Genomic DNA, 284,842 nt, shown 5'->3' with positions numbered 1-284,842 from the left:
ACGAAAACGTGTCCGTACGTGTTGGTCGGTCGCTGTCCATCCGTTCGATCTGGCGATAAATTACGCATTATCTCATTCACCGGTCCCGTTCGCCTGAAACCCCATCCCAACCTCGAGAGAGAGAGAGAGTGAGTGGGGGGTTGATAATTGTGCACAGTGTTAAGTAAAACAAACACGAAGCAAGCTTAAGGGAAAACAACAAACAAGAAGTACCTACCAAAAATAAAATCATGTGTACACGCAATTACGCACACGCTCAATTACGGGCGAGCAAATTGAATGCGAAATGGAAAACGATGTAATTGGCTCAAGAATACTTTCCGTTTTGTTTCCTCTCGATTTGAGGGCTTCACGCGGTTGAAACAAATCAAGAACCCACAGTCGCGGAAGAATGTTTTCGAAGACTGATCGTGATCGTGGACTTTCTCTTGCGTAATTTGCGAGCGGTTTGGTTTACATCACAAAAAAGCGCACCGAAAAAAAACGGCAACAGATCGATGGTTTCGAGGGCTTTTAAGGCATCCAAACATGTCGATAGGAGATATCAAAGGGGTATGTTTCGTACTCTACTTTACCAAAGAAAAAATTATTTATATTCCAAAAAGCACGAAGAGGTCAAACCCATCATGCAATGTTGTACATTTGCAATTCCCAAACCCTTAATCGTTTTAAATCCAAGCACAAACGATCGCCGAATTAAAACCAGCAAAAACGCAGTCAATAAAACGAATGAAGTGTACCAAAAAGTTTCCCATCGCCTTACTCAAACGGGCTGTTGTTTAGCATCTGAAATATGCAGCACGAAAACCTTTTTCTAATACAATTTACTTACCACCACACGAACAACAGCAACAAGAAAAAAACACACTCTCTCCATCCTTCGCCAAGCGCACGAAGCCAGAAGTAAATTCCTTCTTCCGTGCATTTATTGCATCCCGATACGGGAGGAATTATGATGAAGCAACAATCAATCTCGACTCGACACAACGCCAGACACAGACGAGTTTCGTTCCCGTTTGGCCCTTCTTCAGCTTCTTCCACCAGACGGTTGGGTCCACCAACACCAACATCAAGTTGCCTTCACCTGCCTGCCAGTTCTCGTCCCTGCCAGGCATCCTTCGAGAGGTAGAAAGGTACCCACACAACCGTGCCTCACGCGACAGAGCATCGATGCAACGGTTTCGGTATGTACACGCTCAGCACCTGGCCTCAACCACGGGTTTGCCGTCGGCCTCAGATGGACTGGGATGCTGCAAAAACCTCCGAGTCGCTTCCCCGAGACATGCAGGGGGAAATGGAGTATCCTTTCCTTTAATCCTCGTACCCGGCCCCAAAACGCGGGACGCAAGAAACCAACCAGCCAGCCTGCCAGACCAGGCTGTTAGCATAAAGCGTTGTTATTATGTACACAGGTATTTGCATAAACACACAGAAGATTGCTCGCTTCGAGGTGACCCATCCACGGGCGTGGATCGTGATGCGCATTAAGAGCGAACGTAAGCAAACCGTTTCAGCTCGCCCCACAAACACACACACACACACACACAGGCAGGACGAACCGGGTGCAGGACGATTGCTGGCTGTAACAGAGAAGCTGGTGTGTGCGTTCAACAAAGCTCGAGGCTACGGTACAAGGAAGATGCTTCTGCTGCTGCTGCTGCTGCTGCTGCTGATGATGATGACGATATTGATGATGTGGCAAAGTGATCCTTTTCTTCTTTTCACTCGGTTTGGGACAGGAATGCGTGGCTAATGGAGACCAGAGGCCGGTGAGCCATCTGGGAAACGGGAAAACGCAGAGATGGAACTTCCTGCGAGCGGGATAATTGTTGCGCGGTGCCACCGGAAAGCCGCGATAGCGATAATGAAGATGTCCCGGGATGTTCTGTTGGATGCATTTTTAATGAAATTATTCCCTAACCTGCGGTGCTCAGGACAATCCGCTTGCGGGTCGTTTTGTGCGATGGCGCATCGATTGGTATCGATTTGGGGAGCATCATTGGCCCGAATGGTCGAAGGACGACGTGGTTGGGGTGAACGGTGTCATAAAATTGTCTGCCGAATGCCGAATCACGTAAAACTAACGATGTTCGTATTAGCAGATTGTTTTGCTGTTGATGCGATTGATGTGTTGATAGTTGATCGTTTTCGCGGTTACTTTTATGTGAACTTGTAAATCAGTTCATGCTTAAGAAGGAATTTGTATAATATGGAATCAAATAAATCAATTTAAGAGTAAAGAAGCATTTCATCATCTTTCAGGCTGGTTATTTCGTTGCTAATTGCATTAATTGATGTGCTTTTACATGAGCTTACACACTATTACTTTGCACATCGCGCTTAACTCCCAATATTGGTTTTTACATTTCTCAATACCATGCTCGCTTTTATTGTTTACCAACCAATTAAGCTCTTTAAATAGTTGATATTAAAAATAACCAGAACATCAAAACAGAATAAACTAAGCCTAAACAGATAATCAACCCATTTTTGGAACTGATAAAAGCTTTCCATCGTTTAATTTTATGTTATGTTTATAATAAAACGATATTTTGATGAACTTGCATGTTGCGTAAAAAAGGTTGTGATGTTTCATTCATTCAAAATTGTATTCATATAGTTGATTGACTGGTTTTGACTTCCCACTCATCTCCTTCACACTGCTGTACATATCGACGTTAATGCCTCTTCAGTGTTCAGAACAGAGTATTTTGAAGAGATCAAAGTTCATTCTACGGTAAACGAGTGGCCCATTGAAGTAAGTCTGAAATGTGTCGTCGGTAATAATAAAACCAAATTTTAATAAGCTAATATGTTCAAAGAAAATGAAGATCGATGTTATAATACATCGATTAACCATTACTGTTTGCCCTTCGTGTAATGATGATTTTATACAGCTATACGCAAACAGTAGAATGTTGATGCTACTTTCTCCTTCAACAACACGAAACGAGCCGTTCGTTACGCACACGGTAAATAACGCCTCATCGGACTCATCGACAACAATCCACCATTGTCATACGCCTCTTCGGTGTATAATTGCAGGGCTGCATATATGTAGACGAGACCGGGCTGCATTCTCAGCCATCGTACGGCCCCTCATGCGTGATATTGAGCAGCGATGAAGAGGTTCTCGATTGCGCCACCGAAATGCTAATGGTAATTCATTTCCCGTCCGCTAAGTAATGAAGTGAAAAATCTCTCCGCTACTTCGATGGGATAAACCACCATGATATAGGTGTGTGAGAGAGAGAGAGTGAGAGATTGTTTTTCCTTTGCTTCACTTCAACCACCCCCGTCAATGAATGCATCAGCAGTTGTTTGACTTTTTTTCGTCTTCGAGTTGGCGAGTTGGACCAAGCGCACGGGTGTCTGGTTTTGAGTGGTTTCAAATTACTCCCGGAATCGTCGTTCGCCCAGCCCCGGGGGTAGCTGACGAAATGCTCACAAAAAATATACAATCCGGGACATTCTTTGCCAACGAAAAGCAGCGCTTTGGGCTCGGTAGGGTTCAGAAGCCTGACCGGGAAGAGTTGCTCAAGGACAAGCGGCGAGGTGGAGCGAGTGCAAACAAGGCATGTGATCGAGAGAGAGAGAGAAGCGAAGAAACCACGACTAAAAAGGGCTCACCTTCGTGCGGGAAGCGTAAGAAAAATGATCTGTTTAACGTCTTGAAGTCTGAGGGACGTCAACAGGAATTTTCTTTTGCCTGTGCACCGTGCCATTGCCACGATGCAGTCGCGGAAAAACCCCGCGTAGAATGGAGGAATATGCCAACACATTTACAATGGAGAAAAGGAGAGAGAAAGAGCTAGGGAAAGGGAAAAAAAAGATGACACAAAATGAAAAATTAAAATTTTCAACCCTCCTGCATTATCGTGCGCGAAGATGATACCTTTTCAGCCCCAAACCAGCAAAAGGTAATGCAAGGCCCCATTATTCCCGCCATTATGGCACTGCAAATATTGCATTTTCCTTCTCAATTGTTGACTCTGTACTCGAGATAACCGCATCCAGCGAACTGCGCACTGGGAACGGATCCAGGTGTGGCGTTCCATCCCAGGGGAGTAAAGTGACGAAACGACGCGCGTCCTCGGGGAACGAGAAAAACTGTTGATTTTCCGCTGACATCAGCGTGCCCCAAAAGGACGGCGAGCCTCCGTGTCCTTTTTGGGGCGAGAAAAACCTGTTAGCTACAGAAGATTAATTTGTAAGCATGTGACGATCGGTTTCGGAGGCAAGCGCGAGTCGGGAATGACACGCTCAATCCTGTAACGGACCAGGATGGGGCTCATTTTTCCACCCAATTCCGCCTCGGCAAAAGGGGTCGTTTTTCCTACCCCGTAAAGCTGCGCGGCCGTGTATGTGTGAGTGCGGAACAGACGCCGATAGGCCAGCAGCGACGGGGCGAAACTACATACGACCGTGAAGTGTAGCCACTTGATTGATGGGGTCATTTTGGGCTATTTCGAAGGTATGTATGGCCCCCTGCGAATGGGTCGACGCTGGCAACGGTCCATTTCACGATCCGCTCGATGTGTGCCGATAAATCGCCGAATGTGTTTCATAAATTTGTCTCTTAAGCTCGCTCATTTGGCCCATCTCGGTTTGTGGTTGAGCTGGGTTGAGTCGGGAAAGCGGACGTTTTTCGTGGGCTGTTTTGTCGACCAGTAGCTTGGCGGCAAGTTGGTGTCACTGGAACGATGGTTGAGCATGGGCTGGGGCGAGATGGTCGCCCGAAAACATGTCTATCAAGTTTATGTGATGAAAAATATGTTATTAGATGTGAACCGGCGTATGAATGGGGCTCGTGCGGGACCACAATATGGATTCAATATCGAGCGTTTAATTATGCAACTTAGTAGGTACCATTACCATCTTGGGGGTAATTTATCTCACGCGTAGTGGGGGAATGTAAATATATTGGGCTACTTTTACACCCCAACAGTTCTTTAACAACTTGAACGACAGGGTGTATCCATGTTCATGTAAAAAAACGGCTTCCCAACGTAGAGGAAACACAGACAGTCTTTGATTGCAATTTATGGTGCAGTGATGCAGAATGCTTTTTCTTATTTGGAAGAGAAGAATTGATAACGTCATTTAATATGCCAGGACAGATTACACAGATTAGAGCTTGGATTTTAGTTTTAAATATTGATCGGATGTTTTGAATGCGATGTTTTTTTTAATGTTTTAAAATGATCAATTACACAACTACGACCTTCAGAATCCAATGTAGGCTAAAGTGGTGACACATCTTCATCAATCATGTGAAATTATCATCTACTGAAACAAGTATAACACACGATGATCGGGATATCAATACTACCCAAAAGTATAAATAAAATCCCCAGTACATCGTCAGCCGTCTAGCCGGAGAAAAAACTGAGCTAATTACCTAAACATAGCTACATGCGTGAGCATCATAATTTCAGCAATGACGTAGTTCACACATATGCCGTTTTTCCGCTGCGCAGCGATTAGTTGCAAACATCATTCGAGAACATTGTTGCAGCTGCGATTGGCCCAAGAAAGGGGGCTCGTCACCGAGTCATTTGTAAAACAAGATGAGCTCGGAGTCATTTGTAAAACAAGATGAGCTAAAGCATTGCTTAGTTCTATAAAAAAATCATTTATGCCAAAAGTTTGTTCCAGTGCGGGGTAACTGTACTTTGATCGAATAGGTAAACAGAAGCCTTGCGAAGGTTCTGAAAGGCAAGAAGGACAACGGATTACACACCTAAGAAATGTGATCGAAAGAAGCGAAAATATGTCTAAAAAATGCTCAGCATTAACCGAGCATGCACTTGGGCTGCTTTTACTAACAGTTTTGCGTGTATTTATGAAGCATTTTCCTAACCACTTGTTTCATTGCGAACACCTCGAGAAAAGCGCATTTTCAAGCAGGAAAACTGGCCACCAATTTCCCTGCTACTAAAACCAACCCATCCCGCGAAGGAAAAGAGAAAATGATATTTTTCCTACACAATTTATCCACCGCAACCGCACGCCCAGTTGCTTCTGAAAAAGACCAATTATTATTTACAGCCCCGCAAATAGAGTACCTGAAACCGGTGTGCCCAAAGAAGGTCGCCAGCCGAAGCACGGCTTTAGCCCGACCCGAGAAGGCCCGACTAAGCGAGAAGGTTGAGGTATCATGATCCAGATGTAACGCAAATAACCGACCATTAGCCTAAGGCCCACCGAAACCCAACCCCAACGCCAAAGTGGCCAACATTGTGCCGTAGCATCGAGCCCTCTTCTCGTTTCTCGGCTCGGAGTGGTCGTTCCAATTTTTACCTCCTCCCCATCCTTCCATTGTCCTCCTGCCATCCCACCCGGGAGGAGGCCACGTGTGAATGTGCCAGTTTATGCTATCTCATGCAAAAGAGCGCCCCCGGGTCCGGGAGCCCGAGCAAAGAAGAAGCAGCAGAGAAAAAAAAAACGCCAAGATAAACCCAGCATAATGAAGACGGTGGTCCGGTGGTTGTGGTGCACGTGGGCAGACGACGAGATGCGGCAATAGGCCCTGGGACCATAGATAATGCCTGTTCCGGGATCGTGCGTCGTAGCCAATCCATTTTGACCACGCGCTGGCCGGTTGAAGCGCGTGCGGTGCGTTCCCGTCGTTATGCTGGTGCCATTTTTTTCTTCTCCCGCGCTGTTGCGTTGTTGCGTTTTTTGTGTTGTTTGCTTTTGCAGCGCATGCAGCTTTAGCATCCGTCGAACACGTGTAATTTTGTGTCTCCTCAGCTACGCCGTCAGCTGATTCGTCGGGGAGACGATCGAGCGAACGAGGTTGAAATGAAAGTAACGATCTGCGTTTAGCAGCTTGAGGTTGAGTGGAGTGTTGAAGAAGCAACTTCTTGTACATGCGATAAGTCTTCGCTACTCTCTGTGCACTCGAAAGATAACCCACGATCGGTTGGTCATAAGAATCGCGGTATCGTACCGTCCATGTGCCGCTGTCGATGCAGAAGTATGGTAGACCGTTCGTTTCGCTCGTTCGTCAGCCAGACTTGCGAGAAATGGGATTGCGGCCGGGACCGTCAACCCCGTGCCTTGGCCTGGCTGGCTGAATGCAAATTATTAGTTTTGATAATCATTTTCTTTGAATTCGCTAATTGACACAGCATCATTATGGCCCGGTCGGCGCATGTAGAGCCTGGGAACGGTCGAGGCCTACTGATCTGTTGCAGCGTGACGCACCGTCTGATGTTGTGTTGGAGTTTCCCTAGCAACGGGCGCATGAGGTGGTTGGTAAGAGTGGAAAGAGGACATGAGGGACAACGTAGGGCAAACGCAGCACGCAGTGATTAACAGGAATGACCTCCTAAACGAACTGAGGATGCTGTGTGGATGTTGTTGATGCCGCATAATGCCACTTTGACAGTTGCTGTCAGATAGTAGTGATTTGTTAAACAGGTCGCATTTTTTGTATGTTTTCCAACAATTGGTTTTAAAAATGAATTTGAATGCTCCTCTTTTTTGAAGTTCAAGTATTTATTTATATGGAAAGATGTGATAAGCGGTTGTATGAGAGCTCGCGCAGAAAGGATTTTGGGATTTACGAATTGCTTAAATGCGTTTCAGCTGAAAGAGAGTCTACATTTTATCTACCCAAACGTTTCTTCGAACCGGTTTATGCATTTCGCGTGAAAACAAATATAGTGTTTTCAAAGCCAGATTTTATTGTTTTTATATTTACTGTTCATTTCAGTACTTTATATTTACTGTTCATTTCAGACTGGCTTGTTATGGAAATGTTAGTAATGGAAATAATAATTCTAACGTTTCTTTTTTAAACAATTATTTATTCAAATCGAAACACAATTATAGTAAAGTTAAGAACCTCTTGATGGCCAATCTCCCCATTACGCATCGATTTAACATTTATTATATTTTATTCTGTGAACGAACTGCTGCACTTTAAATTGCTTCAACAAATGCCATTGGATTGGAAGCAAAATATTGGCTTACAAACTCAAATAAAGCTCGCTGCAATAGCCATGTTGCAAGAGCAAAAAAAACGTTTAAAGGTTTCAAACATATCCCAACCCCAGCATCCAACAGCAGCCACCCATTTAGAAGTGCACATTCCAATTTCCCACCGCCACTGTCAGCATCCTTCCTTCTCTCCTCTTTTTTTTCTGTAACGCGGGTATTTTCCCAAATCGACAAGCGACAGTTCTGCTGATGGTCGAAAAATGGACCAGCTGATGACCACGGCGAAGAATGCGCGTCCAAAACCAGCTTCCCCAACCCCAAGCCCAGCCGAACCGGAGCGAATTGGCATTGGTCGGAAACGGGTCGTGTGTAAAAAAAAATGTACAAAAAGCGTTAAAAGGGCAGCGAACTGAAAACAGAAATTATTCATGCCCAACCCTCCGCCCACGGGCGAGCCCTTACGCTTAGGACGTAAAATCTGTGGCACCTCCAAAAACTGTGTACACACAGGCGCACGTGGAACGGCCTCGAGGTGCATGTGAGCCAGGCCTGATGGGTGGAATGGGCTCTTTCCTATTTTTTTTTTCGCTCTCCCCATTCAATGAAAAAAAAACCGAAACAATACAGAAGCTTAATTATTTATTTAGGCGTAATTAATTTTATTAGAACCGCCATTGGCCGCGTATTGACTGGGTGTTTGAGCAGATGGGACCTTCCGACCCAATCGGATCTGGTGGATCGGAATGCGTAACACCGCGAGCATGGTTTCGTCGCTGCGCCGTGTCGGGTTTTGCGGGTTTCGTGTGATTTTCCGTGTGTAATGTAAGCATCAAACATGTTTCTTTTCTTTACGCTTCTTCATCAATCTCTACCCCCGAGAAAGAAGGGGAGGGCCATCGTTCATTCCCATCTCACTGGAATCGAGGTGACCGACGAAAATCCAGCCTTCGACGGAGCACAGTCGGTCAACATTCGATACGCCTCGATATGCGCTCAAGAATGCCTTTGAAGGCATTCGTACGTCGGTTGCACCGGATCCAGGCGATTGGTGCTCCGGGCTATGCGATACGGTTGTGGTGGTGTTCCATTTACCATGATGCTGGTATTTGGGCGCACCAGGCGAGGCGTCGGTGGAATTGCACTAGACCACATCAAAGTTAGGTACGCTGAAATCTCAACCGTCAGTTACACGGAAAACGATGGGAGATTTGTGAAGGCGTATCACAATCGGTGGAAGTTTGCCGCCTGATGTGTTAGCTAGGATATGGAGGCACTGCTCAGGTACTTGTTGCTTATGCTCAAACTATAGCATAAGCTTCGCGTACGAAGAGGTGCTGAAATAATACTTCTTCGAAGCAAGCGATTAATTGCTTTCGCTTGAGCCTCTTTTTATCTATTAGTGTTTGATCGTAGTGAAATAATAGGCAAAAGGTTTACGAAAACGATATGATTTACATCTTGTTTCTCAGTTTTATAAACGAAAATAATTTTTTTATCGTAAACTACATGGTTATCCTAGCTTCAAATTCTTAAACAGCTTACGTTCTAAGGAAAAAGGAACTCGTTTTACTTCTTATCCTTTTTTTTTCTCTCTCTCTCTAACATATCGGTGTGACATAAGACACATGTTCTTGTCGTGAAGTTATACGCACTGATACGAAAGTGTGTGTCTATTTCATTTCACGAGCAATATGCACAATAGTTTATCGTCAATGTCAGCGATGTGGGAAAGCAAATCACTCCCTCCGGTCTTCCGGTCAAGTGGTCGTTTCCCACAGCTTTTCAATCACCTCTACAGCGAACCGAATCGAACCGGCACTTCATCGGCCCATGAAGCGGAAAATCGAATACAAACGGCTCAAGATCGCGAGCGCGTAGAAACCGTAGCATGAATCACGCCCATTGTTCCTGTCGCTTCCCTAAACAAGCGGCCGATGAACGCAACTTTCAAAACTTTTCACTGCATTTTCAGCCACGAACCACAAAACGCACCACCCTCGGGTGACGAAGCCATCGGCCATCGGATGCGTTTCCTGACCACGCGCATGAATAATAATTTTCAGCGGAAAGTAAGGTGAGCGAAAAAAAAGGGTTGCTTGTTAAACTGCATGGAAATTCGCCGCTGACTAACCCCAAACTAATCATTCAAATCGTGCGACCTGTCCATCTGGCGATCCGGCGCGCTATCACACCGCACCATCTGCGGGAAATTCCACCCGCAAAACATCCCACGTTCCCACGTGCATCGGGGTGAATTTTTTTCGCTTACAACCACCCCACCCACACACTCGGCAGTGCATTTCACCGTGAGCGGTCGGTTTGATAACGCGCGGTGTTCCGAGAAATTCATTAACCAGTTAAGACGTGTAATTTGCCACCACTGCACAGGATGCTGGGCCTGGGAGTGAGTGTGCTGTAAAAAAACAATTTAAATGCCCACTTGCGCGGGTTTTTCCTCGCTCGCGCGTCCCGGTAAGCGTGGTCCGCGCGTAAGATAACCATCGCAGAAATTCGCACCATTTCGCGACCACGCTTGGGGACGCGCGCGCGCGCGAGTCATCAATCATCGGACGAACTGTCGCGAGTTTGCGTTTGTCAGCCGTTTGGTCGTTGCTTTATTTCAATGCCGTCGAGTGGCTGCATCGACCGGTTGGCTGCACTTTATGGAAATGCACATGCTTATGTTCCGCTTGGGGTTGTTGTTTCCGCGACGACAACGACGATGATGGTGGCTCTGGACCTCACGTGAGAACGTGCGTTTCATGCTGCATGGTTTAATTCGTGTTATAGAACATTTTACAGTCACTATTGCGGCGAGGAAATAAAATTTTTACTATCCCTAATCTGGAGGGGCAATCGGTGGAAAATATTACTGCGCATCGGACGGGATGCAATTTATTTTTTACGATTAGCTTTAGGCTATAAACACAGTTCGCCTGTGTCTTTGGAAAACTTTCTTGTGCATTTTGTCTTTGCATGCTTTGTAAAGTTCATGTATTCCGATGTCCATAAAAACCATCATACAGTTGAGCTATAATTGCAGCGAACATGACAAAAACCGCATTATCGGATGCAAAGCGACGGTTCCATTGAATTTTGATTTGCAAAACGCACTATACGCTCATGCGAGATATCTTCACTTCACATCATCGAAATCGCTCTTTCTTTGACTCGCATCTCGCTGATCGATTGCCACGACCCAACTGGCCGTTTGTTCGACATTGCCCGCTCGAGACGGCCAATTTGTCCATGCAATTCACCCACCGGCCCAGCGGGCAAAAATTATCGCCCACAGGATCAATCAACCAGGGTGGCCATCGGTCAAGGTTTTGACACGGTTTCGCGAACCGTATCGGTGTGCCGATCGAGCTGCTGGAGCGGGGAAAGCTCATTAAATGACAATAAAAACGCGCGTGCGTTGATAACGAGCCAAAAGCACCGGTCACTTCCTCGTTTAGCCGTCCGATCGCCGTCATATTAGCCGCGTAAACACGACCATTGTAATGCCGCCAGCATCGGAAGCATTATCATACTGCACCCGGGCACTTTGGGCTCTCTCTCTCTCGCTCTTCAGCTCGCTCGTTGCAACTCAACACATTGATAACGCATTGATAACGTCGCCGATGGCTTCGACGCTCGCAGCAGCATTAAACGGTTGCTTGCACATCTCACCCGCGTTCGATGCAGTTCCATGAGTTGCATAATGCAAGTGCATTACATCGAAAACCGCACCAATGCTTCGTGCGTCTCGTTCTTGTGCGCGCATTCAACTGCATTCCCTTGGGCTGGTTCGTTTTGCGATCACAAAAAAAAGGGAAATGCGCACACCACAGAATGCACCAAAGATGCACCGATGCACTTGCCCTTTGGCCCGTTCGAAGATGCACCAGCCGCACGATCCACGCCACCTTACCGATATGGCTTTGGTTGACCCATTTTTGTTCCGCACACTGACTGATAACGCGAACGCGGTTGCGAATTCATGCGTACGCTGGACGAAAAAGGAGGCTCCATTCACACACACACTCACACACACATAGCGTTCCTCGAGCGGGCTTCCAACACGCGGAAATGCCGGCCAACCGAACGAACCGCGACGCATTCCATTCCGGTGAGCCATCGCGAGGTGGAAAAATGCATCACGGCCAATTACCCTCGGTTGGGCTGTGGAAAACCGCGTGTTGAAAATCGCCAGTCGTCTGTCGGGGAAGCTTCCGTTGAGGCTTTCGCACCACCGAGGGATGATTCATTTGCATCAGTGTGGCTTCTATAAGGGCGCGTTCCCCTTTCATCGTGGGCCCTTCCCTTGAGATGGAAATTCGCCAATCCGACGCAGGCAGCCGACGTGGAACACAATTTAACACCCATGCTCGGTGGAGTTCTCGAGAAGTGGGGGGTTTTTTTTTTCATGCGCTTTTCACTTCATCCACCCCACCTGCGTGGAGTTTCCTTTGGCTGGAATTGTTTTACGAGGGCGGGTTTTTTTTTTGCCACTAATCACAAACAGTGATACATGCTGCAAGCCGGGCAAGCGAAGCTGTTGCCCTATCGTGTAATCGCCCGCGAACAGATGTAATGCAACGATAACAACGTATTACATTACATTGGTTTTACGAAAACATCGTTCGCGGGCGGGCATTTGCAGAAGAAGAAGAAGAAGAAGAAGAAGAAAAAGAAGAAGCTGCAGAAAACTTGCCGCATTGATGTTTGTCGCTTATTTTCTAAATAGTTCCTCATCGAACAGCATAAATCTAGTTCATTTGCGCGGTTGTTTCAAAACAAAATGATATATTGATATATTAAAGAATAAAGCGGATTCATTGTTAGACTGGGGCATAGTTAATACAGCTATTTGAAAACCTATTTTAAAAATAAAAACAATGCCACATAATATAATCAACAAATAAACATGCTATTATAGTTTCATGGAATAATATGTTTTATAATGATTGATTAACTTGAAGTATTGATGAGTCTCGTGATAATTTAATAAAGTAAATAATTGATAATTTAATCTCTCAAAAACAATTTAGAACATAGTCTTCATCTATTGTCGTAAAGCCCTACCAATTTATAAAACATCCCATTTACTCTCTGCCTAGACACCATGACTCCGTCAGCATGCTGGAAACTCTCCCCACCGATGCATAATTATGCCACCATAATTCGCCATGATGAAACACAACCCAAACGCGCCATCATCCCCGCGCCTTTTCGCTAATCACGCGCTCGCCTTTTTCGTTTTCTATCACTGTTTTCAACCCCGATTTCCGGCCACGATCGTCCGGCACCGAGCGATCGCCTAAACGCCGTCGTCGCCTTTCCCGGTGCGGTGTCGCTACATTGTGCTCTTCATTCAAAACCCTCCAAGTGGTTAACCGTCTCGCGAAGCATGCCAAAATCGGCGTCAATCAAAGCTCGCGGCGGCGACGAAAAAAGCAGACGAGAAAATAAAAACAACACGAAACATTTCCGACTTTCCATCTCCACAACAAACAGCCCTGGGGTTTTACGTCTGGCTCATCCGCCCTATCTGGGCATTTGCTTGGCTGCCACCTTAATCATCGCTCGAGACGCTTTCGACGACACCTTTCATCGCAAAAGGGTTGCGCTCCTTTTGAAGGGCATCCGAGGGCAACAGTACCGTAGCACTTGTTAATCGACGAACGTAAAAACTTGAAATATATATTATTAGGGTCAGTTATTTTTGCGATGACGGTACCATTTCACCGGGCCATGTTCGCGGGCCGGTTTCGCTTTTTGAGTCATGCCGCAACATTGTTTGTGGGGCTGGGAGCGCAGGTGGTTTATGCAGACCCACCCACCGGTTAGTCACCACCCATCGCGGACCAACCGCCTGAACTCACGGACTGCAATATGAAACGCGGGCTTGCATTTGCCCTGCATTTACGCGGCACGAATTAGCTTCAACGAAACGCAATCGAAACCAAACACGATACGTCCGTCGAATGGGGCTGGAGTGCGATGAAAAACCAACCCCCCCACCGATGGGGGGGGTGATCTTCTTGAGCCCCCTCGAGGCCCCTGGAGGGATCGTGACGTCGCCAACGGTACCGTGAAAAATCGTCATAATTCTACACGCCCGAGGCTTCGAGTTTATGCTGATTCAAGCAGTGGCGCAGTACACCTTTAGCAGATGGGGTGCGTTGGTTTTTGTACCCCTTGTGTTCGAAACCAACCCCAACCCCATAGGTTTTTCAGCAATCTCACAAATCGCACCATGCAGCCACCGAGTAGCCGCTTATCTCGTACGGGAATGGGTAAACAGTGGCCGCTCGTTGGGTACTTCTGGTCCGGTGGTCTGGTGAGGTTTGAAGTGGCTGATGTGTTTTTTTTTTGCTCTGCCACCGGAAATGAACCCCATTCGATGTTTATGCGCTGCGGCAGTAGAGGAATCTTGCCCGGAGGACGTTTGTCGTGTGTTTGCTGCTATTATTCAATCGAAAACGCAAGCAACAACGATAATATTTGCGTGCCGTTTTTTGAACTGATCGAGCTCGCGTTCAATTGGCACGAGAACGAGCGTTACAATGTTAATTGACAGGAGCTGATTATTGCTGGCTTGTTTTTTTGGCGCTTTTTAGAAGCTAATTTTCAAACTAATATGGATAACGATTGTAAAGATGGATAGAATCGAAACGTGCTGAAATACAGAATTTTGTGATCTCTTCTCGCTTTTTTAAAGTGCTGATTAAATCGATACACGATGAGATCGAATTGAAAATTATCTCTTGATTGTTTTATAATCATTGAATTATCATTGAATCATTATCGTTTTGGCATTCTTGGTATTTTCTCTTCTCCAAGCTACATTGTCTTAGTTGTATTGGGTTACGATATGGCAATTTTAATTGAAGTTCTGTTTTGTGGTAAAGTGCTTGTGTTGAAGTTTTATACCACATTTATTGAAGTATTAACATTTATAATTGTGTTAAAATACGAATTTATCATGAGTAAATAAGACGATCAATCGTTACATCTTTTTTTTATTATTTGCTTTGTATCATTGAATGGTCCCCTTTTAAAATTTTCTTTTTATTGACAATACAACAGCTGTTATGGAATTAAGTAACAAATAAAATTTGTGAATGAAAAAATCATAATAACGTGCTATTACTTGATCATAATCTTGTCAAAAAAAATTATCCTTCCCATCCCGAATGCTTACGTTTGCTTATTATACAGCTTTCCAACGCAGAAACATCCCGAACAGCTCCCAGCACAGAAGGGACCGATCCAGCAAACACACGGCTCGTTGAAAATCACCCAAAATGTAACGAAAGGGATGCTGCACCGTCCATGCGCGCGAGTAAAATAACCATGCTAATAAGCATCCGCATCTGGCAATTAGTAGGCAAACCATCCATCTGGGGGTTTCCCGAAACAAAAAAAAAAGAAGGGGGGCAAAAAAGAAGTGTATATAAATATGCAGATACCTTCGGCAAACCTGAGCGCCCCACCGGTGGAGCGCCTCTTGCGTCGAGCTCGCGATCTTTCACACGAACGACGATCCCGCAACCAGAAGGTGCACCACCAAAAGCGTACAGCTGGTTGTGCGAAATTCCCGCGAAACGAAGAGGAAAGAAAAGTAATTTAATTATGGCGGCTTAGCCTCCCCGGGAAAAGGCATCGAGGTGGGGGTGTTTCGCAGATGCAGCCGCACACTCGTCTCGGTATGAAATAAAACACTAAACATTGGCGCTCCGGACGAGCCGGTAGATCCGGGAGCACACTCGAAGGGCCGCACCCTGGGTTTAATTCACTTTCATTAGCAAACATCAAAGCGTGCGTCCCGTACACAGGAGTCCCGTGTCCTGGGATTGATCTTTCCCATCCCATGGCCAGAAGGGCTACGGGTAGGATTGGATCCCTCGGGGAGTTCTCCCAACGCGCTCTCCGATTCTTACCGCTTCACGTTAGAAACGCCCCATGCGAAGGCTCCACTTGGTCTGCTAAGCTTCGGAATAAAATTGCAATTAAATAGTTCTGCGAAAAGGGAGCTCCAGCACTGTGTAACGGAAACCAAGGCCCCAAGGATACAGGGAACGGTTTGGCGTGCGCTATACCAAACCGCTCGGCTGTTGCGTCCTCTGATTACCATTTTCTGCTAACAATAAAAACAGTTTCATCCCTTGCGATCACATGCAATATTTTAACCCCCTTTCACGGATGCGAACTCGAACGTCAGATGAAACGCGGCAGAAAGATGAGTTGGTGTTCGCGTTTGTTCTCCGGAACTACCTGATGCAGGGACTGAAGCGACCCTCGGGCTAGCAATCAGTTGATGAAACCCTCTCCCGGTCAAGCAAATGTCGATCGATGGCATCTTACATATTTTACAACTCGACCGATTGCATGTGCTTGGTCAGTGGATTGGATCGAGTGGATTGGAACCCCGTTGCAAAGATATGAAAATTTGTTCACAAGTGATGATACATTTCTAATCCCAACATTCAATTAAACGATGAAGAACCCTGGATCAGTTACAGTCACTAGGAGTTTTTCCACGATGTCTCCTGAAGAGAATTAATTGCTAAAGCATTGAACAACTTCAAAAGATTCTTCTATAAAATACTCTCCTTTTTTCTGCATGCTAAAATATGGGATTTTGTAAAACTGAGACAGCATCTAGAGCCTCAACTATCTGAATTAATTGTCTACACTAAATGTGGTTTAGATTAAAATTATATTTTCAAAAAGTTTATTAGATTTCTCGTATTCATATTAACGATCAAAGTAGGCGCAGTGTCCTTCTCACTGACAGTTATGCAAACTGTCATTAAACTACCTCCCTGCTATGGACTGGTGGCTTTTAAATGTGTCCAAAATCTCATCAATGCCCCCAGTCAATCGGTGGAGGGGTTTCACATTTCACTCCGATTCGCGTTCATTTCAAAGCAAAACGACCCACCAAAAAAACCCCATATCAAACACGAACAAACGGACCTGCCGCCCGGTCTCAAATGTCTGCAATATCATTTCTTCCGTTGACCGTCGATGACCCACGATGGCTGGCCACGATGCGTTCGTCATTGTTTTTTTTTCTTTATATTTTATCATCATCATTAATTAGTGCAAGCGCGACTTATTACGCGGCTGCCACATGAACAGCTCCCGCCACCAATCCGAGCCGCACAAAACCGGTCAATCAGTCGGTCGGGGGTGAGCGATTCTTTTTTTTTTTTGCTTTGTTGCTCCCTCATCCTGCGGCGTCCCAAAACTCGCGAAACCGTTTCCCTTCACGCCGGCAGCAACTCGATCGACTGATCCACCGCCTCTATCGCCGTGGGTTTGGAGCACAAACGCGACGCAATTGCACCCGCGGCTCGTAATGTGAGCCGAGACCCTTACACACGAGACCGATAAGGGCTGGCGAACATCGGCCATTCGAAACGGAAGGCATCGCTCATTTTCCCCGCGAGGAAGGCGAAGAAACTGCCACCAGAAGGAATCTGCGATAAGATGAAAAGGAAGACGGGCTGCGGCTCTCTGATCTTTGCTGACAGCCGCCAAAGCGTGTCAGGCCGGTCTTTGGTCCAGCTGCTCGACCGTTGGATATTGCAAGCTCTTCGGAACATGGTTCCGTGGTGGGTGTTTTTTTTTTATGATAAAAATTAATTACGACCCTTCGGAAGAGCGGTCCTGATTTATGGAGCAGTAGAAAACCGTGTCCTAGCCCGGGGGTGGATAAACCAACGAAAACTCGCAACCTAGAAGGGCTTGAATGGGTTGTCACCAATATTAGCTTTATGCACTAAGGGTGGGAATAAAAAAAACACTTGCAAACGAAAGCCACTATCTGGGCGCGCTCGATGCAGCTGGAGTCACCCCCGTTAATCGATCGTCTAATAAGTTGTGGTTAAGATTACCGGAATGAAACAATTAGTTTACGATTAACGATGAGTTATGAGGGTCCATTGTGGGTGTTCGTCTCAATTCTGCTTTCGATTACGAGGTCGGCGGTCAATGTTGAGTGTGAGGCGTGTGCAGCGCAACATGCCCATAAAGGCGATAACGAATTATAGAATCGTTACCGCTTTGAAAACACTCCATAAATTTCCATTATTGCCTGTTTGTTTGCCTGCTGTTGAGTCTGAGGCTGAGCTTTGAGTGTGACGTCTTGGGTTGGGAGGTTGCTTAGTCTTTCTCAGCTTAGTTCTTATGCTGCTAGCACCTTCGAGCATTCTAATGGGAGAGTTTCACGAATAGAATGAATTTTGTACATTTCCTTTTCATGTTATGGGAATTTTAGCACATTAACATTTGATTCAGCGATATTATGAGTAAATCTTGTATCATAGCTGACATTCTGTAGCAAATTGTTAGTTAAATGATTTCACTTAATCAAAAGTCCATTTAAGGTTCAAGCTACTTAACTAATCATAGCACAAATTACATTAGTGCAAGCGATTAGAGCCAAACGCTAAGCACATTTAGGATACTGGCCAAAATATTTATCTCGAGCAGGTGTGTAAAAATGTTAATATATACCTCGCTACGTTAAAGGAATACAAAAACAGCTAAAATTGTGTAATTCCTTTTAATATCATTTACAAAACAACAGAAACAAATATATTGAACTGAATTGCTTACGAAAAATTCAACTTAACAAATAGTAACACTCATATGTAGGTGAAGTGGCACTGGACGAATTCAAATATTTGAATTTGATAATTTGTAAACGTCGATTCATTCTAGTGTTTTTCTCTCAAGCGATGATTTTCCAAATATGATCAAAATATTCAGCAGTAGAATTGAGACCTCCCAAGCAACGATTTCGCGATAACTAATGCAGGGAAATTAATCATCTTAAATATTCTCAGCCTTGCTTTGCCGCTGCCGCCGTAACATCAAACCGATTCCGGTTCTTCCCCTGTCGATTGTGCTCGTGTGCGAACAACAACAAAAAATAACACATCCAACGCAAGAGAGAATAATAGGTCAAAAACGATGCAACACACCGAACGGCTCGTTTGTAGCGAAAAAAAAAACCCTTCAACCATAAAACCATCATCCTCCTCGCGAAGGCAAGCAGTTCTGGCTGCGGAGTTCGCTCGAGACTCAAACCCCAGCAAGCCCCCGGTATGATAATCGTTGCAATGAACCGCGACCTCATGAATCACTGCATCACTGTGCGCGGCAGCCTCGTGCGTCCGGACGTCCGGGTTTTTCGCAGCCACACACAAGAAGCGGAAACGGTGCGAAAGAAAACCGAACCGCGCGAATGGCGGCATACAAAAAAAAAACCCCGGCACGATCAAAACGCAGCAAATAAAACACCACCACCGACACCAAGTTGGTCGAGCATTAGGCCGTGGTCGTTGGACGTCGGTTGAATGACCACGGGGACCTGCAATCGTGGCAAACGCATCGCAAAGTGCAACCGCGGGCATGGACCGTGTCCTTCGCGGCTTTGCCCTGAGCCACTCGGGTTTTGGGACGACGATTTGGGTCTTAATTTGATTTTACCTGAGCGTCTGAGAACGTCTCTTGTCGTCTGGAGGCCTCTATGGTTGGATGGAGTGGGAGAAAAGAACAGGAAAAAAAGCTAAATAACCGGGACACATTCACCCTCGAGCGCTGGTGTTTGCGGTTGGGAAGTCCGGTCCGGTAACCACGTGAAACTGGCCCACCGCACCGCACGATTACCCGTTAGACCGGGACAGGGAAACCTCGGAATGACACTTAATTTTGTAATGGCAACAAATTTGCGGCCTCGCCAAAACGCGCGCACCAGGGAAATTGCATACACCCCCGAGGACAAGGCGCAACATTGTGACGTAATGTGGTTGGCTCACAGGAGCAGGTAATGTCACTGGGTGGTAAATAAATTATTGCTGATTGATTTTCGGTGCACATTGGGCGGTCATCAATCGATGCCTCACGTCCGATAGACGTCCGATGAACCCGGCTCGAAGGGGCCTCGAGTGCAAAGGGAACCGAGGACGACGAGAAAATACGGTAGACTTCTCGGAGTGAGCATGAATAGGCGATGAGGCGCGATAACTGGCCGCTTTATATGGCGCGGTTAGCGAACTATTTACGAATTGGGTGGTTTTCTTGCATTTGTCGAATTCCATTTGGGGGGATTTTTTTTAAATAGTCAAATTTAGATTCTCTTTTCAAGACGACCAAAATATAACTATATTATAAATTTAAGCCCGTATTCCAGAGCTTAAAGGGTGATTAGAATTTTCTTCTCACCATCTTTTGATGAATTTGTTCAGGAATATATAAAGCAATTGCATTACTCTTCAAAGATTGTGTAATTTCACAGAATAAATGCGATCACTTTCCTTAAATATTCGCTCTCCAACAAACATTCAACTAAAATGTACCACTTATGTAATGCGATCACTGAAAAAACCCCATATTTCCATTCATCACCTGTAGCCCATATATTTTTTTGGTTACATTCCATGCAACTGTCGTTATGTCACAAAAATGCATGATGAACTCGGTGTGCGAAAACGAAAAAAAAAACGAAAGAAAGAACCACCTCCCAACAGGTAGCAACTGGCCGGCGATGGTCGAGCGGAGATAATCGAACGAAACGGAACCACCTGAACAAACAGCTGTCACCGTGGCTGGCTTGAACCTGGAGCTGGAGCCGCCGACTGGAGGCTAACGAACAAAGTCCCCTAGCGACAGACGTCCAATGGTGGGGTTTCGTTTCAGATTTGCCCTGACGAATGCCTGGAATGTTTCTCGCGTTGCACCCAAGACGCCTAAGTCGGCCAATGTTTGTTCGCAGAATTCAATCAACCGCACAGCTGGCAGACGACGGTTGCTTGCGGTCACAATCAGCTGACGAGTCTGACCCTACCGTAAAGGGCAATGGGTTGGAGTGTTGGGGGTGGGAGAAAAAATTCTAGCTGCAAATTCAGAATGCAAGCCGGAGCCGGTCTGGACGAGGCTTATCGGGAATCTTTCACCAAGGGAACGATGGGCAGCTGAAGCATAACGAGATGTGATAAGAGAAGTATCGGAAGGTGGGAAAAATATAAAATGAACCTAATATTTGCACAACGTGAGTGAAAACATATTCATATTGTTGTAAAACTATGTACCGTGTATTTATATTCCCCCATTGGTCTTTAAAAGACATCAAATAAAAGCGAGTGTTTAAATTTATGTTCCATAACAACATTAAGCGACCTGGACATTATGTTTTCAGAGCACGCATTATCAACTTCACAACCCCAAAAACGAACTCATTACTGAGCTCCATTTGTTTCGCTTAATGTAGCCGGCATGCACGCGTAATAGAAATTGAATAGACCCACCGAAACGTCAACGGCTATTGCACGAAAAGCGAGCGATTTGGTCCATCTAGGCTGAAAGTAGTTCTAACGGGCTTCAAATAGCCCGCGAAAAGCGGGCTCGAACTGGGAAAACCCTAACGAGAACATCCAAAGCCCAAAGGGCGCAAACATTACGCGTCCCCCATCGAAAAACTAGGATTTCCCTTTCCGAACAGCAGTAGTTCCCCACGGGGAGGAAGGAATTTTCCACTACCCGGTTTGCGTGGCCCATTTTTTTCCCGCTGACGCTTTCGACAACATTCAAATGATACGGTGTGGAAAATTCTCTCCCACGATCGGCTTCGAAACAGGGGATGCGAAGAAAAAAAAACCCACCCACCCGGGAAGGAGGAAAATTTTATTAATCATCAAATATTATGCCCTCGCGTTTTCGTCCCCAACCTTTCCCTCTCGGATCCCACGCCACGCCACGCCACCCACCCATCACTAGCGCTTCGCGAAGATTCCAATCCTTTCTCTGGCCAAAGACGAGACGAAAAATGGTGCTTCGCTGACAATGACAAAACTTTCCTAATCGCGTTGAGAGTGCCAACCCCCAACCACCCGGTGCATTGGGTTCGGTTGCACCCGAGTGCAAGTGCATCTGCATGCAGATGAAGCACACAAACACACACGCATGTACACCCTCCACACGCGTGCACCCACTCGTGCTGATAGTTTCCGCACCCTCACGAAAACGCCGGGCTGTGTATGGTGATGGGGGCGCGACGAGACGCCACCCACCACCCACCATTGCGGGTGGTGTTTGTTTTGAGTTTTTGCTTTTGTTTTGAATTAAAATATATATATATATATATATATATATATATATATATATATATATATATATATATCGCGCCTCCCGCTGTGTGTGACAGATGCGGAAGAGTCGCCACGCTTCAATGCGCCATTTACTTTCGCCGATCGTAAAAACATGGCCGATGTTTCCATTGCGTGGAGCAGGGCGTTTGCTTTCCATTAGCCAAAAGCGGGGGGGGGGGGGGGGTGGTTGCGGGTAAACAGTGACCGAGTGACCGCGGGTGGAAGATCCAAATGCGAGGGGGAAAACAAATTAATCATGTATCTTAACCGAGGACGGATTAGATTTCGATGTTATTGGAGAACCTTTTTGAGCTGGGTGGCTTTTTCGGTGGTTAGTTTATGCGTTTTCTGATAGTTTGAATAATGAAAACGTTTTTACTCCCTACAAAACGCCACTAAGTACTCAAATTTTAACGTAAAAACGATCCCTTTTAAGTAAGACACTCGACTTAAGACACCCTTTGGCTAGTGATACAATTCATATGCATATGATTCCGGACGTTTTGAAGAAGGTTTGCAAAGTGCAACCGTTTAGTGTTCAATTTACCCTTTTTACCCAGCAACGCACGCTACGCTCTCTTCGAGCGGTCTTGACGCTGTTGTCTTCTTCTACGAACGTTGTTTCAAACGGAAAGAAGACCACCACCGCGACAAAAACCACAAACGCTGCGAAATATTGCCGTAGGACGCGGGAAAGGACGCGTAATTTCCCACCCCCACCCCCTTTAACAGCAACCGCCCTCCGGCGCAGGTCGACGCGTGTGGTGATAGTGTGTCTCGTAAGACGAAACATCGTCACGAATTGGATTGGCGAATGGCGTAGTTTTGCAAACAAAACCCGAAAGAGAGGGGGGGACAAATACGGTTTGTGCGTAGTACCTGCACTCGCGCGTGTGTGTGTGTGCGGGGAAAATCGATGGAAAACGCTACTAAACACGAACGGTTGAGGGAAAAAAACGAAAAAAATGGTAAGCGAGTGCGGGAAAAACCGCATCTTTCACATCGCTGCTGATTGAACGCAGCAAGCCATGAGTTCGCTACGTCATTTCCTTCTCCTTTCGCAGGTTCGACCAGGTCGCGCACCGAACAATCACACCCTTGTCGAATGGGGGAGGGGTGAGCAAGGGTGGAAATGGGGAATTGGGAAAACCGAACGTAAATAGATAGCTGTTGAATGTTGTCTTCCAACCCCTTTTCCGGCGAACCGATGCTTGGAAGGAAAATCCGAGCCAAGCCTCTACTGCTCGATGTACATATGCGGTTATTTACATGGAGGGTGGTTGGCGTTGGGAGTGAGTATGAAAAATGAGTCGGAAAAACGCCGGTCCGGTGGGGGGTGGGGAGGAAATTATATTAGCAATCGTACGGGCCCATCTCTGGCTCAATGACGGGTGGCCAATGCACTGAATCAACGCAAGGAATCAATTCCGGAATAAAAAAAACCCAGCCCCCTTGGGAAACGTTCGCTTCTAGCAACTTATCAATCCACCACCGCCTGTAGGCCTGTAGCGTTGGAAAATGCGCTCCGCCAAGCCGCCGGTACGCTCGCTGGGCACGCGGGTTGGAAAACAAGTGGTGGAAAAGTGAAGTCGCGCGGGAAAAACCGGGGAGCAAAATGAAAACAACCCAGCAAGAGTGGCGTCGAATCTCAGCTGTTCGTTAGGGGCCACGTTCTTCAACCTTGCTCGGTGCGCTTTTCTCATTTTCCACCGTTCCCGCGTGCTCTCTCTCTCTCTCGCGCGCGCGCTGAGATTTCTCTCATTCTCATTCTACACGGCAATGCCTACACGGCCTACTAATACTACGCTGGGAATGGTATGGCGTGCGTTAGGCCGTATTCATGGTAGAGATTTTGACGACCGCTGGCCGTGATGTTTCGGGCAGTTGCACACTCGCTGTCGGGTGTTCAATTTGATTCGTTTTTGTTGCTTTTAGTCATGTTTGTTTGCCAAGCTTACGATGGTAAATTAACGTTTCTGGGTAATTTTTAATCATCGCAAAAATCATAAACTGTGTTGATACAAAGTAAGAGCTGCACATTTGAATTTAAAACGTAAAAAAATGTCCATTGCTGATGGTAATCTTAGAATCTTGGAATGACTCTTTTAGGTAAAGAAAAATGAGCAACTATAAGTTTAAATGTACACTTAAGGTAAAATTGTAGGATTGATGATATAAATAAAACACAGTTCACTGATACAACAGATTGCAATGTTTTTTTTTGCACTGTTTCAATAATAACGTCTGAGTGGTTTGCAATCGTTTTTTGGGCACAAATATAGGAAATTTCATGCATTTTAGTGCAGTTGCATTGCTGGCTTAAAAACCCTGCCACTTAGAATACAATATACCTGTGTAACGAAAAATTAACACAAAGATAATTATTAATAGACGAATCAATGTGTGCGATAACCTGATAATGTTACCTAATAAAGTCACAACGAATAGTAAAGATAGTTTAAAAAAATATAACTTAACCTCTGACGCACATAAAAACAACACTGTTCCAAGTGCTAAGCGGCTTCAGTATATTTACAAGATACACAAAATCCCACAAAATGTTCCGTGATCGCGCATGAACCACGTCAAACAAAAACAAAAAAAGTTTACCAACGCGGACGAGTTTAAAAAGTGAGACATTCGCCGTTAACCCCCAGCGATGAACTCACTCGCCCGGAGCCAGCCAGCGAGCCACACCACGGGAGGTCATGAATATTGGCAAAAACGGTCACATAGAAGTGCTAAATCATAGACTGTCATCGATTTCGGTGCCCGATAAAATTGATATTTGAGTTTTCGACGGTGAAGCGAACCGACGCTTCCGACACGTTTCGTAGTCGAAAAATACGATGCACGTACGCATCGCCACCGCCAGGTCACCGTCGACCGGGCCCGACTCGTAAATCCGTTCCGGGCGCAGTTTTGCCCATCCTGCGGCTGCCACCGGACGTACCGAGCGTACGGAGGGATAAAGCAATCCCCCTGGCTGTGATCATCGCATCCGCGCTCATGCAAAAGGCCAACCGACCGATGGTTCCGAAGACACGACACGACGTTGCGACGATAAAATCGAACCAGGGCGATGATGGGTTTCCCTGCCGCAAAACTGTGCACTAAGTCGGGCTGGGGAGCGAGCAAAAAAAAATACGTCCGGGAAAGCGGCGGTGCTGGGAAAACAGTGGAAGCGAAAATACTATCATATTTTGGACGTCCCAGTTGGTGGGCACCCCCGTTGGTCAGTTGCGGCGGAGGACGAAAGCAACACATAAAATTGGCACATTAACCTCCTGTCACAGGGATAATCCATAACTTTATTTTTCAAACTCGCTCTCTCTGTCTCGAGGTCCTTTCGGGGTGATATTGTAACCCGTATGAGTGTGTAGAATAGACTGCCCATTCGGTTTGGTTTCCTTTTTGGTGGGTTTATGCTCGCCCCTCTCGAAAAGGGATGAAATTTCGTGGCTTTTTTTGTTCTTTTGGGTGCAAATGTGTTACATTGTGTGTGCAGCCTTTGGTGTAGGTGATGAAAAGGGCTCGCTGAGGTGATCTAAGCGATCGGATATCACATGCGGTCGATTCTCACGTTAAGGATCGGATGTCTTAAAGCGAGATGTTGGTGGAAAATGCAAATATTACAAACACCGGAAGCTACAGAGCGATCTTAAAGCGCTTTTTAATCTGTTTCTATCAAAAGCAGTGATGTTAACGACCAAAGCAAGCTCCTTCCTAGACGAATTCCTGCATTTTTTTCCCCCGCCACCAAAAGGTTTGCTTTCATAAAATATCATACATACATTTTTGGGCCAGCTGTTGTTGCGCGGTGCAGTTGCGATGCTGCACCACGCAAAAGTGCTGCACGAAAGGAAGGACGATGGAAGCAACGAGCCAAAAACAAAAAAAAACCATCCCCACACGAAAGGGAGAAGAAAAAAGAAGTCCTCCCAAGGAAGCGAAAATTTTAAGATTTCGGCAACATCGGCTGCCGGATCGCTAAACCCACCCGAAAGGGCTAACGATGGCTGACAGCTTTAACGATTGCCCTGGTCAAAACTCGCGCGTTTCGTGGTGAAGAAGATGAAAAAGAAGAAGAAGAAGAAGAAACTATCTGGCCGCAAGAAAGAGCAGGGAAGCAAATGTCCTGGCTGGCGGTTCTGTGCCGGGTTTGGAATGCATCCCTTCGCATCAGCATTCGTACGGAAACCATAATATGGCGGGTTTTTGGCAGCGACCCTTCTGGGAGGGAGTTGAAGAAAGCAAACAGGAGCATCCTGCCGGTAGGGTCTTTGGGGCCAAGGGCGACGGATTGCATCGAGCATCGGTTATGAGCAAATCATCAAGGTATCCAGCTGGGACTAAGGGACGACGGCACATACGAGGAATTCGATCCGTTCGCTGGGAAAGAATTTCGCATAGGTCGAGCGATGGGAAAGCGAGAAAGCGCACGGGAAAATGCGCAGAAAGAAGAAGAAAAGTCCCACACACACACGCACACATATCCTTAGAAGCACACCCAAACCGAAGGGCGCATCTCTGGCCGGAACTCTGATCACAATAAAAGGGGGTTTTGAAGCGCTAGACCAGGCGCGTTTGGCCGGTTTGGGTGCTTGGGAAAAATCGCCCGGGCCGAGCATTTTCCGATGCATCTTCTACCGAACCAGCAAAGGACGAACTCCCGTGGAAAAGAGGGCAAGGACTCGCGGCGAAAGGTGCCGAGACTTGCAGAAAAGTACAATGATTTATAATGCAGCCAATTATTAGTTTTGGCAAACATCTCGTGTGGAAAACGAGCCATCGGCTGCCTGACTGACTCGCTGACCGCCCGTTTTCGCCGCTGGAAAAGGGGGAAGATCGCATAAAATTTATTTATGGGACGGATGCTTCGACGGTGGTTCTCGCTCTCCTCCCCCCCCCCCAAAAAAAGCCGGTTCCTGGCGCGCACGTGTCGAATCGATGGGGCGATTTATTGTCCTTTTAGCCGGGCTGACTACCCGGCTTTCGGTGCTGTCTTGCCGACAGGACGTGGCTATTTACGCTGCCCTTTCACGAACCGAAAACGCGAGTGGGATGGGGAGCTTTATTAGACACCGCGGCTGCCAGAGAGCCAAAATCAATTAGCTCCACACGCGCGAGCGACGCTTCGAATGGTGGCCAGCTCTTTTTTTTTTGCTGCGTGGAAAGCCACGTGGAAAACTATTTCCGCCCGCGACTCATGACTCATGTGGCCGCGAATCCGACTGGTGGGGATAACTTTCGCGCAATGAAACTTGAAGACGAGGGCGTGTGCCTGTGACTTTTTTCGCCCAAGTTTTTCCTCGAGTGCGCCATATTTTCCGCGCTTTTCCATATCGCATGAACGCACTACTGGTGCTTTCTTTCCGCCACGCGATGGCTTTATTGCTCGAAAAGACGTAAAACTGCAAAATTTACTGCCCCCCCCCCTTTGCGGGGCGTGCGGCTCAAATGTGGTGGAAAATCTAATCATCAGCCTGTTTGTTTCTCGCACCCGAGGATTATCGCGCGGGGTGTAACACGCCCCCGGGGGGGATGGAAAATATATATGTCTAATTATTTCACCGTGGCGCTCTCGCGTTTCCGCTCGATAAAGTACGCCAGCAGATTCTAGATGCGTCATATTTCCGTGTGGCTTCGCTTGTCCGAAACCGGTTGCGGGTTGGTTTTCTTTTTTGTTCCAATTGCAATCCAAACCCTTTTGGATGCTTGATGTCGAGGCGTGTAAGCTGTGGAGTGCCCGGTGGACAGATGGACACTCGCGCTTGGTGGAAAACTCACATCTTTATGGAAATTATGGTTCGGTTGCTAAATGGGGTAAAAGATTTGCTTGTGTTTTACGAGCCGGCACGAACTGTATCAAACTGCGATAAGTTTTCTGCGGTGAGTTGTGTGCCTTTTCGTAAGTGCAATCGACAGTTTATTGACTGAAGAAAAACGTGCTGTAAAACTTGGAACGATTTTTTATCCCGTTTATCACAAGCTTTTTGCTACAAAAATCTGTCTTTATTCTAGACTTTTTTGTTCCTTTTCTACTTCTGATTGGTTAGTTTAATTTTAGTAGCTAGTTTTTGCTACTCTGGTAGGTTTGGAAGGATATTGTTTCTTTACCTTTTGTTAGGTTGGTTTGAAACTTGAGCTTGCTTTTAGATTTAGTTTAAAAAAATGGGTGATTAAATTTATTAAATAATTCGTAAAAAAATTACTGATAGCATAAAGACATTAGTGACAGCATTTATTGGAAATTAGTTGTGGCAGGTTGGGAAATTATAGGATAAAATCTTTATCTCAATATTCTTTCGAAGATGTAATATTTCAACTTTAAAATCATTGCCAAAATACGCTGTACCTTTACGGGCAGAAACGTTAGAGAATTGTGCAATCAATAAGTCAATAAGATACAACCCAAACATAATAAAACCTACCAAACAGCTTACTCGAATAAATCTTCCACATAACTGAATCCCCGGCTGGCGCATTAAACGACCAAATGAATGTGTCACCTGGTCGCTTCGATTAAATTCTACGCCGTCTTTAAACTCCAACGCGTTCCTTCACCATGTGCTTGCTGTCCTGCTTTAAACCGGTGCACGACAACACGCACCCGGGGGGATGAATCACATGGCCATACACACCGCCGTCATGCGAATCTGCCATCGGTCGTCCATCGCCAGGGAAGCGCGTACGTGAGAAACTCGTCCAAACAACGCCCCAGACCTTTGCCCTCGCACAGAATGGAACAAACCCAACGTCGCAAAACTGAGCGCGAATCAAACGCAGCCACGAGACGATGCTACTAACTTCCTAACGATGCTAATAGTGCGTTTAAAAGAGCGTGCAGGATGTGTCGCAGATCCGTCCAGTGGTCGAACAGGAAAAAAGACGAACTGACCATCTCACTGCGCGTCTGGGCACGAGCAGTGCGCGTTTCGTTTTCCCAAGAAAAACGCACACCCATACCTTAACCGAGAGAGCTTCGCGCGAGTTTTTCGCGATAACGCCAGCCAAGAACACGCCGGTGTAATAATAACTCGCTCGATTGCGTCGACCGGTTGCGAACGGATTCCGGTCAGCAATCAGCGTGTGTCACGTTTTGCCGCAGCACACACGTTTTGGTAAACAATCGCGAGACGCACAGGTTTCATACTTGGGTGGAGGCGAACGTACGAGAAGAATGTGGAAGAAACCCCGTCTACCGGCTGTGCTCGCAGACAGAGGAAGAAAAATATCATTCCACCCCCGTGGGGCGTTCTACCCTTTCGGGATGAGCAACGGCGTGTGGATTGATACGCAGTGGAAAAGGCACTCTTGAGGGTGGATTGGCTTACGTCGTTTAGCAGGGATCGAAAATAGATTTGTAGATGTTGCAGGTGTGAATGTCACCCACCGAGAGAAGTAATTTAATTTTAAATTCGCCGCCAAATTGAATGTCTAACATATTAGCTTATTTGCTCGCTAGAAAGGATCCTTCATTTGGGTTCTTCATGTTGTCTAAGATCAAAGCTTCAATACCGGTTTCATAAAGGTTTTAAATGATACTATTTATTCTCAAAAATTCATATAAAATATATATAAAAATTCATATAAATAATATATAAAATTGGTATCATTTAACCGTTAAGTCCTTGCAAAACTACATTTATCAAACTGTTTCCTCAAAAGCGTGAAACAAATAAATCCCTGAAAAAAACTCGTATATTTATCTCGTCTACTTAACATCGTCATGCCAGTGCGTTTAGCTTACATGAAAGAAATGAATTCTAACCTGTCCAACGAACGGCTTCGCTCGGAACCGCCAATATTTACGCCTCATTGCAATGGACACTCTCTTTGTGTCTTCGACGGTTTCTAAGCCGACCGGATTCCGGTCTTCGAGCGGAGCGATTGGAGCAAAAAAAAAATAATGGAGAAGCACATATTCGCACACACGCACGCCTGGCTCACCGTAATCGACATCGACAAATGATCCAGACTGACCGGAATGGAGCCGTCGGAATCGTACCATCTCGGTCGAGTGACTCATCACGCATCGAGAACATTGGTTCTCGTGCACAGCTTGATGCTAAATGAGACTCATTTGGGGATGGGAAATCTCTTCCCAAAAAAGGACCAAAGAAAGGGCCACACACCCGGCCAGCCGATGGCATACTTAGCGCTGACCGTTGGAACTGCGAGTCGGTCGCTTCCTGATGCAATTTGTCATCACGACAGCAGTTTGGGGTAGTTTTCCTGGGAAGTAGAACTCTGATTGGGGTTGTTTTGTTTCGAAGCCTGAACGGAAAGACGCTTGTCGTTGGAAAGCACGTAAGTGAACGTATCAAATATTGTCAGATTCTCAATGATTGTTGCCGGCCACACATCAAATCGGCACCTTTACAGCATCACAGTGGCGCTTCATGTCTTGTGCGCAGTTCTAAACAAACAGCGCGTCATAAAAAACCCACATTAAAATGCATTTAATCGCCGGTTGGGGCGTTTTCTGGAGCATAAACGATGGCGCATCCCAACTAGAGCGCATTCGACCCCTTTTTATTGCTGATCACGCTCGCGATGCAGACAGCTAACAAGCTATGGGGCAAACGTGCATGATGCCAGAACGACCAGAAACGGCAAACCAAACCCCGCGTGATGTGTTTATTTGGAGACTTCGCAGTAAAGTAGCCCGCACTAAACATATCAAAACTTTTGCCACCCGTCGGCGAACCGAGAGTGCCGATGGAAATCGACACTTTGGTCGATTGCGTTTGGTGTTTCTTTTTTTTTGTTGCGTTTTGGTTTAATAAATAAAAAAAAAACAAACCGTTTATGTTCTCGCGATCGCGATACCGGGAGCAAAGCGTGAGGGTAATTCGATCTCGCGGGTTGAATAATTTGTTTATAAACTGTGAGGAAAGCGAATCTGCGTGCAGGCCCCGGGAGCTCTCGAACTTCCCAAAAACCAAAAAAAAAAACTCACCCGAAATCGATCGCATAAACAATCAAAACCCGCGAGATGTGCTTTAAAAAACGCGCCCTCTTCACATCGGCCTCGGAACAGGAGCGAACCCCCCATTAATGCTGCCATTTAGCTGTTGCATACTCATTAATCCACCATATGCCCGAGCCCCCCCCCCCCCCCCCCCCCCGGGAGGCTGGCTGACGACACGCTACGACAAGTGGATCTGAAGTGCCTGGTGGCCTTCTGGAAAGCGCGATCGCCGAATATGGCGGCTCAATTTCACCACAATCATCTGGCGCGATCTGGGGAAAAACCGGCTGACAATCGCCATCCGAGAGGCGGTGTTTGTGAAACGTTGATGGACTAATTTCGTCGGCTCTCGAGTTGACGCCACTTCGGTGGCATTAGAACATTGACCAAAAAAAAACATCGCTCTCGACAAGTGCATCGTGACGAGATTTCGCAAAGCTAATGTGCGGGTTTTTGTTGCGCTGTCGATCAACAAAGCGCCCTCTAGCGGAAGCCACCTCAATCGCTACCGCTGGGACAACCGATCTTGCACACTATCGGCCCTTTTGGACCCCGTCAGCATGGAACGTGATTCTTCTCCCGTTTTGACCGGCTTGGGCATCATCCGGTATCGGATTACTCCATCGTGAAACCGGGACGCGTGGTGGTACCTTCCCGTATACGTGACCATCGCTGCCACGAGCCCTACCAGTGGGTTCCGATTCCGTGCGATGATTTATGGACGACGTTCGCGAAACGATCACGCTCGCGGCACTTGAATGCGAGGTGTGTGACAATGAGGGTTGAAGACCACAAACAGGGGGAGGTGGATCAGCAAAAAAAAAGAAAAACACACACGTAAACAAAAAAGCGAATCTAGATCAAGGTGCCACCCTCGAACGATCGTGTGCCGTGGCGCGTGGTGATGGAGCATAAATTGTTTCAGGCAGGCGCGATCTGCACAGGATCTGCGATGAAAAATTAGCCACCCTGGCTGGGCATTGATTGATGGGGGGTTTATTTGCACGATCATCGTCCCCGGGTGGGGTTGGAATGGTCATAAATTTGCCACCGGACGGCGTTAAAGGACCGGCGCTGGTTGAAGGAAGTTTTGTGGAAAATGTTCCCACTTTGGGTACTGATTGTGCGGGAACGTATCAGTTTCCTAAAACCGCATCGAGATGAAACATAAATTGTTATAGCTACTTAAGGAATCGTTTATGTGTCTCGTTTCAAGGGTAAAATTGGCTCGAAAAAGGACCTCAAGAATCTCTTTGTCAATACATTGTTGCATTATGATACGTGTAAAATAATACCGAAGCAATGATAAATCAAAATTCAAGCCTGTTTAAGGATTCGGTGGATAGTGAAAGAACGTATTTGCGATTTTGAATGACAAGAATTTGATTTATACTATCAATAAAAAAGGATTTTAAAATCTCATTGAAATTTGATCTGCTAATTTCCTTCAACACCGTGCGTGCCAAACGTTATTTGTTAAAGGAAATTCCACAGAATGCCACGATTCAAGCGTTTCTTGCTCATAAGTCATAGCCACGGTCGCACCGGCTCTAATTCTTCTCGTTCTACGTTTGTGATGAATTATTGACTTTCTTTACGTTCATTGGTATTTCTGTTTGGTCATAAATTTGATATTTAAGAATAAAAGCTGTTCTAAATATTCGAAAATTGCATTTGAAAATCAACCGTTTTTGCCGTCACCCAAAAATTTGTGACATGGCTTTTTGGAAAAATTGCACGAAAATGGTACAAAAAATGACTGCCAGGAGCACAAGTTTTGTCCAAATATCGAATCTTCTTAACTTTCCCACTCTTCGGAGTCGATGTTGTCAGCATATTTGCAAGTATTTCTCACTCCAAAGCTTCCTCATCGACGAGCAACAAAATCTGATGAGCACTAATGAAGTATTCGACGTTTATTATGCTACCCAACAGCAGGAAATTATTGCTCACAAAATGGAACCCCCTTCTCGGCAACATTCGCCCGCTCAACAATAGTTTTCCACCGACAGTCCACAGTCGCCTCAACGACCCGGTTCCAGCTCACATTTATCGCCCATCTTTTCCTAACCCCAACCGCGGAAGCTGCAACAAAGTACGCGTCCATCGATCATTCGCATCGTTAGAACACCACTTCCATTCGATGGATGCCCCGATGCCGGCGCCTTTTGTCACCCCGAAACCGCGTGCTGTCGAGAATTCAATTTCCGGTTCCACCTTGGCGATTGAAAACGCTACCACGTTCCTTGCCCGGATGTGACCCCCATTAAGGCGCGAATCGGGCACCGTACTGCCGATTCCTCCGTCCTGATTAATGGTTCGCCACTCGGGCAGGATCGCGGTTGGTGATCTGATCGTACCCGCAAGGACCTTGATCGGTGGGACAAAGAACGTGACACCTTGACGGCGACACATTAGGGCAATGTGAGCCACCGTTCTCTGATGGATTGATTCCACCGGTTCGAACCCGTTTCGCTCATTAATCGGAAGCTGCCACCGTGGCGGAACGGCGCGAGTCTCCTTCGCGCGTGCTGCGGCTGGAAATTGAAACAATTAAAGGTAATATAAACGTTCAGCGCGGTTGGTGCGATAATGATCGGATCCCTTTTGCACTCGCGCTCGTCTTGCGGCTTCCGTGGAGTTTCTCTCCACACGGGGCGATTGCACCTTTCAGCTCATCTGCAAGCGTCTGGAGTTCGTCGTCGTTCGATGAAGAGGAATAATTCACACATCCATCCCGCCACGGGCACGGCAATTCGATTTGCAATGATGGCTGCACGCGGAAGGAGCGAATACCGAGAAGTGAAGTCGTTAATATAAACGCAACCCATTGCAGGGTGAACGATTCCCGGTGGAGTGAAATGTAAACACTTTTCTGCAGCAAGCAGAAATGAAAGAAGAACGCGCGCGCGAAAAAAAAAGCGCAGCTCATCATTATCCGTTTCACAATTTAACAGCTCGCGGGGCAGATTATCGCATTGGAAAACGCCTCGCTTCGGTGTTTTCTTTTTTTTGTGTGTATTACTTTTATGATTCGAAAAACATAATTTACGACCACCCTGTGGCGTGCGTTAATTTTTCACCCCCACGCACGTTCGCTCCTGCAAAGTGTGAACAACCCCACCGTGGGGGTGAGTTTTTCCGCCACCAGGCCCGTTGTGGGCCCCATCAAAATAATGGCATCCTAATCTTTACGGTCATCTCTTCTACCTGGATTCGGTTTGGTCAATCTGCAACAGGGTGTTGCATCTGCAAGGAGTCGATGGGGGAAACAAGCGAGCGAGAGAAAAAAAACACACACACACAAAATCAACCCCTGGTGCATTGCGGGGGTGCGAACATTCAAACCCCGTACGAGACTCCCCAAGCAGAAGTAATATAAACCGCGCGTAGCACAGGAGTGAGTGCCGTGGTGCAGTTTGTTGCCGCCGCCTGTACGGGATTTGTGTTTTGCTTTTATTCTACGGGTGCTTTGCACACCATTCGAAACGCGTTTCGAAGACGCAAGACGCCTTTTTAAACAATCAGCGATGCGATCGTAAAAAAAAAGGAAACCACAAACGCAGCACACCGAACGGACATGCTCGATGCACCGCGCTGCAGCTGTACCATTTCGTGATGGGATCGAAGCTGCAGAACTGAGCGAGAGAGAGAGAGAGAGAGAGCAAAAAAAAGGTACGAGGAACACCGGAAATCTGTAGAACAACCCCCTAAAAGGGGTGTAATCCGTTCGACGAAGCCCTCCCAGCACGAATGCGTTCGTCCACAGGGATCTTCTGTTTTTTTTTGTTCTTCTTCTGATTTAAACCTCCACCCGTTGCGCTTATAAATTTTGCTTCATTATTACTATTGCTGTAAATTGAAAACGAAACTGCAACAAATTACACCGGGCCGCCTTCCGGTTGCCCTCGCACGATCGGCGATCGGTCGCGCCATTTTACCACGGCTGGGCTGGGGGTCTCATGGTTTTGTCTCGAAACGGCCACAAAACCCGTCCAAAGGCCCACTCCCATGGGGCTTCGACAGCGGCAGCGACAAAGCGCAAAAACGCATATCACCTTTACACATTCGGCGTGGTGGCGTGGCATTATTCATCGTTTCGTGTCCATGCTTTACTTGGTTGCTTCTCTTGTTGCCCCCCCCCATTCCGGCAACCGAGTTTGGGGGAGAGATATGATTCATCATCACCGAGCGGCATAAGTGGGATCATTTTTCGACAGCTCGAGGGTTCGCCAACTGCACTGGTTACTTCCTTTTTTTTTTGTTTTCCACTGGCTTTTTTGGTGGAAAACTGTCACCGCAACCAACGGGTGCAGATTAAAAATTAAAACAACCCCCCACTAAAAAGCTAATTAATTAGGGCGTCATAGTGGAAATGGCACGGCCGGGCGCACGCGTGATTTGGGATTGGGGATATTAATTTCAGCTTGTCCTGGGCGGGGGAAAAAAACCCGCCCCGTCGATAATAGGCTGCTTAACGTGATATTTCGCATTATTGGTTTTTAATCAGTCGCCCTCTTGTGTGATTACGCGCTGATGCAACCATGGAACCATGGAACCAGGGTTTTTTTATCGTGGTGGATCGTTGGCGAAGAGGTGCTCAATCCCTATCGCTGCCACCATCGCCCTTTTCCACCCACCAATCGATTATTTCAATTAAATCCGAAAATATAATGAAATGATTGAGCGGATAACAAAAACCGAGCCGATTTTGTGTTGTACCCGGGAGTTGTTTTGCTTTTTTCGTGTGTTCTACAAGCGGTTACCGAGGGAGGCATTGAGTTGCAAACGAATTACATCGTAGTGCCGGCGCTGAATATGACGCTGAAAGGATAAAAATTGAATTTGAATCACCCGACGATGATGGATAGCTGAACGAGCGCCATGTTGGTTGGCCGGGCTCGATAAATTAGCGCACGGAGCATTTAATTAACGAGTTAGTCATACAACTTTTACGGGTGCATTTTCATTATCAGCGCGCGATTGGCGGGCGGGTTTGGGGGTGGGCGAGTGCAAAGGGGAGAGAGGGGCCGTTGGAAAATGGGTGCTTATTTTTGTGATCCCACTCCACGGTAAACCGATCAGTGGAAAGCTTTTGAAATGCAGCGGCAAACAAAAAGTGGTTGCAGCAAAAAAGCATTACGCCGTTATTGGCTGAGTGTGGGTGTTAATTTGGCTACTTCTCGCCAGCTTATTCGACGCTGTTCAGCTCAGAGTTGTTCGGTAATATATCACAATTAATAAGCGGTCAGTTTAATACCGTTTGCTGTACATCCACTGTCAAGATGTATTTAATGCGGCTATTATGTGACGGGAGCGTTGTAAAAAAATATACCTGTCGATTTTCAATAGTTGCAGCGAAACAAAGAATGTAATTCTGTTAACAAACACCACCACAGTGGTCGTAATTTTTGCGTTTGCTTTTATCACTCTTATCAATAGCACACATTGTTCACTATATGGCAATATTAACGTTTGTTTCACTCTACATTTTATACAAATGCTATAAACTCATCCGCTTGCATTCCGTAGTATTGTAAAACGAGAAGCCTTTGAAATCATTGACAGCGTTTGGTTTGTAATTGATAGCTGGTTTTGGAGAGATATCCTCCTCATTGTGAAGCTGTGCTATGGAAGTTTATAAAAGCACAGAATATTTCTAGTTCTGATTCTGAGCATCTCATTGAGTGGTTAAAATAATGGAATGGACCTGAAGCTTCAATTAAAATAACTGCTTTACCGAAAGGAATGCATTTTAAAAATGTATCATGAACTGCTCGTAAATTGCAGGGTATCGGTATTCAGTCCAGATACTATATTAAAGCGAATGTTTAAAAATATGTGATCTAAAATTATTTCGCTTAATTGAACACGAATATGAAAAAGATAAATATTATACCAATCAGAATACTATTATGTATTTGACATTGGTATTTTTAACTGTAACTGTCATTGTAACTTTAATGACAACAAATTTCAATCCAAGTAGGCAACGCAAAGACAATATCAGAACGCATTTCAAAACATAAGCAAAGACTTCAAAATGGTTGACACATTTTCAAATGTTGTGAGTCTAATGTGAGATTTAAGATACAGTTCTGCAGTCAATCAAAAATGAATGAATGTGATTATCGTTACACTAACGATAATATTCTTCTAAACTCAGCGTCGTTTGGCACTATTCTTCAAAGTGCCAGTAATTAATGCCGGTTTAGTGGGCTCTGCTTTACATCACTTCCCGGCTGCTGCTGCCACTGGCTGATTTCTGCAATTTAATCGTCACTTCGCGATCCACGACTCCAAATGGTGCACCTAATAGCAAACAAACGACTCCCAGGCTTTGGGTGCGCTAATAATAACTTTCTTTGACTTCACTAATGATGTTCGTTTGCCGTTTGATTTATGGCTGCGAAAGCTCACCCCATACCCGTTGGAATGCCGTGGCCGCAAGCTGCCACAAATGAAGCGTAACACCGGTGGAACCACCGCCTAGCGCGATTCTCCGAACGGTAGCGGCCAGTTGAATGTCCACGTCCAGTTTACACGGCAACCTGGCGCTCCGGTCCCGAAGGACATGGGCCAAGGATAATTAAAAGGCAACAACAACAGCAACAAAAAACCAACAGGGGCCTCCACAGCCGACGAGCAATTTCCGAGTGCAGTTTGCAATGCACTTCCGCGAGTGCACCTGCACCTAAAGCGCCCAGTTCCGGTCCGGCGTGACGTTCGCGGAATCAGCGGAGATGTGCTCGCGCTTGCGATCGATCGATCAGCGCTCGAACGCGAGCACCGTGTGTGTGTGTGTGTGTAATGTCTGTGTGCGGCCAAAGGGCCGAAATGGCCCTGAGCGGTGGCGGCTTTGTTCTGATCCACGCGACCACGGAATACGAACCGCTACCGTGGAGGCCACCGTTGTCCTCGCGCGGAAATAATGCGCGCATCGGATAAAGCGATGCGCTTTGCGAGTGGCCGATTCGGTGCACCGATTGGACAAAGGAAAATGGCCACCCTTCTTGCGTCGCGTCGTGTGTATGCAAAAAAAAAAGAGGGGCTTGCAATTCAACGGCGGTGGTGTGGATTTGCGTCGCATCGCGTTCGGATTGCATCTTACCAGCGCAGTTTTGCAGTTGTTTTTTTTATTAAAATTTTCTTCGCCACGACGTTACGTGTCCTTCTGCTCGGTGGTGTTGCCGTGGTAAATGGATTTTCCATGGCACGCGTGCACGGGGATTTCCGGGGAAAATGTGAAGCGTCATTACGCGTTACATCCGCCTCGGGGTGGATGCGTTCGTGTAATCGGTTGCAGATGTACGCATTTCGCTGGCCTTGACAAGGCGTTGAGTGTTACAGGACGTGTCGTGTGGAATCTCTTGAAAAACCAACAAGCCATCACGCGTGCTGCCAGTGTAATGGGCATTTTTGAGGTAATTTGTATGCATCATTGCACGGATTTGGAGGCATGCAAGCAGAACCATATAACGCTCCTATATTCATAGAGATATATTGCAAAGTTTTTTTTTCCGAAAGTCTCACTAGTTTGTACAGTACTACTGTGGCATTCAATAATTACTGCTTTACATGCATGGAGTAGAATATATTTGGTTAAAGTTTTATCCACACTATTCGAGTTAAAAATAGACACTCGATAGTCGATTCATTAAAAAACCTCACTCCTTTACCATCTTCATCGTGCAAATTTCATAACAATGCAAAAGTATATATTATTATTTGATTGCATCATCCATGAAGAACACCTCTCATTATGCACGTGGAGCTGTCGAGCTTATCAAGTGTCGATAGTGAAAAAAAAAACACATGCGTATACACATAGAGACACGTTTATCTACGGTGGCAGTTTAACTCACATTATCTAGAGCTGCTTCCACGGTGTCTGTATCATATGATGAGGGATGAATGCTTGAATAGTTTAAAAAAAGAAAGACCTGATTTTTGTATTTACAACAACTGATTATACTCTATTTTGGCCTTACCATCCTTCCTGGCACGAAAATGACTAAGCACTTATGAGACATGATAACCCGATAGGAAGTAATGAGACCATATTCTTATTACTATGAAATAAAGCGTGCAGTTGCGTTTGTTCGCCTCCAGCTAGATGGAAATAATATAATTAGAAATATTGTATACAAATTTACTTTTTTGCTTCTTATCATACAGCATTAGCTATGCGAGTAAATGAAAATTTTGAAGAACTTTGGATCATAATAATTTCTGTTTCAATACTTTTATTGAAGTGTCTTGTATCAATAAAAATTATCAATAGTACTACGATTTAGCTAACATTATCCATCGTGTAATGTATTACATCAATTATTTCTTTATGTCCATGACTTCTCTTTGACATACACAAAACACGGTCACCTTTTTTCCGTTGCGTCACGTGCCCGTTAATTGGATCGGTTGTCCCGCTAGAACTGCAAAATCACGCGCCGGATAGTTCAACCAGCACCACTGCCACTCGGAGCATAATCGCCCGTTTAAGCAGCGACCGAAAGTAAAACAAAAAAAAACACAAGCCAAAGCCTTCAAACGAACACATTTTTCATCCCCAATCACCGATCCCCAAACGAACTACGACGGGACGAGAAGCACTCAAAAAAAAAAAAACAAGCACCAAAAAAACCCAGTCCCACACTAAGTTCGAGAGAAAAACCAAATCATGTTTCCATAATTACGCCGGAAGTCGCTCCTTCGTGCCACGCCGCAACTATCAACTGATCAACTGATCCACCATCAAACGCTCGTTACCGCGCGGTGGTTGAAAAATCGATGTAACTACACAATCAAATTATTCGCTCCACCCTATTTGCGACCCGCTCCGGAATGCCATTAGCATTTTCCGCGAAACAAATCGGGAGCCCTCGGTCACCATCATCGGTCGCCCAAACCCCAAGTTCCGGTGATGCTGCCACCGGCGATCCGGGCAGTTGATAAGCGGAGACCGTGTGAGATTGGAAAGGTTGCCGGTTTGGGTTTTTGTGTGTTGATTTCGAGCCTCGGTTCCGTCGCTGGTGCGCTTGAATAATTTTGATAATTCCCCCCGCATGTCGACGGGGTGGTTTTTAGCTCAAACCACCCCAATTGGAAGCCTGTTAAAATTGTAATTAAAATGTTTACCGTGGTGCAATGGCGAAACGGCGCTCTGTCAACTCGACCAGCGGGCCTTCGCGTAGCAGCACCATCTAAAATTCCATTCCGTCGAGGTGCAGTTTTTCCACCACCCACAAACCGTGGTCCCTGTTTCCCCATGCCACGGGTCCTGTTTCCTGTTCGTGGGCCCTGTTCAGACCGTCCGCGAACAGACCGCGCATAACATACGGTTTATCTAATGCACACAGCACGCATATCGAATTATAATAATTATCGTCATAATCGAAAACTCCCAGCTCCCAGACTGTGTGGCCGGCGGTAGCTGTGAGCTCACGTGAAAAGCGAAAACGTCCCTGGCGATGGTTGGCGGAAATGCGTGCAAATGAATATTTTAACGTGCCTCGTGGAGGCGGCCACGCAAAAGGTCATATTTACAGGTGAGCGTCGGTGAGCCTTTTGATTTGTAAACAGTCGCGTCGGTGTCCCGGGTCGGTGGGTTGGGATGTTTGGCCACGAAATGGTACCCTTTTTTGGGGTGAGTTTTGCCCTTTGACCGGGTGTTTTGACCGAATCGGCGAATAGAAAGCACCCCCGGTTGCAGTATGCGGCACGGCACAACACCCAGGTGCATTCGTTTTCCGGAGCCTGTGGCACATGAAAGCTGAAAATTAGTTTCGTCGGCAGACGGGAAAAGTAATTCTGTTTGATTTTGTGCAAAACCCGTAAGGCTCCGTCCGTGCGTCCGTCATCAAGTGGCACGCTGCTATTTGCAGCTGTCTAATTTGTGACCGGTGGATTTTGTTCGATTGCAGTTGCATAACGGATGGGAGAAAGAAGCAGCATTAATTTATGATCGTAACGAGGCGATGTTGACGTAAAAGCGTATGGTTTGATGACTTATTTGTGTGTGAATCTCGTGTGAATCGGTTGGGTGGATTTTTGGGAGCATCATTTGCGGTGATTATTTCACTTTGATTTCGCATCAATCTCTGGGAATTTAAATCTGAATGACTTGAATGATTTGAATGAAAAAGATACATACTTCTGACGTAAAAGTTTTAGAACGCTTAAGCAAAGAGCTGTAATGTAACTCGTACCTGGAGAAATGAGAAATAACTAATTTTATCTACTTTTTGGTGAATTTGTACAGAATGTGAATATTAGATAATGTTACAATACTTTCAATGTTAATGTTTATAATTTTTAATCGTGTATTATCAACATCATACATATTACTTAATGATATGCTTATGGAGGATATACTCAACTGGAGGAATAGAAAATAACATAAATTACATTTTGATCATAAAAAGATAATACTTGCTATTTCATTCTGATTATCAATCCCAGGTTTTTATGACCCTCATTTTAAAACATCTAATTTTCTCCTAAAAGATACCTAAGAAAAGATCCATAGCATCTTGTTATGTTTGCTATTTACCTATAAATGTATCGGTGATTACTTGCCCTGTTATCATATCATTGTTATCAAACCATTGTTCGATTGATCGCCATGCATTGAAAAATGCTCCACATTTTTTAAGTACATATCAGCATCAATATTTCATCCCGTAAAATCATTACTGTGACACATCAAGGCCATATTTTAACCGAGAACCGACATCCATGCATCTAACCACCAGCAAACCGTACTGCTGCTCATAAATACATACCGATTGCTCGATGCCAGGGAGATGCTTCACGGCGCGCTATCGTTCCCCGATCAACGAAATTTGCCCCCGGCAAAACCAATAAATCAGACGGAAACGTCTCACCAGATTCTCGTCCGGAACGGATGATCTTTGCAAGGAGCAAAAAACGAAAAAATGCCCCAAAAAAAAAAAAAGCAACCATCATAAAAGAACATTCTTAGCATACCGACAACGGGCTAATTTCGGTCGATTTGACTCACGAAATATCGCTGGTCGGGACCGAGAGGAAACGAACCACCCCAAAGAAGAAATTCCAGCTCGTTCGACTTTACTTCGCATGGAGCAGGTTTCACGTTCAAGCAAACGTAAGAAAGCACGCCCAACACCGACGCCGATGCTACGCAAACATGACAAGTCGTTCCAGCGTTCTCAAACTCCACGCTCGGCAGCGAATCAAAACAGGCAAATTTGCTTAACGTCCAATTACACGGATCGAAACTATTTATCCACCTTTACCGGTTGGTGTATCGCTCGCGCCCTGGATCAATATTGACCGAGTGTCCATCAACTGCTGCTGCTGCAGGTGGGGTGCATTATTTTATGCTGCATCGTTGATTGCATCCCCGTTTGGTTTCACTTGCCAACCCCCTAACCATCCTGCATGTGCATCCTGCCAATTCCAACGAACCACCCGACCGGAACGTGATATCGCGCGACTGTCTCGACCCATCCGATCCGGGTGTTTTGCAGTTTGTGTGCCTCTTTTTTGCGCCTCCCAAAGGGATGATTCATTCGACTGTGCGTGCGAGCGTGAATCATCGACCTGCGTGAGTTTACGACCACGTTTTGGGGGGCTCGTTGAAGAAAGGCTCGTCTCAAGATTGAGATATTGTTGCGTTAGAAAGGGAGAGAGAGAGAGCGATCGACAAGCCCACCGAAATCGAAAGATTCCACCCGGGAGTTTCGATCGCAAGCTCGTGATGATACAGCAATCAGATAATTACTGGCCAAGGTGGTGTTATTAGTGTACGGAAAGGTGCTTTTTCTTCCCTTCCATCTCGAGACCTCGCAGCAGCAGCGAGTGGCCGATCGTTGGCGATCGAGCAGCAGCAAAAGAAAAGGGAGAAAGAAAAAGCGCAAACAGATCCAAGCAGATGAGTCACCACCGAGACATCGAACTCGCTGGGCGGCCGAGGCGCGAATATGAACCCGCCGTGAGTCATGTTCTTTTTTTTTTGCCTACTCCCGCGCCCGCGGCTTTGTTGGCGATAAAACGGCGATCGTAAGGCGCCGATCAGTAGTGAGCGAGAAGAGGCCAGCAAAAGTGCATCGCTATCGCACACCACCAAAGGGCGCATTGTCTGCCGCTAGGGGTGCCAATTATGGGGCCGCGATGTCGTGCCGGACATGCGGATTGTGACCCAACCCGGGTGTGTGGTGAACGAGATCGAGCTCTCTCTCTCTCTCTCTCTCTCGATCGAACGGCCAAACCCCTGTTGAGTAATCACCCCCAGCGGGTGCGTGTCCTGGGGCGTTTTCGCGATCGCGATTTTTCCCTAAACAAGCGTGCGCGAACAAAAGGCCAACACACAGCCGCAAAGGAAAATGGGCTCGCTAAAAAGGGCTGGCCCTCTTTTTTTTTTGCGAGCGAGCGTTCCGAGAGCAACCCCAAATTGATATCCCATTTTGCACCCTGGGCAGCTGGCACGATCGTTTTCATCCAGACATTGCGGCAGCAGCACGGGAAGTTATTGCGAAATGTGCGCAACTGAAGGCAAATGACAGTGACCACCACGTTGGGTGGTTTTGGTGCCGCAAAGAAACCGAGGGACAGCAGAAAAAAAACGGAACACCCCACCGCAAACCTGTTAATGTGTTTTTAATTTGAAAAATTTTTCATTTCCATCTCGCCCGAGGCCTGGGTTCTGTGGGCGACCATTCTTTTTTTCTCTCTCCATCTCACCTTCTCAGCTCCGTCGGTCGGTTTGCGAGCCCAACGACGACGATAAAGACGTCCTCTCGTGAGAGGGCTTTGGGTCAGAGTCGAGTGGCTACAATTCACCCCTTCCACAGGGGTCGCGTTTTTTCTCACCCCACACCCAACGAAACGAAAGTCACCCCCAAAAGTGGTGACAGTAATGATGACCCAACCGTTTACGCCCATTTTGCTAGGGATTGCACCCGTTTTTTTTTTTTTTGGTGCGATGCGAAAACTCGGACGTTGCTGCATTTTTGCAGAATGCACCACGCGCACGAACCCTTATCACCCTCAGCAAACGAGCCGGCATCTCACGCGCGGCTCACGAACCTGATTTGTATTGCGGTGGTTTCGTTTTTATTGCACTCCTCCCCAGGTTCACGAGCTGGCGGGCATTGTGGCGGGTGCCCGAGTGGGTTGGAAAATTCGCCACAAGCTTTCGAGAAAATCGTTTTCAAATTGCCAGATCCATTAGCAAGCGGACGGACGCGGATGCGTAGCGTGTCTTGTTTCTTTTTTGCACCGAGAGAATCAACCCTCCGACAGAAAAAAGGCTCACGGGGTGGATTTACTGCACCTAAAGAGTGCACCCAAAAGGATTGCATTAAAATGCAATATTTTCCCACTACACGGGGCCTCGTTACTCGTTGGGTTTTGACTCGTTACCGGGTGGGCGTTTATCGACGAGGCTCGAAGCTTTAATTGTTTCATTAACGCACCCGCGCAATCGAATGCAACAAGCCAAGCGCAGCCATGCCCTTGAGTTGGTACGAATGTCAACGACATTTGCACCGTGGCGTTTTGCGGCGTAATTCCGTGCCATTTTCCAAACCCCCCTACAGCTCCTCTACCGGGCTGCAGGAAAACGGGGAAGAAAAAGAACACAAGAAAAACTCACATCCCCGAGATTGCCACCTTTCGCGCGTACGCCCTAGCGGTTTAATTAAAGGACCTTGTTCTCTCCATTCACCGACAGTTGGTGCTTCTGAACCTGCTCGCCTGCTTTGATGGTGGTGGTGGTGTATTTTCGGGGACACTTTCGGGACACCTCGGAGTGGAATGGGGAAAATCCACATCCCAGTAGGCCACGCGCACATGGTAGGAAACTGAAAGGGTTAAAAATAATAATAAAACCCACCAACAACCGCCTCCGGCTTCGAGATCGAGCTCTACTCCCCGATGCGGATGTCGCCTCGAGACTGGATCGGATGGTGGTGCTGGAAGTTGTTTTTTTGTTTTATTCTTCTTTTTTTTTTTCTTTCACGCCAACCCCAAACTGCACTCTCCAGCCCGGCCCAGCTGCATTTGTTTATGCTTTCAGCATTCTGTTTTGGCTCGTTGTCTTTCCGTTGCCTCTTAGTTGCGGATGAGTTGTCGCAACAAATGTTAATTAGAGTCACTTGACGGGATCGTTCACCCTGCGATCGCGCGAAAACCTCCCCCCCCACCCTCCCCCGTTCGCGCAACGTCCGAACCCCACCTTTAAATGGGCCGGAGCTGTAACATTTTCTAAATATACGCGTATTTAATCGCAAACACCGCACGCAATCGTGCAGGCCGCGGGTCGCCTTTTGGGTGGCAAAACCCTTTTATTTTCCCGCGTTCGTTATTGCTCGTTTCTAGCGGCAAAAATGTGCGACCCATCGAGGCTGCCTGCGACTGGTTTTGCGACCCCGTGAAGGTCGCAACGCCGGTAGTGGCGACGAACTCGGCTCGAACCAACCGCTGCGTGCGCCGGCAAATAAATAAATATGTATTAAATGCACCTCGCTTCCCAAACGGCGGAAAAGGGGAGCCACGAGCCAGATCCGAAAACATGCCGCCTGCCGGGAAGCGCCATAAACCGCCGCCAAAAACCCATCAGCGGAGAATCTCATCTGGAGCTAACGCAACCGTAGCAGGCGATGGAATTGCAAACAGAACAGAGCAACAAATGCACGGTGCATGAGGCGGAGTGCGCTTTTTCAATTCTTTTTCTCGTAATTCTTTTTTGTTTTTGTTTCTGAACCATCGACGCGGATGAGGGAGAGTAACGAATCTCGGTTGCAAAAATAATACTGCAAAGTTACAAACGAGCTCCTCGACGCCTAGTGGAGTCGTTTGGAGAGGGAGTTCATTTTTCGTACGCGCATCTGCGGTGTTTAAAAGAAGCATATTATTCCCGTCTGCGGCAACGTTCATTAAGTTTAGGGCATTTTGTTTTAGCGCTGGCATGATTGAAGCATTACAGTTCATACGTGCATCCTCATTCATGTCGTCAGGCTCATCAATCACGCTTGTTTTATTTCTAATCTCACGTTCGCCTTCGCTTGCTTCGTGTACGGCCTTCAGGTAAGCTGCTGATGGCAAAAAAAATCATCAAGAGGCTTATCATGACCGACTTAGCGACACCTTTGCGGGTATTGATGACAAATTACTGAAGTAAAGGCTTTGTAGAGCGTCTAAATAGCGATAGATAGATATTAGAATAAGAATAATAATGCTGGTGAACAATATCCTGGTGATAAATCCAATAATAATGAATCAGAGATTGGCATTGAAATTTTCTCCAAGAAAGAGTTCAAATTTGTTTTTGTTAAATAATTTTTAACAAATAATAGCAGGTAACAATACTTACGAACAGTAGCTATGATAAGTTTTACAATATGATAAGTACGATATGATAAGTTGTACAATCACGACTCAAAAAATAACTTATGTTATGTTTAGGAACTAATATATTTTAAATTTTTAACTCAAATATTGATAAAAAAAAACCTTCCTAAAACTGGTTCAGTAACATGAGCTAAATTGGCTACTCTCCTTCGTTTTCGCTTCCAAACCTTCGTTGGAAAATAGTTCACCAACATCAGCGTAGCAACGAAAAGCGTGTCGTAAATTTGATTCGATCAATTCGAAGGACCATCCGACGGAACTCACCCACCGTCTACATGCAACGGAGCTCGAGCTCATCCACCCAAAACCCAAACCTGATCGGAAACGACCTGTTTTCTCCTTTCCGACAACAGCTGTTGCAGTTTATAACCGCCTTTGCTCCCTGCCGAATGACGGCGAATATCATTCGATTTATTGAACCACGAGCAGAACGGATCCTCCTCGGGGGAGGTCGCAAACCATGGGTCTGAATCGGGTTGCTCCGGCTTCTGCTCCTTTAATCGATGGCCAACCCGCGAGCTGGTGGCCGGTTCCACCATTCCGGAACAAGAGTCACGAGATTTTAAATTTTATTTGATTACACCTCAAACGGTTTGTTCGGCGTGGGCATGGGATGGATTGGGGCCACGTGGTTTGGGGCCAGCTGCATATAGGACGACTCTCGAGAATGGAGGAAAAACGCAACGCAAGACGCGGCCCTCGATCACGACGTCGAGGACGACGTCGACGACGAATGGGTTTCCTGAGAGCTTTTACAACCCGGGTGCCCATCCCGATGCCCTTGGGCGTTAAAGCCGTTATGCCAGACGGATTTATTGATTGGCTCGCGCTATCGTCTCAATCTGCACGGTTCGGGGAACTAGCCGAACTAGCTGGAAATAGTTTCGATTTGGTGGAATCCGGTGTTCAGCCAGGAGCCGAACAAAACGGCGAATGGAGGCAAAATACAACAGAAAAAAAAGGAAACGAAACCCGGCGAAACCATTTCACTTCGAAAACCGCGCGCGGAAGGAGGCGAAAAAATCGTTCCGATCGAAACCGTTTTAGGATTTGAGCGTTCCTTCCCACGATTTGGATCCGTGATGGTGCTCACTTCGTTTGCCACTGATTGCCGGTTCGCCCGTTTTTTTTTCTTCTTTCACCAACTAACGGGAGCCGTTCCTTTTTCACCATAACTAGCTTATATTGCCTTGGAGAGTTTGCATCGATGCATCGCCGGAGGAGGATTTCTTTCTGGGTGAGTTTTTATGACGCTAGTTTTAGCACCAAGCGTTGCGGCAACGAATAAGCGAAATGTGTTTTAGAGCGAACAAATGCCGGTTTTTCGATCACAAACAACTAGCGCAGTGTGTTAAAGGATCGAACATAAAATTCGCATCAAGTGTGAACAAACCGTTAAATCGTTATCTTTCGAGTAGCAATTACACTGTATGAGCATTGGCCAACATTACTACATAAAAAAGGGCTTCAGTTTATTATGCTTATACTTAATTCAATCTAAAAAAACACATGACAAAATTAGACAGAATAAAGCATTCATTACAGCTAAATATTTATTTGATTTTGCATTTGCACATGATCGAAATCAATACGTTTATTTATCTATCGTTATTCGTATCTATATTCCTCATTACGCGCTGTGTATTTGAAACTAAATAAAAATGTGTGATTGTTTACCAATTTTTAACGAATATTCAAACAATAAACACACGCTAAATTTATAGCTATAAAGGAGCGAATCAATGTAAATGATATATAACGCATACAACATAAAAAGGAAAGATTCTAAAACACACACAATATTCAATTTTAGTCCGGAAATATTAACCCTGGCTAGGGCTACCTCCTAAAGAAGGTTTTTGGATGTATCTTTTAAGTGCTTCTTGGGCGAGTGAACGATCAGCATTCACACGATGCTGGACATTGTCGAACTTTTCTATCTCGTATTTCCTCAATTGAAATTACCTATCCAAACACAGCTGACACTTAGCAGGGCATAGCCGTAGGTCTGCCTGGCTGCATTATTAATACCACACTCAAACACACACACACACACGCCCGGGCTCCTTGAAACGGGCGTCATCCTTTGAGAGTTCCTTGCCATCGTCGGTCCCGGCCTGCGGAAAGATAAATCAGGCGACCCGACTACAGACCCGAGGTGAACGATCCGCGACAGGAATCCACCGCTGATGGGCTGAATTTCTCATCTCGTGCCATTTTTATTTCATTTTTCCCTTCTCCACGCCCGCAGACCTCCACGAGACCGTTCCAGTGCCGTTTTGTCGCCACAACCGGCCACATTTAGCAGCAAATGAGCGCAATTCCGAAAGCCGAGTTGAGCCGCGAGGAGGCCGCCGTGTCCCATTACAGATGATCACCGCGACTAATAAATTTAATATTCCGATACAGGCCACACGATACGGCCACTCTGAAGCCGGCTGGCAGCAAAGCAGAAACACACAGCAGCAGTCAGTCAATGTTATTGCATTCCGGACGAAGGATTCAAAAACCCTGCCCACCTCAACCACAGAACGCGACGCGCCCGAACGGATGGATGGATGGATGGATGGAGTGGAAATAAACGGAGCAAGAGAGAGAGAGAGAGAGAGAGAGAGAGAGAGAGAGCTAAAAAACGGTGGGAAAAAAATAAAAGTTGTTCTTCCCAACCGAAGGCGGCAACGGCGAACGACATTACGGCAGGAATGGTTCCGCGGGCGCTTATAAGCGCATCCGAACGAAACGAGCAAAACGAACGGCGTTGAAGAGGGAGAGAAAAATGTAAAAAAAAACCCCCCTTATTCCTTCAGTGGCAAACCAAATCCTCTCCATGCAAAAGAGGAAACAAATCGAATCGACGGCTGTGGCGGCGAGAAGCTGTCGGAAGGCTCGGGAATGTGGAAGCGAAACAATTTAATTTTAGAATAAACTCCAAAACGGCAGCCCCACGGGAAACCCCCACGGGAAAGACGGATTACGGCGAGTGGGGGGGGCGAAAAAAAATGCGCACGAGTGAAATTAAATAAGGAAATATAGGAGGCAAGAGATGCATAAGCTACATGCGCCTCGGGTGCATCGGCAAGCGAGAAGGTACCAAAACGTAAGCTTATATTCGCGCGGCTGCAAACAAACGGAATGGGCTTGGGTGAAAATGAAACAATAATCAAATTGTGGCCACTCCTCCCCCTTTACTTTCCCAAGCATTCTGGATTAAATTCCTCCATTTCCAGCGAAAAACCACCGTGCGATCGAATGATCGGTGTGATGGTGCATGACCGGGCGATCGGCGCCATTTTCTTTTTTCACCATTGTTTTATTTCTCTCTCTCTCTCTCTCTCTCTCTCCCAACAATCGCTCAAGCAATATTGCTTGGGCCCTCCGGTCTGGACAATATTACCATGTCACGGGGCTTAAAATGTCCGCCCGAGCAACATGATAAATGCCGCATCTTATCTAACATTAATAACATGCAAGGTAAGAGAGAGCTTTCCCACCGGGTGCACCTTCGCCACACACACACACGTGTGATGGTGTCGGTGGCGCCATCTGCCGGCTCGATCCGAATTGCAAATCCCGCTCGTATGGCAGGCAGACCTTTTTTTTGGGGGGTTTTTTCGTTGCTCCTTCCACTATTCTTCTCTCTCTCTCTTTCTCTCTTTCTCTTTCGCCATCACCAACGCCGACAGGACATCCGGTTGGACTTTTGGCGACTTGCAGTAGCTCAATTTGCTTCGAATGGAGCAAGTGAATGCTGCAAAAGGTACCAAAAAAAATACAGGAAAAAAATGCTCAAAAAAAGGTGAACACACACACACACATAAAAACCTCGGATAAAATTTTAAATTGTCTCGTCCACTCGCCCGAAACAGTGCCCAACAGGAGCCCTTGACACAGCACTTACACCTTCGTCGTCTCGGAATCACCTGTCAAGTGACCAGTTCGTTACACCCATTTTCCCGGCTCCCAGCCAGCAAAAAGGGATTTTCTCACCTCACCGGTCCAGCCGGCTCGCGACGTTTCACCGAGATTATAAAGAATTTATACAAAAGCCCCATCTCACATGAGCTGAAATCAAGATCACCTTTTCGTTACAACGTGTTCATTTCCGGTGTGCGCGTGGCACACACACAGTCACACCCACACATGCTCACGGGATTTCCAGATCAGCCACCTCGCCACACCGGAGCTTTTTCCCTGGCTTGGAGGGCTTTTCCACCTCCAGCTTGGTTCTGTTTCTCTCTCTCTCTCTCTTATCGTTAAAACGTGCAATATTGAAGAAATAGGAATGGAGCCTTGGTGGGAGTTACCGTACCCGGCTAATGGTGCTTTAAGTCGGATTTTAGCGAGCTCCTCGCTCGCTTTGACGGGTGAGAAGAAGCGATGGACACCATATTTCCTTTTGACAATGCGATAGTGCCTTCACTTTACTCTGCTGCACCGACTGGGGGTGAGGGTGCCTATAAATTACCGGAGATGAAATGTAAAATGAAATAAGCACGTGCACGTGTCCATTAGGCGAATCCGGTCGGTGATCGATTCGAGATATTTGCGCTTAGCTCAGTAATATTCAATTGCAGGGTGGGCTTTACAAGCACAAAGACGATTAAATATTTAAGCCATACGCGTACTAATTGAGCTCTATGTATGATAATAAATGACTTAATGGGTCGTATCTTTATTTAATGATGTCAGCGAGCTGCAAGACATTCGTTTGTTGATCGTTAAATCACACAACAACAGTTTTAAATGACAAAAACACACAACGAAAGAAAATCTATAAAACATCTCAATAAGCCTTTTATTGGAATATTATCTGCCCCGTTTTGTACATCACTTTAAATTGCTGATCTTTGCAAGGGAAAACATCCGAAACGAGCAAACACACCCTAAACAGATCATGCTTCCCACGCATTAGAAGTGTTTCGAACATTCCTCAAAACGCTCACCAAACATCCCAAAACCAATCCACCCACAATGAGCCACAAACAGTGCCCTCTCTCTCTCTCTCTCTCTCGCACGACCATCCACCATCTCATGAAGGGTTTTGTGGAAAAAAAAGGATTCACCAAAAGCTCCTCGATGCAGTAGCGATGATGGCCATTGATGGCTGTGGAAAGCTCCAGCGAAACAATGCCACCAGCTCCCAACCGGCTAATGGTCGAAATTGAACTATTTTCAACCCACCCTGCACCGGTACCGTGCCGCCGTGCGGATTATCCTTCGCAAAAATGTCTTACAAGCCCCGGCTCGCATTTCGAAGGTGGGAGCACGGAGCACATTGAACCGCCCAGGACCTGTTGGGTCCGTGGGTTGGGTCGCTTTAACAAATGATTTTCCGTGCACAATAATGGCAAGAAAAACAAAGGACACGGAAGACGACGAACGGGAAAGAGAGCGAGATGGAGGCTTGGCTTTCCTGCGAACAAAAACCCCACAACCGAAGCCTGCAGAGCTGCAGTTGAGCCGGAGTTTGTTCAACCCTAAGTGGCAGAACCGTCGGAACGCTCGCACCCGGAACGAGATAAAGGCTAAAGCGCGCCTAAGACCGATGATGGAAGCCCGGCTGCCGACCATTTGTGTGTGTGTGTGTGTGTTGTGCGAGGGAAATAATAATTTAATAGCCTGCTGATGATAGCTGGCATGGTACCTGCTTAATAGGACATGCAGGCTAACCTTCGGTGCAGCTCGCAAACCGAGCTGAAGGATGCACTTCTGAGAAAGCACTTTACTTTCAATTGTTTAGATGATAAAAATGAATATACACCGGTAATTCCCTTGCCAGGGATTCCCCCTCGGAACCACCCGGAGAGTGTAGAGGACGGTTTGGGTCCTTTTGGGGTTGCTCCTGGCACTTCCTACCGAGGCACGGAGAATGAGTCGTAACTGTCTAACCGGTGCTGATGCGATGCCCTGCACAAAAGGGCCACTCCACGCTTAACATCTTTACATGCACACACACACACACACCCACACGCCATGGTCACCAGGACTCGTCAAGGAGTCTCGTCCGGGGCACCGAACCTCTGAGACACACACACGTACCTACACACAGACAATTCATCCTTCTCGAGCGAAGGATCTCCTCTCAAGAGGGCATCCCCGTTACGATGCACAGAAGCACTCAGCCTCTCGGTGGCGTTTTATTTTCCCATTTTTTTCTCTCTCTCTCTCTCTCATTCGACTCCCCTTCGTTCGGTGAAAGGATCCTCGTTTTTTTTTCGTTCCGCATTTTTTCAACCTCCCCCCACCCGTTTCTCGTTATCCTAGAGCCGCTTGTGAGGTCGGCACTCGACGCGCGTGTTTGAAAATTGCAAGTGCACAGTGAGGGTTTGAAGTTTGTGCTGCAGGTCGGTGTCGTTGGCGCAACAGGGCGCCAACTCCCCAAGAGTAGGTCGCATTCGGTGGGTTGGAAAGCAGCAGGCAAAAACGGGAAGCGTTGATGGATAGATTCGTACCTGTGGGAAGGATTCTCCCCCCCAGCACGGCACGGCATATGTGGATCGAGCACTTGCCGGTGCCGATTGTGACTGATGGGCGAAAGGTGTACCTCGAACGTTCGAAAGCTTCCTTCTCGAGGCGTACGCTTGCGTCTCGATGGAAAAGGGAACCGGGATCGATTTAGTTTAGAACGGTGCGCTAGCTCAAGATCTGGGGGTGGTGAGTCCGTCTGTCGGGTGGAAGGCGACATAATGGGGATGGTTCTTGTTTGCATCTTACATCTGGACGGCAAGGAAATGGAATGCATCGGTACAACAGTGCGCTTGTTTGCTTGATTAAATCTCAGCCGGAATGTAACTTTAATAAGCTGGCTGTCATAGTTTGTTTGATGTTGATCAATATCCGTCTCCAATTTCGTGGTGTGTACGTGATTATATCGATATTTAATTGTAATAAATTTGCACATCATACGTTTAAAGCTTGAAAAGCTACTAGCTATTTTAGGTGCTTATTTAAACTCTTGTTCATGTCATCCCCATAAAAAAGACAATGAAAGCAGCGTTAGTTTCTTCTGTAGTAGGCCATGATTACTAAGCAATTGTTGCCTTACCCCTTAATAAGTAGGTAAGTGACATTTTCATACTGCATGTTTTACACTCACATTTTGAAGGACTTTTTTTAGCAATCATGATAATTAAAGTCAACTTGAATATGTATGCAAGATTCATCCTAAAATGGGTTTTCCATCCTAGAAAAACCCTTTTTGATGTACAACAAATTGTATTTTTTAAAAAGATGCACTTAAGGACATTCTCAATATTTGCACTTTCTATTTCAAATCGCACATTATGTGCGCAAAAGCTCTTTTGCAATAACATCTTTTTGACGAGGGCCAGTGTGAATGATTTTTGATAACATTCCAGCTCAAGTGCCCAATTTAAGGTAAACATTATCGATGCCAAACAGCTCACATTCGTTCATTATCAAAGTGCTAAATGATTCGAATCAATTGTCGAATCATCAACAATTCCAGAGGTGCAAACGTCTTTGAATCGTTGTTTTGTTGCATTAAAATTCCCTTGGAAAACGTAGTAAAATCACCTCTACCCTTGCATTGAAGACAATTGTCGATATTTAAACGCCCAATTGATTTCGCACTCTGGTGTGAGAATTCGCACTTAAATCAACTGTAACTCAATTATCGTTAACAGTCAGGCTGCAAGATGAGCTGAATGAACTGCAAATCAATCAAACGCAATCTCCAAGTAGCGCCTCAATTGCACAATTGCCGACAGGCGAGAAGTTGGAGTGTCTCAACAGTAGCGGACACCGATCCGACGAATCGATCCTCAGCACCTTAGCCAACAAGCCCAGATGTGCCTTCGAAGCTTCGTGTTCATTATCCGCGCGACAGCGTTGCAACGAGCTCGTTAGCATTTTGGCATCTTGAACCGGGCTTTGGGCCCAAATTGTTGCCCCTTCCACAGCTGCCTCGGTGCCAGCTGCCTTGCAATGCACCCGAAATGTCGCTTAATTGTTTAATTTGTTTCCCGTTTTTCATTTGCAGCAGATTTACGTTTCGTTATCTATTTTAATTATTTGCCCGCGCCGGCAGGAACCAAACTCGTCGCAAGATGTTCGCGACCAAAACCGGCCAAATGGTGCAAAATAAGTGGTTGTACTTCAGCGCGTCGTTCGCGTCGTTATGCGAGTGAGACAGCACCGCGAATGCGGCGGCTCGAGTGTGCCGTTGTCGAGACGCGATCTCCCTTTCCATCGGGGCTTCCTGGCAGGATCAGAACACGCCCCGGGAGAAGGTCCTTCCCGAGACGGTCCTGGAAATAGAAAAAAAAACACTACGAAACTCCATCAAGCCAACCGAACCGAACCGTGGCCGGTCCGACGTCCGACCTGAACTCTGCGTCGTCTATCTTAATTTATTTATTTCCCGCTGCAGGTCCCAATGCCGCGACGTCCGGCCCGAGGCGCTTGGCGAGGGCGAAAAGTACAACTAATTTTGCGCGTTTGCAACAATTGCTCCGGCTCCAGCGTTGGGACAGGGCGCACTAATCTTCCCGCTACATCCTTCGGAGGGATATTTGTCAGCGGCAAACAAGACACGGTCGGTGTTTCCCTCGCTGGGAATCGAACGAAGCGTCCAGTGGGCGATTTTCCTCGGGGAAAACCCTCCTCCTTTTGGGACCACTCGAACCGTTCCGGGTCTCTGTACAAACCCCCGGGGAGAGCCCGGTCTCTGTAAAATGGCGCTGGAAAACGGTATTCGTTGTTGTTTCTGCATTCTCTGGAAGCGGTGGAAAAGATGCTTGGCCACGATAAGAAGTGTTGGATTAATTCACACAAAACGTTCGGTGCGGGTTGTATGTGTGCATATTTTGGGAAAATTGTAACCACTTCTCGGTGATGTCGAATGCGAGATATTGCGTGTGGGGAGTTTTTTGTTCTCTTATTTTGTGTTGCTTTCGAAATCCAAAACCGGATGCACTGACCAGTTGGTGGAGTGAGAGTGAATGTTTAATCGAATGTGCTAGATTTTGGCCTCAATTTGTGGAAGAAAGCAACCATTTCCACGTTATGCTTGAGCCATTATCCTTCGAAGCTTTCCTCCCAAAGTCCCCAGAAATGTTTCATATTTTATCCATTTGCCTCAACTCTGCTTCCGGGCCGGTGTTTCACAAACAGTGACTTCTGTAACAGTGACTGGCACGGCTAATTGAGTTGTGGTGAATCGTTCGTTCGTGAGTTTTAACCAGCCTGTACTTCAGTTGCTCCTGAACTCGCAAGCTCTGGTGCCGGATTAAATTATCAGCATAACGCGCTGCAAAGACAAACACTGACAGCTAAATTGCGCAGAAAAAAAAAACATTCACCAAATTTCGTTCAACCCAACAAAACGCAGAACTCCCGCTTGATGTCCATTCCAGACGGTACAACGAAACGCTTAAAACTTTACAGGCGCTTTTTACCAACCGACTCAGGCTTGCAAAGCTTTCGATTGCATGATGGCGGAATTTATTCGCTCCCCCCCCCCCCCCCCTTTTCAGAGTTAAGAGCATTACTTTATGGTGCGATTACTTTTAATTATTTTACCATCGACCAATTATGTTCCCTCGTTTGCCCGGCGAGGCACACCGATAGATGGCAACCGAATCGGTCCCGAGAATCGATCGCTAACGGACGCGAACGGACGACAAACGGTTGCCAAAATAGAATATAATCGCCCCACCCAAGTGGGAGGGACGGCGCACATTTGCAATTATTTCCATCGACCGCGATCGATCCGGTTCCGGTGGTCGTAAAGCAGCGATGGTGGCATAAAGAGCGAACGAGCTCCCCGTGCCCGGGTGTGACCGTCGTTCCCGGGACGATTTGAAGGGAGAAGCTAACGTCGCGGAGAAACGAACCCCCCCCCGACACAGATAAAAACCCTCAAAAACCTCAAGAATTCCACGGGCTGGCACAGAAAATGCAGAAGAGAGAAAAACGGTCAACCAAAACAAGCAAAAAAAAACACCGCAACATCTACAAACCCTAAACCGTTTGGCAGCGGTCCCGAAAATCTTTCCTAAGAGCGAACGGTTCCGTTCGATGGCGTTTGTGATACCCGGCCCGGTGGGTGTTGGTTGGGTGGAGAAAGGACGAAGGAAGGCCGCAAATATTGCACACAGACACGTGGGCACGGAAGCGGCCATTTTTATGTTTGCCCCATAAACAGCTTTTAATCCTGACTGCTCTTATCGTATTTATTTCCGAATACAAAACATACGCCACACCGATGGAAGGAAGGCTCCTGGACATTGTGAGGGGGAGGAGGGCTCATAAGTTACGCCGGAACCACACATGCAAACACCAATTGCCCCATAGGCGTAGAAGGAAACAATGAAAACGCACCACGATTGCACATTTTGCCCCGTCGCCCGAAACAAGCCTTATCCGGCGCGTATTTTATGGCACCTTCACTATGGCCCATAAAGCCCCGCCAGGACGAAAGCCGCCCGGTTCTCGATGAGTGATCAAAGACCATCCTTGGGAAGCAAAAGAAAAAAGGGAAAACAAGGATCATCATCTTGCGCCCCTGCTCTCGTGTTGGGGCGCTTTAATCTGCAGATAATTTTTAATGCTCACTACCCGGGACCCTGGACAGATCGGTCAGTTTCGGTGGAATATCCTTGGTGAAAAGAGGCACCCAGGTCCGCTGGGAGCGTTAAACATTTCGATCATAATGTTTCGGCTGCTCGTAAAGAAGTAAATCCCGGGCGCTCCTGAGTCGCTTGGAACAAGGAGGAGTTGAACAACAGCAGCAGCAGCAGCAGCAGCAGGACGAGGATAGCTCTGATAACATGCGAACCCTCAAGCGGAAGCCGGAGAAAAACGCATACACCTAACTAGCCAACGGAAAAAAAAGGAAAGCAAACGGGGGACTGGGAGCAAGAATAAAAAAAACACGATACTCCAAGGTCCTTTTGTGCAATGAAGACGCAATCTCTAGCATCCTTTTTTACTGTTATGCTCGCAAGATACATAAATAATAACACTCAGCAAGCACGAAAAGAAAGGCCGTGTGGGGAATGTTGAAACGCCGTCGGTTTTGCGCCGGAAATAAAAATCCTTTCGCTCAAAGCCAAAGGAAACACAGGGGGATCTTCTCATGATTCGATGGACTCGTCTCTCTCCACAGGTCGCCTGCTTCAGCGCGAACGATCAATGAATGGGAGCATATTTGGAAGGAGCTGGCCAGATCCTCGCCGGGCAGGTCCTTGAGATCGAGCTCCCACAAAACGCGTACGCAGAAACCGCACCGTAATGCATATATGCATAGGAACACATTGCTCGTGAATATGCAAAGCTGCTGGGTGTGGGGAGAGTGATGCTAAAACATGTTATAAATTATTTCCTCCATCCATTTCGAGCGCGCCCTCCGACAATGTGCTTGTGCTGGATCCTTTTTTTGTCTCCTTCTCTTTGCTTTTTAGCGTTTGCTTTCGCCGTACAGCAGCATCAGCAAGCGGTTCTGGGAAGCTGTTCGTCCTCCACTTTTAATTCGGGAACGATGAAATCAATTCCGGACAGACATTCATCTTGCTGCTCTGAAAGAATGTTTTGCATCACGACGGATAATTTTCCCACCAAATCCACCTAGCGCCCGTTTTTGAGGGCTGTATCTATTTTCATACATTCAATAGTATCAATTTGCGTTTTAAAAATAAACAAACGAAGAAAGATTTGACATAAGCTGTCAAATGTTAAATAAGGAAAACAGAGTGAGAGCTTTCCATGATCCCAATACTTTTCCATGCTACCAGTGCGAGTAATACTTCACTGGCAAGGACAGCAGCACTGTCGGTGGTGCCTTTTTTTCCCAGGCAGTCCTGACATATGGGCTGCCTGGCTAAACAGAAGTCGAGGTGTTTCTTGTCCTTTTAGTACACTCGACACCCACGTTTACACACTCCCGTGCATGGACAGCATCCGGTGCACTCTCTCACACCACGCCTGCAGTACCTTTTGACCTCCACCCTCCCGGTCGGCTCTTAAATCCCTCCGAGACAGAGGAGTTGCACATTTCACTTTGAATTTACAGACGAATGGAAAAGATTTCGCTCGCCCGCCAACCGTGCCAGCAGCATATGAGCTCGCATAAAACATATTCCACCCTGTTTTCTTTCTTCTCTTCTCGCTTCTTCCACAGGCATCCTAGCAGCAGTGCTGAATCCCAACGCCGTTGGTGGAAAACATACTTTTCTCGCGCTTTTCCAGCGCCAAAAGGTCCAACAACACTCCACGGCTGCTTGGATCCGAGACGCCTTCCATCGCCGGCTGCTTTGATCCGTGCGCTTTCACTCGCCTGCTGCTGCCTTTCTTGGGCACTTTTATTTATGGTATAAATGATTTTTATGGCACCTTCTTTTTTCGCACCAATCATTTTTATGCTCTCGCACTAGACCGACATCCTTTTTTTTTTCTTCTCCTGCGCTCTACCACCAACAGAAACATCCTTTCCGCCCGACGGTGGATGGGCGAATTTATTTCTTTTTTTCTTCTCTCTCTCTCTCCTTCTCCGAGCGAGCGAACCCACGCACAGATGCCGTTGATGTGATTCGTTCGCTAGAATCCGCACACGTTAGCTGATGGTGGTACTCACACGCCAGTTAACCCTTTGCACTCGAGGCCTTTTTCGCTTGCGCGAACCAGCAACTCGAGACGATTTCGGCCAAATTAGGTCAACATTTTACAGGTACTTTAAAGACATTTATAAACAAACAAGCGTATACAAGTAATAAAATTTCACTAGTTTATTCATTTAGATGCCGAAAACAACAAACTTTGATAAGTATTACACTCTGTAATTAGTTTTGGTGTGATATTTAGAAAAACAATAGCCAAGATGCATCCTAGGCTTGCCTGGACACGTATCACAGTAATATGAAATTTCCCGCCTTCCTCCAGGCGTGCTACGATCGGAACAAACTTTGCAGTCCCTTTTTGCCCCTTTTAGTACTATGTGAAGCTTCCCATTTAGTCGGATTTCGTCGGAATGCGACGTAGATGCTTGCTCCCGTTGCTGGCGATATGAGCCTCTCAATTGTTCGACGAGTGTCTTTCGGAATCGCAGATGGCTCACTGGCTTATCCCCTCTTTTGTCCTTTTCTTGTTTATATAAAAGGTATGAATTGACCAAGGAAATTTCCATGCCCCAAAAGAAAAGCTTACGCCACCATTTGAGGGATTTTCGCAGAAAATCGCCGTATCGGCGCTGCCCGAGTTCACACTTGAAATCGGTCGGGCGCCGTATCGGCGCCGCTCGAGTTGACACTTCAAATTGGCCGGGCGCCGTATCGGCGCCGCTCGAGTGCAAAGGGTTAACTACCGACCGGTCCTTATGTCCTCGCACTTTCACCTACAGTGCTTGCCAAGCAAAGCACCAGAGGCCAGTTGAGTTGATCGCACCTTACATCTCCTGTGCTGTTTTTAACCTTTTCTAATGGTTTTATGGTATAACGATGCGACACACACGGCCCTTTCCTCGGGGGAGACTCAATTACGCGCCCCCCACCAAGCAAAGGGACTCGATCGCTAGCCCTAAACCAGATCAAACAAACCTACCCAATGGCACTCGCTAGCCCTGCCCCTGAACGTCAATCAAGGGACCCGTCTTCGGCACACGGACGGCGTGTATTTGCGGCACAGTTGCCACAAGACGTAATGGTGTTTGCTGAAAGAATGGTGCTGCCAGCTCGCACAACCCAAAACAGGATGCTTTTACACCACCAGGTGGGTGGGATTCGAACTACATCAAAGCAGCCGTACCGAGGAACTTACGAACGAAACGGACCTCGGCTCGAGCCCCATCGGCCTCATCTCGTCTCGTCTGGGCGTCTGCCGGCAGCAGCGAGAAGCATTTTCATTGATAATTTACCGTAAAATGCATCCCACATACCTTTCGGCAAACAATTCCCAACCGAAGAACCACTGTCCGCTGCGCTCTGCGGACCGCAGAGGTAATCGATTCGTCCGCAGGGGCTTATCGGGAGCCAGCGAATTGGATTCGATCCATCGGTTCAGACTCCTGCCGATGGTCGGTCGATGAAGCCGGAACTCAGGTCTGGCCTCGGGAAGCAACACGGAACTTATCTTCTAATGGGTTCCGATTCTAAATTAGGACGACGGACGGTTGGGAAAATGGCGGTTGGGTGGGTGGCATGTGCCCCCTTTCGACACTCGTTGTCTCGTGGAAAACCCACCCTCCAATTTGCAATGAGCTCCATTTTCGGCATCGGCAATCGGGTTTCGAACGTTTCGAACATAAAATCAAAGCCACCGGTAGTTGCGCCCGGGGAGACGTGAAGGAAATTCGTGCTCTTTTCCGGCGGGATTCGAATCCATTGGGTGGGAGTGGATGCGTTACAGCGTCGATCGAATTTTCCAGCACCGGGGAAAAAAAAGTGGACGTGTAGAAAAAGAAACGCTCGGTAGTTGGCAAACACACGCAGGCACACACAACGGTGCAAAAACATGGGCGAGATTGCGAACGGACTGGACTGTATTTGCCTTTTGGCTACATTTACCTCGTGAAGAGTGCGTACTCGTGCACGTTGTTGCGCTTGGATGTAGATGACGAACGTGAACAAGGATATGCGTTGGGTAGCTGTTTTTTTGTTTTTGTTTTTTTTTTCTCAGAAATGTTGATGGAAACATTCCTATTTTAGACTCTGGTATACGCTTTTCTCCAGCCGCTCGAGTCGTTCAAGCGACGAGCAAACTAATATTGACGGAAAGATTGATGAAAGCATTTCTAATTAAGACTCTGGATACAGCTATTTTCCGAACACACCGATACCGTTCTGGGAAGGAGCAACTGACATTGAAGAAAAAGAAGGATGGACGTATTTTTTATGTATTTCAATGTTAAAAAGCTCTAACAGCGTTTTAATAAAATGTGGAATCGATAAGCAAAGTAGTGTCTAAAATTGAACATAATTGTGGGAATTTAGGAATATTGCTAAATAGAAAACCCTTTTACAGGATAAGTTGAGTTACATTTACGTTCCATTCAAGATTTAAACCATTTAAATTGATAATAAACCGTTTATTTATTCAAAACAGTATTTTTCATGTAAGAGTAGCTTCTGTTTCCTTGTAAAATATCCTTATTGTATTATAATTGTAATCAAAAAACAACTTTGGTATCACACAGTCTGAATTTTATTAGCAATTCATATTTTGTACATATTTTGTTGCAACCTTCCTTCAATTTTTCCATTATTGCTACCATTTCAAGTAACATAAAGTAAGAAAGCAACTTAATTAATTTCCACTCAATAGCGCACATTGTGCACCACTTTCAACTACTTCAAACAAAAACCCTTTAATGTTCTGATTTTAAAATATTCACACCTCTACGAGAAAAAAACACGTAAGTCCCGCCCCGTTAATCGGACAATATATTGTAACGTGTGCCACCACTTTCACACCCATTAGCCACCGGCAGCTAAACTGGCAACGACAGTCGACGGCAGCAAAATTCAAAGCCGCTCGAAACCACTTTAAGATGGAACCGATTGGTACGGACCTCGGAGTGCAGCTAAATACGCCTATCGCGTTCACCCATGTTCACCAGCAGCAGCAGCCCACAGGGAGCCCCGTTTTCATACATCAGGATAATCTTGCACCTCGTGTGTCACAGCGCACCACAAAACGCACCCGACCACGTGCATCGTTGCGCGTACGCCAAAGCATCTTGCTGGCGCAGCAAAAATAGGGAGGAATAAAAAACGATGAAACAAAAAAAAACAAGGAAGAAACCAACAGGCTCCATGTCGTCCCGTTCCGTTGGGCACCATTTTTACGGCACATTCTCCACCACGTATCGCCAGTTAATGTGCGCCTCGCGCAGATCGGCTACAAAACGACACCTGGACACGCCGACCTGGCCGATGGATCTGGTGGCCGTAAAATACAGCCGGTTGCAGTGTCGAAGGTTTCGTTCACAAGCTTCCGCGAGTGTTCACCGGTGGTACGGGCAGATAACGCTCCCGGGAGCTTTTCCTTTTTTGGGGAAACCCAAACCGACCGTGTAAGAGCACGGCGAAGTAATTAGAGCTGCCCACCGCGGGGGCAGGCGAGCTCTATCGAAACTATTTTTACGCACCCGCAAAACATCGGTGCAGGATCCTGGGCACCCAAGATGGAGATGAGCATTCGGTGCGCATTCCGGCAAGGGCCATCGATGGACGGACCTTTTGCTGTGACTCCAACCAGCTGTTGTCCTGCAGGCATGTACGGCTGGTGTGGCCGGCTTCGTAGGTGCCGAAATGGGCGCGTGATATTTATTGTTTACCACCTCAATAAATTTCTCGAATTGCAATCCATTCGGGTGCCGGTGAAGCGACGCCGGGAATGTCGCTCCGTTGGTATGCGGAGATGCCTTGGCGAATGATGCCTTGGGTTGGTTAATGTTTTTCCGTGAGTTTCCGAGGTGGTGGTGGTGGTTTTTTTTTCTTGCTGTATGTTTTCTTCTTCTTCGCAAGCGCCTGTTTCGCGAGGTATCGGTTTGCTGGAGCGATTTCGGGCTTAAGCGTCCTGGGGGCCGTTTTAGACCTGTTTCACTTTTACTTTTGTGCCGGAAAAGGTCACGCGGCTTCCGTTTCTGCCGGCTGCCGGCGGTGGTGGGAATTTATTTTGCAGCGTTTCGAATGTGAGAGAGTGGGTGCTTTTAAGGAGGCAATAGTGCAATTTATATGGCATACTGTTGACACAGTATCCACATTTTATATTACTTTAGGTCGAATTCAAACCGTGGATAATGATTGCTTGGTCGAATATAGGCTAATAAAGCTGGCAAACAGAAGCATTTCTCGTAAAACTTATGATACAAAAATGTTCACTCGATGTTATAACACCGCAAAACATTCATATCACGAGTGTGTATTAAATGTTTCTTACTTTTTACTAATTAACCTCTCGAATTAGGATAACTTAGATAAAACTTATTGATTAAAAATCCTAATTGAAATTAATTTTATTTAATTAACTGACCCAAAGCCTTTCATGTTGTTCATGGAAATTATTTTAATTGTGAAAATTTGTCTAATAAATTGTAATGTGGTCTTTTCAATATCACAAACATATCAAAACATACACAACATAGATTTTGATAAATTGATACTTAATCATACACAAAACAGGCCTTGATAGACTTTTGGAACAGTGCTATGTGTAGTCCTAAATGTTCCCTCCGGTTTTGCATAAATTAAACATTTTGCATCAACTCGTTACGTTATGTTAAAAGATCCGATTAAAACCATCGCTAAAACTTCAATACTTTACATGGTGAAAGAAATTAAAACAAAAGGAAACAAAATATTCGAAAGAGGATAAAGGACATTCAGGACAAGCAAACCAGAAAACTAAATTACAACAAAATAAACCATTATAGTTCAATTTTACGTCAGTGAATTTTGTGCACATAAAGTTGCCTTCAAATACATATACTTGCCAAATTTGATTGCTCAGATTAGTTTTAATATAATCATCATACGAGCTGCAATGGTGTCGAGCGAATAATTTTCCATATCCGACCAACAAAAAAAATCAAGAGACAGCTCCCGGACGCAGATTGATTATTCTGTGTCAGATCTCACTGGATTAGATGCATACGATTAGAGATTAGCTTAGTGGCACCGTTAGCATACGAGCGGCTCTAATTTCGCTCCTAAAACCCACGCTGACCGTGAGCCACAGAGCGGTCTAATCTCGCTCGAACGATGGCAAGGAGCCAAACCGGGACCGTTAAAATATCATCACACGATCTCACGGGGCTCGGCGAACCGGAGAACGGTGCACTTCAACCAACTCACCAACAGCAGGCCCATCCATTCGAGGAGACGAGGCTGAAGCTGGAGCACACAAAAAAAATCATTAAACATTTCAACGACCTGCAAACGGAATGCTGCGGCAGCACCTGTACCAGGTGCGATTTAAAGCCCATGTATCGGGGCTCACAAACGGCACACAACAACAACAGCAAAAAAAGTATAATATCGAAAGGACACAGGACCCTTCAGGCGAGGGCAAGGCCTACGTGGCCAGGGCGTTGTCGAGGCGGTGCGTGTGGGTTTTTAAGCTGCACCTTCGGACTGGGAGTTTCACGCCGGGACCCGGAATCCGATGTTTCGAAGATAACCCAACATTCAACACACACGCACACACCGGTCCAAGGGATCGGAATCACCTCGGAAAGCGCATGTTGCCCGGCCGCGTTCATCCGGTTGTTGCCTTTATTTCGTTTCGGATTATTTGCCCTTATTTTGCCTCACCGTCCTTTCTGTTTTTATCCCAACGATCCAACGACCTCTGAGGGCTGTGTTTTTTTTTTTGGTCTCGATTCCACTCCGCATGGGAGCCGATCGAGTGCCGGTGGCTTAGCGGAAGGTTGAAGGGCGCTCGAAGGATCCGTCCGGTGTGCCGTTCAATTAATATGTTCACAAATAGACGTGTCCGGCAGATGATAGAGGTTGAAAAATTGTTTACTAATCGGTTTTAATTCAATTTCACGCCGAAATAATATATTGGAAGGCGCACAAGGAGAAGATCGTCAAGCGTGAATTGGGCCTATTTTTTTTGTTTTGAGATGGTACAATAAATGGGCGTATCAATTTAAGCGATGGCTTAGAGAGAGGCTTCAAGAGGGGCTTTTTTAGAGAATAATGTTGAAGTCGATGCAAGCGACATATGTGGATCGTGGGCATTTACGCAATTAACAAACGAATAATATAACAAACGAACAAACGAATAATATAAAACGAACATATTTAAATGCAGGCGCAGATTATGAAGATAGTTTAAGGCAACTTTTTGATAAAACATTTTAGTTTGAAAATTTATTTTAGTTTCAAAATTACGGGAAATTTGGAGCCTTCTCGCGAGGAATTCATGCTTAAATTTGTGGAAAACTAATACTCGAAACTCCACAAATTCTCTAAAGATACGAAACCACGAACATCAGGATTAACCATTGGTCTGAATATCCTGCTCTGCGTTTGATCTTCCGTTATGAAAATTTCCTCATACGCAATAATCTGCTGCTGTCTAGACAGGAGCTTAGCAATTTGTGATGATATAAGTCCAAATTATATGTAAACCTTTTGAAATCGTTTACATTAAATTTTATTTAGTTTATTCAAAGGGTGTTTTCTATCCTGAGCTAACTTAGGTGAATGAAATGTCATGTTGATATCAGGTTGTACGTATTTTGTTGTTTGATTGAGTGAAAATATATGCAAATCGTTTCGGCGTTTTAGTCTATTAAAAATCGATTACAACGGTTGTATCAAACAGCGCAAGCAGCAGGTGGTTATAATAAGCCGTATTTTTGAACGAAATATGCAGATAACGCCAAGCTCTATTACTTTACAGTACCGTATTCAAAGCGGGAAGTACAATAGACCTCAACCCGATTAAACTAATAGCACTTTTCACTTAAGTCTCACGGCTTTAGAGCCGTAAACTCCATCTTGCCGTTAAACCGCAACTTTCACACTACATCAATGAAAGGAGAGAGAGAGAGAGAGAGAGAGAGAGAGAGAGAGAAAGAGACCCATCCGACCGGCGTTGACCCCGACTTGCGCCCGCACCCGCAGGACGATGCGCTCGGTGGGAAAAATTTACATAACACCAGGCGAAAAGCGAAAAAAAAATCATAACACGCTCTAATTTGCCGAACCGTTTCAGATCAACCGCCCCGAGATAGCGCGCCAATCATTTACCGCACGAGACGAGCGGACCGAGCAAATAAAATGCCCAACCTAACAGGCGCAACCTTCGCGAGGATCACCCACCGGGGGAGAGTCGATTTGGTGGAAAAATCGCCCAAAAATAAGCCGCCATTGCCGGCTAATCGTCGACCGTCCGCTTGGTTGCCTAATTTATGGTACATCGCGAAGGCTAGAGCGCCTTGGTTGGTTGGGCCATCTGATCACATCTGCAACATCTGCATACACCCGCGCGCGTGTGTGTGTGTGTACGCACGCGAGCCACACGCCGTCGATTGTTCTAATGCTGGAGCCTAGGCTGGTATTAGAAAAAAATGGTGGCACAAAGCCGGTCCCGCATGCTCGAACGAAAGAACAAAAAAAAGGGCCACTTCCGGCAGCAGCCAGTTGGTCGAAGCAAGCGGGCTCCCAGCGGGTGTTCTCGAGGACCTTGGGGAGAGGGCGCAAGTTTTATCAACACCCCAAGCAACAAGAAAAAAACACACACACACACACGATCGTTCCGAACAATCGAGCAGGAAGGAAAGGAAAAGATATAACCCGGACGATGGCGTCGGCGATAGGCGTCGGAAAACAGAGAGATACGAGACAGTGACAAGCTTCTCGGTGCACGGACCTGGCCTGGTGGCCAGTAATAACATAAATTTCGTTTAATAATATTATTATACAAACCCGGGGTGGGGCGAGACCATCTGAGCCCTGCGTTGCCAACCAACCAGCCGGTCAGTTAGTGGGATTTTATTTTTAGTTTTTAGTTGTCGTTTTTCTTTCTCAGCGCCAGTAAAATAGGACGCTTCTCTCGATTGGGCTCCTTGGTCGGGTTGGGTTTGTGTGAATTGAATTTAGAACCCGCGGATGGGTGGATGGTAATAGAACGGCCCTTCGCTTTTGGTCAACCGATCGGACAGCAAGCCCTTCAATGTTCGTACGGAAACCTACACACGCTTATCGCGCACACGAAGGGGCTTTTCTTTACGATCCTCCTATCTGCATTGTGTCGATCACGAGCCGCCTGGCGTCCGGCGTTTGCGTTTCATTACTTTTTCCGAAAAGCTTCCTTCTGTTGCTTGACCACCATCACCTCGCTTCACCCTCTCTCGGGTGGCACGCAAAATGGGAAAGCGAGAATTAAAGCTTCTTAACTCACGCAGGCTGGGAAATCGTCGCCATCGCCACGGGAAGTGGACGGCTCTTTACTGCGGGCGTTTACTGCCCTGCTGGAACCGCTAAGGGTTGCTTCAAAGGAGCGAAGCGTTTGCATTGTGTGTGTGTGTGTTTTATTTCCACTTTCCTCCCACCATTTCCACCCCATACGACGCTGCTATTCTATTAAGAGCTTATAAAGGTATAATTAAATAATTGAATAGAGCCTTATCTGGTGGCCGTGTTACCTTCTGCTTGCACGCCCTGCCAAAGGGACTTTAGCCCTTCGTTTGCGTCAGCTGCCGCATTGCGATCGCACACCCTGCGGAAAGAGAGAGAACGAGAGAGAACGAGAGAGAGCAAGAGAACGCCACCACGGGCGGGTGAGAACAGCGAGAGATACATTTTTAATTAATGGGTCATTTGGAATGCTGTTAAAAATAATAAAAATTAGTTCGTTTACTTTTACGCGGGTTAAACATTCACGCGATTTCCCGATCGTGGTCCTTTCTCATACCTCTCCTTTTCCGCCCTCTTAAAAGGGGTTCTTCTCTTCGTCCCTTCCGAGAGGCGTGTCCGGTGCGTAGGGTGATAGTTCTGAAATCACTTAGCCGCCGGAGCTTGATAAATGGAGTGCCCCAACGAGGGAAAGGGAAAAGGTGCTTTTCATTAATAATACAATAAGGCACCCGTTCAGGTGGAAGGATATTCGTTTGTTGACATTTGACGAACTTCATTCAGGATTCCCAATCGGCCGGAAACGTGCAGGCCGCGGTTGGGCAAGGATCAGGGGACGAGATTGCGAAACGGCGCGTTTGTTAAGCATTTAAGGCGTAAGCGTGGAAAAAGGAAAAACTGTGGCCGCACCAGTGAGGCGCCCTTCGAATCGATCGATCCTTAAAACCGCTCCCATGGGGATGGTTCGACCGGTGGTGGTTACTTGACGAAAAAGGAAGTCTCGAAACTCCGCTTCTCGCAGGACTCGGAAATGTGTCAGGATGATTGAGTAATGATGCGGAAGCGACCGAAGCGGGAGGCGAATATGTAACGAGCTCGTTGAATCGTCCTTTTTTGCATGAGCCCGTATGGTGGCACACGAAAAACCCGGCGGGGCCCGTGGCTAAAAGGAAGGATGCTTTAAATGGCATCTTTGGCCAGGGGGTTGGGAAAATTCAGCACGGCACAGTTTTGAAGGGACTTTTGTTAAAGTGATGAATGTTGGATTGTTTTTCACAACAAATAACCGATAGCTTCTGGTGGCATTTCCCACCGGCAATTTTACCTTTCTTTAGTTGATTAAATTTAGTGGGATAACATTAAGGACCTTACACATCCTTTTCACACCACTCACTGGGTGGATTATTGACTCTCAGCTCAGGAGAGCGATGCAACACGCTTTTCACGCACCCAAAACATAACCTCAAAACACGCCACGAGAAGAAAGCGATCATTCATTTTGCTGTGGAACGGAAATTAAAGCACATTTGTTCCAACTTTGAACGATCCTGTTCCAACAGGCCCATTTCGTCGACAGATTATTATTTATGATTTTATTTAAATTTCAACTTAATCCCAACCACCCCAAGCAAACGCCGAACGGTGCTCCCTTTTTTTCTTGCCCGAAATTGTTGAATGTTAAATCATTTATTTCGTTTAAATGGTGTTACGCTATACGCAACCTCGCTCCCGGTGCGGGATCCATCCCCATAAGCTGTCTATTCTGATGAATTCATGCAACTTAAATTTCAATCATTCCTGCCCGTGCGTATTCCCCCCGAAAACGGATGCCCAAATCAGTCGCACGGGCCTCAACTCCACAACGCAGCGCCTCGAGAACGCCACATCAACGACAGCAACAAGGGAAAAGAAAAACGGGGAAGAAGAAAAATGTGATATAAAAATAAAGAAATCCCCATCCCATCAGCGGCCCTGCCCTCGGTCTGTCAACATTCATGAGAGCCAATGAAGCGAAAGCGAACGACGGCAACTGGCCCGTGTGCGGATGCGGGAACTCAAACCCTGAGGTGAACTGAGGTTTTTGGGGAAGTTTTCCTTCAATTTTGCTTCCCTTCGTCGGTGGAATATTTATTTAGGACCCCATTCGTTCGGAAAAAGGGGTTCAACCCAGCAGCATCAGGTACGGGAACGGGAACCAGAGCGATAAGAGCCAGGAATCTGCCCGCATCAGCGTGACAGTCGCTTGCCGAAAAGGGGCCATATTTGAAGAACAAAACTGTCCCAAAAAACCCCGGGCAGGAAGCTGATCGGCCGGATTTTACAGTCACCCAGTGCTGGACCACATGATCGAACGTCGGGCTCAGATTTCATGGCCCCCACTTGGGCCAGGACGATCGGCCAGGACACGGTGCATCTCGGCTGTTGTCACACCGGTAGGCCGGTTTATTTGCGACCCGTCTCGCGTTTTTATCAACCATCGAGAAGCTCATAATTGATTTACGAGATGATTAATGAATGCGCTCGTGTTAATTGACGCCATGGTACGGCTGGTAAACCTGCGCCAGCCCAGGGACGCATTTCGGGGATCGGGTTTTGTTTGTAATGATTATTAATGGTTTTTCGTTTTGTCGGACGTTTCGTCCCCGGAGTTAACCGACAGAAGAGAGAAAAAAAAGAGCACGTCCGTCAGGGGGCTGCTCATTTTCTACTGCAGTCCATCCTGGGATGGTTCGAGAGTTCAATTCCCAAAAACAGCACCCCATCCCCATCGGTAACCGCGCGCGGACCGGTGCGTGATGGATTCACCGAAGCGCGAAGCTCAAATTAGTCCACAAGGCACGAGCGATGGAAAATGGTTGATAAATCGGCGTGCCTGCAGTTCGAGCCCTTTCGAGCGATTCGGTTCGAGCTCAAATTCGCCTGGCCAGCCGTTACAGGTTGGTGCATGAACCGGTTCGCGTTAATCGGGCACGCTCGTCGGTGGCACGCCAGTCGGTTTGAGCGTCGTGCTGCAAATCACGCCTGCCAAAGTTAATTTCGCTTATTTAGATTACGGAAAGGCTGGCGGTTTACTACTGCGGAACTGGTTTAATTGCCGGCATTGGAGAGCAAGCATCTTGATGGGAGCTTCGAGGAGCCTCGAAGTGCCTCGAGGAGTTCGCTGTCAGCTCCTAAAATGGGTACCGAGGGGTGCGAATTTTCCTGTGCGTGATAATGCCCAGCGGAATGAAAAGCGAACGAATCGGTGTCCAACAGGACCGGGAGGCTTACTTTGGGCGTGTGCCTCCAAACACGACCACCGGAGGCAATTACTGTGCAACAGGCATAGCAGAATGGCAGCAAATTTCCGTCCGTTTTGATAAGCATGGCTAGATTGGCACATCATGATGTGCTTTAGTGTACTGCTTGGGTGATAAGCCAATTCGGTGGAATGATTTGATTTGCATTTAGATTTGGCATTTAAAATTGCAACGGCACAACGATCCTGTCACTGGTGATCGTTAACTGGCATGCGTGGAATCCATTATTGGGCGCATTCGGGACCACTTTAAGGCACTGGAACAAACTTTCGGAAGAGACATTTCTAGAAAATTATGTGAGAAACTTATTGGCCATTTTACGATTTCTGAACAATATATCTTTTCTATTTTGTCATAAAATATTCCGCCTGAGATTGAATGCAATATACCATCTGAGAGTTAAAAAGAAAATGCCCAATCAACGTTTTAATGAAGTATGCCTGAAAGGATAACTCAAGTATTCAAATATTCGGGTCCTTTGAAATTACAAAATTGAAATAAACTGAATCCAAAGTACTGGAAGCAAGAACAGCACTACCACCAAGTGTATTCGAATTGATAAAAGATCTTAAATCTTGTTAGTCTTATGAATTTGAATGTTGTCAATGAAAAATGAAATAAAAAATCTGCACCCAACTCATCCGTGTACAAGCGTCATGTTATTGTTCAAATTTTCTACTAATTTGCACGTAAGCAAGTCTTACAAGACAGTTATTAAGAGTACGAATCGAACCTGTTGAAATCTATTTTAAATATCATGAACTCAAAAAAACAGCTAATTTCTCTAGCAAATTGATGTCTTTAGCGGTGAAGTAGTATTTTACAGTAAATGTATGCCACACTACAAACAGCTTTAGCACTTATAGCTTTTAAAGGGGTTTCTTTAAATAGAAAATGTCTCTTCTATGCAAGATTCCGTCATACAGAAAAACTTTAGCGTGTGAAAATGTACACATGGCGATAAATACGAAAACATATCCTTGCAATTCTTCATAAATCGATTGCAAAAAATCCATGCCGCAAAGCAATATCATAGCCTTCTTCGTCGTCGCTTTTCATTATTCAACAGAAAAAAAGTATTATTATCTTTAGTAATCTGCGTTTCACGCTCAATTTCCTTTACTAATCCCGGCTAAATTTCCTCAAGGGTCTAGCAATTGCCAGCTTCAAAGTGCAAAAATTTAGAGCGTTTTTATCTTCACACAATTCGAATGATCTCTTTTTGCTCCACAACAAATCAACAAAACCATCGATCGCCCGTCTAATTTCCATTCCATCCATTCCACAATACATGCTACGGAGTTCACGCGTTTAACCCTTCCCCACCGGAACCAATATCACCGTTAACAATGTAAAGGAAATATCTCCCAACCCACTGCATAATTATGCGTACGTGTTGTCCATCACCCGGTTCGTCGTGCGTACGGAACGATTCCGTTCACTCGCTTTGTCACCGCGCCACCGCTTATGCATCAAAATTCAATTTTAAACACAGTATCGGCCATTCCATTACGAGTTCCAAATTACGTTTCCCATCCTGCGAGTGCCGGGGGATTTGAAACCTCCGCAGGTTGGTGGGTTAAAGTTAAAAAAAACCGAGCCACCCTAGTCCGGTTAGAAATCAACGCCGTTTGACGGAGCGCTAGAAATTGCTATTAAAATAATTACCAAAAGCAACAAACAATACACAAACCACCGCTTCCCCATTCGCTCGTGTTGTGTATTGTGTGTTTGTGGCACACACAAGGAAAAAAAAGCGCGTGTCTGCCTAGAAAGCATCAATTTTCCCCACCGGCGGCACAGCAAAAAAAAAGGCAGCCCGAAAGTATCCCGTGCTGCTTCACCATCCATCTCGCGAGTCCGTCAGTTCGTCGGAAAAAGCGCACAATCGCGGACGCCCCGGTCGACGGAGCGTTGTCGAAAAATACGGAAACCACTCCAGAGTGCGTAACTGCGCGGTAGATCAATATCATCCGGTGGGAAGTCGACCGCTCCTCAGGCGACACCGGTGAGTGAGCGACAGCTTTTCCGCCGCTTTCCACCGAACCAACAAACGGCTCCCCAGTGGCACAGGAAGCGGCAAAATGCGGCGAATGGGGTGGAAACGCAAAACCACCCGCTCACACACGCACGCACAGAACTCGCGTGGTCGGCAGCTGAAGTCTATGCTAGAAATGCGGAAATTTCACGCTACAGATATGTATCGCAGATACGGGCAGCCAAAACCCTTCATTACTCAACCTAACACCAGCGGCGGATCACAACAGAAACGTTTCACCTTTCCGGAAACAAAACGAGTGCGAGAGAGAGAGAGAGAGAGAGAGAGATAAAAAAAAAAGCTTGCGCGAAAAAAAAAAAAGAAAAGCCCCCGTAATAGTTAAACGAATAACCTGCGACCAAAGGGGGTTGGAAACGCCCAGCTCCCAAAATTACAACCCCCGAAACCCGTCAACAGGGCCGCTCGTCGCAACCGATACGCAACGGTGCGCCTAAATTGGTTGTAAATTAAAATAAAGAGACGAGCACAATCACATTTAGATAAATCAACAAATGCCGCTCGTGCCGCCGTGGCGTTCGAGAGACCGACGCGAATTCCGGCGCGAGGTGGAACGATCGAAATGGGAAAAGAACAAAAAAAAAAGGCGCCAAGGAAAAGACGCCAAACCCCGCACCGGAACCGGTGGTTATGAAAATGTTCCGGGGGCCTGGCGGATTAAACGAAGAACCGCAAATTGGTTTATCATCTCACGCATCGAACTGGACGAGTCGGAAGTCCAAGTCTCTCTTTCGGTGAGCTGGTTGGAATAAATTGCCAAACCCGCGTCCAGCCGGTCCAGCGTGGAACTATTTTAAAGATATTCCAATAGCTGCGAGCACGCGAACGGTTCGCCATCGGTTGGGTGTATGTTTTGTGATTAATTCGATTAGAAGCGCTAACGGGTTGGTCGATAAGCTGCCAGTGCCGCCGTTTTGCCAACCCACGAAGAAGCACTCTTCCGGGCCGTGGTGCGTTAATTGGCGTTGATTTAATTTTATTCGTCCCCGGAACCGGACCGGATGTTGGCTCGAGGGTGTCTTCGCGAGGCAACTTATCAATCAAATCGAACGGTGAGATTAGGCTGAAAGCTCGCTAGTTCTCGGCTTAGCGGTTGGTTTGATGCAATGGTCGACGTTGTTGACGGTTCGATGATAGTTCCACCTTGTCCGGGGTTTGATGATGATGGATCACCGGCAAGCTGCCGTGCAGGAGGCGAATGAGAGTGCCCTCTCACCTTTCGTTTCGCTTGAAGCCTATGGACAGGTGCGGAAATTCGGTGAGCCCTGTTGGTGCGTGTCCCAAACGCACGAAGGATCGAAAAGTGAGAATAAAATACGTTTGGAATAGAATTCGTATTCAATTCTGAAAGAAAGATGCTAAATATATTGGAATAGAATGTGCATTGGTCTTCTAAATACCATGTTTCTCTATACGGAGCTCATTTAGCGGCTACGGAATAGTCTAATTCGACGCTAAATCGTATGTCATTTTATCATTTACTACTATACAATAAAAAATAATCAACAACACAGCAACATCATTAGCTATGACGATTTATTCCTCGTCATAAAGGCTTATGAAACCACACGAATCTTCTTCACCAATTATTGAGAGCACAATGAAACGTTCGCAGATGTAATCCATCTCGCTAAAGGTCAACCAACCATCATATTTAAATAATTCAAACTAAAACTCACTCATTTATTTCCTGCATATGGCAAATGCTTTTTAAAAATAAACACACTTCATTGACATTCCATGACTGCAAAGAACGATAAACTGTCAATGTGAAGTTCACTGCCGTCATGATAAACCAAGTAGGCCAAGCAAATGCACAAAAAATCATTCCCTATACCTTTACATATGGCTGCGTGTGAGTCAGTGTGCTGATAATTATAATCATTACCCCTCGGCGCTAAGAACGACACGACCTCTGCCGAGAAGGCTCTAGCCTTTGCATGCCTGAGGCTCATCTACGACAGCTGAAGGAGGATTTTCTTCGACTGTTATCGTCCCAGCTTCTAAGTTCCACATATCCGAGCAAGGGGACATCGCATCACGATGACGAGTAAATCATTTCCCGTGGCCGGAAAGAACCTTGCACGAGAACACCAAGCCCAGAACGCCATGCCCGCATCGCCAGCTCAACACCGACGTCCATATAAAACGATTCTACGTCCACAGCTGCTGTAGCAGTTCGAACGGCAGAACAATGGCATCGCTGGTATCACGCATCGGGATGTTGCTCCTCGGAGTCGTCCTCACCGGATGTGACATCCTTTTCGATCTCGAAGATGCGGCTCTCTCGACGGTAAGCGCCAAAAGGTCCTTTAGAAGGACTGGAATTGATCTCGAACCTCCTACTTCTTCACAGCCGGAAATCACACGGAAGTACGGTTACACCTCCGAGGTGCATCACGTGACCACCACCGATGGGTACGTGCTGGAGTTGCACCGAATCCGTGGTTCACCACGCTCAGGTCCTGCGAACCCAACCAAACCACCCGTACTACTGCTGCACGGACTTATGGGCTCATCGGCCGATTGGATCCTGGCAGGACCGGACGAAGCTTTGCCGTATCTTCTGTCCGATCGTGGCCACGACGTTTGGCTTGGGAATGCTCGTGGTAATCGGTACAGTCGGAACCACACGCACCGTTCACCCGAGGAGCGGGACTTTTGGGACTTTTCTTTCCACGAGATCGGTCTTTATGACCTCCCAGCGATGGTTGACTTTGTGTTGGCTCGAACAGATCACCAACAGCTTCACTACATCGGTCACTCGCAAGGTACCACAGTGTTTTTCGTACTCAACGCACTTCGACCCGAGTACAACCGGAAGTTCCTGCTCGCGCAAGCTCTCGCACCTGCTGTCTTCCTGAACCACCTCCAGAACCCACTGTTACGGTTTTTCGCTCAACACGAAACGGCCGCTTTGGTAAGAATTCGTTGGGATCTCAAATCGTTTCCTTTCCCTGAGGTGCTTCTGAGGTGTTCCTTTTTTGTTTCGTCACACAGCACTTCCTTGGCTCATTGGGGGTCTTTGAGTTAAAACCCTTTCCGGACGAGCTGGACCGCGTTACAGCGGCACTTTGTCCGGATTTCCTCGCTAGAGCACTCTGCCTGGACGCGATGCACACGATGACGGGTGGCAAATATCCACATCTCGCACCCGGTGGTTTACCGGTGCTGTTGCGCCATCTACCGGCCGGTTGCTCAACCCGCCAGGTGGCACATTTCGGACAGGAAGTCATCTCCAGTCGCTTCCAGCCGTACGATTTCGGCCCGGTGGAAAATCGGCGTCGATATGCTGGCCACGAGACGCCACCGGAGTACGATCTCGATCGCGTCACGGCACCAGTGGCCGTCTTTTACGGACTTGCGGATCAGCTAACGCATCCGGATGACGTACGGCGGCTTGCGGCCAGGCTGCCGAACTTGGTCACCCTGAACCTGCTACCAAATGTGACCTTCAACCATATGGACTTCCTGCTCGCGGGCGACGTCAAGGACGCACTGTATGATACCATTATCGGGCACGTGGAACGCACCGGCTGAAGTTCAGTGTCAGGGCAGGAGTTTGCCCGCATAGTTCGTTTCTTTGCGGACGTACTTCCGCCCCACTGTGGCGAGTGGGTAGAGAAAATGCGTTTTTCCGTTCGCCCTATCGGTGGGGGTGGTTTGAACGAAGCGGGTCTGAACGATGGAATTGTGGGCCGTTGTCGTGTGGAGCGCGCGTAATTAGATACGAGTTGATGGGGCGCTTTGTGAGGGTTTTTTCTTTTCTGTTAGACAGTTGTCGAGTTATTATATTGACGCATACACAAACGCCATAAAGAATATAGTTGTATATAGTTGTATATATAGTATATAGTATAGTTGTAAGAATATAGTTGTATAGTATACCTTGTTGAGTTTAGTGGCCTTTTTGATGGAACGTAATTAATTATGCCTTTCAGATTTTCCTTTAGCTTAAACTTAAACAATTCTCGAAGATAGAATCCACTTGATTGAAAATAAATTGCATCTGCCACTGTTTTCAATGAATGCCGATTTCCTGTTTTAAGAATTTGTTCTGTTTTTTTCTCTCCCTTTTTTTAGAAGAGCTTTTTGGAGCTTTTTGATTGCTTCACAGCTCTATCAGAAATTCTATCGTAGGTGTATACGAGTACATTAAAATGTATTCGGTTATTGCAATTGAATGTAACGATTTGATCATTTTTTAAATGTATCATTAATTTAAAACGTTCCTTAATATTTTTCCATTCCTCAACACGTCGACGTATTACAATCTCTTTCCATATTTAAGCTTAAAACTTGAGTCAAAAGAAGGGTAGTATACATAGAATAAGCACTACAATAAATTCTTGAACCAAATCCAGTGGCTTAAATGAGAAATTCACGGATATTCAAACAACATATAAATCCTTACTACAATTTCATCCAACTTTTTTTCCACATGTTGCGTAGAAAACGAGTCAAAAAATTAAAATCCATGTTTATTTATACTTTTATTACGATTTCGATTGCTCGAGCTGTTCAACTATTCTCTAGGAAAAAAAATATTGAGGAAGCTTTCACCACCCTGCGGTAATAACAAATCGTGTGTTGGTTCAAAAAATGAAGAAATTAAACCTAACCCTTCCGAATTTTCCACTTCAGCTCGATTTAAGTCGTTAAAAATATTTCATCAGCTTAAGTTTGCTCCTTCATGAAAGCGAATTAACATGTAACGTGATTAGAGACCCAATTAAGTGCACATTATAAACAAAAAAAAATAAGGAAAATAACCGAACAATTTTACAACCGTCGCCGGAGATATCAATCGAGAGCAATTGCTCATTTTCCAACGACCCAAAACATCGTATAAATTCGGTGCATAATTAAAAACCCACCGATTCCTATCTGCGCGTCCCGGGGGGGGGAACCGATGTGTACTCCCGGTACCGATTGTCCACACTTCATTATGAATAATAATTCCAAATTTCGGTCAAGTTTACGAGCTCACCCTACGAGGGGTCTGCGTAGGCTCACAACCCACGCTCAAAGATCCTTTCCGTTCCCGGGTTCGTGGTTTGGGTTTTTCAAAACTTTAAACCCAACTACCAAGCTCAAGCCCCTAAAACCACCACGATGGTCGACGTGAAAAGGCCTTTTTCCGTGGCCCACTGGGCAAAGGGCAGCACCGATTCGGTGCGGCAGATAATTTTTACGCTCATCTAATGTGAAGTTTATCACCGCACACCGTGTACGCATTCGGCCGCATTTGGGTCCGTGCTGCGTTGATTATTTAAATGATTTGAATAGGGGCCACCCTCAGCTCGCCCAGTTCGCCAGACGCTTTTCTCACACGGGCGTGGGGGAGAAATAAAATACGAAAATTAAAATCCCCCCACACAGGCCGGACACACCGAAGTGAGAGGAAAATCATTTACACCGAACCGGGCAGTCAGGCCCGTCCAAGTAGGCCTGAATGCGTTGCCAACGAAACCGCGCATCCACAGGTGACTTGACGCAAAGGATGATGACGATCGAGGTGGCGATGCACTTCGATACGCTGGTGCATTGTGCAGCCGGTTCGCCCTTGGAATTATGCATCCATGCAGCAGGCTGATGCACCAAGGAAGCCGTGCTATCTGATTTTTGCTGCCATAAACCCCTATCATGGCAGGTCGATAGGGTTGCCTAGGGTGCGCGTGTTCGCTGTGTTGGTTGGGGTTGTTTTTTTCTTTTGTTTCAACCCACCACCAGCGTTCTATTGGCAACGGTGCTTGGATTGAGTCTTTCACGCGAAAAATGCAAAGCACCAGCAGGTTCGTGCGCTTATCCACCGCGTGGAGGAAATATTTATATTCAAATGGGCAAAATAGACAAGGAGCGCATGGCGTGGAAAACTCCTGCCAGCTAGCCCCCATGCATGCGGATCTCATTACGGTTAAATCGAATGTGGGTGCTGGGCGTTATAGAGAGCCACCGGGAAGGCGTACACACACCCACACACACACAGGCAAGAGAGAAAAAAAAGAGCACAAACGTATTAAGATCGGAGGGCTCGCGCGATGGACAAACAATCGGCCGGTAGCCATCGCGAACGCGCTCGGACTTTGAAACAATGACAGCGGGACTCTCGGGAAAGCGCCCTCGAAATGCGAGATGAGTCGATGCGACAAGCACCGCCAAGTGGGCCACGATGGGGTGGAAGAAGACAACAACAACAACAAAAAAGGTGTTAATTATTTCACAGATGAAAGAACATCCGCCAGCAGAAAACATGGAAATTACCTTTAATTCCTTCACGGCTTTCGAACCACGGGCAGGGCCTGGGTTGTCGTATGTAAGGCAGGTTGAGCTAGACGGGGAAGACAACCCGAAACGACGACAGGAATAACAAAAAAAAAAGACAAAACAAAACCCAACAACGCCGCACATGCACGCACACTTATCGCGAATCGCCATCGCGCGAGGTTGTGCCTCCTTTCGAAGGCTGGCTCCGCGGTTTGCGTTTGAAAGCGTGTGAGAGCTTTTTTTTTCTTGCTTCGATGTTTGATTGTGTATTTTTTTTTTGCTATTATCGGACGTTCAAAACTATCCGGGTTGGGATAGCTATTGTTTCGCTGCATGGTAATGGTACAAATGCCGGGGATAGTGTTTGAGAAAGTCAACCGAAAATTTAAACCTTTTTTTCCACAGCCGCCTATGTTTAAATGTGGGAAAAGGCTGCGTTCAAAGGGACATCTTTGAAATTTTCATTGCCACAATATTTGTCCTAAAAAGGCATTTTCAGGGTTTGTCATTCAATTTCCGTAATTTAATTTAATTTAATAAATGCTGTTTTAACACTTTTTTTAAGTAGGTTTTTGATTATTTTTATTTGATAGTTTTCAACATTAATCTCGAACTGCTGTCAAGGTTTTCAACAGAATATTAATTAAACCAAATTCGATGTGTACAATGCTGGAATGAAAGCTAATCCATTTACGATTGGTTGTCATAACCAAACATAAAATATCATTTTAATAGCATTTCGGTGCATATTTCATCGCCAAAAAGCTCACATCAAACATGATCGCGCTTGACTAGAATAAACCCCATCGGAACTCAAATTAAACAGTTCAGCAAGTGCATTTTCATACCAATCGAGTGATTCGAAACATGATATTTTTGCTGCTAAATTGATCCTACATTTTTTGTTTCTTCCACCATTTGCAACAGGAAATACACGTTGTTACCATTCCGCCACTCAAAATAGAATCAAATCAACATCACCGCCACGTTGTTTGACGTCCAAACAAAATAAGCGGAGTGATTTAGTGCAGCACCGTTAGCCACCAAGCCCGCACGTTTGCCCACTCTCCTGAAGCGGGAATCAACCCAAGTTAATTTCCTTCTAACTCGCTGGCAAGAGGCTTTCAAAGGCTCCTTCATCACCACGGCACGAAACTTCACACGCGAAACTCATTTGAATAAAGGTTTCCAAACTGCCGACCGCATTCAGGGTCCACCTTGCAGTAATTATACGACCTCCATTTTCCATTCCGGCCGATAAAGACCGTTAAACGTATCTCAGGTTGGCGTCCATCCGCGGCCCAAGCTCGGTATTAACCGACCTAACTCGATAACCCACCCGCCTGGTCGTTTTCCCAGTTTCTGACGATCACTTTTTCTTTACGCTCCAGGCACAATCCTCCCCCGAGCTGAAGGTGAACTGAGCAGAGGAGAAGTAAACCCTCCGAAACAGAGAGCCCTCTTCAAGCCTTGCCGCACATGGCTCATTTAATATGTAAAAATTAGGCAAAGCACACGGCGGCTTCTTTCCTTCGAGCAGGAAGATAAAAAAAAATGGCTTCCATCTCGCACCACCGGCAAGCCCCAGCGTGTTGTCCATAATTATCGAAACAGATAACAACCCACCGACCCAGGTTGGACAGTGATCCTCACACACGATCATTATCGAGCGCCAGCGCGTAATAGCAAACAGATAACTGTTGATCGCACTCATGCGTTTCCGATCCCGCGCCCGGGCAAGATGCCCGGCTGGCGATAAGGACGAAACATAACCTTTGCGATCCGCTGGGCGAAGAGCTTGGGCGTCGGGGTTTGGTAATTGCACCACCGATGCCACATCGGCGCATCCAACGCGAACATGCACCGGTTGGGTCAGAGCGGTGGACGAGAAATAGCGAGAAACAAACAATAACAACGGAACGAATTCAATTTTCCGTGTCATTATTCCCTTTTCGACGGTGGGTTTCCTTTAACCAAATGTTTTAACAATTAAATTTGAATAACGCCACGTAAAGGGCCAGGTTCGCTTGGGCCAGTGGTTGATGCGTATCGTTGGCGTTTATTATCGACCGAATGATAGATCAAATTTGCATTTTATGTCCGTTTTGTATCGAGAAGTGCTCACGAAGCGGCCAGGGAAATGCACAATTTTTTTTTTTTTGGGCCCTCACGTTGGGAGGGAAGAAACATGCCACTGCAATAATATGATTAAATAGTGGCAATAATATGATTTCGTATAAAAAAGGGGATCTAAGATGCATGATACTGTGCATACATTATTAACGGAATATTTCGTCGGTTTCTTAAAGAAAATTTTAAACATTTATTCAATTAACGTGGCATTATTATGCATCCACAAAACCTTTTTGAACGATATTTGAAAATTTACACAATAATATTTTTTTAACAAATATAACGAAAAGGAATAAAGCAGAACATAAATCAAACGATAGAGTACGAGAAGTTGATGAGTAAATTATAAGAAACAAATTTTTATTCAAATCAATAACTTTATGGCTGATTTTAAGAGTAATATTCAAAGGACATCGGCTCACCTTCAAGCTTCTTACCTGTTCAATAGACCTGTTACAAAATTTACACACTCAAACATGCATTAGGTTATTCAAATAGACATTATCGTACAACCGATCCTTCTATAAATCGCCCTATCTCAACTCTCCGCCATCGGTGCGATTTTCCCCGAAAAATGACTGAGATTCTCCAGCTTCCATCGTCCTTCATCGAGATTCGATTGGCCCACGACCTTTCTACTACCGTTTGAATGATTAACCTCCAAAAGCAGCAAGCCTGCTGAATCGAGCCCGCTCGGAGACACCATTTCGGACTCCACTCCCAGCAAAGGAATGCACCCTTTCCGATCGGTTGCTTGCAATCTCGCACGGACGCATTTCATTGCAACGAGTCACATTCCGACGGTGCATTCCCGTGCCACGTCGCAGAATGAGCCCGCATCCAGAGCCCGGCTGGTGACGGAGATTGACAAATTTCTCGTCGAGCTGCTGGAAGGCAAGCGATTCGTTGCAGAAAATGGTTAATTAAATGAACACTCAAGCGAATTCCGCATCTGCTGCCATCGTTGCATGCGTGTCCATGACTCGATGGTAATCATCAATCATCCAGCGCATAGCAACCGTGCTTGCCGGTCTGATGAATACCGAATCCGTTGCCAAGGGTGGATGTGGCAGCGCACAATCAAAGTAGCTGAAATTTGAGCTTGGTTACGAGGATTAGAACCTTGCATTTGAAATGCACATTTGTGGGAACTTATTATGCTCCACGGGGAGGTCACCTCACAGTAACAAGAAGAGTATTTAAATAAGGTATCATACACAACAGAATATAATAAACGAGGCTAAATAATTTGCTAAACAATCTACAAAGTACAGAATCTCGAAAAGTGAGAGAGAGTGATCTGCAGATGCAAAAGAATCAAGATAGTTCACAACGATATTGTATTTCTAACAAATATCCTTCAAAATCGTAGCAAAATGGGATGTGTTCTTTATGTAATATACCACAGATAGGACAATATAAATGATCTTTCTATCCTTGCTGCATGTCAGCTTAGCTAAAACTATGATGATGCTTTTTCAGTCCCTCTAAAAATTCAATTTTTGTTTTTGAAAAATCCTATCCCGATTTTTGAGAGAACAAACGTAATGCATATTCATAATATTTGCTGCATAGTCTTCATGAAAAAAAGAACAACATGCATAGATTCCAGCAGCATTGCATCTTGTATCAACTGAATTTTTGCTTGCATTTGACTTTCAAATACGAAAGCACTCTTTCCATATATCTCCGCCTTCAAAAGAATCCCATGGTGTCGGTTTTCTGACGGTAACATTTCAAATGCTTTGCTGATTGCCATCAGCACCAGGTCGATTAAAAACGATAAGACCACACTGAACCATTTATCATGCGCTTGGGGACCCTAACCTCACCCAAAACAAAAAAAACGCACACAATTGCAGTGGGCATGCTGAGCTATGCGACCGGAACACCGAACGCGACCAAACCAACCTTAAAATCATTCGCCATCGTTTGCCACTAGATAAATCGGCTTCAAAAAAGACCATCACACAAAGGAACGGAACCATAAAACTGCATTACATCAGCAGCCTCACCGTGCACCATCGCACCATTAACGGACACGACACCGACACCGAACTCGCCCCCTTTTTCTAATGGCTTTCGGACGGTTGAAAGATCACACCTGCATCATCTGGCTCGCCTAGCGTGTCACACCTGGCACACCCACTCGCAACACCTAGTCAAAGCCAGCTGCCCACTAGGGCTTGCCCTACGTCCAAGCGTCGTCCTGGTCCGGCGCAGAACACGTGCACAAAGACGTGCAGGGTCGCCGTCGTCGGCTCGCTTGGGCGGAAAATGTAATCCATATCCAATTTACCCAAACGCGCAAATACTTATTACAACCGATTTATGACAGGAAACCACTTTTCTGCCCTGCGTAAAAACCTGCCAACCTGCCGCAGGGGCTTCGCGGCGGCTTTTATTCGCTGGGTTTTTATATTTCTACCGTCTCTCGGGTGGCTTTCACGCAAGACACAAGCCGCCCAACGCGGGGGAGTTGCGAAGAAAACAAAGCATTTTATGGTGGCTTTTCCTTCACGCTTTTTTTTTTATTGTCCTGCTGCACTTTCCCGGATCAAAACAGTGTGCGCATTCTCGCCCCGGGAGCCAAAAGGAAGCAACCTTTCGTACCGTAAACGTGCGATAAGAAGCCGATCGTACTGGGCCCCCGGTTTTTTTTTAGTTGGTTTGTCGTCAACACGCCCCTTTTATGGGTTCCCGATCGGCGTGCCTCCAGGGTTCTAGCCGCCCGGGATGGCTCGGAAGAAAAGGGCACGGACCGTAAAAGCGCACGGGAAATAGTGCTCGAATGGTTGCCGGAAGTGGCACGCCGCCATTACAGGCCCGTCGGCGGCGTGATGTGAGCAAAAAATTACCGTAACATTTATACAGCGCAACAGTTTTACGATTGCTTATCAACGGCCATCGATCAACGGGCGGGACGGTGACGGTGACGGTGAAAACAAAAGGGGTTTTGCAGGATTTTTCCCCCCCGGGCTAATGGACGCCCAGCCGCGGAGACACGAGTGCTTCGGTCGAGAAAAGACGCACCCTGTAAGCCGACGGAACGACACGGTTCGCTATTAGCTGTGCGGCTTCGGGCGTGCGGGTGCGATCCCATAAATCAAACAATAAAAGCTCGAATTGAAAACACAACACAACAAAAGTGGAATAAAAATTGGGAAAACAAAACCATCGTGTTTTGGGGGTGCGGGTGAGAGTAGAGCATTTTTTTTTTTACTTCTGTTTATTCCTTTCTTCCGCTGTGGAGCACTGAAACCGCCAATTGGCTGCGTTTTAGTGCGTAAGGATCGGCAGAGAACGATTTGTGCGGTACGCATTGATAAGTGACGTGGATGGTGGGTTTAGAGAACATCCAGAGCAAACGGGAACGGTTGGGAGGTTCCTTTGGATATACTATTTGGCGTAAATTCGAGCAAAAGTACAAACTGATGATATAAATTAGCTAAAGATAGAGCTCGAATGCTACATACTTTAACTTAGCTATTTTTTCAAGGAATTATTGAATGACTTTCCCAGATTCAATACAAGTTTTCATCGATTTTCCATTTGATCTTGTGATGAAAGAAGATAGTGACTCTACCAAGAAAGGAAGAAAAGCTTATTTTATCCATTTGTCTAAGTTAACAATTATGGAAATATGAGCCTTTTCTTCCTGTCTGTACCTTCATTTTAACTCATACAATTTTATGTAATAATTAACCTACGAAACATGCAAATTACGTCCATATGTTGCATACCGATTTGTGAGGTTAGGTTAGTGTCGTGTCCGCCATTTTGAATGCAACGGTCAAATAGATTCGCCTACTACAACAATGCAACGAACTCAGCTACCTCATCAGCAATGAATGGCCCACCAAAACATATCATCAAATCACTTTTCAATTCATTTCCACGCAACCGAAACCGACCCAATCGGTGGCCACTGGAAATGTGTCCAACCCCACCGCACCCAATCATACCCACATTTACCCACTCACAGCCCATGTTGCGTGGTGTGATTATTTCCAAATTAAATTTTATAGCCATTTAATTATGGCAACATTAACATACGCAATCCTAAGCGCTACCGCACCCGTTCATCACCGGCCTCCGTCAGTTCTTCCGCGACCCGATGACTCGGCCCGATTTTCCCAGCCAACCCTCTAGCGCCCTTAGGGCGCCATCACCGGCCGGCCGAGCATCACTTCATTTGAATACGCCTCTTTGGTGGGTGGAAATGGTAAACGCGGGTGCCCTTTTGCCTGAATGACTCCGATTTCGATGCCCCGATTCCGTGGTTTGGGGATTTTCGTGTATTTTCCTTTTTTTTTCCTTCTATTTCATTTGGTTTCGTTTTTATGCTGCAAGCCCAACCAAAATTGTCGGCCCGTTCGGTGATGGTTTTATTTCTATTTTCATTTTCATGTTTTTTCAATTACCATATTATGGCGACCATAAATGTGGCGGCTTGCTTTTGGGTGGGGGTGCGCTTTTCCTGCCCCATGGTCGAGTGGGAAATGCGAGAAAATAGATTATTTACGATAATACGCCGCGGGCGCGGGAGTACATTCGTTATAGCAAACTGGCCTGCGCTTAGGAAAAGCGGCTTCACAAAAGCGAGTGATTTTAGAGCGAGCATAGCGGCGAGGCGGTGCGCTAAAATCAGAAACAACGAACGGTTGTTTTTTTTTCTCTCCTTCCTTTTTGTTGTGATTAATTGGCTTCCGAAAAGCGATCCCTCGGGCGGTGGGGAAAAATTTACAATCCACGCCAGCCGACCCGGCCACCCGATGGTAGCATAATTTCTCTGTTTCTAGTGGACCTTTTCCACCGAAACCGTTCCGGCTGCCAGGGTGCTTACACTCGCGGCCGAAGAGAAGCAAAAACGGAGCCCACCGTTTGAACTATGATTAATAGCGCCATCGCTACCGGGCCACCAGGGTTGTGCTTCAGCAAACACCACGCGAACGCCCGTTACGTTCAAATCCAAATGAGCTCGAAAAGTGAGGGTGCTCTTGAGAAGCCACCGCTTTATCGCAGCCTTTAGCAATCACAAAAGGATAATTTTACATTCTTTTTTTTTTTCGTCAAAACCCCTCACAATCTAATCGCCCAACCGCACCAACCACACAAGGACTGCCGCTCGGCGAGATCGCAAGCTCGAGATCGCGCACCGGACAAAGGGCAAAGCCCATGTTTTACGAGCACGCAATGAGTGTGCACTCTGACGGGTTGTGAATTTAGTTGTTCTGTTACGAAGCGCTACCGGTGTGACCGGTGCTATCTAATCTTGTGCCAACATTTTTGTGCAGGGCAGCTTGGAGGAGTGATCAATTTTCCACTTTAGCACTGGTTGCGCGGAAAGCGCGTTTTCCACCCCCCGAAGAATGGCTTTGTTTTGCGAGCGAATGGTGAGATGGCAGGTTTTCGTTTTTTTTTTTGGTTTGTTTTGGTGCTGGCTCGTGGGCATGATTTATGTCCAAGCGGCCCTACGATGGGCACCTCATTAAATGGCTCACCTTGTTTGAGCTCGCGTTTCGCGCAACAAACAAAAAGGCGACCACCGGTTGGGGCGATTTCGTGGAACAAACGCGATGCGGTCTCGTCACAAATTAATGATGAAATCAATATGCGGGCTTTCGTTTGGACCGGTGTCGTTTCGTGGTGCCATTCGAACATATTTCGCAACACACGACATACCTGGTGGATGGAAAATAATACGCTTTATTGTATCGCGTATTTACTTATCCCTTGTTTCGATCCCATCCAACTCGCCCGTTACAATTAATCGTGCGATCGCTAACGGAAGTCTGTTTCAAAATTCATATCGACCATTTTTCCAAGAACAATTAGTATTTAAACATTGCTTTTGTACCGAAGCATCTGTGGCGCAGTACTCGTGTAACAAAAAGAGTAAATGAAACAGGCTTCCCAATAAATAAATCCCTTTGAAATGCGATAATACTGATACAATCATCTTATTTTCATCAACAACGCGCTTTAGCTATCATACTGATAACAGGATTATGCATCCTATTTACTAACAATAGCTCGTATGTATAATGACTTGTACTGCGTAAAGCTCAACAAAAGCAAATGAATAATTTGATTAAAAAACATCCGCGAACTGGAGCTTCTTTCCAGCGATTTATTTCACTCGTTTGCAGGATCCGTTCTGTTGCAAAATGTTTTAATCGTTCCTCCTCTTATGTTCATGTACGTTTTTGTTTGAATTATACAAAGTTGTCTGTACAGAACATCCTTTAAAAAAATGACATAAATTCTTGGCTACAACGCGACAACCGACTGGGGAGAAATTTATCATCTCACCATACTGTCATGAACATCCCACTGGCCCTTAGAACATCGTTCAAACTCAATCAACCCCACACGCTGTGCTTCGTTAATTTGTCACTCACTCACACGGAAACGCACACAACACACGCGAATCCTGCATCCGCCAGGACAAAATAAGAAAGTCCAGCAAAGAAGCCCACCCCGAGGCGCTCCGACATTCCGTGGTTTGCATATGAGTGGAATTAATTACAAAATTCCCGTCTGTCACAGGGCGCTGTCTGGCAGCTTAAATTCCACCGTGCGCCACCCGCCAGCGATCGATTAGTCCTTCCCACCCACCCACGGGGTGCCGACGCAACACTAAAACAACTGGCGTCTGCGAGCGCACCGATAGGAGCGCGAGTTTTCGCGAGCAAAGGAAAAACAAACCACCCCCAAAAAAAAAACGGTAAAACACAAACACCACGCCGGGCCGGGGCATCTCTGGGGGCACCCACGGTTGGGCGAATTTTCCACCCGGTCGGTTTTTCCCCGGGGGTGAGCAGGGAACGGTGCGCCAGACTGCCGCGCGGAGAGAAAGCTCACAAAAAAAGGAAAAGAAAAGGAAGCAACAGCCAAAACCAAACCAGCTACCTGCTTCTGGCGTGGGGTAGGTTATGGGCGAAGGATAAACACCACCAGCAGCGCACACACACACCCACTTGGTCCAGACGGCTGGGGGGGTGCGGATTATGACGCTTTTAATGCGAGTTCCGCTCGGAACCCGTCACGGAGTGCCGACCAGCCGCAACCAAGGTGCCAGTGTCTGGTCCCAGATCGGTGCTACGGATGGGCTCGGAAAAGCGGGCTTCCGGTGCGCGGTGCAGCCGTCTGGGACAGCGCGGGTGTGGTGGAAAGCCAGAAGAAAAACCCAGACAGGACACCCGCGGGACGGTCGGCGCTGGCGCTCCATTATTTATATAAATAATTATAATGCATTCATAGCGCTGCCATGGCAACGAAAGTTTGCTTAACCCTTGAAGGCCATTTTGGGGTAAGCGTCGCGATTGAAACCGAGTGTGCGTCCATTTTGTGGTTAAGAAAACGATCCAAGCAACCCAGTTTTGGTGTTTAACCCTTGCGGAAATGGAGCGCTTTCCGCAAAGCAGCTGCGGGAAAATGGTGAGTTTATAAATTAAATATTTTACACAACGCACACACACACACACCGGCACCCAATTTGACATATTACTCTATCAATAATTTATCCGCCGGTAACACGAGCGCGAGTGTGTGTGTGTGTGTGTGTGTGAATGGATGCATAACATTTGCAAAACCAATGAATAATTCAACCGGCTCGCCCTTCACGTGGCGCTGTTTTTTGCAGCCACGGGTTAAAACGGACACCGGGGGAATTTCCAGCGACGCGCACGAAACACACTATCATGTGTGCGTGGGAAACTGTGCGGGGATTGAATTGTCTGCGTGCCGGTCTGAGGCAAGTGGCCGGTGACTCCAGCTCCACCACCACCCGACACACATCCGGAACGTCGAGCCAAAGGACACAAAAAGAAGCAGCCGGCGGTGATGTTCTTTTATTGCGCTGTCTGACTACCATCCCCGTCCGGGAGCCGCTTTTCCGGCTCACCCCGCCCAGACCGAGACGCGTTTCCCGTTCCGTGTATCCTTCCGCCATCCGTCGTCCCATCGACGAGGCGTAGCATTCAAAGGAAGACGTGCAGGGACTCCCGCCGTCGACAAGCGTTCTTATTAATATTGTAATAAGTAAATCACACAAAGAGGACCTAATTAGATAAATCATCTTATGGTGGCTGCGTATGTGTGTGTTTGGGAGGGTGGGAGGGTGGTTTGTCTGCCACAAACTACTGCCCGACCGCTACGGGAAAACGGAATCGTCTCCTGATCACGTGATTTCCACATTAACTAGCCCGATTTGTTGGCAACACGCGCGCGGGGGGTTTGGGAAAACATTCATGAACCGTTTGAACAGGGATATGAAATTATAGCCCTGCAACCTGCCACCTGCTAATCCTGCTCTCGTGCATTGCACCACTTCCGCCCACCCCGGGGTCCGGTTCCGGTTGTGCCGACCCAAAGCGCAGACGTGCATTGACGAGCGGCAAGGTTAATTGAATGTCACAGCGCATTTATTGCAGCTTCTCTTGCAGCGCTCGGTTGGTGGCCGGGCATTTTATGATGCCGCTCGAGACTCGAGACACCGAGTGCTCGGGTTTTATAACGGGCTTTTGGTTCGGAACCCCCGGGACGGAACGGGGGGGGAATGAAAACTGCCACCATCGAAAGCGCCGCAGACGGGCAGCATATTGCAGGCTGTTAAGCTGGCAACGTGCAATTAAATGAAGCAGTTTTGTAAGCTGGGCTGGTCGGCGTGTGGCGCGGCGTAGGATCAATGGACTTTTTTCGGGGTTTTTGGTGGTGGGTTTTTTTTACGCCTTCCGTCTGGGCCGGGTTTTTGTCGGGTGGTTCGTGTCGCTTATTCGGATGGCAAATTTGCTAGCAAATGGATGCAAAATGTAAGCTCATTTTAATGCTAAAAATGCTAAAAACATACTGAACATCAATCAGTTTTTGATGTCGATTTGAAAATCCATCAAAGTTGTAAAGGTATAGTCATCAAACATACGTTTGATTATGTTGCACGGTTGAATTGATGGTAAAATAAATGAGAAATATTAGAGATTTGATCATATTATTCGCTGTTCTGTAAATTATGATGATAACAGCGTTCAATGATTTAGATGCCACTCACTCGAATTTAGCCAATTATTTTGCTCTCGACAGGATGAAAAATAAAAGCTCGTTTTATGTTTAGAATATACCGAATATCGACCCCTTCTTGTCGTCTTGATGGCGATTCAAAACCCCATCACGGCTCGAAATGTTTGTCATTTTATAGTTTATTGATTATATAAAGTATGTTTCTAGTAAATGGTTGAATTGTACATTGTTTTTACAAACTAATATTTACCTTTATTATCCCATGTAATAGAGTATAAAAACATGCAATACATATGCAAAGTATGGCAATGAGTATGGTTCCAAAAAAGGGTATCAAATATGATCATTACGGAATTTCAGCTCCACTTTAGTGTATTACACTCTAACCTAAATTTCAAAAAGTTTATAATTAACTTCACTTCATGTTCATGCTACCCTCATCGAGCGAATCTAATTTGATTTCACCGTCCGGCTGAATACGGCTGTTAATTTCCCATCGCTTCCAAACCCATCCAGCATCATAAGCAGCGAGCTAATTTCCGCTCCAGTGCCAGTTAAAAACTCCCCCATTGCCCCATAGAAATGAAATGGCTGCCAGCATTACGCCCCGCTGAAGCCGCACCGAAGCGATCTCGGGTTTTTTTTTCTAGATTTTATGTTGTACAGAAAACCCTCTTCTCGGTCACAGTGAAGGTGCGCTTCCGGCAGCTCAAAACCAAAGGCTGCCAAATCTTCGCCCGCGCTAGGTTGTGTAAATTCTGTTAATTTAAATATCACACTAAACCAACGCAACGTTTCTTCATCATTCACGTAGCCGAAGACCGTTTTGTTTCGGTCCGTTGTGCTCCTTTTTGGCACAACACCCTTCATTCGTAGCCAGATCCGAAGACCGCGGGGACACGGGCCAACCTCACGATGTGTTGCACGTTTGCCGCACCCTTCAGTGCAACTAATCAAAGGAAAAGTTTCGTTTCGGCAAACAAAAAAACCCACCCCCGGCCGTTCCGGAACTGGGACGAGGCGGGGCGCACAAACAAAGCCTCGTAAAATTTATGACCATCCATCTTTGCCCTTGCGCTTTTCGGCACGATGCAGCGGGTTTTCCGCGTGCTTTTCCGCTTTCCAACCAACCTGGGCGCTTTTCCCGCAAAGCCCGATCGGAAGGGTAATTTCCCGACGCTTTTCCCGCAACCATGCGACCCATGGCGCACGAGTTTCCCGAGCGCGACTGGAGCAATTTTTCGGCAACAGCTTCCCGTTCGAATCCCGACCGGTTGGGCGGGAAAGTTGCTGATGGGGTTTTCCGTTTTTTTTTTTTGCAAGTGCGAATGCCACGTACGCGCCACACTACGGTGATGCACACTTACAGCCGGATGCACACACACACACACACACACACACACACACACACGTACCGGTGTTGCAACGGAGCAGCTGCTGCTGTGGTTTACCCATTTTTCGTGTGTTTTAATGTTGCCTCCCAGCCGGGTTTTCGTCGGAAAAGCGGAAGTCTTCCCGGTGCCCGTTCGGAATTTGGCCCACCGCAACTCCGGCATCCAAAGTCAAGAATGAACGGGTTTCGTCCGCCCACCGTACGGCGCGGGTTTCGGCATTTGTTTGCGTAATAATATTCAACAAATAAAGTTACCCTTCACGAGCTTTGGCCCCCAAATGCATCCCGGGTTTTTGGATTGGGTTGTGGGTTTTGGTGCCAGAACCGCCGGGCGCATGTAAAGTGAATTAGAAATGTGCACCAAAGTGCAGCGGTGACTTTGGGGCGCGGGTTCGTGTGGGTGTGTGTGGGTGTACGAGTGGGTTTTTCCTATGCTCCGTCTAGCCACCCAGAAAAGCGCACGGCAGCTGTCAGGACACTCCCACCATCCGGAAGGTCGGAACGTGCGGGCTGGAAATATTTGAAATAACATGCATAGCGCGCATACTTCTTCCGCTTCCACACATCGATGGGCCATCGGACGAGAACCGGTTCAAATGGTGAAACGAGCGCTCGTTGTGACAATTTCATTCTCTCACACCAGGAACCAGCAGCAGCAGCAGCACCAGCACCAGAAGGCCCGCCGCGTGGCCAGCATTCCGAGCCGAAATGTGCGACGAAATAATTTCCAACCCACGTCATGGGGAAAAGTTTTCTCAGCCACCCCCACCGACCACCCGACCGGGGGCTCGAGTGAAGCGTTCATTTCGATCGTCCTGCCGGTGAGTTGGTTGACGGGAATGCAGCAAATGAGAATTGTTCTCGGGGGCTGGCCAAGTTGATACATTCGGTGCGTTGAAGTGGCGCTGTTTTTTTTGTTGAGTTCTCTGGTCGGTTGGGAGAAAACGTAAGGATATGGCTGCCTGAAGCTCACTTCAAAGTCCTTTGGGCAGAGTATTGTTTTAGGGGATTTGCTTGAAAAGGATATTGAAAATGACGGACAGAAGTCTTTGGATCGGTGCGAAAGGTAAATATCCAATCTTGTTCTCAAATTGTTGATATTCAAGATACGTTTTCAATGGCAATTGTATGAGGGTGTTTTAGTACATTTCCATTCGTTTAAATCCAGTATCATTAAAATCTAGTATCAATTAAAACATATTCCTCAGTTGTAAGTCATGATAGTTAAACATAATAAAGAGTATTAGTAAAAGTATGTAAAAGAATGCAAATTCGTTAGCATTCGTTTTTAAAGTTCTCATAAATATTCCACTAACATTATTAGGAACACATAAGAACTAATTCTGTTGAGAAAATCCTTCACGGAAAATTCCATTTAATTCCCTGTATACAGTTATTAATTGCTTTTATTACCATGACAAGAAGTGACCGTCTTGTTAGACGTTGATTGAGGATCATTGCACTAAAAGCACCAATAAAAACTTCTAAAAATAAGCAAATGAGCTTTAGTTTTTAGAAATGATTCATTTTCGTTTCGGTCTTATTAATGCAAAACAGCTTACACCAGAAGGTTGGCGAATTTATTCATTTCTGAGACTGAAGATGACGATGGTTTCGTTTTAAGTATGAAGGCGTCGGCTATGATGTAATGGAAAACCTTAATCCTGTTTTATGTGTCTTTTACTTATTATTTTGCACACATTTAATCCTGCATTTATCAATATCATGCACCTGTTAACAAAAGCGGCAGGCATATGAAAGTCAATTTTGTTTATTCCAAAATGTCCGCACATAATACATAAACTTAATCAAATACATAAACTTAATCCCGATGCCGATGCATTTTCCCAGCAACAAAAACCGCAACAAGCCCCCCCCTTAAGCAACTGTCCCGTTTAATTAGCACCGAGTAATTCTTCATTAATTATTTCCCCCATTAACAAGGCTCGCCTACCCACGAGCGCAACCAACCAGGCTCACGGCAACATGGTAGCGAGGAAGAAAACAAAACAAAAAACACCACCGCGAAAAGCCTTGCAAATCGCACAATAAACCCCCCCCCCCTACCCAACACCCACCCATCGTCCCCCGGTGACGCTTTGTGTGGCCGCGTCGGATGACTTTTAAAACTCTTTCAACGAGCGCTCGAACGACGCGACGGGCTCGTCCGGTCGATTAGAGCCGTTGATTCATCGGACAGCCATTAGGGTTGGCATAAAAATCTCTCTCCCACTTCCGTTTCCTCCCACGCTCGCTCGTCTCCCACTGGTTTCCGGTTGCCCTTGAACGCCCTTTTTCTCCGGTGGCGTGGGGCGGCGAGCGCAAAAGTATCAAACTGTCCTTCAGGCTCCATTAATTACCCACCATCACGATCCTGCCGTAGAGAAGGAAGCACCTTGAAGCTAGGGCGTTTGCCAACACACAAACACACAGGCACACAGACCCGCCGAGGACGCCAATGGTTGCAACGCACGACCGGTTGCACGGGGAAAAAGCGCCCGGAATTGGGGCGGTTTTTCTCGCCAGCATATAAATATTACCTTTTGCCCGGTTTTTCCCGGTGGCCTTCGGCGGCGATGGCAGCATGCAACATGAAAGCTAAGTACCGCTGGGCGTTGTAGTGGCTTTGTCTCTACCTCGGTGGGCTTCCATCTTAAGAGGTTCTCTCTCTCTCTCTCTCTCTCTCTTTCGCACACTCTGTGGCTGGACCGTTGACAAATACAATTAATGGCGCGTTACACATGTGCATGTGGGATTGTTTTTTTTTCTTTTCGCCTCGAATCAGCGAATAAGCATCGCACTGGAAAAGCCAAACATGGCTCACCCGCTCGAGCACGTATGCGTGCGCATGAAAGCAAACATTTCATAACCGTTACTGACGCATAGAGCTTCCGCAGCCCGTGCGTGGTGGCGTGAAAATTGTGTCCCCCGGGGGCACGCAGGGCGAAAGGTCCTGTTCTTTCGCGACACGTCACGCGACGTCGGCTTGCAGCGAACAATGAATGACGGGCGGGAAGAAAACCTTGGCCCAATTGGAATCCGATCGAAATATTTCAAATTCATGGACATGGTTAGCAGCCGCAGCGCGCTCAGCCACAACGCCGAGGAAGTGTTTTCCCAGGCGCGAGCGGACGTGGAAGTGTCTACGTTGGCGGGAAAAAAAAAAACCATGGAAAAGGGACGGAAGCAAAGGCTCGAAAGGGAAGGAAAACCCAAATCTAGGATACATAACTGGATTCCCCTGCCAGCGACAGTCCACCCGGTGCTCACGATACTGACGGAAGGCAAGAGCGCACACACACACACACACATACACACACATACAGACAAAGAAAAGAACCTGCATCAGGCATCCCCGCAAGCCTCCACCACGTCCGGAACCGATGAAGTCAGATTAAGGTCGAGTCGGACGACGATTATGTGAAAGCTTTCCCCACGAAACTTTACATTCACCGCCGGTCTGGTGGCGCAGACGGTCGCATGGAGGACAGGAAACCGGTAAATGTGAGCCGAAGAGTAGCCGGATCCTTTCGTCATGTTGTCGCAAGCGATAGAAGAGCAAGAGGGAATGAAAGAGAGAGAGAGAGAAAGAGAGAGAGAGAACGGATGAATGCAACAGACTGGTTCGCGCGCACCGGCTATGGATGTGTGCTTGGGTGTGTGCGTGCATAGCGGTACATAAAAAGCCAGGACCTTTTCCAACATGGTTGCGCTTGGCTGCACTGCACCAAGATGGTTTTTGGGTTTTCTTCCTTTATTTGACGCGATCCGGGCGTTTTTGCTAGACGTCTCGCGATGCAGTTTTGTGATGGGTGAATCGAAACGTTACTGGGAGCTTTGGAGCCTTGGGACTAATTTATATACCTTGGTTGGTTTCTTTCTGAACTCTCTTTTGTGATTCACAAATGTAACGGACGTGGTTTATCAATAAATTACACTTAAATTCACCTTTTTATGGTTAACCAGAAGCAATTGTATTCTTCTTTAGTGCTATTGAATGAGCCAAGCATAACAAAATCGATTTACAATTGTTTTTTGAGCTTATTTTATCCAATGGATTGCACAACAAAATACCAGATGTTTTGCTGACTTTTTCTGAGCAAAAAACACCCTCGAATTTCGCTACATCAGCACCTTTTCGATGCACTCTCCCAACCAGACCGGCAGACGAAAATGACGTGGACGTGGGGAAAAGTTTTCCCCCGAGTTGCACCGACATCTTGCAGAATCTATGATTTTCTCGCCGTGGCGCTGTGTGTACATACATTTTATATTTACTACCCACGTCGCAACGCCGTACCAAACCCCGCCAGCATTATTACTACGCGCTCCTACAGCTCGATGCTGAAAATCCAAGCGAAACTTCATTCATTCCACTCCTTAACAGCCATTTTCGTGTACATATTTATTCAATTCAGTTTCAGTTTCCATGTTCGCCCGCTGCACATATATATATATATAAGCCCGGATTCAGGAGGGTGGTGGGATGTTTCTCCCATCCACTCTCACCCCCACCAACCCTTGACCATCGCCCCGCGTTTCGTGCCATCCCACTCTGGCTCATTTCCTCTCATTTAGTGCACCGAAAGCTCTCCCACCAACTGTCAGCATTAAGTCGGGAACACTTGCATCCGAGCGTGGCGCTGCCGAACCGGCTATGAAGTGGACAGGAAGCTAGAAAAATATTAATAATAAAATGTATACATCCTCCATCCAGTGTGTTTGAGTGTGATTTTTTCTTCTTCTCCCTCGTTGCAATGGCGATCGTCTCGCTAATATCATTAACCAAGGTGGCTGCAGAAATAACCTTAGACCGAATGTGCCTTAGGTTATCTCTCCACTATTAAATTTTATTGTTTCTCTACCGCTTTTAGCCGTACCGGCACGTCCACGCCGCACGAACCACGGCGGGCCGTGCAGTGAAATATTTTCTCCCCGAAGCTCCTGGCCTGGCTGGTGGAGTGTAATATTTTTTCCATCGCTTCGCTTTTCCGTTCTCCAATGCTTTATGCTCGCTCTTTCTCTCTCTCTCTCTCTCTCTCCTTTTCGATTTCGCTTCACACAACGCGTCATGATGCTATATAAAGTTAAAGTGGGCGAAGGAAACCACCCCACCGCGAATAAAGAATGCGCGCAGCGTCTGGATGCGCCAGCGCCATCGTCGTCCTCGCCCGTCGGGGTTTGCAATTTACGAAACGCCGGTTCCTCCGGTGCAGCTGGCAAGCGAGTGGCGGCGAGTGCAGCGGGCTGCGATGTAAAATATAGGAAAAATTAGGGCAACATAAGCGACCCCGGTACCCGGCGTGCGGAAGGTCTAGCACGCAGCAAAACACCGCCAGACTCGCGGACGGATCGTGGCGCGTTCGTCTGCCGAAGAGCCGAGGCGGGATTCAACATAAATAGCAGCATATTTACTACCGCCAGCGTTACCTTGCGATGGTGCGGCCGCCGCGGCCCACGGGAAACTGGGTGGTGTTGCCGGTTACGCGAGATGAAGGTCGGCCCCGGGATGGTTGGCTGGCTGGCTGGCAAGGACGTCCTTGGGAAAATGTTCGCTTTGCCCTTGACGAAAATGTGTGCTAAATCCAAGGTGCACCAGCAACCGGGCGTCTCCATCGTGCGCTCCACCGTAACCGGACCGTGGGACTCACGTCACTCAGTGGCCACCCACGATGGGGTAAAAAGGACGATTGGGAAGGATGTGCGAGGACGAGCTGATTAAATTTTAAACAATAATATTCCACCGTTCAGTGGGCCGGCGCAAGGACCATCGAGCCAAGCTCAGCACAGGCAATCGAAAGAGACACTAGAAGGGAGCCTGTAACCGATCCATGCCGGCACCCTTTTTCCCCGTCCAAATACCTGCCCCAGCCGGTAACCTAAAATTTTACAAATGACGTCCTTGTGAAATCAGGTTGAAGAATACTGCGCAATTTTGGGTGGCTTTCGTGATGGCTTCCACCGTCGAGTTTTGGGAAATGGAGCGTGGTATGAGAACCGCTGACGGGAGCACTTTATTTGGTCTGCTCCCCCACGCCATTCGACGAGTGCCATTCGACCGAATCGACATTGAAATGTTGCCCTTGGGAGACACGGCACCGCGATCGGGAAGAAGCGTATCCCAAACCTAAACGCTCACTTACGCCGCCGCCGACGACGATAATGACGAGGAAAAAGTTGTTCCCGTTGAAGGATATGAATATGGATGGATTCGTGTCACGGAGGGTGGGCGATGGGGGGGGAGATGTCTGCGTCATCATTAAAACTGCATCGGAATGGAACTGCTTCATTTAAGTTGATGGTTTGCCTTCCTTTGTTCCGTTTATTTGGGGCATCGATTTTCGTGCACTCGCACGACGCCGTAACCGTGGCTGCGTGGGGTTTCGTAATTACATGTGGGACAGTGCGCGTGAATGGCGAACACGAATGTATACGGTTGTAACGGTTTTGTTTCCTTGACGAAACGGGGAGACGTAACGTTAGAGCCAGCTCGTTACACTATCCTTCCGTTTGCGGTACGGTTGAATATAATTATGTGAATCGTTTGTGCATGATTTCTTTTTCGGATGATAAAATATCTCACTGAGAGGGAAAACGGTTTAAATATTTATGATTCATCCAATACGGTTGGTTGACACGTAAAACATAAGCTACAATAAATGAAATAAATATAAATCATCGTCCCATTTCATCATACAAAGCAAAAGCATTTATATTGCATACATTCAGGCGTAAAATTGAGCCAAACATAATGAGCAATTCTGAGCTTTCGATAAATGGTTAATTTATTTGTCGATAATTAATTTTCAAGGGAAAGAGTGATTTCTGATATAGAACTGTTTTTCAAATTCGCTTTTAATTTTTTTAATTTCGGAAGAACTTGCTATATGTTTCTTGTAGTACACCTGTTGAAAATAGCCTATAGCGAGGATCACGATCACAGTTTGAACATTTTCAGTCTCATTGCTAACGAGCCCCTTATCTTACGTAGAAATGTCATCTTTGATAATATACAAAAGTAGAACCGAGCCGGTGCCGTCATTCGGTTGCTAGAAACAATATTATTTAACAACAATCGTAAGCTATCTCATCAGCCACGAGCGTATCCTTCCGGGAATTTCCATTTTCCTTTTTCCCGAACAAAAATTTCCCACCGCCCTCAACTGACCGCAACAGCAACAACAACAAAAAAAAGCAGAGTCCACCATCCCAAAAGACGAAAGGTAACGCGCGCGCGTCCCACGGCAACAAAAATCCCCGACACTTGAGCTCACTCCAATCCACTCAATTAGTGCCATAATCATTAGGCGCCCAGTCAGTGCGAAGGTATCTTCGGTTGGTTCGCCTTTGAAGTGCCCAATAAACAACGGTACCCCGTGAAGCCTGTCGCAAAAGATACCACCGGCGCCGGGCGCGAAGGACTCGCCAACAAAAAAAAAAGGCGCCCAACCCAAAGCAAGAAAAACCTCCCTCCCGAGAAACAAATCGAATTGAATACGCGCGCCCCCGGAGATAGGACACGCGCGGGTCGCTCCCGAAATTTGCGACCCACCGCGATGGCGGCAACTTAAACAAAGCCATTAACGGCCACCGGCAGGACCGTAAATATTCGTTACTTGGGGTGGGGGATCTGCCTGTTTTTTCTCTCTCTCTCTCACTCGCTCACTCTCACTCGGGTGGATGGAAAATTTAGAAATAAACACTGCCAAAACCCGCACCGTTGGGAGGAGATTTGGCATGCAGGGCTGCCAGCCGATCCTTCCACCACCCACCACCCACAGTAACGCACCCCCCGGGGGTGGGCTGGGTGTTGGCTTTTTGCGATCTTCCATTAAACAAATTGGAAAATGAAAATTCAATCGTAAGATGCGCCCGAAAACCCCGATGCTCCCCGATGAGGAGCAAATCTTTATAAATTGAAAGTTTTCTTTCGCACCGCACCGCACCTTGGGCTGGGGGGTGGGGGGTGGAGGGGTGGCATTTCCACCCTCTTCCCTCCCTCCCCCCCCTCCCCTCCATCTGCCTGTCTATCCACCGTGAACCGCATAAGACGTCTGTTCCAACGTTGACACAGCTTTTTCGTGTGCACTCGAGTGTCTGAGAGCGTCCCGTTTGTGTTCTCGATCCGTGCGCTAGTTTGCTGAGGGGGAGGTTTGGGCGTTCTTTCCCTTCTTCCTCTCGTGTGGAATAGTGCAAACTCCCCCCCTACTCGAGAAGGAATCCCCGGCAGGAGCTGCCAGTTACTGCACGGTGCAATTAAACTTTTTCACTAATTAATTCCTGCAGAAACTCCGATCAAACATCCTCCAAGCGCGTTCTCGTCTCGCATCTCGTGAGTCGCATCACCCTCCCACGGGAATGTGCGGGATGTTGGGAAAAGGGTCGTCTAGGGCGTCATATATTTTGTATGTATTTTTCCACCCCAAAAAACCCCAAGCGCAGCCCTCTAAGCCAGCCAGGGCGCTCCCACTTGGGCATGATCTTGGGGCGTCCTTTCGCAGTTGCCGAAACGCTGCCGGGAAAAAGGGGGCACACACAAAACCACCCAAAAGGGAGGAGGATGGCGAGCGAGTGAGAGAGAGAGTACCGTGCTAGTTAAGACTTATAAAATTTTCAAATCTTCACTTCCGACACAATTGCGCCCGGGTTTTCGGTCGCGTTCAGCATCCCCAGCCACACGGGAATCTGGGCTGCCGAAAGCAGCACCAGCAGCAGCACCGGTGTGATGAAATAGCAAGAAGCAAACTACAAAAAAAAGAAAGAAAGAAAGCAAACCCAAAACGAGCACACCTTCTGGCAGGTGTGCGGGAAGTGTGCTGCAGCTCAGAGGTATGCTGAGCTCGTTCGAGTCGGTTCGCTCTGAAGTCATAATAAGTGAAAATTCCATCCCGTGGCTGGGTCTTACGCTTTTCTCGTTCCGATACCTCGTTTCACGGGTGTGTGTGTGTATGTGTGTGTTTTATTTTTAGTTCATTCACGATGCAATTGCTGCACAAATTTGCACATCCCGCTATCGCTCTTTCTCTGTTCTCTCTCTCTCTCTCTCTTTCTGTTCGTGATTCGTTCACACGGTGAGTGGTGTTTCGAAAGAATCTGCAAGCTTTCGGGGAATATTTTCGGGGGCTGCCTCGACCTGCTTAAGAAAAGCGAAACGAATTGCATCCCTTCGTTCGCTGGGTGGGGTAGTTTTTTCGTTGATTTTTCACCCTCGAAACCAACCATCGCCACCGGGAGCTTTAAGCCAAGCGGGCGAACGAACGAACGAACGAACGTGCAAGCGCAAGCGTTTAAGCTGACCTACTTTCGGTGTGACATGTTCCCACGCACCAGCCGCGGCATTCTTCATCGCCTGCAACGAAAAACCGTCTCTCGCTCGATTCGGTTTCTCAATTTGCTCCCACCGCCGGCCCGAAATCACGAACACAAACACTCGAACCAGCAGCAGCAGCAGCAGCAGCTCCAAGCCCACGTCCAGCACAACGAAACATCCCACGCTCGTCCTTACAACTTTGTCCTTTCCGACGGCTGCCATCATCACCGTCGTCGAGAACAGCGAGCGAGACGGCAAACGAAGGTTCCGGCGCGCACCCACAATGGCGTCGAAGGGTGAGCACCACCATTTTGTGTGCCGGCTTGAGCTTCACCACCATGACCACCGTCACTAGTGAACGGGTGGTGCACGTTCTGTTGCGAAATAGGGCGCGTTCTTCGTCCTTTTTTTGCTTTGTTTTCTGCTTCCTTTTTTTTGTCCTTCCCGCCCCCAAAAAACTCATAACCGAGCGCTTACGATTGTTTGGGCCGGTGGAGCAGATTAACCGAAAACCTGAAAATATTCACGGAATGCACCAGCAACGGCAGCAGCAGCAGCAGTGGAGTTTTGGGTGGAATGATTCGCAGTTTAATCAACGCTGGTATTCGCATCGGTTATCAAAATGGGTTTCACCTGCCCGGTGTTCGGTTTTGCGGAACAGTTTTCGTTCTTGTTTTTTCCGTTTTTTTGGCAAACTTTTAAACCCAACCGCACATGGCGAGCAGAGAATGTGGGCCGATTTGCATGGTTCTCGTATTTTCGAGCCAAGTATAATTACCAATTCGAAGAACATACGTCGAAGCTCGGAAGCAGAATGATTTCCCATTTTTTACCACTTATTAAATGCTTGTTTCTGTTTCGGACAACTGTGTATTGAGTTTTTATTACTATTTTTTGTTGTTGATTTCAATAAGCGCATTCCTCAAACAGATTTCAGATCTCTCGTTTTTTTTTACAATTTCCACGAACCCAAACTGCAGCACAAAGGATATTATTTTTCATATGAAACAATGTAACTTTTGTTTTTGTCTCTTTAAATGGGCGGCTTTTTTTATCGGCTTGCCATCGTGTTTGGAATCGAAAAATACCCAGTAAATGGATAGTCTTTATTCATCGTTTTTATGTTTTGCAATATTTGTGCATGAGTTTATATTTCGCACAAATGAAACCATGAATTTGCTTTGAAAAATCCAAACATAAATAAATAGCTTTTGCCACCAATGAAATAATGATTTTAAAATAATCACCAAACATATGAATCTAAATCAAATTTGTTCAAACTGGTTTTTGATGCTTTAATCTTGATGAAATAAAAAATAATAGCAAATTTTCTACCAACATTACAACAGCAACTCGTTCAATAAGAACCGCAATGTTCCTGTTTTTCGTCCTGTTTTTTTTTGTACCAGCTAACACGGCTATAAATTAACTCATCCCAGCTCCATTCGATTCTCCCTTTGTGCCTTTTGCTACCGAACTATTGATTTTGCAGCAAAACTTTTACGACCAACTAAACGACGCCTTCGCAAATGAACGATCCGTAAGAACAAAGATCGCGCCTGTTTGACCAAAGCCAACCCCCGGGGCAAATTAATTGACTGTTGAAGCCCGCTCGAACCCACGACCCAAACATCCCCTCTTTTCGCGGGTGCATTCAAATTTCGAGACAATCTAATATTTATTGCCCAACCAACCAACACCACCATCGGGATAAGGAACTCGTTTGCGCGTTTGATTCCCGGGCACTGTTTAGCGGCACTCGTGCCGGGTGGAAATTCATCTCCGTTTGCATCTCCGGAATTGTTTTCCTTTCGAATGCACTTCCTCCCTGGCGCGCGGCGAAAGGCATAAAACGAAAGCAAGAGAAACGAAGAAAAAAAAACATGGAAAATAAAACGCACCCAGCGAAACCCCTGGCGAAATAAAATAACCTTCACCGGAACGAATAGAGGGAAAATGGTTTCCGGCACAAAGCGCGCTGGCGCACACACACACACACACAGGGAGCGTAGAGAACACGAGTTTCTCCAGACCGAGGGAGTTCCACTGGAATGGGGATGAAGAAAATTTATAGCAAAACAAAAAAGGTGCAAAGAAACGTCGCCCATCGCGCGGGTCCACAAGCGGGCGCCGAAATGCAACACAACTTATGTACGTCCCGGCGTAGCGCCATCCATTTCCTGCGCCATTGAGGCACACTTGGGAAATACGTACATAATCGAAACGCGGGTGGCATGGTCACGGCCACCGAGGATGCAAGTGCACGGGTGCGGCCGGGGACAAGGAAAAAGAAAAAAGAAAAGCAACACGATGGTGGCAGAAATGGGACAGCAAAAATATGATACGCTCCAGTCACACCTTGGTCCGGCGGGCGAAGTGGAACGAAAAGTTACCGGAAGACCTTTCGCAAGGACGATTTTGGGTGCGCTTTTCTCGGGAGTGCAGAGCATTCAGCCACATTCGTCGCATTCATATAAATTGGTTTTATTCTTTATGGTAAAATGATGAACGCCATGATAATTCAGCTCATTGAAGTCCTTCTAAGCATGCAAGCTTTTGTTTTTCCCCAAATTCTTTTTAAATTAATCTGTTTATAACATAATGCTTAAGAAGTCGAATTAATAATTCCAAAACGTGTCTTAAAAACGGCCTACTGAGGGGGCTATTGGGAGTTTATGCTTCCCTATGAGAGTTTATGCTCTCGAGTTCCAGAGTTCATATTTGTCTTCCCTTTCTACATTTTATTTGCACCTACAATTTAACTAAAAATACTCGCTCCCGTTCACAAAATCAACCAGAATATGATGCATTCCTGGTCACTTTCCGCTTTGCCACACAATTCACCCGGTAAGCGAACACCAGCCTCGGGAGGGCAGCCGACTTTTCTCTTACTTTGCTTTCCTGTCACGCCACGAGCGTTTTCCCACCCGTCCGTGATGGATGCCGTTTTTCACGGTTTCTACCCGTGTCTGCAGGAGCAAGTGAGTGAGAGAGAGAGAGTGCAAGTAAAGAAGAAAGCAAAGTCCTTAAGGAGCTTTCCACTGCAGGTGCGATGCGCGGTAGCGAGCAGGGCGCAAGCGAACGAAAGATGTATATCAAGGCAACGGGAAACTCGCGGAAAAACTCACCCAAGAAAACGGGTTGCTGGCAGGGGTGGGAAAAAAACCACCCCGATTCGAGATCGGAAACAGGACCAAAGAAAGCTAACCTTCCGTCCTTGCGCAAAAACCTTCACGGATGGGGTGAAATGAGCAAAAAAAAACACGGATTCGGAGTGGGTGCAACCTTCAGACACCCGTTACGCGACATTGGAGATCCTGCGCGCACCGGATGCAAGGACGGATGCATTCCCGCACGCCGATGCAACAGCGGTTCCCCGTGCACATTCCACTGCACACGGGGAATTTTTTCCGCCCGTTGTTTAGCGACATCAAACGTAGTTTCATGATTTAATTTGAAATTTTATAGGACACCCGGTTGGGCTGAGGTGGTGGTGTTTTATTATTATTTTTCCCACTTTCGTGCCCGGAGAGGGAGCTTTTTATTTTTCGCCAGTCGTTTTCGCAGTTTTAGCCCATTCGAATCGTGTCATCGCGAACGGACGGATCGTCCTTTTGCCGCGGATATCAAGGGTTTTCACCGGTCTAGAAGCCGTACTCCATTGCTGCCCACAACGAACAAACGCCTTGTTTTGTGGAAGCTCCCATTAACGAGCTGGGTAGCTTACCGAACGGCAGTTGCCGGCGGCGAAAGTTTGTCTAATTTAATTATATTTTTATGGTAATGGAAAACTGCACCGATGCCGCCACCCACCCGGTGGAAAATAAAACACGACCCACCGAAACTCCACTCGTAAACTGTGCAGTTTGATTGCGCGCCGCCTGGTTTTTTTTCCCCCGGGGCTCGAGTAAAAATCATCATAAAGGCGTCCTTCGCCCCTCCACCCAAAAAAAGGAGCCGTGGAAATCCGGCTACAACTTTCCGCCGGCGTGGAACGGGCCGCGGATCGGGAACGCTTCAAACAACTGCTAATTACACTTCTAAACAAACCTCCAGGGCCAGAGCTCGAGAGGATCGTGGATCTCGCGGATCGGTTGTGCGACAAGAGGTTGTAAACGGAAAACACAGAGAGAGAAAGAGAGAGAGAGAAGTAAAAAAGAGCACACAAAAGTAAAGACCCAAAGGCACACGAGCTTTTCCGTGGCGCTTTTCCGCCGGTGCAACTTGCTTCAAATATACAAGATACAAGGAAATGCGGAGTCGCAAGAAATCGCGCGTGGACTTTCGAAGGAAAATCGTGCTCGCGGGCCATTCGGTGAAAATTTCCCGCAATTGTTGCTCTCCGGATAACTTTTTGTCGACTCGTTGTCGTTTTTTATCGTGTCCCTTTTTTTTGTTGTTGCTATTGCTGCTGTTGTTGTAATGATTTCTTTCATCCAGCTCGCTTTCTTTCTCTCTCTCTCTCTCTCCCTCGCGCACATTCTGCTACACAACTTATTGATAAAGCTTAATGAGTGGGAGAAACTTTTGCGAAAGCATGTCGTTCAGAAACTCTACCTGAGGGAACGGGTTTGGTTCAGCTTTGGGATGGGTTTAGTGACAGAAACGTTAAATACTTGCAACAAGTTAGGAGCTAGCTTTTTTTTTTGCTTGTTCTGCGAGTGGTAGTTTTTGCTACATTTGTACGGATCCTTACTCAAGTTTGTAATTGTAATGTAATGTCTAGCTCGCAATTGTAATGTCTAAATTGCATTAAAACTAAGAAGAATTATCAAATCTTTCAAAAGCTTTTGTCGAGTGCTATATTTCTTTGCTGCTGCTTCCATTTACATGCAGTAGCTCTAAAATAATGCAAAAAGATGTGGGTCTTTGATCCAACACAATCTAAGCTTCAGAAAGCTCTCAAAGTAAAATTAAATTCGTTTTAGGAAACCTAGTTCACAGCACTATTTTTCATTTGAATGTTGAAGAAATATACCCTTTCAAGAAACTGAACGAAATAAACGTTTCATGAAAACCCAGCCGTGCTTTTCTGAGGAATTTTCCGAAGGGTTCCTATGTTTTTTCTTTTCAAATCTGTTTCATTCTTTATGCCAGAATAATATTTTGAAGCTCTTTTATATTTTATGCCTCCATATATCCTGATGGTCTTGTAAACAAAAAAATCCCGTTCCTCTTTACAACATTGTAATAATTCATAATCAAAACTTATTACATAATAATGACATTTTCTGTTTGTTAAAGCAGCTACATATTCTGCACTTAAACTGAATAAGTAATTGATACATTTTGATAACTTTTCACTCATAGGATATCAGCTTTGATGACTCATGCATGAAAGCTGGTAAGCTGGTGCCTTTGGAATTGTGCCGTTTAATCCCTAGAATGCCACTTCCTGCAGCTAACTTTGAGGATGCGTTTCATTGCAATTTTGTGGTTTCTGCACCAGAAGTGTAACGCTAGCAGTACCGCATTGAAAATCCATTATATCCCACCTGAAACTAATACCGCCGATGTATCTCGTATCCAAGAAGCTTTTACTCACCGTTCCCATGGCTCGTAGCTGCGTGGCAGGAGTGTTTCATGCATACCAGGATGCCCTTCGTTAGGAAACTGGAGCAGGTGTTTTCATCATCTTTGATGCAAGCAACAATCAACCAGATCACGTTACTGCAACAATGTGTTGTCGATTGCCAACGCTTTGCAGTTGGGGTGTGTTGACTGCCAACGGTAATGTTAAAGTGAATACATTTCATCCACAAACTGGACGATTATTTATATCACGTACTTTATCGCTTAATTGCACTCTAATCTCTTACCATTCTCCTTCAGCAGGATACACATTTCGCGTAGTAAAATATGCTTTTCTATGAGTGTTCTATTGTAATTGCATTCCTACATTAAACCTGCATATATTATGCTAATTTGATTATTTGAAATCGCCCGACACAAACCCGATCGATCGATACCAATGCATGCCTTCCCGTTCCCGATTGATTAGCGCATGATTATGGAGCATATCCCAGCCAGGATGTTCTCCCACCGTACATCCAAAAAGGAGGCCCCCAGGAGGGGTGTGCAGTTTGTGACTAAATTGTTGAGAGTATCATCCTCCGACAGTGATACGCCTGGGTGGTCGGAATTACGATCCACGCACGTAGGGCGCATTAATGGCGATTTCATAAACCAGTGCAACATGTTATAATTTATGTACCACCGGTAGGCCTGGTTGCATTCCGACCGTGCACATCAATGCCATGCCGGGGTTTGGGGAGAAAGTGGCACACTCATGCCCGGAACCCAGCCCGGATCACAGCCAGAACAGCCAGCAACAAATTATTCAAACTGTTCAACCAGCTCACTCCCAAACGAACCCACGTGACGTACGACGCAACCCGACGTGGGGCGTACATTGTGTGTTGGTGCACGAAACTTCCTGCACGGACTTTGGAACAGGACGCGAAAACCGACCCCCAGCAAGGACGCGCTCTGGGACACACTCGTCCTTTGCTCGAGGAAGCCCGGGGCGGAATGCAAAGTAAAACTTTGACAGCGTGTCACCGTGCATTCGACGAGTTGGCCGGCTTTGCTTGAGGGCACCAATTCTCGCTCCTTGCCAGCCCGTTTCAGGTGGACTCGCGTACGCCGACTGCCGAGCAGGTGATAAGACTGTTGCAATATTAATAAATTTATAATCTATGCTCATGAACGGGGGAAAACCCGACAGACGGTACTGATACGCTCGATCGAGTCTCACATGAGCGATCCGAGCATTCCAGCGCCAAGTCCTGTAGGCACGTCCGATCGAAACACCACACACGGTGGAACTATTATTGTCATTTGGGACACTCCATCACAGTTGCGTCTTTGAAGCATCGGTTTTCCACTCCACGGTGCTCGGTGCATAATTCAAGCCGAAGGGAAAACGCGAACCGCGTGTTTCCGGGTTTTCCCCCGAGTAGAACCGTGTCGGTGTCGGTGTTGAAGCAAATGTACCCACTTACATTTGTGCCGTGTGGGTTTAACTTCGGGTTCTGGGCGAGGAATGCACATTTTCCAGCTCAAGAAGAAGTGCACGGGAGTGCACTCTCTTATCAAACCCCCTTTTTGGCCTTGGGAGGAGGGAGTCGCATTTCGGATGATTTCGATCGGGGCACACGTCACACAAACCGTGTGGAATCGAAATTTTGGGGGCCGTTTGATCCGGGCGAGCGGTTTTTCCCATCCGCGTTACTATCGGGAGGGAAAATCGGGCCACTTGGCTGGGTGGGAAATGCAGCAAGAGGTTGATCGGTGATTGCCATCGGGGGTTTTGCAATTGGGGTTGGAATTTGTGGAACGGATGAATTCCGCATCGCTATCACGTGAGGTGGAAGTGAGTTCTCGAGTTATTAAACGTGCAACAAATGCTTTGAACATTCTCTTAGAAAATAATAGTTATACGAAAAGAAGCTGCTTAATAAAAAGTATATCTAGTAAGAAAACAGTATTTGAATAAGTTATAATTTAGATTTAATTTTTGTATAGAAAATGTAAAAAATTATGGCAAACAATCGAGAAAGGAAGGTATTGAAGACCTGTATTCTATTATATGGAAGTCTGTTTAGGACAAGTAAAATAGAGAGAACAAAGTTGAAGCTGAGATGTAATGTAAATGATTATAAATAGCTCGATTAGCTTGTTTAAGTAATATTAATTGCAATTTTATACAGCCATACAATACACTTGAACAAAAGTCTTTCAGCAACAATATACTAGAATTTTAGCAAACACTACTGCTTAGAGAAAACATGCTTACAAAACCACAACAATCGGGGCGCAATAGATTGTTTTTACCTAAATAAACTAGCAGGTTTCGTTGCTGCTCAAGTAGAGCTTTTCATGCAGCTTTTCTCGAGTGTACAAAATATTTTTCTCCCTCAAAAAGGCACACACGACCCGTCCAATATTTGCTGTGTACTCAAAACCCAACGTGCGTACTCGCGTGTAAAAATCGTTTCGCACCTAACACTGCCCTCGATCGATCTCTCTCTCTCTCTGTCTCTCTCTCTGTGAATCGAGTGCTTTTGGTGTGGCCAACTAGAGCCACAAGCATCCCGATATCAGCTGGCAACTTTCGAATCAGCAAATTTATATTCCACACTCCAGTAATTCCACATAATACCACACCCGGTCGGTCGGGGAAGCGAAAGAACACCGCATCAGAAGCCAAAGACCAAGGCCAACCCACCACCGGCGGCCAAGTGTGTCCCTCGAGGACGAAAGGCTTCGTTAAGCCCGCCACTGAAGGCTGAAGGTCCGAGAATAAAGCCTGCCCTATCAATTGAAAACGTGCAAAAGGCTGCCAGCGGAACCGAGCTGCCATCGACTCCTCGTTGTCGTCGTCGTTTCGGTGGCCATTCGATCCGATCCGAACGGACGCGTGTTCTGGCGTGTCAAAGCTTGCGCCTGCTGACAACCGGCCCCAGGGTCGCCATCTTGATTTAGCCAAAGCGCCATCATCCATTTCCCGAGCTTCGCGAGCCAGGGCCCCTTTTGGGCTTTTGGATCTTTTGCTTCAGACCCAGCAATGCTGATCCCCGTTCGCTTAAAACGCCCCGGTTGGTGGCGTTCGTTCGCACGAAATCGCCGAACGGAGATCAATTTATTTTTATCGTCTCGATGAGCTGGCTCGATGGTTGGTGCGATGCCGCATGAAATATGCATCGCCGAACGTTCGACCACAAACGCCTGCAAGACGCCCGGTGATGGGCGTCAAACGTGGCTGGAATTTGCTCGCCGGACGATGTTTACGCACGCGCAACAGCCGCACTGGGTGGTACTGGCCGATAAGGATGCGGAAGTGGCCATTCGGAGGGATGGCAAATCGAGTGAAGGAAGTAAGCGAAACCACGGGGGACGAATGTTGGGTGCTTCTGTTCGTGCGAGCTGGCACCAAAACAACACCGGTGCACGGTTTTTGGGAATGTTGGCAAGTTGAATGATCATCATCGTCGAATAATCACATCCTGGTATGTTGGCGTACTGTTCTCGCTGTAAGAGCTGTAGAATATTCCATGAGAGCCGCTTGTAGGTTTATTGAGCTTATTTACAGTCAAAGATTTTCTGCTCTTCTTATGGAACATCCTGCAGCAGATTTACAATTGCGTTAGCAATGTTTTCATTGAATATTGGAAGCCGTCTTGGCGTTAGTAACAGGTACTCTTCAATAAAAAAAAATCATTTCTTAATATTGCTTTATCTGCAGGACATACCACACCAAAACATATTTCACAATGTGTAAATACGGCAATGTTAATGCTGTTAAAGTTGAAAAGAAATTGATGAATCTAATAAATGGATTAAATCGTATGATAAATATAATTTTCCTTTTTAATTTCTTCCAAGCAATTTGTGTACATCCTTAGTTTAGAATGAACGCATTTTAATCACCTTGTTTGACACGGTTGTTCTAGCGTTCTGACGATTCTCGGAATGGACTTGAGCACAGAAAAGGTTATGGACGGAGTTTTCTCTCAACAAAATGATAGGAGTTCTAAGACATGACAATTTTTGAGAAATGATGACCACAAGCACAGCCCTAAGACGAGAACAAATCTGCTCAAATTAGGTTAGTGTTGGCTCAGTACCATGCTGATAAGATTATCACAACATATCGATGCTTCATATAACCAAAGTGCAATCACATATGCTTCGCTGTTAACTGTTATTATTATTATTTATTTAATCACGGCAAAGCCGTATTGAGATTTGAATAATTGTTTCTGGACTGAAAGACATTTAATCCCAACATTCGCCGTGAGCCTAATCCCGGGCATACTCGGTTAACTCTTATCTGTTGGACAGTCCGTTTGGAAAAAAAAATGAATATGAGTTTGGAAAGCTTTCTAACGGTATATCAGTTGTTCCTTAGTTGACGCTCACTATACATTAGAAGAAAAACAATCTAAAGCCTCTTTTGTATGATCAATCTCAAGACTAATCTTAGGAAACATAAGATATACATCGAGCAGCTTTTTTAAGCCAAGACATTTGTATTGAATATACGTTGATGGCATGAAAAAGCTAGTGAGTAATAGCGACGATGTGTCCGCATAAAAAGAGGTTTTTAAAAGCTGGCAGACGACTGGTCTGATTCTCAACCCAACTGGTGCGAGTCTGAAGCGTCTTGATAACTCGTAATCATAATAATGCGTTCAAAAAAATAAAACACGTTACCTGCTAAAGGATATTTTAACGTTTTACTATCAAGAAGCTTGGGTTTACTTAGCAAAGGGTGAACAGCCACTGAATTGAATAATTTTTTTTACTGGTTGTTGAACGACGAAATGCATACAATTGCAACTGCAGTTTAGGCTAACGATTTAACTAAATGCAACGAGTAACATACTGAAATGTTAAAAGATGATCCCTATTTGACGATAGGTTTGAGTGTCTAATATCTGTATAAAATATCTCCTAATGTATCTGCTTTTTTTTGTACATTGTTTCTAATATTCGAGTATTACTTTATCCATCTTTATACACCAAATATAAGTCCCTCGGGAACACCAGCTCGATGCATTTGCAACCCAGCATGGGTCTTCCCAACAAAAAAGCCACTCACCATTGCACGAACGCATTAACCTGCGCCCAAAAAACGCCCTGCTCGGAATGCGAAAAACCACCAACTCAACCCCATCAGCTGAACCGGTGGCCGATCTCCGGCCTCCACTAAACAACAAACCGGCGCAAAGCTCGCACCGATCGCAAAATGCACTTTGCCGAATGCATTCGGTCGGCCTCGCTTTGCCCATAAATAACGCCGATGCATATTGCAAACCGGGCTAGCTTGCCATTTTCCGTGGGAGCGCTTTTTTTTTTGTTTTGGTCTTTTCTTTTCCCACATCCCTTTTGCCACCGGAAGCGACCGCACGAAACCCACAAGCACGGTGCACATCCCCGGGTTCCGATCCAGGGAACCGACAAACACATGCTTCGACGTTCCGCCAACATGCTGCCGGAATGCCGGAATGTCCACCAACATCGAACCGTACCGTCTGTTTTCCCGCATTTGTAGCTCGCATTTTGTGTGTGGGGGGGTGTGTTTTTTTTTTGTTCATTTTTTCGCATCTTTTTCTCCCCGGCTTCAGGTCTGTTGGTTTAGTTCTCCACAGCGTCGTGCATGCATTTCGGTGCAGCTGCAGCACCAGCGCCTTGCCTAGAAAGGACACACAAAAACACACAAAAAAACCGAGCGTAAATAATCGTCACGTGTGCCCGAGTCGGGAATCCAGGAATTCAGCATCCTTGCTGAACAAGTGGACGCTCGAAAGTGCGCACCCTTTCCGGGTCGTTTTCAACGGCTCGGAGAAAAAGCTTCCCGTTTCGTTTTGCTAGTGGTTACAATTGATTGTAAGATATTCATTCTTCTCGAGTGCATCAGGACATCCCGCTCGTGCATCCCAGGCATCGGAATGCAACTGCAGTGGAACCAGGCCCCCCTACCTATTCATATATGGTACAGGAAGAACATACGAAGAAGAGAGAGAGAGAGAGAAAAAAAAGCTGCTCCAAATAATCGCGATCAAGCGGAAGCAGTAAACTCTAAGTTTATTATTTGTTTGCTACTATTTGTTTTCCCGGGATCGGGATCGTGCGCTCTCACTCGAAGATGCTCTCGTAAACAGTTTTCGGAAAACTATCGGAAAAGCGAAACGAGTCCAATTTCCGACAAGTGCTGCGAGGATTGTTGTTTTATCTGCAACAATATCGCTGCCGGTCGGTGTCGCTGACGTGTCGCCGAGCAGCAGTGGTCAGCAGCCGGGTCGTGTGAGCCGCCGGTCCGGATCCAGGTCCTGGTGCGGGTGCGGGTGGGCTGGCAGGACGAAAAATAACGAAACTTTGCCAGTGCAAACAATCCGGTTCGGGGTTTGGTGACAAACCGAACCGTTTGGGTGGACGGCTGCATGGCATGCACGTTGGGCAACTGCCGGGATAAAAGTCCAAAAAAAAATTTTAGATTTTTGAAAAATTGTAATTATTTTCTTAAAATAGAGGGTTAAACTTAGTGAACACCAAAATCTTATGGGTCTAAGTCCTTTATTCTTGGAGTAACAGCCTGTTAAAGTCAAAAATGTGAGAAAAAAATTAAAAATTTTCAAATTTTTTATGCTGTCTTTAATCATTTTTTTCTCTTAAACTAAGCTACCTAAGTTAAAAAATTTTACCATTTCGGAAAGCTTATTTTATTGTTATTGTTATAAAATTAAATGTTTTCAATGTTTTTGAGATTTAAATAATAAAAAAACTGTGAAAGTATGAAAAAACCCATGTAAAATCATGATTTTTTTTATAAAAGACGATTTTTTTTATAAAGCTTCAAAAGTCTTCAAGCTAAAACATTATACGGGTTGTAGTAGAACAGCTTATCTTTCATTTCAATACAAAATCTGCTGCCACTATGCGCCACACCACAAAATAATCAATTTTTTCTGAGCCCTGTATCGTGGTTCAACGACCAAAATCACCCGTTTTTGAGGTTATGGTGTGATATAAGGAATGAAACTTCTGACGGTAATTTAAGCAAAATTACTTTGAATATGGACCTTTTTTACTAAGTTTATTGAAAAACAACACTAGTAAGATGACATAAGAGTGTGTTTTGATAGATCAAGTAGGGATTTTATGCACCATTAAGATTTTCCATCGCCGATTTTCACCAATTTTTCCATCAAATCTTTTGTCAAAGCACCAAATTTTTTAATTTAACTGTAATCGTGTTTGAAATAGAGGTAAAAGAAAGAATTTTGCAAACAGATCAGTAAATTGAGGCATATTTTCTTACTTTTATTTAAATGAAAGTTTAATTGAATGAAACCAGCATATGTAAAATATGTAAATGTAAAATAGTTATTTTTACATTTTGACTTATATTATGAGTTGTGGGTTTGTATAACAAATACTCTTTCTATGATAAATTTTTGATTTTTTGTTGCAACGTCCAACGATCATGAGAAATGTTTTTATTATGTAGGCCCTTATTTGAGTTCGTTTTCACGTGATAAGCAATTGAAAGCAAAGAAACAAACTATAAATCTTTGTAATATCAGTGTCATTTTTGTATGTAATATAACATTAGCAATAGTTATAGCCCCGGACAATAAGCTGAATCGGAGATAAATATCTTGTCAAATAAGTTATATTTTCAAATGGATCGAATACAATAGTAAGTTGTAACGATTTTTAATCATTTCTAGGAAATTGCAGCATAAGTTTTGAAACATATTATAATATTATCAGACACTTATAGGGATGCAATGACATAATCGCACCTAGATTCTTATTCGTATCGCAAGCTGATGTTATTTTCAGTTTATGTGTTTGAATTTTTTTCAAATGACATGTAACGCTATATTTTGTGACTATGCATTCATCAAAAATGATAATATTTACCCGATCAGTTCGTTTAAAAATAACGAAACGTTCAGCAATTGCATACATACAGGCGTTATAATACATGAAAAAACTTTCTTAAGAATTTTTAATATGAAAAAGGGCATGAATTGCCAAAAACTGATCATATATCGTTTTCAGTAATACCAAATTGTACGTTTCAATCAAATTTTCTAGTCAATAAAGCCGCTAGACTTTTATCCCGGTATTTGTATGGGAGTGCCCACTGTGGCATGGGAGCACAATGTAACCGAGGCTGTTGGCGTACGGCGTCTATCTGCAACCCATATCAAACGCCACGAAATGCAATTGGCTCAGTTTAAGGGGGGGGGGGGGGGGGCGGGAGAGCGTTTTTGGGTTGACAAAAAACCGAAATCTTTGAGCACGAATCCACGGCTTTGTCGCCACATGCTGCCGTTGCTGGATTGCATACTGTTAGGCGCTTCAATGTACCGAAGAGTGGTTGAATTTACTTAGGCAAAGGGGGAAAAAAATCCCCCTCCCCCCCTGATAGTAAAAATTATCAAGTGGTCGGGTCAAATTTGAAAAGCTACTCGTTTGCACTTTCCACTCAAACTTACCACCCCCTTGCCTCTCCCATACCCTACAGCCTGGTCCTATCAACGATGCGAAACCGCTCCGGGACGGAAGTAGGAAACACTCCGCGTTTGCACCGTTGCGCTTCCGCTTCCGGTCGTAAAAGTTTCAATTTCAATTGCTGGGTTTTAGCTAAAATTCCCAGTAAGCCATCGACCGAGCTCGGAAGAGCGATGAAGTATTTGCTGCTTTTTTTCTCTTTCCTTTTGCATTCGAACTTTCCCTCAACCCCCGGCGCTTTCCCGGCGCTGGCCAAGGAAATTTGTAAAGAAAGCAATTTCCTACGAAACGGATTGTTTCAGACTGACGAATTGCTGCACAAACTTTGAAGTAGAGATGAGATTTTTTTCCCCTGTTCTCCATTACGTGCATTTATTTCGCGCGTGCTTGCCGCCGGCGCGACAAGCGACGAACTTGGGATGCCATTTGACGATTTGCTCTGCTGACCACTTTGAATTAAGGCGTTTTAATTACTTTACTAGCAAGGTCATGTTGCTAAAACAATCGTAAGTTTCAATGATGCTTCAAGATCCTATCGTTTTGTTCTATCTTCGAGATCTGGTACTTTAGTAGATTTGGGTTGAGATTAATTCGTACTGTACACAGTTTTTGATCAGCTTTCTAATTTTACATTGCTTTTACGATCTGTCGAATTAAATTTTCATTTATTCATAAGTAATTTGTTTACCTCGATGTTATTTAAACTTGAACACGTTATACAAATTCGACAATGTACAAAATAATATAAAACAAATATAAAACGGGGCAAAATAATTTAAACCAATATTAGCTATTGTAGCCCAGCAAAACTAGCATTCAATAATCCGTAATTAATGTAATTGGAACCATATTAAAATATAATTGGCTATAAAAATAATAATCAGTATACTACGCTGGAGCTAACAAACACAATTTGAAACATCCAACTATAATAACATAAAGAATTTTAATCTTACGTTTATTCGATTAAGGATCAATGTTTTGTATGTTCCTTCGATGATCGCCCACACCATATTTTGCTGACATTGTCTAATATTGTTCAAATTAGCAGTTCGTTTTAAGTGCAATACACCGATGATCTGATATTTTCACAAATTTTTAAAACGTAATTTATTTTCATTTCCGCGATCTTGACACGAAAAATTCAAACATTTTTTTTGGTTTTGATTTACACCAAGGTGTTTAGCTAGGAAACTAAATATTATTATCAGAAAAGTTATTTTGAAGAAAACTATAACATTTACACTGATATTAATTGAACAACTTAATTGATAATAATATGAGGAAATAATAGATCAGCCAATAAAACCGTTGCTTTCAAGCTTTTCGATGAATTTTTGAAAATATCCTGAGAACATCTACTCCAGAGGCATTCATTTCCTACCCCTCAAATGAATACCAGTATAGAGTCGATCATCAATTTTAACGCTAGTTTGACGAACAGCTTCTTTGTCTTGCAAATGAGAATGAACCAAGATAATCTAGCTATTATGACGTCATCGCCACAGAATAACTGCCTTTTTTAATAATAATTTTAAAGTCAAAGCTTCATGTTGCAATATTTCATGTACTGGCTTATTGAATTCAATAAGTATTTTGTAATTCGTATCAATGGACTCAGTAATTCTACTATTGAAACTAATGAATTCATTCGAGTTTATTCAGTGTAAATATGGCTGCATACCTCAGTGCTAAAAGAGGGGGAAAGCCATATGCAACAACAGCATGCAAAAGTGAGAGAGAAAGACAATCGGAGAGAGAGCGCTTCGAAAATTCAACTATCAAAATATGCTCATGACAGGCCGGTTCATGCTTCGTCAAATCGAACAGCTGGCGTACGGTTTGACGTTTTTAAAAGAAACACAAAATTGCCAAAAAATCTCATAAAGCTTCAGTGTTACGTTATGGTTCAAAGCAATACCTCGAATTTGTTTTTAATTACTTTGTTCAAAGAAAAAGAGCGGATTATTATCCTTATTTGATAGATTTCTTTCCCACTGTCGCTTCGGAGCTGTCAAACGCCTCTTCAATATGGCGACCAGAAGAGCGCTCATGAACCAACCCTACCCGTTCATGCATTGATTTTTCTTCGTCATTGAAAAAGAAGCGTTTTTTCCTCAAGCTGTTCGCGACGGAAGGTGCGTTATCACTGCGTATATTTGTGTCCGTCCTGGGTGCGTATTGAACGATCGATTGCAATTGCACTGCAGGGGGTACATTTGCATTCGTCGTTCCCGTGGTGTGTGGTGCCGCATTTTCTGCCCGTAAACGCGTTCGTCCCATGGAAAAGGCAGCAAACGTTTCGTGACGTTTTTTTTTTTCTCTCCTTTCAAACTCTTCTGCTTCTTCCCCCGCGACGTTAGCGCGCGCGCCCCATCGCGGTCGTCGTTGTGTTGCGACTCTCCTGCCGTGTGTTATGATGTGAGTGTAACGTTTCGTGATTGGCGCCGCGCAAAGACGGCCGTACCAACCGAGCGCAGGAATTTTTCCCGCGGCAACGCTATCCGCCCAGGAAGGCAGGAAGCAATTGTGCAAAGGGACCGCGCGTTGGGGGTTATTTTTCCGCCTTGTACCATCCCCCCGTGTACCCCCTATCGATCCTTCCAACACACCTCCCATCACCGCCCCCCCCCCCCCCCACCACCACCTGTGTCCGTTTCCGTTCCGGATGTTGCGGGATGTACCCCCGCCTCTCTCGCGCGCGCACATACACACAAACATTGTTCGATTCTCTCCGGGAGGTTTTGCTTTCGCCCGCTGCAAGGATTGTGCAGGATGGGAAAAGGAGCAAAACATGGCTTAACGCGGAGTGAATATTTGCTTTTTCGGAAACGCGACCAGCATTCCTGCATCCTGCCGCCGCACAGTGCGACGTTTCCCTCGTTGTAGTGGCATTTTTTTTACCCCGTGGTGTTGAATACAGTTTCCGCTAATCGGTAGCCACAACGGCAGTAGAGTGCATACGTTTCACCGCAGCGTGAACGTGAGAGCGAAAGAGAAAGCATGAGAGCGCAGTGTGTGATGCGTGAGCAAGAGAGCGAGCGAGTGAGAATGTAACGAGCAAAGCGAGAGAGAGAGAGTGAGTGAGAGAACCGAACTCGCTATCGCGCGAACGACGTGTGAGTGAGCGAAATGAAGCGTGCCTGCCGTTGCCGCGCCAGTTTGGTTGTGTGTATAATGTTGTTTGGTCGCGGGTGCCGCGCGATTATGTATGCTCGCTAGCACGGGAAGAACTGCCATAGCTTGCTTGGATGGTATCGGCAAAGTCGAATCATAAATAAATAGCGTTCAACATACAAAACCGAAAACGCGATCCTGATCGAGCGAAAAAGGGACGTGTTTTGGTGAATAGTCAGTGTGCGCACGAATATAATTCCAAACAACTACCGATACGCGAACCGGAAACGCGCAACGGAACTCATTTCCGGGAACGTTTCGTGAACGCTCGCGTTGTCCGGTGGTACGACAAACAAATAAAATCGCAGTCCCTCTGCGCTTCTGCCCTTGCGTTAGAATGCCGGTATCCTTATCGTTGTATGCGGTGCCCTTCGCATAATCTACCTCCCACGTCGGCTTTCTATAGGCAAATTATTCGTCGAAACGAACAAGCGAAAATCATTCCCATGCGCTTGCGGCCTCCGTCGGACGTCAAACGGTTTTTTTATTTTCTTTTGTTCTGTTTTGTTTTTTTCGGAAAAAGACCACAACCATACCATTCCATTCCACCCGTGTTCCACCACGAAATACGTGGCATTGCGTGAAAGTTTTCTAATCTGATTTGTGCGCTTTGTTGTTGTTGTCTCTTCCCCACGCTCTTATTTTCTTTTTGTTTGTTTGTTCGTGCGGCCTGTCACCTTTGATTTGGAACATCATCCGATCCTGATCCCACAGGACACGTCAAACACAAGTATTGGTCTTCCCGGACCGGTTCGGACACCCGGCCTTGCTCCAGAGTCGAAGGGCATGTTTACCACTTTTATCGGCTTAATTGGTAAGTTTTCGAGTGTTCCCCGTAGGTTCTCCTTTCACGCCTTAGGCCGCTCTCACCTCACAAACATCATCCCAGCCCTCCCTCCATGAGCTTTTGTGCACAATCCTTCCGTGTCACGGTGTGCGGTGGTTCGTCGAGGCGTCCCTTTTCGCTGCCCTTGGCAGTGAAACGCCAAAAGCAGGTTTTTGTGCAAGAGCAAAACAAACGCGCATAAAATATGCGATCCGCGCTTCGGTTGCCCATTTTGGCGCCATCCTCCGCATGTGTTGTGCGTGTGAGAGAAGGCGCGCACCAGCCCTTTCGATTTACTTTTCGATGTAGAAACCATCTCGCCTCCGGCACTGAGTTTGATGTTGTTGAAACCGGTTCAAAGGATTCTAAGGTTGTTGGTATTTTGTTCTTTACACAACCATTAGTGGCTTGATCGTTCGTAATGCCAGTAATGTACCTTTTATAATCTAGCTGTTTGTAGCTTAGTTTTGTGATTAGTTTTACATTCACTTTTTGTTCTTTCATCTTTTTACATCACTATTTTTTCGTTTTTTTTATTTTGTTACTTACGTGTCTGATCAAAAGATCAGCAACCTTTGAAACTCTGCCTGATTTGCTACCGATCCGTACTGCAATAGACACAAATCAATCTCCCCAATCGCCAAACTAACGGAAACCCTCAACGTGCGCACCGACGGCAACCTTCCTAAATTCTTACCATTCATGAATCTTACAGATATTCAGTCATGGTGGGAGGTGCCCTGCATTGCGCACTTTTGTTCGCTGTTTAGTACCACCTTCCATCTGCCTACGTTTGACATTGAGGTGAGTAACGCTAGAGTGGAGTAACTTTTGTGCACACCGCCTACTATAATTGAATGGTCCCGTTTTTCTTTCGTTCCTTTCCCAGGATCTCGAGGAGGCACTTCTTGCAAACACCGATGCCGAGGGTGAAGTAGATATAAAGGTCTATGCCGCGCAGCTGCTGCCGGAGCTGATCGCAGCACTTCTGAGGGGCTGTGACGCGCTTGCCCACATAAGTTCACACATTAGCCCGAGCAACTATCAGATGTTTCTGAGACGTCTGTTTCGCACAAAATGTGGAGTAAGGATGGCTTCTGCCTTGCCGCTATCGATCGATCCGATGCATGGATCTGTTGCAACAAATCCATATTAATTCCGTGTTGCGTTTGCAGGAATATAACGTCGAAAACCCGTTCAACACAGACACGGACTTCGAGAAGCTGCCACTGCGCACCAAAATCCTGATACTGAAGTATCTGTGCGATTTTCGACTCGATTCCGAGGACGTCTCCACGACATTCGCCAATTACGAAGCGGATAGTCTCCGTCTGGAACCAATAGGGTAGGTATTAATCGTGCGCGGGTGTGTCGCTTGGCAGAAGCTAATGATTTCGTTTCGTTTCGTCCAACACAGCTACGATCGCAACGGATCGTTGTATTGGCACTTTTTCGGTACTCGCTTGTACCGGGAAGATTACGCGAGCTCAGGGAAATCGAAATCAGCGAAGTCATCCGTCTGGCAGGTGGTTTGCTTCACCGAGGAGGACTGGCGCAATCTAGCCAACAAGCTCGATCACTCCACCAACGCCAAAGAGCGCAGCCTGCATAAGCTGTTGGTGGAGAACTTTCTGCCCCACATTCCAAAGCTATTCCACGATAAGGAACGAGAGCGTCGGAATAGGTGCGTAGCTCAGATCGAACGGGTGCGGATGTTGTTCTCTGTACCAACGGTGGTCCGTTTTGGATCAATTTGCTTATTGTAGATTTTTCGAGCGACCAAAATCTTCTCGAATAAAGTTCCTGCAGGAAGAAAAACTCGAACGTCAGCACAAGAAAGATCAGCAGGAACTAGAGCAGCAGAAACAGAAGCAGCAGAAACAGGAGCAACAGGAACAGGAGCAACGTTTGCGGAGACAAACGGAAAAGAAACAGAAAGAGCGACTATCGAAAGACCGTGCGAAACGAGCCGAACGACGGTTAGATGCGAAACTTTTCAACTCTTTAGCAAGTCTGCATCATTAAGACCGGGGGAACATTTAATGGCAGCCAAGACGTTGCCCACAAACTGAAGACCGAAACAGCCCGAACACACCACAACACATCAAACCACCCCAAAAAAAAAAAAAGACGAAGTACCAAAATTTCCCTCATGGTTTGCGTGTCCCACCTAATCGGCTCGTATCCTTTCTGTGAAAGTTTTGCGCGATCCTCGTGATCGACGGGGTCTCCGTTGTTGCATGTAACTGGCCGAAAAGGGGCTGAGCTAAGAGCAAAAGAGCGCGAGACAGCAAAAAAAAAAAACAAAAACAGCCAAATCTTCATGTAAAGCAAATTCCAAAATCGGCACTTTTCTCGGACCCGCTTAAACCACCGACCCTAGAAGCGATCCCCACACACCATTGCCTTACAGCCAGAAGGACGATCAAGTAGCGCGTGACCAAAGCACAATAGAACCGATTGGGCTCTGACCGCGGGAACACGAGAACAGGACAACTATGTTGGTGGTTGACTATAGCCCATGAGTTGATGCTTTAGTTTTGTTGTGCTTCCTCTTGCGCGCGCGGGCTTTGCTTGCTTGTAATGTATGTATGCATGTTTTCCTTCTTTTTCTTTTTGTGTGTGTGCTTTTCTCTTTCGTTTTCCTCACCCTTTACTAGACCCTTCAAAAGTTTCATTATTTTCAACGTATTAACACCGACGAGCTGCTGCATTTCATGTCGTTCGATGAGTCCACGTGTCCCGCGTACCGAAATTAACACACGTTAAAGTAACATATTTTCTTTTGCAACGCTGGCGAGCGGTCAAGAACTAACATACACACGCGCGCGCACACACACACCAGCACCTTTGCATCAATTGACCAAATCGCTTCATCGCAGAAATATCTAGTTTGTCCAATTACGATAACAATGAGACCTGTGCGTTTGTGTCTGCTGTGTGTGTATGTGCACTGTTGATGGGAAAGTTAATGAAACTTTTTAACGCGCCTTTCGAACCGGTTATCAATCGGTGTCTTCCCGTTTCGCGTACGCTGATACATGCTCTTCTACTCTTCTTTCTTCTCGACAGATCTCGATCGAATTCCGTCACAAGTATAGTGTCGCCATATGCTAGCTCCCCAGACGAGGCATCTCTTCTCACGCGTGATTTTATTTTTCAGCCCCAAGAAGGCGCATTTCGTAGCAAAGCAAATAGCCCATGCCTTAATCTCTGCCCGACTAATTTGCGCGGTTCCACTTGTCCGTCAGTAGGTTTACCGTTGGAGGAGGACGAACCGTACACGTACCACGACTCCGGCGACGAGTCAAGAAGTTTACCGGCGTCCGATCGGTCACGTTCGCCGGATTCGTACAATCCGAGTGGTCCCAGTCGATCGGGAGAAAGTGAGGATCGCTACGACGCCACCGATCCGCCGATAATCCGTGACGATTCGTTCTACATTGTCGGGCGACGCGAGGACAGTGAGGAAAGCCTCCACAGTTGCTGCTTCAGTGACGCGGAAGCGGAAAACAATATCAACAGCGGGAACACCGACACGAGCAGGCAGCACGTGGTGGAACCGCTTGAATCGGGCTCCGGAAAGCCAACACACCGGCGGCAGAAACTCAACGCCGCGGCACGGCCACAACGTCCCGTGGCCGGTGGTCGGTTAGTTAGCACCGAGGTTGAAAAGTTGCTCCGTTCGAATCACAATATGGCTCCTACCGCGACAAAGCTTCCTGGCCGGCAGACGAATAATTCGTTGTCTTCGGTCACAGGGCCGGTCATCCTGCCGTTTAGTGACACGCCGGCGAAAGGAGCGAGTTCCACGAACAGCAGTGCCACCAGTGGCAAGGCTGGCGAAAGTGCACCAAGCTCAAATCAGGGACGAAAAAAGAAAGGCAAAGCCGCGCATGTGTAAGTATTAGCCACCCTCCCAGTGGCACCATTACAACGCACTGTGGTGGTTATTCGAATTGGTGCTTTTGGGTTTTGCACGATTTTAATTTAAAGAAGAAGTTACTTTTAGTTTACCTATTTTGATTACCGGTGTTTGTGAGACGTAAAAACACACATTTTTATTTTTAGTATCATTGCCTAGAAAGTAACATATACTGCTAGAATACATCGTTTGGTTTTGTGCACTAGTTATTATTTATCTTAGCCAGTTTTAATTCATTATTGGAAACGGATAATGCTTATCGATTTAAACAGAAGAAAAAACCCCATAGTAACGCATTTAATCATGACATTGATTGTATTCCTTTTCTCTTTCCCCTCTTTAACCATGGCCCTACACATCACACGTACAACATCTCGTATCTCATCAACATATCCTTGCACCTGTATATATGTATAATCCTTCATCACAAAACAATTACGCGCGCACCCTTAACCCGTTTTTCGGTTATGCATTGTGTTTATGTGTGTGCTCATCCCCAAAACCCCTTATATCCTTTGCCATTTCCCTTTGGATTCCCAAATAATACGAAACATGTTCGAACTACTATCACCAACCATCCCCGCACGCACGGCTCTCGATTCATTGTGGATTATCATCCCTCGGTGCATGATGGTGATTGTTTTGGAACTCGTCGCACGAAACATGGCCCCAAACCGGCGCCCATCCTCCTGTAAATATCCCGAAAACGCGCGTTATGGCCCGCATCCGGAAAACTCTGACCCCATGTTGCTATACCTGCTGGGCGGGGGTGATAAAAAAAACTCTGTGTGTGTGTGTGTGTTGGGAAACAGTGCCACGAACGCCATCAACTACACCGATAGCAGTAGCTTGACCAAAATGAGCACTACCGCGTCCTCAATTTTCGTATCGTCATCTCTTAGCTTCACGGAAACGGACGAAGTGTTGCAGATCGGCATGCACAAGGTGCTGGAAAGCATCAAGAACCACGACGACGCCTGGCCATTTATGGACCCGGTCGATGAGGACATTGCGCCAAAGTACTACTCGATCATACGCAGGTAGGTCCTCGTCACGATCGTTGTGACCAAACTTCCCGGAATGTGTCTAACTCGATTCGCACGTTTCACCACAGGCCTATGGATCTGCAAAAGATGGAGGAAAAGCTCGACAACGGCGAGTACATGATGTTTAGCGACTTTCAGAACGATTTCAAGCTAATCGTCAACAACTGTCGTTTGTACAACGGTCAGGCGAATGGTAAGCAAATGCATTTGTGTTGTGTAACTGCTCTAAACGTTGTTACTAAATGCTTTTCCGCTTTCACTCTCACAGAGTACACGGAGATGGTGAACAACCTGCAGATAGCCTTTGAGCGGGCGAGGAAAAAGTACTTGCACGAAAACTCGTCCGACGAGGAGCTGATGAGCCACGAGTATCCGGACGTTGGGCGCACGAATGCCGCCTTCAAGGAGAAATCCTCGAAGGATAGCCACAGCAACAAAACCGACACGGTGGCGAGCGGTAAAAGTCACCAGCAAGCCAAGCATTTGAAGGATTCATCCACCAAAGGGGAGGGCGCGCGTGAAAAATCCACCAAAAAGAGCACCAACCATGGTAGTAGTGGTGGTGCTGGTGGTAGTGGTAACAACTCGCATGCCAAGTCAACCAGCAGTAGTGGTACCGGAAGTGGCAAAGAGGGTGGCGCAAACGCCCACCGTGCAGATGATAAGGCGTCGAACAAGAGCGCGAACAAAAGTGCATCGGGTGAAAGGAAAAATTCAGTGTCGGCAGGTGGCGGTGGCAGTGGAGGTTCGAAAAAACAAAAGACAACAAAACATCGTGAAACGGAATCCGAATCGGAGCCGGATTCGGAACCGGAACCCGAGCCGGATCCGCCGGAAAAGGATAAAAACACGGCGCGTGTGAACAAGGCGGTGAAGCGCAAGCGCAGGGAAAAGGAAAAAAGTGGTGGTGGTGGTGGTAAGGGGAAGAGTAAAAAATCGAAAACTGAACCAAGTGACGAAAACAGTGATTTTGCCGGGGAGCAAGAAAAAGAACGGGACGTAGATCGTGCGGCGCCGGGGGTAAAGGATAAAGACGGCGGGGAGTGGCACGAACCAGACCGGAAGCGACACAAAAAGGATCACATTGATCCGGCGCCTTTCGGTGGTGGGAGCAAGCACGAAGGGGGAACAGACAGGGACAACGACGGTAGGGAGTGCTTCAAAGAGCAGGACGCCGTGAAAAACGCCGAAGAACAAGAGTATCCTGTGTACGAGAGCAAGAAGAAAGCCGCCATCAAGGCGTTGCAACGGCAGGAGAAAGAGAAAAAGAAAAACAGCAGTGCAAAAGTGAAAAAGGACGACAAAAAGGTCAAGGCCTCAAGCAGCGGTGGTGGAGGAGCGAAGGGAGAAAAGCCCGGGGATGACTTCCGTGATTCGCTTTCACCGGTTCATCGTCGATCGCTTTCTCGATCGCCGAGTCCATCAGCGAACGAATCGTCACCGGGTGGTAAGCATTCCTACCGATCACCGAGTCCGAAGAAAAAGGATCACACACGTGACACGGCATCGGAAGGAAGCTCCCGGTTGTCCGCGGTTGTGGCCCAACAATCATCTCCACCGGCCAAATCGTCGTCGGGAGGCAACAAAAAGGGAAAGGAAAAGATCGTCACGGAAACGAGCGATCATCAGAAACGGGACAAAAAGACGGTGGTTCCGGCGAAGGGATCGAAAACCGGCGTCTCGGTAGCAAAGCTGGATAAAAAGACGAAAAAGGCGACCACGACGACGAGTTCGCTGGCAAAAGGCGGAGGCGGTGGTAGTAAAGCGCGCCAGAAGAAGACGTCCTCCGGCAGCAAGCAGAAGAGTGCCCGGCCGACTACGAGTCACGAGTCGGAGTTTGAAGACGATGAGCGACCTGGGAAGCTGGATGCTAATGGTGATGAACCGGAAGTGTCCGATTCGGGAGACTTTGATGATGTGAGCATGGAAGAGATGGAGGAAGGTGGTAAGCGCGAGCCCGAATCGCCAGAAAAACTGGCCCCGGAAGGTGTGAGCAAAAGTAAAAAGACCAAAAGCAGCAAGAAAAGCACCACAGGTGAGGACCAAAAACTGGCCGGTGATGATCGTCACCGTGACAAAAAGGCGGGTGGAAGCAAGAGTAAGGTGAAGGGCAAAGACAAGAAGCAGGAGAAACGGTCCCACAAACGCGACAAAGCTGGCAAGGGAAAAAAGAAATCCAAATCCACCACCAGCAGCGGGCAGGATCGCAGTTCAGAGCAAGGAGCAGACGACGGTGATCAGGGAGCGATGTCGAGTGAATCGGCCGCCGAGGACGGGGACGGTGGTGGAAAGTATGAACCGGAAGTGGAGGAAGAACTGCCGCCGGAGGATGTAGTAAAAAGTGCCTCTAAATCTGTCAAGCAATCGAAGCAAATCATTTCCCGCTACACCTCCCAGACGGCCGGAAGTCGATCGCGTTCGCCAAGTCCGGATGATTACTACATGGACGCACATTCGACGCTGGATAGCAGCGACGGAGAAGAGCAAGGGGATAGTCAACCACGAACGGACGATAATGCACTTCCCGAGAACCGTTCGGTCACGCCCGACATTAAGGACAAGTTTGATCTCATCAAAGAACGGCGCAATCGAGTAGCAGCAGCCGCCGCAGCGGCCGCAGCGAGTAAAGCAAAGGCCAAACAAACGAAAGCGAAGGGTGGCAAGCAACCGGCGGCGGCGGCGGGCGGTGGCGCGAAGAAAAGCAGCAAAGCCGGAAGTCGCACCCAAAAGTCACACCAGAAAGAGGGACCTGATTCGGGCGGTGCTTCGCTTCCCAGTGGGAGCAAACAGAAAAAGGACCAACACCAGCAGCCGCAGCAGCAGCCTAAGCAGGATCAGGAAACGGACAAAAGTGCCGGTGGAAAAGGAAAACTGTCGAAAGGTGCGGCCGCAAAGGGAAAGAAAAGCCGTGAAAAAGTGAACGAAACGACGGCATCTCCGGTTTGGAGTAAATCGGGCGATGGAAAGCAGCACGGCCGGAATGGTGGCGCATCATCCGCGTCGCTTGTGTCGGAGGACAGTTGGAAGAAGGTCGATCGTAGCATCGAGTACGAGTTTGTCGACGATAGCCCGACGGTTTCAGCCACCGGAGGATCAGGATCAGGTGCTTCTAGTAAAGCGGACAAAAGCCACCACGCGCAATCATCCAGTGCTGCTGGCGGTGGCGCAAATAAAGGACAAAAGAAAGAGACCACAGGTTCGGTGGCACCGGCGATGGCCACTCAAAAACACACAAAATCATCCGGTGCCAACAACAAAACGACAACCGGAACATCCGCATCGGGCAGCAAGGCTTCGAGAGGTGCAGGCGCATCGGCGGCTTCCGGTGCCAATATGGAAGAGCTCGAGCTGGAGACGGAGCAGACGCTGAAGGACATCAATAAGTGGTTGGAAAATACACCGCGCTTTCCCGAGTACAGCTCGGCCAGTAATTCTCCCTCCCGGTACATTATGGACGACTTCGACACGGTACCGGTGAAGCTGGAAGCGGCGGATTTCCGCAAACCGATACCTCTGTCTCAGCTGCCCGCTGCGGCTGGTCAGGTTTCTGCAAGCCCGCTGCGAGGGACAAGCCCGGGACTGGCCGCAATGGCGGCACCTCCGAAAGCGTTCTCTCCCAAAGCGACCGCTAGTGGCGCGTCGTCAAAGGAACCACCGGCACCAGCACCGACGTCATCATCCGGGAAACAATCTGGAGCGGTAACGACGACGGGGACATCATCATCTACTCCAAAAGGATCGGGCAAGAGTGGTCCCGAGATTGCTGGTGCAAGTGGAAATAATGCCCTGAAGGATACCACAAACAGCAACATCACGGGCACCGCGAGCAGTGGAACGGGCACGGCCGGGAAACCTTCAACAACGGGTACGACAAGCCACACCATCCTGGGACCGCCTCCGATCATTCCACCACACTCGCAAAAGAAAGAACCCAAAGAACCGAAGCGCAAATCGCTGAAAGAGAAGCTTTCCCAGCTGGGCGGGATCGGACGAAAGCGTGAGTTGCATCACCACCGGACGACGATCGACAGGTTGCAGCCGGGCAAGACGAAAGGCAACCTCATAGGGACGATACAGAATCTCAACAAACCGGACGAACTGTTCCCGCTCGGTGGTGGAACCGCCGGTAGCGGTGGGATCGGTTCCAACGCCCTGAACAAGGTGAAGGAAGTGAAAAACTCGCTGATGGTGAAAACGGACGAATCGAAGCCTAAGCTCAGTCTCGGGACGGTCCTCAACACGGAAGGTTTTGGGATCGTACAGCAGCACAATTTTGCCGACGACGGAGACGATCAGGAGTTGCGATCGTTGGCACGGGAAGCGAGTAAGCTGGAGCGTGATGCGACACCCGACGATTCGAGCAGTGATAGCGAGGATGCGGCGGAAAGCGACGGTCCCGGGAAGGTTGCTGGTGGTGGGGGTACGCAAAAAGTGATCACATTTGCAGCCGCCTTCCTAGGTGTTCCTACTAACAGCAGTGGTGGGCGGGAAGGAAAAGCAGCAGCACTGTTGAAGCACGTCGCCGCTTCGTCTGGAACGCAAGCTGCTGGAAAAGCATCCCGAGATGTTGCGACGAAAGATGCGAAAGGAACACCAGCTGCGGAAAAACCACTCACCGTGGATGATGGCAAACTGGCGAAGGATGGAAATGCGTCCGGGTTAGGGAAACTGGCGGCACTGACGGGTTTCGGGAAGGAAACTACAACCACCACCAGCACCACCAGCAAGGCGAAGGATAAAACGGTGCCAACGCCTAACATGAACGCTTGGTTTAAGGCATTCGGTGCACCGAAGAAACCGAAAAAGACCCCAGACACGGATGCGTGTGATAATGGCGGTTCATCAGCGAACGATAAGGATAAAGGAAGCGTGGATCACAAAACATCTACACCACCCTCTGGTTCCACCGACAGCTCGGTATCATCCGCCGGCGTTGGAGGTCTTCCCGGTGTCGTCCCTGGTAGTCTAGAAAATCCGAGCTATCCGACGTTACCAACGGTGCCTCGGCAACGGAAGGCAAGCACAGGCAGCACAGTAAGTGAGCGATCATCGTACAGCCAGGATCCGGATAGCCCACGGATCGGTATCGATGAACGGTTGGGAGCGTATCCTGGACCCTACCCGAGCCCGATCGGTGCGTCACCGATCATGACGTCCCCGAAGCTGGACGAAACGCAGAAAAGCCCGTACCACCCGATGAACGGTGCGATAAAGGTCGGGTTTTATCAGGACACGACGCAGAAAAGCAGCCCGGAAAAGAGCTGCAGTCCACGGGATGTGGCTTCACCGTATCCGCAGTACTCGCAGCACCTGTACACGGCAAATACGACGGCAGGTTCGAGTGGTGGTGGTGGTGGTGCAGCAAACAACAACGGAGGCGGTACTGGCACCAACAGCATCGGATCGACGGTGTACGGAAGTTATACGTCGTATGGAGGAACTGGCAGCACTGGTTCCACTACTGGCACAGGAACTCCCGGTGGTGGTGCGCCATCTGGTGGCGGTGGTGGAACGACGGCCGATTCGTTTAAGGGTTACGGAAAGGAGCTAAAATCACCTGTCGATTTCTACGATCAGTACAAACAACCGGCCTCGCAAGAGTCGGACTACAATTCGTCGATGAGCCCCAGTACAAATCCCAACTCTCCATATCACAATTCGGCCACCTCGCCGTACCAGCAGCAACCAAATTCCCCGTCGTGCTACCAGCAACAACCGGCGGGTTCGAACTCGTCCGCGTACGGACAACACCAAGCGTTATCGTTGGCATCTCCCGCATCTTCCAATGGTCCACTTTCGCCGTACAGCACTCCGGCTGTTGCTCACAGTCCGGCAGCAGGGCAAACGACACCCGCCAGTGTTAGTGGCCACTCACCGTACGGTGGTCAACAAGGCCAATCGCCTTACCACCAGGGCCCATCGGCATCGTCTTCACCGTCGAGCGGAACACCCTCTGGGACGCTTGGTTCAGCGAATCAGCAGACCCAATCGAACAAATTGCAGTCCAAGCCAAATACACCACTGCACCAAAGCCCGAACTCACCGTTTTCGCACTCAAACCAAAGCTCGCCCTATTCCCAGCAGGATCCTAACTCACCGTATTCCTCACAGGCGGGGCAGTTGTCTCCGTTCCAGCCAATGTCACCTAAACCAGCATCCGTCACGCCAGCTGGAGCTAATGGCAGCAACAGCAATGGTGCTCCGGTAAAGTTGGCTCCACCTATAATTACACCCCAGCAAGCGGCGGCCGCTGCCGGAGTCATCCTGCCACCGGAATCTCCCGTTCACTCGCAGTCCCAACCACCACCGGCATCGTCATCATCGTCCTCGTCGGTTGGTGGTGTTGTAAATCAGGCTCAAAATCTAACCGGTAGCACCGCTGGTGGCAGCAACAGTAGTAGTTCCGGTGGCAGTGCTGCATCGATCTCGCAAACTCCGGCTCAATTAAACTCACACACCTCACCGTGGGGAGCAGCACATCATCACCACAATCAGTACAATCCGTACGTAAGCCATCCGAGTGATACGACGAGCGGAAGCAGCGGAATGTCCTCGTTACCGCCGGCACCGGCTCACATGCCTGTGTCATCAACTCAGCAGGGCCATCTCAGCAACGTGCATTCACTTCCCTCACCCGCACACTCGCAACACCAACCGCAACATCATCATCCCCAGCAGCAGCAGCAACAGCAACAACAGCAACACCAACAGCAGCAGCAACAGCACCATCATCATTCGCAACAACAGCAACACCTCTCGCAACAGCAGCAGCAGCATCAACAGCAACCGCAACAACCGCTCAACCATCACATGGCGGCGGCGACGGCAGCACAGCAGCAACAAAGCCATCTCGGGAATCTGTTGATGGGTGCCAACAACAATCCGTACGCTTCCACGTACGGTCGCCCGTACGATCGCAACTCATCGGCGGCGGCAACACCATCGGGTGGTGCTGGAACACCGGCTGCTTCCAATCACCACGCACCACAACACCATCCGCCGCAACACCATCCACATCACCAGCAACAACAGCCCGCCACCCATCATCATCATCAGCAACATCCGAATCTTGGCGCCATCAGCAACAAAAACAGCCCGAACGCGTCACCGATGTCGAGCTCTTTAAAGGTACCTGAAATGATTAATCTAGGCTATAGTGAACCGGAGAGCAACAACACCAACAGCAGCAAACCCCCGTCGGATGGTCCCATCAATATGGAGACCTCCAGCGGTGGTGCTGGTGTGCTTGGGCTGAGCGGCAAAGACAAACCCGATGGAACGAACGATGCCATCAAGCATCTGCAGCAGCAGCAGCAACACCAGCAGCAACAACATCCGCATCAGCAGCAGCAGCAACCATTCGATCATCACATGGCGATGGGTGGTTACGGAAATCCGATGGACATTTCTATGGGCAAATCGAAGCCTTTTGACATGTTCAACCGTGCCGCTGGTGCGTTGTCGTTCCCGCGTGGATTCGGTGCACCGACGACGGGTGTTAGTCCGGTTGGTACGGCGGGTGTTAATAGTACCGGATATGATCACCATGCGGTACAGCAGCAGCAGCAAGCAGCAAGCATGAACAAACCGCACGACATGAGTGGTGGAGCGGCGGGAAGTGGATACGGTATGCAAGGTGCCGGAAAGGCACCTGGTGGAAATCAGCCTCCCACGGCGGAACAGCTACATCTTTCCCGGTACGATCAGCGCAGTCCACAACACATGCCACAGCAGCAGCAATCGTCTCATGCAGCTGTTGTTTCGTCAGGATCGACCACTCAAACGGGTGGTTCGGCGGATATCGGCAACACCGTGGGTGGATACAAACCGTACGGCACATCAGCAACCCCGGTCTCATCTACGGGCCTTGTAGATCCAGCGATACGCAATCTCAGCTCCCTATCGTCGCTCTACAATCCGGATGATCGATTACTCGGTGGTCCGGCGGGTGCGCCCGGTGTTGCTCCGGGTGCCGGCACCGGTGGTGCTGGTGGAGGATTCTACGACAAAGGAATGCCACCAGCAGCGCACATGTTTGGCAAGAATTTGCCGCCTCCTTCAGCGGTCTCCGCAGCCACGACGTCCGCTGCAGCGTTGCAGCAAATGTTCAGCAACACCATGGCGGCAACAACGATGGCCGCTTACACCGCGAATCGTGACCAACAACAAAGTGCGGCTCCGTACGTACCCTTGCCGAACTATCATCACCAGCAGCAGCAGCAGCAGCAACAGCGCAGCGACATGCTGGCCGCAAGTGGCATTCCATCGCAAAAGATGTCCCACAACACCGGAAGCGGTGGTGGTACGTCTTCGGCTCCAGAACCGACACCAGCGCCTCCGGCGAAACCGAAGCGTACGAGGAAAAAGAAGGACCAAAGCCAGGACCTCGTAGCACAGCAGCAGCAGCAGCAACAGCAACAGCAGCAGCAACAACAACAACAACAACAACAGCAGCAACAGCAATCTTTGCATCCACACGCCACTGCACATCAGCTGCATGCCGCACATCAGCAGCATGCGATCAGCGCTCACCAAGGTTTTCCATCGTACCCGGGATTAAAGCCACCAAACGCGGCAACATCCGGAGCAGGTAGTGGTGGTGCGGGTATTATGGGTGCGGCGGGTTCCGCCGGCAATCCACCGGGCAGTGTGGAAACGTCCGCAATCTCACTTAAAACCGCCAACATCGTGCCCGGAAGTGCGTTCAATTTTGGTCCCGGACCAGCAGGACTTGGGCTACCACCGGGCAATTTGTACGGGGACACCTCCGGCAGCACCTACTTGGATGATCCGTACCGTAATTCGCAAGCCCCGTACTACCTTCCGCCAAGCCACCGAGCATCGGCAGCCGGACCACCGGGTGGTTCCGGATCGGATGCGGACAAACTCGGTAACGCTGTTGGGGCGCAAGCGGCACCACCACCACCGGGTACGGTGGCCGCAGCTGCTGTTGCGGCCGCTTCCGCTGCTGCCGTACATGGTCCACCTCCGACGGCCGCTTCACCGTACCATCAGTTCCTGGCGTCGCATCATGGAACGCGCTCGTACCAGTTCATGAACCAGTTCGATCCGCTTCATCAGCAGTACCTGCGGCAGGAAGAGCTGCGGGCGCAGATGATGCTGAACCAGGGGCTGCTTGGGGCACCGCCCGGTGCGGCACCTCCTGGCCCGTACGGGCAACCCGGCTACCATCATCCGGCGATCGGCATGCACAAACCGTACGATGCCATGAACAGCATGAACCGTTCGCCGTTTCTATAACATTAACATCCACCGAATGGCGTAATTTCTTCGGTAGGGCAGCGTTAGGAAAAGGATCCATTTGTTTTTTTTTTCAACATCCTTCACACACACACACAGACACCAACCATTCATTCATGTACATGAATACAACATCACACAGGATTTACCTCAAATGGGAACCAGAAATGTGCTATAGGAGCGTCCTGGGCGAGTTGGATTGAAAGCGAATGTTGGCTGCTTAACAAAATTGCAGGTTTCTTGATATGCGCAATGGAAGCGCAACCCCGATCGGTCAACCAGCAATGTAAACACCAAATTCGAACTCCGTGAAAAGGTCAGCGCCTACTCTTTTTTTTTACTGCTGGTAATCTTCGGAAAATGACTTGCGTACAAACATTTTATCTTATACTGGACGTTAAAGGCGCGTACATATGCGTGTGTGTATGGACTTTTTTTTTCATTCGTAGAACTTATCTGGATTAGCGTTAGGTTATTGTTTTATCTCTTTAACTCTCGATGTTTGGCCTCCACTAAATAAATTGTAATAATTTATCATTTTCATCAAGCTGCACTTGAACGCGCGGCATTGTTTCTAAGAGGCTTTCTTCTGTTCGTTGTGATACAAAAGAAGTAAGTTTACGTTACATTATGGAAACGTTTCGTAAGTGTTGACCAGGATACCTGTGGTATTTGAAAGCTGGCCCGAGGGGAATTCAAGTACGTACCTTTTAGTTTCGCGACAAGGCTGGCGGCAACATGTGTTAACATACACTAAAAAGTGTACAATCTTCTTTCGCACGAAGCATAAGACGTTGTTTAATGCTGAATGTTTTTTTTATTTCTCTCTCCTACAATCGAAAACAGTGGAGAAGATGTTTCCGTTGTCCCGTTACTTATTATGCTGTTGTAATTGTGTTTTTCTATGGTTTGCATAGTTAGGTTGTTAAACAGCGGCGACGGAGTTGTGTTGGGTGAGGTTGAGCAGGATTTCAAAATTTCGAAATTGAACAATATTATTCAGTGCATTATCTATCCCTCCCCCCTGCGGGATGCCCCAGGAAGGGGGAAGAAAATTGATATCGACCGTAATAGAGCATATGATGTTTGGTTCGTTCGTTCGTCACAGCAAAAGCGCTGCGTTAGTTTAGTTGGTAATACGGTCAAATAAGCGGAAAAACACCTCCCTTCCACTCGCCGGTCTCACATTCCCGCAACATCAGCGCCCCAATGCCCGCTCAATGCGCGCCCAATGACGATTGACGAAAAAAAAAACAATCCACAAACAATAGTTTTACGAAGCTGACGATATTTTGAGTATGGAAACGATCGAAGAAGAAGAAAAACAATTAACAAAAATACACACCATTGTTCACCGTGTAGGAATAATCCCTTTACGCCTTATTCATGACAAAAAGCTATCAATTCCAGCAATGTGGAAACAAACGAAATTGCAGCATCCAACTACGCGGGAATAGGGAATTAATTAAATAAGTAAGCCAACAAAACGAGACAACAAACATACAGTAGTTAAAGCACCCTATTGTAATTGAGCTAAGGTAATAGAGAGAGAACGTAAAATGAGAATGTTTGCTAAAAGATCAAAATTCGAACGCGGAGAGATTTATTTATATTTGATGGATACCAACCCACTCTTAATATTGTGTACCTTACGAAATGGTGCATCCCGCACACACACACGCATCTAACGAATAGAAGGAAGCATCATAAAGGCAAATCATGTGTGCCACACTGTACAGTTCGCTTAAGACAGCGAGTGGTTTGAAAGCATGTTGATGTGTAAGCCAGCGGTCTCTCGATGCCTCTGAGTCGCTGTAAAGCTCATTTAGGGAGCCGATAGACAAATGTACATAGACATTATAAATGTTTTAATACATTACACGATCATCGTACACAGAAGGCCCGCTGTAGCCAGTAGCAGCACTTACGAGGACGAAGTGTGCAACCATTTTGTTCGTTTCTCGCCGTTTGTTTTTTTTTCGTTTTTGTACATATATAATTAGCCGTGCCGAGAGGAATTCGAACTGTTCGACCCTCACTGATGGACACGTAGTGCCGTACCTATCCTTCACGACCAAGTCCCTTTGTACTATTTTATTTTGCTCCCCGTTAACCAACAGCAAATCGTAAACATTGCAGCCTTGCGCCGCAATCCTAGGATATAAAAGTTGCTGCACATGTGTGGTGCCTAGGCTAAGAAACCAAACGTGTTAATTCTTAGGTCAAAACGGGCATGATCGAAATGTTAGGCCAATGTGTGTCACACCACACACGCAATGCAAAATACAAATGGACGTAGTGAATTGGACGAGCGGGCGCACGTTTTTTTTCCGTTCGGCGGTAGTCTCGATTGCATTAAGTAAAAAAAGGTAGTCTTTGGAATACATATATCTATATACACACATATATATATATACACACATCAGTTGTAATGCGTTTTTAAGGATACCATTTTTCATACCCAGCCCGCGCGTACACACACGAACACAAATGCACCCGTCGTGCCGCGATTGTTTCAGAAACAAACCCCCCAGCAGACAGAGCGTGTCTGAAGCAAGCTTAGTAACCATAGAAAGCGTGGCAGAAAGGCGATCTAAGTAATCACAAAAATGTCAACAGTACGCAAAGGCATGAGCAACTGTTTTTCGTACGCGCGAGACCGTAGCAATTTGTATGTGTGTGCGTGCGTGTGTATGTGTCTGTGCTGTGTGCATTTCATCGGAGTATCATCGGCGTAAAGGAACAAAACGAAACAAAGAAATGAAAAAAAAATATTCCCACAGTAGTAATAATTTGCAAGGATCAGGAGCGCCGGCGAAAAGGAACAAGCGGTACAAGTTAAACGATGCATAGTCTCTAGAACATTTATGTAGCAAAATGCGTTGGGCAAAATTATTAGTGCGATTTTGAGACTACGTTCGACACTTGGTCACACCATTTTCTATTGGATTCTAGTGGAAAGGGTGAATTTTAAATATTATTGAATGATACGAGAAAGAATAACGACGGAGAGAAAACCAAACTCAGCTCATAGGAATAAAGGGCGGCTGCGAGAGCGCGGAACAATAATAAAAACCGAAATATCCTGTATTTGATACGTTACGTTCGTTTTGCGTTTTGTACTTTTTTGTCGATTGTGATCTGAGTTTCACGCCTTCTGATACAAATCAAACGTAACGTGTGAAACAGTAACGGAAAGTTTGCCGAAAAGTAATGCAAGTGACGTGAAATTGTAAAAGATTCAACCTATACAAATCCACAACAAACACAGTTGGACAAATAAAAGAAGATGTAGTAAAATTAAACAACATAAAGGACGAAAGCATGATTGGCACCTGAGTCACGTGGTGCTGGGTTTCATTGCGAAAGAAAACTAGAATTATTGTTTTTTGACTCAGGATTCGAATAGCCATCGATCAGGATTTGAGATGAGTTACCTAAAGCGCACATTCACCGCTTGATAAACCTTGTGGTTGTACTATTAGTTTTGTGAGATTGTTTTTGTATTGCACAAGAACCTATAGAACAATGGCCTTCACAATTAAATCTTGTTTTATATTTGTGCTATTACTTGTTTTTTCTTCTTGGTTTAACAATTAAACCGATCCGTTGAATAGATCAGCTAAAAGTTGTTATAGCAGATCAATTTACATGCTTAATCAAGTTTTCCATTATTGAAAGATGCGAATCAAAAACTTTATATTCTACCAAAAAGACTTCATAACGAAGACGGTCAACGTTATGTTGAAATGGATGGATATCCTCTTGCCATCCTTGTTTGGTGGCAAAACGTGTTCATTTGAATACTACTCAAAGGAATCAAGTTGCATCATGTACATGTATTAAGTACGTCGCTTGCACACATGATTTTTTTCCAAAGAGTTCCACAAATAGCGACAAATAATATTAAGTACCACTTGCTTTTTAAGGAATTGATTGCACAAAATCCTCTACTAAAAGTAGGACTATAAATTGGAGTATGCAAACGACTGCATCGGACTGGAAAAACATGTGTGCAATTATCTGCAAAAGGTTGACTATGTTTTCCGCATCCTTTGAATCACTTACGTAAAACTGTAAATGATAAGTGAGAGTAATTACATTTCTTGCTCGACTCCAACACGAACCCAAGCGCACCAATTATCGATGATCCCTCGCAAAGCGCAAGTGACTCACTGCAAGCGAAATATGTGTGCAACGGAACTGCAATTGGTTTACGCCCATTTTCTTGTCTTCGCTTGAGAAAAGTGCATTCTTATCAGCACGCGCCGCTAGCGCACAATCACTGTAGCAAACCCGGACCACTACAAAGCACCGGGTTATTGGTTAAGATTTGTGTACAACGTTCCGCTCGATAAGGCTTGCTTTGCTTGATTCGTCTTCTTGCGCGTCCCGGCAGCCCGCTGATAATGGCCGCAAATCGCTGGAAGCATCTTGTACGACTCGCACGGGATGAATCTGCTCGCCCCAGGTCCAGTACGGTGACATTCTCGCAACGGATCGGTTCGACAGAACGCGCAACGGAAGGGTTTTGTTGCGTTGAGTTGAATGACCATCCAATCGTAGGTTTTCTTTCACTTGGATTGAGCTCATCTTCCGTACAATTCAGGGTCGGTTTAATTGAACCGATGCTGTATGGTCGAACCCGCTGCATGTGCTACCAGTGGCTGTGTGTGATTGAGTGATCAATTGGTTGTTACGGTGTTGATGATGCCGAGACCCGAGAGGTCGCCCGCAGGCCAGCACAAATGCTCAAAAACCCATCCTTATCGGTACCCGGTCGGGCTCTGACAATTTACAATTTGTATTCAATTGATTGTGTAAATAGCTGATAGCGAACATTGGCGGCTTATCCGATCGCAATTACACGATACTCTGGAGCTAGCGCGCGCAGTTATAAGTGGCCAGTTGTTGGTTGTGTGTCTGGTAGCAAGTGGGAATATTTTAAAGTGTTTTTTTTATTCGAAAACCCCAACTGCGGGTCGTTGCTTTCTTTCAACCGGTCTTTCGAAGCATTTCTGCAGGTGGTATTTTATTGATGGCACCACCTTGCAGTGCGGTCTTGTTTCGAAACAAGCTGATGTTGTTAAAAGCCACAAATTGTTTAGATTGCACTTTTTGCTTCATTGCGCGGTAACCACGTTTTAACAGTGTTGTTACCTCTAACCATTAACACCACGTGCAGCTAGCCGCACGAGAAAAAAAAAACAAAAACACCTAGCTCTATTCACCTTGTGCTTACCGAGGGCCCATACACACACACGCCTCGAGCAGCTGTCAAATGCAACGCACGGTTCTGCTAATGAATGCACCGTAGGAGAGGAAAGAAAGAAAATAACACTCTGTTGCATAATCTACGGCAAAGCGAGTCAGTGTCTCGGTCGCTGCGCACATGGGGTGTTCTCTGTCTGGCCAGGTCGCTGTTGTGTGCGGGTTGTAGCCGGCTTACCGGTAAAGATTGATTGGCGAAAAAAAAAATAAATAAAAATTGTGCCCGTGAATTGGCGTGCAAAAACATAAACAAACAGACCACCGCGCTTGACGTTGATTTGTCGGTAACGGTTGCGTTTGTTAGCAAATAATCACCCCAAAAGTCCAGTTACAGTTTCGGGCAGCTTCGATAAAACTTATCGTGGTTCTAGTGCGTGCAAACAAAATTACCATAATGACGAACTGAAGCAGTGCGAGTGCGAGTGCGAGTGAAACCATCGAGAAACGATCGCGGTCCAGTGACAAAAAGTCTAATCGGGCTAAGGGAAGGTTGCGATTAAATTTCACCACCAGCTTCTTCCTCGATTGCGCATATTGAGCTCGAAAACAAGGAGGGTTAATAGCATCTCGTGCAGAAACGACGAAACATCCAAGATGGTGAAGCTGGAGGTGAACAAAAAGCTGCTGCCGATGAAGGCGCACTACTTTCTGTTTAATGCAGGTAAGCTACAACGTGTCTTTGGCGTCTTGCACAATCAGATGCACATGGCGGCGGCTTCCCGGTGCGCGTTATGATTTACGATGCCATTTTCCCATGCCCTTTTGATTCCCATTCCTGCTGGAATTCCTTCTTCCCATAAAAAAAACCGGTTTGTGAACAGCTCGGAAAGAATGCTCGGTTGATGCACAAATTTCGTGGGATTTTTTAACAAAAATAACGCCCTTTTTGGTGAGCTTAAAACGCAAACGAGACATTATGTAAGAAAGCTGCATTCTTTAGCCAACTCCCGAGCGCATCGTTCACGCACGTGGTCGATTGCAACATACGGGTGACGAAAATATGTTGTCCTATTTGCCAAAGCTATGTTTTTTATGTTTCTTACACACTTTTCCCTTTACCCAGGAACGGCACCAGTGGTACCCTTCATGCCGACACTCGTTCGGCAGCTAGGATTCTCGACCGTGATCGTCGGAACGATCTACACGGTGCTACCGATCGTGGGCATGCTCGTGAAGCCACTGTTTGGCATCATTGCCGATCGGTTCCAGCGCCAGAAGCTGCTGTTTCTTATCTTTCAGGTAGCTGGACAGCGCGTGTCCCGTGGCTAAGAGAAAAGCGAGTCCTTAATCCCACCGTGGCTTTTTTCTCATCCATGCAGATCCTGACGGCCGTTCCGTTCTTTCTCATCATGTTCATACCGGCCATCCCGCAAGACTCAACGCTAACGTTCCATTGCCACAATGGTGCGGCCGATTTGAAGTACTGCCCGGAAAATGGCACCAGTCTCGATTCCTGTCTGGTAGAAAGCATCACCAACAGCGAGAGCAACTCGTCGCTTCTGTGTGATATGGAGTGTCGTACGGAACCGTGGATGTGGGAGACGGTCTGCAAAAGCTGGAACGTTTCAAAGTACTGCGATGAAAGCAACATTCCGAGTGACCGTTTACTGCGGCTCACGGGTGTTGTACCTGGCAATCATATTAATCTGGTCGAAGACTGCCTGTTTTTTATGCTGAGCGAGGGCAAAATCGACGGAAACCGGGTGCCATTGTACTGTCCGGCCAACGCCACCGACTTCCGTACGAGCTGCCAAGTTCAGTGCAACAACGAGCAGGTTATGGGCGCTATTTCACACTCCAAGATCCCGGACAGCGAGGTGACGGGACTGTACCAGTTTTGGTTGCTGTTCCTATTCCTGATCGCCAGCTGGGCCGGAATGGCCGTTGTCGTGAGCGTGGGTGATGCGATCTGCTTCGAGATGCTCGGTGATAAACCGCATCTGTACGGTAACCAGCGGCTGTGGGGTTCGATCGGATGGGGTACGGTTTCTCTGTTCGCCGGATTTCTGGTCGATACCTTCTCCGAGGGTAAACTGACGAAAGACTACACGGTAGTGTTCTACATGACGATCGTACTGATTGGGTTGGATATGCTGTGCTCCTCAAAGCTTCAGGTATGGAAGGTTTTTAGGTCTTGATTTAGGCTCTGATGTGGCTTTTCACACGTCGTTTGCTCTTCCACCTCGTGTAGCACACCCAGACGCATCTCTCAACCAACATCCTGAAGGATGTTGGTACCATCTTCGTCAACTTTCGTATCGTGGTGTTCTTCTGCTGGTGTGTGCTGATTGGTTTCGGAACGGCACTCATATGGAACTTCCTGTTCTGGCATCTGGAGGATTTGGCAAGCGCCCAAGAAGGGTAAGCCTATACCTAACGAAAGCACCATCAGCAACACTCAAGATCGTTCTTCTTTTCCTTCTTTTGACACCCTCCCAGATGCGGTCATTCCACGTGGATAAAAACGCTCGAAGGAATCATCATGTCGATTCAAACGTTTGGTGGAGAGCTGCCGTTCTTCTTCCTGTCCGGTTGGATCCTCAAGAAGATTGGCCACATCCATGCGATGAGTCTCGTGCTGCTTGGGTTCGGTGTGCGGTTCCTGCTCTACTCGCTGCTGACCGATCCCTGGTGGGTCATACCGATCGAGTTCATGAACGGTATCACGTTTGGCTTGTTTTACGCGACGATGGCCTCGTACGCGAGTATTGTCGCTCCGCCAGGAACTGAAGCCACGATGCAGGTAATTATCATGGAGCTTTCACCCACGTATGGTGTAGGAGGAGGCGAACTATTTTAATCGCCCTTCCAATCGTCATTTTAGGGTCTCGTTGGAGCCGTGTTCGAGGGCGTCGGAGTCTCGCTGGGAAGCTTGCTGGCGGGCAATCTGTTTAATCGTATCGGTGGCAGTTCGACTTTCCGCGCGTTTGGAATAGCGGCACTCGTGTTGTTTGTAGTACACGTCGTCGTACAGAAGCTGACCGATCGCTTCAGTGGCCAGGGTAAGCAACAGAGCGGCCTGACCAAAGCGAACGGCTTCTCTGACATTAAGCTAGACGGAAACGGCAGCCATGGGTCGGGACATGGCGGGGATGGTATCGCAAATGGCCAGCTGGCCAAAACTGGCTCCATCCTGTCGGAATCGACCGTGCAGGAGGAGTTACGGGATGGCGACGAAAAGGTGCAGCTCCACAATGCTGCTGCCGGCGACTGTTTGGACAAGACACAGTCAAACGGAAACGTCACGCATGTGGCCAAAGTGTCACCGCAAAAGGCGGTTAATGGTAACTGCTGACGATGAACTGTACCCAACACAGTGCCATTAAAAGGGATAGATCCTTCTCCACTGGTAGCGAAGTAATGTCTCCCCCCACAAAACGGCCCACTATTGCTGTAGAACATTTTGGCAACTTCTGTCAACTATAATGCCACAATGAGACATCATTCTTTGAATGATGGCGCCATTTGAGAGCACTCCTCGCAAAGAAAGACCTCTAAAAAGAGCCCACAGAAAAGACGTACAAAGCGCAGCGACGATTTCGTTTAGCTGATAATTAATAATTCATATACGATTGCATTTGCCTTTTTTTTTTGTTTTTACTTTACCGTTTTTTTTTCATTGCCCCATTGGTTTGATACGGTAGATTAGCGAGTACAATAAAATATACAAACGTGTACACGAACAACTTGCTCTGGTTCACGTAGAGTAATTTCATTTAGCTGCAGCTGGCAATTGCCGGTACGTTTAAAGACGGAACGTTTGTTTGCTCTAGATAGCTTGCAACAAAGTACGGGGTACAATCGACGATTCAACCGTCCGTTGGGCTCAAGGTGCAAGGTGGGTTTATTACAATACTCTTGTTTGTATTCACACGCACAACTCCTCCACCAGTTGGTGGGGTGTTGATCGCTCGCTTGTTCTTTTCGTAGTTTAGATCAAGTAGTGCGGAGGTGTTTCACTCCATCATCTCAGAAACCTCTCTCAACTTTGCTGAGAGCGTCGTGAATGTCGTGATTGCAGCGCTTACAACATCCAACTGACCACGCTGTCACAGCTTCTCCGCCGTTTCGTCCTAGGCGGAAAAGACGATAAGCGATTCCATGCCGAGCCTGATTAATTGCCTCATTGTCACTTGATTCTGTAGTGAAGTGTAGTATCTTTATTACAACGCACCTTTTGTTTATCTGTAAATAATCGCTGCCACAAAAAAAAAACGCGGCTCCACATGTGGACGCAGTGATTGGGCATTGTGGACTATCAGCCAAAAAACACGTGCGCTTTGACGAACAGCATATGCGGGAGGTTTTGCTTGTGATTTTCTATTTTTGGGGGGTTCGGTAGACTTTTATTCCTTTACTTCTTGCGTCGATTGTCGCCTTAATAGTTTGCTTTCGTAGCTAATTGTCAACTACTTTATTGTCTCTTCGGGCATGCTTTTTGAACAGCCAATACTCGTTGCATGTCTCTCACGTTGTTTTAATGAACTAAAAAGCATGTAAAGCATGTGTCTTGGATTATCGATTCCCAACCAATCGTGGTTTTTGTTCAAACTAATTGATGCATCTGCCACTCTTTCAGAAACTCGTCCTGGTTACGCCGCACCAAAGGAGGCGTTGGAAAACATGCAAGACGATCAGCCGATTGTTGCCGGTGGTAGCTAATGTAAAGTCTGGGTTTGTGTGAACCATTGCCAAGAGGGAGAGCTTATTTAAAGTGTGTGTGTGCTTTTTTTATATCTTTTGATTGATTGCATTTACTTCATCATCCTACAACGGAGCACATTCCAGAGTGTGTGAACGGGTACGATTACGGTCGTGTTTTACGATACAATACAAGGTACAATAATATATAATAAAAGACTAAATAAAAGCCGAATATCTATATTTTTTTTTGTGTTGAAAAGTAACAAAAACAAGATACTCGTATTCAGCTTGGGAAATTGGTGCATGGACCCTGGAAGCAACCAGCATTGTCCCAATGTTTTTTTTTAATTCCTTCTCCAATATTTATATTCATTGTTCTATGTTGTTTCCTTTTTCATATCTTCTCCTTTTTCAGGAGCTAACTGTTTTCCAAATCCATAATTTAAAGTTAGTATTTATTTCTTTCTCGATCGTTTTAACATTCTAAAATGTTGATTGGCTATATTTCTTTCCAAAATAACAATTTTGGAAGTGGTTTCTTTTTTCTTAAAAAGAGCAATAACTCATGGTCATGTTGTACAATCTCCTTGCTATATTATCGCAAAAAACGCTGTGTTGAATTGTGAGGTTTTAAAACAGTTTTGCTCAATATTCTGAATGCTTTAACAACTTGAGATTTGTAAAGCTCTTCCCTTCTTGTCTACGCTCTTAGCACAATCTGACCCGCTTTCGGATGTAAAACAATAAAAATCCAACACACAAATGCGTTCCTTTACTCTTTTGATTGTGTTGATTTATTTGATAAAGTCTTCGTTACGTTATACTGAACAGCACACAACAGGAAATAAAATCCTATTACGGAAGATGAAATATTTGACTTGTCTGGTTTGGGTTTGGCAACATGGTGGCGGGGGCACACACGGTCTCCGACCACGGGCCACACGGTTCCTTCAGGCACGGTATACACTTCAGATGCAGTTGCTACATCGTACAGTTGCGTGTTCTTTCTTACAGCTCTCACTATTGGTTCCCCGTTTCATTGTTTTTTTTTGTTTGTCACGATTCATTCGAATTATTTTGCGCTCTTACTTTTGCACCCGACTATTGCGACGGAGGGCAGAGGATCATGTTTTGCGCGGGGTTCTTTTGCTATTGGCCACCAACGATTCTTCGTAGTGTAGCTGCTGCAGTTTCGTTGCACATTGGTTCACCTTTAGTTCCTGCATTTCCAACGCTTTTGCCTGAAATGTAAAACATTGCGCATGCATTAGAGATGCAATTATGCTATTAAGCGATAGTTTACTTACCCTGAGATTTTTCGTTCGTAGATGAATTTGATGCATCTGCGTTCGAAGCCTTGTTACACTATCTTTGCAAGATTTAGCTTTCAGCACCTTAAAAGAGAAAAAAATAGCATTTTTATGACAAAAGCCGACCTGACTGACTGATATCAACGTATAACAACGAATGACCCAGTTCAAAAACAAACAAAAATAATCAACAACCATTTCAGCGTGCAAATAAAAGCGCTTAAGCACCGTTTGTATTCGTATTGAGAAACTGTACAAAGATAGCCGGTATTTTGCTAATATCCGTGCCAACGTTGGTGTGCATTTTAACGTAATTTAAAAACTGCCGCCGGTGTCGATTGAGCTGCGCTACGCTCATGTTCGGTGGGATGTCCGCACGCATGCCAGCTTGGGGAATTTCCACCGGCCCATCAATGCCAATTTTTCGTGCGGACGCAATCTGATCCACGATGGTTTGTGTGGTTTTGTCCAGTTCGAATAGAAAATTTGTAGCACTCAGGGGCATCTATAAGGACGAGTAATGGATGTGGATCAATGAAAAGTCTGTATTTTTCGAAGGGCTTTCAACATACATTCTGCGTGGCCAAGTTGGGCGGCAAAGCAGCCTGCTCGTACAACGCGCTATTGATACGCGAAAGATCCATCTCCTCGCCTTCGTACACCGTGAAAAGAGGACGATCCCATCGACTATTGTCCATCGGTTCTTCGTACCGCAGACAAAGCGCATCAAACGTGGCTTCATCCAGTGCATCCGTACTGGACGCGGAATTGCGGACAACATTCTCTCTGCGTGCCTCGCGCTGTTCAACCGTCATCGCACAGTGGACGGTGCATTGCGTCGTGCGGGCGTTTTTGCTCATGCAGAATATTTCATACCGATAGCCTTTGATGTAGTTCGTCCCGTCGAGGATAACGAGGGACGACTTGGTGAGCAGTTTCATCGCTTCCGACTTGAGACTGGCACGAATTTGTTTCTCCTTCGCGGGGTCAGTGAAACTTTCTCTCACACCATACCCGGATCGCGCGATACATTCCATCTCGGACACTACATGGACGGGCCCTTTTCCGTTCTCGGTCATGTACTTTTCTAATTCTTTGGCGCGGCTGGTTTTCCCACTACCAGGTAGACCGGTAATAACGATTAGCGGCATTTCTACGCGATACGTTTTTTCGCACAAATGCAGCAAATTTCCACCGTTGTTTTTTGTTTTTGTTATGACACTTTGAGCACACGCTGAACACTTTGACAGACCATCGATGGTGTAAACTTCATCACAAATCGATCCAAAAGCATTTGCATATTTATTTCAAAAAAACAAAGAACTATATCTTTAAAAGGCGCCCACATGCCTTTATAATATCCCTCCCTCTAACATTTGAACTTCAAAGCTACAGTACGTCTATCTTTCATGGTTATTCAGCACGTTATTGAGCAGCTAATCTATTGTTGAAAAGCAAGCAATGTGGCTTATTTAGATAGTACATTAAATTTCATTTTAATGCAATTTGCACAACATGTTGATAGTACTTATAGACGCACAGTTTTATTAGCACTAAATAGATATAACTGATCACTAACGCATCTATGCGAATCATGATTATCAACAACTATAAAATGAGCTATTTATATTAAAGAAAAATTACTTTCCTAGCAAAATATGTCCTCTAGCACTTTAACGTACATGGAACGTAAAAGAAAACAGAATGATTGTCTTACCATTTCATTCACTTCTTGCATTTGCTGACTGGTGAAGGCATTTTTTTCGCTGGTCATTGCAATCTGTAGGTCATTTTGCTTGTTTCTGAGAAGCAGAGAAAAATAATTCGTAAATGCTGGTCGTATGGAGCCTCACGTAAGCCACTCACATCAGTTCCTTCAGGTTTTCTTTCACCTCCTTAAGTTTAGGTTCGTAAATCTGTAGCAATCCGGCGGATAGAGCCTTAGCCGTTTCATTGTGCTGTTGTATGTCTTGGCTTTCACTATCGGAGCTAAAAAACGTGCACCCACGCAAACAAGCACTTGTTAGACGTGCTCCTGAAAACTTTGCCACAACATGCATCTACTTACGTTTCTTCAGACATAATTATTCTAGACAAATGCTCTGGAATGTAGTGATTGTAACAATGTTTATGAGCGAAAACTAAGAAAGATTACAGATGATTACAACAAGAATGCAACAAGAGATGTTTGATTATTATTTACATCCGAATAATAGAGAAAAAAACGACCAAGGTAAATAGATACGTACCGCGACCTGAATTGCATGGCCTGCTGTTTTGACATCGGCGAATTGACGTCTGCAAAGCAACACACTTATTTTACCGCGATTGTAGCGAGTAAATTTTTACGTTTAAAGGATCGCGCAGAACCTTTTGGTGATAAATTGTGCTTCTACTTTGGCGCTGTCATTACTAGATGCTGAAAAAGATACTTACGGGTATAATAACGCCGCCCAGAGAGAAAGAAAGCTATCGTTCTTAACCCCACGTTGTGACCCGGCACGCCTGCACGATGTTGACAAACAAAGTGTTCATGAAAAAAACCAAACGTGGTAACATTCTAAAGATTGTTCGTGAGCACTATCTGCGTGACGATATCTGGTGCGGATCCGAAGCGTGCTTAGTATGCCCGCTGGAAGAAAACGGTGCCCCGCTGGAGGCAACACCGGAAACGGTGAGCGAAAAGTACACCTTCCCGCACTACTTGCTGCTCGATACGAACGTGGTGCTGTACCAGATGGACTTGCTGGAGGAAGGCGCTATTCGGAATGTGATCATACTCCACACCGTGCTGGATGAGGTGAAGCACCGCAGTGCGGTGGTCTATAAGCGGCTGAGAGCTATACTTTCGAATCCGGCACGAAAGTTCTACACGTTCGTCAACGAACACCACAAGGATACGTACGTCGAGCGTATGCCCGGTGAGTCGGCAAACGATCGCAACGACCGGATGATCCGCACGGCGGCTGCTTGGTACGGTACACATTTGCAAGGAAAGCAAGGCAAAAAGGCTCAGAAACAAAACGTACGCATTGTGTTGCTGTCGGATGATGCGGATAATAGAGCAAAAGCGATTGAAATAGGACTAAATGCTTGTTCCGTCGCGGAGTACATGAAGGCGGCCAAAGGGCAGTACAGCCATCTGTTGGACAAGATCTCCCAGCGGGACTCCGTGAGCGAATCGAAGGATCCGTTGTTCCCTTCGCATCTCACGATGACACAAATACACCAGGGCATTAAAAACAACGGTTTACTACAGGGTGCATTTTTAGCTTCACGGGAAAACTACCTCGAAGGGTACGTGCGCGTGGAAGGAACGGAAAAACCGATCCTTATTCAGGGTCGGCTGAATCTGAACCGTGCCGTCGACGGGGACGTGGTTGCGATCGAAATGCTTCCCGAGAGCGAATGGAAGGCACCGAGCGACGTAGTGCTGGTGGACGAGCAGAACGACCCAGGCGATATGATCGAACCGGATCCAACGTTCAGCACGAAAGCGCAAACGGAACGTGAACCCACCGCGAAAGTGGTCGGTATTATCAAGCGCAAATGGCGCCAGTACTGTGGCATTTTGCTGCCAAGCCACATCCCGGGTTCGACGCGTCACATTTTCGTTCCCGCTGAGCGAAAGATTCCTCGCATTCGTATCGAAACGCGCCAAGCAGCGACATTACTGTCTCAACGCATCATAGTAGCAATCGACCAATGGCCAAGACACTCGCGCTACCCACAAGGACACTTTGTACGGGCACTTGGCCCAATCGGTTCGAAGGAAACGGAAAATGAAGTGATCCTGCTGGAACACGACGTCCCACACAATCGCTTCTCGGAGGATGTGCTCGCTTGTCTGCCACAGCTGCCTTGGCTCATTACGGACGAGGATCTGAAACGGCGCGTTGATTTGCGTGGCATCACGATCTGTTCGGTGGATCCGCCCGGTTGTACGGACATTGATGATGCGCTGCATGCTCGGAAGCTTCCAAACGGCCATATCGAAGTGGGTGTCCACATTGCGGACGTGAGTCACTTCATTCGGCCAGGTAATGCGCTCGATCGAGAAGCTGCAAGCCGTGCAACGACGGTGTACCTTGTGGATAAGCGAATCGACATGGTTCCGGAACTGCTCAGCTCCAACCTATGCTCGCTTCGTGGCGGTGAAGAACGCTTTGCTTTCTCCTGCGTGTGGGAGCTGGACGAAGAGGCAAATATCGTGCACACGAAGTGCCACAAGAGCGTAATTAAATCGAAAAGTGCGCTCACGTACGAGCAAGCCCAAATCATTATCGATGATCCCCGGCAAACGAACGAGGTGGCCGTATCGCTGCGTTTGCTCAACAAACTCGCAAAAATACTGAAACGACGGCGCACGGAAAACGGTGCCCTGGTGCTGGCTTCACCCGAGATTCGCTTCCAAGTGGACAGCGAAACGCACGATCCGATCGACGTGAAAGCGAAACAGATGCTGGAAACGAACTCCATGGTCGAGGAGTTTATGTTGCTCGCGAACGTGTCCGTGGCAGAAAAGATCGAAAAGGAGTTCCCCGAGTGTGCGATGCTCCGGCGGCATCCTTGTCCGCCCCAATCCAACTACGAACCGCTGGTGAAAGCGGCCCAACATCAGGGTTTCGAGATTTTAACGATGAGTGGGAAGGAACTCGCCACCAGCCTGGATAATGCCGTGAAACCAGACAATCCGTACTTTAACACCATGCTACGGATATTGGCTACACGCTGCATGATGCAGGCGGTTTACTTTATCAGTGGCACGTTGCAGAAGGAGGAATTTTTCCACTACGGATTGGCCGCTCCCATCTACACCCACTTTACGTCGCCTATTCGACGGTACGCCGATATCATCGTGCACCGGTTGTTGGCAGCGTGTATCGGTGCGGATTCAACCTACCCGGAGCTGCTGGACAAGAAGGCCAACTCGAATCTGTGCAACAACCTGAACTATCGCAACCGGATGGCACAATACGCGGGTCGAGCGTCGGTTGCCCTTCACACGCATTTGTTCTTCCGCAAGCGCTCGGAGGACGAGCAGGCGTACATTTTGTTTATTCGCAAAAACGCCCTCCAGATACTGGTTCCCAAGTATGGTTTCGAGGGCACAATCTATGTGACCGGGCGGAACAACGAGGAAATCAAGACGGGCATCCGGTTCGTGTACGATGAGGTACAGCAGACGCAACGCTGCGGTAGTGTCCTGTTCAAAGCGTTCGATCCGGTTGTCGTACGGTTGAGCCTGGATTCGACCAACGTACAGCACGAGAAGCTCGTGTTTGAGCTGGTGGAACCGTACATCGAAGGGTTCAGTGTGAAATCGGAAGGTGCGGAAGCGACGGAACCGCCCAAGCGGAAAGTCACCCAGGAAGTGGTGAAACCGAACAAGAACAAAAAGGCAAAGAAACATAATGGGTAATTACTGTGTTGGTACGTTCGCCACATGACGCTGCCGTCGCGCTGTTTGACCAATAAAGCAATGTATTTAGTGCAGCAAAATGTGTCTCATTTCACATTAAACCATTTTCCACCTGTTCTGTGTCTCTCATTGGCCCCCAGGGAATGTAAAAATGCACGCGCTGACGATATTCATTTACACTATATTTTTGGCATAACATGCTCTTTACACGATCGGTTGGCCTGGATGTACAAAAAAGTAAAGTTTAGCCCACGCGTTCAGCGTTATCTCTCCTGTGTGGACATGCGTTTCTTTGTGTTGCAAGTCAATAAATACAATCTTAGATATCAACGCTGGGCCCTGTTTGTTGTTTTCTTTTGTGTCCGAATGTCCTTTTTCCTACCCTATGACACGCCACAACGAATGGCTACGCTCTGACTTCCTGACTTGACATTAATATCCTGCCTTCCCGTAGGCAATGTAGCACCATTGCATTGTTTTAACGATTTTTGTTTGTTTGTTTTACATCATTCTCTTACCTTTGCACTAACAGCAAACAGACAAAACAGAATGGCTCGCGATCAGTGTTCCAGAGAGTGGAGTAAAATATCAAACAATGTAACGTAAACGTTCAACAAACGAGGAAAAGCAAAAACCCTCCCCTCCTTCGCTCGCACCCTCAATACGTATTATCGTGTTGTCTTTGTGGTCCTTGGTTCGACGCGGTTCAATAGTTAAAAACGGTTAAAAAACTCATTCAAATCGCATATAAAACAGCAGTTCAAACGTGAACAAAAATACACCATTTACATATTCTAGCTTTCAACTGCCGTCTCGGTGTGTTCGGTACACAATCGATTCGTTTATATAAAATTACTTTGCGTGTTATGTTACTGTTATTTCCTATGTTGTTGTTTTTTTCTTTGCTTTTCTTTCGCTTTTTTCCGAGGCGCCTCTTCAGTTAGTTGATGAATGATAACGACTTAGATAGATAAATGACTTAGAATTTCTGTTTTTGTCTTTTACTTTTCCTCCCCCTTCCTTTCGCTACAGCTGGTTGATCGCTCTTGATATTACCTACACAAACGCTAACTCTATCCTGAGCGTACGGCAAAACTAGACTAAAAAGGAAATTAATAAAAACCCGCCCAGGCGGTTCTTCGTACTGGCTAATAGCAAGTACGCAAGTATGATGAAGCGAACAAATCAGCAGTGAACGCAAATACTTGTGGCTTTCGTTTCGTTTTTCTTCCGACAGCTACTTACTGCTGGGCGCGAGGCGTTAGATTTTATAAACCACAGCGAATGAACACCAGCAAACACTTTAACATCAAACCGACGACGACGTCCAGCCCGGTGTCTCATTCGTCTTGCTGCAGATGGAACCGCCCAACGGTGCGATAGCACACCCAACGAAGCGCTGTCCGCATCCGTCCGCAGATCCACGGGCAAAGTCCACCTGCGGTTAGGATCTGCGAGCACCAGTACTTCAAATAATCGGTAAAGTTGGTGGTTAAGGAAACAAAACCGAGAGTGTGTGAAAATGGAAAACAGCCGTAAGAGCGTAATATGAAACCAGCGATCGAATGAATAAATGAAGAATAATGCTGCATGTAGAAAAAAAAGAACATATTGCTTAAAGCGAACATATTGCATTGGAAAAGGATATTATAAACTCCACGGTGAATGGCCGCCGTTGATGTAGGACACGTAGGTGAAACCATCTTTGCACTTTCCACGAATCGAGTAGTAATAAGGCAGAAAGGAATGAAGCACAAACCTGAAACACATCAAGCACATTTGTGTTAAGGCAAAAGCAAAACTGCACACGTAGCAAAACTGCAAAAAAACGTACCCTCGTCGCTCGTAAAACAGTATGGCGGTCCGGTTGGTGGTTAGCACGTGCAGAAAGATCGCCTTCACTTTGTGCCGTTCGGCGGTCGTCAGGTGGTTGATGAGAGAATCGAGCAACAGCGAACCGATGCCATTTTGGCGGTACTTTCGATGGACACCGAGGGACAGAATGTATCCGATTTCGGCTTCCCGGCCCATCGACTCCGGTAGAATGCCTCGATCCTGCGAAAAAAAAAACGTACAATAAAACCGTGCCAATGAATGTTGCGTTCAGCAAAAGGACCAGCCATTACCTCTTTGTTGAGTTTGCTGTACGATTTGATCTCGGCCACAATCAGCCCGATGATGCTAAAGTTGTAAATGGCGGCCAGGGCGAAGAAGCGCGTGCTCGAGGTGATGTCCACGTACCACGAGAGCGGATAGTCGATCGGAAACCAGTCCTGGCACAGGGTTCGCACCTCCTCAAGATCGTCCGGGCAGAGAAAGCGCAGCTGCACATCGTTTGCAGAACACAGTGGCACCGAAGGATACTCGTACGGGGTTTGGAGGCGCTCGTTGCTCTTTGTGCTGCCAAGGTGGTTCACGGGAAACCTACGGAAAGGTAAAATCAGCATGTTTTATCGGACACGCGTGCTTCGCTAGAGTGGCCACGGTTGGGTGAGGTTATGAAAATTTAAACCGAACAAGGTGAGCACGTTTGTGGCCGGAGAGAAACTGCGAAATGCGCGCCTTACGCCACCTACCCATTTTTTTGTGATTCAACTAGAATTTTAAAAACTTCTACGCTTCGAACCTGGTTACATTTTAATTTCTCCACTCAACGCTGAATTTTCAAACAGTCCTAAATATATACAACGCCTCCCCAACGAGCGAGCCCCCCTAATTCATAGCATTTCCGTGGAGCTTTTTTTTTGGTTGCGCTAAAAAAACAAACAAACGGGAACGGGCAATTGAGCGTGATTCCAATTGAACATAGGTCACAGGTCGGCGCGATCGGTCAACGTTCGTCGTGCTCCGCATTATCAATTAGCCACTATTGGTGCAAACAAAGGCGACACCAAATTGCTGCCAGGCAACCGCCCAAACCATCCTTGGCAGCCTTTCTGCGTGACAACCTCGTCGCAGAACGGAACGAAACGGCACCAAAAAGACTCATTTACTGGTCAAATATTTGTTCAAACACTTTTCAAGCCTACTCTTCGCTGCGTGCGTATGTATGCGTCCTCCACGCCTGCTTGGTTTATTTGTGGCAAAAGTAAACAAATAGTGCACAACGAGGACGAGAGCACCCCGTGAGGACAATGACGGAAGGGATGCAAAGCAAAATAAACACGATTAAAATTCCAAACGACACCATTTCAACCATTTTTTTCACGTTTTTAATCAAGATGCTATGAAGGTGTATGAAAACTCGAAGCCTAAACGAACTGCTTACCATGTGAATGATTGAGCCATCGAGGAGGAATTGCCTCGGAATCGAGGTGCGAAACCCTTCTCGTTCCCTTCGTTGCACTACTCGTTATCGGACGATTGTAAATTAGTAAGGATTTCGAAAGACCACACCACACCCTTCACGCTGGGCTGCCGTTATCACATTGCCCGTCGTATCGAGTACAGCAACGTTCATTCAGTTTTCGATTGCCCATTATCACGATATCACCCACTGTGCTCGCTCAATCTTCTTAACGCAGATGGCATATTTTCTACTGCACTGGCCACAACGCTGCTGGTGCGTCGAACAACTCATGAACAGCCCGATGGTATCCAACTAAGCTCGCTCTTTCCGCCCCGTATAGAACGAAACTGTTTCGCAGATGAGCAGTTAATCAAAATCAATTAAATTTCGATTCTTCCTAACAATGAGCACGGTATGACAGCTGACCTTGTTTTGGATTTTTACTGCTCGCGCCGGTCGTTCCATACGCGGTACGGTTACAAACAGTACTCAAAGCTATCTTCTCGTTTACGCACATGCATTTTATGTACACAAAGCACGTTGACGTCAACGAATTGCACATGCAAATGAGTATGGTTGTCGGCTATGATCAAAACCAAGATGAATATAGCTCAACGAAATGGTAAATAACGACTTTCTAATATTTGTTACGTACATATCATTGATTTAAGTGTGTTTTATGCTCGTTTTAGGTTTCATTTCATGTGCTGAGATTGCTGATAACGCTATGAGAGTTGTTATAAAATTGCTTTTTGATTTCTCACAACTATCAGTCCTCACTAGGCTTGTGAAGTCATCAACAAATAAAGTAAACTGTCAGTACACAAAACAGCGGCATTTTGTAGCACTTCACGAGACACGGTATCTCTGTAAAATAGTTCGATAATTTAAAAATAATCCTTTCCACTGCTGCAGAACCGTTTTCTCCGTTAATTCTACAATGCAAGATATCAATGGTGATATTATGTAAGTGCACGCGGCTTCCGAAACCATTGGTGTTTGCGCCAAGCTCTACTCGCTTGGTTTTGTTTACATCGACATAACCTTAAATTGTCTGCTTTACTGGTTATTTCCTCCATGATACAATTTGTTATCGATTGCACGCAATTACAGCCAGTGGAGTAAACTTTGGCAATTTGTCTCCGGCATACACTATGGCACACCGAATGCGGATGTTAAGGAAAAGCTGTTTCAAGTATCGAAAGAGCTGGTGGATGGAATATTCCATTACAAAAAGCCAACCAAAGCGGCGGAGGAAAAGTTACAAAAGTTGATCAAGGATCGAAATCAGCTCAAGCTGCAACCATTCGCAAACAAATTGCATCAATACTTGGTGAGTGTGTGCAGTGCGCAAAGTTTACAAAAAGAAGCTATTGAAACGATCCTTTCTTTCCTTTTCACAGGATATCGATGCCATCCAATCATGGCAAATATTGTGCTTCTACTTGGTGAACGAATACCGCGGTGCAGCAACGGCACTGGCGGAATATATTTCCACAGAAACCTCCATGGTGAAATTGTTACACGACATCTGGACCTACCACACAATGGAGCGAATGGTGCAGTTGAAAGTGATGAAAAATCTGCTAGAATATTTCCACTCCGGCAGCCACCCGTACACGAAGGAATACCGTGAAGTGGTGGAAGCAATCGGCCTACCAGCGCTCCGGAAGTCGTATCTTGCCCAACTCACACACCTCATCGAAGGTCCGCTTTGTTCGCAAAAAACGCTCCCGAACGACATTCTGCACGGCCAAACGAAGCTGGCTTGCTCCGAACGAAGGCTCCGCGAAACAAACGAGATACTGCAAATCCTTCTGCTAATCGTGCACTACAGCGGCATCAGCCCGGAAGAGCTCGAGCAGCTGTTTAATCTGTTTCGCGAGCATTCGTTCGGCAAACAGCAGCATCATTTGGATGCTGCCTCCGAAGCACACTGCGAGTTGGTAAAGCGCATAACGTTCAACGAACTCGCGCTCGTCTTCCGGACGTTGGATCTTTCCGATAAGTTCGACGATGCCAGCTGGATCGAGCGGGTGGTGGCCGCCCTGGATGGACCGATGGTTTCGTTACACCAATTTCCCGAGCATGGACCACTGTTGCTGCTGTGGATGCTGTTCAACTTCCGGCTACAGCACACGGTGGAAGATGAGGACACAACGCGACGCTACCAGCAGCTAGGATCGCGCGCAATCAAGCTGGGCGTGTTTGAGTATCTGCACGGGATCGTTTCTCACCCGATGTTTAAAGACCAAAGCCTTACGGCGCGTATCGTGCGCAAATCCATCTTTAATCATCTCGGCTTTTTGTGTCAACTGTTCGACGCGGACGAATCGATAGCGCACCATAGCAAAATATTCGATCTGCTCAGCGAACTCCTCACATCGCCCACGATTGCAACGGAGTTCTGCAAAACGGAAGACCATCCGATACGGGCGCTGTTTAACATTTCGCTGGAGCAATTTCCGGTCGAGTTTACACCCCTGTCCAAGATAGCGTATGCGCTGGCCACAGCTGGTTCGTCCCAGAACAGCTACATCCAACGGTTGTTGGAAAACCTACCCGTCTACACGGAGCTGTACACTGGCCGCAATCAGTACGAGATACGGAAAGCATCAAGCACCCATGACGACGAGTTTGCGCTTTGTCACGAGTACACACCGTCGGAAAAGATCAACTTTACGATCCCACGTGGGACAAAGCTGATCGTACGGGACGTTCACAGCCAGCGGACGTGTGTACACTTCCGCACGCGGTATAACTATTTTAACGCTTTACACCACGAAATTAACGAGCTGTTGCAGGACGCGCAAGCCATCAGCACATTCAGCTCGGAACGAGTCGAACGGATTGCGACCGGATTGAAATACCTCGCCGTAGCCGTGAGGCGCATTCAGCAACCGCACGATATTTCGGCGGAAATGGTCCACCCAACGGAAATGGTGTTCGACGTGCTGCTAAAGTTTAAAGCCGTCCCGAATCCACCGCTGGATCTGCTCGTGCAATGTTTGAACGTATGTACCGCCCTGGTGCCGTTGTTTGAACAGGAGATATACACCCGTATCGTTAACCTGAACATTCTACCGTCGGTTAACAATGCGAATTTGAGCTACCACGATTACGCGAATGGCGTGGGATATGATTCCAGCCTCGTGGGGTATTACCTGATGAACGTGGAACGGAATACCGGCCGTTATCCGATCATGATGGCGTATTTTAACTTCCTTAAAACGTACACCAAGCTTCGGCGCGATAACGTGTTTGGCGTGGAGTTGCCGGGCGCGTTATTTTTGCTGCGTGAAGTTTTACCCCACGCCAACAATTGGCGATACGAGACGAGTTCAGATCGTTACCGTGTGCTGGTGTTCGTGGTGCAGTACATCTACGAGGTGTTGCAGATCAGCGAAGAAAAGCTTCAGGCGGATGGTGCACGTCGCGTCCTGCGAGATGTGTGCGTTTACAGTCTCTTGAATCGTGACAATGGAATGGTGCTGCTAAAGATCGTTGGTCTGGGTAATGGATACTTGCAGGCGGTGATGGAAAAGGAATCCAACTGGATGCTGGTACCGGAGCAGCAGCTAAACCTCATGATACAGTACTCGATCACGATTCTGATGCAAATACTGAAGCTGAAAAAACACATCCAAGAGTACGACCTATCGCCGCTGGAATCCGCCATATACACGCAACCGAAGCAGCGGGACACGTTGCGGATCATCCCCATGGTGACGGGATACATGAGCAACATTTTCAATCCAAGACTGCCGATTCTTTCCTGCCGGTTGCTGCGACGGTTCGCGCTGGAGTTTCGCATGTCGCTGCTGGCGTGTTTGGACATGGAACCGGATCAGATACGGCACACGTTCCTGGAGCTGCTGCACGACGACATCGAGAGCGAAGACTTGAAGCTGGCCGTGCTGGAGTTCGTGGAGGCGTGTGTCCACAAGCAGCCAGGGTTGACGGAGGCGTTTTTTAAGGTTAACTACGGCAACCCCGACCGGCGGTTGTTGTTGGGTGGAGCGAAGGATGGCGGATCGCTCGTCGCGAGTGGTGGTAAAACCCGCCCCAGGACGATGATCAACGATGGTGTGCCGACGTACATGGAGGAGTTTCTCGAGGCCATCTCGAAAGATCCCACCAAACTCGCGAGTCCGCTTTTGTCGCGCATTATGTCGCTTTTCCACGCGCTGTGGAAAAACAACATGCAGGCGCTGGTGCACGGACTGATACGGAAGCCGTCCTTTTGGCCGTCACTGTGCAACCCGCTGTTTAGTGAGCATCTTTCGAGCAATGTGCGTTCGTACAGTCAGCTGTTTAACATCCTCGGAATCGAGCTGTTCCGTGTGAGCGCTGCATCCGGCGCCAAGATGGACGCCGAGTTGATGAAGGTGTTCGAAAGGATTACGCAAACGTACGAAACGTTCGCAAAATGGGTCGACATTGTGCTTGACCTGCCGGCGTATTCCACAATCCCGTGTCACACGGACAACAACGAGACAAACGCTAACGTAACCTCAACTTGGTACGAAGAGTACGATCAAACGCCCGATTGGCTAGGGCGGTTGCAATCGTTTAAGGATTTGCTGGTGCTGATCATCCGTAAAAAGGAACGTGGCATTTCTCTGCACGAACGCTGCAAAACGTACCTCGCGGAACGGTTGCTCGAGGTGCTGGTTGTGCGCATCGAACAAATATCGGATCTACGACCGCTGATCGTACTGGGCGAGTTGTATCTGATCGTGCTGTCTGAATTTGATCACAAATTCACGGAAGATCCCGTCAGGGACGGCCTGATGTTACGACGTACGGAAATGTTGCTGAGCCAGCTGGCCGTCTCCTACGAGGACATACACCGAAGGGCCAAGGAAGCGTTGCTAGCGATCGCTATCAAAACGGTCGAGTTACAGGCGGACTGTTTGGTACAACATTACACCATCGCTGGGGAGCTAACACGTGGTGCGGTTGACATCGCGGGCAAGGAAATATGCGCCCTCGAACTCATCGTCAAAGCTCACGGATTGAAGGTGAAAGTGGCTGGGGATGTGTCCGATGGCAAGCAGTACAATTCGCTGCTGCTCGTCATCAACCTCCTGAAACAGCTGACAATTAACTTCGATCATCCGGAGATCGGTCCGGCAACGTTACAAACGAGCAACCGGTGGGTGAACTGGTTAGTGAAGGGAAAACTTTTCCAACGGTTGCTTAGCATCACTGGCACCGTGCTGCCGGACTACGCTCGACGGAAGTTGGTACTGGAGATGTTAAACTTGCTCATACTGCTCGCTGAAAGCCAGTGTTCGGAAGAACTGCTCTACAGCGACGTGGGAGACTATCTGTGGTTGAAACTGTTGCCTCCAAAGGAATTGTTGCAACGCCCATACGTTATTGTGAATGTAAGTGACGATGGTTTCATTTCTATGGGTTTTATTCAACAAACAAGTAACACGAAACATATCATTCCAGGATGTCAAACAACAGTGGCAAACGCAGGACTGGTGGCCGATCTACTCCAAGGGCATCCATTTCGTTCGGGCGTTGATGAACAAACACGGATATCGCTTTTTGCGTGATGCCATCTTTTTCGTCGGCATCCATGAGGAGTACCTGATGGATTCGTTGATGTTAGCGAAGCAATCCCTCGAACCAAGTGCGTTTGTGCTGATACACGAAACGCTGGAGCTGCTCTGTACGATGGTGCAGTACGAAAAGCAATGGCGTTTAGAACATAGCCAAAGTTTGCTGAATTTAATGGTAAGCTGCCATACTCGCCCTAGAAAAGGATGACTCCCAATCAATGGATTGCTGAATATCGTTTCATCTTTTTTTTTTTAGCGCTGTGTTCAACTCCTTATGGACCACTCGATCTCGCTGCTGTACAGGCCAAAGATACTGAAACGCCTCACAACCGGGATGGCCGACAACGGAAGTCTCATCGTTACGGAGCTGGAAATGGACCCAAGCACGATCGACACCTCTGACGAACTTGTTGGTGCGATGAACAACCTCATCGAGATCGTAACGCTGTGCGCAAAGTGTCTGCTTTGCTTCAGTCCACCGCTTCTGACGCTTTTGTGCGATGTCGAGTTTATCCCAAGCCAATGGAGCCCACTGATCGAGATTCAGTTCGGTGCACCGAAGCTTAGCACGGACAATTACTCGCAGCTGAGCTTCGGTTCGCTGTTGCAGGCAGTTTGCATCTTTACAAAAGTATTAAACCTGGTAAGTTCGTGATTGATCGATACGAACAGGGGGGGGAATCTGTCTCGAAACACTTTTATCTGTTGACGGATAAAAGGTGATCTTTTTTGACCAAAAACCATCATGAGCAATAGAGGAGCTAATTGATTTTTTCTCATCCTCACCATTAGCAACATTATAGCTTCAGTGAAACACCACTAAACGAACTGCCTGCTAGTGAAGGGAACGAACAGGACGACATGACAGACGGTGCGCCTACGATGGGTCTAATTTCCCGGGTCAACATGTCGGCAGTTGGTGAAACGGGTTCATCCCCATCATCTCCGTCGGCCAGAAAAGCACGCCAAACCAAACGGACCCAATTCTCGAAGACACTCTCGATGACGAGCGTGTCCAGCTACACCTCGACGAATGCCATTACGCTTTCCAACGAGCTGCTAACGCATCTCGATAGCAAGCGCTGTATCTGTGCGCTCGAGTTCGTCCTTACGCTGCTAACATCGCAGAGCCTGTTCGCCCTGAAGGATGTGAATCTGTCCCAGCGCGAGAAGCAACTAATCAAGCGTGAACTCAGCACGGAGCTGTTGATTTTTCACGATTTCGTCAAGAAGCGCATACAGAAGGACGCCAAGAGTATTCTGTCGCGCAAGAAGCACGGCGCGGTTGCCATCGTTAACGAACCATGCCAAGATCCGGACGATGACGCTGAGGACGACGCCGAAAGTGGACAGCGATCATCCGGAAAGGGTACACCAACTGGAGGACAGCTGGAGAAGAAGCTTTCCGCTGCGAAACAACACTCGATGCGCATCAATGTGGTGCGGAAAATGCACCTTCAGCACCAACAAGCGACGGAACAAACATCCTCAGCTAGTGACACCGTTGTAAGCCCAATCATCGGCTCACGGGAGTCGTCATCGGCATCGTCCTTCGGTGGTACCTCGTCAACGCCCATGTTGAGGGGAATTTTGAAACCTTCGCCTTCTGCCTCCATCAAGCGCGTCATGTTTGACGAAGGACCGATCGAGGGTGCCAAAAGTATGGCCTTTATCGAACCGGAAGACGAGCCGATTTTCTTCGAACCACAGGAACCCCGGTTTACGGGTCTGTCGTACGTCCAGATGGTGGAAGAGGACTACATTCATCTGCTATCGAACGTGCTGTTAATGATTGGTCAAAGTGAAAATTAGCGAGTAAGCTAGCAATAAGCTTATTATATATTTTTTTAATATTTTCAATAAAAACCACCCTTAAGGGGGAATGTTACAATCCGTGTTGGTATTATTGCGTGAAAGAAAACGACATATTGCTCTGAGGTGTACAAGCTATAAGGATAAATACACCACAATCGCTCTGAAATGTTACCGAAATGGTATTTCAATCAATTTCTACGTCACCAGTAACATTCCGATTGGAAAACTCCATCCGTTCTACATGCTTTTCGTCCCTTGCAATGATTCGACGGATCCAAGGGAAAAAGTATGCTACACGAGCATGCACATCCGGATATCCCTGAGCACACTCCTCGGACCAGTTCACAACGCCAACCTGCCGTCCTTTCCATACCAGCGGGCTGCCAGAATCGCCCTACAATACATAAAAAGACAGCAAACGAAGCATCTTGGCACGGATCGGTACCACACATTTACACTTGCCCGCTACTTACGTAACACGTGCCCTGGTTTATCTTATTATAGGTGCACAGGTTCCCATCGTAAATGCTGAACTGAAGCTTCAGATACCCGTCGTACATTTCCCGGCACCGATCGAGACCAATGTTACGCAAACTGATGGTTTGCAGTGTCCGTGGCTGCTCTCGGTTTTGTCCTATGTCTCCCCAACCAACTAACGTTAAGCTGGCATTCAGCGGGATGGTTTCCGTGGAAAGTCGAATCTTTTTCACGCGCTTTCCAAACACCAGTGGAGCCGTGAGGCGAACCAGCGCGATATCGTCTTCCAGGTTATATGTATCGTATCTTTTTTTTTTGTTGAAAAATAGGATAAGCAGTCCCGCTAGGGAATTGGATTTATGATCGCTTACTTACTCGCTGTACGGTACAACACGATTGATGGAAAAAATTTTGCCTTTGTTCACACTGTTTGATCCGGCGCTGATAACACCATTCGAAGGAGTAAGACTGATGTTTAAAAAAAGACTTCAGTTAAACCATATTCTAATGTGGAATTAATTTCATTGCCATGAGAGAAAGGCATCGCAAATGATCACCTAGTCACGCAGTGAGCCGCAGTTAATATCCATCGGTTCGTAATAATGGAACCTCCGCATAGAAAATGACCATTTTGAAACAATGCAACGAGGTACGGTGCTGCACCATCCTTTGAATCGGTTCCACCGATAATGCGGTGAAATGGTGTTGGTTGATTTGTCTGCACTGTTCCAATCCTAACGTAGGCTAGCAGCAGCAACGTGATCCACGCGATCATTGTAAAAAAAATCTCCCTACAAACTGTTCACTGTTCCAGAACCGATCGGCACTGACCGATGTTCCGTTGTGGTCTGCGTATTTATAAAATGCTAACATTTCTAGCGTATTGTGGAGCTTTATCTTACACCAGAAAACACTCCATACTTTGCGCGGACTAGAGAAAGATTTGCTAACTACTTTTATGAAATGCAACTCTGTGTAAGCAAACGATACGCCCTTATTGCAAATGCCGTTGAAATGTTGACTTAACAAAAGCCAGATAACCATCCTTTACCGTTACATTGCCAATGGATGTTAGGAAACTCGACCGTTAAAGTTTTGTTGCCGATGACTAATTTAGAAAATCAATTGTGAGACACGAAAAGGAGGGTACCGGGCAAATGGGACCTACTTGCTATATAGAACCACATCACACAAGTGACAACCGCATCGACTGAAGTGTAAGATTTAGTAGGCATGCAACCATGTTTACGACAACTGTAAATTTTAATGCTATTTGCGACTCACATTTATGGGCATTTCAGTGCATTCCTTATTCGCAGAAAGAATATCTTTGCCTGAGAAGGGAGCTCATTGCTGTGAGTTTTTAGCTATCCGAAGGATAAACAATGCATCGCAAGTATTTGATGCGAGTGAGTTAACGACATGTTTTCTCCAAATTAGATTAAGCTACGAAAGCATGCCACAGACGTCGAATGGCGTACAAATCCGTAATAGCTTAACATATACCTTTATAATTTCAAGCACATTCGAGCTGTGATACAAGGTTTTTTGCCACTTTTTTAGGCTGGGCTAGGTTCATTCTTCTGAAGCTGAGAGTATTCCAAAATATCTTCCCATAAACAAGCGCAAAAGTAAATACAATCCTAACAGAAATCAAACCTACCAAATCGTTCTAATATCAACATAACAACCGCTGTTGCGTAAAGGTATACATACTTTCTCAACATTGCTCACAACGACGGCGGAAGTACACGAAACGAAATAGTAGTAGATTTTCATTCAATTATTTATAATCTTCATTCTAATATACAACTTTTTTGTTTTTCGTAGTGTAATTTGTGTGTGTCACTTTTCGTTAATGTTGTGTTTTGTGTAATAGAGTTTTTGCGGTTCAATGCGTTTTCCTGGTGGCAATTTTTAGTAATTAATTGATTATTTCAACGGATAGCGCAATCGGTTGGTTTTGCACAATGCAGCGTTCTCTCGACTGTCGCATGCTTGGCTTGTATGCTTGCTTATAGATTGGACTATTCTCTACTATTCTTACCGACTACACGCGTTCGCGTCCTACAGCCGCGCGTTTGCAGCTTTACCTTCCTTCTGTTTCCACTCTCCTGCACAGAGATAATTCATAATTCCATTTGCCCATTAAATCCACGAAAAAGGGTTCGATTGCCGTGAGTTTTAGTAAGTGTACGCGATTCTTTTTTGTCTCTCGTTTACATGCAGCTATTATAGAGTTGAATTAAGTGTATGTGCTCGTAACAGAGTGGCCGTTTTGGTGCTTGTTTAACCATTATGATATTCACGGTTCACGGCATGGGTTTGGTATTTCTCAGGCAGCACTTTTGGTTTGTATTATGTGTTCTCTTATACTCGCATCGCTAGTGTCTTTTTGGGGAGGGGTTATACCTATCCTGACATCCCGTCGCTTCTTTATCTACGCTACGTATAATTTTGCCCAAAATACTTGCTTTGCTGCGTGTGGTTGCAAAAGACGAATGGGTTGCATTACTCGAAAGAAACAATTCAATTCAAACAATACTACGCGACGTACGTGTACCGTTGATAAATAGTCGAGATAGAAGAGTACTAATAAGACAGTGCAAACCAAGGAATTACGCTTCTATAAGGCTCGAGCTTAATAAATAGTTACCTCACGGATCCCTTCCGAAACTACAAGTTACTTTAATCTTGTTTTTTTTTTGCTTCACCCAAATACGTGATATCGTTATAGGACAAATGGCTAGCAAAGAGCGCGAAGGCATGCTTTTATAACGAGACGTTTCGAGCATTTAACACATCCTTCTCTACGATCTTTAAATCCTCCTTTCCTCACACCCTTACTTTTGAGCCTAACGAGAGATTTGTTTCATATCATTATTTCAGCTTATTTATCAAACTTTACGAATATAACATTACTTTGATATTGGATTCGCATTTTCTTGTGCCTCAATTCGAAGCAGCACACAACGTAGGGCGGCGCGCGTCGTGTTGGATTTTGCCATCATTCCCAATCGATACACTCACCATAATTTTCAGTAGCGGACGTGTAATAATAATTTCTCCCCCACTTCGCCGTAGTGCACTGCATTATCATCAGTAGGGGGTACGTTCGTTTTTTTATATAGCAAATAAGCTGAAATGAAACGAAATCAAATCAGTAAAGGAACCGTATAAAATGAAGATTATTATTTTTATTTATCTAATTACGATTATTAGCCGTATTTAGCCTGTTCTTGGTGAGCAGATGATTTACAAACATGATAAGCATTTCCTCTTTTATCTAGACTTATACCGGGGTCACTCGGTAAAAATCAAATTAAGCATATTTAATATAGTTTAAACGTTCAGTTGCCAGATATCAAGGATGTTTTATTCTGCAACATTTAATTAATGCCATCTTTCAAAGGCTAACTAAAAATGGCATAATTTATAGCGGTCATAAACGGAGTTTAGCCGCAAGGACGACTGTGTGCATTGTTGGGGTGCGGGACATTCAAATATTACGGTGTCTGGCGTCTTAGCTAACACTACATCGACGGCCTAATAAGACTTCATTTGAGGCCATGCAAAGACTGGTCGGGTTTGTAGTTCAAATTGCCGAACCAAACCTCTACAACGACGAACGTCTATGAATACCAGCCGCTTCAAGGTGTAATTGGATTTCAAAACGCAAATACCTTCCGAAGGCCAGCAACATGTACACCAATAATGACCGTTGCATCGTTTTGAATGTCTAGCATTTAATGACTTCACATTCTGTGGCTGCACATGGCGCCCTGATGAGTAAACTAACTTGTGAAATTATTAAAAGTATATCCGTGTAATCGGAACAAAGTTTCAGAAAGTTCGAGAAATACTATTCAACCTTTCGTTGTTAGTTCTGCAAGGTCATGTAACAATAACTATTATTCTCTCTCTTTCTCTCACATCTTCCCCTTTTTCCAGGGATTCGTGCCTAACCATGTCAATTAACGGAAGCAACGCAATCGTCGATCGAAATCGATCGGTGTATGTTTACCTTTAGGTGATTAACTCCTCACGCCACACTGTGGATCGCTATTGTTCCGCGCATATGCAATGCTTCCCACCGGTGCCACAAGAAGTGTGTAGTAGGGGTTTTGCTGGTAGCAACCGCTCTCGTCCGTGTACACGATGATGATGGTTTCGTGGGGAGGTCCATGGGCCCAAGAGGCTATCTACTGGCTGAAAACAAGCTCGAACAATTTAGAAGCGCGATCGGCGATTTTAAATGAGCATCCCCGAGGCCATTTAATGCACGTCATAGACAACAGTTTGGGTTGTTTTGTTTGTCCTTTCTACGATTGCGAATTTTCGCGCTAACGATTTTTGACAGTTGCTGCTTGAAAGGATGATGATGATGTTCCATTTGTGGAAATACCTTCAGATACACGCACACACTCAAATGCACACACACACACACACACACACTCGCGCGCACGCGTTTACTTTTTTCTCGCTCTTGCTCTACCACCAGCTTTTTCTCTTTCTTTTGCTTGCTCGCTCGCTCTCTCTCTCTTTCTGTCTCCCTCTTTCTTACTCTTTTCTACACACGAGTGATTCCTCAGCTTGGGGATACTGGAGCTGCTGCTGCTGCTGCTTGCTATTTGCTGCTCCGAATGCCGCTAATAATTTTATCGTTTCGTTACAAGGATTTTCTTTTTTAAAAAAAGTTATTGTGTGTGTGTAATTTAAGGAAATTGGTTTATCAGACTCTAGTTATCGACGTTCGCGTACCGTTGCGTCCACTCCTTGGCGTTTCGGATCGCTTCGGCTTCGTTCACTTTCCACAGTTCCGCCACATCGTTGGCAAGCGGATCGTCCGGGTTCGGGGCGCTGAGTAGTGCCTGAATCGAGAGCAGCACGGTGCGGATCTGGAGCGCCGGGCTCCATTTGTCCTTAAGAATGTCTAGACAGATTCGCCCCAGACGGTCGATGTTGGGATGGTAGATCTTTGTTATGAAACGCACCTTCGGTGCGGACATCGGATAGTCCTCGGGCAGGAACAGTTCTAGCTTGAAGAGTCCTCCCTCGAACGGAGAATCCTCTGGCCCGAACACGATGACGTGAAAGTAACGGGCATTATGTTCGTCCGGAATAGCACTAATACCGGGAACGGGCTCCTGCATCAAGCGCTGCGTTTCTTTGATTATTCTACGGGGCAGGGCAGCCATATTTATGTATATTTTTTTTTTGTTGTTTTCGCTTTTGTTCGGGCACACACTACTGCCAGTAGGCTGCAAAAAAATATCTGCACACTGCGGCAAGATGCTTGTTGGTGGGCGGGCGTGTACGTGCGACCGATTCGTTCGGCTAGTTCTGGATTATTCGCCCTGCCGACGATGACAAACTATTCTCTTCTGCACTGTCCCCGGTCTGAACGCCTCCTTGCACGATCAACGAACGTGAAATCTGACAGTGGGCAAATCACGCAGCTTCTCCACACTGCTGTCAGTCAGGAGTGTGGGCCAAATTTCTTCGAGCGAAGCACAATGTTACCAAGCGAATGCGCTGCCGCAGTTCTCTGCATTCGATGTACACCAGGCAGCCTCTCTGAAGACGCTTCAAAACGCGATCGTTCCTCCAAATCGCAATATTCACTTTATCTCTATCACGTACGAACGAGACGCGACAATCACGAAATGAAATCGATAAAAAGACAATTTTTCATAATAGCAGCACGCAAGGTAGATACGGTGTAGAAGGTAAGACCACTCGTATGACTGTGACAGCAAACCACGAGCATGAATCGCTGTTGACAATTCCTGCCTACAGTAGTGATCAAAAACAGCAGCGATCAAGTAACATTTGCCGGCAGTACCTGTGCACCGTAAATTTAAATTATTGAGCCATTTGAAAGAAATAAAATTTAGGTTAAACCAATGATAAATGCCTTGCTGATACCGATAAACATGCATAGCTAAAATTGAACATGAATTATTTATAAAATTCTATGTCGTAACGTTTAAAAAAACCAACCTTCACCCTGTGAACCTAAACATCAGTTTTTGTTATAGGATTGAAAGAAACAGAAATATAATTTGATGAAATCGAATAATGGTTGATGGAAGTTTGAATTGAAATAAAAATAAGAATAAAGGACAAAGCATCCTTGCCGTTTCATGCAATTGCGAAACCCACCACTTTGTTTTTATACACCACCGCTGACGTCTGTTTTGTTCACCGATATCTCGATGTAAACAACGATTCGGCGTAATAATGAGGGAGAGATAAATTGTGCATCATTTCAAGATGTTATGATCCAGAAAGTCTGATATCGGTCAACGATGACTTCGTTGCTACTTGCCACGCGAAAGTGTGTCACCCTTCGGCCACTGATTTTAAAAGGATGGATCGTATCCTGGCTGGTTAGCTATCAGAGGAAAAGCACAAACATCAGCGCGGTCGATTCCTTTATCAACGAGCTAGTGGACAACAAAAAGCTAAAATGGAAAGTATTGAACAGTCGTCACCGAAATGGCGTTTTAAAAGCTGCCCCGCTCGAGTCGCCAGCCAACAACCAAACAACAGAAACGTTTTCGCGGTCCTCTTTTCGCCTAAGTGACTTGTACAATGAGCTTACCAATAATCCGTTGGTCGTTAACATTAGCCAGATGGAAGTTGCTCAGGTGGATCATCTGGTAGAGACTGCGCTGAATGAACGCAACACTGCAGACATACAGCTGCTGCTGGCACAAATTCTCGAGTATAGAAAACTGCCCTCCCTGCCCACGTTGAATTCCATTCTAACTCATCTATCGCAGCAAGGAGACACAGACCGGCTGGACCAATTAATTGAACTGTGTTGCTCCTTGCTTCCGGAGCCAACCGGGCAACCCATCGGCAGGTTTGAGCACTATAGGGCTCTATGCCAGTGGAAACTGGGCAATACTTCTAAGTCACTAGAAACCTTCCGTAGCATTATGGTCAGTGGTAGCGCTGATCAACTGATGCCGGTGAATCAGATGCTAAAAGAGATAATCGACGAAACGATAGGCAAAAAAAGTGAAGCCGTCCTGCTGGCCGTGATGAAGTTGGGTGAGTTTTGTTTGAATAATCTTAACCAGGAGTTTCCAATCTGCTACGTATGGGAGAAAAGTTTTCTCAGTCCGTGGCACAGCGATCAGGAGGCAGCCAAAATGTTATTCGACAGCCACGAGATGCTGCGGGAAGCAGTCAGTAAGAGGTTAGTAAGCGGAGACCTTTACGCAAGTTCGCAAACGTTCTAATTATATTGCATTTCTTCACAGGATACCAAAGCTGTGTTATAAATCGCTATACGATAACAACGTCGAAAAGGTTTACCAATTGATCGAGCTGTTCTTGAAACACAACATGAAACCGGAATGTAAATCCATTATGATCAGACTATTTGAGTATCAATGTATGTATACAGAGGCTACCAAAGTAGCATTATGTTTCATCGGAGTAGAAATAATTTATCGCATTTGATTCGTTCTAGATTGGCGAAAAAACCTGAGAGGCTGTTCGGAAATTATGCAAAATGCTATCGATCTCAACATTAGCCTTCCGGATATGTGCAATCGACAGTTATTGGAGCTGCTATTAGGACGAACGATGGGTGCATCGGACGTGGTTCCGTTGGATTCAAAGAAGGAAAAGGAGTTGAAACCTACCAAATATGTACTGAAGTTTTAGTGGAAAGTTAAACGATTTGTAGTACGTTATAAAATTGCCAAAAAAAAAATAGGACGCTGGAAACATCAAATTTTATGTTTTATTCTAATTATATAAAAAACCCTGCGAAATCTAATAAGTACGATAAAAATACGGGCGTGCTTGAGTTCTTTTTGAGGATTATTTCACGTTCAGCAGCTCAATGTTTAATTCTTTGCGTAGCTCGGAAACATCTTGCTCCCACCGTTTTTCCCAGTACACTGTCATCAGTGGTTGAATCCTGTTACCAGTTCGCATAGCCCAGGGAAGATACTGTTGAACGTAGTTTCGCCTTTGCCTGAAATGTAAGAAAAAATGCGATGAAATACGATGCAGAACTCTAGCGGAAGCAAAAACAAAGCTCACTTGGGACGAAGCCGGAAGGCGCCAAAAACGGCTCCTCCATAACACATTGGAAGGCCTGTATTTAATGCTTCCACCCATTTGACCGTCACTTCACCCAACATGTTGGTCGGCATGTCGAGGATGGCGTGAACCATGTCGTGCGTTTCCCGATACCGGGTCATGATGTAGGCGAGTTCAGGATCATCTATGAAACGGACCTCCATCCGAGAATCGGGTGTAATGACCTAAATACAGTAAGTAACGTAATGTTAATAGACATTCGATCGATCGAGCTTGCAGTGTATGTTGCGCGTACATTATCTGCCATGAATTTAGCATACGTATAACCGAATGTGTTTTCTGGGAGCTTCTCTAGCGCACTCATGTCTACTGTGCCAGTATTAATGCGTGGTTTTTCCGAAAGAATTTGTTGGCCCTCCTCACTGTTCCTCATGCAATGTTGCATTTTTTCTAACGCTTCCCGGCCAGTCGTCTCACCAAGGCAAGCAATCATGTCGTGCCTTAAAGAAAATTAAAATCGATCAGATATTGTGTGTAAAGTTCAAATAGGAGCGTCTACAAAAGCTTACCTTCGTGGATCGATCAATGCAGCGAGAGAGCTGCCAGCGCTTAGTACTAGCTTTTGAATGTTGCTGACTGGAATTCGATTTCTTAGGAACTCCTTCGTAAACTCGTCCATGTCTTGTATTGCTTTCTTTTGTCCATCATGCAAGGACTCCTGCTGGACCGATGCAGTTCTACCAACGCTTTCTGACGTCAGTAGTCGGTATGAACATCTTTTCCTAGCTCCAATCAAGGAATAGCTTCTTCTTACAAACATGTTTGCATGAATTGAAATTGCTGAAAGTACATGTTAATGTTATTGTACATACAATTATTGTACACGTTAAATCAATTTGACACAGTTCTGAAGCAGTGCAATAAACCAAGTAAAAACGGATATTTCCTTACAATCCAATCAATTCGATAACAATCCAATTACCATGCATAATTTCAACCAGTAAATGCATTTCATAAAGGGCTTGATGATAAGCTTTTCAGGGCAGCTGTTTTTTTTATCTACACAGTTCCTGTAAATTGCGCAGGGTTCATGTGGGGGTAATTACCAAGGCGCTCTCATTTTGTGTAGAAAATCATTAAACCGTGGTATGTTAACAAATGAAGGTAGGTAACCAATATCGCGGATCGCATTTGAATTTTGAATTACTTTTGGATTCATAACTTGCAACGGCAACAGTGCTATCATTCGTTATCAACTATCCGTTACAAGATGTACCTTTCAATGGACTAATAGTGGTTACATAATTCCAAAACCTCTTCACCTTTTCAGTCCTTGACTGTGAAAAATTGACGTCACTAATAAACTATCCGATTGCGTGAAGACATGCAAAAGCCCGTAGCTTTTAAAATATCCGGTCACGTTGTGTTTCAATCAAACAACCCGAAGACGGACCCCTCAGGTGTTCACCAGCTCTTGACAATGGGAAGTGGGGAGGCTTTTGTTGCACTCGCGCCAATAAACCTCAACCTACCGACGAGGTCACGGTCACTATTGTTTTCGTTGAGCAACGAATGAGCGACGAAGCAAATTTAAAACATACAAAATGATGTGCAAGCTTTTATTCTCTTTTCTTTTAATTCTATACAGCATCTGCAGATAGCAGCATAGGATATCGACCGTATGGTTAAATAATCATTGATAATAGTGTAGTTAATTGAGTTTAAATTCTCATGCAACATAAACCTTCAATTTTGTTGGCATTTCTCATCCGATGGAGATGGTAAGCCAGACCCAAAATAGACAACCATAAATCCCTGTAGCAGCGAAAACATATTATTAAAGAGCCACAGAAAGTCCAGTAAGTCAGAGTTACGTCGCGGATTACAGATTTGTGCATTACGAGCCCATCCATACATACGCGGCGAATAAACTGGTTTTCAGGGCGGTTGGATGAGTTGAGCCGGCGTTCAATAAGTGCTCACGTTTTTTTTTATTGGTTCACCTTCAAATCACTACCTTAAGCAACATTTTTTGGTACGTGGCATTTTACTCCAGCTTAAATCATGTTACGAATAAGAGGAGTAACGGTAGAAGAGGAGCGAATTATGACACTGAAATACCCCTTAAAGGCTACTCGAATACTCGTCAAATAAAACATTCGGAATCATTTAAACATTGTAGTCCCCAACCGATGAGCAAATGTTTAACGAAGTAGTTAACAGCTTCGTCTCGGAATGCTTAATTTTCATAGCCGCAAGCAGAGGTGCTTTTCAACCTTGACGTGCTTAGAAGGTCCATGGTTTGAACTTTTTTTTTCCACCTCATATGGGATTCAAACCAAACCTATGGGATCCATCGTGAGACGATTTAAAAAAAGCCCATTCAAGGGTAGGACGTAATTATGGTTACTGTTGCAAGGAAATTTGTTCAATATTCTTTCTTAAAAAAATAACTGCACATGATTTGTTATATTTTTGTTATACAAGGATCATCAGCGTTGTATATTCATAGACTCTCTGCCTTTCACTAAAACCACATTGTCACGTGGTGCCGCATATACATCGCTGAGCCTAAAAGTACGCATAAAACTAAAACAACTCTACTGCCTTTAATTCGATGAATGTTCCTCTTTCCGTTAATATCAACTCGTGTGGATGGTCCAACACAGGGTAATCACCGTGCCCACAGGTTATAGCACATTATCTCGTAATATTACAGCACCACCGATACGTCGGTGTCCAGCGAACCGCGCCTCCAGAAGAATTATACAATTTGTATCACTGCTATTTGATGGCCCTTGCTGTGTGCTCGGTGAGTGGACCAGTCTACCAGTAATTGCACCGAATCATACCTTTTACTAGCTTTCAAAACGAATGGCCACACTACGCCTGAAAATCAGTGCCTTTTAGTTTGTAAACTATGCGTTCCACCCGCGAGCAGAGGCCACTAATAAATAAATCCCTATTGCAACATCCCCCTCGTACAATAGCCCCCCCATTTCTCTAATCGTCCCTTTGGTTTTGTTCGTTACGCTTCAAAACGCCTCCAACAGCTGATCTGGCGACGGACTTCTGGCTTCCTCAAACGTTGTCGATTCGGCCGGCCACCGGCAGCAGCAGCTTTTTGTCGGCCGAGGATCCATCCCCGCTTCCACTGGAACTGGCCGGTTTCTTCCGGAAGGTTACGTACGCGTACAGCAAGCTACCGGTCACACTGATATTGATACCGATAGCGTTCAGCCACGAGAACACGTAATCGCCTCCGATAAACATTCCGATGTAGGTAACGCTGATGTTCTTCAGGCAGCCTACGATGGTCGTCGTAAGTGCGGAGTTATGCTGCGTGCACAGGATGATGCTGTACGATAGGATGAAACCCATGACGCAGGACAACAGGAACTGAATAGCGAAGAAAGGATCATTCCAGTTCTCGTACTGCCACGCACGATCGATGTCACCGGCCAGCCACGTGCCCACGAACGCCGGGAGAATCATAAACAGGGAGTTATAGTACATAAGCCCGTACTTGCCCATGTCGGCGGTATCCAGCTTTTTCTTCATGTACACCCCGTTGGCCGCAGTGAGCGTGTTCGTGATCATCACGTACATGTAGCCCTGCATGTTGAACGAAAGATCATCAAAGGCTGCCATCAGAGCACCGCCCACCATAGCGGCCACGCTGACTTTCACGGCGAGGGTTGGCCGGATGCCCAGCACCAGCAGCTCGAGCAACATCGTCAGCAGAATGGAGAACCTTCGTAGGGCGGCGAACATCGGAAGGCTTAGGGCTTGCGTGCCGCCGAGCCCGAACATCATGTTTCCGAGGTAAATCAATGGCAGCGGGAATATCCGCCGGGCAATGTCGCGGCTGAAATCGGGATACTTCACTATACCGAGCCGTTTGGCGACGAACAGCACCACGATGCTGGCGGTCAGCTGGCCCAGGCTGAGCACAAGGAACGACGGAAATCGGTAGCTGGTCAGTACGGTCTTATTGACTACGGTAATTAGGAAGGACGAGAGTCCGTAGAAAACGGCGCTGGATAGTTTCAGAAACTGGGTTGCTTCGGTTCCGGCCATTTTTGGAAACTAAAATTGCATTTGCGCCAGATAACAGCTATCGTAGCTCGGCTAGATAATGTTGGTTGCTTTTGGTAAACCTTTGCTCAGCTGCTGCTACCCAAAGGACCGTGAAATTCCGCGGCTGTGTGATGCTTATCGGCAGGTCATGCTGCTAATCGAGCAACTCAAGCAGGCGGGATTTATTTTGCTTCCTAGAATGGCGCGTTTGACTGAAACCTTTCGCGTTTGGCCTCGCACACAGCGTCACTCCTGTTGCAGTGTCGTAGATAGGTTCGGATCGATCCAGCATTCTTGCGATCCTAACCTACGCACGCTTAGTTCTATGCTAATCTGATGCTTATTTACCACATGGCACATATGCTGCTTCTACTTGATGTAGTCCGATTTCGTCGTGGTTGGATTTGTTCTGAGATTACGGTTGAGTCGGTTTGTTGATAAAAGCCGGCGCTGTGCTGGCGCGCTCCGTTGCTCGACCGCACACATATATCAACAAGGCTTTATCATTTTTTTCTTCTTAGCGCAGCATAGAAGCCCGTATGCTTAGAGCATAGAAGCAGTAGGCTGGGCGATTCGGTATAGCAATTGGACGAAATTTGCAATCACTACAAATGGTGCGTAAATTTCACAAAATTCGCTTACAAACTGAGGCTGTTGTTTTATTTGCACAGCTTCCAGGCGAAACGACACAACGTTTATAAAAGCATTCGCACTGGACACCAAACTATGTAGTGTTCTAATTCGTGGCATGGGAAGCTATGTTTCACTTCCGAATTTACACTACGAACGCTTCGCGAACCATCGTGATGACACAATACCGCGGCAAATTATCCAATCTACACTCCCTGCATCACTACAAGAACCCGATCGTTCGAAACCTTGTCTTTCTGGCGAAGGCCACGGGTTCCATCAACATAATGAGACGTTTAGGTTTGTAAGCTACCCGGTAGCTTTTTTTTTTTATTTTTGACAGGTACTACGTTGAGCAAGTGTATCATAAATAGCAAGATAGCGTGTTACTCTCATGTATTGAATGTTGTAACATTAGTTCCACTTTATGCTACATATATGAACTTCACTATTTTATTTCGAAGCCGTAACGATTGTGCCTCGTCGAATCCCGTAAAACATCAACAGTTTTGGGAACAAATACGGAAATTTTGACAACTGGCGTAAGAAAAACTCTCAAACGTACGACCCCTTGAAAAATGCACCACGGATAACACGGTAACCGATAGATCACGAATAATTGAGATTGACAGCTGTACCGAGACAATTCACGAATTACGAAAGATTGTGAGAACGGCGCTAAAGACAATCATCGTAAAAGACTTAAGAATTACCAATAGTATCGCAACGAACAATGGAAATCAATGGAAATAGCTTACCAATGGTATGCAGCCTTGTTTTAATTGCAAACAGACTCTTTGAGCGGCGTATTTTTGTATGTTGACGCAGAAGCTTGATACACACTACTTGCAGCTCACCTTATAGTTGACAGTTATGATGCAAACAGACGAAACTACAGTGCGTACCAATAATCGAATAACGAATTGAGCAAGGAGACTAATTTTCATTTATTGCTACCAAATACTAACGGAAAAAGTACTACTTCTTTATGAATTTTCCACACGGGAATGTAGAAGCCATTGTTGTAAATTTCGTCCACTAAAATAGCCGTTAAAGAATATTTAAAACGTTGCCTAAATTCTGTGCATTACATTACATTACTAGAGGATAAATTAAAACTATGGTTGACAAGTGGGTATGGATAGAGCGTCTCGGTTAACTGTTATCTTCGATCGCTTTTCAAACCAGCTCCTTTGGCTTGACTATTGCGCCCAGAGCGCGGAGAATTCTTTTGCGATGGTTTCATTACAGTTGGAGGTGAAGCAGCTGCTGCTGCTGCAGCAACTGCAACCGAGTAGCGCGTTGTAGCAGCATGCGGTTTGGCTTGTGGTACGCTACCCGAATGCAGGGGATTATTGTTGGGGGCAGGCTTCGGAGAACTTAATGTTTTTCCCGTACCATTGTTGTTGTTACCACTATTCGGTCCTCCAGTCGATCCGTTATTGAGAATCGGTTGCGGTATCGACGCGCTTAAGTTGGGGTTTGGCTCGCTCATGTTCAGCATTTCATTGAAGGTGTAGCAAAAATCTCCCAAACGCATTATTTCTCCGTTTTTACCCGAATATAATGTCAGTGATTGTCGCCAGACGTTGGCATAGCCCTTCGTCAACCGGACAATGTCACCCGGGGACAGTTGCTTCCCAGGTTCGTCCCAAATCGAAACATTTATAGCTGCACTTTGGTCGGCTACTTTAAATGTGCGAACCTCGCGGTTTTCCTTTGTCAGTGTAACGGGTCCGACCTCAAGAATGATAAAGATAACGTTTATATTTTTCAACCCCGGATAAATGTCCTTGATGGCTATAAGATCAGTCGGATTAGGATTCGGCGGGGGATGAGTTGGCATCGGACTGTCCACAAAAAAAAACAAAATGTTTATTTACTTTACGGGCTTGCATACGATTTACTTTACGGTCTGGTACGTACCCGTACATATTTACAGCCATCATGCGCAGCCAGTCTGCTGGTGATATTGATTTATGCGCTTTAAATAAGTTGTGCCTACGATAGGCTACTTTTCTCTATTCTGACACGGTATTATACTACAATCCAACTCTCGGATGCACTCCGATCAAGCGAATTCTGCTGCCTTGACCTGTTCTATGTGTCACTGAATTTCGTTCGTGTAATCTATTCGAAGCGGCTAAGAATTGAGTATGTCACAATTTGATGTCCTTACAAATTAGGACCTTACCAAGAAATATGTAAACAATGCGATGTTTTGTTTAGAATGACCCAACTGTCAAGCAGGACAGATGGAAAACAGAGCGTCACGTTGAGTGTCACAGTGACAGTGCAAAATACACCATCGCGGTTGCTGAGGTAAGAGCATCATATCCCTACGGCCTTAATTTCTTTGTTCATTGAAATACGTTTCTTTGCGAGCGAATACCTACTTGGATTGAGTAACCAGAAGTATTTTCCTACAGGTTCTGATTGTGCCTATCTCAGCTTACTACACAAACATGGATATTGACGAGGAAGAGTTCGAGGCCCCAACATCCAGCAGCAATCGCGGTGAGCGGAAGCGATTCGAGGTCAAGAAATGGAACGCGGTAGCCTTGTGGGCTTGGGACATTGTAGTGGACAACTGTGCGATCTGTCGAAACCACATTATGGATCTCTGCATCGAGTGCCAGGCAAATCAAGCATCAGCAACTAGCGAAGAATGCACGGTGGCTTGGGGTGTTTGCAATCATGCATTCCACTTCCACTGCATCTCTCGATGGCTGAAGACTCGGCAGGTGTGCCCACTGGACAATAGAGAATGGGAGTTCCAGAAATACGGACATTAAGAAAAAGTTAGCATCGAAAGGAAAGTAACGTGGAGCTGCGAATCTATTTTGTCTAACAAGCATACAGAGAAGAAAACATGGCTAGATCCGCAAAAAATATAACCCTCAAAATAGACGAAAGGACAACTCAAGTAATTGGACGTTTTCAACAACAAGAAGAGCGAATCATACGCTCAACAATAAATTAAACAGTCTTATCTTATGAGTTAACATACACAATTGTGAAAGTGTTATTCGATTGTTTTTATCATCACAGTCTTTTTGCAGCATCAATGGTATCAATGCATCGTCGTTGGCTTCGATGGATCGACCCAATGGTTATCGCTCAGTTTGTTAGACCAGTGAGGCCATGTTTTAATGATATTGTACAGCGCCTTTCCCGGACTTTCGAATGGTGCCAGCTGTCGATGCCCGAACAAGCTATAGTTGGAAGCCAGGTAGTAGCCTTCAAGTCCCTGCTGGATTAGTTGTTCCGCGGCACTTAGTTGTGCGATCGGCGGTTCCTTGGAAATGAATGTTCCGATGAACGCGATGCAGATGCTGTCTACGTTAAAACCTGTGAAAGTATAATCACCGGAGTATAGGAGCATTGTATATCATCAGTTATCATCGTCGTCTACTAAATTAATGCTTATATAGTCATTTTTAGATGTTGCGAATTTACCTTTAGTGTGTGCACCTTGCTTTGTCCATCCTCTACCTTCGTATGCGTTTCCATCTCCCCCGACAAGGAATTGGTAAGCTATATCGGAAAAGTTCTTCGAGTCGGGAGATATGTGAAAGTCTTGGATCAGCTTTACCTGGTACATACAGTTTGTCTGCAAACATGATACAGAAAGATAAAACATAAATAATCTTTTTTTGCACCATCATGCATAAATGCTAACTACGCATTTAAAAGACGATTCGAAAAAGGGCACCATATGAGTTTCGTTTCATTAAACAAATATATTTGATTTGCAGTGACTAACCTAAGTTTGATGACTATTCAAAAATGCCATTGGTATTGGATGTTTTATCAACGAAGTTGGGAAATTTTTTAAGTGCTTCTATTAGCTTCTTCCCTGTTGGTACGTTTACATTCAGCTGTTGGGAAGCATATATCTTGTAACTTTTAGATATATAGCCTTGGCTGATGCCATGCTCAAGCAGTAACTGTAGTTGTTCCATTTGCGTAGTCGTTGGATCATCGACGTAATCATAGTTTCCGATAAAAGCGATCCCTTCACTCTTGGAATTGTAACCTACGATAAACGCAATGTAGTACGAACATTGTAAGTGGGTCCCTTCCTGTCGCGAATTTTTAACAATCACATCATAGGCTCTAAACGAGTGTATATATTTTACCCTGAGTATGAGCGCCCATTTTCTGAAATCCGCGCCCTACGTAAATGTATTCATCACCACCGATCAGAAAATTGTAAGTTATATCATCGTAGTTTAGGCCGTCCATGTGATTCACTTGTATGTAACGCACTTTGAAGCGACATGCCGCCTGCAATAAAATGAAATTGAATAGTTGAATAAAAGAATATCGTGAAAGGACAGGTTTCATGGCTGTAATCATCCACTTCGAATACGTCGAACGATCATTCGTTGAAAAAAACTCGCTTTGTATCAAGCAACGAACGATACAGCACTTTCAACCTTAATTAAAGTTCCAAGTGGTTTTCTGCGGTATGATCAATATATTATCAGCAAGTAGTTAAACATATTGTTCGAGCTTAATCCATTGATCAAACATAAACTTAAGTTTCATGTACGATGTTTCCAAATATGTCTCCACTTTTTAGGTGCTTTTCAATCAGCCCCTTTCAAAAAGAATTTCAATATTTAAAAAAAAAGTCACGATTATCTGTTAAACATTTGTACAGTAACAAATTTGCTCTCCGAACAATTTTTTCAATCCATGTGTTAGAGGACTCCAGTTACGATCAGAATAGATTCAAAGTAGGGTGTTGATTTGAGAGCTTGATGATTATTGTCCTATTTTCCGAACATTTTCTCTAAAATGCGGCAGCAATCGAAGCCGCTCCATGAGATATTTTCCAGGACTAATGGTCCCTTGGAGCTGGCTGGCACCGAACAGCTCATAGTTGGTGTGAAGATGTCCATTCTCTGTTCCGTTACGAAGAAGTAGTTCCAACTGTTCCATCTGAGTTTCTGTTGGCCGGTCGATAGTGTCGTAGTTACCAATAAACGCAATTCCTTGGCTGATTGAATTGTAACCTGAAAATGTGGGAAAATCACAATTTCGTTACATCTGATTCTCTCTGTATTGCGCATGGCTGACGATCGATTCTGCTCGTATTGGCGATACTCACCTTTTGTATGGGCGCCTATTTTAAACCATCCGCGACCTTCGTAGATAAATCCGTCGCCACCAATCAAAAAATTATACCCAATATCACCGTACTTGGCTGTGCCCATGTGATACCTTTGAATTGATCTCACAAGCGCAATGCAACCTTCCTATAAGAGGTTTGCATTTGAAGTAGGAAGAAAGTGAAGGGAAGAAGTTGGTAGAAGTGTAAAGAGTAATGTGTCTAATTTGTGATGAAAAAAAGAACGTATGAACGTTAACTATTGTACACCGATTGGTTAATGATGTTTTAACGATTTTGATGAGGTAAGGCATGTAAATTACATGTAGCGTGTACTGAAAATGGTTCGCGTAGGAAGGTCGAAATATATATTGCAGTTGTCGTAGAAGGCGTAAGGCAGCATATCATTTACAAAATCATGCTTCTTCTTCTTTTTTGTGAAATGGGATGTAGCCTTCTATATTCGAACACTCCAAAGAGTCACTTCTAATATAATCAAAGGTAGACCACTTATTTATAGGCTCGACTATCTAGCCTTACAGTGAAATACACTGGATACAACCGTCCACTTCGAGCAGCAACGATTGTATGGCAAAATCATGCTAAATCCAGCTGACTTTTGTCATCACGATCGCGAATTGTGCAACGCCATTTAAATACAAAGCACTAAATGTAACGACTTTATAAACTTTCACGAGCTGAAAATGTGACAGCAAAACGACAATTGACAAAAAACAGAACAATAGACATACAACGATGAACAATAACGCATGTGGTTTGGTTTAATTACATTAGTATTATTTTCTTATGCCGTTTAGCATCCATTATGATAAATAATGAACAATATTTATAAAGCTGTAATACCTTATGATGCTTTGAATAATTATATTAACGTTTATGCCATGGACTCAATATTAAACCATGCCGTGATAAATTCAAAAAAATCACAAACACTTTAGTCCAAATGATAGGTTTTTGCAGGCCACATATTAAATTGCGTTAATTCTGCTGAAGGCACGGCTAGCCAACTTGCCTAAGAGTAGATCCTTAGATCAGATGGCCCGCCATCACTATTCATGATTATAGCACAGATGAAAAATCCCCACCAATGTTATCAATGAGCATAAAAGTCACTAAATGTTCTTTCATTATGCCGAATGGATGGCTAGTCACGGGTGATAACCGTTAACCGTTAAATTACATTGTATACAACATTCAATTTATAAAACATAAGAATGAACGTTTGGGGCGTTTTCGTGTGATTTACCTGAGTGGTGCAGCCTTCGGTGGCGGTATGAGCAATTATAACATTGTTTACCGGCAGCTTCAGATCTGTTAAATTCTCACGAGGCGGCTGTGCAAGCCACTCTGTCCTCGACACTATCCGTAGTGGCCTCGGATCTGGAATTAGATCGTCCTCTGTGGAAGAAATGGAATAACATCGTTGTACGATCATACACACGGAACGGCGAGTATCATAACGGGTAGAGGTTGCTTTCAATCACAACTTCAAAGAAATACGAAACACATCCTGTACCTATGTCCTTGTCCTGCGGGACATTGGGACGGTTGTCGTTGCCGTCACCAATGGGTGGCCTTAACCTAGCTTTACCTGACGCGGTGAGAATCGATATGACCGCTACAATGGCACACAGGACGATCATTAACGATATCATCACGATAAAGCTGAGAAAGGGTTTATCTTTGATGATTGCCTTAAGACTAGACTGCCACGTTCGCGGCTCTGAAGGTACCGGGACTGTAGCTGGCACTAAGGAGAATGAAAAAAAATTAATTTTCACTGTTCCTTTCGTCCCTGGTTTTGCAGTACCTTTTTTAGTGGAATTAGTTACGATCACATCGTTCTCATGCCCTTGGTACCCTTCGTTCACGACTCCATTCGTGCGATCCTGGTAGATATTTTTAATCACAACCTGCCCCTTGATGTACGTTTTGTTGCCGAACGTGATGTCGGATGAGTTGTGTACCGCAATGGCACCGATACTGGATGTTCCCGGTTCGGTACGCCCGGATCCTGGCCGGAGTGCCGGATTGAAGGCTTGCGCACCACCGCTCGGTAGGACACGAGCCTCTCCCGGTACCAGTGCACCCGATATGCTTTCAATGGTACGCTTAATCGAATCATCATCGCACTCCGTATCGCTACTGCTATCGAACGCACTCGAATCGTCATCACAGGCGTTGTCTGTTCGTTTGATGGATGTCGTCGAGATATTGGAGAGACTGCCTCTGGTACTATCTGTCGCGCTGGTTACGGTGCAAGGGTTATTTACAACCATGTGCGTATTTGCACCACCTGCCGGAATCGCGTCTGTGGCGTTACTTTCTGCGGATAGTTTTACACTACTTTCCGGCGAATGGCGACTTCCTTTCGCCATGTTGAGACGTAACGGGGGTTTACGATTGTTAAGTATACTTTTCGTGAGCGTTTTTGAATGTTTTATCTACAAGAGATGCTAGCAGTCATTTTCCTTCTCTCGAACCCATGTAAAAGGATTTTACCTGCAAAGGGAAATGCGAAACGGGTGCTTGAGTTTTTTCTACTTATTAACATTGCCCATACAAATTTGCCAACCATCGCGCGCGAGCAAACTAATTCGGTAAATTTCTTGGAAATAGCTTGCCGTCAGGATATGTCCATTGTGTAATAGCGTGGTGCTATCGATAAGTGTTTTACAATGTGTGTCGAGAGTAAAGAGTCGGGATTGTTATGGGCAAGAAAAAAAGCCATACAAAACCCTTCTATCATTTGACTGCACACCACTAAATTGGTGATGATGTGTATGCACTGAGGTCAAGTTAATGTGCCGAGTGCTGATAAGAATGAAAAATAGAAAAAGCTGTTTTTTTTCTCCGCCGTTTGCATCTTGAACGGACCGACCAGATTTGTTTCAGATCATGTGTAGGCCACGCGCATTTAATTGTAAATCATGTCAATATAACACTTTAGGAACATGTACTGCGCGCTGGTTTTGTGTATTTGCTATGTAATAATGATAAATTATTTAGTTAAGTGCAAAGGCGGAAATCAATTAAACTCCATTCAACATGTGATCAGCACATCATGTTTGAAAAAGCATATCACACCGATGTCCGTTTAACACTGTGTTGTATGTCTTCTCTCTGGAAGCAAGCCGCTTCAATTACGCGTGCCCTTTAAGAAATTCGTTCATTTCGAGCAACAAATTTTCACTTTTCATCACAAGGCACTGATTCCTTAACATCAGCCCAAAATCCTTAAGCATAGCTTTTTCAAGATTTTGCGATTCTTAAAAAAAGGATGAATGGCATGTCCTATGGCAGAACATGTCTCGTTTATTCACAAGCACCACCAGTCAAAATCACGGATCAAGAGCTTTTTGTACTAAATGTAACTTTTTTCAAACGTGGAATGTACGCAAATCCAGCGAGTCAAGTAATACGTCATCATTCATAGGGAGAAAAAATTAACAAGCATCACCGCACCTTTCAATGATCGCAGATGATCGTACAGTCAATCCAATCCGTCTAATGTTTGTGTGAACTATCGCTTCAGAACAACGGAATGTTTGAAGGTTATTTACTTTTGTAGCTCGCAGAGCAAACAAGAAAAAAAAACCATCGCTCTGGAAGACAAGTTTTATCTGTTTATCGTCACCAACACTGAACCAACCCCTCCCGACTATATCTAGGTACGGGGAAACATTGAATTTTTAATGCAAAAGAGCAAACCTGTCCGGGTCGCGATTTGTTTTTGCATGCAACATCACATGCTCTCACTGATTGCAGCTGAGATGATCACGAAGATCAGGACACTTACACCAGTTGCTTTGCACACTTCACGCGACGATCGGAGTAAGCCTCGGCTATCGATCCTCCAGTTCAAATTTATGGTTCTTTAGCACTCACAACAGTATTATAATTAAACCGCCAGTAATGCAGCACATGTATCCGCTGATGACACAAAGCTTAGTAGTATCCTTTCTTACAAAACTGTAGTCGAAAAAACGTTCGATTTGGATCTTTGTTAGCGCCACGCGAAGAACCGATGCGTATGCGTTCACGATCTAACACTATCTACTACTACTACAGCTGCCATCATCTCGCTCGAAGCTTGGAGGCACAGTTTTCTCAACTACCAGCGCTCACGGGGGTTGACGCGTATCATCATCAAATACACGCATGGGGCGCGATCGTGTTCGTAGGAATCGCCAACGCGATAACGTTTGTCGCGGACCCCCTTTTCGCGGAATGGGTATTGCAATTGGGGAGTTTATTTGTTTTCTCAGCACCGTCAGCGTCGACGCATGTGTAAATTTGAATAATTTTGACTCAATTTAAGACACACGGGAGGGGATCATTTTTCACCGTAATTAGACTATTCTTTAGAATTGCTGTCTAGTAATTGTCTCATGCGATGTAATATGTAAAATATACGATTAATGGTACTTGAAAACGATATTGTTTTTTTTTATTAAAATCAAGTTAAACAGAAACGGTAGAAAAACTAGAATTTTATTAATAGAATATTCTCTTCGGTGGGCGCTTGGTGGATGTTAACCGCGGTGCAGTGGAATGCGATTTATCACAAATAAGTATGTACACAAATAAGCCGCACTCTGAACATATATGCAACAGGAAACTGCCTATGATACACTGCATTGCGTTGGGTCCAGTCCAACTATCCGCACTCTAAATTTTTTTTAATAAAATCGTATTTCTTCCTGAAGCTAACTCGATTAAAAATGAAAAGCTCCAATCATCTTGGCTGAAATTATTTCGTCTAGTGCTGCATCACAGCCGCAACGGTGTGTTAGCATAGCAAATCCGCTCGCTTATCTGAAGGACTTTTCCGAGAGGACAGTGTTTGGAGTTGATTACATCGTTACGCCTCTCGTTGCCGTAATTGCAGCGTGTTTCAAGTGGTCTGAACCGGCCGTACCGTTGTATGCGTGGCTGTGAGCCCTTGTATTTAAAGGTACGGAAAACTTTGTCCATTTTTTTCTAACTAACCGCGCGAGACAGGGCACATCAACAGCAACAACAAAACAAAAAAAAAACAAACGACCGATACCCTCAATAGAGAAAGACCGTTATCGAGTCTACAATTAATTTCAATCAAACAAACTTTTCACCGATAACGGGCCAGCGCCGGCGGAAACTGCAGCGTAGAAACAAAGCGAACAAATACTGCACTGGGTGATGGCTTCGCGGTATTTATCGAGTACCAGTCCGACACGCGGTGAAAGCTGGAATTACACTAAAATTATTAAATGCTCCCTTCATGCGCCATACGTGAAGATAATGCCGGATTCAGCCATTCATAGCGTTGGTAATCGCTCACTAATCAACAATCGAGCGAATTAGTCGACATGCGCAAATCTGGGAAAACAAAATCCCGTGTAGGTGTAGTGGAGCACACATCGGCATCGCAGTTGGCGTTGGAAAACTGTCTTTCCCTTTTTTTTGTGCATATTTCCAGTTTCAAAGAAACCTAGAATTGTTTGCAAACCGATGATATCATGCACGCGTCATTGACCAGATGGAAAGAATTCTCGTTAAAATTTGCTCGCTCAATCCAGCTGTGCCGTTTGGTTGGCGAGCAAACGCAGGCGAATAATGTAACATGCATCTTATGGTGAGCAAACAAGCGATGCTCACGCAAACATACAACATTGTACCGTAGCATAGCAGAAACGTGACTTGATCAACTCGACCCGGGTACAGCTGTTGGCTGTTGATAAGGTTGCTATTTGCTCTGTTTCTTTTTTTTGGTGGCTGATGTTTGAAACCTCAGTAAGCAAACAGCCGCTTTGCGAAACACGCGCTGTTTAAAATGTGTCAATTTTTGATAGACGAATGATGGAAATCCATATTTGCTAACGAAGGCTGGCAATAGCGGAATCGTAAATCAAATTGTCTGGCGTTTGGAGAGAAATTCAAATTCCAAGCCTACCGGGATGAACCATTTTGAGTACTATTTTTACTGGCGGGTGCGCTCGTCGTTAAACCCTTCGGGTATTCCTGATCCCAGATGGCTGGCAGACCAATCTCGACACCACACCGTTCGTATCCTGGCAACCCGCAAGGATACCAACGTGTGAGTTGCGTTATTTTTTCGTAAACCCTTATGCCCGGGCTTCGTGTGTTCCGTGCCTAAAAGGATACAAAAAAAAATAAATGCGCTAGCTAGCTAGCAATTCCTCGCCGGTCAAGTCAACCAAACCTGTCTGTGTGCGACGATTTTGTAATTTTTCGTCAACAGATCCTCCTGCTCGCCGTACGTCAGCAGATGGTCCAGGGCCGCCATTTGCAGATCGTTCGGTTCGTAACGGTTGTAATCACCCATAAAGCAGATGGCAAGGGTCATGTTGGCGTATGCGTTGGCCGTGTCCCAGCCACGACCGACATACACATTACCGTCACCTCCGAGCTGCGGGAAGGGGGAAGAAAAAAAGAGAGACGTCTAAAAAAAAATCCGATCCGATCGTGTGATCGAATGTCAGAAATGCTAGTAGAACTAACGTAAAAGTTGCTGGGAATATCCTTAAGACTCCTTTCAGCGATCGCAGCATCCTGCAACGTTCGCATCTTGATAGAACACACGTGCACATTCGAGCAGTTTTCCGAGTGCACACCGATATGCGTTATCAGGACGTATGGGATGGGATGCAGCAGTTCGTACGGTCCTTGCACTCCTTGCGCGCCCCAGTTGTTACGATCGATAAGCAAATGTCCATTACCGAGGTTGGGAACTAAACGAACGAAAGGAATCCGTACAGCGTAATTGAAGGCAACCTGCGGGTGGTACTAGTACTTACTAGAGTGGGAGGTAAAATCATTCTCAAAAAATAGCTCCTTCTCGATGGTTTTATCGCTGACCGGAAGCGTCCAATAGATAACGTAAAACAGTAGGAGCAGACCTGCGATTACGAACAGCACGATTACGCTGTACACGATAGGTCGCTCGTACATCATTCCGTTGGTAGCATTCGACTCCATTAGTTTATTCTGATTATTGTGTCCATCTGGAACGAGATACGAAAGTGGGTAAGTGTTCAGGGGTTAAGTAAGTATCTATATACCGAAGCTTCAACCAAACAAGCGTTGTAAAAAGATTCTTTCTGATTGGGATAAAATTTTGAGCCTTGAGAATGTTTAGTGAGTACTGTTTGGTAAGCAATTTTATTGCAATGAACAAGCAATTCGCCTCATCCATCTCGTATCATTTACAGCTATGTACAAAAAAGAAACACGCCTATGACTAGATACAAAAGTGTTCCACAAGTGAGAGTCCTTTCTCTTCCCAACCCAACGCCCAAGGGTGTCACTCTTCCTCGGTGTTTTTCCGGTGAATAAGCAGTGGGTTTTTCAATCCATTACGCTCGTTGAAATCATGCTCGTCGTCCCAAACGCTCGAGAACCCAAGTTCTGCACCACAATGCGCATACGTCTGCGTATTGCACGGATTCCACCGTGGAAGCCGAACGATCCGATTGTACAGCTTTTCACCCGGGCTGGTGGTTTTCTTCGTCTGGAAAAAAAATCAACGAACGATTGTTACTAACACGCTCCAGGACGACACGCATCCACGAAGTACAACCTGCCGTCGAGCGACGAGTTTGTAGTCCTTCGACAACTTGTACTGGATCACGCCGTACGTCAGCAGATGCTGCATAGCGGACAGTTGGGATTCGTTCGGTTCCAAACGCTCGTAGTCTCCTATGAAGCAGACAGACACCGTCCGATTGTGATATGCGTTGGCAATGTCCCATCCTCGACCAACGTACACGTTTCCATCACCACCAATCTGCAAAAAGAAAACCCCGATCAAAGCTTATCCCTCAGGAAGGATGCTTCGAGTTCAAGCTTACGTAAAAATTGCTCGGAATATCCGGCAGATATCGCTCCCCAATAGCCGCATCCTGCAACATCCGCATCCTGTTGGCGCAATCGTGCATCCCTGAGCAATTCTTCGAGCGTACACCGATGTGCGTGACCAACACATACTGCACCGGATGTTCCAGTGGCGTGGACGCGTGTACACCGGGTTGTGATCCCCAATTTCGGCGATCCACGATCATGTGGCTGTTGCCGAGCGTTGGCACTGCAAGGAGATCAATCTGTCGGAATTAACCGGGAACTTCAGCACTTTGGTCACTTATTCCCTCACAACGCTTACTCGTTCGATCGTTGTAGTTGTTGTCGAACAGAATTTCCCTGGTGAGCCGCTCGGGGGAACTGTGAGATTGGTTCACGATAAAGTAGATGGCGGTGGAAAATCCGACGATCGCGAAGAATATTAACGCCCCGTAGATGAAGTAGCGCTCCTGCCGCAGGGTCGATGGTTCCGTCGAAGGTAATCCGCGGTTTTGGTTATTGCGACCGGCTGGCAATGGAAGGTGGAATAAAAGCGTAATAGAGTTCAGTGAAGCTCAGCTGCCGATGGAGGTGTTGCCGTTATGCTGCTGGCGTTGGATGTTAGCAAATATCGAGTGCAATGTTTGAATGATAAATATTACGTCAGCACACATATTCGCCCGTTTTTTTTCGAACAATGCACATTGCAGTTTACGTTGGAAATGACGAATCAACCGTCGTCGTGGTTTGCGAATGGCGTTTCTGATTTTGTTTGAGTTGCACATTTACTCGAAATGGACGTAAAAATCCGTTCGTTTGTGGGGACGTATTTCTTGATTGAAATGCACAGCGCATGGAAGGTTATTTGCCATTAGTTTGCTGTTGCGCAGTTTTGGGGTACAATTAAATTCCAACACACGATTTTGTGTATGGACAGTGTTGTGGTTTCTATAAAATATATCTTATTCCAAACATTACAAATTACCCCGTTTCATCAATTAAAGAAGACGAAGGGTAAATTTGTGACATTACAATTAATTTAAAAAATGTGAATCAAATATTATACACATAAACATTAATATGTTTAAAAGGTTTAAAGTCGGGTTTATAAATTGATTCTTTTTTCCCAACATGTGCACATATTTTGTAGTTTTCATTTTCTTGCTTATATGACGGAAATGTTCGCACATAAGGTATGGAAATGAATTCATGTTGTTTTGAATGATCGATTTTCAATCATCGTATTTTATCGAGTTTAGTGCGCACCTAAATTTTACAACTAATTTTTGGAAAAAACATGTTTTTGAAAAAATTGTATTTATAAAAATCAAAATGCGTAAGTTTAATCATTATCAAAATCTTTTGAATTCTTCATCATCGCTGACGGTAATAAAATGGGACATTCTTGCACACAAAAAAAAACACATCCTCATGATCAGTAAAACGACGATCAACACAACAAACTCCGGGATTGTGTTGAACTATCTACATCAACTGCATGACGCACAGAACATGCATCCATGCACCCCTGCACTGCAAAGCCAGAACGGGTGTTTGTGCGTTTTTTTTTGGCCAATTGAAGCATGCATACATGCCATGCATCAGAACTTCCCACGTCCTGTAGTGCGATCTCATGCTTGCCTTCATAAGCGCAATAAATACAGTCATCCACGGCGTCCACTCGTCCAAGACACAAAGCTTATCCAACACTCGTCGTTTGTCTGGAAACATGTGTTTTCGCGGCGCCATTACCAGTGCTTGTCATACTGGTGTAGAATGGCGCGATAAATGGTAACAAAAAAAAACACTCCCCGATCATTACCAAAGGAGCTCTGGAAGGGGAAGCTTGATGTTTTCGAACAAAAATAGCCCGCAAGTGTAAACACGCCGGTATGCATGGCATCCAGCTTGATTTTGGGCCGTTTCTCCCGTGTTTCCAAACACGTTCTTCGATTGGCCAATCCGCCAATCTAGGGCACGCTAGAGCAGTAATAACTTGGCATAAGGGCAGGGGCATCAGGCCAGCAAGCGAATGTTGAGGATGAGTGAGGATGGGTTTTTTTTGGGAGAATGAAGTCTACAGGATGTTACACACTCCGGGAAATGCTAGCAAAACTGCGTGCCGATGACTGGAACGGGGAACTCCGCGCCACCGGTCGTCTCTGGGCGGATTCCGACACGTAAACGAGCGTACCGGAAGTGGCCACCGGATCAGGCTCGTACGGACCACCGCTCAGCGTTGACGCACCGGTTGCGGATGACGTCACTGGGGAGGGCGCGATGGGTGTGGTAACGTGCGACGGACCAGATGCAGGTTGGTTGAGGCTAGCGAGCGGAATAGCGGATGCTTTCGAACCGCGACGATGATAATATTTACGCTTCCGCTGGAACAACCCGCCCGTTGGGCCCGGTGACGCCCCAAACACCGATGGGCGCTCTTTGTTGTGAATCTTTAGCAACAGCTTCATTTCACCCCGGTCACGGTCACGAGAGAGTGTAACTGAGCCGGATCGAATCTCGAACGACCATTGCTGCTGACCGTCGGGGGGATTTTTTTTTTGTTTTTTGGCACAAACACTTCCGTGTACCCGTGCGATGCGACAAACTTTCACCGTGATTGTCGTCGTCAAACTGCACCGTACGGCACGAAACCGTCTATCCGTTGAGGAACGGCGATTATCCTCACAGCTACACACCCGCGTGTTCACTGGAGATTTAAATTCAATTAGCAACGCGTCAACGCAACGGCTCGCCAAAACCTTCGATAACCAAACCACGGTTCACACGCGTTCGCGTTCACGTTCACAATACACGCGACTCGCGCGCTAATCCACCATGCACTGACTGGCGCGCAAATGTTGGTTCACCTTACTTCGGGTTCGCGATGCAACGTTTCGTTTCGTTCCGCGGAGCACCACGCAGACTGACGAATCGCGGACAAAACGCCGGTCGTGACGGCGCGGAAAGCAGATTAACTGGCCGCGACACAGCAAGCACACTGTGTGCGAGCGAATGCATATAGCCTGGGACGCATGCGCCGTCCGCGGTCACGAGTGCGCTGGAACAAAACCGTGTCGGTGGTGTTTGTGTTGCCGATGCCTGTTTGGTGCTTGTGGTAAATGCGATCGTTAACTGACGATCAGCGAGATCTTCGCGTTTCGCAAACTCCGCGGAGAATACTGATCAGTTGAATTAAGGGCCGCATTCGCGATCCAGCGTAGAGGAAAGTGATGGAAGATGATTTGTGTGAGGGTTGACTCGAAAGGCGATCGGTTGTTTTCAATGATCCGTGCTTTAAGGCATTGTCCTGAATGTCCGTCCGTCCTTCACCCTGTCAGCATGGCTGACGGTTTAAATTTTCAACTTAATTCAAATTCACCTCCGTTAAATCACGATTGTATGAATATTATCTGCCCAGTTGGAGCGTTCCAGTTGGAGCCTGAATATCGGATGTATGTTTCATGATCAGGGGTTTCCCTCCCGACAGGATAATTGTTTAATATTTTATGGTGTTGATCTTAAATATCGACCTAGGTGTTCTTTTAGTCTTTCAAACAATTTTTTTCCATGGCTGGATATGGCCTATAAGCCATGCTCATCATCCATTTTTGCATATTTTGCATACTAATCAGACAATGAAAATGGAAATGATTAGGCATTCTATGCGTGTGATCTGACAAATGAAGGCATTGACTTTATATGCGCATATCAGATAAAGAAGAAGATCTGATAAATTAGATCGGGAAATGTTTCTGTTTTGAGTATTGGCCCAACTTCACACTAGTATGATTTGAAAATTGTTAAAATCAAATTCGATAACTTCATTCTTCTTAATCCTTCTTGTGAGGAAAATAAGGGAGACTTATCATCTTCATCAACATCACTTCAGACTTAATAAATGATTTAATATTATTAAAACTATCACCATTACTAGCAGCTATCAACAGCATGCGCAACAACAAATAATTCCGCAGGAAGAAGTATTGATTCGTGGGGATACCAACAAAAGCAATTTTCTACTATTAGATGACTTCATCTAGCCATTAGATACAAGCAATCCGTGCCTCGGTGCTTTCGAGAGGTGTTGATAAAAAACAAGCCCTGACGAGATGATTGCAAGTTTGGCGCGTACATCGTCGTTTAGAGCGTGCTTGGGGAATTCCCACCGGACGTTAACTAATTTGAAACGCCGTTGCGAACACGTAGTAACAAATACTGATGTCGTTACTAGTGGCAAGAATTTGAGCCGCTTGTATTGTGTGCCATTACGTTTGTATGTAGCTCATTACGCAACTTTTCAAAGTTTCCACACCTGTCATGGGCTGGATGACCCCAAAGGGTTGGAAAATAATCTTAATCCGGCTTTTAAAAATTCCATTCCCGCTAGTGGCAAGAATGGGTTTTCGTTTACTTACTTGCAATTCTACTGGCTTCGACGGTCGCATCCATATACTGGTAGATCGTGACGGCACCTTGGTACTGTGTCATCGGGCCAATGACCACATCGCTCGAGTTGGACAGGTTGATAACGCTCGTGGCCGCCGGTTGGACGGCACCGCTTCCGCCATTGCCGGAACTCAACCCATTCTGGTGATTTGCGGCCATGCCCGGACTATCCGCGCTCTGCTCGTACCGCGTGCCCAAACTTCCCGCCGGGCTTGTGCTCGGGAAGCCATTGTGCTGGTGAAAACTGTTGTACCGCGGGTGAATACTCATGAGCGCGTTTGCCACCGATTCTGGCACGGGATTGCCCGCGTTATCCATTCTGTTGCTGTTCACACGTGCAATTTCTTATTGCGTATTCCGACCACGAATCCGCTCGGTGTAGAAATCGTGCGGGCCTTGGCGTATCTATGCAACAGGTTCTCGAGCAGGTCGCGATCGCGTTCGAAACTCAACTGCGTTGAAAGGCTCGATCGGGGAAATATTTGCCGCCATCTCGAGGGCACCTTTGTGTATGTGCTGCCGAGAGTTCGTTTTGTCGTTCGTTGGTGGGTCTCAGTGGATTCACAGCCTCGCAAATACGTTAGTGAATAATAGTTGTTGAAGTATTATTCAATGCCATATAAGGACGAGTAAAAGTATTTGGTTTATTGGGGTTTACGAGGCGAAAATTTAGAACGATGAACTGTGGTTTTACAATGGTTTTACGAATTATTGACACAGCTTGATTATGCTAATACAGTTGTTTACACCAAGTTACATAATGGTTTGCTATTAATCCGATTCTGAAAGAAATATTATTTTTAGCTTATTATTTCTTAAACTAGATAAAATTAAAAAAATCCATAGAAAAATAATATGCATGCCACTATTTTTGGTATAAGTAATAGCCACGAAGGATACCCCATCCAATAAGAGATCTTTGAGGCCATTTTCGATTGCATCGAGTCTTAATATATTGAGAGAACTGATTAATTGATTAATTTTAAATTTTGTGTAGCAGCGATTAGAACCGTACTCGCCTTTTAGCACTTTAAGTTTAGACAATCACATATATTACCCTACAATTTTTGATTCAGAAAGCAATTGTACAAGAATCTATCAACGAACAAGAATGTTCAAAAGATGCAGTGCCATTGTATCACAGCAAAGCCATCATAATAAAAAAAAAGGCTTTCATACTTAGCGCGATTGTTCCATATATGATTCGGTATAGCTGTCCAGCTTGTATGATCATACGAAACATTCATCATATATCGTATAACATGTAAGATATTTATAACATTACATCATATATCACTTGTTCATATGCCTACATGCCGCTATGAAAAAATGCCTCACAAAAAACTGTATGTTTGCTCAATAGATAGGGACTTAAACTATTATTAACATAAAATAAAATTGTTTAAGAATATGGTTCACAATTTCGTAACATGAAAAAAATTGTGATATAATTAAAAGAATTTAATTAACGGAGGAAAATCATTGGAAAATTGGTCTTTCTGTGCCCATAGTTTGATTGAAGCAGCTGACAGCTTCCAGCTGTCAAATGTTTTATTTACCAACAGCTAACGACGCATAGTACACAGCGTAAATCCCCCTGTACCGCAATTACAAAATGGATAAACCAGCTAATTCATCAAATAGCACGAAAAGGAAACCTTCAAAGAAAACTAAAGCATCTGTTCTTGCAAAAGAATCTGAAGAGGATGCATTGAGTTCTGCACATTCGCTGAAAACCCTGCAGAATGCCTTTCAAGCGTTTGGTGCTCAAGATACGGACGAAATCAAGAAGTCAATGGAGTGTTTGTTATACTCAGATTACTTAGAAGAATATGTAAATCGGTTTGCGAAGATATGTGAAGACCGTGTGCTAGAAAAAATGCAAAACAGTCCCGAGTTTGTGCAGTGTGCATCGTGGAGTGAAATTCTCAGTTCACTCGGCTTTCGGGAGACGTGCAACAACGAACTTCCCTTGGCACTGATGACGATCGCCCATACGGAGAAGTTTCCCAATCCGGAAAACGCGAATGGAGTTGACTTTCATTTACTCTATCTGAATTTGGCCAGCATGATGATGGGTCAACCGATCCGTACAATGAACGCAAGCACGCAAAAGGTGTTGAAGGATGTATACGAGGTACGTATGAATGAAGGGAGTACGAGAAGGCCGCAGTTATCTATAGAGGCTATTTTCTATTTTAGCAAACTGTGCTCCAAGCTTCTCAAGCCGATCAAAAGGAAGAAATTGCTATACTACACGAAACGTTGAAAACAATGCGGCGTCCGGTTATGTCGGACGAGAATACCAGACGAATGAGAAATATCTCAACTTTCTTCAGCGATCCCAACATAAACCCGTTCCGCTTACCAACGGATCAGATACATTCGTGCCGCCCATAAACGGTCCATTTACCTAAAGTATAAAATTATTTAATGCCACAGTATCTTTCATTGAATAAACGCCGCTGCTGTTGAAATAATCACGCTTTGGTTGTTTATTATTTTTATCTTTGGATCAGGGTTATTACAAATCTCGATATTCTTGTTAGTTAACATGTTTGTCCTCCGATTTGGGATTCAGTTCATTTACACCAAGATAGTTGTTAATACATTTTGTTATTTAGAGCATGCCGTTTCGTTACCAGACTTGTCCAGACTTCTCCCCTCGACTTCTGATTGGTAAAATTTGGTTTCTTTTATCGATTTTGGGAGTTTTGCTCGTGCCACAAAAAGAATAGAACAAATTAGTATCGCTAAACTAAGCCAATCGCTCCACGTGACGTGTGACGTGCCTTTAGGAACAACGTTATCAATGTATACCAATGTGAATATTTGCGTAAAAAGTTGCCAGTGCAAACATGTGTGATTATAAATATGATTACCGACATAATAGCTGTATTTCGGTTGCCTTGTGCACGCAGGATGGCTGGTTGGAATGTGACAATGCGTGTTGTTCAAGTGTTGCATGCGCTCGTGTATAAGATATATAAAAATAGTGATCGTTTATTTGTCCTGGAGAGTTTCTTGTAGTAAAAAAAAAAATATTCCAAATTTGATTCAACCGAGTTCATGCTACCGAATCGCTTTTTAAAATATGCTTTAAAATGCAACTACACTCCGAACCGCTTTCTGTACGCCGGGGTCGTTACCGCCTGCGTTTGCTCCTCCATTTCGCTTGGAAGGGGTCTATAAAAACGTGATTTTTATGAATCTCTGGTTTATGTCTGCCTGCTAACAGCTATTGTAAAACATACGATCAAACACCTTTCGACTATATCTATGTACTTTAGCAAGAATATGTTGTTACTCTTTTGATTCGAAATCACATCAACTCTGCTGTCCATCTCTGCCAGTGTTACACACCGAAGAGGTGGTGATTATGAGGATTAAGGGATCATATGGAAAGGGTCGGATACATATCGAATGGAAACATATTACGGTAGGATTGTCTGCTGACATAGATCGCTGTAAGGACAGACAGCGTTGAAGTACAATGTACTGATGGGGTTTGTTCGGTTACCGGAAACCGGCGGCACGAGAGTGTGTACGTGTGTATGTGACTGTTAACGTTACGTTCAACCGAGCAACGGTTACAATTGAAAGCATGGTACAGGCATGCGATTTAAATAATGGTTAAACTTTTGGCTGCAAATAGCGATGCTACAAAAATAATTGTTCATGCGATTTTTTTTGTTTTCAGCGTTCTACTCACTACCTCTATTCGCGATTCCCTTTTTCCATAACGTGCACGCATAATATACGCTCTGAATCATTGTACTCTTTCTTTCTGCGCCCCGCTGTATCTCTGTGTAAATATTCTTCCCTCAACGCACTATTCTCCAACAGGTAACAGCAATCATTCATTCAATAGACATATAGTTACTCTTTCTTTATCCCACGCTCTAGCTTTCGCTTTCTCCAAGCACCCAAGCGATAGTTGATATGTGATAACAACGTAACATAAACTATTCAAACGTCAGCAATGTATGGTGCAAGCGGCAATAGGTACATTAAAACTCAAATTTGTTATCACCATTGACCAGATACAGATTATCACAGCAACATCCGAAACGAAAGCGAGAATGCGAATGGACAATTTGGAAACGGTTCCACCTTCAAACGACGGGCACCTTTCGTCACTGTTCGTTAGCCTCTCTTATATGACCATTCCATTATTAGGGGATGCAGCAAACGAGCTTGAGCACGTTGTACTTGCCTAGGTAGGGTCGGAGCAGGTCGGTATCGTTTTAGAGGATTGTCTTACAGCTCAGATACATCAGTTAGTGTGCTAGTGGTCACTTATTTTCACTATTTAGTACGCATGATTAATGCTTATGTCTTTGTCACAACAATTCCAATGAGATTTAATGCACGTCTCGTTCAACTCGGTTCTAGCTAATGTGGTATCCACGTGACACCCGCGTTTTGGGCTGGTTGAAGTAGTTTTTAGATGTTTAGATAAGTAATCGCCTAGATAATCGATGCATCGTGCTTCAGTTAATGGGACCCCATCATCCCAAGAGCGTGTTAGCGCAAGGGCGTAACTGGGACTGGTACTGGGTTTTGAGAAAATGAAGCTACTAACTTTCGTTTTCCCGATAATAACACGTCAATAACATTCAGTAGAGTCCATACATGCATGCGAGTGGAAAAGTGTCGTGAATCGAAGTTTTGCCTACATTCAGTTGAACGTGCCGTTTGTGAGAAACTTGTTGGCTTAAACATGTATCCTTGTGGATATAATCCTTATTTTTTTGCATTTCCTGTGCAAGTCCCTTTAACTGTGCGGTGCCATATGGTTCTTTTGGTTAATATATCTCTATCGGTTACTCTCGATTTCTGTTTAACGTACTAATGTACGCGTATGTATAGCTCTCACGCTTATCTACCGATGATAGGAGATGGTTTTCGTTTTTTAAACTAGTTAATCAGAGTTCATGCCGCCTGCGGCGGATTTTTACAGCGAGAGCAATGCTTACTTAATTTAACAAATAAACCCAGACATACATTTACATTGGGATGGTTCTACGGTTGTAAATACACTTCTTACGATTACGCACTACACCGGGAATGGGACATTCCTATAAAAACACGCGCCCGCCGCTCGTCGCTAAATGTACAGGGCTAGCAAAAGTTGACTCTAATTTTTAGTGGAATGTGCTCACCCGGGGTATCAACACCACATCGATGGGAACGATTTATCATAATATGCAATTTGGTATCGTTTGACGCGGTTTTAGCGCTGGTCTGGAGCATGCCCACTGTGCGCTCCTACACAAACCTTTCCAAAAACGTTCGTATAGTATACGTTGAGCAACAGTTAGTACCGTGACTTCAAGACCCTGGCATGATAGGCTCAACCAAGGGGTGGACGTTTGGAACGCGATTGGCGTCCGTTCGGTGATTGTCGAGGGATTGTGCTGGGAGCTTGGCTCCCGACCAAGTATGAGGTAAGGATCATGGTAAGGATCAGTGGAAAATCCTTTTTTTTCAGGAGGAAACCGAGCTGGTCTGATCGGTGTATAATGTCACAAATCGTACTCACACTCGCACACACGCCCACACATACACGCGCATGCACACCTACAATCACACAATGCGTTGACCTACAAGCCTACTTTGTCTAACGACGGTTACAAAGAAGGTTGAAAAAGTACAAAGAAAGGATGCACCACAATAGCGGCGAGTGGGTGTGGGATTTTATATAACTACGGGCAGATACACGTACTGTGAGACTGTGTATGCTATGCTACGTTCTACACTCATATTTAGTCTAATAGGTATCAATTCTTCAAATGATTTCGGCGGATCGGTATCGACTTTGCCCGACTTTGGAGGAGGTCCTGCTACCTTTCCCAGTGCGATCGTCTGATCGATCCTGTCCATCTGAAAACTGTCGCTTTCGTCGGAATAAATTAGAATGAGCTACGCTATCCTCGTTCTGAGTATTTTGTATTATATATTCCATCCTCCGTTCTTCCATATAGTACTGTGGTGATGTTGATCATTAACGATACGTTTGCAATTCTGTTCGGTGATATGTACAACGACGTGTTCTTCTGTTTCTTTGCCCTTTTCAATCGGCAGCTTGCGGAATGAAACAACACATTTTGCGATATTTTCTGACTATAAAACTCTTGTTTTCACACGATGCAGTCATTGCGTCCTCTTGCTATCGAAAGGATACTCCCCCTTAGACACATTGTTTTTTTGCTTGTTTTTTTTATGTTTCAATATGCTCTTGATTTGCTTGTGTTAACCGCAGTCATGTGTACGATGAGTATGATTATTTAGTAATACTTATTCGTGTGTTTATTTTATTCCACAAGAGCGAATGTACAACGAAGGAGACTTGGTGGTTTGGATAAAGTGCATTATTTCATAAGAGCCGTGTACCAAACATTTATTTTCGTACACACGTCACCAGGGTTCAGAAATTGGTGTGCAAAGTAGACTGATTTTTACTTCATACTCGTTTCTTTTACATTGCATGCGTCTTAAAATGTTGTGTATAAAGCTTAAAGATGTTGTGAAATTGACGTGATTGATTTGGTTTTTTTTTGTGTTATGTGTATTCTTAATGCTTATGCTGTACTTTTGTTTATTGTTAGTCAATCCATATTCTGATTTCTCCAACACATTTGTGCCATGGTTCGTGGATTGAAATGAATACTGTCCATTTTGCAGTCGTTAATATGGCCTAGAAGGTATACAGCATCTCGTAGGTAGAATTAAAGTTTATTAAAACACTTACGAAGTGCCTTACGGTCGTAGCTCATCAAACGTGACTTTTCTGCTATTTCTAACGACTTGGCATGTCTTCTTCCCAACTAAAGATGCTCATAAGTTTATCTCGTCACCTTGCGTCCTTTGCTGCTCGAGTAAACGACTAACGAGAGCACGTTAATGAATTGCAGGAAACGTGCAGTGCAAATGTGGAATGAAGCCGCAAGGCTCCATTTACCGCTTTCATTCCCCATCGACATTAAGCATTCAAAACCCGTGGCAGTAAGGCGCGGAGCATCAGTCACCGGTTCGCTGATAACTTGCCGTCTTGTGTCACAAGTTAGTTGGTAAAATTCGCGGAACGTTCGACAAAATTCAACTCTTTGCGAACCCACAGCCATGAAAGGGCTTTGCCTTCATGTAAAACATGCCAGACCGTTTTGTACATGTTAAACGCAACCATGCGGATGAATGGAGCTGCTGCAAAAGTTGCGAAATAGTTTCGATAAGTTAGCGGAACTCAATATCAACGCTGGTTGGCGTTTTGCGTAAAGTTATTGATGATCAACGACAAACATACGTGAAGGCTAATGATATGATAGGAACAAGATTTTGGAGTGTTGCTATTTGACACGGTTTCATTTCAAACACACGAACCAGGACCAATGCAGCTGGAGAAGATCGGCGAGGATGTTATAACGTACTTCCATAACAAACAGACTCTCTCCTCTTGTTTTTAAAACACCTATGGGCTACATCACGTCCTGCGCGATACAACGCTATGAAATGTGCTTTTTCACACATCAACCACTGTTAGCTATTTTCTTCGTTTTTCTTTAGGTGTTCAAATTATTGTTGTGCTACAGGAGCTATTTCCACCATCGTCCATACACAACCTTATGCTACAGATATTGTGGATCGGACAGTGGTGAGCATGTTTAGTAGCTGGAAATAGTAACATGTTCTTAGGAAGATCTCGAGTGTTCGAGAACAAAGCATTTCATGATGCTTTTTTTTTGCAGTTCATGAAGAAATGTCTCTCTAATAATAAGAAAATGTAGAGTGGAGCAAGGATTGCGGCCTTATTATTTCGATATGTGAGAATTATTTGCTTTATTTCTTTTTTGAAATTTCCACGTAAAAAGATAGCTTTTAGCCAGGCCAAGTATGTATCGAAATGATTGGGTGTATAATATCTCAAGAATGCCAATAATATTTATTCTAGATGATAGATGAAACTCTTGATTTTAACCTTAAGTGTGCCCCACTTTACGTTAATGCGGTTTAGAACCGAGAAATTAGCAACAAAAACCATGCAGCTCCATTATGAGAACCTTTGGCAATGCCCACATAATGCGTATCCTTGGGCATTCGTTGCGAATGTGGTTCGAGGGCCCTAAAACAATGCCTTCCCCATGGGAAACTAACGTTGAGCGTTTGCCCCAAAAGAGTTCGACCGAGCTGACGGGCCTCCAATCGGTAGCGTCGTCGGTGGAGCCTGCGAAGCGATGCGACTAGAAAATGGCGTCGAAAGTGTGGCCGCACCCGTGGCCGGACCACCAACATTCGGTGGACCCATCGCGGAATTACCGGACCGACCCGGTACGGTGCCGATGGCGAGTCCCGTGGGTGGACATTTTGCAAACTGACTCGCGACGGTCAAGGACGACGTGGAACCAAGGGACTCACGATGCCCACCGGAAGCGGCACTTGCATTCGTGACGGTAGCGATTCCACCGCTGCTGAGCTTGATCATCGTACCGACGGTGGAGACGCCCATGGTGGCGCTGGAGCCGCTGGTGCTGCTCAAGGATGTCGCGGATGCCGACAGGTGTGCGTGCGGCTTGGGAGCTGCCGGTTGTGTGCTACTATTGCTGCTGATCGTGAATCTATCTTTGGTCATTAGTGCGTACAGCTGTCGCTGCAATTCAGAGAGGAATGGTCGATTGTTTCGTGTTTTTTTACGGTTGGCGTTGTGGTTCGAGATCGAGTGATGCGGGGTGCGTTTTTTTTTGGTGGGCAGCGCGGGTTGCGCGGTGGAAATCCCGGATGGTGACATCGAATGCGTGGGAGGGTGATGGTGCGTGATGATGACAAAGGACAAGGGTGATGATGATGATGCAAGGGCAGGTTTCGAGACGAGTTTGAAATTGGAACAAGAGATCGGAAGTAAGGAAGAGAGAGAGAGAGGCATAGAAAGACAAAGAGAAAAGAAGAGAAAATACAACCATGAGCACCCGGAAGTAAGAGCGTGGCTACGCTATGCACACATACACGACAAATAACAGGAACATAGTTACAAATGCTACACTAGACAAGCACACAACCAACAACTAATGCATAATGCACAACGCATACGGATGGTAATGTAAAACGGATATTGCGAAGTAATTTACTGGCATCTGAATGATAACATGTTCTAATTTCTATCAGATGGCTGAATGACGTTCTTATGCATAGTGCGTAGAAGAGAAATCAATTGTTTTTATTTGATAAACTAATGGGCTTTAATTGTATCATAAGTAACTTTTAATATATATATTTTTCGATGTTTGATTATTTTAGAGACTGCCAAACTAAGAGATACTCACCGAACTCCAAAAACCAATCAAACCAAGAATCAAGAATAAACTCAACTTAATTGAGTTTATAAATGTAATAAAATGATCTGCAAAACGCTAGGAAATCATGTTGTATTTAAACAGCGTCAATTTAGCTCACGGTTCACGTTGACCTTATTAAAAACTTTGATCTATTGTTCGGACGAAAAAAAAATAAACCAATTGCAAAAAAAGAGCGTGTTTCACAAAAGGTGGTTAAATTATTAGCAAAAAAAATTCTGACCTCACATTTACTGTGATAGCTTATCATGCTTTTAGCGGACGTGTTGAATGCAATGCTTGAAAAATTAATCTCTTCCGACAGAAATGATGCACTAAATTAAGCTCCTGTTATGCATTGTCATAATTTCTCCCGAAATAACCACGGAAAATTTAACGCTTTTATAAGCGTACAACTTTGTAGGATCGCAATAATTTGTGGAACCTTGAACCCACCGATCGATGCGTTGTGCCGGCAAATCAATGCTGAAGTTCATTTGCACGCGGTAATTGATTTGATTGAATGTGATTAATTTTTAATGTTTTTGCTACCGCGTGAGTGATGCGTTAAATGTTTCGGCCTGCATTCGGGCGCACAAAGTGTGAACGAACCCTTTTTTTTCCTTAGGCAAATGCACTGGCAGCACCGGAATTGCTTTTTTATACACGCTTGTCGAGGTAATGTCGAACAAATTAAATTTCATAGCAATTCAATCCCAACTGGAAGCTGCTTCGTGCTCCGGTACACATTTGCTGAAATCATTGACCGGTAAAATTGACCGCTAATTGCCGTTAATCGAATCTCGCGAATGGGTTCATAATCGGATTTATACGCCAATCGGTACTGCTGATAAGGGAATCTCTCGTCTACGCTCGCAATGGGATGAATCGGTTGCAATGAATGAAACGGATGTTTTTTGCTCGAACAACGGATGTTTCGCGCGACAGACGCGGCTAGTGATACTAAAACAATCAAAACACAGCATATTTAGTAACCAATCTATTTACGCCTCGCCTTTCTACATCAATGCATTTCATTCTTCAACGGGAAAACACGAACGGCCAGACAGACGAGCAAGCTGAAATCGGCGAGATGTGAGAACATAGAACAATTTAATTCCTGGAATACTTCAACGTCTACGTCTAATGTTAAACAAAAGTCAGAAAAAACACATGCGAGCCCTTCTGCCTCGGGGGATATGAAGCAGAATGTATTTGAGCTTTGTTTGTTTTTTTTTTCTCCACCCATAGGTATAAGCTGTAAAATTTTTTGTAGATTAGTAAACCTTTTGTCGTTAACATGCTAGTCAAGCAACATGAGAATAGGATGGTCGTTGGTGTAAATACGCGTATTGATGTTCGTTGTGGAATTAATGATCCTTGGGGAATTGATATGTGTAACTAAACCAACACACGATGATAGGTATCTAACGAGTTAATTGAATTTTGAGTAAAATGTTGAACAAAAATGTGCATTACTACGTCGAATTATGCTATTGAGCTACTGCTGGAGTTTTTTTTCCACCACTCAAAAGCACAATCGGTTAAACTAAACGAGAACAGTGAATCAGGAGCACAGCGAATACATCACGTTGGTGGACGATGGGGATCGTAAACGGACTGATTGGTTTCTCAATTTTTGGATAGTTTTAGAACGCCAATTCGATCAGCACGGCTGCCACCGACCTGTGCGCCAATTCATTCGACATGTAATCCAAAGGACACAGTCAGCAAATTTGGTTCACCCAACGCAGAGAACTGAACGAAAAGAGACTACCGAGCTGACGATCCGAAAGTACTAATCTAAACAGTTGTGCTAAAAAAAAACAGTACACTACCATACACGTACACGGCGCCTGACGCGCGTCTCTACTCCGAATTAAAAGGCAATCTGTCAAACTACGGCCACTACGGCGCTGGGAGCCCGAATACTAGGAGCTCCCAACCTCGCAAACGCTAACGATATTGCAACAATTCCTATGGCTAAAACGATGGCATACTACGAAACGATGCACTACTGCTGCGGGTGATCAGGTGAGTGATCTTCGCCTCTGCAACGCATCACGTACCATCGTGGCTAGGCATGGCTTACCTCAGGGCGCTTGCGTGTCGTGGTAGCAGTTTCTGACACGGGGTAAACCTCGACCACTTCGTGCATCGGAAAAGGGTGAGGAACTAGCGCACAGGGCACCTGTCGTGTTGATGTGTTGGGCTGTTGGACGGATGGTGGTGGTAATGGTGTTGTCTACTCTTCATATACTTTTTTTTTTGTTTGTAATGCAGTATTAAATCGAACATGGTGGCATGATTTGGTGGCGGTTTTTTGGGCTATGATGGTGGGCAGGTTTCTCCGACCCGACAGGATCATTCAACACGTACGGCTATATATATAGCTATGCGGTCTCGCATCGTATTATGCAGTCAGCGAGACGTGTTAGAGAGGGAGACATTGTGCAGACGGGGCCCGTTTCCCGCTAGATGGCGCGTGTGTCCTTACGTTCTAATTGGAGGATTTTACGCAACAAGGAAGGGCAACTACTGGGCGCCTCCATCGAGAGAAACCGTGTGCGCAGGATGGTGTGCGTTTCTTTGTTTTGTCAGTTCTTTCCTCAACGCATACTACCAACGGAGGGATATGGTGTGGTGGGTTTTTGTTTTTGCTTAACTTAATCGAACAGTCAGTGCTTTTACAGTGCAACGGTTTTAGCTCTAACGATCATTGTCCACCCCAAACAGGGACGAGGATCGTGGACGATTTTTAGCAACTTTTTCCAGAACGGATTTGAAGTTTTTGGTGTTCAGTATCTGAAAATATACAGATGGTTGTGGTGAACAAACGCATGATCAGTGGTGTCGGGATGGGATGATGGTGTTGGTGACGTTCGTGACGTAATACACATGCAATGGTGGTGTAGATCCCGTGGGTGTGGCTGTTGGGTTGTGGTGAGTTGTGGTGAAACTGATCAATATTTTACGCCATGAGAGCAAGCTAGAGATATGCAGTTTCGTAAATAAACATACTGAAAGATAATACGCAAAAATGAACAAATCTCAAGACGCTGAAATGGAGCAGAAGTTAAAGGGAGTCCGAGAAAAAACAGTTTGGGAAAGGTATACAAATCACTCAAAGAGAGCATACCGGGCGTTAGAGAAAGTACTACATTCGTGTCCTAGTGACTGGTATAGAGTGGAAAAAGGTTCTCTACGTTGGTACGTTGGAATGCACTATGTTCTGGAGACAAGCTCCAAAGAAAACACGTGAATCGTTTGTGTTGTGAACTCCTAAAGGTTCTACTATAGGTACGCTATGGTTCTACTGATACGATCTTACTTGTTTGTCTCTGGGGAACACCTAAAGTACTAGCAGGATCGGCTGAACCGGAGATCGCTCTGCTAGCCAGTGGCCATTTTCCCTCGAAACACACATACATACACACACACCGTCTCTTACGCTACCGACAGATCACATCTAGGTGTTGTGCCGCCAATCAACAGGAGCATTTCGCTTTACTTTCGCTTAATTACGGCCATCACACGCATATACCGACACCTAGTGTCGGCGGGACGACGAATAGGACGACAAATTGACGCTTGTGTAGTTGAGTTGTGGAGAAATTCCGGTACTTCCTTCGTCAATTCCTGCTCCTCCCCAGGCATGGTTTGATTAAGTAGTTTGATTCCCGTTTCACATCGACATCGTTGCGTATATATTGGTGTTGTTATGATTGTTACGGCTAGAGCGTAGTGCTGGCTGGTCTAATATATTCGCTACGAAACGCTACGTTGATCCTTACATCTTAACAATTAAACATCTGATGATTGTGCTGGATGCTGTTAGAAACCGGTGGCGTACAAAACTGCTCCTAATGCAACGCTTCTATTCTAGCGGGAGCGCAAGTACGATCGCTGCTGATGCTACTATCTTCCTCCGCTCACGAGTTTGCTGGTGTTGTTACAGTGGTGTCGTTCTTTATTTTGCTGCTGCATGCTGTTGTGATTTTGTGTACATTGGTGTCTCTTGGTTATGATTGGTATCATATCGCGACGGTTCAGAAACATGTTACATTTTTCTATGTGTTGTCTGTTATTCATATCCTTCTCAGGCAGGGCTGGGGTTGTATATGAAGCATTGACAGAGCGAGAGAAAAAAAGCGATAGTGGCTAGATGCCCAGATGCAAGCGGCCTAGAGAAAGAGCTACAGGAAGTGTTTGTCGTAGATCATGTGTGGCCACACACACACAGAGCTCACGCGAGGCGCTAACGTATCATTCGTCGTCGTTTTTTGGTTCGATGGTCCCGGTTTTTTGGGGGCATTTATACATTCAACAGCACACACACACACACACGCACACACAGAGATACACATTAATTGATGCAGTTCAGCCTGTAGGATGCTTAAGGACTTGCAGGAGAGTGGCTTAGACCATGCAACGACTGTGACAGAGCGATAGCACACACAAACGCGTGCGCGCCCACACGAGAGAGAGAGAGAGAGAAAAACCGTGTGTAGGTATGGTAAATGGGTGAGAAGATGGTGCCGTTCGCCGTGTTCGGGTCAACTCCTGGATGCACCCTCAGCTCAGCAGCCTGTCGGCGGTCCTTCCGAGGCTCACTTGCCAAGCGCCTTTCGGACGGCATCGTCCCAGGAGTAGCCGGGCGCGTTTCAGAGCTTAAAGCTTTTGCGCAGATTTTTGATCGCCTTTTTCTGGCTCTTTTGGAAGCTGCGCTGGAAGCTGCTGGTGGCGCTGGTGTTACGCGACGCCGGCGCATACGACAGTAGCTCCAGTGGCTTGAGGTTGGATATTTTGGACGATTGCTTCACGACGGTCGACTGGTTGAACAAAAAATAAAGTGGAGTGTGGCACGTTTAGGGATTTGTGGGCGTTTCGGTATCGTGTGTTTTGGTGATTTCGATTTGGTTATTTTACGTTTCATTTCGGTTCGGTTCGCATAAATACATCCATACACACACACACACACCGCGCACAACGTGTTTAGACGAGGAGCAGGGATGAAAGAAAGAAAGAAAGAGAGAAAGAAAGAAAGAGAGAAAGAGAAAAAGAGAAATCTTTTGTAGGAGCCATGTTCGATATCCGATCGGCCGCATTGCGCAACGATTACGTTAATACACCTGTCCGATTTTCTCTGTTAGGTTTGTTTGGTTGCAATTGTGCGTTTCTGTTGTTACTGTTGATGCGATGGTGCGGTGGTGTATTTCTGTAGCGGTTTTGACTGTTGAAGTGGTTGTAAGTAAAGTGAAGAAAAATGGTGTCTGACAGTTGACAGTTGTGATCATAGGAAGCTGTTTCTGTTGTTGTGGTGTAGATGCGGTTACATGTTAGTTTGTTTGATTTTCTTTTCCTAGTTGCAGATGTGCTATGGAATAGTTTTGTCGTGGTGTGAACTAGCTGTGCGCGAAGTGTCCTTTATCGAAAAGCCAAAAGCATCGCAGTGGTGTGACGGGTCGTTTTATTTGCGTTCGCTTGCAGAATGCAGAATGATCTGTGGAAACGATTTGCAGCACAGCGTGGTCGTGCAAAGAGGTGTTAGTTATCGATGCTGGATGCAGTCAGTGGTGGTGTACGATTGTTTGCGAGTAGATTGCAGATGCACCAGTTCAATGCGGAAGTGTTGAGGCTACGTGCAGTATGATTCTTGCTGGGTAAGTACTGTGCTTTAAGCGTTCTTTTGCATATCGAAAGTATGTTTGTTGTTGATTAGAGGGAGGCCCCAAAAGGGACGGTGCTGCCAACTGCCTGTATCGTGGTGCGTAATGTTGTCTTTGCAACTTGTGTCTACTGCTTAAGCTTTCAATGGGCTACCGATACTGCTGGTGTGCGATAGAGTTTTGTGAGTAAAGGGAATTCAAAGTTCTAGTGGAATAAACGAACAATGGCGTATGGTATATCTACCATTAATAATTCTTCAACTTTATGTTAGCAAACGAATTGAAACGATTTTGCCACGGAAATTGTGGATCTACAGGTGTTTATGAGATAATGCAACATAATTTCATGAGTCAATGAGAATTTATAATAGGTTTAGCCCATAAAGAATTCTATTAGTTTCAGAAACGCGTTTAAGCTTCTTCCAAAAATGTCACATGCAGTTGAGAATATTATAAATACGTGATAATATATCAAGTAGCAAAATAAGTGAGCAAAAAAATGTGTTCTTCATTTTTTTACGTAACGGCTAAACGATAAAATGAGTTCTGCAACAACATTGTTCAAAATAAAATAAAATAAAATATGATGAACTGTGTTTTGCAACAAAAAAGAAACAAAATGCTCAAAAAATGGGTTTGCAAAAGTTTGATTACTTGACGAATTTCTATTGGGACGGGACTTTAAGCAAATCGCAGTGGTTTGTTTCCGCTCGCATCAGCAATTCTGCTTGATAAAATGTTTTCCCTCAACTGGGAGGGCTTCTTAAGCTACTTTACTCTCGTTTTTTTTCGGGTCATTGTTTGTCTTTTGAGAAAAACACAGTTTGCTTTTAACGATAGAAGATGTGATGGAAGTCAGGTTCAACATTGGATATCTCGTTTACTCCATCTCATCCTACCAGGTCGTCTCATGGGAGTTTGGGTAGAAATATGGCAAGCCATATTTTCGATGTCTAGAGTTGATTCATACTGTTTTTTTTCTCTTCGCATGAGCTCTTTCCATAGAATTTTCCCAAAACGTGGTTGGTTTTCGGCTTATGGAGAATAGGTCTCTTTAGAGAAGATGGTGTTCGGTTCTAGAGATCTTCTCGGCATTTCACTTAGTGTAGAAAAAGGTAAAAAAAATGTGTTCATAAAATTATAGCCAAAATTATTCACACTTGATTTGCATCGCTTTACACTACGCCACATATATGTGTCTGCTTAGAACCAACTGTAGAAGTTGGTTTCATTCTACATGTTCCTCTACTGGCGATGAGTATAAAAAAGATGGATTTCAATTTTCCTGATTGTATACTGCTGAAATTTGGTTCTGCCTAAAGGATTAAGCAGGAAATGTTTAGGCATTGAGGCGTACTCGTTCGCAAATTCGGCGTATAGCCAGATCGTAGCATTTTGCTGGCTAAAGGCAAATTTGCAAATCGCACGGAATTACGTCTGCAAATCGCGTTCAAAACGGGCCAGTAGCTAGGGTAAATAAATCGATACAAAACGGTACACCGCTGGGGCCCGACGTTCATGCGGATCGTGCAAACGCGACTGGTACGGGCGGAAATGAGAACAAATGACAGCTATCAAGAAATATGGCTGCTCCCAACGGTGTGAGCCCTTCGCTAGTGGGCGTAGGGAAATAATCGTGGGCACCGATGTACGGGAAAGCATATGCAACGTGCCATCGGTGAACGTTACATCCACGTAGCGCTGTAATACATCAAACAGGATTAGAACCGCAGCCTCGTAATGAAATACTAAAGCCTGGTCGTGGGAGCACTGCTTGTGATGCCGTGGGACAGTGCGATGTGCGTACGAATAAAATGGAACAAGTAACTGAAGTCTGTAACTATGCCGGTGGCATTGCACGGAAAGTGATGGGTGTAGTTCCAGTGATTCGATTTGTATTGTGAACTGTTGCGCATATTGCCCTGTCAGGCGTCCAAATACACACGTGTGAGCTCAGGTGTTGCATGTGAAATGACGTGCAAATCCGTGCAGATGCAGCGTGATGCAGCGACTTAACAGCACTCGCAACGTGGAGAAATGCATAGTATAGTAATGCAAATTTACCTAAGGGTTTTTGCTGAATTTCATTTCATTTTATGCCTTTTTCGCATTTTGTTTACATAAATTTTGTGAAGTGATGGAGGCGCATGGTGCTTTATATAAGGCAGTCAATGATGGAGACGCCTAGTACTTTATGAACTAGACCAATCACTGATACTTATCAAAAATCATGCTTTTGGTGTTTTTATTCCACGAAATTTAAATGAACTAATTGTGTTGTATTTTATAGGAAAAAGTAAATGTTATGTCTATTATTCGATTTCATAGAAAAAATAAATGGTATAATCAATATATTCCTTAAAATTTCAGTACAGTACACTAGTGCACTTGTTAAATAATAAAATTAATCTAGCATTTATGTTTGTTTTCCATCCTGCAGGTTTTATGTAAAATCAATGCAAACATAGTGGAATGCTTTTCTCAGAAATATGGCTAATGGAGACGCCTGGTAGTTTTGAGATTTTGCAAATTTAGATTGAATAGAAATATATTGATTAATTGGTTTGTTTTAACTATCAGACACCATTGAACAATAATAAATATAATATGAACCTATATAAAATAATGCAAACGTAATAATATAAATCATATAAACATGATATAAACCAAATGATACACAAACATCATAGCTCTTATTGCTAAAAAATGACACTTATCTAACGTAGTGAACTCGGGCTGTGATATACTACATTACAAATATTTCTTCCAACCACTGGATAGAAATTATATGCATTGTAAGCGCAAGAAATAGGGGATTGCATTTACTCAGATGCGGTATCTCCGTACATTAATCTTCGATTCAGAACAATGCCCGGAGTAACGAGTGATGCATATCATTCGTTTACAAATTCATACTGCTATCGATTGCTTGTCAGAGTAGTGCACAATGAGTCAGAAGCAATAAATTTCATATTGCAAGGAAAAGTTCACACCAAACGGGAAAATGCAATTGGTACGTAGCATTTCCCTCTTGTTCTGTAACCTCGTGCCTTGTTCTCTTTTACTCTTCTTTTATTTTCCACACCAAGTGGCAAACGAATCTAACTGACGGTTTAAATAAAGCAGCGTTCAAAACGAACTAAACCTCTGGAGAAATGTTGGTAACGTGAACGTACAGCTGGTAGCTGGGGAGAGGGATTCAGTAGATCGAGTAACTTTTTTAATTGAGCACAAAGCATCGGTTGCAGTTTTCAGCACCTGTAAACCCGAAGCTGCATGGAGTTGCTGATGCGGACGCGCTACTGGAAACGGAAATAGAGCCCAACCTTTGTGGGACTGCATAAAAGATTGCGGAAATGATGGTGAAAACGGTGGTGCAGCGTGTGCTTTTGAATAAATTGTTCGTCTTTTGCTCGCGGAAGCACAAGCGAGCACTGCAATTGGAATTGTGGTATTTGTGGTTAGAGCTGCAAGAGCACAGTTTGGATGCAGAATGTAGGAGTTCATCAAACAGCGTGAAGGAAACCCACGCTTGTTTGTTGTGTTTTATAATGGGAAATAGAAATTCAAATAACGAAATGGTTTGCTAAGCTATGCAAAATTTAGGAATAATGTGCTCACGATGCGAGGGCAAAGAAATTAATTTCAGATTCAACAAACAAAATGCAAATTGTATAAAATTTGGAAGGAATGGTTTGCGTAAAACGTGTACACAAGCGTGGCGGGTTTTGGATTGCAATTGTAGCACAAGCACGGGCAGCTAACATAGTAAGAGAGCAAAGTTTTCGAAGCAGCTGAGCTAACATACACGAGAGAAAGCAAAATTGATCGTATGAAAGGTATGCGAACGGGCTGGATAAACGTTTGCGATTATTATCGCACAAGGCACGATGCATCTGAGACAGCACTATTGGGAAAGTGTGGAAAAATTAACCTGCAAAAGTTCACTACAACAAGATCATCGATTCCCGGGCAGAGAAGGGCAGTGATGTGGAACGAGAGACATAGAAAGTAAAATACACACGCAGTTTGTACAGCTTAAAACGAGAGCGATGAAAGTTGTATGCTGGAACGAATATGAGTTAATTTCATGGAAAGGTAGATAATGGAAAATGCTTGATAATATAGTATGAAATAAATTTTGAATCCATAAGGTGACCGATTTCAATTTCAACTTTTCGTGTTGAAATAAATTATATGCTATAATACGTGGGCTTCTGTTTATGCCACGGTTTTCTCAAATGAAACATTTCAAGTATGCTAATTTTCATTCTTTTTTGAAAGAATTTCTTGCTAATGAAATTCAAAACGAGTATTACAATTGAAACATTTTGAAAAATTGCAAATGAGATAACCCACCACGTATTTTTCCTGCACAATCATTTTTTCTACAGTTTTTCCAACATTCAATAGAGTACCGATACTGACGTTCTTAGTCTAGTTCTGCCAATAATAAACAAGAGTTAGAAGGCTATGAAAGAAGAGATAGATCCTAAACACCAATGCGCAACATCGATAACACATTTATACATACACCAAGACCGGTTCAATGCTCGTATGTGTGTGTTTGTTTATGTGAAAGTTTTTCCAGGAACCACCGTAGCTAGAGCAACACTACGAAGGCAAAAAAGACGACGAATGAGTTGCTGCTGGATGTGCTTTTCGTTTCGTAAGCTCCAAGCATGGATACGGCCAGATCTTGAGACGAGTGTGTACGAGTGTGATGCTTGATAGTAGAAGAGAAAGACAGATAGCTGAGAAAAGTTGAGCACATCAACGTCGGTCAACATATTGCATACTTTGTAAAAAAAAACGCACTTCACTACAGGTTGGTTGCGCGAGCATGTACAGACAGTTCGAGCAGCTAATCGTCGAGTTGGTGGCGTGGCATTCGAGGGCGAGGACTCGTTCGCGATCTCTACGCTACTGACGGGAAGGTGGGCTCAGGCAAACCTACACAGAGACGCGCTAGTAGCCACGTGCATACTCTTGCTCACAGTCATAGCGGGATAGAGACATGAGAGTTTGAAACATTGAACAAGATATAGCGGCTCTAAATGCCTCCGGCGGGGTTTCAACCGGGTGCAGGTTCGTTACAGAAGGGAAGCAGGTTGATAAGAGAGCCATGGTGAAGGATAAGCTAGAGATGAATTTTACGGAAAGCGATATTCGAGGAAGGAACGGTGAAAACACTCATCCGTGTAGTGAGGATATGCTGGGATCAAAACGATGACGGCGAGGCAAATGTTTGCTTGTTGACCTAATCGAATTTGTGGAACACAGATCGGTCACTCGAACTATACCTCGTACGGGTTATGCCTCCTCTCGATCTAGTACGTCGTTTTGCCACTTTCCGGCGATTGCAGCGTGCTCTGATCTGAGTTGTTTTGTGGCCCATTTAGTCGTCGAGAGAGATTTCATAACATTACAGAGCATTGAATGATTTCGTGGAAACTGGGTGCCTTCGCTTCCAAGCACATTTGTTTTCTTTGCGGATTTGACTTGAACTGTTACTCATGGTGGGTAGCATTGTTTAGGATATATTTTGAAACTCGTAGCGAGGCGTTTCCTCCTGGTAACGTGTGTCCGAAAGCAACACAAAGTGTGTCCTACACATGACTCTCAACTACGCGAAGATATCGCTTGAAATTTCGTTTTTTGATGTCAATAGGATCGAAATAAAATCATTGAGGTGAGTTCAATTGAGTGATGTGTTTGTAACTACTAACTGACAGTTGAGGTGGAAAACGAAACGTCATTTTTGTTTTTTTTTTCTAAAAAATAATTAAGTTCGTGTATGTTGTTGATATCAATTCACGATTGCTGCTCATTGTATTTAATCCACCAGGTATGATCCTGATGCCAATTTGAGCATTTGGTGCGAACAGATACGGCCCTTTATTTGCGGCCGATACGTACAGCTTATCTATGCATTAGAACATACACACACACCCGCACGCACACAGCCAAAAATACATACGCACGCGCGTACACGCACATACACACATTCATTGACAGAAGGACATACAGAAATGCACATAAAGAGAAGAAAAACACACACACACGCACACATACAGAGACACATTCAACAACCACCAGTCTTATCGTTAACCATTGTTTGGTGAGCTCACCAGCACCATCATTTGGCCGATGATTTGTCGACGCAACCAAGGATCGTTGTGCTACTGTCGAGCGTACTCCTGTATACTTACGTGGTTGAAATATGTATTTATATATGCATTATTTGAGAGGGGTGACGGTGCGATCGAATTCGATGTACAAAAAACTGTCATTCACCGAGCACTGTGGTTGTATCATAAATACATCGCCCCACACGCATGGGGCAGGTCTCTACGAATGAGCAACACTTAACATCTCGGTAAAAGTGAACGCCCGGGAAAACAAAAATGGAAACCCTTTACTCTGCCCGGGACTCTCAATGACGCTGTTGCAGGTTTGCTCGAACCCCGTTCCGTGTTCGCTCAACGTGCATGCGATACCGTAAGCGAACCGGAAGTCGTTTTTACTTTTTTTTTTGTTTTTGCATATTTTTTTCTGCTTCATTTTCGATCGCCCTTTTCCACGCCTCACTAGTACTACGCTTAGGTCTACGTTTGCAGCACTAAAGGTGCGGGGCTAATGGTTCGTTTTAGTACGCTAGTACGCTAGTACGCCTAAACCGCTGCGTCTCAGCATTATTGCCTTGTTGAAGGAAACGCGGGGTTAACGTTCGTGTTATTGTGCTCGTCTGATTGTGGGGTTTTGTTCGTTCGCTGATGTGCGTTGATGCGGTTTTTGAAGCAGAGTAAAGGAGGTAAAAACGAACTGCATGACTTGTGAACGGAAACGACGCACACGCAATCAAAAAGTGCAATCAAAAACGGTTGGTGTGGTGTGGGAAATTTGCAACATATCGGTGAATGGTTTTTTTTTGCTTTTCGTGAAACCGGTTGTGCAAAAACAACCGGCAGTTCGGGAAAGGGTGAGAAACGAACGGAAAAAACAAAAACAAAAAAAGGAAAACAAACAAACAAACACAACACTTCGGTGTGACAGTCCAATTGTGACAAAAAAGAGCCGGGAAATGAAACAACTTTTGAAATTCGAAACCAGATAAACACTGCGTATGAAAAGAGCACGAAAAAAGAATGCAAAAAACGACCCAGCAAGATGGAGAAGAAAAGGCGCATGGAAACGCATAAGGGGCACGTGATATGTGTGTGTGTGTGTTTGGACGAAACAAGATGGACGAAAACAAAGCGAAGGTGATACGATCGTGATCGTGGCCAGTACACACCACACACTCGCACACACACACACACACACACACGCATAAGCGAGTGGGTGGATGGGCTCCTAATGGCCCTCCAGTGTGTGTGTGTGTGCGTCGGTGGAAATATGCGAGTGTGTGCAAGCCCTTAGTGCGAATGTGGGTGATGCGTGGGGGGGGGGGGGGGGCGGAAAGGCAGTGGTGGTGTAGTGTATCGGGGTGTGGGTGTACGTGTGTGATCGTGTGTGTGATCTTTTAACGGCTAAACGTAATATTTAGTGACGGACACTTTCGTACATAATTATTTCGAGTCTGACTACTAGAATTTCCATTGAAAAGAGACTGTTGAACCGGACTTGCGGCACCGGAGCCACCATAACCAGTCAGTTGTCTTACCATGCCGGAACCGAGCTGTTGGAGCAGACCGGAACCGGAACCGAGCGGACCGGACGACAGCACGGTCGAGGTACGACGGCTCCGGATCGACTGCATGCTCGACGACAGTAGGAACGGAACACTGCTCGAAGTGTTCGGCATCGAGCCTCCCTGTGCGAGTGGGTTGACCGTCGGTTGGGTGGGTGGGCGGTAGCGGAAAAGAAAAAAACACAAACGAAACGCAATTAGTGGTTGTCAATTTTTCGGGCCGGCTTCGCTCGATTGTTTCGGTGCCCCGGGTTTTCTCGTGCGGCCAATGGACCCATTTTCGGGGCCCATTCTGCTGAGCGATGGGGGGTGGAAGAAATCGACGGGGAGAGTGGGAGGAAGAGGGGGGGAATTTTCCCACCCCATCCTCTCTTACGCCCACTGTGGGTGGTGAAAACTGTCATCGGCAGGCAGGTGTTTTATTTTCGCCGCCAAGTGGCGTTGGCTTGGGCCGAGATAACAATTTGCGGAAAAATTGCGGTGGAAAAGCTGTGGGTTCTGTTTTCTGTGCGTCAAATCGACGGCAAGGATGCGTAGGACGTGCGGTTGATGTGCGTCCAGTGAACCTCTCGGGAGAAGTTTTTTTTGGCGTTTATTCGCGGATCACACAATGAAGGAAGCTCCCGCTGGTAGTTTTTTTTGCTTCGATCCTCCGTGTTGTTTTCCTCGATTTTCCCACCGAAATAGCATCGACCCGCGCCGATGACAGCAATCGACCGCAACCGCAGCGTGTGCATTTCCATTCTCCACCCCTCCCAAAAGCTCATGGCTGATGGTTAATTTGAAAATTTTCCATTTTCACGCATCACAAGTATCGTGTAAAACCGTGCCAATAGTGTGCCAATTCGTTTCGGATAGTGTGTGAAAGTGGTGTCAAGAAAAAAAAGGTAGTAGTGTTGCTAGTAAACGAACAAAACGAAACATTACAAAACTAGCTGCGTACGAGCAAGCGAACATACGCTTGTTGGCGGGAGAGAAACGAACAAAAAAGCGATCAACACAAAACATTCATATCAAACACGTCATACAAGTAAACGCAGAAGGCAGGATAGGGTCGAAATTGAAACCAAAAAAACGGAAGCCTTCGGCGTAAGAACGTTACGCGCCGAAGGCAACGTCACAAAAGCACAAAGAAAACGCTAGCACAACGGGCAGAACGGGCTGCTAGAAATGAGGGAAAAAGCCAAAGTCAATAAAGTAAAACATGAACTTCTTCCGTGTGTTCGCGATTTCGTGGTTTTTTTCCGGTGATCGTAGAGCTCGTGAATCGGAAGGACAGATTTAAATGATGGTAAAAAAAACAACCTCGCAATAAACTAGACCTTCACTAGTGGTTTTCCGATCGACGATGGGTGAGCAGCATGAAAGCTGTTCAGTATACTCCACGCAAACGAAGAAACACACGCATCAAAATGCAAATGTATGGCAGGCAGAAAGGGTTTTATGGAGTGTGCCCCCGGCATCCACCCAAAAGGCCAGATGGCTCAAGAAGCGATGCGGCAAAGATGGAATGCGTAACGCTGCCGCAAACCCAACGAGCATTGTTTGTTTGCGTAGCGCACTCTGTCAAACAGGGACTTCGTTCTTCGATCAACCGCTGGTTCGGATGCTGACCGGAAAAAACCACTCGCCTGAACTCGCACGGTGGAGATTTTGCTCTATGCATTTTTGAAGAAAAGTGATTTCTGCGTCCCTCTCGCCGGATGCGAGGAACGAGTTTTAGAAAGGGAGCAGAAAGAAGTGAACAAAAAATAAATGAACCATCGGCACGCCGAGGAGCGCGCCCCGTGGAAGGGTGGAAAACCATTTCCCGTACGGCGTGCTCGGCAAACACAAACAAAGGAAGCGTTTCGCGCAGGAAACGGAAGTCGGTAGCTTGCGGCTAGCGTGCAGGTGCGTCCGGTTCAGTGCACGGGAGCTTCCGACAGCGAGAGAGAGTGGGTTTTTGTGGCTCGTAGAGTCAGAAGGAAAAACCCCGGGAAAACCCAGAACCTTCTCACTAATGCACGAACGATTGGACCTCGTTTCGGGGGGTGGGTGGAAAACCGGAACCGCCGACCTGGAGGCGCTTGTTTTTTTTTGGAGGGCACGTTGGTGGCCCTTCGATACCTACAAGAAGCGGGGCTTCGACGGTGAAGGGAAAGAAGGCAGGAAGGTGGGTGGCGTCGGGTGGGAAAACAGTTACAGATAGAGAGTACTCACGATCATGCTCCGTGCAAGCTAGAGAAGTCAAAACGGGAAGAAAAGCGTATATTTGTTTCTGCTCATCCTGCTCGCTCGGTTCGATTGATCGAACCCGCATCCAAAGTAGTTGGGTGGGTTTTTTTTTTGTTTGGTTTTGTTTTTGCGAATCTACTAGCCCGCGTAGCAAAGCGACAGTGACGGATGGATGTGCAGTGTGTGGATGTGTGTGTGTGGGTGTTCGGTTTGGTGTGCCTTTTCGTTTCGGTGTCTGATTGATTGTAGCACCGCGGCCTCAGCCTGCAGTGAGTGGCAGGTGATAACTGAAGACAAACGCGTCCGAGCTGCCCTTTCGAGCGACATTATGGATGGTGCTACATTATTCAGCGCTGTTCCGGTGGCTCTAGGGCCCCGGGAAAACAGATTGCGAAGAGGGGTGAGGGGGGGAATGGAAGCGAGAAGAATCCTTCTTCGATTATTCACGAGCGCACCGGGCTGTCCTCGCAATCCGGAATCACAATTTATTTGCTATCGCAGCTCGAGGCTTTAGAGAGCGAGAGAGAGAGAGAGAGAGAGTGTGTAAAGCTCTTGAACGCTAACGGTGTGAATCGCAAATGTTTTGCCCCCGTGATTTGATTTTAAATAGGCCGTATTTAAAGCTGACCCGTATTTTCATAAATATTGTACAGCAACTGGCACACGATTCCTGAGCTTTTATCTTTTCTGCAGCTTTGTGAAACTCGATGTTACGCTTCTTGGAAATTTATGCATTTTCAAAAAAGCTAATGTTTTATTATTGTTACAAAAAAAAGTCATTAGCAAACAAAAGCTGTCTTCAAATTGTTCGTTTCCGGTGGGAAAGCTAGAATCGTAGTGACATACTTTGTTGCGATGTCTTAATAACGTGAACTAGAAACGAATGAACGCAAACAAAAAAAAAAGATTAAAACACGCTACGAAAAGGGAGACCGTTCACAAATCAAACGTTACATGAATCAACACATCAAAATGAACGGGCAAGCAGAACGCAACTAACGCTTTGCAATCAGTTACACACATCGCGTATTGAACTGGAAACTGAGCGGTTGTTACAGAACAACAACAAAAAGCGTAACATAAATGTCGAAACGAAAGCGTCAAAGTAACAAAACTGAACGATACGAAGAAGCAACGAGCACAAGAGCTAGCGGACGCCACAAGATAGAATGCATCGAAGCAATACAAAGACAGAACAGACAGACAGAATGGAGAGAAAGAGAGAGAGAGAGAGACAGATAGTGAGAAGAAGAGAGTGAGAGAACCACGTTGAAGGATAAGATTGATAACAAGAATGAGAACTTGAAGGAACATTGGAGGACATCAGTAGGATAATCGCAAAACGGCATCGTTGCAATTTAAATGGACGAAATACAAGGCTTGGAATCGTTGAATAGGTAAGATAATTGCATTAAAAAAAAACAGATAACTTTACAAAGCTGACAATTCCCATTGGAATTTACATATTTATCAACAAAATATCGATCAAGCATGTGGTTGGCATTGCAATTACAAAATTAATAGAGAGCTGTAATGGAATCACGTTGGGGAGAAAAAACTAAGCGAAGAAACACATGACAATAACAGACAGATCTCGCACAATATACCCCTTGAAAGGGCGGTTATTTGCAAAAACGTCCAAACGCCACAAGTCACAAGTGGAAATGGGACAACGAGCCCGGGAAAATGGAAGGGTTGGTTTTCATTCGTACAATCGTCATCGTCGAGACAGTGGGGCGGAGATAAACAATTGGCAAAAGTTGTGCTGCCTCTGCAAGCATGGAAAAGCGATAGAGGTAGCTGTGCACCGAAGCAAAAACATACACAAAAAAGAAAACGTTCAGCTCAACAAAAAAAGGGGCCAGTCCACTTGAGGATGAGAGGAAAAATGGAGTGCTACGAAACACGGGCCGTGTCCACACTTGAACGGCTCAAAGGGTAGTCGATGGAAAACAGCGGCAAAAAGATCATCGGACCGCTCTCGGTGTGAAGGGTTTCCAATTATCGGTTCGCTTGCACGGGGTTGCGTTTGTTTGCAGACAATTCCGAGGGATGTATAAAAAAAAATGTAGTCATTTATCACCATCATCAATGCGGATGACACAAACACTGAAGGTAAGCTACCTTTCTGCTTCTGTTTTTCCGAGTTTGCAATGCAACATTTTGCATAGTTTCAATTTTACCTGTGACTGTATTTTTTTTCCAGTAACATGTTGCTCTTATTCAGCTAAAACCAATCTAATATGAATGTATATCATATTTTATTGACCGTCAGTTATGGGTTAGTCTATAATATATCATCTAATAGAACGCATGCTACGGGCATTGTAGCTCTCATTCACTTTCAACATAAAAAAGGAATAGTTTTCTTTTTGCCACTTCTATTCCATACGAGCATCGGACGTTCGTAGTGAAGGGTCACAAAAAAAACGGCAGCCACCACGGATGACCCAATCGGTGGTGGTGCAAGCGAATAAAAAAACCCTACAAAAGACAAACGTCGAAAAGCTAACATTTTTCCCGACCAAACGTCAACAGGTGCCAGCAGTGTCCACAGGACCACAGCACCGAGAAAAAGAGATAGAGCGATGAAAAAGAGGTTTACCGGTGCATCACCGATGCATAGCCACACTGCACGGAAGCCAGGTGGTCTATTCCGGCGGGAAAAATATCACCCCATAGTGGGAAAATGGGGTCCACGAGAAGCGGCTGGAATGAACGCGTCGATTTTTTCGTGTTAGCTTTTGTTTTTTTTCTCCCATTACCGAACGCGCCTGTCATGTAGCTGAGTCATGCACGAGGCACTTTTGTTTCGCCAATCTACCCATCGGTGAGGGTTGGGAAATGGATTTGAGCTTCTGCCGTTTTTTCCTGTGTTTCTATCGACGAGGAAGCAACCCGGCTTATCAAACAATCGACGGTTCAGCAGCCGATGGCTGACGTTTGGCTGGCGCAATGAGAAACCAAAAAAGAAACGAGCAAAGAGGCAAGCAGGAATCATGGGATAATTGCTGACACATAAAACACGATCCTCTGGAACGTGTCAGACCGGGTGGAAAGCGAGCAGGAGTACGGGCTTTTCGACAGGACTAGACAACACCGTAAAGAAAAAGCGGATCGGCACAAGCGAGTTCGAGTATCGTGCGGAAGCGTCTTGGGGATGGTAGAAGCGTCACATAGAAACATAAGCGAACGTGTCGATCCACGATCAATGTCGAGACAAACACGCACACACACACACACGGAGATGCGCACACACACACAAACAAGAACATACAGCAGGCTCGGACGGGACACTTCAGGACGAGAGACGAGGACACAACGGTCGTGCCGAGCACATCACAGCAATAATGCATTCGATTAGCAGGCGTGTGCGAATGAGACAGACGAGAAGATTGAGGGAAACAGAGAGAGAGAGAGAGAGAGAGATAGTGAGCGAAAGGAAGGCTTCACAATATCGAAGGAATTTCGTTTCGATCCAAGCAACCACGTTTGGCATATTTCGAGTCTTGCCTTGGAAGTGGAGGGAAAACAAATTTGATGCCACACGAGAAAACACACACACACAGACACATACACACAAGGGTGCACGGGCGGACATGGGTCTACACGAGCCTTCGGAACATGCGGATGCAGGTGTGCAGTGGGAAAATATATTTCCCTGCCTGTCCGTCAATTGAAATGATTGCCTTTTGGGGTAAAAGATCGAGCAATCGACTCACACACACACACATGCGTTAATCGTGCACACACACACACACACAGGGCAGGCGAAGAACGCAAAGGAGTTGGGCGAGTGTGCACCGACGGTTGGTCGAGGACACACAAACGCACACACGCTTGAACTTACTACGTAAGCAGATGAGGAAGGCACAGAAAGGCTCGAACCGGAGCCTCCTCGGGCGCTGAAAGCCTGCTGTTGGGGTTGAAGGACGATGGGAGTGATGTGGGTACGGGGGTTGGTTTAGGGGTCATCGAAGGGTGAGATCGCCCCCAATCGAAAGGGTGGAGCGAGGGAGAGAGAGTGAGTGAGTGAGTGTGAGTGTGAGAGAGAGAGAGAGAGAGAAAGAGAAAGAGACAGAAACGGTACGTTAGTTGATGCGATGGGAAATTTTATCGATCCCGGCGTCTTATCAGTGGCCCGTGGAGAATCGAGTGGAGTGAGCGAAACGAAAGATGCAGCATCATAATGTCTGATGAAGTGTGTGTACACACAACCCTAATGAGCCGCCCTTGAGCGAATTCGTCCGGTTGATTGATCATCACGGGCGAGATTGTTTGGAGCCCACATTAGCCAATTAGCTGGCGGGTTTTCCATCGAACGAGGAAGCGCGAGAAACACTCGAGCTGCAATATTAATTGCGTTATTGAGCCCGTTTTATTTACCGCTATCACCGGCGCTGCAGAAACGCGCTTTGTTCGAGCACTGCGAGTAGAATTTGTCTAGCGGTAATGCTTTCGAAATTTATAGCTTCAAAAGGGGGTGTTGTCCCGGGGCAAAATGGAAGACAAAATCCTTGCCTTTGTGTAGCAGGCACGTGCGGTTTTCGAACCGAAGGAAAGGTAACCAAAAGCTAACTGTTACGTATAATTTAATAAACCTTTACGGTGTTTAAGTAATGTTTTAAATATTTTTATCCCCTACAATCCAATATGAGATATTTGAAGCTACGTGCACATTTTGAAAAGTGTAAATATTTTCTTGATAATTAAGCAAATTCTAAGCAAATTTTCAAAGCTGTATCGTTCGTTCATTCATCTGAAATTACAGAAGAAAGTGCACAAGATCGTAACGAAGTTTTCCGAAGTGTTTGTACTCAGCAACTTGGGAGTAAATTTGCTATCAAGCGCGCGCGACTGACAACCGAAGTGTAATTGTTTTCTGAGCTGTTTGATCCTGGTTCTGACAGGTATTGATCGTAGTGGGAGAATTGTGTGGAGTTTCCCTGCGCTAGCCGTTCTGCAACAACCTATCCGAGCGAATTTGTACAACGTCAAGCTCGGATGGGCAGGATGCTGAATACTACGAAGCCCATGATGGAGCGTCCGACAGACGATGAGCGAAATTCATAAGAGACAGTGGAACAGAGTGAAAGAGAGCGAGAGCGCGAGAGAGAGAGAGAGAGAGAGAGAGAGCGAGAGAAAGGGACAGAGTGAGAGCAATAGCGAATAATAGCGAAGAGTGGTAGAGCGGAAACATTACTAGGCAGTACAGCTGGCGGTTTCACTAATGCTGTTTTCGCTACTCGGGCTATAACTGGTGCTACAAGTTGGCGTATGTTTACTGTATTCCTTCTCGACTACGCGCTAAGGACTAAAACACACGCTACTGCGGAGGGGCATATTGGGGCCGGCCGCTTGCTACTTACAGTCGGTGGTGACAGATTGATGTTGGAGCCTCGTCGTTCCTGCGGACCAATGCTAGAGTGCCGTCTTATCGGTAGCCCTCCGCCCGGGGTTCCACCTGAGTGAATGAGAAAGGCAGAAATTAAAAAGGGAAAGAGAGAGAGAGAGAGAGAGAGAGAGAGAGAGGGAGAAAAAGAAAAAGCAAAGTCGGGTCAGTTACTAAGCTTGCTTCATCCTTTAAGCGAGTCTTGGTCAAAGTTTCTCCCCAACGAGCGTAAGTGGATTGTTCGTCTTGCATTCAACGTGCCGAAGGATGCTATCAGAGCCATGCATCGAGCCTGGGGGTGAGCTAACTCAACCACCGTCTCTTCTTAAATGGCTCAGAAAAGACATCGGTAGAATGAGGCAAGGTTGGATCCAAGCCATCGTGCTCGGAACTTTCCGCAACAGAAGGTTAGCTAATTTATTGGCTGCTATGCGTTGTAATTTGTGCAATTATTCAACGGATTATTGTGAAACGTCGTAGCCTCGAGCCTGGGTGGCTGTTGCAATTATCTCAACACCGTCTGGATCTCTAACCGTGTTCCTTGCTGGTTCGCTGGTGTAGTAAGACCGAACAGTATTAGTCAGAACGACTGGATGTGTATCAAGTTATGGCAGCCGCAAGGAACTAGGTTGAAACAATAGCGGTGGAGTTTATCAAACTAACCGCATGTAACAGAAGCGTGAGAAGCATGGAATACCCATCACTTCCTATAATAAGTGTTTCTTCGGGATATTTTGTTCATTAAATTTCGTTCAACATATGAAGGAAATTATGTTTCAGAGGATCTCTTGAATTATATTTATGTAATTTGAAATTTGCGGAATTTTTAATGATAAAAAATATCACGCTAAAATCGATGGAGACGCATGGTGTTTCACATGCATGTAAACATCATGGAGACGCCTGTTGTTTTATGATATAGCATAACAACGCAGAATGGATATTATAATTAAAAACTTCTTAGTTTAATAGCTGAGAAATTTGATTTTAAGGCACTTGGAAAGATAAAAAATCTCATGCTACTGTCGATGGAGGCACATGTTGTTCCACATTATAAAAATGTCATAAAGATGCCTAGTATTTTATGATGTAGCGTATCAACGTAGAAGGGATATTACAATCTAAAAACTCCTTAGTTCATTATTTGTGAAATTTGATATCAAGACATTTGGAAAGATAAAAAATGTCATGCTATTGTCGATGTTTACATGCATATTAACTTCATGGAGGCGCCTGGTATTTTATGTTTCAATACATCTCCGTAAAAAGTATGTTACTTTTGAAATACTCAGGAGTAATATTTTTGAGATTTGATATTTAGGATTTTTGGAAAGATAAAAAATTTCATGCTGTCGCCGATGGAGGCGCATGGTGTTTTACACACATGTAAATTTCATGGTTACCATGGTGTTTTATTATATAAAATATTCAAGAAAGAGCTACTTGGAAACATTTTCCATAATTTTTCCAAACACAAATTTTACTCTACAATTTTTTTATGTAAACATTTATCTCTTCTGAATGTTATTAAAATACATTGTATAATACGATTTTCACACTATATCAATTATTCATTAGACAATAATTCACCTTTTTTGCTATATCCCAAGTAATGATGTTTTCATTAGTTATTGAAAGCTTTCTGGTTTGTCATCGAAGGCTTTTATACGTTCTCGAACAATTTCGTATGAGGTATTTCAACGTAACAGAAAAGCTAAAACAAATATACCACCGAAACATGGAGACGACGTGTTGTCAAACTGTCGAAAGAGAAATAAATAAATCCTCATACCAATATCTACCAGTGGTTCGCAAGAATCGCATTCGCGTCTTCTTCGCGATGAAAACAGAGCCCATTTCCGCAGTAACAAGAATGACGATATCAAATTACAATCAATTTCGGCAAACAAGCGCCTGAAACGTTGAAAAAAATGTCGAAACAAAAAATCAATCGAATGATTCCGAGTTAAGATTGATTTTTAGCACATGCCGTAAAAATATAATGTAATAAAGAGATCGTTCTAGGGCTTAGTATTGAAACCCTGATGAAAGGTAGGAAAACTTCTTTATAGCCTGATCTTAGACACCAGCATTTCTACAGTGTTACCTGCCAGGGATATGGCCCCAAAACCCAGTGCTACTCACCCGGAGACGAAGCACAAGATGGCGCGATGCGTATCTTCGGCGTCATGAGCGTGTTGTCAGACAATCGACGGTTCGGGAACGCATTCACCACACGCAAGAAGTTACTGTCCGGCGAGGACGGCGAGCCGCCGAACCACCAGCTACCTAGAGCACCCGATCCTGTTAGAAATGGGGTTGGCGACACACACAACTATAGCATGCACACGACTAGACATTCCAATACCTCTTCGGGTACCTGTCGAGTTCTTCCGTGCCATATCCTCGGCGCTCGACGTCTTGCGCTGATCGATGCGCAGGTTCGGTATGTTGAACTGCTGCGCGTTCATGTTGTCCGACGAGAACTGATGCCGCAGCGGTCGATGCCGGTCCGGCGAGGGGAGCGATAGATTGTCCAGCTTCAATTTGTTACGTTGTTGCCTATCTATTTGGTCCAGCATTTCTTGGAGCACCTGTTTGGAAGTGGGAGCACATTGGTTTTCGGGAAGCAAGAAAAGCAAAAACTCACTGCGGCACATGCGGCCCTTAGATGCCACCCGATTCCGGCCATCCGGGAACGATCGAACGGAACGGACATACCTCTAGCAGGATCATGAACTGTTCCAGATTTAACGACGGATTCACCGTCTGGGGCAGCAGCGTGGGCATCACCTTCGTTGCCATGATGTTTACGGTTAAGCCGTACTTTTTGTCGCACAGCATGATTCGGTAGATATCTACGGAGTGGGACGTCGATAGCGAAAGCGTGAGAGAGTATGAGAGGGAAAAAGAGAGCGAATGTAAAGGTGCTATAAAAAAGGGCGTCATGGGAAGCGAAACTCCCGGAGCCAGAACCGGGACCGGGTCGAATGGAACGGAAATCCCATGAATAATTTTACGTCAACCGTTATGCTTTATGCATGCGCATGTAACTCGCAAACAGTGCCGGGCTCGTCACAGCTCCGAGCCGCACTGTTCAATTTGCTTTATTAGTGTATCAACCGGTTTATGACATGATTTCCAGCTCATTAAATTACATTTACTAGCTCCCCACGCGTTGCCGCTGGTTTGCCAGGCGTTGAGAAAGAACCCGGACCGTGTTGCCAGCTGCCAACGCTGTGGGTGATATGTTCCACACGCGCGCGCGCCTGGAAAGCCAATTATGAGTTTTAGACGAGCCAAAGCTCGGCTCGCTATCTGTGGGTGATTTATGGTTGCATTGTTTGCACAATTTGAGCCAAATCCGTGGTAATTAGAGTGGGCTTTTACGCGTTGCCAGCACCAAGCACGGGTTTCAATTAACAGCCGGTGCTTTGCGTTGTCAAATTAGCACTAATTCCGAAGCGGACATTGCAGATCTCTCTCGTGATGTGATGCGCGTGTGTGTGTTGTGCATGCAATGAAGTGCGCAACAATGCCCTACATCCTGCCCTTTTATTTGTTTCATCGCAGCAACCAGCGCCTCAAAATTCACCAAAAACCCATCACTGTAGCTCGGTAAATACGCTCCGGAAAATGCACATAAAATCATGCAAAACTCCACCACCGGCACCGGATACCGGTGGGTATTATTTTGCCCCATCGTAATCGCCACCCACACGCGCGTGGAGCGAAAATAAACTTCTCGGAATCGCGCGCGACGTGCGGCGTTGACGAGGTGCATCACTTGGATTGGTTTTCAGCAACGCCTCCGCCAACGGCTTCGGTGTGACGTAGTGCGTGAACTTTTTCGCTTTCCATCGGGCGGGCGTGGGTGGAAAGGGATTATTTTTGAAACTGGCTTCTGCAATCGCAAGGCAGAATGCCGGAAACAATTGCGCAGTGAGGTACGCGCGAGGCAAACAAGTTGTTGATGCCTGCTTGTGGGTTGTTGGTTGCGAGCAGCAAAAGCTGAAGAACGAATCACAGCCTTTTTGTAATTAAAAAATGACAATATTTGCGTCATTACATGCACCTGGAAGCTTACACGAATGATAGAAAACCTTCCAAAAGCTACAGTTGCCGTGAGGCACCTGTCCAAGGATGGGTAAGGATTAGCTCACCCTTTGAGGGTAACTTACATTCCGTGAAAAACAATTCATTACCATCGCAGTGGCCTCAGACTTCACGCGGAACCCAGGAAAACCGGAAACAAACGTCACCATCTGCCCGACCTGGTGATGTATTACACGAGTGTGCTGTCGCATTAATGCTATGTTTTACAGCTAGTAATTTTGCACGGACCGGTTGTTCGCCGGCCGGAGAAGCAAAAGAGCAACAGGTTTTTTTTTCTTCCACTGAAAAGTGTTGCTACACGACTCGGATGGAGCTATACACACGCCAAAGGGCTAATTAAAATTGTACTTTTAAATTTATGCGCCGTGGTAACGCGCGTTGGTGAAACGGATTTTATGGATTTTCCAAGCTTGCGATTTTTCAGACTGCGCAATACCCGTCCGGTCGCCCGTTGCTTCCGGAATCGCATAATAGCGGATAAAGCTCACCAAGGAGCTGGAATTCAACACGGACGGCTTTTAAAAGCGATCGACCGAGTTTCGATGGGATTGTGACATTGTGCTCGTGCGGCGAAAGGATGCGTTCGAGATCCTTCTCGTCCTTGCAGTCTCGACGACTACGGAACCATGGTCGAGAAGCTTCTTCCGGGGAGAAGCTTCACCACGAAGGATGCGCCTCAAGCACTCTCGGGCTATTGCACAATTAGGAGATACATGCAGGTTAAGCAACACCACTCGGTCTCATTGTCCGCAAGGGTCCTTGCCGGTTCTGCAACCGATATCCCATCCAGCGCTGGCTCAGCGTTTCGTTAAGGCCCCCCACCGGATGCATTTCCTGAGTGGAAAATCACCCTCCAGAGCTGGCGGCATACTTACTGACGACGCGCACCACTATGTCCGGATCGGTGAGCCGTACTTCGAGCAGCAACGGCAGCACCTCATCGATTATCTGTCACCGAAAAACGAGGGAAAAGTGAGATGGGAAACCCATGAGACAGGGAGGTTTGGGGGTGGCGTTGAACAAACTTCGCCGCTCCCAACTCACCTGGGACTTATCCAGCTTATCCAACGTCCGCTCGACGCACTGCAGCACGTTGCCCATGATTTTCAGATCGCTCTGGTTCTTCTCGAACACCGACTTTAGCTTCGGCAGGACCAGCTTCTTGATCGTGATGTCGTCCAGGTAGTCGTACACGTTCGTCACTGCCACAAGTGCCGCGCTCTATGTGAGTGTGTGTGTGTGTGTGGGGAGGAAACAAGAGAACAAGAGAGATAGAGAGAGAGAGAGGGTGCCGCATGAGTGTCGGGTGAAAACTGAAGAAAATTAATTTATCACGGCTCGAATCTCGGCCCCAGCGCCTCGAGGGTTTCGAGCGTTGGGTTTCAACAAAGCGTTCAACCGAAGCATTCACCAGAAGTTGGGTGTATCTCGCGAGTTGTAGGAAGGTTTCGTGGAACGAGGGCTCGTGCCCTTCGTGGGAAAGATAATTGACATTCGGGCGTGGAAACTCCCCGTGGCTAACGGTGGAAGGGAAATGAAAGTTAATCGCCACCCGTGGAGTGACTTTCCGTGCCAGTTTTTGATCTCGATAGAGCGCTCGCTCTCTCTCGTCTGTGATGGGTTTTGATTGAACCATCTCTAGCTGTCATCGTGCAACGATCATCGGTGGTGAGTTGCAGCATCAGATCGATCGGTGGATGGAAAATCGGTGGTTAAGGGCCAACGGACGAAGACCGAGGTGCTGATTGAAACGGATCAATTCAGTGCCGCAGAAGCGAGTCGCTGGCCACGTTGTCCCTTAGGCTATCTCAGCGATGGGGGTGTGATGGATGATGGAAAATTTCCCCCAACTATGGTGCACACTAGAAGTCGCGCGTTTGGGTTTTGTTTCTTTCACCCGAAGTGCTTCACGTTCATGGAAATGTTGTACGGTCGGAGGAACAACTTTGTTTATTTGACCGAAACATGCTAGATTTTGCGATCTTTCCTTCGTAGTAGGCGCTTCAGCAAGGCGCAAATATCCCGGCAAAGCCTACTACGTACGAGTTTGAAACACGAGAAGGTACACACGCGCCTTTTGTGATCAAAGCAAAGTAAACTCTCCCCAAATGTGGTGCGCACAGTTCGATTGTTGGTTAAAAGGTTGGTCGGTTGGTTCTGGTAACGGCAGAACAAAATACTCACCTGCACCTGTATCGTTGTGCTTTCCAGTGCGTTGAACAGCAGGGGCAATACCTCTGTCCGGATGTCGTCCCGTGGTGTTTTCTCTAGAATAATGTGTAAGTTTTCTAATAACGCTACGGTCGCTTGTATAGATTTTGGAGCTACAAAAACAGTCCTGTGGGTGAGAGAAAATGAAGCAGTAAGAAAAACACACAAATGGAAATCGTTTCCCGAGCACACACAGATGAAGCACAAACACAGAGAACACGGAGCAGGATAACAAGCGAGACGAGTTTAGGTTGTAATAAAAAAAAAGGCATGAGTCGGGTCGGGTCTTACTTAAAGGTAGGTAAAATGATTGCTTCATATTCCGTGTTTGAAGATTCTTGGACCAAGGTGAGGGCGGGCTGCAGTACGGCGGCCAACACTTCATCGGCACGCATTTCCTGCTGCAGATTAGGCCAGATGTGCTGCCACCAGAGTTTCTGTGGAAGTAGACCGAGAAAAGAGCCGGCATTGAGTGCATTGCTGCTAGTGACAGAAACGTATTGGAAAGCGGTTTTGTTTGCTGATCAATTCCGATGCTTTCGACGGATTTCTTGGCTGGTCTGAAGGCGTCGTGGAGCCGGAATGGATGCTTGAGCTACTGTAAAGACTTTAACCACTGACGATGGCGGAGGTTAAGTAAGCTCATATTAATCAATTGAACACTGGGCGTAATAGGCGAGCTTTAGATAATTTGTTTATGACTTCAATTCATTCTCTCTTTTTAATGGAGATCATTCTACCTTCCGATATATGGTTTTCAAAAGACACACTTCTCCATTGATAACGCTAGCTCAAATTGATTGGGTACCTTTTCGATTAATTCGTTTGTGGCAGCATTATAATGGATGAGATTGAGGTGAGATGATTATATTTGGGTATTGATTAATAAAGTTTGAGCTGTTCATTAGACTTATTAGCATCCTTATTGTTTATCCCACTTAAGGAGTACAACACCTTCGATAATTGGTACCATCTTAGAGCGAAAAGTTTGCTTTGAAACGTGTTCATGGCAGCTTAATGGAACGGAGGTAATTTGATCAGAAACTCCTTGAAGCTACCGCTGCAGCATTGAAAACAACAGCACAAACAATTAAATATTCGATAATTCCAAGATCAAGCGTTTGCTTTACGGTCGAACAACTTTGGGCAACATCGCCTTGGGCCTTGTAAAGCTGTACGCAAATAAACGCAGATAAAACGGTACCAGCAGGTGCAAATTGATAAACAGTTTTAATCAGGTTGCCTTGGGCATGTTGCCTGATTTTGTTGGAGTAATTTGAAGGCAGCTAGCTTTGGCCAAAAACATCGTTTTAATTTATTGTGATTAAGAATTATTTACTTCAAAAAACTAGCAGTTGTTCATGCATAGTGGCGTAGTTAATGTGTGTAGGATAATTTTAATACAAATTATTGCTTCTTATATGTACTCATTGATTGATTGATAGAACCTAGCCCTATACACTTCAATAAATTTGTTCAGTTAAAGCCACAATTTAGATCAATTTAACGCTAAGTCAGCTTTTCTGCACTAGCACACAAAACGGTGGGCTTCACCGGCTTGCGATTGATTTACCAGAACAATACCGTCCTTTGTGTTGTTTTAAGCTCTCATGCGCTTACAAGCGTCTCAACAGCGTTTCCCATACGATGCCTTCCCCTAGGGATTCCACCATTCGACTTACATTACATATTTTCCGCCAAATCGGCTTACCGTTTCGCTTTGAACCCATTACACCCATTACACCGTTCCACACACACACAGATACACACAAACGTACATGATGCGTACGGTGGGTGGGACATAAAATTTACAACCCATCAACCCATCCGCCAGACGTTGAATGGCAAATTAAACGGGCCAACAAGGCGCTCTATCGAAGACGGCGTGATTTATAGCGCGCCAGCACGATAAACTGATTATGGGTGGCGCTTTCTCACTCACCCCATGCGAATGCGAGAATACAGGGTGGAATTCATCCCACCCTACCAATCCCAATGGCCTACGAGACTTTCCACCGGGCTCACCAATATGGCGTGCGTTCGCAGGACGACGCTGGGTTCAGGATCGGTCGGGTGATCAAATCTAATTTACACTTTTACATTGTTAACGCCGCACGGATTGGGCGCTTACCCGGATCGCTTACCGAGAGTCCCTGCAGCAACAAGTGCCTGCTCCTTCGGGGGTGAGAGTGGGTGCAAAAATCGCAAAACCCGCACAAGGATCGAACAGCCAGACGACGACGACGACGTCGACGACCGGATCGAGGATATCTTCTGCTGCATCGATTGAGGGAGGGGTGAGTTGATTGATTTTTGAAACCTCGAGCAATCGGGATCGTTTGCGAGGCACCCTGGGAAAGGTAATATCTCTCTCGAGAGAGAGAGAGAAAGCGAACGTGAAGCATCGACAAAATGGCTTCCCAACGGACGGAAGCGTTCGGTTTCTTCGGCCTTTCGGAAAGGGTGGTTTTTTTTGGCAGCAAGGAAAGCAACGCACGAACAAACCCCCTAACCGAGAAGGCACGCAAATGAACTGGAAAAAGCGAACAGGTGTGTTTACGTCCATGATTGCCGAGGCCGATTGGAGCAAACATCCCGGAAACGGTCCCGTTTACGGTTGTGTGGAGTCGTTCCAATGAGCTAGCCCTGAGGGCCCGTTTTTTTTGTGTGTGGCTCCGATACCCGCAATGAACTATTCATTATTAACCCAATAGACAACCTTTCGGAGAGAGCTTTGAGTTGAAATACTGGGCCTGATGCTGTTCAGCTGAAATGTGTTGCTTCAATCGACGGGGGAATAGTTCGAGCGAAACCGTTTTGGGTCAACGGTTTGATGGGGGGGGAGAGAACGGTTGCTTTGAAATTTAAATCATTCCCACTCATACATTGTGAATGCTTTCGAACGTTTGTTCGATGTCTGATGTTGGAAAGTATGCAAATTCCAGTATACTGAACACTATACGCCATTATCGACGAAGGCCAGAGAAGTCTTGGGAAAATAAATAACTGCCGTTACGGGCGAAGGAACAATAAAACTGATATTATGATAACTGGTACATGATGTTGATTGATTTTCAAAACAAGCAATATATTCACCGGATCTACATTCGATGATGTTGACGTTTCTTTTTCAGGGGTGGTTGGTAACGTATATTTTGAAGGTGTGTTTGATTTCAGATGTTAACTGCATCGATCTTGTTTGCATGTCGAAACGATGCAATTCTAAGTAACTGATTCCCACCCATGATAAAGCATCATACCACCCGATTAACTTCCTGATCGCGGCTAATTATTGCTCGCTCGTTGTTGACTCGTTAAAATCAACCAACATGCCATCGGTTCACCTCAAGGGCTAATCTGTCAACCCGTTCGTTCGTTGGCGCAATTCCACGACAGAGTTATTACAAATTTGTGCACCCAAGCGGGTGAAGTAATTTCACTCCAAAGCCTTTTCCTCAACTGCCTCAAGAAGCGCCACGACCGTTCGAGGACCCTTGTTGCGGTTGGTGCGGTTTCCTTAGGCCCTTCGGGCTTTCGTGAGTGAAAGAGACAGCGGCTAGAGTAGCGGAAAATTGCTCAACGCTTGCTTACCCGTGGTATAAACGGTAGAACCTCTCTGAGCGTGCTGCGGTAGTAGTGCGTTTTTTGCGTCGGATCCTTCATGTTGATGACATCGAGGAACTGCAGCGCCTGCACGGCCGGATCGCTACAGGTGGAAAAAGAGAGAGAGAAAGAGAGTGAATAAAATTGAAGAACATTAAACAAGCGTTTCCCGAGGCGGGAATGCGAGAAAAATAAGACGCGCAGCGATTCGAAACGCAAGCGAATGAAATTAAGCACCGAACGCGAACAACACGGACAATCCAATTACGGGCGTTCGTTCGTTTCCGAGCCCTGCGAGGTTTTGCAGGTTGTGGTTGTATTGCTGGTGGCAATAGAGCCGGGGAAAAAGAACCCGTGGAAGGCAAACGGTGCGGCCCAACCTACCTGAAGTACTTGATGAGTGTCAGCAGCTGAGCCGTCGGGCGGGCACCGGGCGATTTTTTCAGCAGCCGTGTCGTCGCCTCCTGAAGCGGGATCGGTATCCTGGGCAGGATGTTGTGTACGGCCTCATCTAGCTGATGATTTATAGAAAATTAGTCCATGTTCTTTGACGCTCCCGTTCGCCTCCGTGCGCTGATTGCGTGCGAAGGAAGCGTATTCGTGTTGTTCGCATGCTACCGGAGGGATATACATATTTTTCCCGTATCAATGGGCGCCCAATAATAAGCCCAGTGAGGGAGCGAGCACGCCAAAGGACCTACATGCGCTGTGAGTCCTTCTTTGTCATAAATCGACTCTCGTATGGAGCGACTCCATCCCGTGCCCAAGGATGTGTAAGTTTTGAATCCAATCAACAAGCTGCTGGTCTTGTGCAAGAATACAACAACCTCTGGGTGAACTTTGGTACACAAACACAGCCCTTAAGGTTCTTCGCGTGTTTCTAGGGGGGGAGGAAAAAACACCACCTAACAATTGCCCTTCCACATAGGGGGGTGAGTGGGAAAAACTCGCTTTCCCAGCCGGTTCGTGGACCCCAGCAGAAGCCAGCCACCAGGACACGAGCCGTATGGTAGTGAGTTTGCATTTGATTTAATTATTGTTGCGAATAAAATGAAAGCTAACTAACTTAGGCAACGAATTCACATGGAAAAGCTTTTTCATAACCGTGCAAGGCAAGGCGAGAAGGAAAGCGCAGAAACAATCAACGCCGCCGGCGTGGATGGAGCATTGGCGTGCTTAGGGCACGTGGTTGAATGCATGCGCCACGAGAAGCATGGCCGTTGGGTTTTTGAAAAATTTAATCAACCTCGAAGATATGGGGGGCAACAACAAAATGTTGCAAGAAGATTCGCCCGATGTTGCGATGTGCTAAATTGAAGGAAAGCGTAACATTGTTACGGTTTTATTTGCTAATCTTTGAGTGTCATATGGCTTGCTTTGTGGACTGTTTGAACAATATGTGAATTTATTTTTACATTTTACCTTATTTATTCTGATGTAAAAATTCATAAAAAAACAAAAATTTTTTTCCTGAGTTTTCCATGCAATATAAATTATTGAGAATCATAAAATACTGTTTTTGAACGCAAACGGTACTGGGAATCAATAACAATTTCTATAAAACACATATTTATGGGCACATGGAAAACAAGAACGTAGGAGGCCTTGAAAACAAGAAATATTTGTTCAACATGGCTTGATCGCAACGGCTTATTTTTTTTCGCATTAAAGTGCTTGATTAAACATTATTACGCTTAAAGCGCTTGATTTAATATTATTACATGCTTTACCTAGCGATAGGTAGCGTTGCGTTAACTTGGCTCACAAATTTGGCTTGTGTTTTTTCACGAAGCCAATATAATATAATCCCTTCAGCTCGTTTCCCGCGAGCAGCAAAACACTCAATTTATGCGAAATTCAACCAACACGCAGGCAATGTATCTCCGATGGCAACGATGGATCAAATATCACCCAGGGACGGAGCGTGGCTTTCGATTACTCAAAAACAACGACGAATGAGTTGCGTGCCACTAACGTGTATTAGCGTCTCTCATGCGAGCTAATGCCATCGCTCCTAGCACCTGCGCCACGGCCTTCGCAAAACAAACACCACCATTCGAAGGATTTTAAGGATACGCGAGTCGCCCTTTCCCGCCCCTAAAAGCATCTTTGGAAGAAAATCCCAGCCTCGTGCCATCACTGGCAGCAGGTGATATGAGCCGCGTTTGGGGTGGAGTTGCGTTTTGGAGTCGTAGGAATATGAAACTCACAACCGGAGCCATCAACCGTCAGCAACCCAACAATAGGGCGCCAGGACGAGCCGTGTGGAATTTATGATTACGGCGAGTGCTTGCTTTCATCTTACCACCGGCGCCAAATTGTGCGTGCTCCTTTTTTGCCCATTTCACACACCGCTTTGTGCGCTTACAACTACAATTGCAACCATCCTTTTTGTCGTGCCTCTGAAGATGGCTCAGATCAAAGCCCAAATTGGATACCGTACCGTTGGGTGGCGGGTTCCTGGAACACGCGTGGAATGCTGGCAAAAATAGCACGGTGGATAGTGCCCTCGAAAACCCCACAGTTCGTCCTTGAAGCCCTGCGTAGGGACTGTAAGGTGGCCACGATGAGATGGGATGAATATTCATCTGCCCATCGGAGTCGAAGCCGTAGTCGAAATGAGGAGAAGATATTTTTCGACCCATCGCTAGCGCTCATCTTGCTTTCCATCGTACGAAGTAAGCCAAAAAAAAGGATATGCTGTCGGCAGAAGGCGAACCGAAGGAGGAACAAGAAACGGAGACATGCACCACCAAATACCAACCAGTTCCATCTGCTTCAGGTAGGTCGAGGTCGAGTTGCCAGACTGGATCAGCGAGCGGCCATGGTTGAAGATGGCACAAACGACCATACCGAGGGAGAACATATCGCTCAGGATGCTGCAGCTGCTGTTGGTTTGGATTTCGGGTGCTGTGAACGAACCGAAGCGAACCGAGAGTTGCGATGAGTCGGAGTTGCGATGAGCGGTTCCGGACTTACCCATGTAGTCGAGGTTCGGTTGCACCAGCTTCGAGGCTCTGGTTGACCACGGCTGGCAAGGAACGGGATCGGTGGCGTCGGTTTCGCTCGTACGCTCGGTGAACTCGAATCCGGCCAGCTTCCAGGTGCCCTTCTTCGTGATCAGGATCGACGATGGGCAGACGTTTTTGTGTATCACTTGGCCGGAGTAGTGCAGAAACGAGAGTGCCTCCGTAATCTGCAGGAAAGATCGAGAGAGAGAGAGAGAGAGAGAGAGAGAGAGAAAGAGTGAGCTTATACCAATAGCTGGAAATTGCACCGACTAGAAAATGAAACCGACCGGTGCGGTTTTCTAGACTATTGGGCGATTATGTTCCATCAGCAACGTTCTTAGGGTGCTTTTTTCACGAGGATTAAACTGCCTGTCTAAGTTTGGTTTGAATGTTGAAGAAAGAAAGCTGGCAGACATAGTCCGTAGTCATCGCTTTGGTAGAGCTTTGAAAACATGTACCTCGTGTACGAACTCATCTAATAACGTTGCCAGTTAAATTGACTTTGTGACTTCATTGAATTTTAATGAAACCATGAACAGACAAAATATAACAGAATTTTCGTTCAAATTGGTTTTTTTAATGCTTTACGAACTCATGAAGTTTATAATATTTTAGAAGCTGAAGCAATAGCAAAAAGTGATTTTTATTGCTTCTTTTGGAAACTCCATGACGTATGGAAAAAGATTCAGTGGAAATAAAGTTCGATCATACGAAATAGGTTCTCCATTATTGGCATTGATGATTCCTTATTGCAATTTGTACCGTTTCCTGCCCACCGCTAGGAAGATCTATTTCTATCGTAGTAACCATTGCTTTAAGCTCTGTGCAGCTGAGGAGTTTGCAGCATCATTCATACCGTTCAACAATAAATTTCAATTTGATGTGCGCTTCAGAAGTTGTTCGACGAGAAGTGAACTGGGAGTTGGAAATATTCCAACATTGGGAAAAGTTTATGACGGCAAAATAGACGGTGCAAATATGCAACAAAGACGCGATAGACAAAGTGGTAACTTGAGTTGCTTCACTTGAGTAGCTATATTATGTTACCTGTGGCAGAGCAACTAAGCAACAGTGACAAATGACACCTTTGTTCCAGCAGGTACTGTTTTGACATTTTTAACAAGTATTGTTATTTTTACTGCACCTGTCGACAGAGTATTAAATGAAAATGGCGTCGTACAGAGAAAAACACAACCTACATTAAGTTATTAATCATTAAGAGTCGTGTTGCTATTCGTTTTTGCACATAAATATCTGGTAAGAATCGTAAGTTGATAAAGTATCTTACTTCAATTGAATTTTGTAAGATCTTTTCCCAAAAAATATTATGCTACCAACAAATAAACTAGGGCTTATAAAGCTTTAGTTTAAATGATTGCAATATATCTTGTCAAATTGCCAAAACAGCAGCTTCATTTTAGTACTTTCTTTGATATTTATGTTCCCTATGCTAGAAAGATGCAGCCTTCAAAGCGACCAAAGAGAGCTGCTTAAGTGCAAAACGTTGTACACGGTGTTGTATTCATTAAGGACTCAACAATGCTTCTGCCAAATTCTAGCTGACATCTTGAGGATCTCACTTGCTGCTAGCGATACCTCCACCGATACGATGAAGTACTCCGAATATGATATATTTAGCCACTTTACCGAAGTGGACTCTCTCGTCCGGGGCTTCACGCTGCAATCCGTGCAGCAAATTGCCATCATTGGAATGGAAGTGCTCCTGCTCCTTGGAAGAGATCTCCTTCCCTCTCATCCAGAGAAACCGACCCATTCCAGTGTGATAGATCGGTCCAATTGTCGGTCCGAGGCCACCCGGTTCTCGGTTCGCTTGCAGTTTCATTGCGGAACGTGACTTCACCCACGTGAACGGGTGCCGTTGGAAATTATTATTCCAACCGACCAATTGCCGTTCACTGCAAAGCCTGAGCAATGGGAGCCATAACAAAACGGCAGCCACAACCAGACCAAGAAACCGGAACGGGTTTATAATAACACCCGCAGGAAAAGCCGCTTTGCCAACTGCACTGAAGGACATGCAGAAGCAGGACATGCGGACGGAATGCGAGCTTGCAACAGCTTTCCCGGAAGACGACGCACGTGCCCTGGCCGGGCTTCAATCGGGGACTTTTTTTTCTAATTTCTAAAAGCAATTCTCGCCATCGATCAGCAGTTTTCCGAACCGGATCGGTCACTTTCATAAAGCGCGGAAAAGTCACGTTTTCTTTGTGCTGTTGACCGGTCGGCAATGAATGCTGTCAATTCTCCAGCGGGCGTTGTGGTATGAGTTTTTCCACCCCACCTTCGTGTGCGTTTTTGTTAAGATGTTTACGGATCTTCATCCTTCTCGACCAGCTTCAACGCATGCGGCATTCCGCGGACTTATCGATCAATTTTCCCGGACTTATCGACCACATCGCTTGCTCGGAAAAGCCGTTCTTGGCTCGCGCAAAAACATTGGCGGTGGTTTTTCCGGCTGACCGAAAAGGGCACCCGTGCTGCAACCCGTCACAGGTGGCCGAAGGTTACGGTAATGGTTTGGGAATTTTCCACTGACCCCCTCATTGCCTTCGCGAAACCGACAAAGAGGGAGCCAGTTTCACGACCGATTGCTTCCTTCCCTGGGAGTGCTTCTTTCTTCTCGTTCGCTTTTCCTTTTCCACCAACAGGTTCACCGGAAAGGTGGGATCGGTTTTCCACCGGTTTTTTTTTCTCTCTCCTTCTGTCGCCTCTTTTCCGTCCTCCGCACGATACGCACGCACCCTCCCTCGCGATCCGGTGACAAATTGTGGCCCTTTATTAATAGGGTATTAGATATCGGCCGGATACGGGATGTGGTCCCCGAGTCCCCGAAGCCGGTGTTTTTACGCAGCAAAAATAACTCACCCCTCACGGCGAAGGGGACCCGAATGGGCGGAAAAAGAACCGCGAAGGGATGAATGGACCTTACCTGCAGTATGCCGTACTTCAGCTCGATGTCCAGAAACGTGTACTCCTTAGCGTGGGCTGGCCGACTCGCTGGGACGCTGTTCGGGCAGTGCTGACCGGAAGCGCCCGTGCTCGGTGGTCCCGTAATTGTGCCACCAGCTTCCTGCTCACCGGCGAGGTTGAAATCGCGACCCGGAAACGCACGAGAGAGCGAGAGAGAGAGAGAGAGAGAGAGAGAATGTGAGAGAAAGGATAACAGGTTAGTACTTACTTTGTTGGCTCGAATTCTGCTCGAGCAGCTCCGTTCGAACGAGATTGAACCGATCGAAGGCGAATCGGTTTTCTTTTAGTTCTGTTTTTTTTTCTCTCTCGATCCCACCCACTCCCACCTGCCCTTCCTCCCCCAGTCTCCCTTCCCTAGTGGGTGGATCATCCCTGTTTATTCTGGGAAATATTTTTAAGCAACCAAACCATCGAACGCTGGCTGCTGGGATGATAGCAGCTGCGGCAAAATAAATACGACCACCAATGTCCAATCTCGTGCTGGGTGATTGAAGAATCGTTATTTAGTTGGTTTCTACCCACCCACACGCTCTGGTACATCCTTTTGTGTAAGGACGATTTATCGTCCAACGCTCCATCGGCCCGCTGACGGACGGATCCGGACCTCTAAGGACCACGTTCGTGGTGGACCCCTGCAGCTGGGGACCCTTCTTGCATTGTACGCTCAAACCACCCACCCCCCAACCTAACCACCAAACCCACCTCCCCCTCCCTGCCCCATCACAATCGCACGCCACGTCACGCTGGTCTCGCTGATGACGGTCGTTTAGAGGTTCGATAATGATCACGATGTTGACGATAATGGCACCAAGGTGATTCATGCTCGATCTATCTGGTGCCCGGGCGCATAAATCCACTCCTAATGGGTGATGCGAAAGGAGAGGTTGCCACCCACCCACCCACCCACAAGGAAATAGCCCGCAATTTGTCAAACCATCCACTACCCCCCCGGGAGTGCGCCCGTTGCGTGTGCTTGTTTGCGGAACCGATTGTTGAGAGGCTTTTGCGTTTTGTGTGGCTCCCAATCAGCCATGATCACCTGGGTTGTGGGTCAGAAGCCCTCCGAATGGTGACCTTTAATTGATACGCAGCTTATAAGACCCACCTTCGCACATGCTCACCTTCTCGAACATCGAACCTCCACCCGAGTCGGGGCTGAGGTTAAGTTTGTGGTTAAAATGTTTCAATTTGCATCCGGCGAGGCGGAGATTCTGATTGACCGTTCCGGGTCTGGATGGATGGTGTAGCTTTGGGTTGTGCAGAAGACACACAGCAACGAACGAACGAACCAAGAAAAAAAAAAGCACGAGGAAAGCTAACGACTTGCAGGCATTCGTTTCGTTTGCGGTTGAAAAGCCCACATGTGTGTGGGGACAATGCGGTTTTTGGGGGACGGGGGTTAATTTTGAGCAGATATTAAATTTTATTGTTCGACCAGACACGACCGGGATTCAAGTGCGGTAGCGTGGAGATTGGTGCCCGGTTGGGAGTTTTTTTGTTATGTGCCGTTAGATGAATAATTGCCACAATACCGCAGGCAATTGATTTGATCCCAACCCACATTTGTGCCGGGTCTGGAATTTATTGCTAACTAGGCAGTTTTCCACAATGCGGCTGGTCAACTGTTTATGTTGTCCGGTGGGAGTAATGGATCGCAGATGAATGTTTAATCATAAAAAAAATAACCATGAATGTGCTAATGAACCACAAACTGTATTTAGCTGATATTTTATATCAATAGGTGTTGTTTCGCAACACAGTTCTATTATTCGTAAGAATGTTGAGTACTGCCAAAATAGCATCGTAATATACCTTCATTTTTGAACGTCTAACCTATCAAACACCAGGTGGAATTCTCAGCAAGCTAAAACACACTCTCAAACATTTAACATGTGTTGACAAAGATTTCGTTTCATATAACTAATAAAAGTAGAAAAATATCTGACAAGGTTCAAAGGTGGAACGAAATTTTAGAATGGCTCTGATTAGACATTAATACAATTGCTCAATGTATTTTGGACATATTTTATGAGAGGAAATGTCCTAAAATTTTAATATTCTATCACATCACATGACTATATCTAAAGCTTCCTATAAGTATAGTACTTGATACTGTATTTCTAAAGGTTAAACGAACAGAATTGATCTTTTAGCATTAAAGAACTTCGCCTTACATTATGATGAAAGGATAATTGTTTAGATTAACATCTACTTATAAATGAAAAAAACGGTAGTTTTTAAAGTAATCCCCTCGGTCTACTTTCCACCATATTCAGCACGCGAATCGTACCCTCAAAATGCAAGCCATTTCCCGTGGACTCAAGTGCAGTTTTCTCTTCCACTCAACACAACACCTGCTCGAGTAGGTGTACTGGCCAAAGTTAACCTTAACAGCCGACACCGAGCCCCGTTCCACAGCGTGAGGTTGCGATTCCTTCAACAGCAACGTGCCTACACGCGATCAAGAGCAATTGAGCAATCAATCACATCAAACGAATGCTAAATGCTTAATGCCGGCCCATCGTTGCTCCTTTCGGCGTTTTCCGTCATTGCCTCGAGACCTCGGATGGTTGAAGGAAATTATTGCATTAAACCCATCGGCCCTCCGGCAGCTTTTGGTCTCGGTCGCAACCCAAAGCAACACGCCGTGATGCAGCACTTCACATAAAGGCGCATTAGCATAGCCGGAGAGGTCGGATATGGTGCATACACGATGCCATGCGCTTGCCATATCGAGCCCGGTAAAAATGGCGCAAAAGCAGCAAGGATGAAGGCACTGGATGTGGTTTTAAAAATTCATTACCTCTCGCTCGTTCTTTTCTCGGCACCTGGCTGTCGATCTTGACGCCTGTTGAATGGTGGGTGGGCAACAAAAGGTGCACCAAAATGCACTCAACCTAAGCGTCAACATTCAACGTCGTCTTTGAGAATGGGTCAGTTGGATGAACGGGGAAAGCTCTCTCCAACCGCTGTGGGATGATATGCACTCAGCTTTTCTTCTTCACCTCAGCAGACCGGAGCCGTACGTGGAGCGTAATTCCTTAAATAATCCGCACTCATTCCAGCACCACCCAACGTGGGGTTGGAATTTTCCAAAGCGAACAAGGTGCATGCAAGGTGCACCATGGTAGGATCGATCCTTGGGCTCAGGACTAAAACCGCAACAGGGTAACAACGGCAATGAAACCCGTGACGAAGCAAGCGCAAAAGTATCGCTTTCGGCAAGCAGCTAGGAGCGAAATGGCCACGTTGGTAATGAGTAGCGCGCTCGGCTTCGACGGTTGGTTTCGACGTATTAATATCGCACGCTGGTTGAGACACACCCCACAAGTATGGCGTTTCCATGGCATCCTGCGGGACACGAGCTTTTGCGCCATTTTCGTGTGGCGTGACGTGTGTGTGTATGTGTGTGTGTGTGTGTGGGAGAAGTGACATCAACGTAAGCGACGTATAGACGACAGCCGTAGCAGGTGTCGCAGGTATAAGGACACCATGAAAATGGCGCCTGACGCGGTCGAGAGGACTCATAAAAATCAACAACCTGTGCGATATTGCTGCACCGAGTCTGAAGTTGCAACGATGCACTTTGTGACAGCTCGAGCCCGGCTCGAGTTCACCATTTGAAAGGACATGCGAACGCTTGGCAGGATCTGGAATGTTCTGCCGTCACGATGGCAGTGACTTGAAGGTGGAAAATGCATAGCTGAGTGGTTTTTCCCCCGTGGCTGGAGGACAACTTTTCTTTGCGCCATAAGAGGGAACTTTGTGCCACAGAAAGAAACCAAAACTCACCAGTTCGGTAATTTAATTGCCGAGACGTTTGCCGGTGGTTTTGTGGGCGATAATTTGGCGAAAAGAATGCAGCACAGGATGGGGCTCGTGGGCGTTCCATTCTTTGCCGGCTTTTGTGGCTCAGGTGGATGAGGAAAGTAACAGAAATAGGAAAACAAAAAAAAAACACGGCACATTACGCCACCATCAATTAGAAGGGAATGGCGAGCCCGGGACGGATCGATCGCTATTTTCGAACAAACTCTCGTCGGCCCATCACCGTTGTCGATGCCATTCGAGCTGGTGAGCTCGAATTGCCCGGTTTCATCCACAAACAGGCACGCCGAAGGTGTGGCGGTACTGATTTAGGACTCGAACCGGGCCCTTCAGCCGTGGCTGGAGCTCACATTCCAGCTAACGATATATATATATATATAAAATGCGCAGCCAAACGTGAACGTGTGCGAACGTGGCCACGAACCGGAAAGGCATCGAAATTAATGAGCCTACTACATGCATGCAGCTGGGGAATTCGTGTGTCGTGTATCGTGAGTGGCGTTTGGGTCAAGCGAACGGAGTCCACCTTCAAGGTGTATCGGTCGGTTTTTTTGTGTGTGTCGTAGCTGGCTTTTGCTCGATTAAAGCTTTCGCTGGCGAATGTCCTGTAGAAGGCTTGGGAAGGCGTGATGAACGCAAGATGGAGCCCGGTTCGGTGGGCAGGGTTTATTGTAGGTTGAGAAAAAGTCAAAAAAACGTGAACCACTCAAGCGAACACACGATGCGATCGAAATAATGAGCAAAAAAGCACACGTTCGACGGGGGAAACGTGTGTCGGGTCGAATGCGCGTGTTTAGGGGAGGGTTTCGTACGTGAATATTGCAACGTTTGCGGCAAAAATGTCGATGTATTTCAAGCTGACTTCAATTTGAGACATTTTTACAGTATTTCTGTGTTAGCTGTAAAATGTTTGAGTGTTTTAAATAACTATCAAATTTCTATTTAATAGAAAGGAGCTGTGCTCAACGATACGTCAAATTAAACATTTTGATACAACTTTGAATAACTGATCGTAATAAGCTCTATGTTTTGTTACTAATCTACATCAGCGTACCGAACATTAATATGAATGTTATATGCGATTTAACACTTGATATTTGATTTATGATTATCATTTTTTGGCCGTGATGATGTTGTACGTTGATGGTATATTTATACATTACACATTGTGATTAGTTGTGTTTAATTCTTAGCTATAGTTCATCAATATGAGCACACATTTCTCCTTCCGTAAAGTTATGATTATTTACTATAATATGTCACTTTTTGTACTCTTTCGAATCTTCTTATTCTCTGTCTTTTCTTTTTCTTAATTTGCTCGACAACCGGTGTATGGTCAAGGCCTACCTTGCTTTGCTTAGCCAAGGCTTTCTATGACTTGGAATTTCTCGTAGCTGGATAGTCAGTCCTGATTCGATCCCGATACTATCGTGTGTTTGTGTCTATCTCTACATCGTCTCTTTCTACTGACTGTTGGTTTTTGTTTAATTTTATACCTTCTTTTTAGTCTCTTATTATCGTAAACCTGTATGTTAAGCCGATTAGGCAAACATTCGATTTTATCATGAAAAACAAATTTAACCTCCTTAGATAACCTCCTTAGATAGCTTAAATTAATTCTCGAAAATTTCGTTCTCATCATAGCTAAATGTAGCGCTTGGTCGATGATACATTTGAGGGAATTTAACACCCCACCTATTTCCAGCAACACAGCAAAGCTTCAAAAACGCACAAAGGAAGCCATGCCCTCTCTCAGGTGTCATCGTAATTTCACCACTTTGTGAATCATTTGTCTCCCTGAAATGCATTTATCTCCGCCGCTTCGCCAGAAATGCAGAAGCATTATTACGCGAAGAGGAACACGAGCAGTCCCCGGAGCGCCTAAAGTGGAAAGTCGAACCGCTTGTGTCGCTTGGATGTAACGAAGAGTAATTTCACTAATCCCTTTTTCCAAGCCTCCAGCCGTGACTCGTGCGGCTTTCCGGTGGAAATGGCGTGCCATCAAACGGCAACAAGCGCAACAAGCGCACCACCACCATCAAGAGCAGCCTTCCTTTCCTTCCGTTGCCAGACCACGCGCTAATGGGGTTAAAATAATGGTAACATGTGCTCCGGCACGACCCCCGTGCTCCGGTGTTCTCGAGTTCAAGTTGTTGCATGCTGCACTAAAAGGATTACGGAACGATTACACTCGGTAAGCGGGTGGTTGCGTTTGAAGGATTTCCACGTCCCGGGACCCGTTGCGTCGAAATTGTGTACCCGTTATTAAAATGCTCCTTTCTTTGAGCGGGAAATGCCTTTCGTTTTCCTTCATTGGTTTGGTGGGGCTCCACCCTTAGCATCTTCCCCGAAGCATCGGTTTTCTCTGCCCGATTTAGGGGAAATTTTTCATCCCTTCTCAGATTCTGCAGCAAAAAATGGAGCGCTTTTGTGCTTCAATTTGCAATTTAAAATTAATATCTGCACATTCCTGAATCGGGCGCTACTTCCGTTTGAATTCCTTTGCGAAGGAATCCTTTTCATCTTTCTGGAATTCTTTTCTGGAATGGCCGGCTCCAGGAATCTGGCCACAGGAGAATAAAAACCACGAACATGCAATAATGAGCTTGCTCTGTTGGGGTACAATTCTGCTGCTGGCCTTTCATCATTGACAGTGCATTTACGTGCATCAGCGCCCGTGGAAAATTACAGGAAAACAAACAGATAGATGGAAAACCTGTTCCATGCAGCAGCGCTGTTTGCTGCACCGGTTGGGTTGTTGTTTCTCCCAAACTTTCGGAACAACCCAATTTTTTTTGCAACCCAACTTTGGTGCATCGCGAGCACAAAAGCGGGTGTACGTTTTTGGCCCCACACTGGTTGTTTGCGTCAAACTTTCCACCCATAAGCACGCGTTGTTCGACGTTCTGAAACGCCACGGGAAATGAGTTTCCCGGGCAAAAAGAAGAAAAACACAAAATCACAAAACACGAACTCAACGCTAATGTTCCGTTTCAATTCGTACGGCAAAACAAAACTCGTTTGATCCGGTTGTTTCCCGGTCGCCCTGATGCGGCCATCCCCTTTTGGGAAAAGCTCATCGGAAGCATTCTCACCCACCCACCCACCCACCGAAGCTGGCGTAACATCCATCCATCGCTCATTAGCTTCATTATGCGAGTGAATGGCCATGAAAGGAAATGAGTTAGAACGAGATAATCACCACAGTTCCACGGCGCGTCGTTCCGTTTGGACGCGGTCCATTACACCGGGTGAACACGGGTGAAGGAACTGTGCCCTTTTTCTTCCAACCCACCACCCTTTCTTTGGTGCGCGCCGGAGCCTTTTGTTCGTGTGATTTTCTTTTTCTCTTTTTGCTATTTCTCCCCCGACCGACGGTGATGGTTGCCTGTTGGGACCAGTTGCTCGTGCTGCCGGCCGTGGCTTTTGCAAACTATTCGCCCGTAATGTAAACTGATTTAAATAAATAAGAATGATAAATGTCCTTGGGGAGTGGTTGGGCTTGGGCTGGAGCTTCATCATCAGGTTCGAGCTCCATCAAACGATGGTTTGTGCGATTTCGTTCGTTTCAACGCCACCGTGGAAACGGGAAACGGAGTGTCCTTGCGAGGTGCAACCTAAAATCAACAGTACGCAGCCGGCAGGAAGGATAATTAAGAAAAGTGTGATAAACCCCCCCATCGAGGTCCTCGTCCTGTGACCTGCGATTGTTTCGTTCGTTTGGTGAAAAGGGATTTTGTGACACCCCACCACCCGGGGGGGGGGGGGGGGGTCGGAATAGATTGCTCTGGGGACTGGAGAGCTTTTCGCCCACCACCATTTGAGCGTGCTTCACTCTGTTGACGAAGTCGTCCTGTCGTTCGGCTTACCTGGTAGGCCAGGATGTTGGCCAGGCTGGCGATGACGGGCTCGGTGGCGAACGAGAGCGTTTCCGAGCTCTCCTCGACCGTGTGCATGATCTGCAGGATCTGTGTAAAAAGCAAAAAAAAAATGTATATTAAACTCACAGCTCGCGCTTCCCGGATGATGTAGTCCTTGCGCTGGAGGGCGTGCCCGTTGGTTGATCCTTTTTTTTGTTTGCTTTTTGGACCATGGCCACACTTACCTTCGGGTGGCGAAATCGCTCGAGCTGCTTCACGGATGCGCGCAAAATTTCCGTAACCGTTTCCTTCCGCTTCGGTTTGTGCAGCTTTTCCGCCGTTCGCTTCTCGAACACGAAGATGGAGCATTCCTGGATGGATGGGGGGGGGGCAGTACGAAAAAACGGGCATGCATAAGTAAGTGACTTGCAACGACGAGGAGCGTAATAATTGATGACGAGCCGGCGCTCGAAGAACGAGCTGGATTGATTTAGGGGGGCGAGCTTTCCGTTGTTTAATTAAAAGCTAATCCATTATGAACGAGGGAAGTTCAATTTACTGCATGATGTAGTTTCAAATCGGATACATAAATACGTTTTTGGGGGGCATTTATTTGCTGCAACATTATCTATTGCACAAAGGTCGAGATCCAGAGCGGGAAGGACCGTAATAAAGGTGTGCAATCGACATTTTAACTCAACAAACATTGAGAAAAGGGCTTACTCGTGCCGCGTCACCCAAAAAGTGGGTGACGGCAAAAATGCTTCATTTTAAAAGCTTTTGAACATTTAGAACAACTTTTCTTCGCAAATATCAAATTTATGACCAAACAGAAATACAAATGACCGTAAAAAAAGCCAAAAATTCATCACAAATGAGCAAGAAACGCTTGAAGCGTGGCATTTTGTGGAATTTCCTGAAAAAAACGCTTGGCACTGAAAAGGTGTTATTTGCAACACTCCGTTAGCATTATTTAAAGGCTTGAGTTCCACACACACACACACATCCTTTGCACACATCCAATATACCTTGGTGTGTCACAAAATGTGCTACACAATGTGCACTCGAAACACACTCTCCATGCACATTGTAGAATACGCTTAAACTTCCCGCAACTCTCAAATAAATGGCTTGCATAAACATTTGCAACATGGTTGAGGTCTTTTTTTTTTGTTTTGCTCCCCCCTTCTCTCATCTCGGTGCAAACTTTGTCAGCGTGATATTTCACCGTCTCACGGATTGACTCCGACAATGAGTGTTGCCGCATCGCCGACGCGCGCCAACTCGCCGCAAGTGCAACGGAATCGCCTACCCAAACGCCGGCAAACGAGTAAACTTTCCCATCCCAGAGCGCTCCAGCACGCGGCTCAAGTTCACGGACCAATATTTGTCCCATCAATCGTTCCGGTCCGTTGGCGTTTGCGACGTTTCGTGTGATTCGAGCGCAACACGCGCTACGATAACGTTTTCCTTCCCGCTTACAAAGTGTCTTGACGTCTGGGCGTCCATCGTCTTGACGTGCAGCGATGCATTTATTCACCCTGCACCCGGTCACAAGGGGCCAACATTTTCCCGGAACATTTTTCCACCGATGCGAGTGTGATATGTTCCGGACGAGCACACGCAGTTGGTACCACGCCACTTGGAACGGCTCGTCAACGCGCGTGACAAATCACCCAGCCCCCGGTTTGGTTCGCCTGGTGGGGGTTTTGCACCTTCACTCGTTCACCGAAAACCCTTGGCTGGGGCATTCCAACACACACACACACACACACATTGACGGTAGCAGCACAACATTCCGAAGCCACTTCCGCAGGAATAATCAAGTTCATTCCGTGGAAAATTGAATTTTATTTCTGTTTTTTATTGTTGAAATATTTGTTGCTTTTCCTGGGGTTTGGGTGGGTGGTGAATTTTCTCGTTGGTTTGGGGGAGGAAGAAAAAAGCGAGTAAATAGCTTCGTGCGTGGGTGCGAGAGAGGCATTTTGCTACGATTTGACCATGTTTTGGGTGGGGTTTTTTGAGGGTATTTCACAAAATATGCAAATAATAAGGTGTCACAGGCCAGAGAATGCCAATTATACCATATCTTAGTCCATCTCTTACATATCTCTCATTTCTTATCATATATCTGATGTTTAGTAACGCTTATAGATTTTAAGCTAAGTTTTTTCTTAATATAACGTATTCAACTTAAACCAGCTGTACCGAAGATAATACAGTTAAAAATGTTTGTTATTTTATCCAATTTAAACGGCTACAATTATTACAGTTTCATTACTAACGCCCCTGTGGCTTATTCAACTTGAGCATTTGATAAAAATCCGGTTTTATTTAAAGCTCGAAATGTGAAACCCCAAAAAGGATAACATCCCTTCCGTTTGACAACCTTGATTTGGAGCACTGTGCCACAAGGGCACAGGATATTTTCCTTTTTCTACCAATGCGTGCCTTTTCTTCCACCATACGACCTTTTGGAACTCTCAAGCCCACAGCACACGGTGGATTCTGGAGGACACCAAATTGCTCCGAAAGCTCCGAGTTGGGTTCGTGACTTTTTCCAGAGGGTGCCATTTCGGGCTGCCTTTTTCTCTCTCTCTCTCTCTCTATCGCCGTCAGTTTTGCATTTGTGGCCCAAGTGCTCGCGTTGAATTTTCCAGCTAAAAGGAAACACGCGTTCAACAGCTCGGTCGAGGATCGAGCAACCAGCTTCCGAGCTTCCGAGCTGCTGGCAGGCACAATAAACAAGCGATTACTTTCCGTCTCGGTGTCCATTTACCCAACCACCAATCGAGACGCGTGGGTTGGCCCCAAAAAAAAAGGACCTCCAAAAAAGTGTCCATCACCCGCGCCCTTAGGGACACTCACCGCTGTGTGCTTTTTGCATTTCGTCGTGGGCTTTCCGTGGAGAAGTTTGCGATGGCTGTTTGCCATGCCACTGGGTAAACTCTAATCTGCTGACGAATTAGCTTTGTGGCTCGAGCGACCGGTAGCGCCCGAATTCGAAGTGCAAATAGTGGTGTTAAGGATCCCTCCCCCGGCCGGTTCAAATTCTCAATTTTTCCCACCGCTTTTCCGGCCGTTTGCCATCGATTCGTTCGCTTACGATGATTGCGGAAAATCAACCGCGGGAAAAAGATAACGCCGAAAGGGAGGGACAAACACAAAGCGCAAAAAGAAAAAAAGACAACGCAACACAATATCCCAACCATTCGAGTTTGTGATCGAGATTAGGGGAGGGATTTTCACGGCCGGGATTTGTCGGTTTATTGTCCACTTGAGCACTGTTCCCGGGCTGAGAAAATCGTGCCCGGTTGTTCGATTTAGGATCGCAAATAATTTATGACCCGCAACAAATTTGCGCCACCCCTCGGGAAGGTCCCGTGGAAATCGCGTTAAGGAATCTGTGATGATTTCCACCGGAATGGAAGCGATTATATGCCTCGTGGAAAATTCCTCTGCCTTCGAGCGCTTCCGATGAATCCGATAAGCGAATGGGCCTTAATGTGCCGGCCAATTAGCCGGGAAAGCGTAATGATTTGATTATTTTCGCGAGAAGCCAGACGGGAAGGATGGATTACTCTGAAGTTGACACCACCGTTTTGCAGGAAAAACGGATAGTGGAATTCGTTTTGTCGCGACACATTTCGTTTTGTCCCATTGGGTTGATGGATTTCGAACTATTCGGTTGTTTCCGCAAACAGGAATCCGTAGCAGAGAACGAATAACAGGCTGGCGTTTTGCTGGCGACAGCTGTGCACAGAGGTATTGTAAGTATTTCATTGGAATCTGGGTCTGAGCGAGTTCGAAAAGCCCATCTGTTGCCAGGTTCACCGCCGTGTTTGTGCAAGTTGTTGACATCACCAGTCGGGGGAGGTTTGCTGAAACTTCGCAACTCCATGGAAAAGGTCCGGACATCTATCAGGTTCCCGATGGCGAACAAAGGAAAGCTTCACAAACGTCGATGAAGTGCTCTGTATATTGAATGTTGAACAGTTTCTTGGATTTTAAAACGTGCTCGATGTGACACGCGCCTGTTCGGGAGTGTAAATTTATAACGGCTCTAGAATGTTCGCAGTAATTTGAGGAACATAATGCTCTATTAAAACAGAAATTTTCATTCCTTTCTGCAGCTTTGAAATTCTTGCATTCCTTGCAACAATTTTCGAGAGAATTTATCTTTCGGTTTGGACTAAAACAACAAAGCAGTTTTCAAGTATGTCGAGTGGAAAACATTACATAAATTTCACAAGAATATTCTCAGATCGAACAGACAGTTTTTATCGAGCTTTTAAAATCTGCTAACATTTTATTTGAACAGTTTTTCGTTCACGGTTTTCTGCATAACGGAGGAACTTTTTCAATTTAAAACCCAGTTTAGAGACGATGATGTTTGAACTTAAAAAAAAACTCTTGTTATGTATAATGAATAAAAAAATATGCGGTATTTATATTCATGTTTGTATTTGAATGAAACATTCACGTTGAAAGCTGAAATTTTCATTAAATGTGCAGACATAAACCTATTTAATATACATAGTTTATGGATTGTGCATTTGTAAATTCTGTGTGTTTTAGATAAAATTTTAAAAGTCTATAACATCTGGTTTTGTGAAATACATTAGCAGAAAAATAATGTTTTTTCTTCTTCCTTATTGGCTCGACAACCGGTGTACGGTCATGGCCTACCTTGCCATGCTTAGCCAAGGCTTCCTATGACTTGGAATTTCTCGTAGCTGGATAGTCAAAATAATGTTTATGGTACACAAATATTTGCTGTATCCTGGAAAAATAATGTTTATGGCGTACAAATATCTGCCTTATTCAGGTACGAAGCACTACGAAATTGTTCAAACATTCGTTTTATGCGCTTGATTAATTCGTTTCCTGGCATTTCTTGCAAATGTACGACGAGAATTGCAAATGGACGGATGGAATGGATTTTATCCTTCACCGGAACCGCATCGCTAATAAATATAATGCTAATTTGCTTGGTTTCCCTCGGCTGCGCAACCTTTCGCCACCGAAGCATGCCCGCCGAGCTAATGCAGATAGTGACGCATTAAGCACCGGAAATGCACTCAATTCCGATTTGATGAGATATTGCAAGTGCCAACTGCACCGGCACGGTGGCGGGAAACTGAACCAACGTTTTTGCCTAATAGCTATTGATTAACGGAGCATTGCAATTTAGCGATGATGGAACGCTTTTCTCGGTGCGCGAAGAAAACTGCACGCTCGTGGTCTGGGTCGTAGTTATTATTATTTTTTTTTTGCTGCCACACCGCATTGCATCCAAACCGGACCCGCCCAACCGGATGAACATGTTTTGCATTTTGCGGATGCAAATCATCCCCAGTGACCGAGGCAATCGAACGCAAGCTCCGACGGCGATGCTGCACGAATTCCGGGCTGCACGATTTCGATAAGCGTTTGCGTGAATCACCATGAGTCGTGGCGTGGGTGGGCTTTAGTCGGAGCCAAATCCACCCAACAGTGCGATCGGAACTCATCCAAACGGTTGGGGAAAGTCTTGATAATCGAAAACCGCATCGGGAAATAAGACAATCGCCGGAATTAACCCACCACCTGAAGTAGCGATGAGAAAATGTGTACCATAGTTTTTATCCTTGATATAATTAAACATGCTTAAAATTGCTAGTGCGTTTTTGCTAATTAATGAATGAAGAGCAGAAACTGAGCTTGGTTTCTAACGATTCGTTGCCCCACAGCACATCCAGCAGCGTTCAAACTCGCTTGAATATTAATAGTTTACCACGCCAAAAGCGCTCATAATTTGCTCGATAATTCGCTCGCTATTCATGAAATTGCGATCGTTCCCCCCATCTGCGCTATTACTAACCCCCCCCCCCCCCAGCTAGCTCCATCGTACACACACACACACGCGCGCGTTTGCAATACTTTTTCCTCGATTTTCCTCCAACATACGACGTGCAGCCTGCACGCACCACGCCACCTGGGCACGATGGTTGGCCCGCGTATAAAAGTCGTATGAATAATGGATTACGGGCGTATTAGTTACACGATCGCGTAAACGGCGAAAAGCTGCCCCGGGACGCCATTTAGCCGGGCTTTCCTTTTAGCGTGTGCCGCACGGAAAGAAAAAGCACCCGGTGGGCTCGGAGGGTGAAAAAAAAAACGAGGGAGCGAGAAGCGATAATAAATATTATCGCCACCGGTTTGCCTCGCGAGCCCTTGCCTGGTTTGCTTGGTTTTGAGGCCGGAAAAGAAAAGCGCCCCATTGTCTGCTGCCATCGTTCGAAGAAGGAGAAAGAGAGAGAGAGAGAGAGCGCGTGGAAGTGAGAAGAAAATCCTCCACCCAGTTGGGAGCGTTTTCCCTTTCGCCGAGAGCAACAACAACAGCAAAAAAACACCCATGGATGGGTGGATTTTTCCGCTCCACAAGTGGCGTGGTCGCATCGCCAGCCTGTTGCTGCTCGGGCTTTTCCTGCACGGACCGGTGCCACTGGAAGGGGTAATAATTTTACTGGAAAATCGGGTTGAAGGAAGAAAAAACGGAATCACAGCATCACGAAAGGGCCCCATTTAGTGGCGCGCATTTTCCCATTGGCCTTTCTCCCCCAAAAAAAAAAGGACGCATTTGCACTTGCAACCGCAACTTTGCGAAGCATCGTGGCATTAACTAACGCGTTTTTGTGTCCGTTTTTTGTCGTCTCACACCACACCAGAAAGCGACCGTCGAGCAGATGCTGAAGTCGGGCGAAATGATCCGGTCCGTGTGCCTCGGCAAGGCCAAGGTGTCGGAAGACCTCGTGAACGGTTTGCGCGACTCCCAGTTCGTGGACGTTAAGGAGCTTAAGTGCTACGTGAACTGCGTCATGGAGATGATGCAAACGGTCGGTGTTTTTCCCCCAATTCCATCACTGTCATTGTGTCTTGCTCTCTCTCTCTCTCTCTCTCTCTCTCTCTCTCTTTCTCTCAAACGATCACATTTACCTAACCATCAGATGAAAAAGGGCAAACTGAACTACGAGGCGTCGATGAAGCAGATCGACACGATCATGCCGGACGAGCTGGCGGAACCGATGCGGCGAGCACTCGACATCTGCCGGAACGCGTCCGACGGCATCAAGAACAACTGCGACTCGGCGTACGCGATGCTGCAGTGCATCTCGAAAAACAACCCCAAGTTCATATTTCCCTAGCGATGCAAACACGGAGCGCTGCAATGCAGCTAGGTAGAGGTGCTAGGTCCTGTACGCGCGTGCGGTACTCGCTTTGTTTAATGTTTTAAATAAACCTTCGTTCGGTGGGGAAGAAAAATGGAACGGAAGAGGAGTTTTTCTTTCCCCGTTGCGTTTGCGAAATACCGCAATGGGCAGGTTCTAGAACGAACTGGTGATGAACGAACTGTACGAAACAAGCGCTTTTCGCAGGTGGATGGGGTGGGTTCTTTGAAGCGTAAAAAGATGGAATGACGTGTTTTTGAAGATTAAATGAACTGAACTGATGAACTTTTTGCATTTTCCGAGGAACTTCGAGGTATTCTCATTGATGTTGGAAACAAATAAATTTCGTTATGTGTCCGTACAATCCTTTAGACACGTTTTAAGTAATTTAAGACAATATTCTTATATAATGTTGATTCTCTTTAAGATTTCAGATTTATGACGAATTTACGAAAAAATTCCAATTTGCACTTTTGCATTTTGCACACTTTTAAACTTATTTATTGGCGACCACGATAGGGATTTATAATAGTTTAAAAGGTGTAAGAATATCTTGACGAAATGAAGAAATAGTTGCACTTTAGTACTTTGTAAAGCTTCGAAGTGATTTACTAGTGATAATAACATCGATTAATAATAGCTTCCTGACGAAATAAATTAAAGAAACAGGTCTTCCATCATCAACTTGTGTCAATCCATATGCTCTTATCAAATGTACATGTTTGAAACATAATATTTCCTTTCATATAAATCCCAAATTCTAAGAAAAAGCTCTTGCTGCTCGTTTCCAGAGTAAACGCTCTTTAATCGCATTTCTTTTAAGTATTTCCACAAATTGCACCGGCTGCCATCGTACAAGTGCAACTATTTTTGTCCTCCCATCGACCCATGCGCCATCCTAACGAGCTAGTTTCCCACGCACCGGCCAAAGCTCGGAAAACGACAGTTAAATTGCCGGTGGGTGTCATTTGGTTGCATGGGAAATTGTGCAACCATCCCACCGGATGGCCCGATCGCCCACAATTATAATCAGCTTAAAGTACGTTCGAGCGAATCCGTACGAGTTTTTGCCCCAGGAACAAACAGCAACGATCGCCTACCAAACCGGCGAAAATCCCGAAAGCCGTACGCCACCGTGGCCTTTTTCGCCTTCGCCCAGCCGACATTTTGCTGCCCGCCACTCAGAACTGTGGAGGATGAAAGAAAAGTTCGCTTCATTTTTCATCCCTCGCTACAAAGTTTCACACTTTCCATCAGCACCGGCAAGCGCAACGGCACCCATGTGACGGCGTTCCCGTTTCCGGTTCTCTCGGTTGTGTGTGATACTTATTTGAAGGGAAACAACTTTCAAAAGTCATCAAAAGCAGCGTCTCGCTTTCGCGGGCGTTTTCCTTCGCCTACTCAGCAACACCACCGAGCGCATGCTTTCCACCGTGCGGTGGTTGCTAGGCAACCGAAGACACTGCTTACTAAGCTGAAGTATTTCGCAAACATCTCACTCTCCGCTTCAAGTTCTCTGGCCCGAGTTCCGGCGTGGCGCTTCCGGGCGGATATCCGGGCGACGGCGCTTTTCTTCGCGGGGAAAGAATTTCCAAACAATTCCCAAGGAAACGCACTCACTCGCTCCGGGAACGCACTTTAGCGCAAGTTAATTAACGCTGCCGAACTACATTAATCTCAACGGTTGAGCTGCTGGTCGATCCAGCGGCACCATGTAAATGGCCGGAAAAACGGACGATTCATTGCTATTCCCCCCGAACAGCATCGATTTGGCACCCATACGCGGCGGTTTAAGTGTGCATTCGATGTCGAGCTCCAACCACCTTCGAGGTGCATCGAAAGTTCACCGATAAAGGAAGCTCTCCGGTTGAGTTAGTAATTAGTAGCCGTTTCCCGGACCGCCACAAGCTACACGAGCTACAATTTGGTTGATTGCTTCGCGAAACATCGTCATTAAAGTCTGCGACGTGCTCGTGCTTTGGAAAATCGATCGGACCCTAGAGGAGCAGCAGAAGGTGTAGAGGAGGTGCAGGCCGAAAACGGCGAAGAAAATGCAAATCACTTCGTCACACTTCCGCCCGACGAGTGATCGTGGGAACCGGAAATGGACCCCGCGGGAAAGGTGGTTGACAAAATTTTATCCGCCTCAGTCGCGCATTTAATCGCTCATCAGGCGCCCGGTGGCGTAGGGAAAGTGATTTTGTGACCAAGAGTTTCGACCTCGAAACGACCGGGAATTAAATTTAATGAAGTCCGCCTACGACGCGGTCGGTGATTGCGCCCTTTTGTGGGGTGGGTTTTGCTTCCTTTCTCTGGAAATGTAGCTGCGAGTTTGAGGGTCGTGTTCCAATCAAGTGAATTTTGAGTTTTGAACGATGTTTTTGACACTTGACAATTCAAGTAGCACAGTTTTACATTTTCCAGCAATTTTACATTAAATTAACACAATTACAGCTAAACCAGTTTCGTGAACTACGCCATTAATGGCATGGGCAGTGTTTTAAGCGCGAATAAAGCGATACTGGAGCGAGGCAAGCAGTTGATCACTATCTTCGTAACAAAAACACCTAAATATTCAACACCAAAAGAAGATAAAATAAAAGCCTCAAGATCAATCCAAAAAAGGGGATGCAAAATCTCACATAAATTGCATAAAAATCATGCTCGTCTATTCCAACGAATCTGTGAATCGAGTTACAAATGAAGATCACGAGAAATCATTTACGTCAGTTCGTTTCAAATTTCCCTGTGACGCAATGTCACCAAAATTCACAACAACTCGTGAGTTAACAGGAATTTTGACATTTTCTTAACCCTATGAAAAAAAAACCATATTGACGATTATTCATGCAATTCCAAAAAAAAGGAAGTGAAAATAAACATGGCGTCCATTCTACACTTCTAGAAACTAGAAAACACCACAAATAGAATCGAATTCTAGCCTCCTCTTTGCGACTGCGTGCCACATTTAAATACCAAAAACATACAGCAACGCCGGATTTACGTGAAGTTTTGTGTAAATCCCATAACGAGCGTTTATTACATTCAACCGACCCCCCCCCCCCCCCCCTCTCACGACGCTGGGCAGAAAATTATGAAAGTTGCGAATTTGCCGTTCCCTTTTTCCAGGAACGCCAAAACTTTGCGCTCCCTCGTTCCATTTCAGCTCGCGAACCAGTCCCGTGGGGCATCCGCAGCAGCAAAAACGGCACTACGGAAAAAGCGGTCCCGAAAGCAGGCAACAACAACAACAAAAAAAGAGGGAAACGAAGTCTTCACGCACGGGTGACTTCAACGTAAGGAAGGCATATAGTCTTAAATATAGCTTAACACCGTACGCCACGCGCGTCTTTTGCTCCGTTGGCGTTTTAATTGCATTTACTGGCGCCAGCAAGCTACCTCAATGTGTCTTTGCAATGGCCATTGGGCTTCGAAAGGGGCGCTTTATCTTCATCCGGTTCGATTTTCATCCCGACGCGCGTTCGGAACTCTTTATTTTACGCGCACTTTAACACCGCACACACGCTAGCGCCCGCTCGATGGCACATAAATTGACCTATTTGATGCATAAATAATGATTCCCAAGGTAATATCGTCTGCTCGCTTCCGGTCCATTGGTTCACGGCACGGCAGGGATGCGGCAGGGATGAGAGAAAAAGGACCTCCCACCGACGGCATCCCTGTGGGGAGTGAAAGCGCTAGGCTAGGGTTCGTAGCGAGAATTCGATGAATAATTTCTTTCTCATCACGTTCGGTGGCGAACCGGCACGAAGCGATGGTGGATGGTGGATCAAGCAAAATGGAGAAGTGAAATAACAAAAAAACAGAAATAGAGAGAGAGAGAGAGCTAGCAAATGGTAGCAGAAATGGCAACTCATTCGATCGCTCGTCGGTTTGTCGAGGCTCGACGGAAGCTTGAGTGAGTTATCGAGGTACTTCTAGTCAATTTCTTCTAGCGCGCTCGATTTGACTAATGGCTGTTCGGGTTCTAGGTGGTCGGGAAAACGGGCAGCTGTACGGCAGCACCCGTACGTGATAAATATCATCATGGCATGGTCGTATTGGGGGCCCTTTTTTCGTTGTGTTGCTTAATAAAGCGGCTAACATCTTTATCCGGCACGTAGGCGCGTGTGTTAGTGGTGTGCTTTGTTGTGCTTTCCTTTGCGCGTGGCAAAAAGCAACAAGTTCTCGTTCGCATTCACGCGCAAACTCAGCGCAAAGTTGTAATCAATCTGCATTCACTTTTTAATAACATTATCATAACAGCTTTCGTGACGTTTACGGCTGCTTAAGATACAGGTTACTAAGTTTGTAGATCATTTAAAAGCCACGGGAGCGCAACATACTCATGAAAATGCGATTCCAATTGAAGATCAAAGCAAGCCATTTTCACAGAAAACAGTTCATCAACTGCGCATAAATATAGCCACCTAAATGCTGCGACAACACCTTTTACGCAACACCGCAGCGATGACGAACGGTAAAGTTATTTTAATACATTCTCGGCAGCCTCCCGGCAACCGAAGGATTCATTCACGTACGCATAATGCAACACTTTCAAGGGCGTACGTGGCACGCGTTTTCTCTCGTTCGGTACTTCTGGGAATCGTTGAAAGGTACAATTCTGGCGCAGTCTAGCAGCTAATAATAAAATCAGCGCCAAGACCGAGACTCGATCGATTGTTGAAACCTTGCAGTGTCGTCTCATAAGTGCCAATCAGGTCGATGGAGTCGAGGCTTAAAATAACATCCAAATAATGTGTACTTTTGTGCAGTGTTTGCTGACTGCTATAGGTCTACTAGATTCTAGCAAATGTGGAACCTTGTCTTGGAGTTTGATTGCCAAAAGTTGATAACTTGGGTGAAAGTTTGGTAAAGCATGCTTCCGGTTGAGATAGAAAGCTCCATTAGTCTTACCGTAATTAATTAAACTCCTCTCCGATGCGATACTGACACCGAAAACCAGCTGCACCGAGAAGCGCCCAAAACTCACTGAGCTAAACTTCTGCCACTCCGTTCGAGCACGTGAAGAGATGCGATCCGTGTGGCTGCGACAACCATTCCGGTCCGATTGCGTCGATGATGGAACGACACACCATTTGTCTGGTGGTTTATGGCGAAAGTTCGCCCTTCACAGTAGCTTCCGTCGTGTGGTGAACCTGTAACTGACGCCCAACGGGGGCCGGTTGGTGAGCCTTGGTTCCTTGTTCGGTTCCGGCCAAACCGGTTCCACCTGGAATGTGTCAGATGTTGGGTTCCATCCAACCGCGAGGACTGCGACCACGCGCGTGGAACGTAATCTGTCACGGGACATTATGACAAATATCGCACGACGATCAGCACCTTGTTTGCCGGCGCTCGAACCGGAGAAAACGGGGACGAACGGTTGGCCGACGGTGAGGGTTGGCTTCTGGCATGTGTGAGATTTCGACACTAGATTAGAATTCGTTCGAAATCCTCCAACCTTTCGAAAGGGCTTGCGCGTGGGAAATGACAAGAATGTGCTCCCTTTTACAACGTTCCGGCTTACAACGGCTCGTGATGGTGACATCACCAGGAACTGGGGTTGGGATTTCGTGCCATGGTCAGGCGTCATTTCACCGGTTGTTCGCTGGCCTTTCGCTGGGGTGGTGTGTTGTTTTTTTTTACATCAAAGCGACAAGAGTCTCACCAACTGAACGACCATTGCAACAGACTTAACCCCCATGTGAGCAATGGGATGGAAAATGCTGTGTCATGATGGCGCTCGTGTGAAGGAATGTGCCGCAACGATGTATCGATGGTGGCGTGCGATAGAGATGAGACATAAAAACCCGAGTTCGAGCTCAATTATTGGAATTTAAAAGTCCTTATTGAACAGAGCAAGGAAGGCATCATGATTGAACCTTTTTCCCCGGTTTTTTTTTCGCTCTCTCGCAATTTTCCATTAGTTAACTTGCAGCGCATTTGCCTTCCCGGAAGTGGGTGGAATAAATAACCGTGCGAATTGTTTGCAGTAGCTTAAACTTTATGACCTTTGCGGCTAAAAAGGCACCTCCACGTGTAGCCGCGCGCTTGGGGGCAATGTGTTTCGCAATATTATGCTCCGGTTGTTCTTTTGCAAACTCGATGAAGCGAAATCCATCCATCTATTCTCCCCATCCGCAGCACACACGATCGATCGGGGAATAATCGGTCGGGGGTGAATTTTGAACTCACAACAGCCCCCGCGGTTTGTTTGCTTTTATCGCTCTCCGTCACGCGGCTGTGAGCTTTTGGGTGGGATTTTGCGTAAGGAAAACCACGCGAATGAGACGTCACGTTCACGGTACGGGGATGAGATTTTAACCCTTACCAAATTGTATACACCTTATTTGAGTGTGGAAAATATCACCCACGGTGGAGGCGATTGGTTTGGATAAACTTTTTTCCCTTCCCAGTACCATCTTATTATCAATTGCTGGTAGTTATATGTATGATTTTTAATTTTATCATAGCTTTCAATATAGCCTGACTGTCCTTAAACAAATATATACTAAAAATAATAATAATAATAATATAATTTTGTTACAATACAGCATCCAAGGATACAGCGGAAAAACAAATTTGACAGAAATGCTGTCATGTGTCATTTAACAGTTCTTCATATACGACGTTATTTATTTTCCCAAAACAGTAGAAATGTGAAACAACGGAGCATGAAAGTGGAATTGTTTCACTTCATAATTTGTAAAACATATTTATTTACCAGACCATTCATCCTACCTAAAATCTGATCTTTTTGGCTGATTTTCTCAAACCACCGCCGGATGCTTTCCGCTTGTCCAAGCATCCGATTCGGTTAATGTGATTGATTTTTCCACCAATTACTATCCGGAATGTTAATTTTCCGACAGTCCCAGATGGAATCTCCGGGTGTGCAATAAATTTAATTCCTGCCTCAGTTCGGGCTTCTCGCAGCCGCCTCGACAGTTCGTTGTCAAATTGGAAGAGCCCCAACACGACCCGATTCAAATTCATTTCCGCCGTTTTTCCTGCACCACCCACGCACCCAAACGCCGCTTCCACTCGCCCGCCGTTACAATTTCGATAATACTTCCCATTGCTTCCGTCTTCTGCTTTCCTCCGCTTTTCCGGGCGGTGAAAAGTCTTGGGCGCAAAAGTTTAGCCGCCGAATGATGACGGCCATAAATATGGCCGCCACCGAAGCGCAATAATGTTGTGTAGTGGCCGAGACGAAGTTTCGCTCGTTTTGCGGGAAAAGGTGACAGCGATGGGTGCGCCGGGTGACAGGGAAAACCAACAGAAAATATCCATTTCCCGGCGCGTCCAAATCCCACCTGCCGGCGTGGCGCGTTCCGACATCATTTCGTGTTCGGGTTTTTGTTTTTCGGGCTTTTCTCGTCCTGGCCCCCGCGGGATGGCCTCTCGGGTGCAGCTTTCGGCTGTTGGTGGTGGTTGACTTTTATTGCTTTTATCTCTACCCCGCATCCGGTGGCTTCTTGGCGCATCGGGAGGGTACATCGGCGGTCGCTACTTATGGCTCGCGTTCCGTTTTATTGCTTTCCCCGTCGGTGGGAGGATTTGTGCCAACAAGTGGTTGGCATTTATTAGCATGCGGGTGGCGAGGACGTTTGTTGGAAGCGAGAGAGAGAGAAAGAGGAGAAAGAGTACATAAAAAAATCCACCAAATGGCGAAACTCAAACGGTCAGTTAGATGCAGCTTAATGGATAAGAACACCCCGATAAGAGACCGACCAAAGACCGGCTCGTGCAAGTTTCGATGGGGGAGGGTTTTTCATCTCCCGAGCGCGGATAATATCGTACCGCGAAATTGCTCGAAATCCCGCTGGATCGGTCTATGTTTAATGCGCTTACATTTCATTGCACTTATGGACATTTCCCGGAGCTCTCAGGGATGTTTATTGAGCTCTAACGGAGGTGACATTTGTCGTTGTGCTAAAAATAGAACAGAATTCGCCGGTGTTTTCAAATATCGCTCGATGCACATGAATACGTAACATGCACCCATGGTGCCATGGAAAATGCCATGGAACGTATTAACTATTAGCATTCGATGAAATCAAGAAGCATTTCCTTTAAACACAAAAATTATATTGTAACAAATACTTCGTCATAAAAAGGGGCTTTTTGGTACACGACCTTCACATCTCGGAACTTGTTAAACAAAAACACGTGTCCGAATTAGGTAGCTTGTTCAATTCATCGATTTATGTTTTCCCGACGGCCGATTAAGCCCTGCAAGCATCCCACGCTCCCCGAGTTCGGGATTTTCGTTGTTCCCTTCAACCTTCCAAACCTTTTGCTGCAACAAACACCGCACTGTGGCCTTCTTCCGGCTTCGTGCCCACTCCAAGGACCCAAAACCCGCTAGCCGGGTACATCCTCGAACAGCCTCGGGCATCAGTCTTCGCGCAACGCAATGGGAAAACAGGGGGTAAATAACAACAGCAACAACAGCAACGAAAAACTCTCCCCCTCGATCCTGAAATGACAAAACCCCACCCGGCACGTGTCTGGACAAGCGGCAGCGACATGGTTTTATTGTTGTGAAATTGCAGCACAATGTTGAGTCAATATTCCTCCACCACCAGGGGCAGGGGAAAATGCCGGTCTTGTTTCCGGTTCGTGCCCGAGCACCAGAAAGCGACATTGGCACTGGGAAAAGCTGCTTAGCTTTGGTACAACAGTTGGGTTAAATCTCCCGGCGGGATTCATAATGCGCCCCCGCGCATTTCCTGCATCGAGGTCAGCCATCGTTCCTACCAAAAGGAAGGCTCCCCAGTTGCGCAGGATGGTGGGATTATTCACGCGTTTCAAATAGAACGACGGGAGGGCACGAACAGCGGCAGCGCCAGCGGAATCGAATAACAAGCGCATAAATTGACAAGTGCGGAATGTCAGCGGTGTTTCCTTTTTTTTTGCTTTCGTGTCACCTTCTCTGGCTCCTTCGTGCTTACACGTACGGATGCGGTAAAAAAAAACGGCCAACATTTCCCATTATGAGCGAACACTTGTTCTCGTGAATAATGGCACTTGCATGAAGTGGATTGTTGCTCAAGGTGGGGGCAAAAAAAACACACACACACCACTCACACAAAAACTACTCCAACCAAACGTGAATGGGGGAAAAACCGCTGGCTTTCTTTCGGTTTCCCACGAGGGGGTTTTCCCGTACAGCTCACACACACACACTTAAGCATCGTTCATCGTAAGTCGCAGCGTGATTCCATTTGTTTGCGACGGCAAATAAAGTGAAGAGATCCGTTAAGACGACTCATTAATTAAGGCGATGTTTTGTTTTTTCTCTTCGTTTGTATCTCTTCTTCTTCTTGTGCGAGTATGTGCAAGCTTCATGGCCTACTGGATGGAGTGTAGGACTAAAACGGCGCGTGTAGGCATGATCTGATTCACGCCGAACGTAAAAAAAAAGCCACAAGCAAATGTGTGTTTGAAGGACTTTCACAGCCAAAAAGGATGTACAACCAACAGGTTTAGGGCGCACACCACGCGCGTACAAACATTACTCTCTTACGTGTCATGAGTGGATTCCATTTTTGTGTTTAATGCTCAACTTCAACGCAATACACGTGTTCGATGGGAAAACTTTTACGTTCGACACGAAAACAAACTTTTTAGCGCTGTGGCCACATTTCATTACAGTAATGGATTTTACTTTCAGACCATGATTTATGAAGCAGACTAAATTTTATCAAGTACAATCCACGCATGCACATAATCAAGATCCCTAGACGGTTCTTGGGGTACAGTAGTAGGTTTATATTTTATTTAAAAATTGGATAAAGAGCTGCGTCATCGACCACCTGTTTGAGGCGTTAGAAATGGGGAATCACATTAATTTAGCTCCATTGTCGTTACGTGCAACTCTTTTTTTCTAAAGCCCAAAGGAGCTGTTAAACAATTTCATTTTTGTGCGGTTATCTGCTACTCGCATTAATTAACATTTTATTGCAGAGCTGCCATCTTTTGCACATAACATCTATTCCCATTTGTACAAATTAAAATATTAATTTTTAGTGCAAAAATTCCCCATACAAGCAACCATTAAACAGCGTATGGTTTTTTAATTAAAAACTTATTTGCAATTTAATTCCGCACACCGCACGCTGTACAGCATACACTTCTTCCGCCCACTGCTGGAGCAACATAAATCCGTCAACGATGAAGGGTTTTTGGCTAGAAATTTGACTCGATTACTGGTTTTCCTCTCGGTCCGGCGGTTTCCAACGGAGCGAAGTTCACTCACACGGGTCCAGGTCGCGCTTACTGTCCGGTTAAAAGAAAAACCGGCAACCCCCGAAGCCCTTTTAAATGAGGTAAATGGATTTCAAGCGCTTTTTTTTTCCCCATCGCACAAAAAACACACGCCGAGTCAATCCGTCAGACCCGGACCCGAGTCGTTCCCTTGACGTGCCACCAGGTTGACAGCATGTAGTGCCGAGGATGGTAGTAGTAGTTACCCTTTCAACCCTCTCATCAGCATCATCATCATCATCATCATCGCTGTCGTCGTCGTCGGCAGCATCGTTATTACCATCGTCATCTTCATCATCCCCGCGGTGCTCTCGGGATCAGCAATCGTGCCGGCGTCTTTTCCATTTCGAAGGGTAAATTGACATAACCTTTTTGGGATATTTCTGACCATTTTTTTTCCTCTCTCTCTTCTCCCTCTCTCTTTCGCCCCCACTAGAAACAGTCCATCTACATGGTTGGTGGGTGCGCTAGTTCGCATCACTTCCACGCGAGTGTTCACTTCGCTTTCCCGAGCACCACTCACATCAGCACGATGCCCAAGCGATGGTGTGGAAAGCGTTAAACCCCAGGATTCCTACTTCAGTTCGAGCGTGACCTAGGGTGGAAGCAAGAAGAGCAAGAAGAGCGAAAAAAAAGCCCTAATACAGCGCACGAAAGCTCGAGTGCACCGAGTCAGCCTTCAGCCAAGGGCACTCTTTTCATCTTCTGCCCGAACGGCGATGGGGGTTTTGTCCGGATTATTTATTTAGTTTTTTTCTTCTTCTTTTTGCTTTTCGCGCTAAAGTTTATGCTCCCGAAAATAACATTAAAGAAGGACCGATCCGTGAGGGAAAGGTACAGGACGATGCAAGCGCTGGCTTCTGTGTCTCCGGCGAAACCAAACAAACAAAAAAAATACCAGCCCCAGATCAATTACACCATTTTAAATGAAGCCGGCCACGCGGTCGGTGGAAAAATAAACACCGAAATGAGGTATTTGCTGTTTGTATTTCATTTTCCGCGCTCACGCGAGAGTGGAGCGAGTGATACGAAGATTGAATGGCTTTGCAGAAGGATCGAGTTGGTTTCGCAACGGAAGCGGACGATGGCGATTTATCCGGCTGAGGTTCTTTCATCCACGCAAGCTTCTCGTCCTCGTGCTGCTTCTCGCGCTCAATCACAAACCGAGGACAGGGATTTGTGTGTAAGGATCGCGTTCAAAAACCGCACACTCACGAGTTCAGCCGAGTGCCGGTAGAGGGCGCACTCGGCGGCTTCAGCAACCCACCGAATGTAATCGATATCCCCGCATCGGAAAAGCCTTGATTAATTGGATATTTATCTCCGTGTGCTCGCGCTCCCACTCGCCCCAAAACCGGTGAACGGTGATGCAAATTGGAGTCCGCACAATTAATTTACGTGAGCCCGAACCCGCCCGAAATCGATACCATCGCGGAGTAATTTTCCACCGTCGGAGCTAATTGATTGGGTCGAGGCGTTTCTGGGCAACGTTTCCTAGCAACCAGCTTCGGTCTAAGGAGCCCACTGCTTTTGAAGTGAATTAATCAACCGAATGGTGCCGTGGCATTGTTGCTCGAGAAAATTCGGAAACAACTACGCCAATGTTTGTGCGATATCGACCCGGGGGAAAGCCCACCGGTTTGGAAAAATCAAAGATCGTTCGGGCAGCACCCAGCGAAATGAGGAAAATTGACGCCTTACGGTTCGTGGAGGGTGAGGGCGTGTTGAAATTTTTGCTGTAATAAATACCAGGAACAAAGCTCGCCTCAAAATGCGCCGTGGGTTGAGATATCACGTTTCTCTCCCGCCAAAAAAAACAAAAGAACCGACCACGATTTCAATATCACGTCACTGTTAGACAGATCTATTTCGGTAACTGGTTCTGTTGTTGAATTAATCGAACCAAGAAAAAAGGGGGGAAACCTGAAAACCCCCCAAAAATTGGCTGCAGACGACGACGGCTAAGTACTTCTGCATGCTGGTTTTTTTTTACACGAGCCCAGCTTTGCTCCAACATGACAGCTTTTCCTGCCATCAGCAGCAGCAGTTTGGAGCCCGCAAAAGCCCCCGTCTACACCGGCCGATGAGCGGAACTAATACACTTTGATTTCACCGGGTTCGGTTAGTAATTGTTTAGTTAAAAGTTTTCCCATTTTCCACCCAGGGAACGTCGCCACCCCGCGTGCGATTGTTGCCATTGTGCCGCGGGTTTTACGCCACCAAGAGAACGGTGCGTCGGTACGGGAAATTTCACCGACCGGTGCCATAAGTTTTAATTGACTTTACCGAGCGGTGGAGCCATCACCGTTTACCCATTTTCCCGGTGCCGGTGTGCTCGCTGTTTTTAAGCGATTCGCAGCCAACGCGCGAAAGAAAACAGACGACACCGACGGATGCGAGACGACCGGTTATTTTGCATCAGAAATTCGGGAGAAAGTTACTGTCCAACGGAACGGGTGCGCGAACGCCAACCAGGTACGGCTACTGCAACTGTCCGATGCCACTAATGCGTTTTTGCAAACTTCACAGAGTGAGAGGAACGCAGGATGGCCATTTCTTGGCCATAGTCTCTGCCGGCAGCAGGAGGCACTTGGGAAGGAAGGAAGGATATTTCAACTTTAGCCAATGCATAATGCACCGCTCGGGGGAGGGCTGGCTAATTTGATCTTCATTTCAGTTATGGTAATTGGTGCATTAACATAATTTTCCCTCATCAATGCAGGTGAAAATTGTCCTTTTGCCGGGGAGATGGCAAATTGCAATTCGGTTCCTAACGGCATTCCGTTCGCATTTGATTGAGTTTTTGGGGAGAACGGAAAGGTAATATAGAACCTGGTAATTAGGAGCTCAAGCGTGGGTACATGAGTAGATGCAGTGTAGCATTAGTTTTGGGTGGGGGTGGCAATCGAGAGCACTGATTGGAGAATCCACGGGTTGGTTGAAAATTGGTTCGATTGTCAGCCGTTTTGGAAGATATTTTACACCTCTCAGTCGAGGGAGCTTTGTTTCGCTTATTTTATAGTCTGTCAAAAAGAAAGAATTACTTTCTTTCGTAAAATTCATTTATGTGGAAATTAAAAAACCTCAAAATGAATACATAAATTATAAAAAATCCCTATAATACTTATTTTCTGTTGTTTTTCTTATAACAGCTTGCTTTAAAGTCCATGACAATAAAAAAGGATTATAAAAAAATCTAATTGTTAATACTTATTAACAATTTTTTATAAAAAATGTACTATAATGTATATGTAAACTTAATTACTACATAAATGGAAATTATCAAATCGAATACAATTTAAATCACACGAAAAAGAGAGAAATGCGCCAATAAATCATCAAAAGCTTAGTAATCGGTGTTAAAGCCTATTCTGCAGAACAAGAAGCATAATTTATTTCAATTAATAAATTGAAATAAATTAAAATTAAAATAGCAAAATAAGTTGCTTTCAAAACTACGCGATAAGGTTTTAAATCACATGAAATACAATCGTTTTTGTAAGCGCTTCAACTGCTGTATTGAAAACGAGCAGTACTTTTGATATTTGGGCAAATGTTTCCACAGGCATCGTACGAAATGCATTTTATGATACCACGTTGCGAACCTCCGCAAACATATGAAGCTGAAATTGATTGTTTCAATTTGTGCTGCCACCATCGATTGCCTATTGCTTCGAGAAGAAATATCACCTCGAATCCCGTCCCATCGGTCGAAAATTTCGCCGCATTTCGGGTAAGGAATTCGACTTCAAGAAGGAAGCCAAAGCAGCAATTTCTCTCAAGAAACGCACCAGTGCAACCCCCTAAAATAGTACCACGTTTGCTTTTGTCTCCACACATCGTTTTCCTCGCACAAAAGGAAGGAGCGCTCGCGACGATTCGCTTGCGAATCCAAATTGGATCCGCCAAAGTTTTTCAATTTCCCGCCACACTATTGATTGCTAATAAAACATGCTGGAACGCGACGTTTTGCAGCTCAAGGGCCGGTTTTTCAGCGGTGGTGGTTTTTTTTTCATCATCCCCACTTCACTCAATTCCAGCTCCTGCTCATGGGATGCCCGCGGGATATTTCCATTTCATTTGCAGCTCGAGAGCGCGTTTTCGTGCAAGGATGAAAGCACACGAGCACTCGCCTCACACGCGGGAAAAAATAATCGAAAAAAAAGCACACAACCCCAACTCACCTCGCTTTGCGCAGCACACACACACAGCGTTCACTTGCAAACTTGCGAGCTTTCGGATTACGCCACCCAAAAAGGGTGGCTTTTCCAGCGAAAGGGGCAGGATTTCCGGTTCCCGTTCTCTTTTTTTTTTAGCTTTTCAGGCCGCGATTTATTGAATTGCCCTTCACGGGCACTTATCGATCCGATCACTCGGAAGAACCCCCCACTCCCACTTGGGTGGGTGTGACGTCACCATGCCCGCCAAGGATCAAGGGCACAGGGGCACAGTCCACCGGCCAGGAGATGGCAATTTAATTAGCTAACAGAGAAACGCGATCAGGCACGCGCACGCAGCACAATTATGAGGCTGCCTTCGGTAGCAAGCAAACGAGCGAGCTGCCGGATGCTGCCGTCTGTTGGCCCAAACATCCCCCAAGTGATGCCCCCCACAAACACACACACACACACACACACGCAAGCATGCAAACATGAACTCGCGTTTTGAGGCCGGCTGGAGATGTTTGTCTTGCTTTCCGGCGACGAGGGTACGCAGTTAGGTTTTTGTTTCTTTCCCGGGAAATGTTAGTCCTGTCTCAGCTCACGGCCAAAACGACTCGTCTTGCTGGAGTACACGCGTACACACACACACGCACACACAGAGAGATGTGCCTCAGGACGTCCCGGTGGTAAGGTACGGCAGTGATGAATGGTAAATTGTTAATCTTGCACGTTTGGCTTTTCTCCAACCACGCGTCCACGACGTTAGGTTCGTTCTTGCGGTTCTGGTGTTGTTGTGTGAGTGTTTTTCTCTCTCTTTCTCTCTCTCTCTCCCTCCCACACCCCCTCTCATCCCCCCCCACGAAAAAAGGAGAGCATAAATCACGCTCCCTCCGAGCCCCAACAGGTTTGCGTGCCATGTAACGCCGCGCGCGCAAAAGCTGTTACCATGTTCGAAGTGTTACAACGTTGGGTTGCATTTGGCGCAACATGTGGCCCTTTTTTGAAGAAAAAAAAAGAGATCAGGACATGGAAAGCCAACGAAAATAGCGGCCGTTCTATGTTTTTTTTTTTTGTTGCTCCAGTCACACAGTGGCAAACAAACAGCGGCAACAGAGTGGGAGTTGGGAAAACATAATCTCTCCAGAAAAAGCCACCAGAGGGCGCGCGAGTGCTGACGCTTATTTAGTTAACCAGTTTGCTTCTGCCAACTTCCTGTAGCCGGGGGTTTTTTGTTTCCCCTGACCAACCGAACGATCACACGAGAACAATCGCCACGAACCCCGGGATTTGTGATTGCGTGAGTGTGTGTGCGTGCGTTTGTTTCCGGGCGACAGTGTAACCGGGACGAACAGCATCAAAATGGGCAACATCAGACTCCTTTTGCGCCAAGTTGTCAACCGATTCGCACACCTTTTGGGGCGTTCCAAAGTGGTGAAAAAAAAACCATACGACAATGGAGCTTTGTCCCTGCGAGTCGCACACGGGATACAGCGGGTAATAAATCTGTCACGCAGGGCTCACCCGGCCCCGGGGGGTGGGGTTTGTTGTGACATCCGAAATTGAATTTTCCTGCGGTGCGGACACAAAAAAGCTAAGCCAGCTCGGAGCGAAACCCGACGGTTCTGGCAGCTTCGGTGGTGCTCTCGAGAGTCTGGCTCGGTTAGTTATTATTTATTGCTTCATTACCCACGCGTGTGTTTGTGGCGATGCCCTTTTCCAGACCGAAAACTAACAAATAGTTCTTTCAGGCCGAGATCCCGCAGGCTGTTTCGGATGAATTTGAGCGCTAATTAAGTAGACACTGAAATGCCTGCGAGGTTATGTCGGGTTATGCCATAAAGCACCGCAGTTATAACTCCAGCTCGTGTCAGGTTGGGTTTTAAGGGGTGAAAACTAAGGTGTAAGGTGACTTTAAGGGCGCTTAATGTTTAATCGAGCTTCGTGGGTTGGTTTTAAAACAGTGTTAGTTAAAGTCCATGATCCCAACCATTGATCTCATAGTTTGCATCCCAACAAGGCAGTTCTAAAAAGCAGCTTTAGTGAACAAAAGTCAGACAAAAACACCATGATCTAACATCTTTAGCTTCAAAAGCCCCGGTGAAAGACCGTTTCAAAAGGCCAGCTCTTTTGCAAGTCCTCATTAAGCACTGCCTGCAGAAAATAATGAATCCGCAATGACGTCAATGTTCGTTTTTCACCATGAAAATATTAATAAATTTCTGAGAAATGAGGCTTATTGGTTGACTAGACTCTTGAGGAGGGAAAACCCTGATTCTTAATGCCTTTTGATGACGCTGAGTTTGTTGTTTTTTTGATTACATGATGTGAATCTTATCAATGGCAACCCCAAAAATGGGTGCATCCAGCATCCTCGTCGAGTGATCGTCCTGCGGGTAACCATGGCTCAGAGAGTTCAAACACCTACCTTGCCATCCGTTTTCCGGTAGCCCTCGTGGATCTTCCAGATCAGTTCCGGGCCGGCGCACGCGACCTGTTTTCCAATTTCAAAGTACTGCGTGATCGGATTGTTGTCGTACGGGTTCTGGGGTGGCGCGCTGGTCGTCGCACTTTTGAACTTGGAAAACATGGTCGCTGCCGGCATAACATTTAATTGAAATAGCGGAATGTTGACTGCTTGCTGGGGCACCGCTGGCGACAACCGTCGAACCGTCCTGCGTTTTTTTTTCTTTTCCGAAACCCCGTCCCGCGAACAGTTTCCCGGCCGAGGCGTGTCCTGGATCCCTTTTCCGAAAGGACGGCACTATCGATGGAAGCCGCACTCGTTGGCTCGCCCACACGAGCGAAAAAGGGGGGTTGAATGAAACCCGGCGAGAAAGGCAGGACTCGAAGACTCGAAGACGTGGACCCTCCGGTGTGGGTGTTTTGTTTTAATTTGCAGCCTCAAACGTGCGAGTACGTCGCACGGCCCGCGGTTGGGTTTCGGTGAAAGTTTTCCCACCTCAATCAACCGGCCAACCCGTCGGAGCCGGTCTTACTTTGCATTTCCCGATCCCGGTTGGATTGAGCCGTTTGCCGTCGCGTGTCCTTGCCGGTGCGGATGCAGCGACCTAGACGAGGCGGGGAATGATTAATGTCGAGTTTGAACCATCCCGGTTTCACCGCCGTGGCTCATTATCCTTTTCCCGGGCGCTCTGGCGGAATTCGGGCTCGCGAACGGACTTTCGGGGAAGGTGCAATAATGCCGGCGGTTTGGCAACGAATGCGCACCGAAGAAAAAAAAAAGGTGGTCCTTTTCGTCCTTTGCTGTGCGTTCCTACGGACCTTCGTTGCGGAATTAGAATTCAGGCCGGCGTCCCTGGCGGGGCTGTGAAGGCGTTCGGCTTTAAATAGCACGGTTTTCGGACGACCGGAAGAGGAGCTTTTTTTTGTGCGCCGGGATTTCACGCCAACACCGGGAAGCGTTTCGCATTAATGGTGAACGTGTGCGTCCTTCGCTGATGAGTGGCGATCGCTGAGTGGAGTCTGCATGAGAGAGAGAATGAGAGAAGCAAAAGGATGAAAACCAATGCGATGGAAGCGTTATCGAATGAAATTTGATTGCAGTGCAAACACACAAACGAGCGAATGGCATGGATTGATGGAGCAGATTGAAAATGGTCGGTTATGTTTAAAGGTTTTGCTCGGCAGAGGCATAATGATGGGAATCACGGATGGAAAAGGGCCGTATATGCCGCGTGCAGATTATAGTTATGATTTCAGAGTTGGTTAGAAAAAAAGGAGGTGCTTTTTGTAACGTAAAAGACAAACAAAATCCCATGCAACAGCTTGCTTAGGTTTCTTTTGTGCATTAGAATGTATTTATCATTTACGACACCACTATTTAGAGCAAGCTTGAGCCTTTATCATGTCAAAAGATCAACAGTTAATATAATTACATTATTGATGCAGTGAAACAGAACTCTTTAATGCCACACTAAGCCCCATGGAAAGAATGTGAAACCTCTTAATTTAAGAATGTTCTAGTTTTTTATCAAATTGTATCAGCTCTGAATTTATTGTACAAGACAAATTTCGTCCGCTGCATGTCTTAAAACCTTATCTAACATTGCACTACAGGATGTGTTGATCGGTTAACCCTTCTTTGCATGATTTTAAATCTTGTTCCTTTCTTCCAGTCCCAATAAAAAGTGGAATGACTAGTTCTAGGCCTGGTAATTCACAGAAACGTTTGTTATTTTTGGATAACTGCTTTTTACTGTACGCAATAGTCGCTTAAAGAGTTGCCAGCAACAATAAATTTACAGTACAAGGGTTTAGAGAACTTTTTTGTTAACTTAATATTACGATGGATATTTTCATCACCATGCAAAGAAGGGTTAAACAATCAAAGTTATAAAAAACTCAATATAAAAGCTTAGCACACCTCGTTAAGCCTGATAATACAGTACAGTACAGATTTTAAACATACATACAACAACTTCTCCTTGAATGTCCCTCGAAAAATCACGTTTTCATCCGAAACCAAATCATGCTGAATATTTGAGCACCTTACAGGGCTTCCAAATAACCAGTTCGTTGAAAAAAAACCCTCCAATTCTCCGCTGGGTAAAGCTTCAAAGAGAAACGTCCCAACGGAACGGCTTCGTACTCGGGAATGGAAATCGCAAAAGGGAATAGCGAAACATCCGCAGCATCAATATTTAAGTAAAGTTTTGAAAAATTATTCACCTCGTTACGAAGTGTCATTGTCGCATCATTTTTGCGTATTAAAAACCGTCACAGCCGACGGGTCAATGATTGTTTTGCGTTCGACTTCACAACCTACCACCCGTTTTGAATCCCAAATCCATTATCTGTTGTTTTTAAATATTCATAAGCAGCTTCCCGGACCGTTGTGCTGTGTTTTAATTCCATTAACATTTAACTGTTGTGTACATTTCAATCCAGCGTCGCTCTTAACGTTGCTCTTTAGTTTTTAATGCACATTTATATTTGTTTCAACTTTGATGATGATCGCACGGCCATATCATCATAATGCGCGTTCATTATGGCATAAATGAATGAATTCCCAAACGAACGCCTAAAAGCGAATGGCAACCACGAAAAGTGGCGATAGAAATTGGCCCCCTTTTTTTTCTTGCAAATACGCCATTTCTCCATCGCGCTCCCATGTCACTCCCCACGCCAGCGCTCAGGTTTGATAAACGATATTAATATTTCGTTATTAAAACCCATCTACCCCACGCGCCAGGATTGCCGACATGCCAACACCGTACCATTAGTCGCCGGGGACGGGTCCCGGATTAGCTACCAGGTATCAATAGACTGATTAAACAAATCCTTCTTCATTAGCGTCAACCGTGTCCCCGACCGAACAGGGAACGACGCGTGGCAAGCCATTCTTCTGGCCAATGGCTTCCACAGGCAACAAGTTTTTCCTAACCCCAAACGACGCAAGCAAAGCGCACGAAAAGCGTCCACGCGCCAGGTATAATGACGCGCAGCAAATGGTGAAAAATGGCCATTAAAGCGGGCCACCTGAGTCCGGGCCACCGAACGGAACGGAGGTTTTTCTTCTTCTTGCCCCTCGGGAGGGATAACGAGAAAGAAGGAAGCTGATTCTTGTGTTATTTTTTGTTCTCCTGCAACGGATTTCGCTTTCCCGACCACCGGCGGGACTTGAATCGAGTGGAAATTGATTTCTCCTCGGGCGAACGTTGGGAAAATCTCGCCGCTAGAAGCGAATGTCTCGCACGGGGGAGGAAAGAAAAAAAAGCTCACTCCCGTCTCCGGTGGAAAACGGGCTCCGGGCGCTCGAAGTTGAACGACCAGGACACGGTGGGTTGTAAAAGGACTCACCAACCGGCGTGCCTTCCGAGCCATCGATGAGAAACAACAGATTAAAGGCATTTATTAAAATTTTATGAATCTATTCTACCATGGAGATGAGCGGCGCTTTCGTTGTTTTCTTTTTTCTTTTGCAATCTTCTACCCGGGGGTGGTTTTCCCACGGAGAAAACCCCAGGAAAACAACGGCAATGGGTATACGGGCTGTTTTTTTCTTCGGTGATCGCTTTGTCGTATGGATGGCCCCAGAGCGAAGCACGGATTGGAAACGGTTTTTCCCAGCCGGTGCCGGTTTTATCGCACTTTACCAAAGAAAACCATCTTGTGCCAGTTTGGGGGGGTTGATAAGAAAAACACACACACCGCTTGCGTGATAAAATGACAATGTGACGAGAATCATCCCCGTGGCTCGATGATTGAGGGAAAATATTTGTCTACAACCGGACCACGGGAGGGGCCGGAGCGAGCAAAGCCCCGGGAAGTGGAAAATAAAAATAAACCCCCGCCCAGCTGAAGGACCCAGCCGAAAAAAGCCGAAGCTTCGATGGCTGCATAAAATATGCAAACTCGGCGAAACAAATCAACCGATCGATCATTTCGTGTTCCGATGAAAGTCTGCCCGGCCTCGCTTCCGGCCACAGGCGCACAGGTTATCGGGAATGGCTTCGAATTAAGCCGTTCTGGAGCGCGAGAACGAGACTTCCGATAGCGCTTTAATGTGGTGCTATCGCTTCTGTTTTTCCCGCGGAGAGATGATTTTCCTGCAAAGCCGTTGTTGTGGTTTGTGGATTTTATTGTTCTTTGGCATTTTATTACATCGAGAACGATCTCGGTTCAAAAACCGCCGGTTCGAGAAAGATAATAGCATCCAGAATAAAAAAAAACGAACAAGCCTCCTTCACACAAACACTCACGAAAAACAGCCGGCGAGTGGAGTCATGAAAAATTCAACAAACGACCGCGCCTGTCGTGCCGCTTTTCCAACCGACCGATCCAAGCCCCGTGGAAGCCCGGGGGCCGGTCGGGGACCATACATTAAGGGTGTGTGTGTGTGTGTGTTAGACGGAGATAACACAATCCCCGAAGACTGCAACTGTTCGTTAGCGGTAACAGCGCCGGTGATGAATGCTCCATAATTATGCGGCCCGTGGCGAGTGGCGTTTGAATTAATAATGCAACCCCCCCGGGGTAATTAGAAATGACTAATCGGTGACCAGATAGTGGTTGGTACGGCATGTGCAGGTGGCAAACATTGAGGGAGGAAAACATGGCCCAATTTTTAACGACACTTTTGCGAATTCTCCCACACCCAAAAATTGGTTGCGAGAGAAAAACTTTAACCCCCCAGCCAGTACGGCGCCATTTTGTGTGTTCAACGCAAATGGAAATGGAAACTTTTGCCGTTTCTTTCATTCCCAGATAACCAAAAAAAAGCTTTCCACCATATTCACCACCCACAGAGGTTGGGGAATAAAAAGGAATCGCAAACCATGTCCATATCGGCCCCCTTTCGGCTAGGGAAATGGCTTCTCTCGCTCTCTCTCTCCTTTTTTTTTTGGTTGTAATCGGTAAGCTCACCTCAACCGGCATGCACGTTCCATTCCAATTTGTTACGGAAAAGGATCAGCGTCGCTCGTGCGGCTGGAAAAGGTAACCGGCTCCCTGTTATAAGCCGCACCATTTTAAATCGAAATCCGTCAAGATGTGAATCTACGAAAGCGCCCCCGAGAGCCCGCTTTATGCTGCGCGCAGCATAAAATGTGTGCGGTATTTTTTTTTTCCTCGGGAAGTCCATGAAAGACTTCTCGTTTTTTTTTTTCGTGCATCCCCCCAGAGGTGCTATCTTAGAGAAGCGCAGACGGCGAAAGAGAAAAGCGGAAAAGCTTCCCCGAAGAGGAAGCAGGAAAAAAAACCGTTTGACGTTAGCTGCCGAAACAACCCGCGAAAGAAACGCGCTTCTCGGACGCCACGTGTTAGAGTTATGAGCGGCACCTTAGCATACGTTCGCCGCCATTATCGAGACTAAGAGATTGGTCCGTGAATAAATCATGGCCTCCTGCGTCCTGAAAAGCACACGAGCATGTGTGTGTGTGTGGTTGGTTGCTCGCGAGCACACGTGTGTGCCCATCGGAGGGCCGAAAAACCGCAGTCGACTGGTTTTTGACAGGCATGATGGACGCGTGATGGCGCTAGAACTCAGTGAGGTTGTCCGTGCGCCGAGGCTGCCATGTGCTGGGTGCAACCGAAAACCCAAGCGTGGTTAACCACAGCTGAAGCCACACACGGGCTCGTGGTTGGAACGTTCGTCTGCTCGGAGGCTTGGTGGTGATGGAAAAGTCAAAAATACGCCCCAGGACGTCCGAAAATAAGGCCTACTAAAGGCCGGGGCGAGTACGTTCGGCGATTAGCGAGGATTGCTAATTACGTGCTCGAGGGGCATCACTAAAGCCCACTTTGCCTGGAAGCGTGTTTCGTACGTTGGCACACCGAAGGGAGCGGATTTCTTCTCGTTTTAGGCAGAACGGCCAGAGCCGTTCCATGGCCGAAACCACGCTAATTGCAGCCTCGTGAACAAGGATGTCATTAAAGTTTTGGTGCTCGTACGAGCACCAGGTCCGGGACACACGTCATTAGGCGAGGTGGACCTAAGCCTCGAGAGAGGAGATGAGTGACCACCAAGAGCGCGCTTTTGATGTCGAAATTTTGGCGGAACGAACGAAATCGATCCATCCAAAGTTGCTTTGGATTGAGAGAAATGGCACTAATATTCAGGAAAATTATTACAATATTGTAATGGGCATGGTAGTTTATATGAATTTTGGACGACACATTGTTTTAACCCAGCTCTGCAACTTAGGGCGTCATAAATATTCATTTTTATTTGATAAAAAAGATGCATAATTGAATACAATCCATTAAGAATTTCATTTGGAACTGATAAATATTAAAAGTGAGTAAAAGTATTTGCTTCAAACAACCTTTTTTTAATCTGACACATCTAGTTCCTGGAGGAACTTTAGATCTATAAATTCAGTATGTTTAAATTCCGTATTACCACAGCAATTCTTTTCATTTACGTGACATGCTTTAACTTGAGAGGACATTTAAATAGTCTACATATACTATATACATGAAAAAAAATCATTGAAGAAGTTAAATTTTCAGTCAAATGCAGTCATCCGAATGGTAGCTTATCCGCGAAGAAAAACCGAACGATTTATGCTTCCAACGACAAGACACGATTTAATTGAATTTTGGTTTAATGCACAAAGCAAACTTGGGACTAGATTTAATTAAACGACCCATCAATCCAGCATGCCACCAACCGCCGGGCTACCAAAAGTATTGAAAACGACTGATTTACCAAACGCAATATAAACCGGTGGTTTTTGCTCGAATTTAATTACGCGGATTACATCAAAAGATTATTGATCATTTCATCTCCGAAATCAAACACAAACAAATAAAAAAGGCAAAGCGTGGCAAAAAAAAGGCCTGTCGCATACAATCAAACACGGTTCCACGCGAAAAAGGCTCCCAATCGAACCGTGCAGTTGATTGCTTCCGTTTGCCAATTTTTGCGAATTTATTCGAACGCATTCGCGGCCACCGCCACCGTTGCTCCATCACCGCATGATGAAATGGCCAGCAAATTGATTAATGCCCGAAAACACAAGCGCAGGACGATGTAAAAATTAATTGCCGACCGGTGTACGACAACAGAGCAAAAAAAGGCTCGCATTTCGACCACCCAATCCGCCAACGACACGATGTAAACGGTCGCCGTGTTTCGTCCTATCGCAACATAGTTCACGAAACCCATCGTCCGTTGTCCTTTCTCGCTCTCGCTCTCTCTCTCTCTCTTTCTCTCTCGCTCGCTCGCTCTCGTGTAAGCGTGAAAATCTCGGGCCCCAAGCAAAACAGCCCATAATGTTCACTTAATTGAGTTCGGTTTTATTTGCTTGACCGACCGGTTTTTGTGTGCATCGTCCGCCCTGGCAGAGAGCAATGTCTTTTTTAGCGCCCCGTTACGGGCAGGCCAGGGAGAGTACAGGAGCACGGAATGAAGGCGGGAAAACCCGGAAAAGGTCGTCACCATGGGTCGCCTCCCGCCACCCATCGTCGTGAAGTAAAACAAACGTGATTATATTCACGTTTATTGTGACTATTTAGGGCTTGATTGCCGTGTTGCGTGGGACGGCTGGTTTCCTTGTTGGAAAATTTTGGAACCCACCCAACCCGGGGGAGGGGTGGTAGCTAAAAGGACCCACCAACACACAGTGAAAGGTGGGCGCACTGCATGATGCCATTCATGGCCAGCATTGCTTTTTCTTCTCCCCGAGTGCCTTTCGTAGGATGACGCGTGTGGTTGGATGGTGATAAGGCGCGTTCGTCCTTGTGCTCGAACCCGCGTAATGTTGGTTGGTTGTCAATTAACGAAATGTTTTCCACCCTCCCGGCCCGAAAAGCGAGTGAAAGGGCTCAAATGCAGGCTCGCAGAACGATGATGAACCGCGATGATGTCCGACGTGTGCCGGTGTTTGTGATTTATGGGGCGGTTTAGGGTTTGTTTTGTGTCAGCACCACCGATGCATCAGCCGCTAGGTGGTTTGGGTTTGGTAGGGTAAAGGGCCACATAGGGCCACTGCATTGAAATCACGAATGGGAAAGCTCGCTTTGTCAGACCTTTTCGAAGCGCCTGTGCTGGGGGACATTTGGGGTTAATTTACTGCGACCTTAATCATGTGCCGTGTTGAAACATACATTTTATTCAGATGTTAAGGTTTTATTAATGCGTTTCAGACCGCCATGCGTGTGAATGAGTGTAAGTGCCTTGTTTTTAATACTACTGTACATAATGATCTACATGACACATCTCCGCTTAACCTATCCGTCAGGTGTCACTTTCAAACTAACCTTCGAAACGCGTTCAACTGCTTATAATAATGGCCTCAATTATCGTGGATAACAAAACACTCTTTTTGTAACCGCAACTATCTTATGTGCCATTTTGCTAGCCTATCTAAATTAATCAGGATCTCAAGTAGCGAAAATTTCCATATTTCTTCTACTTAGATGACTTAACAACCGGTGTATGGCCTACTTTGTTAAAATTTCCATTCATCTGAACGAAAAACACAATCTGTCACAAGTCACTTGACTTTGCTAGAACATATTTGAATGCTAGAGTATGACACACACTTTCACAGTTCGGTGAATAGAGACACTTTTCCTTGCTCACATTTCCACTTCACTACTTGGTACGATTTCCTGCAGAAGAAAAAAAACATTTCCAACCTTTTTTGTTACATCCACATCTAGCGCCATTTTGTTCTTCTCTCTGAGCAAAAAAATGAGCCACCCTCACACGCCATATTTCATCCCACAAAGCTTTCCTGAACAGCACGACGTGTCCAAACCCGGTGTGTTTTAAATTACATCGCATCACCTTTTCACTTCTGTCGGTCCCTTTAAAGCAGACAGGCTTAGATAATCGCACCGTGGATCCGTCGTCGGTCGCGAGGCGATAAAACAATAGGCACGGTGGGCCGGCAAAAAAAGCGAATTTCCCATTTTGCACCACCACCACGGCCAGGCCGGCATTGCATGCAGCGTTTCGCCATGGTTCGCCATTAATTACTGTCAAGTTTCTCTCGATCCATCCCACGAGCGAAAAACAGGAGGTGAAGGAATTTTTCATGTATTTTCCTTTTGCATCTCCAGCAGCGCTTCGTCCTGAGCGCGCCCTGCGGCTAAGCACAAAACAAAACGCCCGGTGATGGAACATGGATTTGCGGAACAAAAGCCCGGCTAAAGGTGTGTTGATTCAAACGGGGGGCGATAAAAGATTTAAACCCCACTTGAGAAATGTTCTTCGGTAACTCTTTTTTGTGCTTTATTTTTTTCGCTTTCCCCCTCATTCACGAACAGCACGGAAGGAAATGTAAAACAAGCTTCGATTGGGCTGTTTGCTGTAAAATCAACCAAAAAAGTGCCTCAAAAATGGGTTTTCCATGAAAACCTGCTCAAGAATGTGTCGTTCATTCCCACAAAGACACAAAGTCGCTCGCAATGTCGCAAAGTTATTCGTTTTCGTTTTAATAAATCGTTTCATAAACACGACCACACGCCGCATCTGTGTGGCGTATTTTTTTTTCTTCTCCATCTTGATTGGCCGTCGACTTCGAAAGCGCGATGAAGAAAATAAACTCGATGCTTAAAGGATTTCCTCGCTTTGATGACCATCCGATTCGCCAGCGAGATAGAGCCGATGTAAGGAGGTCTTAAAGAGAGAAAAAGAGAGAGAGAGAGCGAAAGAGAGCCCTTTTCCGTGGTGTCCTTTCTCGGTTACCTGCCATCCTGGACGGCAATAATGGCGGCAAAAGAAATCGCCCTATCCCACCTTCGGGCAATCCTGCGGGCTTTACTCTACGTTGCCGGAGCGCTGCACTCAACCCAGCTTAAGGACGATTTTCCCCTCCCACCAGTTCCAATTGCACGCCTTCCCTTACGCCTCCCCTTCGGGGAAACCCTACGCTGACGCGCGCGTCCCCGTCGAGAGCGAGATAAAAATAAATCCTTCCCATCCTCCACGCCCCAAACGGGGCTCTTTCGGAACCGGAAGCGGAACTGCTTCTAGGCAGTCTCACACCCGGCCAGTCGGGATGGGACGCACCCGACGGGGACATTGCTATCGCTAATCAAATTGGGGGATTTTTAGCCTCACCATCGCCCACTACCCAACTGTTGGATGTTGTGTGTGGGTGGTGGATTCCGCCCACTCAGACGCGGGAAAGCTTATCGGATACGGGCTGATGGACAGGACGCGCTGGTGACAGGACGTGCCGGGTTTGCGCTTGGAACACGTTGGATGGCCAGAAATAGAAAAGAATCATGCCTCATGCCTGGCGCTTGGCCAGTGAAAAAGCCAACCGTCGACGATGTGGAAAATGATTTCCTGTTTAGTTGGGATTATGTGTATTTTCCTCCGAAGCCATGGGCATGCTAATTTTCCGACACGCCGCGGTGTACAGTTTAACGTAAATCTCGCTACAAAACCCGGAGAAGCGAGAAAAACTCCCCAGCGACCCCCAAAGTCACACTCGAGAGGAGCCGAGCCAAAGGACTATGTGGGGGGGGGGGACAAAAAAGGACGGCCGACGGTTGGGTTTGCCGGGGTGAGAATAAGTTCGTTTGAAAGGCATAAGCTCGGGCTGAAATTTCCAATTTCGCGCCATCCCCGGGCACGGCCCGGAGTTTCCTGCGAAAGCTTAAAGTCAAACAGCAAAACTTCGGGCGCGGCACAAGTTGTGGCCAGTAGATAAATTTACCTTAGTGGCCCGGGGTCCGCCGGAATTCGTTCTTATGCCTTTGGTGCAGTGGCTCCGCAAAAGTTTCGCAATAGAAACTGGATAATGGAACCTTCAATAGCCGCCCCTCGCAAGTGGCCTTAGGGCGCTGTGAATGGGAGCGATGTTTAAGTCCTATTTATTCGCGTTGCCTCGTGAAATGCAACTTGGGAAGGTAATCCTTTTTTGGGTAGATTCACTGTGGGGCCCCAACGGTACTACATCAAAAACTACGGCTGCAGTGCAGATAGTTAGTGTAGAAAGTGCAGTTCTGATAGTAAAACTTCTTGTTAGCAGGAACGGAGTCAGGTTTATGGCAACAAAAATAGAAAAATAGAGATATTTTATGTTTGTACCTTTTTCATACAAACTTTCTGGTTTTTGGCCACAAAATATTATCATTGGTTGGTTATGGTTATGATTATGAATACTTAAATGAGGTTGAACTTCAGAATAAATATCCCATATTTCGCTCGTTACAAACTTACATTCTAAATGTGTGAAAATAGTTTCTAGTTTAATATAACTATGGTTAAACTTAACTACTGATTGAATACAGCTTTTAACAGCTTTTTGAAGACAAACCATGTTGGAATAAAGCTTTTCTCTTCACTATTGAAAAGAAACGTGATCGTAAATCTTCTGCATGTGTGTAATATATAATGATCAACCATCTAATTTGATAACAAAACGATTTATTAGCAAATTACGCGGTACAAATGTATGTAAACGTGTTTCACTGCGCTCTCAGTTGGACCGAAAAAACGAGCTCATAAAATCTGTTAATTAGCGCATGAAAAGAAATCACGTCGCAGGGAAAATGTTGTCCACGGGTGCAAAAAAAAAAGAATACGGTTAAAAAATGCCTTGCCACGGCAAAACTCAAGCAATGAATTGAACGTTGATTCAATTTGATTAAATGGATGCTTTCAGGTTAATTTGGCTTATTGTGGCGCCGTGCAGCGGGGCCACTGTTTGCCAGCTGAAGAAACCGAGGCTTCTCCGCTAATGAAATGGGCGTAATGAAACGAAGTGATGCAGAGAGAGAGAGAAAGAGAGAGAGAGAGGGAGAAAGAGAGAGAAAGAATCCTCCTACCACACCGAGTGTCGGTGGCACCGTGCGGTGGTGAAATAATTCTCAATTCGGGCTAAAATATTTGCGAAAAACCACTCAGTACAGCCGTTTCGGAACAACAAAAGACGTGCCAGTCTACTGTTCGGGAAATTCCTGTTCTGGCCGATTTTCCGATCCAACCCCTCTCACCCAAGGGGTTTGTTGCGTACTGGCCATAAAGCACCCCGTAAAGACGCCTGGGAACGGGTTTCACTTCCGTTCGTTCACATCCTAAGATGTGCCCACGGAGTGAACAGGACGCATTTTGTGAATATTTGTGAGCACAAAATAAACCACGTCCCAACCCACGCCCAAGACGCATTACATTGCGCCCTTCGCCCAACAAAAGCGCGCCCAACTACTTCCGGTGACCTGCAACGCGGTGGGTCCGGGCAACGCGAAATGGTGCTTGTTTCATTAAAATTTAATTAAAATTTCATAATTCCCCACACTGCCGTCTGCTTGCACACCGACACACACAATGGAGGGCGAGTTCATCAGCTCACCACCGAAGACCAAGGGCATTTCGGTTGGTAAGGCTCTGATCCGGAACCGCACCGTGGCGGGAAGGAAGTTCATTTGAAGCTGCGCTACAGCGGAAACCATTTCTGGTGCTACCGGGAAAATGCGAACCAACTGTGCCGCCGGAAAAGGGCTGAATTTCGTGTAATTATGAAATGACGCTCACATCGCGGCAGTACTTTTTTTCTTCGCTAAAAATTGATACAAACTTCGATTGCGCTTGACAAAAAAAACAAACACGCGTGTGGAAAGCGAACGGTTTTAGCTTGATTAAAGCAGGCCTAATGCGAGGCGGGTTCTCATGGAAACGCACAGTTTCATGGAATCATACTTCACGACTAACGCGGCTGCGAATTAGAGACAAACATTTAAATTACCTTTTATTTTCTCGTTTGCTCTGCCTTTCCAACGAGGTTGAATGTTTTCGCTTCAAAAAACCAGCACCTCGGGATTCCAATCGGGGAAATAAATTACGCCAAATAATTAACTTTTCCACCAACTGGCTTTTCCACCAAAACACTTTGATGTTCCCCCAACCCAAACTAACCGATGTACGGTTGGGGATGATGCTGTATTCCTGTGATCAACCGACAGGGTTCGCGAAACTTTCCACTCGCCTTTTTCCACCCACTACGGGTTGCGGAAAAACTTGCACTTTTCCCCGCCGACGGTTGATTTTGCTGTTCGCGTGCGGATTTTCTCCGACCCACCGGCGGTGTATAATCACACGATCACTCGCCCACAACCACCCACACTGGCCCGTTCACGATCACTCGCTAACCACAAAAAGCACGCAAACACACACACACAAACCCGCGTGGAACAAACTTGAGGCGACTGGGAAGAGAGAAGAAAAGGTAATTAGCTAATTATCGTCCAATTTTAATGTGCCATCACTTAAGCGCGGTTGGGAAAACGCACGAGAAAATATGAATCGCCGCAACGGGTGGCTCGTGTTTCCATGGACCTATTCCCACACACATACACACACACACACGCACAGAGGCACATCAACGGGGTTTACACACTCGCGCACACGTCACGTCAAATTCGATGGTCGCAGTAGGCACTGGGAAATTCGACCCATTCTCGGTGATGTTTTTAGGAAGCGCGCGATTGCGGGATTTTCCTGCGTCGGGAAAACGCTCCACCTGTCGCGGCGTGTTTCCAACGGGCAGCCTAAACTCGTCCTAGTTCACACATCACTCCCAGTCCGGCTGGCCGTTTCCCAGGTGCCCAAAATTCCCCCCACCCTCGAACGGTTTTCCCAGGAAAGCCAGGAATGAAAAGAACGCCACACAGGCTTCCGAGAACGCAATGGGACGTTATTGTGTCCGAATGTCCGTTCGCCTAGGGCACGGGAAATAACACAATTGCAATGATTAATCGTGAATGATATCCCGCTATCTTTCTCTCTCTCTCTCTCGCCTTCCTCGCGACACTCACTCATTCTCTCTCTCTCTCTAGTGCTTTCTCTTTGGCTACTGCTACCTGCTCAGAACGCAACGCCGAGAACTAATCAAAAAGGAAAATGGGGGAAAAATTTTCACCTGTCCTGGCGCATGGCGCTGATAAAATCGATAAATTATCTTGCAGCCCTTCGCAATTTCCAGCGCTTTCGCAGCTTTGTCTCGCGCGCGTTTGTGCGAAATTAATTATATTCCACGTGAAAAGAAGCACTCCACTTGGGGTATGAAAAATTCTAGAACATGAGTTTGAAAATCCAATAAAATCCTCCAAGTGGGAGGAAAAATTCACACAAATAAATCCCACATCCCGGAAGAAGTTCGTTCTCGTTCTTCATTTTTTCACCTCACTGCCACTATCCCCCACACCCACGCCACCTCACCAGACCAGCAACCAGGTTAAAGCACCACAGCTTTCCCTTCACACACACTGGAAACGGCGACTACAGCGAGAAAAACCGAGCACACAAAGGAGACGCCTTGGAACCGCACGGGTCGATGTCTTCATCAAAACTAAACCCGCTCGCGATCGGGTCGCTCGGTGCTGGGTCGCATCCCGTCCATGGTTGTGGTCGCTTTCTTGTTTTTTTGCTGTTGTTGTTGTTGTTTTCTCTCCACCCAACAGGACACCCGGAACCCAGGGTGTTCATTCGCGCAACAGTTTTCCAGCCCGAACACGCGCGCGCCCAAACCCGACTGGATGGACGCTTCGCACAAGGATCACCATTCCGCGTTTGGAGGGTTTTTTTTCCCGACGTACTGATTCCGGGAAATGCGTCCACTTTCAAACGAACGAAACGAAACAAATCGTCGTTTTTTTGTGACAGATCGCAATTCGCGTCCAAAATTGGGTCACATTCGGTGGGTGAAATCGCCGGAGCTGCAGAAATCACGTACCCGCAACTAACCGCAAAATGAGCTCAAAACCTAGCTTAAGACGATAAGCACACACACACACACCATCGGAGTGCAACAGATAAAACACGGTGGTCGTGCTTCCAGCGACGGCAACAACTTGTTGACTAGGGCACCATCAGGGGAAGCAAACTGTTGCTGCCGAAATGAACGCATCCGCTTCCGAATCGTGCTCGTCCTTTTTCGGTAAGGCGCATGCGCATCCCTTCCAAACCACAATCACAGAGTTCCAGCCCCAGGAACTAGGGGAGGTGGCGATTCATTCTACCACCCCCCCCCCCCCCCCCCATGCCAGCAGGGCAGCTCCACCTGTTAATCAAAACAAATGCTGCACCGATGCGTGATTCAAAACGTTTCCGCAGGCTCGAAAAGCCCGTTCCGTTTGCACGAGTTTTGGATGGCCTCGCTTTCGGGCTCACCGGGAGCCGGGAACTCTCGGGGTGGGGAGGGAAAAAAAACAACAGCAGGTCGCCTTTTGCAACCCACAAACTGGGTCAACGCAGTGCCCGGTCCGGTTCGTGTTGCGAGCGCTGGAAAGTGGGTGAACGCAGCCCAAACGCAAGCCCGTCGACCTCTGTCGCCTTGTCGCGAGACGTGCAACAGCTTTTGGCCGTGTCGTTGGCCGATCGGCCGTGCTCTATTTTTGGTTTTCTGCCTGTGTCAAGGACTGCTGCTGGGGACGGGACCGGCGAGTGGGTTATTATAATGCGCTGGGATGTGACGGAATCCGGGACGGAATCGATGGGTGATTCTGTGAAGCGTTGTTCGATTTTTTCTTTGTCAGCTGTTTCCGGTCCATTTTGGCTGATCATTTATACGGGATATATTTGTTCAATCTGTTGGTTGAAACGGCACATATTCTAAAGGTCAAAAAGAGGTTGCCTTACGGGATATTTTTAGCACGGAAAAGCTCCACTTGTTTCAACAACCATTTAGCTCAATTGTCCAAATTTGTCGACTGCCCCAACCAACGCAATCGGAAACGCAAACAAAATGTGCATTTAAATGATTAAAACTCCACCCAACGTAAGCGTTACTCACCCGGACCTTATGCCG

General features: G+C 46.0%; 20 protein-coding genes across 22 annotated transcripts; 9 read left to right on the top strand and 11 right to left on the bottom strand.

The window, feature by feature from the left end:
* Positions 1–74,844: 74,844 nt before the first annotated feature.
* On the top strand, positions 74,845–76,190 carry LOC128724447 (lipase 1-like). The gene is made up of 3 exons (XM_053818172.1): positions 74,845–74,943; positions 75,007–75,570; positions 75,651–76,190. Exons 1-3 carry the CDS (start codon positions 74,845–74,847, stop codon positions 76,188–76,190), a joined length of 1,203 nt encoding a protein of 400 aa, XP_053674147.1.
* A 42,563-nt stretch (positions 76,191–118,753) lies between these two features.
* LOC128724446 (filaggrin) lies at positions 118,754–133,040 on the top strand. The gene is made up of 10 exons (XM_053818170.1): positions 118,754–118,796; positions 119,524–119,612; positions 119,698–119,892; positions 119,984–120,153; positions 120,226–120,492; positions 120,575–120,787; positions 121,881–122,708; positions 123,546–123,773; positions 123,848–123,972; positions 124,048–133,040. The coding sequence occupies exons 1-10, from the start codon at positions 118,769–118,771 to the stop codon at positions 133,038–133,040; spliced, it is 11,136 nt and encodes a 3,711-aa protein (XP_053674145.1). The 5' UTR covers positions 118,754–118,768.
* A 5,033-nt stretch (positions 133,041–138,073) lies between these two features.
* LOC128723030 (major facilitator superfamily domain-containing protein 6) lies at positions 138,074–143,179 on the top strand. Its single transcript, XM_053816733.1, has 7 exons — positions 138,074–138,972; positions 139,375–139,550; positions 139,631–140,425; positions 140,503–140,672; positions 140,751–141,054; positions 141,136–141,313; positions 142,891–143,179. Exons 1-7 carry the CDS (start codon positions 138,906–138,908, stop codon positions 142,971–142,973), a joined length of 1,773 nt encoding a protein of 590 aa, XP_053672708.1. The 5' UTR covers positions 138,074–138,905; the 3' UTR covers positions 142,974–143,179.
* A 556-nt stretch (positions 143,180–143,735) lies between these two features.
* On the bottom strand, positions 143,736–146,431 carry LOC128723684 (biogenesis of lysosome-related organelles complex 1 subunit 6). Of its 2 annotated transcripts, XM_053817448.1 has the most exons (5): positions 146,334–146,431; positions 146,132–146,254; positions 145,983–146,067; positions 144,263–144,349; positions 143,736–144,196 (listed from the first exon to the last, which is right to left on the bottom strand). In XM_053817448.1, exons 1-5 carry the CDS (start codon positions 146,345–146,347, stop codon positions 144,080–144,082), a joined length of 426 nt encoding a protein of 141 aa, XP_053673423.1. In that variant the 5' UTR covers positions 146,348–146,431; the 3' UTR covers positions 143,736–144,079. The 2 variants fall into 2 exon arrangements, with proteins under 2 accessions (XP_053673423.1, XP_053673422.1); XM_053817447.1 differs by having other exon boundaries at positions 146,132–146,349.
* Positions 144,486–145,422, bottom strand: LOC128723683 (protein KTI12 homolog). Its single transcript, XM_053817445.1, has 2 exons — positions 144,838–145,422; positions 144,486–144,770 (listed from the first exon to the last, which is right to left on the bottom strand). The coding sequence occupies exons 1-2, from the start codon at positions 145,414–145,416 to the stop codon at positions 144,486–144,488; spliced, it is 864 nt and encodes a 287-aa protein (XP_053673420.1). The 5' UTR covers positions 145,417–145,422.
* A 346-nt stretch (positions 146,432–146,777) lies between the features above and the next one.
* On the top strand, positions 146,778–149,687 carry LOC128724445 (exosome complex exonuclease RRP44). Its single transcript, XM_053818169.1, has one exon. The coding sequence runs from the start codon at positions 146,778–146,780 to the stop codon at positions 149,685–149,687; it is 2,910 nt and encodes a 969-aa protein (XP_053674144.1).
* Positions 149,688–151,027: 1,340 nt separating this feature from the next.
* On the bottom strand, positions 151,028–153,081 carry LOC128725743 (N-alpha-acetyltransferase 60). Of its 2 annotated transcripts, XM_053819509.1 has the most exons (5): positions 152,956–153,081; positions 151,814–152,111; positions 151,522–151,763; positions 151,336–151,446; positions 151,028–151,166 (listed from the first exon to the last, which is right to left on the bottom strand). In XM_053819509.1, exons 1-5 carry the CDS (start codon positions 152,973–152,975, stop codon positions 151,028–151,030), a joined length of 810 nt encoding a protein of 269 aa, XP_053675484.1. In that variant the 5' UTR covers positions 152,976–153,081. The 2 variants fall into 2 exon arrangements, with proteins under 2 accessions (XP_053675484.1, XP_053675485.1); XM_053819510.1 differs by lacking the exon at positions 151,028–151,166 and having other exon boundaries at positions 151,335–151,446; positions 151,522–151,742.
* Positions 153,082–153,916: 835 nt separating this feature from the next.
* On the top strand, positions 153,917–160,369 carry LOC128723300 (nucleoporin Nup188). Its single transcript, XM_053817024.1, has 6 exons — positions 153,917–153,942; positions 154,090–154,309; positions 154,380–158,369; positions 158,440–158,727; positions 158,809–159,195; positions 159,345–160,369. Exons 1-6 carry the CDS (start codon positions 153,917–153,919, stop codon positions 160,362–160,364), a joined length of 5,931 nt encoding a protein of 1,976 aa, XP_053672999.1. The 3' UTR covers positions 160,365–160,369.
* Positions 160,370–160,514: 145 nt separating this feature from the next.
* Positions 160,515–161,755, bottom strand: LOC128723301 (chymotrypsin-1-like). Its single transcript, XM_053817026.1, has 4 exons — positions 161,402–161,755; positions 161,220–161,312; positions 160,841–161,150; positions 160,515–160,761 (listed from the first exon to the last, which is right to left on the bottom strand). Exons 1-4 carry the CDS (start codon positions 161,617–161,619, stop codon positions 160,552–160,554), a joined length of 831 nt encoding a protein of 276 aa, XP_053673001.1. The 5' UTR covers positions 161,620–161,755; the 3' UTR covers positions 160,515–160,551.
* Positions 161,756–162,617: 862 nt separating this feature from the next.
* Positions 162,618–166,554, bottom strand: LOC128726727 (ubiquitin-conjugating enzyme E2 N). The gene is made up of 2 exons (XM_053820551.1): positions 164,869–166,554; positions 162,618–163,983 (listed from the first exon to the last, which is right to left on the bottom strand). The coding sequence occupies exon 1, from the start codon at positions 166,040–166,042 to the stop codon at positions 165,584–165,586; it is 459 nt and encodes a 152-aa protein (XP_053676526.1). The 5' UTR covers positions 166,043–166,554; the 3' UTR covers positions 162,618–163,983; positions 164,869–165,583.
* A 548-nt stretch (positions 166,555–167,102) lies between these two features.
* On the top strand, positions 167,103–168,563 carry LOC128725977 (uncharacterized). The gene is made up of 3 exons (XM_053819751.1): positions 167,103–168,054; positions 168,119–168,252; positions 168,331–168,563. The coding sequence occupies exons 1-3, from the start codon at positions 167,156–167,158 to the stop codon at positions 168,525–168,527; spliced, it is 1,230 nt and encodes a 409-aa protein (XP_053675726.1). The 5' UTR covers positions 167,103–167,155; the 3' UTR covers positions 168,528–168,563.
* A 123-nt stretch (positions 168,564–168,686) lies between these two features.
* Positions 168,687–169,731, bottom strand: LOC128724444 (ubiquinone biosynthesis protein COQ4 homolog, mitochondrial). Its single transcript, XM_053818168.1, has 4 exons — positions 169,481–169,731; positions 169,207–169,411; positions 168,912–169,135; positions 168,687–168,843 (listed from the first exon to the last, which is right to left on the bottom strand). Exons 1-4 carry the CDS (start codon positions 169,729–169,731, stop codon positions 168,687–168,689), a joined length of 837 nt encoding a protein of 278 aa, XP_053674143.1.
* Positions 169,732–171,400: 1,669 nt separating this feature from the next.
* Positions 171,401–173,065, bottom strand: LOC128725755 (UDP-sugar transporter UST74c). Its single transcript, XM_053819524.1, has one exon. The coding sequence runs from the start codon at positions 172,989–172,991 to the stop codon at positions 171,993–171,995; it is 999 nt and encodes a 332-aa protein (XP_053675499.1). The 5' UTR covers positions 172,992–173,065; the 3' UTR covers positions 171,401–171,992.
* A 1,493-nt stretch (positions 173,066–174,558) lies between these two features.
* LOC128726062 (SOSS complex subunit B homolog) lies at positions 174,559–175,658 on the bottom strand. Its single transcript, XM_053819844.1, has 2 exons — positions 175,548–175,658; positions 174,559–175,471 (listed from the first exon to the last, which is right to left on the bottom strand). Exons 1-2 carry the CDS (start codon positions 175,568–175,570, stop codon positions 174,784–174,786), a joined length of 711 nt encoding a protein of 236 aa, XP_053675819.1. The 5' UTR covers positions 175,571–175,658; the 3' UTR covers positions 174,559–174,783.
* A 262-nt stretch (positions 175,659–175,920) lies between these two features.
* LOC128723459 (RING-box protein 1A) lies at positions 175,921–176,633 on the top strand. Its single transcript, XM_053817204.1, has 2 exons — positions 175,921–175,943; positions 176,051–176,633. Exon 2 carries the CDS (start codon positions 176,087–176,089, stop codon positions 176,414–176,416), a length of 330 nt encoding a protein of 109 aa, XP_053673179.1. The 5' UTR covers positions 175,921–175,943; positions 176,051–176,086; the 3' UTR covers positions 176,417–176,633.
* On the bottom strand, positions 176,634–178,091 carry LOC128724442 (peptidoglycan recognition protein 3-like). The gene is made up of 5 exons (XM_053818167.1): positions 177,764–178,091; positions 177,415–177,660; positions 177,292–177,302; positions 177,081–177,234; positions 176,634–176,972 (listed from the first exon to the last, which is right to left on the bottom strand). The coding sequence occupies exons 1-5, from the start codon at positions 177,981–177,983 to the stop codon at positions 176,695–176,697; spliced, it is 909 nt and encodes a 302-aa protein (XP_053674142.1). The 5' UTR covers positions 177,984–178,091; the 3' UTR covers positions 176,634–176,694.
* A 5-nt stretch (positions 178,092–178,096) lies between these two features.
* Positions 178,097–189,068, bottom strand: LOC128724441 (uncharacterized). Its single transcript, XM_053818166.1, has 15 exons — positions 188,696–189,068; positions 186,923–187,129; positions 186,615–186,847; positions 186,344–186,550; positions 186,072–186,274; positions 185,826–185,830; positions 185,562–185,768; positions 185,266–185,495; positions 184,967–185,173; positions 184,697–184,896; positions 180,572–181,176; positions 180,278–180,511; positions 180,008–180,159; positions 178,741–178,888; positions 178,097–178,645 (listed from the first exon to the last, which is right to left on the bottom strand). The coding sequence occupies exons 1-15, from the start codon at positions 189,066–189,068 to the stop codon at positions 178,395–178,397; spliced, it is 3,462 nt and encodes a 1,153-aa protein (XP_053674141.1). The 3' UTR covers positions 178,097–178,394.
* Positions 189,069–192,661: 3,593 nt separating this feature from the next.
* Positions 192,662–193,583, top strand: LOC128724440 (uncharacterized). The gene is made up of 2 exons (XM_053818165.1): positions 192,662–193,183; positions 193,249–193,583. The coding sequence occupies exons 1-2, from the start codon at positions 192,662–192,664 to the stop codon at positions 193,444–193,446; spliced, it is 720 nt and encodes a 239-aa protein (XP_053674140.1). The 3' UTR covers positions 193,447–193,583.
* Positions 193,584–199,195: 5,612 nt separating this feature from the next.
* On the bottom strand, positions 199,196–269,214 carry LOC128726495 (SCY1-like protein 2). The gene is made up of 19 exons (XM_053820308.1): positions 269,038–269,214; positions 245,209–245,334; positions 244,973–245,071; positions 237,235–237,375; positions 234,253–234,469; positions 234,038–234,183; positions 231,658–231,788; positions 231,262–231,376; positions 227,962–228,107; positions 227,644–227,797; positions 226,504–226,680; positions 226,335–226,407; positions 224,065–224,201; positions 223,724–223,937; positions 223,489–223,647; positions 221,321–221,415; positions 215,937–215,954; positions 213,708–213,857; positions 199,196–199,693 (listed from the first exon to the last, which is right to left on the bottom strand). The coding sequence occupies exons 1-19, from the start codon at positions 269,212–269,214 to the stop codon at positions 199,196–199,198; spliced, it is 2,973 nt and encodes a 990-aa protein (XP_053676283.1).
* Positions 251,345–252,207, top strand: LOC128726496 (general odorant-binding protein 72-like). The gene is made up of 3 exons (XM_053820309.1): positions 251,345–251,459; positions 251,674–251,841; positions 251,953–252,207. The coding sequence occupies exons 1-3, from the start codon at positions 251,361–251,363 to the stop codon at positions 252,148–252,150; spliced, it is 465 nt and encodes a 154-aa protein (XP_053676284.1). The 5' UTR covers positions 251,345–251,360; the 3' UTR covers positions 252,151–252,207.
* Positions 269,215–284,842: the final 15,628 nt, after the last annotated feature.

Source organism: Anopheles nili, chromosome 3 (assembly GCF_943737925.1).
Source record: "Anopheles nili chromosome 3, idAnoNiliSN_F5_01, whole genome shotgun sequence".
Classification (NCBI taxonomy): domain Eukaryota; kingdom Metazoa; phylum Arthropoda; class Insecta; order Diptera; family Culicidae; genus Anopheles; species Anopheles nili.
Note: the sequence above shows the minus strand (reverse complement) of the source record. Positions and strands in the feature narration are given on the sequence as shown.

Coding starts and splice junctions, on each gene's coding strand:
- LOC128724447 (XM_053818172.1), top strand. CDS start 74,845: ATGGCATCGCTGGTATCACGCATCGGGATGTTGCTCCTCGGAGTCGTC. Junction 74,944..75,006: donor AAGATGCGGCTCTCTCGACG/GTAAGCGCCAAA, acceptor ACTTCTTCACAG/CCGGAAATCACACGGAAGTA. Junction 75,571..75,650: donor AACACGAAACGGCCGCTTTG/GTAAGAATTCGT, acceptor TTCGTCACACAG/CACTTCCTTGGCTCATTGGG.
- LOC128724446 (XM_053818170.1), top strand. CDS start 118,769: ATGTTTACCACTTTTATCGGCTTAATTG. Junction 120,493..120,574: donor GAACGAGAGCGTCGGAATAG/GTGCGTAGCTCA, acceptor TGCTTATTGTAG/ATTTTTCGAGCGACCAAAAT. Junction 122,709..123,545: donor AAAGGCAAAGCCGCGCATGT/GTAAGTATTAGC, acceptor GTTGGGAAACAG/TGCCACGAACGCCATCAACT.
- LOC128723030 (XM_053816733.1), top strand. CDS start 138,906: ATGGTGAAGCTGGAGGTGAACAAAAAGCTGCTGCCGATGAAGGCGCAC. Junction 139,551..139,630: donor TGCTGTTTCTTATCTTTCAG/GTAGCTGGACAG, acceptor TCATCCATGCAG/ATCCTGACGGCCGTTCCGTT. Junction 140,426..140,502: donor TGTGCTCCTCAAAGCTTCAG/GTATGGAAGGTT, acceptor CACCTCGTGTAG/CACACCCAGACGCATCTCTC.
- LOC128723683 (XM_053817445.1), bottom strand. CDS start 145,416: ATGCCGCTAATCGTTATTACCGGTCTACCTGGTAGTGGGAAAACCAGC. Junction 144,771..144,837: donor CCAACTTGGCCACGCAGAAT/GTATGTTGAAAG, acceptor TCGTCCTTATAG/ATGCCCCTGAGTGCTACAAA.
- LOC128723684 (XM_053817447.1), bottom strand. CDS start 146,325: ATGCATGTTGTGGCAAAGTTTTCAGGAGCACGTCTAACAAGTGCTTGT. Junction 144,350..145,982: donor TGCAAGAAGTGAATGAAATG/GTAAGACAATCA, acceptor TTCTCTTTTAAG/GTGCTGAAAGCTAAATCTTG. Junction 144,197..144,262: donor TACGAACGAAAAATCTCAGG/GTAAGTAAACTA, acceptor TTTACATTTCAG/GCAAAAGCGTTGGAAATGCA.
- LOC128724445 (XM_053818169.1), top strand. CDS start 146,778: ATGTTGACAAACAAAGTGTTCATGAAAAAAACCAAACGTGGTAACATT.
- LOC128725743 (XM_053819509.1), bottom strand. CDS start 152,975: ATGGCTCAATCATTCACATG. Junction 152,112..152,955: donor ATGGCTCAATCATTCACATG/GTAAGCAGTTCG, acceptor ACCTTTCCGTAG/GTTTCCCGTGAACCACCTTG. Junction 151,167..151,335: donor CATTCACCGTGGAGTTTATA/ATATCCTTTTCC, acceptor CACCAACTTTAC/CGATTATTTGAAGTACTGGT.
- LOC128723300 (XM_053817024.1), top strand. CDS start 153,917: ATGCAAGATATCAATGGTGATATTAT. Junction 154,310..154,379: donor ACAAATTGCATCAATACTTG/GTGAGTGTGTGC, acceptor TCCTTTTCACAG/GATATCGATGCCATCCAATC. Junction 159,196..159,344: donor TTACAAAAGTATTAAACCTG/GTAAGTTCGTGA, acceptor CCTCACCATTAG/CAACATTATAGCTTCAGTGA.
- LOC128723301 (XM_053817026.1), bottom strand. CDS start 161,619: ATGATCGCGTGGATCACGTTGCTGCTGCTAGCCTACGTTAGGATTGGA. Junction 161,313..161,401: donor GCGGCTCACTGCGTGACTAG/GTGATCATTTGC, acceptor TTTAAACATCAG/TCTTACTCCTTCGAATGGTG. Junction 161,151..161,219: donor CGTGTTGTACCGTACAGCGA/GTAAGTAAGCGA, acceptor CAAAAAAAAAAG/ATACGATACATATAACCTGG.
- LOC128726727 (XM_053820551.1), bottom strand. CDS start 166,042: ATGGCTGCCCTGCCCCGTAGAATAATCAAAGAAACGCAGCGCTTGATG.
- LOC128725977 (XM_053819751.1), top strand. CDS start 167,156: ATGACTTCGTTGCTACTTGCCACGCGAAAGTGTGTCACCCTTCGGCCA. Junction 168,055..168,118: donor CGGGAAGCAGTCAGTAAGAG/GTTAGTAAGCGG, acceptor ATTTCTTCACAG/GATACCAAAGCTGTGTTATA. Junction 168,253..168,330: donor CAGACTATTTGAGTATCAAT/GTATGTATACAG, acceptor GATTCGTTCTAG/ATTGGCGAAAAAACCTGAGA.
- LOC128724444 (XM_053818168.1), bottom strand. CDS start 169,731: ATGTTTGTAAGAAGAAGCTATTCCTTGATTGGAGCTAGGAAAAGATGT. Junction 169,412..169,480: donor GCATTGATCGATCCACGAAG/GTAAGCTTTTGT, acceptor ATTTTCTTTAAG/GCACGACATGATTGCTTGCC. Junction 169,136..169,206: donor CTAAATTCATGGCAGATAAT/GTACGCGCAACA, acceptor TACTGTATTTAG/GTCATTACACCCGATTCTCG.
- LOC128725755 (XM_053819524.1), bottom strand. CDS start 172,991: ATGGCCGGAACCGAAGCAACCCAGTTTCTGAAACTATCCAGCGCCGTT.
- LOC128726062 (XM_053819844.1), bottom strand. CDS start 175,570: ATGATGGCTGTAAATATGTACGG. Junction 175,472..175,547: donor ATGGCTGTAAATATGTACGG/GTACGTACCAGA, acceptor TTTTGTGGACAG/TCCGATGCCAACTCATCCCC.
- LOC128723459 (XM_053817204.1), top strand. CDS start 176,087: ATGGATATTGACGAGGAAGAGTTCGAGGCCCCAACATCCAGCAGCAAT.
- LOC128724442 (XM_053818167.1), bottom strand. CDS start 177,983: ATGATTACAGCCATGAAACCTGTCCTTTCACGATATTCTTTTATTCAA. Junction 177,661..177,763: donor AATGGGCGCTCATACTCAGG/GTAAAATATATA, acceptor CGTTTATCGTAG/GTTACAATTCCAAGAGTGAA. Junction 176,973..177,080: donor GCAAGGTGCACACACTAAAG/GTAAATTCGCAA, acceptor ATACTTTCACAG/GTTTTAACGTAGACAGCATC.
- LOC128724441 (XM_053818166.1), bottom strand. CDS start 189,068: ATGAAGCTGTTGCTAAAGATTCACAACAAAGAGCGCCCATCGGTGTTT. Junction 186,275..186,343: donor AACTCGTCGCTCGACGGCAG/GTTGTACTTCGT, acceptor TTTTTTTTCCAG/ACGAAGAAAACCACCAGCCC. Junction 178,646..178,740: donor AATAGGCGCCCATACAAAAG/GTGAGTATCGCC, acceptor CCACATTTTCAG/GTTACAATTCAATCAGCCAA.
- LOC128724440 (XM_053818165.1), top strand. CDS start 192,662: ATGGATAAACCAGCTAATTCATCAAATAGCACGAAAAGGAAACCTTCA. Junction 193,184..193,248: donor TGTTGAAGGATGTATACGAG/GTACGTATGAAT, acceptor TTTCTATTTTAG/CAAACTGTGCTCCAAGCTTC.
- LOC128726496 (XM_053820309.1), top strand. CDS start 251,361: ATGGATGGGTGGATTTTTCCGCTCCACAAGTGGCGTGGTCGCATCGCC. Junction 251,460..251,673: donor GACCGGTGCCACTGGAAGGG/GTAATAATTTTA, acceptor ACACCACACCAG/AAAGCGACCGTCGAGCAGAT. Junction 251,842..251,952: donor TCATGGAGATGATGCAAACG/GTCGGTGTTTTT, acceptor CCTAACCATCAG/ATGAAAAAGGGCAAACTGAA.
- LOC128726495 (XM_053820308.1), bottom strand. CDS start 269,214: ATGCCGGCAGCGACCATGTTTTCCAAGTTCAAAAGTGCGACGACCAGC. Junction 227,798..227,961: donor ATCATTTTACCTACCTTTAA/GTAAGACCCGAC, acceptor TCTCACCCACAG/GACTGTTTTTGTAGCTCCAA. Junction 224,202..226,334: donor CATAGTGGTGCGCGTCGTCA/GTAAGTATGCCG, acceptor CCCACTCCGTAG/ATATCTACCGAATCATGCTG.